General features: G+C 45.1%; 3 protein-coding genes and 3 long non-coding RNA genes across 19 annotated transcripts; 4 read left to right on the top strand and 2 right to left on the bottom strand.

Moving 5' to 3' along the window:
* Nucleotides 1-370: 370 nt before the first annotated feature.
* On the top strand, nucleotides 371-86,626 carry ADAMTS16 (ADAM metallopeptidase with thrombospondin type 1 motif 16). Of its 2 annotated transcripts, XM_081014653.1 has the most exons (23): nucleotides 371-609; nucleotides 900-996; nucleotides 5,787-6,112; nucleotides 12,958-13,234; nucleotides 14,995-15,194; nucleotides 19,055-19,138; nucleotides 21,753-21,912; nucleotides 23,685-23,790; nucleotides 24,312-24,449; nucleotides 27,918-28,071; nucleotides 29,044-29,139; nucleotides 38,547-38,695; nucleotides 48,151-48,323; nucleotides 48,892-49,022; nucleotides 51,870-51,993; nucleotides 53,234-53,478; nucleotides 55,608-55,746; nucleotides 64,711-64,837; nucleotides 72,703-72,904; nucleotides 74,037-74,231; nucleotides 76,913-77,131; nucleotides 80,658-80,805; nucleotides 84,735-86,626. In XM_081014653.1, the coding sequence occupies exons 1-23, from the start codon at nucleotides 550-552 to the stop codon at nucleotides 84,848-84,850; spliced, it is 3,666 nt and encodes a 1,221-aa protein (XP_080870779.1). In that variant the 5' UTR covers nucleotides 371-549; the 3' UTR covers nucleotides 84,851-86,626. The 2 variants fall into 2 exon arrangements, with proteins under 2 accessions (XP_080870779.1, XP_080870780.1); XM_081014654.1 differs by lacking the exons at nucleotides 371-609; nucleotides 900-996; nucleotides 5,787-6,112 and having other exon boundaries at nucleotides 13,155-13,238.
* On the bottom strand, nucleotides 29,638-32,164 carry LOC308482174. The gene is made up of 3 exons (XR_013989115.1): nucleotides 32,073-32,164; nucleotides 31,476-31,583; nucleotides 29,638-29,709 (listed from the first exon to the last, which is right to left on the bottom strand). It is a non-coding gene; the product is annotated as an uncharacterized lncRNA (long non-coding RNA).
* Nucleotides 86,627-121,876: 35,250 nt separating the features above from the next.
* On the top strand, nucleotides 121,877-131,529 carry LOC308482070. Of its 2 annotated transcripts, XR_013988943.1 has the most exons (5): nucleotides 121,877-124,697; nucleotides 125,435-125,597; nucleotides 127,992-128,041; nucleotides 129,553-129,601; nucleotides 130,928-131,529. It is a non-coding gene; the product is annotated as an uncharacterized lncRNA (long non-coding RNA). The 2 variants fall into 2 exon arrangements; XR_013988944.1 differs by lacking the exons at nucleotides 121,877-124,697; nucleotides 125,435-125,597 and having other exon boundaries at nucleotides 127,907-128,048; nucleotides 129,556-129,601.
* Nucleotides 131,530-132,817: 1,288 nt separating this feature from the next.
* LOC308481941 (disintegrin and metalloproteinase domain-containing protein 2-like) lies at nucleotides 132,818-176,500 on the top strand. 5 transcript variants are annotated; one of them, XM_081014788.1, is made up of 21 exons: nucleotides 132,818-132,893; nucleotides 136,798-136,877; nucleotides 138,345-138,406; nucleotides 140,384-140,462; nucleotides 142,972-143,048; nucleotides 143,965-144,154; nucleotides 145,442-145,507; nucleotides 147,075-147,146; nucleotides 150,647-150,813; nucleotides 153,913-153,994; nucleotides 154,539-154,678; nucleotides 157,687-157,885; nucleotides 159,609-159,698; nucleotides 160,644-160,842; nucleotides 162,662-162,770; nucleotides 164,958-165,141; nucleotides 167,818-167,898; nucleotides 170,781-170,898; nucleotides 172,168-172,327; nucleotides 173,338-173,382; nucleotides 176,399-176,500. In XM_081014788.1, exons 1-21 carry the CDS (start codon nucleotides 132,833-132,835, stop codon nucleotides 176,424-176,426), a joined length of 2,289 nt encoding a protein of 762 aa, XP_080870914.1. In that variant the 5' UTR covers nucleotides 132,818-132,832; the 3' UTR covers nucleotides 176,427-176,500. The 5 variants fall into 5 exon arrangements, with proteins under 5 accessions (XP_080870914.1, XP_080870916.1, XP_080870915.1 ...); XM_081014790.1 differs by having other exon boundaries at nucleotides 165,000-165,141; XM_081014789.1 differs by lacking the exon at nucleotides 132,818-132,893 and adding an exon at nucleotides 133,141-133,283.
* Nucleotides 162,779-188,207, bottom strand: LOC308482097. Of its 6 annotated transcripts, none has more exons than XR_013988995.1 (4): nucleotides 172,365-173,319; nucleotides 171,516-171,601; nucleotides 165,480-166,944; nucleotides 162,779-164,794 (listed from the first exon to the last, which is right to left on the bottom strand). It is a non-coding gene; the product is annotated as an uncharacterized lncRNA (long non-coding RNA). The 6 variants fall into 6 exon arrangements; XR_013988996.1 differs by lacking the exon at nucleotides 172,365-173,319 and having other exon boundaries at nucleotides 165,480-166,394; nucleotides 166,827-166,944; nucleotides 171,516-171,874; XR_013988997.1 differs by lacking the exon at nucleotides 172,365-173,319 and having other exon boundaries at nucleotides 165,480-165,566; nucleotides 165,749-166,944; nucleotides 171,516-171,874.
* A 10,136-nt stretch (nucleotides 188,208-198,343) lies between these two features.
* ICE1 (interactor of little elongation complex ELL subunit 1) lies at nucleotides 198,344-237,941 on the top strand. 3 transcript variants are annotated; one of them, XM_081014579.1, is made up of 20 exons: nucleotides 198,351-198,504; nucleotides 208,268-208,326; nucleotides 209,398-209,432; nucleotides 211,219-211,237; nucleotides 211,580-211,691; nucleotides 212,325-212,401; nucleotides 213,822-213,859; nucleotides 215,366-215,448; nucleotides 216,474-216,513; nucleotides 216,613-216,672; nucleotides 219,412-219,501; nucleotides 219,624-219,665; nucleotides 220,354-220,727; nucleotides 223,111-227,595; nucleotides 230,490-230,658; nucleotides 232,170-232,330; nucleotides 232,985-233,175; nucleotides 233,936-234,042; nucleotides 235,711-235,809; nucleotides 236,522-237,941. In XM_081014579.1, the coding sequence occupies exons 1-20, from the start codon at nucleotides 198,412-198,414 to the stop codon at nucleotides 236,716-236,718; spliced, it is 6,531 nt and encodes a 2,176-aa protein (XP_080870705.1). In that variant the 5' UTR covers nucleotides 198,351-198,411; the 3' UTR covers nucleotides 236,719-237,941. The 3 variants fall into 3 exon arrangements, with proteins under 3 accessions (XP_080870707.1, XP_080870705.1, XP_080870706.1); XM_081014581.1 differs by lacking the exons at nucleotides 232,170-232,330; nucleotides 232,985-233,175; nucleotides 233,936-234,042; nucleotides 235,711-235,809; nucleotides 236,522-237,941 and adding an exon at nucleotides 228,019-228,059 and having other exon boundaries at nucleotides 198,344-198,504; nucleotides 230,490-230,614; XM_081014580.1 differs by lacking the exons at nucleotides 198,351-198,504; nucleotides 208,268-208,326; nucleotides 209,398-209,432; ... (3 more) ...; nucleotides 213,822-213,859; nucleotides 215,366-215,448 and having other exon boundaries at nucleotides 216,469-216,513; nucleotides 216,613-216,676.
* The last annotated feature ends 50,417 nt before the right edge of the window (nucleotides 237,942-288,358 follow it).

A 288,358-nucleotide genomic window follows, 5' to 3' on the forward strand; every position in this document is an offset into this window, starting at 1 on the left:
ACAAAGGCAGAGTCGGCGAGCTTGCGCGCAAAGTCCCACGCCCCTCCCCTCTCTCCTTTGCCGAGGGGCGTCCTTCGCCTCTATGTGGGAGGAGTAGGGGGGCGGCAGAGGCAGCAGGTGCTGGGCGGGACAGGGAGAGCTGCCCCTTCGGCAGAAGCCGGCCGGCTGCCCCCTCCCCGCCCTGCCCAACGGAGGCTGCCGCCGCCGGAGCGCAGCTGGGGCGCATGGCCATGGAGAGCCGCACCTGGCGCGCCGCGCAGCCCCGACCTGCCGCCTCCTGCCTCGCCAGCGCAGCCCGCCGCCCCCGCCGCCCCTCTCGACGAGGCACCTTTTAGCCGCTGGGCGTCCCTCTCCCGCAGCAGCCAAGTGAAGGAGGGCTCCGCTCATTCCTGCCATGCCTGCGCTTTAGGCTGCCGCTCCGGGGCATGCGGCTCTCGGCCACCCTGGCAGCGCGCTCCGCTTCCCTCTCCAAAACAGGAGCCAGGCGCCCGGCGTCCGGGCTGCTCCGTCGCTAGGGGTGGTTTGCGGAGCTCCGCTTGGCGGGAGAGGATGCCGTCCGGCAGCCTGGCGGGGCTGTGGCTTTGGCTGCTCTTCCAAGCGCAGCTCCAGGTAGGTTCTCCCAGAACAGCTGTGCGAAAGCCTCCTCTCGCTTTCTCTCTTGCAAACTGCAGTAAAGCCAGTATTCGGTGATCTCCGCAGCAGGACTATCCCAAATAATGCTGGTTGCATTAAGAAGGACTTTGCAATACAGAGAATCCATAAATCAATTCTGCTCTTTCTAACCTTTCCCCATTTGCCTATATTTCTTAAATCTTTGTATATATCCATCCAGAAGGGTGGGGTATAAATAATAGCATTATTGTTACTGTTATTATTATTGCCACCCCTCCCTTTTCCAGGGTGCACCTGTGACATGCGCGGGTCAAGCAGCCGCTGGGAGCCCAGATCTCCTTTCTTCTTTGCACTCTGAGTTGTTGGAGTTCACAGACAACAGTGGTAAGTGAGCAGAGTAGATCCTATATTGTATTAACCCTTGTGATTGGTTATATTAGCCTGTAAGGGAGTTGGCTGGTGTCCAATGGAAATGATCTCTTTGGCTTCCTTTATAATTCTCTGCGTAGGCTCAGGAGCTCTTCTGACATGGGGCTTGTAAAGCCCGATGCCTGTTTACTCAGAAGTCAATGAGTTTCCATGTATTCAGGGAGACTTGCTTCTGAATAAGGGTGCATAGAATTGCAGTCACATGGTGAAATCCTGTGCATGCCTCCCGTGAAGTAAGCTCCATTGAGTTCAATGGGACCTTTGTCTAGGTAGGTGTGCATAGGGTTTTATTTGGAGTGGTTGAGTGAGGTTCTGCCCATATTAATAGGATTGATAACTCATGCACCTGGGACCACAAAGTGTTTTGAAATAGGTGTTGCTAATGTTTAGATTCTGTGGCTGTTCTAGGCTACATGTCCAATGCAGGTCTACTGAGAAATAAGCCCCACTGAGCCCAATCGGGCTTTCTCCCAATTACATCTTAATTCCAAAAACATACGCTTACGACTGGGCTGTAAACAAAACCTGCTGCTTTCTATAAACGAATAGTGAAAACTCTTTGATTAATATGTTGATATCTGGAATAGCAGAGATTGTGAAATATGGGCTATACGTGATGCATTGCCTTTGATTGGCCTTAATGGATTTCCACAGGCACATTAATGTATATGCTATTTTAGCGTGGCTTTCTTAAATTAAACGGATATATTTGTAACTGGCTTTCTTCCCGTCTGGAGTGGCTGCTGCCCTGCAACATAAGACCTAAGAATAATAACTTAATGGGTGAGGAAATCACATCCACACACATTCAAGCTAATGAGTAACTGTTGCCCTCAGTGAAGTCTTACTACATGGTGATAGGAGCCGAGAAGGAAAGGTCTGCCCAATTGCTGAGTTGCTCCACTCAGAATTGAGCCTCATTAACAATCCAAATATTGTGGGGTGCAGACTGTGCACCCTTTCCCCACGATTGTGACCAGAGGAAGTTCAGCCCTTTTTTTTCATAGGCTTACAAAACTTCCAGATGCAAAATACCCTACTGGAACTACCCTGTTCTGTAATAGTGTCAGAAAGCAACATGATGAATAAAGCATAATTGTTTTTAACTACTCACCTGGTTGCCATAGGTGATTAGGAAGGTCACCCAGGTGAGTGAGCAGGCTATCTGAAGATGGGTAGAGTGAATCATAGAATCATAGAGTTGGAAGAGACCACAAGGGCCATCGAGTCCAACTCCCTGCCAAGCAGGAAACACCATCAGAGCATTCCTGACATATGGTTGTCAAGCCTCTGCTTAAAGACCTCCAAAGAAGGAGACTCCACCACACTCCTTGGCAGCAAATTCCACTGTCGAACAGCTCTTACTGTCAGGAAGTTCTTCCTAATGTTTAGGTGGAATCTTCTTTCTTGTAGTTTGGATCCATTGCTCCGTCTCCGCTTCTCTGGAGCAGCAGAAAACAACCTTTCTCCCTCCTCTATATGACATCCTTTTATATATTTGAACATGGCTATCATATCACCCCTTAACCTCCTCTTCTCCAGGCTAAACATGCCCAGCTCCCTTAGCCGTTCTTCATAAGGCATCGTTTCCAGGCCTTTGACCATTTGCCCTTCCTCTGACAAGTCACCTATGTTTCTGGACAGGGGGTGGAGGCACACGTCATAGAAACCCAGCAAGGTCACAACAGAGATGTGCAGTGCTTGACCCCCCCCCCCCCTTCAGCATCTCAGTTTGTTAACTATGCTGGGAGGCTTCCTCCCCCGCCCCCCCCACCCCCATGCAGGTTCCCAGGGAAGGCACAGATTGCCTCTACCATTCTCTGGCAGCCTCGTGGATTTCCATACTGGATGATGCTCACGAAGCAAAGGTTGTTCCCTCCCATCCAGCAGAGACACCAAAAAGGACCAGCAGCAGATGGAAAGAGCTGCCAGACTGGTGTCTTTCTGTTGCTGGACTTAGAGCAAATGGGCCTCATGCCTGCCTAACATGGAATCATAGAATTGAAAGGGACCCTGAGGGTCATCTAGTCCAACCCCCTGCAATGCATGAATCTTTTTGCCCAACGTGGGGCTTGAACCCATTGCCCTGAGATTTAGAGTCATATGCTCTACCAACTGAGCTATCTGGATCAGGGTGTTAATCGGGTACTTGGGCTTATTCACACGCACCATGCTTCTGTTGATATTCATACAATGACAGTACAGCCCTTTGTCTATGTAAGTCCTACTGAATTGAATGGGACTTATCCCCAGGTAACCATGCATAAATATACAGTGGACGCTCGGGCTGCGAACATGATCCTTGCAGGATGTACGTTCACAACCCGCAGCATTTGCAACCCACAGCGGCACATCTGTGCATCTGCGATTTGGCGCTTCTGAACATGCACAAAGCGCGATTTAGCGCTTTTGCGCATGTGCAACCGCCGAAACCCGGAAGTAACCTGTTCCAGTACTTCTGGGTTTCGGCAGGTCCATAACCCGAAAAAACACAACCTGAAGCAACTGTAACCTGAGGTGTGACTGTAATTGGTTGGCAGCAAAGGGGCTCCATCACCAGCCTACTAAGCTTCTAGGCTGGATGCATGAGGAGCAAACCCTCCAGCCCACTGCCACCACCAAACACTCCGAGCAAGCAAGTCTTTTTTGAAAAATGTTGCAGGGCTGTGACTTTTGAGAGCCAATTTACAAGTCTGTATTAAAAGAAGTTGTGCTCGTGGAGATAAGAAGGAAGACACCAGGGGGTGCTGAATAGTGAACATTAATAGCCTGAAACATTCAGTGAAGGTCTCCCTGGAATTCAAGTGGAACTTTCTCGTTAAGTTTATCAGGACTTTTATTTGAGATGCTCTCAAGATAGCATTTAAACAGCTTTGGGGAAACTGCTATCCTTTGTAGGTTGGAACTAGATGGATTAAACACATGGCTTCTGGCAAAGATGGAGCCATTGTGTACATAATTCTCTCCTTCCCCTCTGTTGCATCTAGTAAGGATTATCTGGGCCGCAAACACAACAAGATTCCTCACAACCTCACTGCTATTAGAATAAGTTATGTTTCTCATCATCTACCCTTGAAATGCAGAGTAAATGCTAGGTCTGTAATCGCTAGGAAAATGAATCTGCTTTAAAAAAATTGTGATAATGGATTAATGGATTCTTTTATGCAGGAATGCAAAAAGGCTATGTCCACAAAACTCCCATTTACTGCAGGGGTGGGACACTGGATCCAGCCCACAACCCCCTGGGCCAGTTTTGATAGGTCCACCCGTCAATCACTTGATGTCACAGTGAAATCAAACCACTGCCGGCAAAAGATGAGCAGCTGATTGTAAAGCACTCTGCATTCCCAATGAGCAGCTCTCTAGTGGAACCTAACCCAGCAGCACTGTCAGGGCAGTCAGCAAGCCTCCTTGTTAAGAAACTGCCCTCCTATTGTTCCTTTGGAGCAACATCCTTACCTGCCCCTAGCATAATAAAAAAATCCTTCCAGTAGCACCTTTAAGACCAACTAAGTTAGTTCTTGGTATGAGCTTTCGTGTGCAAGCACACTTCTTCAGATACACTGAAACAGAAGTTGCCAGATCCTTCTATATAGTGAGAAGGTGGGGAGGGGTATTACTCAGAAGGGTGGTGGGAATGGGAGATAGCTGAGATGAGCCTGCTGACGACTCTTAACGACTGTAATAGGTCTTACAGGAAAAGGCAAGGGGTGAGAAGGTGAGAAATGGCTTAGTCATGTATAATGGGATAAGAATCCAATGTCTTTTATTAATAAATGGACATAAGTCTGACATCAAGAATCACAAAACAGAGAAACCAGTAGGAGAACACTTCAATCTCCCAGGACTTAGGGCTTGCCGATCGGAAGGTCGGCGGTTCAAATCCCTGCGACGGGGTGAGCTCCCGTTGTTCGGTCCCTGCTCCTGCCAACCTAGCAGTTCGAAAGCATGAAGTCAAGTAGTTAAATAGGTACCACTCTGGCAGGAAGGTAAATGGCGTTTTCGTGCGCTGCTCTGGTTCGCCAGAAGCGGCTTAGTCATGCTGGCCACATGACCCGGAAGCTGTACGCCGGCTCCCTCGGCCAATAAAGCGAGATGAGCGCCGCAACTCCAGAGTCGTCCGCGACTGGACCTAATGGTCAGGGGTCTCTTTACCTTTACGAACTCTCAGCACCCACCACAAACTACGGTTAGGATTCTCTGAGGCGAGACTTGACTGTTGGTATGTTGCTGATTTAAATGTAGAGTGCAGAAGGGGCCAGAGAGACCTCAAATCATGGGATCAATGGGTTTCATTATATCCATCATGAGTCCAAATTTGGCCCTTAAGGCCACCCCCCTCCCAAACCATGACCAGCTGCCTCCACACCTGACATCACACGTGTCACATGCTAGGGGCAGTTACAGATAGGTAGCCGTGTTGGTCTGCCATAGTCAAAATAAAAAAATCCTTCCAGTAGCACCTTTAAGACCAACTAAGTTAGTTCTTGGTATGAGCTTTCATGTGCAGTGATTAGGCCACAGCGCCACCCGCGTCCCTTCTGAGAGTTCTTAGGAGACCCCTATTTCCTTTCATAGGGCTACCCAGAGCAATTTAACAATCAAGCCCTCCTCCCAGGGGACATTTTCAGTAGCCAGGTTGCAACAGGAAATCTGTGCGTACAAATGCATGCAAACACTTGCATTTGCATCTGCCGCCATCCATGCTGCTGAAAGTTCTGACTCTATGCCTTGACTGCTTACAGAATATGTTATTGTGACAGCATATGAAGTAGACCAAAAGGGGGCTTATGTAAGTCATGGAGTTGCACACCATGAAAGGAGGAAGAGAGAAGCATCTGAGCGAGAAACTGACTCGCTGCACCTCCATTTCCATGGATTTGGCCATGACTTCCAGCTTGACCTGAAGACTTCAGATTTTCTCGTGGCACCTGGATTTACAATACAGACCCTGGGCAAGGGGAGAACCAAGTCAATACACACATACCCAGCAGAAGACTTTTGCTTTTATCAAGGTGTCTTGCGATTGCACAAAAACTCATCTGTAGCACTTTCAACATGCGGAGGCTTGGTAAGTAAACATGGAACAACAAGTTGAGGGGGGAAATTAAATGCAAAATGTTGTAGCTATTGTTACAATGAAATTCAGGATGGATGTGCAGGTAAAACATCTGTGGAAGCTTCAAAAGGGGGAGACTTTGTGTTGTTTTTTAAAATACGTTTTTATGTATGAAATGTTTCACAAGAAGACTGTACATACATTTTACTGCCACATGTACTGCATAGGTATGTGAGAAATATATATACATAAAACAAGCATATCAGCATATATATATATATAGTGCATAATTTTGCGGAAGCTATAATTCCACCCACCCACCTCTGTTCATGGGGAGCGTTTATTGTAAGAATGTCAGAGCGCAGCTCCCAGTGGACAATATGTAGTGCCTCATCACAAACCTGGATTTGCATAATGCCAGGGTCATGAAGGGGAGCAAAAGTGAAGGCAGGTTTTAAAATGGCAGTGGCCACAGAACTGGAGCAAGAAGGGAGAACCACTGAGAGGGTGAAAATTGGGATTTTAAACAGTAGATTTTGAGTAGAGCGATCAGGGGGTGACACTGAGGCGGGGATGTGGCAATTTAAAACAAGGTCTGAGAACAGTGAAAAGGGAATTTGGAAAACTTGTTAATTTCTGTGTTGCACCTACCTCTGCCATTTCTTTTCGTTAAAACAGGTGCTTAAGAGAACACAGCTCCCCAGTAGCCTTCCATACCTGCTTCACTCAAACCTCTGCTGTTGTTTAAAACTGCCATTTTCCTCTCAGTTTCTTTCCATCCCTGCTTCACTCATTCTGCCATTGTGAGCTGTATTCAGCCTGGTGTGTCACAAGTTGTGCAAACGTGGTACAGTGGTGCCTCGCAAGACGAAATTAATTCGTTCTGCGAGTTTTTTTGTCTTGCGAATTTTTCGTCTTGCGAAGCACGGTCTCCCAAAGTCTTCAAAATCACCAAAGTCTTCAAAAACCTCAAAAAAGGCTACCACACCGCATGCTATGAGTTGCTCCTCGAAGTCACCCTGGGTATTAACGGTTTTAAGAAAAAGGAAACAAACTTGCAAGACGTTTTCGTTTTTCGTCTTGCGAAGCAAGCCCATAGGGAAATTCGTCTTGCGAAGCAACTCAAAAAACGAAAAAATCTTTCGTCTTGCGAGTTTTTCGTCTTGCGAGGCATTCGTCTTGCGAGGTACCACTGTATACATGTACATTGAAACAGCTAATCCAGGAAGCCATTATTGGTTGTGGCTCCCTTTGTCATCAGGCAGTTTTAAACACAAGCTTGCTGCTCCATCATGTTGGAAGTGCCCCTTAGAGTAGAATATTGGCTAAGGGTGGAACAACCCCCTCCTCCCATACACTATTCTGGGGGTTCTCCAAATGTAGGGGGCACATGGGGGAAAGCTCCATTACTCAAGCAAAAGTCCTTGCATATGCCTTGTTGGGTGAATCCCACCCGATGTGGGATGGAGATCTGTACATAAACACTGAAAGTTCAGTGAAGCTGGCATTCATTTTCTGCAGAGATGATTTCACTGAATATATTTTGCTGCTGAATAATTTGATGTTCATCAAGAGTGCCAGGGATGATGTTATCTTCTCTTGTTTGACCTAAAGGCGCATCTCCACCCAAAGGCGGTTTCTGTAACTTCATAAATCTGATTTTCCACTCAGAGATGTTCAGGTTTTAGCTAAAGACTTACTGAAGTGCTCTATCACATGTTCACATGAATACACATGTGGAGAATTGCTGTTGGTCAGAATTCTAAGTCAGGTGGACTGTTTACCTGACTCTGTATAAAGCAGTTCCTTATGGTTCGTTCACACATGCAGATCATCAAAACGTGTGACAGTGTCATGTGGGAATCAGCCCTTGGTCCTATCTTAAAGGAGATAATTCATTTTGCAAAGCTTACATTAAAGCATGCCGACATCATGTTGGGATGTGCTGTCGTGGAGGTATCCATCAAATAATTTGGTTGGGTCGACTAAAGTATCTCCATATACTCATGGACAAAGTTTGTTTGTCAGCCACTGCTTTCCAGTCACTGGGAACTACAAAACAGTCAGCTGAAAGCTACTCTTGCTTGAGTTGAGTGCATAAGACTGAATTATTAAGAGGGATTTAGGGATGCACAAGCCTCCCTTCGTTTACTTTGAAGGAGCTTCCTCAAAGGGATCCTTGGTGAACCTCTAACCGAGCAAATGCAAAACCCTTCCAGGTGACACTTGGCCTGCCCCTGTGCTTGACAAGTTAAAACCCAGGCTGAATTCGTTCCTGTTTGTCCAGGCACTTGGATCATGAACTGCATTGCATTCAGAGTGTGGCCCAGTAGATATGTCTTGCTGCTGTTTTACTATATTTTTATGTTTGGTTTAGTGACCTTGTGCTGTTAACTGGCCTATGCTCAGGAATGGAGGAAGGAGAGGATATAAAAAATAAACTAATTAACTAGCTAAATAAATAAATAAATATCAGCCATGGTCACTGGAACTCTTGCTTGTTGTCTCTGCCACCTTCCCCCACCCCCCAGCCAAGCTATCCTCCCAACTTACCCAGAGTAGGAGAAGGGGGTCCCATTGATGACAGAGGTTGTCTCAGCTCCCCTGCAGATCTTCCTTTCCCACCAAAGAGTGCACTCAGGCTACACATCACAGCATCCCTGGTGGGAAGATGATGCTATTCCTGTCTATTTCCACCAGCCCAGTCCTCCATCTGCGGTAACTGATATGAACAGCATCACTTTCCCTTAGGGATGATGTGACATGTATTCCCCATGCTCTCCTCAGGGGGAAAATAAAGCTCTGCCCAAGAGCTGGATCCAATTCTAATTTCTGCTGCACTCACAGCCACTCCTGTCTCCTTCCTCCCTGAGGTAAGTTGAGAGCATCCTTGGATGGCAGAAGATGGGGAAGTAGTGGCTGCAGAAAGAGTGGAGGCCACTGGTTTTGTGGGTCAAGCAATCCTTGGGAAGGATACTGCTTGACCTCTGCCATCTTACGGGTAGACCTCTGGACACCCCTTAAGATTCAGCTGCTGTAACAGCAGAGTCAAGATCCTGGTGGATGCAAGCAATTTTTTCCCCTCAAAATGCTTTGTGAACAAGCCACAGTGACCTGCTGTCGGTTCTGGGCCAGACTGTAAATGACTCTGCACAATGAGGATGCAATGGAGGCAGCAAAGTTTGTCTTATTTCCTGCCACTAGGTTGATGAGCTTCTCCTAGTCTGAATAAAAGGCTTTTTGGCAGTAGCTAACTTTTGATGACGTGGGTGGTGCTGTGGGTTAAACAACAGAGCCTAGGGCTTGCCGATCAGAAGGTTGGTGGTTCGAATCCCCGCGACGGGGTGAGCTCCCTTGCTTGGTTCCTGCTCCTACCAACCTAGCAGTTCAAAAGCATGTCAAAGTGCAAGTAGATAAATAGGTACCACTCTGGCGGGAAGGTAAACAGCATTTCCGTGCACTGCTCTGGTTTGCCTGAAGTGGCTTAATCATGCTGGCCACATGACCCAGAAGCTGTCTGCGGACAAACGCCAGCTCCCTCGGCTAATAAAGCAAGATGAGCGCCGCAACCCCAGAGTCGTCCACGACTGGACCTAATGGTTAGGGTCCCTTTACCTTAACCTTTGATGGCACAGCCATATGTGTAAGTCATCGCTTGATCCTTGAGTCAACACATTTTGCACACCACCTAAATATATAGGTAGCTGTGTACGAGCATAAGAGAAATAAATGAACAGCAGCACTAGTGTAACAGCTTCCAAAAATTACCAAGTATTAAGCAAGCTTGCAAATTGCACAGAGAAAAGGAAAAAATGTTGCATTGAGAAGTTGGGAAATTAATTGTTAGCAATGAAGGCTGCTCTCTTTTTGAAATTATTTGGATCTTCTCTAGCACTGAGCAAAACACACACTTCCTTGATGTATTCAGCACTTAGCATTTGGACCTCTAAGAAGCAGTAATTATATACAGTTGTGTTGTTTATTATGCTCATGAAGCACTATATTGGCCAGGTAGCTATGGCATCCACCTTTATGCCCAACTCCCCAAACTATAACCTATCTTTTTTTAACTTGCATATCTGGGTTAATTGGCTTCCAGCAGTCATTCGTGATTTTCTCTCATCTTGCTGGGATTAAGGATGAGCTGAACCCTTTGGTTCCACTCTGAAAAGCTTTGACAAAATCAGTAGTAAATTCGTTCCAATTGACTCAAACTTAACTTTTGCCCCACTCTTTCTGGGCACAGGTCTGTGCTGGTTTTTTTCACCCCAGAACTTTCCCCACAAAGAGCATTGGCAGGATTATTGTAATAACGTGCAGTTTTATAAGAGTATATATTTAAAGTAGAAGAGCAAATTAAGTTAATTTAGATATGCAGAAAATATTTTAAAAAGTAAATTTAAGGTACCACAGAAAGAGGGGCAAGGAAGTCAAGTTTTGAAATGTTAAAATGATTGTAAAGTTATTGAAATGTATAAAACTGAAAATCATAAATAAAAATATATATATATAAGAACTTTCCCCACAAAAACCTGCTTTTTAAAGCTGAAGCACAACAAACAGCAAGTTGTGTTTTCTGCAAATTGCCATTTGCTCCAATTGAGCAGTAAAGAGCAGGTTTTGGCAGGGAAGGCTTGGGGGGAGAGAGCAAGAGAGAGCACTCATACACAAAGCTTTAAAGCATTAACTGTGCCTGGAAAGTGTGGATAAGCCCTTGTCTGCAGCTACTCATCTGCTGTGTCATTTCCAGAACCAATGGGAATATAGGAAGCCCTGTGCCCTTTCTCAAAATTGTTCCGGATGAAATATGGGTTTAAGGCCCAAACACCAGTTGGGTGTTCCTGATTTAGTTCTCTCCCCCTCCCCCCGCCCAGATATGAAACTTTCTACTTTTACCCTGATTTACTCCATGCTACCATGCTCTGGGAAGTTTTTTTAAAAAAACGCTAGTAAGTACAGCACTCTGCAATCCTTTGTGCGGTGTTTTGTAAGTTGATATGACAACACAATAACACATAGGAGGTGTTCCTTCAGAGGTAGCCTTTGGAGACCCAGAGATCTACTACATGCTTGACCCAGAGGGCAAATGAGCCCTTGGCCTTCTAGTAGGAAATATAAAATCATAGTGGTGGGAAAGACTATTAGCTCACCCAGCCTCTGGCTTTGCCAAATTAAAATTGTTTCCTTTGGTAGGGTTTCTAGTGCTGTGACGAATTCCATTTTAGAATCTCTGTATGAATTGGTTGCTACAATTTCCCTGGTAAAGGTAAAGGGACCCCCTGACCATTAAGTCCAGTCGCGGACGACTCTGGGGTTGCGGTGCTCATCTCACTTTACTGGCCGAGGGAGCCGGCGTTTGTCCGCAAACAGCTTCCGGGTCATGTGGCCAGCATGACTAAGCTGCTTCTGGCGAACCAGAGCAGCGCACGGAAACGCCGTTTACCTTCCTGCTGGAGCAGTACTTATTTATCTACTTGCACTTTGACGTGCTTTCGAACTGCTAGGTTGGCAGAAGCTGGGACCGAACAATGGGAGCTCACCCTGTTGCGGGGATTCGAACCACCAACCTTCTGATCGGCAAGCCCAAGATGTTCAGTGGTTTAGACCGCAGCGCCACCCACATCCCTGGTGCTTAATATTAAATGCAAAGACACCAGGTTGCTCCCAATATGCATGTGACGTTACTCATGTCACACATTGTGTGTGTGACATTTGGAGGAGACGGAGCATTCTAGAGGAGCTGCCCACTGAAGCTGGGACACGTGATGCGTAATGCATGTGACTTCATGAACATGTGACTCGTGTCAGGCCCCTTCAACATTGAGAGGACCTGGCCCCCTTCCGACAAATATTAAGGGGGCCAAAGACACCTTGGCCCTCTAGAGCTGGCACACCTGATTAAATGGATTGGTGCATCATACTGTTAGGAAGTGTTTTTGACATTCTTTTTTAATAATAATAATAATAATAATAATAATAATAATAATAATAATAGAGTAAATCTCTCTTGCAGGGACGCGGGTGGCGCTGTGGGTAAAACCTCAGCGCCTAGGACTTGCCGATCACATGGTCGGCGGTTCGAATCCCTGCGGCGGGGTGCGCTCCCGTCGTTCGGTCCCAGCGCCTGCCAACCTAGCAGTTCAAAAGCACCCCCGGGTGCAAGTAGATAAATAGGGACCGCTTACCAGCGGAAAGGTAAACGGCGTTCCGTGTGCTGCGCTGGCTCGCCAGATGCAGCTTGTCACGCTGGTCACGTGACCTGGAAGTGTCCGCGGACAGCGCTGGCTCTCGGCCTATAGAGTGAGATGAGCGCACAACCCTAGAGTCTGGCAAGACTGGCCCGTACGGGCAGGGGTACCTTTACCTTTTTTAAATCTCTCTTAGGACAGAACTATACATGGAGCAACAACAGCCTTGCATCCAGTCTTGGCTTCTCCCAAGAATGTAATCTACAGGTATCCCCCCCATTTACGTGGGGGTTACACTGGGTTTACACACAAAAAAAACTCCAGCATTGCCAAGCACAGTTCGCATCGGTGTATATGTAATGTTAAGATTTAATTAAATTATTATTAAAATTCCAAAGGAAATTTGGGAGAGAGGCGAGAGGATGGATTTGATCCGGAGAAAGGAATGTGCATCTCCCTAGAATGATTTTTTAGTTTTCAGATTCTGATTTGTAGGGAGCCAGTGTTACGTTTACAAAGGACCTCTGTTGTCTAAAAAACCTGCTGTACAAATTAAGGTTTGTTTAGGAGCTTAGTGTGGGAAAGGAAAATATCTAAAAGGAAGGAGTATCTTCTGAAGGACAATCTGAAGCCACTGTTCTCTTTTTTAATTGTGTTTTGTCTTTCTAGTCTGGCTTGATAAGGACGCAGGAAGCTGATTACTTGCTGAAACCACTACCTCCAAATATTGCACTTAAACACAACTTCTCTGCTCCTCACGGTCACCGCCCTCATGTACTGTATAAGAGATCTACTGAGCCTCAGCTGGCATTTGATAATGAGGTAACTGTGAATGATGAGAGGCAAAGGGAAGTGGATACTCACAATCATGTTTTTCAAGAGACCCACCATCATCGCAATTCTGAGCGGCGGCAAAAACGGCACTTTTGTGGGAGGCGCAAGAAATGTATGTAAGGACACAGTTTCCCCCACCTGAGTTAATTCCACTGTCTGTATAGCTGTTGCTAAGATTGTTCATTTGCAGTTCAGTTGTTCCTTTCCAGTAAACAAATAGCTTCGCAAGTAAGAGGTAGGAAGTGAGGTTATGTGAACACTTTGGACCCAAGCATTGGATGTTGGTGTTGCCTGTCTGCCTCAACCAACTTTGACATCAACTGTGAAAACAGTCTTCTCTAATCACTCCTGTAGTCCCAGCCTGTTGCCATCTTCTGGTTTCACTTCTGACTTTTTTTGTTCCTAAAGTCAGCACACAAAATACTGGTACTGAACTTTACCACGGTGTTTGTTCCCTAACTGTATGAGTGGTGATTTGGAGGAACATATCACTGTGTTCTTTGTTCTGTCCTTCAACTTTTAGTAAGGTCTTTCAAAACGGTTACATTTAGTTAGGTGCAAATCAAAATATTTGCCAGTATCTTCCTAAACTTCTTTGGCACAATTCAGCCAAAGTAAAATAGGCCTTAAGTCTCATTGTTTTTGATTCTTTAAGGTAAGCTGCTTAGAGATTTGTATTATATTAAACAGTATATTTTTTGATAAATAAATTTTATCAAAAGAGAGATGTAGGTGTCTACTTAATGGACCAGTTTGAAATCAATAGGACTTAAAAAGTAAATGTTTTTGTACAATTTTGCAAAGTTAGCGACCATGTAGTAGTGCACAGCAGCCTCTGGCAACATTGCCTAAGCTAACAGGTTTGGTGCTAACATTTACTGGAGTCGGGTGAGGAGAACCTCTTGCCCTCTAACTGTTGCTGAACTAGAAGCATGGCCAATGGTCAGAGATGATGGAAGTTCAACAACACCTGGAGGGCCAAAAGTTCCCTGCACCTGAGTGGAGCAGTGTGGTTCCTGTCTCCATCCTCTACTTCTCCAGTGACACCTGTATATGGGAAATCAAACAGGAATGATTAATAATGTTCTGTACAGTGTGCAGGAAACACTAGATGGGAAAGAAAGGGATGGAGCAGAATGTTAAGAACCTTAGTGGTGTTAAGTTGCTTAAAAATATCAGTAAACACTGCCCTCTGAAAAAGTGTTAAATTCGTGCCACACATATTTGACCCTTCCCAGGGCTGTGGGTCTCTGAGATCTCAGCACAAGGCTTTCATTGCTACAGGAGATCCATTAACTGGTAGGTAGCTATGGTGTGGCCATCAGGATGATGCTGGACTTCCTTTGGTCCCCGCCAGCATGGCCAATAGTTTTGGGATATTGTAGCCCATCTAAAGTACCAGAGCTTAGCTACCCCTGCTTGAACTGGGGACACCAAGGTGTTCTCCTGCCTTATAAATGGATGCCATGCTCTGCTATAATTCTTTCCCACTACAGTCATACCTCGGGTTGAAGTTGCTTCAGGTTAAGCACTTTCGGGTTGCACTCTGTGGCGACCCGGAAGTAACGGAATGCATTACTTCCAGGTTTTGCCGCTCGTGCATGCGCAGACAGTCAAAATGACGTCACGCGCATGCGCGGAAGCAGCGAATCGCGACCTATGCACGTGCAGACATGAGTTGCGTTCACTTCAGGATGTGAACAGGGCTCCGGAACAGATCCCATTCGTATCCAGAGGTACCACTGTACATGGAAGTTACTTTTGGGGAGCCTAGTATAATCCTGTTCACGTGTTTAGCTCTTTGATTTGACGTTACACTGTGAAAAACACAGCTTTAGTTTACTTGGACATCTCCTGTCTTGCTTCTTGCAGATATGCCCCAGCCTCCAGATGGAGACACTTACATCCTTCCAGATGAATATAGATATCTACTGCGAAGCAAACGATCTCTTATGAAGGCTCACAAGAGCAAAGAGCTGAATGTTGAGACCTTGGTGGTGGTTGACAAAAAGATGATGCAAAACCATGGCCATGACAATATTACTACGTACGTCCTGACTATACTCAATATGGTATGATAGTCCTTTTTCTTGAGACACGTTGGGTGATGAATTCAGATTCAAAATTAATATTGTCACTTTATAAGCATGTCCAGCCACTAGTTTGTACTCTCTTCACCCCTCCAGATACTTTCTGGAGTGAGACTGAGAGTATTCCCACCCCTCTCCCTGGCCCTTGCAGCTGCTTCAAACACAGGTTGTGGGGAAACGACCTCACTGTGTTTCAATCCGCTAAAGTGTATATAGCCTTAATGCTTTGTGGCATGTCTGATTTAGTTAATCTTTAGTTTTCCTGAGAGTGGAGCGATGAGATCTGTGCAACATGGAAGTAAAAGTTAATGAACCACAAATGTCGCCCTTGTTGCACATTGTTTTGTGCCCTGCAACCCTGAAATCACATACCAATTTTGCAGGAGGAAGGTTACTTTGATGCATGCTGTATGGGTTTCTTTCTCCTTTGAAGTATGGGTATGATCTGGCAAAAATTGAGCACGTTTAAGACTCATTGATTGCAGCGAAAGTGTTTTTTTTTTTCAAAATGATATTTATTAAAGTTTCAAAAAATACAAAAACAGAAAATAAAAATAGAAGAAAATACAAAATACAGAAAAAAGAATAAAGTTTTTAAGATCTAGCAAAAAAAATAAATAAATAAAAGGAAACATACAAAATAAAAAAAATTGAAAACACATCGTTAGTTTTCCATAACATATCCTCCTTTCACTTATTTCCCCAGACCTCCTCGTACCTCCCTTTTTTGTATTCCAGTTCAGTTTGTTAGTTCAGCCAGTCCTTACCATTAAGCTTTTACCCATTTATAGAACCTTTTTTTCGTATCTCTTAAAGCATTACAGCTGGAAACCACTTAGTTTCTATCCAACATCCTTCTAAAATTCCTTAATTTTACAATATTTCTGTAAATAGTCTTTAAATTTCTTCCAGTCTTCTTTCAACGACTCTTCTCCCTGGTCTCGGATTCTGCCAGTCATTTCCGCCAATTCCATGTAGTCAATCACCTTCATCTGCCATTCTTCCAGAGTGGGTAGATCTTGTGTCTTCCAATACTTTGCAATGAGTATTCTTGCTGCTGTTGTGGCATACATAAAAAAATTTCTATCCTTCTTTGGCACCAATTGGCCGACGATGCCCAGAAGAAAGGCCTCTGGTTTCTTCAGAAAGGTATATTTAAATACCTTTTTTATTTCATTATAAATCATCTCCCAGAAAGCCTTAATCCTTGGGCACGTCCACCAAAGGTGAAAGAATGTGCCTTTAGTTTCTTTACATTTCCAACATTTATTATCGGGCAAATGATAGATTTTTGCAAGCTTGACTGGGGTCATGTACCACCTGTATATCATTTTCATAATATTCTCTCTTAAAGCATTACATGCCGTAAACTTCATACCTGTGGTCCATAACTGTTCCCAGTCAGCAAACATAATATTGTGTCCAACATCTTGTGCCCATTTAATCATAACAGATTTCACCGTTTCATCCTGAGTATTCCATTTCAACAGCAAGTTATACATTCTTGACAAATTTTTAGTTTTGGGTTCTAACAGTTCTGTTTCTAATTTTGATTTTTCCACCTGGAAGCCAATTTTCTTATCCAGATTGTATGCCTCCCTTATCTGGTAATAATGAAGCCAATCTCTCACTTTATTTTTTAATTTCTCGAAACTCTGCAATTTCAATTTGTCTCCTTCTTGTTCCAAAATTTCCCAATATTTCGGCCATTTGGCCTCCATATTGAGCCTTTTCAGAGCTTTCGCTTCCATTGGTGACAACCACCTTGGGGTTTTATTTTCCAATAAATCCTTGTATCTTGTCCAAACATCAAACTGTGCTTTCCTGACAATATGATTTTTAAATGCTTTATGTGCTTTGACCTTATCATACCACAGATATGCATGCCATCCGAATACGTTGTTAAAACCTTCTAAGTCCAAAATGTCTGTATTTTCAAGAAGTAGCCATTCTTTCAGCCAGCAAAAAGCTGCTGATTCATAATAAAGTTTAAAGTCTGGCAGGGCAAATCTACCTCTTTCCTTTGCATCAGTTAATATCTTAAATTTTATTCTAGGCTTCTTGCCCTGCCAGACAAATCTAGAAATATCTCTCTGCCACTTCTTGAAACAGTCCATCTTGTCCACAATTTGCAATGTCTGAAACAAAAACAACATTCTAGGCAATACATTCATTTTTATCGCAGCAATACGGCCCAGCAGTGAAAGCTTCAAATTTGACCAGATTTCTAAATCTTTCTTCACTTCGATCCAACATTTTTCATAATTATCTTTAAATAAGTTCCCGTTTTTGGCTGTCATATTAATCCCCAAGTATTTCACTTTCTTTACCACAGTCAATCCTGTCTCATTCTGAAACCTATCTCTTTCAATCAGTGTTAAATTTTTCTCTAAGATTGCAGCGAAAGTGTTGAGCATGTCTTTTGGGGCCAGGACAATTATAGAAGCAAGCTTAAGCAGCTACATGGGCTGCCAGACTTCTAGGGGTACCACCTCCCTTAGCTGTGTAAAAGTCTTGAAGAAAGAGCCATAGCCTCTAGTTGTTGGAAGAGGCTCATCAGCTAGGCTGACAATCCATGCATCCAGGGAACAAGATCAAGAGCTTTCTGATCACTATCAGGGTGTGGGCATCCAGGATGTAGACATAGTTGTAAAAAGGAGGAAGTAAAGAAGTGGCAGACATTATAAATGAAAACAAGAAAATAATGGCCCCAAGCCACCCTTGACCATTAATGTGCCTTTTTGTTCTGTTGCTCAGAGAGCAATCTTGTTCATAACTCCCCCTTTGAAATCAATAGGGTTTAAGTACCTGACTTTCGTTAAATTTAAGGTTAAGGGACAACCTGCCCGTTAGGTCCAGTCACAGATGACTCTGGGGTTGCGGTGCTCATCTCGCTTTATTGGCCGAGGGAGCCAGCGTACAGCTTCCGGCTCATGTGGCCAGCATGACTAAGCCGCTTCTGGCAAACCAGAGCAGCGCACGGAAACGCCGTTTACCTTCCTGCCGGAGCAGTACCTATTTATCTACTTGCACTTTGACGTGCTTTCAAACTGCTAGGTTGGCAGGAGCAGGGACTGAGCAACGGGAGCTCACCCCGTTGCGGGGATTCGAACTGCCGACCTTCTGATCGGCAAGCCCTAGGCTCTGTGGTTTAACTCGCAGTGCCACCTGCGTCCCTTGGTTAAATTACACTGCATTAAAAAAAAACCAAAAGAATTGCAACAATCTGTTGTTACGTGTAACAACAACAAAAAGAAAGAGTCCTGTGGCACATTAAAGGTAAATGTATTGTGGCATAAACGTTGATAGGCCAGATACATAAGCAAAGTTACAAGAGTAATGAGAATATATATATATATATATATATATATATATATATATATATTCATTGTTTAATGGGCACATTTCCAAGCACTTTTCCATAAGCAGGAGACAGCAACATTGCATTTGTATGAAACCAATAGATTGTATTCTAGCCCTAATTCTGAAATATGAGGGGCCCCTCAGTGTTGACCTCCCACCAGCTCCTGAAGACATACCTGTTTAGGCAAGTTGTTCCCTTGCCTAAGAGGGCTTCTGGTTTTGGTGTTTTAACTGTTTTAAGTGTTAAACCTTTTAAATTTTTGCCTTATTATATATTTTAATTAAGCATGTTTTAATGCCCAATGGATTTGTCATAGTCTATTTTGATCACTTGTTGATTTTATAGTTATAAACTGCTTAGACCCCATTTTGGCATATAAGCGGTATATAAATCAAATAATAAAGATAATTCATTTTTCACGGCAGATGATGGTACTCCATTAGCTTCATCAGCTTTCATTTTTGGTATTTCCTCTTAGGTTTCTGCTTTGTTCAGAGATGGAACCATTGGAGGAAATATCAATATTGCAGTTGTTGGCTTGATACTTTTGGAAGAAGAACAGGTAATCGCGAATATTGCACTGTTTTCTTTGAAGCTGAATAATTAAACATTGTTTTACTATTAGAGACCCCCACTCATTATTGTCAAAGTTTAGTCTGTCAGACTTATGGCAGAAATGGTTTCGCAAGTGTGAAGCAACTAAACTCTGGCTGGTGGAATCCCTGACTCAAGCCACCATGACGCCATCTTCCACCAACCGCCTCCTTTTCAAGCTCAGATTTCCCTGTGTTTTCCCCGTGGTTTTGCCAACTCCATGCTCAGTTCTAATCAGGGGTTGGTTTTTAGTGAGCATTGGTAACTGGCTCAATTCTAAGCAACCCATGCTTAGTGTGGACCGTGGTTAACCACAATGTCACATGAATAATAATAATAATAATAATAATAATAATAATAATAATAATTTATTATTTATACCCCACCCATCTGGCTGAGTTTCCCCAGCCACTCTGGGCGGCTTCCAATCAAGTGTTAAAAACAATACAGCGTTAAATATTAAAAACTTCCATGAACTTCAGATGTCTTTTAAAGATAGGATAGCTGCTTGTTTCCTTCACATCTGAAGGGAGGGTGTTCCACAGGGCTGGCGCCACTACCGAGAAGGCCCTCTGCCTGGTTCCCTGTAACTTGGCTTCTCGCAGCGAGGGAACCGCCAGAAGGCCCTCGGTGCTGGATGTCAGTGTCCGGGCAGAACGATGGGGGTGGAGACGCTCCTTCAGGTATACAGGACCCATACCAATGATTAGAGATGATGGAGAAATGATGTGTGTAAGAATGGAAGTTCAATATGAACTCTTAGCTCACTCCCAGTTCCCAACCATGTGTGCCTAACTCCACTAGACACACTTTGATTTGGAACACACTTCTAAACTGACCACTTAAGGAAGCACTTAAAAACTCCATACTTGGAGATACAGAACCCTGTATCGTTCCTACATTGAGCCCCGCAAAAACAGCTCCTGATCCTCACTATTCCAGCTGTTACAACTGTGTTGACAGGGACATGAAAGCCTACTCTCCCTTCATTTACTTGCTTCTTTCCTTTTTTGTTTTTGAGTTGTCTCCAAACCCCTGTGCAGTAGAACGCTCTACTAGCAATGTAATGCTTCATTTTATGTGCTGAGCGATCAGGACTCCTTAAGTGACAGGTTAATTACATTGAATGTTTAGCTTTTCGTGCTTGGACCACGTCCAACATGAAAAGAGTAAAGAGAGTAATCTTTTGATCTTACACCTGTGATATAATTTTCCTTTACATCTTATGCTTAAAAATTGCTGCTCCTTAATTGTAAATCTGTTGCTTACTGCGCCACTGCTTACAATTCTTTCTTTTGCAGCAAAGGGAGTTAAAGGAACAGTTAGTACTTGTTAATTTTATAAGGGCAGCTTTTAGTTCGTTACAGCATAATTCTAACGTTGCCTACTCAGAGGTAAATTCTGTTAAATTCAAATGGAGTTTACTTCTTGGTCAGTAGAGGTTATGTGAACACTTTGGACCCAATCCTGTCCATTGGGTACTCTTAGTCCAATCAGGCTCTGCTGATTTTCTTTACTTTTATCCTTTGTTCCTATTATTATGTCGGATAACAGATTTTGTAAAAAGGAGGAAGAAATATTGGACAAACATAATAATATCTTCAGATACAATATTGATTTATTTTAAATGATATTTACAACCTGCTTCTGATATTTTGGAACCCGTGTTCCTCTCCCTTGCTGTTTTTTTCTAAAGAGGAACCTAGAGCTAAGATTCATACTATCCTCCAGTGCTTATGTTTAATGACGACGTACAATATATTTCAAATTTGGATACCACAGTTCATATAGCATATACAGTCGTACTTTGGTTTTCGAACAGCTTAGTTCCAGAATGTTTTGGCTCCCAAACGCCACAAACCCAGAAGTGACTGTTCCGATTTGCGAACTATTTTTGGAACCCGGATCCGATGGGGCTTCTGCAGCTTCCGATTGGCTGCAGGAGATTCCTGCAGCCAATCAGAAGCTGCGCTTTGGTTTCAAAACGTTTTGGAAGTCAGGCGGACTTCCGGAACAGATTCCGTTTGACTTCCAAGGTACAACCGAAGAACACTGATCGACAGGTCAGAGCAAATGGCAATTGGGGGAAAACCCAAATTGCGGTTTGCTCTGATTGAGAGATAAGCGTCGTAGTGCCAATGCCCAGGGTGTGCACACATGCCAGGCAGGGTACAGAGGGTGAACGGAGCCTGCCCCACCAGCCCTTGCCACAGGAGCCAAGTGGTGCCGCACTGCGGCGTCTGCCAGCCCACAAAGGAAGAAGCCCAGCTGGCAAATTGGAGGGCGAATCCCCCTGACGCCCGCAGAGAGGAGTGCCAGGCCAGGCCACACTGGGGTCGCCCCTTGCCTGCCTCCCTTCCTCTGTGTCTGCTCACCATCTGTGCAAGGAGCAAGCAAGCTGTGGCCAAGCGGCCATTCAGCGAGGGGGCCAGGGACATAGCGGTAAGGCCAAGCCAGGCTCCAAGACTGTGTCTTTCCCTTTAAACACCTGCTTGTTTTTATCAACTCACCCACAGCTACAAAACTAAATCTCATTCCCTGTTCCCATTGGACTTTTTCTTCTGTTTGACTCTTCTGTTCAGCCAGGGCTCGTGATCAATCACCACGCTGACCATACCCTGAGTAGTTTTTGTCAGTGGCAGTCCGGGCTGATGGGGAAGGATGGGAGCCGCCATGACCATGCAATTTTGCTTACCGGCCTAGATATATGTTCCTGGAAGAATGAGCCATGTGATACGCTAGGTGAGTCCTTGCTGGCAACCTGCTGTGGTCATCGCTGCTGAAGCATTAACCCCTGCTCTTAAAGGCCTTGGCAAAATCAATGTATTTTGCTGATGGTGCTAAATACCTAAAATCCAGTGTCTGGCTTGACACTTAACCGGCTAAACACATATTGGCCCTATTATTTCGCAACTGACTGGCATGATTACACTCTAGCAACTGAAGGGTCCTAGACACTGTCTTATGGTTACCAGACATCCCCGTTTCCCGGGGACAGTCCCCAGATTTACAAATCTGTCCCCGGACAAAATCCGTCCCCAGAATGTCCCCGGATTTCATTTAATGTCCCCGGGTTTAGATTTTAAGTGTTGTAGATTTATTAGTAGGGAATGAATGTTACGTGATTGGTTCAACGGCACAGGACACGTCATATGGAGACTTCCGGCAAGGCAAAATGGCGGTGTCACGGCAGCGAGCAGCTCCTGAAGCCAGCCAGAGCCAACTGCACTACTAGGCTGGCTCTGGGCTGCTGAGACTGCCGCTGGCACTGCCAAGGGGGAACCGGGGACGCCTGGCATGTCAACTGGGGGAACCGCTGACACCCCCCCCATGTGACCCAAATTGAGCTGGGAGTGAGAATGCCCGGCCACCCGGACGACTGTCCAGCAGCACCCTGGGGCCAGGAAAACCTTGGAGCCGACTCAGGGAGAAGGAGGGGGGAGGAAAAGGAATAGAAAGAAAGAGGAAAGAGAAAAAAGGGGGGAGCTCCGACCTTGCCATGCCACTGCCGCTGCCACAGCTGAGGAAGAGAGGTAGGAGAGCACTGGGAGAGCAAGGATATATGGCCAAGCCGATGCCCGACCCTAGCCTACTCCACGGTGGCTAGCGCTCCAAAAGAGGAGGCCCGGGCCAAGAGGAAGGCTGTGGGACTGAGGAGACCACAGAAAAGAAGATATTACTTCTTAATTTTCTTTTTAAAAAATAACCTTTTTTTCTCTTTTCAAAAAAAAAAGTGTCCCCGGATTCTTTGAAAAAAAATCTGGTAACCTTACCCTATCTTGCCCTCTGAGAATTGCTACCCAACATGGCCCACAAATGCCAACAGTGGTGGAATAGTTGCAAACTAACGGGCATCTGTAGGAATAGAATTTGAGGGTTGACGTTGAACAGGGATCTTCTGTCCCGTCCTGTCCCCCCACTCCCGTATTCCTGGAGCTTCTCAGAGAACAATGGAATATATAAATAAATAAATTGGGGTTTTGCAGTCCAAATCCATACCGCCTCTCAGTGTATACCCATTTGATTCCTCAGGGCAGGACATCGGTGTGATAAATGCTGGAATCAAACACAACCATCACAAGCTATCAGATGTTTGCCGTGGGTTTTGCAATATTCAGGTGATGGGAGAGAGATGGCTCTATTTTGTTATCCAGTGTAATAGCTCTGCCAATACCTCTGGTCAGGAATTAGTGGTGTTCTCAGGGTGTGGGTGTGGGAGAGAGAGAGAGAGAGAGAGAGAGAGAGAGAGAGAGAGAGAGCAGGGATTCAGTTGTGCACTGAGATACATAAAAGCAGAGAAAGCAGTTCCTTTCTAATTCGTATCACAACACGGAAGCTGTGTGACGGTGGCAGCAACAGTCTACTTTGCAAAAACCCAAGTTATACATATGCATTTTGAAGCCAACAGACCAAGTTCTTTTGTGTTTTCTTTTTTGGTATTTGTTAAACTAACATTCACAAAGACCATTTCCTAATGAATGCTGTTTCCCCTCCCTTTACGTTTAATTTACCAGGATTTGCTCCAATAAATGGAATGTGCAGTAAATATCGCAGCTGCACAGTTAATGAAGATACTGGTCTTGGTCTGGCATTTACTATTGCTCATGAGTCTGGACACAAGTAAGTTTGTATGCATATCTTTGGAAAGAGATACTAGATATTTGTTTGTTTGTTTGTTTGTTTGTTTTCCAGCATCCTTTCTAACAGGTGAAGTGGAAATTCATTGTGCTTCGGTTAAATATCTGGTGACAAGCCAAATGACTGTTTGAGCAAACTGTGGTTAGAACTCAAACTGTGATACGATCTTCCAAACAAACATATCGTAATTTAGGTCTGCTTGTTTGCCTTCATGTTTCATCTGCTCAGCGTTTCAGAGTTCAGATTCTATGGCTTTGGGGGCTGGAACAATGGCTGGGACTATCACCCTAGGAGAAGCATCATATTGGGTAAAAGTATTCAGCAGGAATACTTTTCAAAAGAGTCCTTAAAAATTATTGATAGATTTTTTCTAAAAACTTGTCAGGATGAAAAATGGTGCACAGCCAAGAAAGCTCTCTTACGAATTTGCAGTTCAGAGTGCTGGTATTATTAGGCAGTATTTATATAGAGAGAATGCAAGTTATCGTTTTTTCCTCCTGCAGCTTTGGCATGATCCATGATGGAGAGGGAAATATTTGCAAAAAGTCTGAAGGTAACATCATGTCACCCACACTGGCAGGACACAATGGGGTCTTCTCCTGGTCAGCTTGTAGCCGTCAGTATCTCTACAAATTTCTAAGGTATGCATGTTGTGGAAATGAGAGTTGAGTCACTGAAAACTTTCCTTCCTGCCCCCCACACTTTTGATAAAGGAAAATCTGGATGTTTTAACTTACCTGTGGCTCAGTATACCAGAGCAGATATATAACATTCATAGATCTCTTGGGATAGTGGATTGACTGGACATTCACTAGGCCCCAAGACCAGCCAAGAGCCCACTGTCACAAGAATGCTGCTTTTCTTACTATATAGACCATAATGAAAATTAGAGGGAGTATGTTTAATGCTCTGCCTCCTCTAGGATTCGGGGCAAGGGGCGTCCACTCAACTTTTCTACTCCATTTTACCAACTAGTGTTTGCTTCGGTAAGATAAGAGTCAGAAAGCTTATCACAAACAATTTTTAATCAAGAAGATTTGCACTTCACTTGATGAAGGATTTCCTCAAAACTTAATCTCAGGGCTGTGGGTTTGAGCTAAAGGCACCATACATGGTTCTCTCCTCATGCTCCTATTTTTCCCTCACCGCAACCCTGTGAAGCAGGTTAGGCTGAGAGAATGTGACTGTCCCAAGGTCACCCAGTGAGCTTAGTGGCTACGTGGAGATTTGAACCTGTATCTCTCGACAAACTATTTCACTACCTTGGGGCTGTGTTCACATCGCAGTTTATTCTGTTTTCCTAATTGCTACGTTCTGCATTATATTTGAGCATTCACATGATGTAAAACCTATATCTGGAACAATAGTGGAACGTGGTGCAAATTTAGTGTTCATTTCCATGTTACAGTAAAGCCCACAACTTACATGCATTTAATTTGTGCGCATTCAGCTTTACGTGCTTGGCAAAAAGAAGGAAGGAAGGAAGGAAGGAAGGAAGGAAGGAAGGAAGGCGGGCGTCCGGAGAAAAATACTTAGGCAATCCTATTCAGCACTGAACCCAATGTGTTTTGACCATATGTGATTTTGGCTTTAGGCATGATCCCCAGAACATAACCCCCACACAAGTTGTGGGCTTACTGTATTTGCTTACAGGGGGTAAAAAACCCTTTTGCAACTAATAAGGAAATAAGTGATAAACTTGCGCTAGATTCTACTGTGGTTCCAAAGGTGGCTTTTACATCGTGTGAATGCTCAAATATAATGTGGGGATTAACAGACAGGAAAATGTTGTGAAAATGGAATCAACTTCCATGTGAGTGAAGCACTGGTAGATAACTAGGCATTTCTTAACAGATGCACCCATAACAGGGATCTGCTCAGCTTTCTGAAAACCGTAAGTGTTCAGTGAATGAGCTTGCAGTAAGTTTTTGAGTTGACTTGCTTTTCTGTCATTTGTTAGATGGATGTTGTGTTGCAATGCTAAGAAGTTCCGTGCAGAATCCTCCTGTGCTAAATTTCTCTCAGTCACGCTAATAGCGTTGACCACGTTGTCCTGTCGTGCTTCCACTATTAATAGCAGAAGATCTCATCCCATTTAGTGATGCCTGTATGGTGGAACTTATTTTAGGAGAATGGGTTAATGTTAGACTCAGCCACTCACGCGTCTGATATCCCCAGGATGTGCTCATCTTGTTTTTCAACAGCACAGAATTGAAGACAACTAGATGCGAGTCAAACTACTGGTCTGATTTGAACCAGAGAGTTGTCGAACACCAGAGAGTTGAGAGCTAACTTCATTGCTGTTCCAGTCACAGTTTATCCCTCTGCACATTGTCAGCTGGTATCATTAGATATGCTGAGGCTCTGATGATAAAAGATATCAAATGGGGCCAGCCCACCCATTAGGCAAGGTGAGGCGACCACCTTAGGTGGCAGGATCCACAGGGGCAGTGGGTCCCAATGTGGAGCTCTATCCCTCTTTGTTCCTAATGTTGTTCTTCACTCCCCCTTTTTCCTTGGCCGGGACAGGGGTGGGGCACCATTTTGTGATTTGCCTCAGGTACCAAAGTGTCTGAGTGCTGATTACAATGGGGAGTTACAATGTACACACCCAGGTCCAGCAGACTTGATGTGTTTTCGAAACCTTGAGAATGATTTGTGAATGGTTTTATTTGTAGTTCCTGATAGTAGAACATAGCTCTGTTCCAGGTTTTGTAGTCCTTGTATTAATCTAGAATCAGAACATCCAGTTCAAAAGTCTAAGGAGGGGTAGCCAAAATGATACCTTCTGAATGTTCCTGGACTACAGTTCCCTTAATCCCTGATCATTGGCCATGCTGGCTGGAGCTGATGGGAGTCGAACCCCAACAGTAGATGGAGTATGCCACCAGTTTAGGGGTTTTCTTTTGCCAATTTCATTTGCACACAGGAAACCTGGGATTCCAGTTTCTGCCCGTGCCTAAATTCTTCCTCACATACCTTCTTCTTTAAAAAAAAAAAGTTGGTTTAGAAATGCTTTTAAATAAATAAAAATAAATACTTCCTGTGATGCAACAAAAACACATTTACTTTGATACAGGAAAGGACCACATCAAAACTTTCTGCTTTTATTGCCACCAGCAGTAGTAGTCCAAGGAAGTTTTACCCCCAAATCTAGGGTGAAGGTGCTTTGAAGGTGCTACCGATGTCCTCTGCACCCTATTATATTGGGGTGACATCCAGGAGGAGAGGGTTGTTATGTTAGGAGCTCGTCCTACACTCAAGTAGGACCCTGGTAGAGACACATGCCTGACTGGCATGTTCTCTCCCTCCTGGTCGATTGTTCCGGAGCTTCAAAAGCTTTCTTCAGCCCAAACATCACAGCAACCGATGTCAACAGACACCGGCACACTTAGGGATCCGCACAGTTTGCGCAGCTTGCGTAACAGACCTCAGCAACTCAGCATTTTGGCTAATCTACTTTATTTACATATAAACACACACAGAGCACTGCAACATGGCTCCCTCTCTCTCTAGCATCAGACAGCAAAGAGAGAAGAACAAAGGACAATAGTCCCACTTCACGGAACACTGTAACACAGACATCCTGTCTCCGTCACTTCCCATTCTATGGAGTCAAAACATACACCATCATGTGAAAGACAACAATCCCATGACTGCAATCATGGAGCAGGAATTCTAACATGTTATTGGTAGGATGTTGTTTGTCTCTTCAGTGCTTTCCGGTAGCCCTAGGACACAGCTGCCCTCTGCAGTAAATGGTCTCAGCTGAGGAACAAAAGCTGCAGCAAAGTATCTGAGCCCAAACAAAGCATGAAAAGATGGCAGCAGTTTTGCCTTCAAGAGTCAGAACAGGCAGCTGACCAGCTTAAGGAATAGCTTCTTTAAGACCCCAAATACCAGCTCACAATTCTCTTGCACCTCTTTTATCTCGGCCCAAACCTAGTTGTTTCAAGCAGAATATGACACCCCCACATTGCTATTTCCTTTCATTCTTGTCCGTAGCTGACCTAGGACTGCCTTGTTTCACAGCTGACTAGCTGCAACACGGGTCCCTTTTAAAACTGCATTTGACATATCCAAATACACATTGTTTGGGTCTCTTGCAGCTCTGCACAGTCCTTGTGTCTTGCTGATCAGCCTAAGCCCGTGCATGAGTACAAATATCCCGAGAAGCTACCAGGGGAGCTGTATGATGCTGCCACGCAGTGCAAGTGGCAGTTCGGTGAGAAAGCCAAGCTGTGCATGATGGACTTCAAAAAAGTAAGAACCTGCTTTGTTTCACCACATACTTAACCCACCCTTAATCCAAGGAGCTCAGGACCATGTGCCTGTGCTATGGAGTGCCGTAACTGAAAAGGTCCTCACCCAAGTAATCACCCACTGGATCTCAAATGGCAGAGGAACTCAAGGAGGTTCTTGGTTTGCCCTGTGTTGTTTATGTTCTACATTTATATGCCACCTTTTCCTCTAAGAGCCAGTGTGGTGTAGTGGTTAAGAGCAGTGGACTCGTAATCTGGTGAACCGGGTTCACTTCCCCGCTCCTCCACATGCAACTGCTGGGTGACCTTGGGCTAGTCACACTTCTCTGAAGTCTCTCAGCCCCACTCACCTCACAGAGTGTTTGTTGTGGGGGAGGAAGGGAAAGGAAAATGTTAGCCACTTTGAGACTCCTTTGGGTAGTGATAAATCGGGATATCAAATCCAAGCTCAAACTCAAGGAGCTCAAATGGTAATGTGCATGGTTCTCTCCTCCCGATATAATCCTCAAAACAACCCTGTGAGTAGGTTGGGCTGATCAACAATGACTATCCCAAGGTCACCTTGTGAACTTCATGGTTTAGTGGGAGTTCAAACCCTGGTCTCTCAGACCATGTTGTTAAGTCGTTTAGTCGTGTCCGACTCTTCGTGACCCCATGGACCAGAGCACGCCAGGCACTCCTATCTTCGCTCAGACCATAGTACAGCACTTTAGCCATTACACTGCACAAGCTTCAGCCATCTAGTAGATTGATATTTTGATGTGAGATTATGTGGGCAGAAGCCCCATTAATTTTGGTCAAATGTACCTCCACATGGAGGTGTTACCACTGAAAATTATATAGTGAGTCAACTGACCATTGGGCATGATCAACAGCATGAGTTTGCTCTGCTTTAGCCATTTTTAGTCGCAACAGTGGATGCATTCAGAAATTAAATGCCGACTTCAGTTTGTTGACATTTTTTCCCATTTAGGATATTTGCAAAGCGTTGTGGTGCCATCGGATCGGCAGAAAATGTGAAACCAAATTCATGCCAGCTGCAGAAGGTACAACATGTGGATATGACATGGTAAGGAAGGTTTGTTTGTTTATAGTTTGGCAATGGTTTGGTGTGGAAATGGTATGGTGACAGAAGAGAACGGGATTGTGGAAGTAGAACAGGAGTGGGAAATCAGGTGACCTCCATCCTCGCTGACCATTGGCCATGCTACCTGGGGATGGTGGAGGGTCGCAGACTCCTCATCCCTGGAGTAAAGGGGGTTCTCTCTGCGGGCCTCTCAGGACATCCCTTTTATAGTGTGCTCCTAACGATTTGTGCTCATGGTGGTGTCAGGGATGGTTTTACTCCATCCTGCTGTCAGCACCATTGGTGCCAGGAAACAGTATTCTGTTTCAGGCCAGACATGCTGCTTCATTTCCAGTCAGTGCAGGTAATTGCCTGCTGAAATCCTGTAACATTTTATATCTGAAATGCTCTGGTTTATTTTATTTTGTTGCCTTGCTTTTGCTGTGCAGGAGTGCCTCTCTAGTGCAAAAGCATCACATAGCAGCTAGTAAAGGGGAATGACGGGTGGGTGGTCAAGTATACATCCAACACGAACGCGTTGTTATTGCATCAATGACATGTTGCAAAATACACCTGTAAAAAAAAAACAACCTTGTAACAATAAAGAAAAATAAAGGGCCCTTTGACACCTTTTCATCACAAGTTGCAGTACATTAAATGAGTAAACTTCCATTCACAATTTACTAGGAAACCCTCATTTCCTGTATTCTTAGCGAGAGGGTTATCCATTTTCAAATATGTAAACCAAAGGTATCCTTACTTTTCTTGCAGAGCTGGTTCATATTCCTATACATTTCATATTCCATGCAACATATCAAAAGCAAGTTTGAACTTAAATATTTCAAGGCCCAATTAAAATATTCATTGTTGCCATGTTGCTGCCATTAAAAATTGGCTGCTGATCAGGATTCCCCACTACTCTGAAAATATTTTATCTACTGAAAAGGATCCAATAGATTACTGGGGGGGGGGGCACATTAGCATCACTGGGCCCTAGAGATAAAGCAATAGTGTAGGTACCTCCCATATAATTGCATGGGTTCACTTGGGGGGAAAACATTTGACCATCCCCCTGACCCAAGGTGGAGCTTCAGCCATTCAACCACCATTTTGATGGCAGCCACACCACAAGGAAAACTCTCTTCCATACCCTGTACTGTTTCTGCCTCCTCATTCCTTCTCTACCCTCCCAATCTCCTGAGAGTATGATCTACTAAGCTATTCATTTAGTAACACCACTTAGTCACTAGGGGTCCAAACTGCAAATTATGTGAGGGCCACTTTTACATTTTAGTAACACAAGGTGGCCATGCTGTTAACTCTGAGGGTTAATTTTCTTTCCAAATTAACCAGCCCCCCCCCCATTCATTCTGTATTAATTAGCAATTGTGTTGTGCTTTTTAAGTGTTAATGTGAGATACAGGTTGGCACCCTGATGGAGAAGGGAAGGGGGCTTAAAAACACTACTGTTTTCACTAGAAGGGTGCCCCATTTGTAGTCTTATTCGAGGAAATCTGGGAGACCCGATTCAGCCTAGGTCTATAGTGGGGAGCAAAGGGTTGGAGGTCACCTCCCTCCCTCACCATAATCTTGACACTTAAAAAAAAAACCCCACTATTCATTTGTTGTTGTTTAGTCATTTAGTCATGTCCAACTCTTCAAGACCCCATGGACCAGAGCACGCCAGGCACTGCTGTCTTCCACTGCCTCACACAGTTTGGTCAAACTCATGCTGGTAGCTTCGATAACACTGTCCAACCCTCTCGTCCTCTGTCGTCCCCTTCTCCTTGTGCCCTCCATCTTTCCCAACATCAGGGTCTTTTCCAGGGAGTCTTCTCTTCTCATGAGGTGGCCAAAGTATTGGAGCCTCAGCTTCACGATCTGTCCTTCCAGTGAGCACTCAGGGCTGATTTCCTTCAGAATGGATAGGTTTGATCTTCTTTCAGTCCATGGGACTCTCAAGAGTCTCCTCCAGCACCATAATTCAAAAGCATCAATTTTTCGGCAATCAGCCTTCTTTATGGTCCAGCTCTCACTTCCATGCACCACTACTGGGAAAACCATAGCTTTAACTATATGGACCTTTGTCGGCAAGGTGATGTCTCTGCTTTTTAAGATGCTGTCTAGGTTTGCCACTATTCATAGAGTTGCTAATGTTAGTGTAAATTCATGCCAGTGCTAATTGCACAAATGGTGCCATATTTAATTTGGCCCAGCTGCAAAACTGCCACCACCTCTTGCCACACTCCCCTATGGAGAGGAAGAGCAATGTGGACCTGGTGATGCAGGGATTTTTTGTCTCCCCTCTTCACATTTTTGATGGGCTTTGTGTGGCTTACATGTTTCCATAAAGAGGTGAGAAAGGGCTCCAGATAATCCACTGATCCAAACAGATTAACGTGGATGATCTCTTTAGCGATGACTCGAAGGAGGGATAGCTCCAGTTCCTAGAAGAAGAAATATCATATCAGTCTCCTTTTCCAAACTGAACTGTTGAGTCATTTGACTCCAGACTAGATTTTAAGGATATCATACACAAAGCACTTGTCAAGATGAATGCAGACAGACACAGTTTAAGATCTTCACATCAAAGTGAACATGTGCTTTTAGGTTAAATTGGGTGTAATCCTGACTGACAGTCCCAAGAGAAGTGGTGGGTGCAGTTTTCATTTTATTTTTGTCCAAGAATAACAGGCAAGGACAATTAATCTCAAATAGATTACTTCACCTATAAATCAGATGGTATACTATGTACAGTCCATTTGCTTCCCTTGCTGCACTCTCCTACTTTCAGTTTCTAAAGTTTCACTTGCCGTAAATCGTAACTCATTCTCAAAGCAAAAGGGGGTCATGCCTGAGATTAATCCATAACAATAACAGAGAAATCTAATGAGGTGACTGTGGATAGATACTTTGAAATGTAAGATTTTAAATACCAGTGCCTGGTCCAGTAAGGGTAATTCACAGACAGAAGCAGGCTTGTGTATTCATCCAAATACAGAAGTTACATATCAGAACTGTAGTACTTTCAAACGGATGAACATTCTAATGTACTTCCCTAACCGGAATGCACAGATTGGCCATAATGGAAAATGCCTGCGTACAGCTGTGCACCTGAAACATGCTCACCATCTCTGATCCATGCACAGAATTCTGCTTCCGCCCATGGATTACCATCTCTGGATCAGGGCACATATGCTGCGCAGAAGGCATTCACGGCAGAATTATATTAGCAAGCTTTCTCAGTCTCTCTTCATCTTATATTTTACATATGAAGAGTACAGAGACAGTTACGGGTGCGAGTCCTGCTGAAATTTAGAAAGGCCATTTTGCATGTTGGGTACAGTGAGTAAAACCAATGGATTTTGTTTGCTCCATTCATGGCTCGCCTCCCCCTGCTCTCTCTACCAGGCCAGCTCATAGTAATAATATTGATGATGATGATTTAATTTTATTATTTATACCCCACCCTTCTGCCTGGGTTTGCCCAGCCACTCTGGGCAGCTCTCAACAGAATATTAAAAGCATGATAAAACATCAAACATTAAAAACTTCCCTAAACAGGGTTGCCTTCAGATGTCTTCTAAAAGTCGAGTACAGTAGCACATCGGCTTATATTATCCTCGGGTAACGTAAACTTCAGGTTGCGAAAGTGGCAAACCCGGAAGTGTTTTGTCCCACGCACATGCGCAGAAGCGCTTTACCGCACCACGCGCATGCGCAGAAGCGGTCTGCCACTGCACGCACATGCGCAGAAGCAGTCCCTACAGTTGCAGAAACCTCGGGATCTGACTGGAGCTCCGGAACAGATCCCATCCGCCACTGGAGGTACCACTGTAGTTGTTTATTTCCTTGACATCTGATAGGAGGGCATTCCACAGGGCAAGCACCTACCAAGAAGGCCCTCTGCCCTGTTCCCTGTAACCTCATTTCTCGCAGTGAGGGGAACACCAGAAGGCCCTCGGCACTGGACCTCAATGTTCAGGCTGAACGCTGACTGATGCAAAATCTCCTGAATTCCTCACTCCTATTTTGGCTGAGTCAAAGTGGTGGTGTGAGAGGCCTACATCTTCATACAGGATTGTATGGGTGTATGCATGAGTTACACATCATGACTGATGAGCAAAGGCAAGCCATGTCTGGAAGTGAAGCAAATTGCCCTGGACCTATCTCCTTGTTGTATCTTGGTGTCACCCACTTTGCCTCAGACATGTACATTTTGTGCCAGGGATGGGGGACCTGTGGCCCTTCAGATGTTGTCAGACTTCAGCTCCCACCAACCCCAGCCAGCATAGCCGATAATGAGGGATGGTCCGACAATATCTGGAGAGCCACATTTATCCCCGGGACAAATAGTTCAATTCTGGTGGGAATGCATTTGCCTTCCCGTGTGGAATGTAGCAGACTGGCTTGTCGATAGAGGGGGGTTCCCTTTTGTGGCTTTGAAAGGAAGGGTATTTTTGATTTCATGTGCCAGGAACTTAGTTTTGTGGATGAGTGAGGGAACCTCCATGCAGTGGATTGCAAATAGCTTTCATTGTATTTCTGAAGGGAGAGGCAATTGGAGGCAAACGTCCCTGGACTTTGATTCGCTGCTCCTAGCATTGTGCAATTGCATAGGAGTTTTGGAACCAAACTATTCAGATAATTTAAAAAATTGTGGCTTTATCAACTGCCAATGGATTTCTTTAGGATTACTTTTTTTAGTTATCCTTATCATATTCTAAGGAAATCACATATGGAAGTAGTTTCTCCAACATTAGCAACTGAAATGGCAAAGATACAGAAATTTCTAGTTCTACCACTGATTGATGAGTGGATTCTGGGATGTTGGGAAATAATCAGGTTAAGTGAATGATTAAAAATTGTGAGAATTGGAGTCAGACGGCTAATCAATAGCAGCTTTCTATCTAAGTGGATACTATCTTGGGCAGTGTTAGATAATATAGAATTATTGCTTTCTTCTTTTAGCTAGTGATGGCAATGTGTTAAATAATCTTGGATATTTCCCCTCATATTATTTTTATATTTATTTTATATTACAATACTACACAGATGATCACAAATAACTTATTTCCTATTGTTTATAATGAATCTTTTCTAAGCATGATTGAGGGTTCATCCAGACTTTCTTTTGTGTTTGTTTCCTGGCGCTTTCTCCAGGAAAACTCACATTTTACCACCGAATCAGAGCAAACAGGTTTTCAGTATTCTGACACTTGCTCCAGTTCAGCACTAACGAGCGAGTTTTCCCAGGGAAGGCTCTGGGACAAATGACAAAAACAGGGAACTTTAAAGTGCATATCTGTTCCTGGAAAGCACAGTGCCGAAGGAAGTTGAGGTAAGGCCTAAGTTTGGATCTACCAGAACTATTTTAAAGAGAAATAAACCTTCTTGGATAGCAACTTGTGAGGGCAGCTTCCCTTCTGGGGATTTCCAAGGCTGATCATGGGGAACCTGTGGCCCTCTAAATGTTACTGGACTACAGCTCCCATAATCCTTGGCCATTGGTCATGCTGCCTAGGGCTGAGGAGTCGTCCACATCTGGAGAGCCACAGATTCTCTCTTTCTGCCTTAGGCCCAGAACCAGATTATAGCCTGGTGCACCTCTGCTAGATGTTCTCTTAGGGTAGAGAAGCTAAATCATAAGTTTACTGATAATCAGACCCCATTTCTGCATTTCCTGGAGAGACATGACTATGTGCCAAGGCAGGATTGTGCCTACATTACTCCTGATAACTTCTACCCTTGTGGTTTGTGGGGAATCCCATGGTTGTGTCCTAGCCTGCAATGCCCAAGTTGCTAGGTAAACGTAAAGGGACCCCTGACAGTTAAGTCCAGTCATGAACGACTCTGGGGTTGCGGCGCTCATCTCGCTTTACAAGCTGAGGGAACCGGCGTTTGTCCACTTCCACAGACAGTTTTTCTGGGTCATGTGGCCAGCATGACTAAGCCGCTTCTGGTGAAACCAGAGCAGCGCACGGAAATGCCGTTTACCTTCCCGCCGGAGCGGTACCTATTTATCTACTTGCACTGCGTGCTTTCGAACTGCTAGGTAGGCAGGAGCTGGGACCGAACAACGGGAGCTCACCCCGTCACGGGGATTCAAACTGCCAACCTTCCGATCGGCAAGTTCAAGCACCACAGTGGTTTAAACCACAGCGCCACCCGCGTCCCGCCCAGGTTGCTAGCATGATTCAAAACCTCACAATTCCCCCTTATCACACTGGACTGGAAGTTACCAAGAGCAGCAAGAGAGCAATCAAAAGATGGCAGCAGCCACACCACTCCAGGTAACATATGAATGAGGCCAGAGAACTCAGCAGAGAAACTTGCAGCTGGGCAAAAGGACCTGAAGAGCAGTGGGACAAGGGCACCCAAATCCTGGAGCCCTTTCAGATCAGCAGCCACTGTGTTGCCTTCTATTTTATTCCTGGAATTTGAGCAGGATGGTCTAGTCGAATGCTGCAGACAGCCCAGCCCCTTTCCAAGATTTAGCTTTCCTTTTGAACTCTGATTCATTGCTGACTAAGCTTTTTTTAAAAAGGGTCGTAAATTAGAGATGTCAACGAAGCAAGACAGTGACAGCAAAGCCCCTTTTTAAGACCATGATCTGAAGCCAGAAATACTTTAGCGGGAGTAACTTGAATATTCAGCTTGATTGGTGGTTAACAAGGGCACAGAACACCAAAGGGAAACAAGTGTGCATTTGTAGATCTTTCTAATTCTTTATATTGAAAAATGGCAGGATGCATGTATTGGCTTAAAAAAAAAAATAGAAAGAAAGGAAATGTCAGTAATAACCTTGTTGCACAGTTCCCAGCTATGGGAAAACAGAATCCCTTTTCTCCATGCAATGAGGGAAGCTCACTGTACACATCAGAACTGTGCGTAATCTGAGTTCTAAATCATGAAAGGAGTTCAGTGGGCTTTTCAATGCAGTCTTCTACCTTCAATGCATGGAGAATAGGAAACCTGAGCACTAAGGCATGTGGCAGAGGTGGTGGACCTTTCTAGTATATCTCCACTGATTCTAATCATATGAGAAGAAGAACTTCTGCTTGGGCCACTAGGCAGATATTCTAAAGTGCTGAATGTGGCAATACCACATCTCACCCCACATTTCTTTGCAAAACATTACCTGAGGGGTGATGTGTAAGGAGCAGCAGCAGCCACACACATCCTCCCGAAAACCTAAGCAGGGTGTCAATTTCATTCCTCATTTTCCCAGTTCTCCTCACTTCTGAATCAACTTCTGATTTTCTGTCTTGAGCACTCAAGAACATCCATCAGCATTTTAGCATGAATACCTCTGAACATTCACATCTTTATATGCAGTTTTTCCTAATCTATACATTTTTGCAGATCAATTCTCCCTATTATAATATATTTTTGTACACTGTTTTCACTATGTGTTTTTGTGAACACTTTATCCCGGTATATGCATTTTTGGTCGTATTAGTTGCCGGGAGAACTGCATTGCAAAATTCAGGGACATGTGACTTGTAAAGGTAAAGGTAAGTCCAGTCCTACTTGACCGTTAGGTCCAGTCGCGGACAGCTCTGGGGTTGCGTGTTCATCTCACTCTATAGGCCGAGGGAGCCAGCGTTTGTCCGCAGACAGCTTCCGGGTCATGTGGCCAGCATGATTAAGCCGCTTCTGGCGAACCAGAGCAGTGCACAGAAATGCCGTTTACCTTCCCGCCCTATTTATCTACTTGCACTTTGATGTGCTTTCAAACTGCTAGGTGGGCAGGAGCTGGGACCGAACAATGGGTGCTCACCCCGTCATGGGGCCTTGAACCACCGACCTTCTGATCGGCAAGCCCTAGGCTCTGTGGTTTAGACCGCGTCCCTTCTCATGTGACTTTTAAAGGATGGCAAAGTTTCAGTTCTCAGATTGTTTCAGAAAGTGTGGATTGGGTAGATCCACCTTTGAATGTGAACTTAAATCTAATTTCTACCCCATCCCTACCCACAGATTGCTGGTGTATATACATCCCATTTGTTGCAAAAATAAAAAAATAAAAAAAATGCCAGTATTTATCCTGGATAAATAGTTTGGTGCCGTGTGGTTTGCTTACTTTCCTCATCAAAATCGTCAAACACCAAAAAGTGTGTTAACTTTCCAAGTGAAGGCTAGAAGACACTGAAATGGAACACACACTTGGTTGTTTTGTCTCCTGGAAAAGCAGTGTGACCTTGAACATACAGTACTTTATCACATTGTCCAGGTGTCTCAAAGGAAAGCATAAATCTTCAAGGGAGTTCACCAAAACACCCAAATTCTTGTGGTTTAACTTGTATCTCAGCCCTAGCAGGACTTCTGAAAGCTAAGAAATGCTCATAATTTATACAACCCATGTATAAATTTTGCATATCAGGGCTGCGGTTCAGCAGCTAAGATTTGTGTTCTTATCTGGTGGTCTCTTGTATCTGCACATATGTCCTCTTTGGGGGCTCCAGTGTAATAAATAAATAAATAATTTTTTATTTATACCCCGCCCTTCCCGGTTCACAAAACCGGGCTCAGGGTGGCTAACAACAAATTTAAAACACTTAATTGGTGCAACAAAAACAGCATAAAATACAGTATAAAATGTGAATAACAATAAATTCAGGATTCAAAAATCAATTTAGGGGGGAAATCCATCCAATAAACATTAGATGATCACCAGGGCTAGCTGGCTAAATTAGTCCTATTTGGGCCAGCATGGAGACCAGAGGAGAATTAGCTGTGGGATCCCAGAGTGGGTAATCTTCATAAAAAGGGGAGGGGGAGGGAAGGAAGGGGAATAAAACATCAGGCTAAGATCAAATTGAAAGCCAGGCGGAATAGCTCTGTCTTACAGGCCCGGCAGAAGGAAGTTTCAATTAATGCACAAAGTGGGGGCACATTATGGCACTAGGCTCCACCTCCCAACTTGTGTGTGTCTGTTGCATACCTATGAATATTGCCAATGAAGACATATAATGGTAGTAGGGTGCGCATGGATTCTGCTGCCCTACATGCACTCAGCACATTGCTGGGGGTAGATCTATGCTTGTAGAGTTTAGCACAGTGTAGCAGGAGCCTCTCTGGCAAATGCTCCCTTTCTGTGCCCAGTGGAGCTTTTGTCTACAAACAGGGTGACAACTCCACTCAGTACTAACCCCTTCCCTCCAGTTCAGGGAGTCAGGATTCCTCAGTCCATAACTGAAGCAGGAGGGCGCTTCTAAAAAGCAGTCTCGAGAAGTCAGAAAGTATTAAACAAAGTTTAAAATTGTTTGGTTGGGTGGGATAGATAATATAAGTGAGGTGGCTTCATTGTTAGTGAGACATGTGGTGTTGCAAACTCTTGATGCAAAATAATTTGCACTTGAAAGTATGGAGCAATGAGCAAACATCCGCAAACACGTTATATGTTTCAGTGGTGCCGTGGAGGGCAGTGTGTCAAGTATGGCGATGAAGGGCCCAAGCCAACCCACGGACAGTGGTCAGAGTGGTCCCGGTGGTCATCGTGTTCCAGAACCTGCGGAGGAGGCATATCTCACCGAGAGCGAAATTGTACGAATCCAAGGTGACTGCGAGTTTCTTTTCTTCAAGTCTAAATTCGGTGGAATAAGCCAGATGTTGCAAAGTCATAACCATGGCTTTGCATCAGCAGCTAAGGCGCAAGGGCACAATAGTTTGCTTCACCAATGTCATGCACTGGGTGCCTCTCCTTGTTTATAGCAAACATTGCAAAACACAAGACTGGGGCTTGTCCACACTTCTGCTTCTCCTGTGCCCAAAAACCACAGATCCAAGTGGTTTTACCTTTGCCCCACCACTTTTCCAGGAAAACCCCTCTTTACCGCTAAACCAGAACAAATGTCAATCCACAGGGAACCTGATTGCAATTTGTTCTGATTTAGCACCAAACCGCGGGTTTTCCTGGGGGAAAGCAGCGGGGCAAATGGAAGTATGGATGAGCCTTCTGTTTACCTCCATTTGAGATGTGTTGTGATACAGTTTTCCATAGTTCAGTAGCACAGCACACAATTTGCATACATAAGATCCTAAGTTTCAGTCTCCAGGATCTTCAGTTAAAAGGATCTTGTTTAACAGGGTTGGGAAAGGCATCTGCCTGAGAGCATGAAGAGCTACTGCTAGTTGAATCAGACATCTCTGTGCCAAGTAGACCAGTGATCTGACTGTGGGATGGGTTTTAATGGATAATTTATCTCATATGTGGGTTGAAGAGTTTCAAAATCCCATCCTTGGCAACAAAAGCATAGAAATTAGGCTTTAAAACCTTGTTCTGAGCTGGCTGTCCTTTCTTACCCTGCTTATTAAAGAATCAGGCAACAGCTAGTAAAGCAAGTTTAAAAATAAGATTTTTAAGAGACTTCCGGGTCAGCGCCATCGTTAATGGCGGATTCCCTCTGAGTCTCGGAGGGACCAGCTCCGCGGGATCGGGTCTTACCGCTGCGGCAAAGCAGGGGCCCTTTAAAAATCACAGGCGGGGGAAGCCTGTGAACGTGGGGACTCGGGCACCTTTTGCGCCCCCCCAAGTTGCGAAGGGGCCCATTTAAGGGCTCCGGAGCGGGACGGGGTGAGCGGCGCGGTGCTGAGAGTCGACTGCTTCTTCCGCGGAGTGAAGCCGCACAGCCGTTATCGGAGAGCGCTGACGTTTTCCTGGGACAATTGGACTTTGAAAGCAACTACCCATGAGTAGGATTAAATTGGATTTAAAAGGAGAAAAAACAAGTTAACTCGACACCGAAGCGGGAAGGTATAAACTGGAAGTCTGCCTTCCTTTCTTGTAAATAGATCAAAGCAAAGAGACTGTAAAGCGGAAACTCGGAAAGACGTTTGGAAAAAGACTTAAATCTTAACATCTGGAAAGCGGTCTCCCCTCCGGATTGCAGGAGAGGAGGGGGGGAAGGTTTGAACTGTATTTATCTGCAAAAAAAAGGGGGAAAGGAAGCTAAAATCCGCTGCCTAAAACCTGGGAACGGACTGCCCCTAGATAAAGAACGTCGTTCAGTAAGTTCGGTAAGCAGTAGACTTTTGACAGCTAACTCTGCAAAAGAGATACAGTGTTTCTGGACCACTCCTGGTTCTAAAGTAACTGTTTAAGTGCAACTGAAACTGTTGTTTTTAGATGAATTGGGGGACTTATAAGGACTATTTTCATTTTTTAAAGTTGCAAGCTTTGGCGGTTACTGTGTCCCCCTAGAGGAGGTTTGACATTGCTACAATAACAACTGGGTCAGAGGAAAATTCCATTCCAAAACAACCTTTCAACTGTGGGATCGACCTTGAATTTTCATGAGAGTGTTATGGCAGATGGGAGAGGAAAGTTAGAGCTGGCGCAGGAAAAAACAACCAGGTCTGGCAGACCCTATCAGACAGATACTGCGCAGCAGCGAAGGGCTTCAACATCTGGAGCATCTGGAACATCAGGGGCTGCTCCTCCACAGGTCAAATCAAAAGTTATGTCGTCCGAAGACATTTTGGCACATGCACTTGGAAAAATTAATGAATCTTTGGAAAATTTAGCTAAGCAGGTAGCCGAGACAAATAAACAAGTAGCTGAAGCATCAGTTAAAATTGACCTGAATACTATGAGCATTAATAATTTGGGACAGAAGGTGAATACCAATACAGAGTCTATTGAAAAATTATTACAGGAATCTGCTTTGACCCGAAAGATAGCCGAAGAAGCAAAAGATATAGCAACTGCTACTCAAGAGAAGATACCACCGGTATATAAGCAATTGGAGGACCACGGTTTGACATTGTCTATGATTGAATTGAAAGAGAAACAAAGAAATCTAAGAATCAGGGCTGTACCAGAACGTGAGAAAGACAATTTGGCCGAATTCCTTACACAGGAATTTACAGATTTTTGGCAACAGGACCTGGGGAAGGAAGAATTTAAGATAGTGAATGCATTTAGACTTGGAAGAGGACAAAGGAGGAACAAGGCTAGGGACTGCTTGATTACTATTCGAACAAAAGAGGAGAGAGACAAAATTTTGAATCTGCACTATCAAAAGACTTTGGAAATTTACGACTCAAGTGTGGAGATATTTAAGGACATTCCAAAACATCTTTTGGACTTAAGGTTTAACTACGGAGACCTAGTAGCCCTGTTGAGAAGAAATAGAATCCTCTTTAGGTGGGAATTTCCTCAAGGCTTATCCTTTAAATACAAAGGAAGAAAGATAAAAATAAGATCAGTTAACGATAAAGATAGGTTTTTGAAAGATCACGAAGAAGACCTACAGAAAGAAGCGGAATCCGGAGAAGAGCCAAAAACACTGGAAAAAGGAATACTGGACATAGCAAACTTATATTTTGGATTGCACGGCCCAGAGAAAGAGACACCATCGACAGAACAAGAACAGACACTTGGCGCAGTTGGAGGTAAAGCGAAGTAACCCCATCATGGCTCTGCAACTGTTAAGTTGGAATTGTAATGGTTTGAACTCTCCTCGAAAGAGAAAAAGTGTTTTTCATTTATTAAAAAAGGAACAATTGGACTTGATTTGCTTACAAGAAACACACGTAACAAGGTTACACAGGAAACTATTGATTAATAAAAGATTGGGACAGGAGTTTATCTCATCTGACAAAGTTAAAAAAAGAGGAGTTGTGATATATGCAAAGGAGAGACTATCACCGAAATTAATTTTTAAAGATGAACAAGGCAGATTTTTGGCAATTGAAATTCAAGTTCAAGGAGAGAAATTTTTGATCGTAGGAATTTATGCACCGAATGAGGGGAAATCTGAATTCTTTAAAAAGTTGCATGAGACTTTATTGGACTATTTGGATTACAATCTGATTCTGATGGGGGATATGAATGGAGTAGTATCTACAAACATGGACAAGGCACAAAGACAGGTAGTTACCAAGGATGGTAGACTACCGAAAACATTTTTTGAGATGACAGACAATATGGACTTAGTGGACATTTGGAGAGTAAAGAACCCCCTGGGAAGAGAGGGAACTTTCTTTTCTGAAGCCAAGATGACATGGACTAGAATTGATCAAATATGGGTAACTAGAGGAATGGCACCAAAGATAAAGAAAGTGGAAATCTGCCCAAAAACCTGCTCCGACCATAACGCTGTAAGGATGGAGATGAAACAAATATCAACTGGCTCCTTCAGATGGAGGATGAATGACACCTTATTTAGAGATGAAGAAATCTATAAAAAGGCCCAAAAAACTTTGAGAGATTATTTTGAAATAAATATGAACACCAATGTAGAAAAAAGAGTAATCTGGGACGCAAGTAAAGCTGTTATGAGAGGGTTTCTGATACAACAGAATGCAATAAAGAAGAGAAGTCAAAATGAGAAGAAAGATAAAATTTTGGAGAAAATAAAAGAAAGTGAGAAGAAACTGAGAGCAAAACCAAAGTCGCAGGAGATTTTGAGAGAAATAAAATTATATCAAGTACAATATATGAAAATGATGAATCAGGAAATAGAATGGAAAATTAAACAAATGAGACAAAAAACATTTGAATCAGCTAATAAATGTGGGAAATTGCTGGCCTGGCAAATGAAAAAAAGACAAAAATTAAATACTATCACAAACTTAGAAGTGGAAGGAAAGAATATACATAACCCAATTGAGATTAGAAACTGTTTCCAGAGGTATTTTAAACAATTATACACACAAGGGCCACAGAAAGAAATGGACATAGACAAATTTTTGAAGACAAATGGACTACAAAAAATCTCCCAAGAAAGCAAATTAATGTTGAACTATAAAATATCTGAACAGGAAGTAGAAGGTGCCATTCAAAATATGCAATTGGGCAAATCTCCAGGACCGGATGGGCTGACTTCTAGATATTATAGATCTTTGAAAGAGTGGCTATTACAACCTTTGAAGGAAGTCTGTAATGAAATATTGGAAGGGAAAAGGGCACCAGAGTCGTGGAAAGAGGCGTACATTACACTTATACCGAAAACAGAGACTGAAAAGACTCAGCTTAAGAACTACCGCCCTATATTGTTACTTAATGTGGATTACAAAATTTTTGCAGACATTTTGGCCAAGAGATTGAAAAAAGTATTGATGGAAGAGATCCATAAAGACCAAGCGGGCTTTCTCCCAGGAAGACACTTGTCTGATAATTTGAGAAATATAATTGATATTTTGGAAAAACTAGAAGTGCATATAAATACTAAAGCAGTTCTGATATTTGTGGACGCGGAGAAAGCCTTTGACAACATCTCTTGGAGCTTCATGAAGAAGAACCTACAGGGGATGGGGGTAGGTCAAGGTTTTGAAAATGGTACAGGTACAATATACTCTGAACAAAAGGCTAAATTAATTGTAAATAATGTGGTGACGGAAGAATTTAAGATAGAAAAAGGGACACGACAGGGGTGCCCAATCTCCCCACTGCTTTTTATATTGGTCCTGGAGGTTCTGCTGAATATGATTAGAAGGGACCAGTTGGTTAAAGGTATACAGGTTGGAGCCAAACAGTACAAACTGAGAGCATTTGCAGATGACTTAGTATTGACGTTACAGGAGCCAGAATCTAGTACTAAAAGGGTTTTAGAACTAATTCAAGAATTTGGTCAACTGGCAGGATTTAAACTGAACAAGTTAAAAACTAAGGTTTTAGAGAAAAATTTAACACTGATTGAAAGAGAGAGGTTTCAGAATGAGACAGGCCTGACTGTGGTTAAGAAAGTGAAATACCTGGGGATTAATATGACAGCCAAAAATGGGAACTTATTTAAAGATAATTATGAAAAATGTTGGACGGAAGTGAAAAAAGATTTAGAAATCTGGTCAAATTTGAAGCTTTCACTGTTGGGTCGTATTGCTGTGATAAAAATGAATGTATTGCCTAGAATGCTGTTTTTGTTTCAAACATTGCAAATTGTGGACAAGATGGACTGTTTCAAGAAGTGGCAGAGAGATATTTCTAGATTTGTCTGGCAGGGCAAGAAGCCCAGAATAAAATTTAAGATATTAACTGATGCAAAGGAAAGGGGTGGATTTGCCCTGCCAGACTTTAAACTTTACTATGAATCAGCAGCTTTTTGCTGGCTGAAAGAATGGCTACTTCTTGAAAACACAGACATTTTGGACTTAGAAGGTTTTAACAATGTATTTGGATGGCATGCATATCTGGGGTATGACAAGGTCAAAGCGCATAAAGCATTTAAAAACCATATTGACAGGAAAGCACTGTTTAATGTTTGGATAAGATACAAGGATTTGTTGGAAAACAAAACCCCAAGGTGGCTGTCACCGATGGAAGTGAAAGCTCTGAAAAGGCTCAATATGGAGGCCAATTGGCCGAAATATTGGGAAATTTTGGAACAAGATGGAGATAGACTGAAACTGCAGAGTTTTGAGAAACTAAAAAATAAAGTGCGAGACTGGCTTCATTATTATCAGATAATGGAGGCATATAATTTGGACAAGAAAATTGGCTTCCAGGTGGAAAAATCAAAATTAGAAACAGAACTGTTAGAACCCAAAACTAAGAATTTGTCAAGAATGTATAACTTGCTGTTGAAATGGAATACTCAGGATGAAACGGTGAAATCTGCTATGATTAAATGGGCACAAGATGTTGGACATAATATTATGTTTGCTGACTGGGAACAGTTATGGACCACAGGTATGAAGTTTACGGCATGTAATGTCCTAAGAGAGAATATTATGAAAATGATATACAGGTGGTACATGACCCCAGTCAAGCTTGCAAAAATCTATCATTTGCCCGACAATAAATGCTGGAAATGTAAAGAAACTGAAGGTACATTCTTTCACCTTTGGTGGACGTGCCCAAGGATTAAGGCCTTCTGGGAAATGATATATAAAGAACTGAAAAAGGTATTTAAACATACCTTCTTGAAGAAACCAGAGGCCTTTCTCCTAGGCATAGTCGGCCAATTGGTGCCAAAGAAGGACAGAACTTTTTTTATGTATGCCACAACAGCAGCAAGAATACTCATTGCAAAGTATTGGAAGACACAAGATTTACCCACTGTGGAAGAATGGCAGGTGAAGCTGATGGACTATATGGAACTGGCAGAAATGACTGGCAGAATCCGAGACCAGGGAGAAGAGTCGGTGGAAGAAGATTGGAAGAAATTCAAAGATTATCTACAGAAATATTGTAAAATTAATGAATGTTAGAATGATGTTGGATAGTAATTAAGTGGTTTCCAGCTGTAATGCTTTAAGGGAATATGAAAAAAGGGTTATAAATAGGTAAAAATTTAATATTATTACTTTTAAAGGATTTGCTGAACCAACAGATTGAAGTGGAATACAAAAAAGGGAGGTATGAGGAGGTCCGGGAAATAAGTCAAAGGAAAATAAGTAATGGAAAATCTGTGTGTTTTTAACTATTTTTATTTTTTATTTTTGTCATTTTTTTTCCTTTCATTTTTATTGTAATATTTTAAAAAATCTTAATAAATAACTTATTTAAAAAAAAAAAGTTTAAAAATAAGATTTACTTACTTTATAATCATTCATTAGTTCACAGCAACAGTAGCCAGAAAAAAGTATGCAGGCAAAATACTTATATTTACAGTTTACCCAGCTTCAGACATGTGCCTAAAACTGCAGCAAGCAGAGGCATGTCTGCATCCAAAGTTGGTCAAAGGAAGAGAGGGAGAGGAACAGGAAGTATATGCTCCTTCCTTTCCAGGAGAGGAAGGGAAATGACATAACACAGAGTCCTCTCTAGCAATTGTATTTCTATGGTTTAAGTATCTGCCTACCAACAATACAGCTCTGTGGACTTAGCCACTTCTCATTCTAACTAGCAAGAGCGTGCATTTGTAAGGTCTGACTGCTAATGTACCACACTGACAGCGTCACATGCTCCTTGAAAGGAGCAAAAGTCAGTGGGACTTACTTCTGTACTCCTTGGAGGAAGAGCACTATGGAGACATAAAAATCATCAGTTGTTTAAAAAATGTTTGAGGGGAGGGTGTTTCCCGTAACATGAAATCTCAGCAAATACATTTAAACAGCTAAGGAAATGTTTTAAAGCACACCCTTTCTCTGGGGAGCTATGCATAGCCTCCTACTTTATCTTCACAGGTTAAACTAAGGTATGGGTTAAACTGAGGGACAGTGACTTGCCCAAGGCCAAGCATTAGGCTTTGTGGCACCACAGCAATTTGAACCTTGGTCTCCCTAGGCCTCCCTATGTTCAGCCATAACCAGTACTTCACGCTGGAGGTACTTATTTGTTTCTGCTCCACAAAAGTTTAACCAGATGTTTTTAGGATGCTTTCTTGGCTTATCTTTGTTCAAAACCAACTTCTTAACAATTTCCTTTAGCGTTCAGATGCTGAGAGTGCATTTCCATTGCACGGTATCTGCAAAACTGGCATGGTCATGTTCAGGCTGATTTCCAGAAAATGTAACAGAGGTTCCAAGGCACCTTCAGAAAATGCAGAGGGAAACACTCTGGCCAATCTTGGCTAACCAATCAAAATAAGCACAGATGTTTGTTATTGAGCACATAAATGTATATAAGGCCATACTGAAACTGCAGTCTGCTTGAATTTTAAGGATGTAAGATATGGATATTATATTGTGCAAAATTAAATGCAGTAGAAGCCTGGTATTGTGGAATTGACTGTGCCCCTCCCAATTTCAGATGAGGGAAGGTGCCATAGTTTCTTTTTACTGCTCCTTGATTTAAAACATACCCTACAAATGAAAATAAAATAGCGTGTCAGAGGTGAAGTTTGTGGTCCAGACTGCTCTGTGTAGGCTAATTTTGTATTTGCTGCAAGTTTGTTTTGTTTTTATGGAGTCCGGTATTCACTTAGTCAAGTACACCTCATGTAGTAGAGCCTATTCTGCCACCTCGGTGTGTTAAATGTGTAGACCAGGTCTTTGACAAAGTTGGAGAGATGGATTCAAAAAGGGTGATCTAGTGCTCAAGAATATCTGTACTGAAACTAGAAGCCCTTGTCTGCATCCTCCAACTAACGTCTGTATTCGATTGGAATAGGAACTTTCTCAGTGTCACTTGACCTATTCCCCCTACGCAATGTATTGTTGGTGCCAACTAGATGCTTGGTAATCGTGGCAGAAATATGCTACCAGACATTTGCCTGGTAGCTGGAGGATGTCTTCTCACTAGGGGGTAAACTTAGGATATAATATGATATGCATAATTGCATTTCCTTGGGCTTATCATTTGACCTTCTCTTGGCACAAAGAATATTCTAAGTGCCTTAATGCAGTCCCCATCAAGCCACGAAGCACATTTAGCTTTGGAATGTACACATCCTTCAACTTTATTAAAATAGTTATGGGGGATTTCCACATTGACCTCAGACCTTGACACAGATGGCTTTTTAAATGTTAATTTGTTTAGGGTTTGATCTTGTAAACAGCCTGCTTTTCCAGAATGCCTTCAGCAACTGAAGGGGACAGTGGGAATGAACCTGGGAACAAAAGCTTTCTGTGAGTTAGGAGCTGGTGTGGTTTTAGCTTAACTGGAAGAAAGATCCAGTGAGATCTGAGCATATGACAATGAGAAGAGGGGGGCATCCTGTTCTTATTGGTGCAGTTTGACTTTGTTGTTAGCTCACCTGCACCTCAACTTGAGAGTACAGTGGTACCTCAGGTTACATACGCTTCAGGTTACAGACTCCACTAACCCAGAAATAGTGCTTCAGGTTAAGAACTTTGCTTCAGGATGAGAACAGAAATCGTGCTCCGGCAGTGCGGCGACAGCAGGAGGCCCCATTAGCTAAAGTGGTGCTTCAGGTTAAGAACAGTTTCAGTTAAGAACGGACCTCCGGAATGAATTAAGTACTTAACCCCGAGGTACCACTGTATTGCAAGGAAGCCTGTACTGAATGCACTGAGGCTGATGGATTCAACTAAGCTGGAATCAAAATGTCGCTATGCGAATGGCTACTCTACCCTCTGCTTTGTGTTGGTTTATTCAAGTACATGTTGTTAAAATGGTTAGCAGCTGATGTGAAGTAATCTTCCTCCCCCACCTCAACATTGCAGACCGTCGCATGGAGGAAAGTTCTGCGAGGGTTCCTCTCGGATGTTGAAACTCTGCAACAGTCAGAAGTGCCCAAAGAACAGCATTGGCTTCAGAGCAGCCCAGTGTGCAGAATTCAACAGCAAGCGGTTCAGAGGATGGAACTACAAGTGGAAGCCTTACACTCAAGTAGCAGGTGAATTTAAATCTGGGATTTAAGATTCTGCTGTTTAAAGATATGGGCATGATTCCCCACCCAAAGCAAGTACGCAATTGAAGATGCCTGGACGTTCCGTGCAATGGAAGGAACATGTGGGGCTTCCGTATGTGACTTTGGTGGTTCCCACTCACCTCCTGGATCACAGTATCTGCAGGACCAATTCAGCTGGGCTTTTAGACTACATATTATTTTCTCTTTGGGCTCATCCACACTTCCGATTGTCCCACAATTTCTAGGTATGGGTTGGAGAGGTTGCATTTTTGTTCCACAGCTTTCCCCAGGAAAACCCACTGCTTACTACTGAATTGGAACAAACGTCAATTGGGTTTTGTGCAGATTGACGGAAGAAATTGCGGTGCAAATGGAAGTGTGGGTGATCCTTTCTCATAAATCATGCAAACATGACCTCTGCTTCATCAGATACCTTGTTTTAAGAGAACATGAGGGTTATTGTACCCTAATCTCTCTGTGTCCAACCCCCATCCCAAGCAACAGTCCAATGGACAAAAATAAACGTATGTCCGTGGTTGTGTTTGCATTTCAGATCAAGACTTGTGCAAGCTGTACTGTATTGCAGAAGGCTTTGATTTCTTCTTTTCTCTGTCGAACAAAGTAAAAGACGGGACACCCTGCTTGGAAGATAGCCCTAATGTCTGTATAGATGGGATTTGTGAGGTAATAATGAAATAAGGTACTCTATTTTGCCATTCACTCAACATTCCTTACCTGTAATAAGCAATGAAGGCAAAGTGTGACGTCTGATTACCTTTCATTTTATGTTGTTCAAGAGGGAGGGGTAAAATGTCAGGCTGGAGTTGGACGTTGCAGGAGTTGCATGTGGCTGATGCCAAAAACATCGCCAACAGTCTCGTCTTCCTCTCTTCTACCCTCCGGTCCACATCTAGCAATACAAAAGGATGCAGGCAGCAAAGTGAAGTGTCAAGAGGGTAAATGACAACACGGTATACATGTTGTATTGCGAAATGCTATCTGGAGAGAAAGGAAGAGGCAAGTCAGGGTCGCTATTTTGGTGACAGTTGTGTTTTTCCCAAAAGTACTGGATCTGGTCTCAGGAAATGTAATATGGCTTGGAAGCTTCAGTTGTCCTAATCAATAGATCAGTCAACTATGACTGTTTAATCCTGTGTGCATTTAGGGTTTAGATGGTAAGGTAGCGCCATATGGTATTCTGCTCTGATCATGTATAGCCAGGGATGGCGTGTTGCTCTAATATTTAGAGCAAGAAACTAGATATGGGGAAGTGAGGTAGAAGAGGAGAAAGGTTCCTCTTGTGTTCCAGTTTTGGTGTAAAGATCAGGCCAAAGATTAGCTTTCTAAAACCTGCTTTATGGTGGAATCAGTGGGGCTTACTTCCAAGTAAACAGGCATAGGGCCTGGCTTTAGTTGAATTAATTGGTTAGGCCTAATTTTGATAGAGGCACACTTTTTTTGTCTTTTGAAGCTATTTTGGTTCAAGTGTGTTGATGTAGTATAGAATTGCAATATTGCTATGTGCATCTTAATCTCCGAGTAGTAAGAGATGTCAGGATTCCCGGCGCATCGCTTGGGTTTGGTTTTCATGGCATGACAGTTACTAGAGGCTGCTGGCATTTTGTATGAGGGGTTTATTTATGCTCCTATACAGATTGGGCATAAAATGGAAAGTTCATAATGTTAATGCTGCCACAGATCCTGCTCTCGCATTAGGTTTGGCAGTGGGGGAGTGGTCAACCCCATACCACTTGATTCTGTTCACCTTTCAAAAGGGTCTCCAGCTACAGGTTTCCGTGACGATTCATTGCCCTAGCTTACATTTAGGTAAAGGGACCCCTGACCATTAGGTCCAGTCGTGACCGACTCTGGGGTTGCGGCGCTCATCTTGCTTTATTGGCCGAGGGACGCAGCATACAGCTTCCGGGTCATGTGGCCAGCATGACTAAGCCGCTTCTGGCGAACCAGAGCAGCACACGGAAACGCCGTTTACCTTCCCGCCGGAGTGGTACCTATTTATCTACTTGCACTTTGACGTGCTTTCAAACTACTAGGTTGGCAGGAGCAGGGACTGAGCAACAGGAGCTCACCCCGTCGCAGGGATTCGAACCGCCAAACTTCTGATCGGCAAGTCCTAGGCTCTGTGGTTTAACCCCTAGCTTACATTACAAAACAGATATTTAACAAACCTGGCTATCTACTTAACAAAGAAACTGGTCTGGCCATTTTAGCAGTCCCTTTCTGTACAGAATCCAGTCTTACATCTGTAAAAGCACAGGATTGGAAGGAAACCACAAAAACCCATTCAGATCTAACCCTGCTCTCATTACAATATTAAATATGGCCTCTCCTTCTAAAAATAAATTAAAGATGGCCTTGGAGATGAACGTAGTTGCTCATTCTTTGTTCCTTTTTGAGAATGCAACGATACTCTGTTTCCATTGAAATAATAAAAGTCTGCAATCCCGACCCCACTTACCTGGGAGAATGCCCCAGTGAATTTGGTAGGACTCACTTCTGAGTAGACGGGGTTAAGATTGCACTGCAGCTGGCTTCCAAAAGATATACAGCATAACATCAGAAATGGTCCAGGACAAGAAAACAATTACAGTGACCCACAGACAAGTCCAGGGACATGGGTGGTGCTATGGCCTAAACCACAGAGCCTAGGGCTTGCTGATCAGAAGGTCGGCGGTTCAAACCCCCGTGACAGGGTGAGCTCCCGTTGTTCGGTCCCAGCTCCTGCCAACCTAGCAGTTCAAAAGCACGTCAAAGTGCAAGTAGATAAATAGGTACCACTCCGGCGGGAAGGTAAACGGCGTTTCCGTGCGCTGCTCTGGTTCGCCAGAAGAGACTTAGTCATGCTGGCCACATGACCCGGAAGCTGTATGCCGGCTCCCTCGGCCAATAAAGAGAGATGAGCACCGCAACCCCAGAGTTGGTCATGACTGGACCTAATGGTCAGGGGTCCCTTTACCTTTACAGACAGATCCAGCAAAAACTTCAGCGACAGTTTTCCCTCAAGGAATTTGGTTTTTTCCCTTTCCTCCAGCCACTTTCAGTGTTGGAACAGGGCTGAGAAGAGAAGCTATGGATTGGGGAAGCCCTGGCGTGAGCTAGTAAAAAAAGAAGCAGCAGAAATTGGCTGTCCCTGCTTTAAATTGTCAGTAAGGTGTTGACCCCTTCTCATTTTTTATTGTTCCACTTTTATTCTGCCGCTCCACCCAGAGGGCATGAAGAGGCCATTGGGCCTATTGTGGAGAGTTACAGAATGCGGGGGGGAGGAAGAGAGATTCCACATGTCAACATAGTTTCATATTATGAGCAATAATACCCTGGCAATTACCCAAGGTGAATGAGGCTTTCTTTCCCCAAATGTCTGCTTACTCAGCCTTTTGTCTGGAGAAATGAAACATGCCTAGGAAATAAAATTTTAAAAGTCTGATGGTTTCCTTCTAACTTTTGCAACTGACTTATCACTATGATCTAAACGCAGACGTTGCAGATGATCGTGTGGTCCTTGCCTTGCAGGTGGTTGGCTGTGATCACGTCCTAGGCTCCAGTTCTGTGGAAGATTCTTGTGGAGTGTGCAAAGGAGACAATTCAAGCTGTAGAATATATAAGGGGCAGTACACAAAATACCACCCTACTAATCGTAAGTGTGCGTTGAAACAGCATGAGTAACTTCAGACTCGTAGCTGGCATTGCTCAAGAGTTCAAAGAAACCAAAGAAATCTGTTCAGTTTTGAAAGGTTCAGTCTGCTGTCTCAATTCAAACTGGTGCTAAAGTGTATCTAAAGACAGATTAAAACCTGCTCCCTGATCTCAAGAACCACCATGCAAAATTTGGTTATGATAACTTAAGAGGTGTCCAGATGCATATGGAATAGACAAGCAATTTCCCAAAATACAGTAGTACCTCGGAAGTTGAATGGAATCTGTTCTGAATTGCTGTTTGTTCCTTATCAGTGTTAAGGAGTGGGTTTTCGGTGCTCGTACATGGACCAGGAAAGCACTGACTTGTGCCTAGAAAGTGTGCAGCCGAAGTTAAGTGTGGATGTGCCCTTTGTCAAATGCATAGGAAGAGGGGTGCAGTGGGGGTGGTTCGCCCGGGGGAGTGACAACCCCCCCTGGGTGAATCGCCCCACTGCACCGCCATCAGCCCCCTGACAGGAGGATTGCGCCACGATCGGACCCCTGCTGGGAGGATCGCACCACCACACCGCACTTGGACCCCCAAGCAGATTGTGCCACCGCAGTGATTGCTCCCGTGGGCAGATCACCCCACCCCCATGGGTGGCTCGCCCCGCCCCCAGGTGCACGCCGCTCTGGGTGCCCGAGCGGCTAGCTCCAACTCTGCCCCTTATATACTAATTCCCCTTGTCCCCTAATGATACAGGTTCACCATCACATCCATCCACCACCAACACATGTTAAAACAGCTGGGTAGATTCCAAAACTCTCTTTGAAAACCCTGCTTTTAGCCCAAGTAGGAGAGGATAGATGAAGCGGGTAGCAGGAGTGATAACCACGCCAGTTGGGTAACATGAAAACAATTCAGGCAAGATCCATGGACCACCATACTCTACATCCCTACCTGGAGTGTGTTCTCTCCTGCCCAAGGTCTGCAAAATAGGAGCTCGAGTGACCTGCACTATTGACCAGTGAGGGGGCGGAAGACCAGGTTCTTAATATTTAATATAGGAACTTTATACTGGCTGCCAGTCACAGAAGCTAATGTTGCACACCATGAGGATTCCAACTTAAGTCTCAGCAGCAACAGAGCCTTAAAATTAAACAAGAACTTGATGAGTGAATAATTCCCTTCTGGCTCCCCACCTTCATGTGGTGCTGGCTAGGATACTAAACTCGGTTTCTCTTCCTCCTTTGTCTAGAGTACTACAACTTAGTTACTATCCCTGCTGGAGCACGAAGCATCCGTGTGTATGAAATGAACACCTCCAGCTCCTACATTGCTGTTCGGAGTTCCAGTAAAAAATACCACCTCAATGGCTACTGGACCGTTGACTGGCCAGGGAGATACACGTTTGCTGGATCTGTTTTTGACTACCGAAGGCCACCTAACCAGCCGGAGACATTAACTGCTCCTGGGCCGACAAATGAAAGTGTGGTAATAGAGGTACGTTACGTTGTGATACTTAAGTTCCATGGTCCAAAAGTTGAGAGAACATTGTGCAGTTACATGACATGGCCTGTCCCAGATAAGGAAGGCATGTGTCTGATAGTTATATGCCCTCTTCAGACAGGTTGTGTGCCCACAACCCAAGACTTCTCTTTTTTATATATACAATTTATTAATTTTATGATAACAAAAAAAAGCTAAAACAAAACAAAACAAAAACATCAAAATCATACTACTTAATTAATTGACTTCCCTCCAACTCCCCCTCCTGGTTCCATTTTTTTGTACTTATTTATACACGTCCATTGAGTCTTATACTCTTAACTATCTGATTTTAAAACCTTGTGCATATTATTACATTTGACCTTTAAAAGTTCAACTAATGTAGAAGCCAATACACAAAGTTTACTAATTATGCCTGAACATTTCTCCCTTTTTTAAGAGATAATAAAAAAGAACAATGTACTTTTTTCTTTCCAGGGCTTCAAATTGTCTAGCGTGTCCACCATAATTCATTCATTTGTTTTGCCAATCTCCTTCATCTTCTTTGATGGTGGCTTCTTCCTTCTGTAGAGGTGGGCTAGTCTTGGCCTGGAGTCCGTTCTCAGATGTAGGGACAAAGTCTTTTGCATGATAAATCCATTAAGTCATGTACCTTCCAAAATAATAGCTTCAATTTTTTAAACAAAGGTCATTTTCAACATATTCTTCAAATCTTTATACAGTCATACCTCATGTTACGTTTGCTTCAGGTTGAGCATTTTCAGGTTGCGTCCCGCGGCAACCCGGAAGTACCAGAAAGGGTTACTTCCGGGTTTCACCACTCATGCATGCACAGACGCGCAAAATGATGTCCCGCACATGTGCAGAAGTGGCGAATCGCAACCCGCGCACTCGCAGACATGGGTTGTGTTCTGCTCATGTTGCGAACGGGCCTCCAGAACGGATCCCGTTCACAACCAGAGGTACCCCTGTATATCACTTCCCAGGCTTTCTTAATAATTTTACATTACCATCACATATGCTAGCCTCTCATACCTAACCTGAGACTTCTCCAGCGCGGAAGTCATGGCTTCTCTCCCCTTTTCAAGCCCTTCCTACTTCTAGGAGACAGTGGGGCTGGGGAAGATGGGGAATCTACTGACCCGCCCCTCATCTCAACTACCCCTTCTCCACCTTCCTCCACCTCAGACTGCCCTGACTCCCCCTCCTCCCTTGGCTCCTGACTTGCAGGTGGCATGACACCCCATAAATAACTAGTCCCCTCTCTTGGGTCATTCCAGTGGTCCCCCTCCTCTGCCCCGCCAGTCCCTGACATTAGAGCATGTTACTGTAGAATCATTCACTCTCTGCCTAACCTACCTTAATCGGTTGTTGTGAGGATAATATCGGGGGGGGGGAGAACTAGGTACACTATCTTCAGCTCCTTGGAGGACCAGCTGGCATATGGATGTAATAAATAAATGTATGAAGACAAATTCAGTTACTATTACTGGGTAATATCCAATCAACATGTTCCATCGGTGTTATGCATTAGTTGAGCACCACCCATTGTTGCTGTTGTAGTAAACCAGGGATCAGCAAGGTTTACCGGCCATGGGCCGGATTACTCCCATGGAGATCGTCTGTGGGCTGAGCGCGACACTGGAAATCACGTCTGTGTATGTCCGCAACGCCGGAAATCGCTTCTGCACATGCCCAGACGCCAAAATTGTGCCTGTGCAGAAGCGATTTTCGGCATCTGGACATGCACAGGCGTGATTTCCAGTGCCACTCAGCGAGTCCCTGCACCGCGCTGCGTCGGTTTAGTGCAGCGTGCAGGGGACTTGTCGAGCGGGCGGCTCAGTTCGGGTGCGGCTCGTGGGCCGGTAAAACAGTCTTCGTGGGCTGCATCCAGCCCATGGGCTACACATTGCCGACCCCTGTAGTAAACCTTTAGAGTTTGCTTTTTATATTGAGCAATATATAAATAATAGCTTAACATTAAGTATATAAATAAATAAATAGTAAATCTTTAGAAGGCATACTTTCCTTTCAGAGAAACTCTCTTGCTAACTCCACATTCAAAATTTCAGCAAATGCTAAGCCTATGCTGCTATCTTTCCCTCTTTTGTTTTGTTTCTTAGCTTCTCTCTCAAGGCAAAAACCTAGGAATTGGCTGGGAATATTCCCTTCCCAAGGCAGAAAGTGAAAAAATGACAGCACTGAAGCCTAACTATACATGGGCCGTCACCCATTCTGAATGCTCCGTCTCGTGTGGAGGAGGTAATGTATCTCTGAAATGTTCAAAAATACAGTTTTATTGCAGACCACAGACTCTTTCCTGTCCAGGAATAGCCCTCACTAGGCACTTCCAGGCTGCTCGAAAATGTAACCTGTAGGAATAGAAAGCTCATTTATGGGCTATATAATTAGGTTGGCTCCTTCGTGTTATGTTAAATATGGCGATGGGGGGTGCCCAATACTTTGTTACGCTGATCTTCACTGTGCAGAGGAAAGTATTGCTTTAACATGACACTAGAAGAAGCAATACCAACCAATCATACTTCTAAGACTTCAAGTAATTCCACATGTCACTCTGAAGAACATTATTAGCTGGACACCGGGAAGTAGAAGGAGCAGCAGTAACCAATTAAAGAGAGGACTTCCTTTTCTGGAAATTCAGAGCCACTGTTTCTGCTTTAGTGGGATGGTAGCACTTCTGGCCCAGTTCGTCTTGATGGGCGGCTGTTGGAGCAGGAATGGCAACACACTTGAACCTGTCATTTGCAGGTGATAAGTGCTCTGATTCCCATGAAAGAGCCTTTTTATTCCCACTGCTACTCTGGCTTTTCCTTCCTTGATGGAGGGCTTGTCCACACTTACGTTTTGCCCTGCCCTTTCCAAGCAAGAGGTCTGCGCTTTAACACTCCCTTGTCCGTGTGTTGGTTTTTTGTTTTGCTTTTGCCCTGAGCTTTCCCCACAAAAACCTTCTCTTTAGCGCTGAATCGGAGCAAACATCATTCTACCATTTATCCATCCTAGAGACCTCTGACCCTTTTCCTCTGCCCCTTCCTCCCTACTCCTCCACTGGAGATATGTGTTGTGTGGCGAATCCCCCCACCCCAGTGGAAATAATGACACATGACACAATTATTAAGGTTAATGGGCTAAATAAGGCCACAACTTTATTAGTTACAGGTGATGAGCGGTATTGGCTTAGGCATTGGTCCTAACCGACTATATCCGACTTCAGCCTGTCTGCTTGAAGTCTGGGAAGGGTTAACCCACCAGTAGGGGGAGTCCTGCTGATGCACATCAACTAGGAACTCCCCCGGGGTCACCAATAGGGGGCGTGCCTTAGGCCCTCACCTCCCCAGGCTTCAGACAAGGCCACGCCCCCCAGAATCCTTTATCAGACTACCCTTCAATATGCGGGGCAGGTGATGGCACTACCTCCATTCTTCCAATGCCTAACCACCAATGCCTAACCACCAATATCAAGAAAGTTGTGATGATTTTGCTACGAGGTAGGCGAAAACCAAGTGGCTGGTGCCAATCTGCCAAGTGGAAAAGTTCCTCCCAGGACCCTCAATGGCGACCATCCAAGGTCCATAGCAAGGTCCAGGAATGAAAACCTTATAGGGCGGGAGGGTGTGAAAGCAGGAACAGCTGGCAGGCGGCAAAGAGGGAAATCCCCAGCCGTGTCCTGCTTTAAATAAGGCAGGCCACATCCCCAGAGCCAGCCGATTGGCTGGCCAGGAGGTGACGTGGCCGGGAATCCCCCCAATTGGGGCTATGGCCGTGAAGCCCGCAACTCCACCTCCTCCGAAGGGCGGAAGTGGCTTTGCTTCCACCATTCTCTGCTTCTGCTTCCTGGCTCCTCCTTGCTTCCATGCCAATGGTGTGGCTTCCCTGTTGGCAGAGCTGAGCAAAGAGGTCCCTCGGCTCCATTCGAAACATCTCCATCAGAGTAGACTGGGGCTTTGGATTGCTCTGTGAAGAAGGAGGGGTTCCTTGTTTCCTGGCTATGCTTCATAAAAAGTTGGTGGTAGAGGCAAACAGCTCTGCCTCTCTTTTAAATCAGAACCAGTGAAGCCGGTGAAGGTCCTGTGTGAGTGCCTGGAGGCGGTTGGAGGATGGATGGCGGCTAACAGATTGAGGTTGAATCCTGACAAGACTGAAGTACTGTTTTGGGGGGACAGGGGGCAGGCGGGTGTGGGGGACTCCCTGGTCCTGAATGGGGTAACTGTGCCCCTGAAGGACCAGGTGCGCAGCCTGGGAGTCATTTTGGACTCACAGCTGTCCATGGAGGCGCAGGTTAATTCTGTGTCCAGGGCAGCTGTCTACCAGCTCCATCTGGTACGCAGGCTGAGACCCTACCTGCCTGCGGACTGTCTTGCCAGAGTGGTGCATGCTCTAGTTATCTCCCGCTTGGACTACTGCAATGCGCTCTACGTGGGGCTACCTTTGAAGGTGACCCGGAAACTGCAATTAATCCAGAATGCGGCAGCTAGACTGGTGACTGGGAGTGGCCGCCGGGACCACATAACACCGGTCCTGAGAGATCTGCATTGGCTCCCAGTACGTTTCTGAGCACAATTCAAAGTGTTGGTGCTGACCTTTAAAGCCCTAAACGGCCTCGGTCCTGTATACCTGAAGGAGCGTCTCCACCCCCATCATTCAGCCTGGACACTGAGGTCCAGCACCGAGGGCCTTCTGGCAGTTCCCTCACTGCGAGAAGTGAGGTTACAGGGAACCAGACAGAGGGCCTTCTTGGTAGTGGCGCCCGCCCTGTGGAACGCCCTCCCTTCAGATGTGAAGGAAATAAGCAGCTATCTTCTTTTTAAAAGACATCTAAAGGCAGCCCTGTTTAGGGAAGTTTTTAATATTTAATGCTGTATAGTTTTTAACACATGATTGGAAGCTGCCCAGAGTGGCTGGGGAAACTCAGCCAGATGGGCAGGGTATAAATAATAAATTATTATTATATTATATATAAACAGGATCAGGCCTGAGGACTGGATGGTGAAACGGGGGGGGGGGGGTCAAAACTGATGGATCTTGGGCTTCCAGTTGCCTATCTCTAAGTTGACCCCATGAACATTTTGTGTGTGTGAATGTGTAGCAAACACACACAGACATATACACTTGCCCTCGGATGTGGATGCTCTCAGCTACACTGCCTTGTATTCTGAGAAGGTACCCGGACACCAAGGCTTGATTTCAGACAAAGAGTAAATTGTAAGATGCCAGAGTTTGAGCAGCCTCCATATGGGGTGATAATCCTGTTGCTTGTTCTCTGTGAACATCTGCCACCTGGTTCAAAAGACCAAAACACTGGGAAAAGAAGAGCTGATGTCATCAAGAAGGTAAAGGTCAAAGTGACTGTGATCCATCAGAAGCTGAAGCTGGTCCTTGTTTCAGCAGCTCTAATGCAAATACTTTCCCCTTTGATCTAAGGCTGCTATGCTTGTCAAACTGTAACAGTATTTTTAAGTGATCAGTTTGTTCCCCAGGAGGAAAAAAAAAAAAACCTTCCTTTCATCTTTTCGACTTTTCATTTACAGTATATGTGTTACAATCTCTTGGATCGTTAGGATTAGTTACTGATACATTACTGAATTTCACATGGCTAAAACTGGAACTAAACGCTCGGCAGCTTGCGTGTTTTTCAAAAGTAAGCAGCCAGGCTTCTCTGTTAGAAAAGGAAGGGGAATTTCCAGGGGAGAAGCCAAGGTTGGGAAGGAAGCCACTTAAGCCTTTGCCCATTCACCACTATTCTTATCGCTGGAGCTCTGGATATTAAAGAGCCAAAATAATTTTTTTTTTTTAATGATATTTATTAAAGTTTCAAAAAATACAAAAACAGAAAATAAAAATAGAAGAAAATACAAAATACAGAAAAAAGGATAAAGTTTTTAAAATATAGCAAAAAGAAAAAAAAGGAAAAAAAGGAAACATACAAAATAAAAACAATTAAAAACACATCGTTAGTTTTCCATAACATATCCTCCTTTCACTTATTTCCCCGGACCTCCTCGGACCTCCCTTTTTTGTATTCCAGTTCAGTTTGTTAGTTCAGCAAGTCCTTACCATTAAGCTTTTACCCATTTATAAAACCTTTTTTCGTATCTCTTAAAGCATTACAGCTGGAAACCACTTAGTTTCTATCCAACATCCTTCTAAAATTCCTTAATTTTACAATATTTCTGTAAATAGTCTTTAAAGAGCCAAAATAATACAGAACAGAAAGGCAGCTGGAGTGGGAGGTTGCAGAGGGGAAAGAGTGGAAACCATTAAGCACACAGACATTCACTGCACTTTACACACATCCACTGACTGAGCAGCATGCTCTGGGACCGGGAGTAGAGAGCAGGCGGGGGCATGGCTGGCCTTCGTCCCAGGGGGCATGGCGCACATCCCGGGGGTGTGGCTTGCCATCCCCACAGGGGCGTGGCCTGCGTCCTGGGGGCATAGTGCCTGGTGTGCTTGGGGGTGCATGGCACATGTCTGGGGGGGTGGCCGCGATGGTGCCCCCCTCCCCGATGGTGCCAGGGGCAGTGCACTCTCCCCGCCCCCCCATTCCTCCGCCAGTGCACACATCCACGGTGAGACATATATAGGTTGCCAGATATTTAGTTGTCATCTAATTTCCCATGGGTCACTTTGTCGTTGACAGCAGCGATTGAAGGTTTATTGTCATACCTCGGGTTAAGTATGCTTCAGGTTGAGCATTTTCAGGTTGCGTTCCGCGGCGACCCGGAAGTAACGGAATGGGTTACTTCCGGGTTTTGCTGCTTGTGCATGCACAGACGCTCAAAATGACATCACATGCATGCGCAGAAGTGGCAAGTCGTGGCACGTGCAGACATGGGTTGCGTTCTGCTCAGGATGCGAACAGGACTCCGGAACGGATCCCGTTTGCATCCAGAGGTACCGCTGTATTTCTTCTGCTTGGGGAGGGGGTTGCGAGGGGTGTCTGTTTCAGTTTGCAAAACTCCTCTCAGACCATCTCGGTGCAATGAGCTGCTAGCCCTCAGGGAACAAACCCAATCCCTTGAGGCCAAGGTAGCTGCATTGGAGAAGATGAGAGCCAGAGAGATTGATTGGCAAGGCCTTTGGAGATACGATAGCAGCATCCCACTCCCAAGGCGACAGCTTCCCCGCTGTCCTATAAAATGAGGATCTTGGAGTAGGTCAGGGCCACTCTGAGGAAAAGGGAAACAATATTTTAGAAGAGACGCATTCCTTGTGGGAGAAACCTGATATCTTCTATGGAGGATCCACCCAGCAGCAAGAGGGATCCTGGTAATACAAGGGTGTGATCATTATATGGGCATAAACCACTGGGTTTGTGAAAGGTGTGTGGATTACCTCCTGGTGACTCACCTGCCTGGTGTAAAGTTTGTGGATGTCACACAAATAATCCATTCCAAAGCATGGAGAGGAGTCCATGGTCATCATGGAATATGCTGGCACCTGTGGGCTGAGGAAATGTAGTTGTGTGGCCCTGGAAACTAAATTTAGGTTGCTACGTAGGAGGTTACCCAGGACTTTCAAGGTAACTTTCTCTGAAATGCTAACTGTCCCCGTGCCAGCTAGACAGGAAGAGCTAAGACATGGGTAGGCAAACTAAGACCCGGGGGCCGGATCCGGTCCAATCACCTTCTCAGTCTGGCCCACGGATGGTCCGGGTATCAGCATGTTTTAACGTGAGTAGAATGTGTCCTTTTATTTTAAATGCATCTCTGGGTGATTTGTGGGGCCTGTCTGGTATTTTTTCCATAAGTAGAATGTGTGCTTTTATTTAAAATGCATCTCTGGGTTATTTGTGGGGCATAGGAATTCGTTCATTTATTTTTTTTTTCAAAATACAGTGGACGCTCGGGTTGCGAACGTGATCCATGTGGGAGGTACGTTCGCAACCCACAGCGCTGTGTCAACACATGCATGTGCACATGCACAAAGCATGATTTAGTGCTTCTGTGCATGCACATGCACCGTAACCCAGAAGTAACCCATTCCGGTACTTCCAGGTTCGGCGTGGTGCGCAACCCGAAAACACTCAACCTGAAGCGTCTGTAACCCAAGGTATGACTGTATAGTCCAGCCCCCCACAAGGTCTGAGGGACAGTGGACCGGCCCCCTGCTGAAAAAGTTTGCTGACCCCTGAGCTAAGAGATAGTGCCATGATAGCAATACAAAAAGGCCAAAAAAACATGTCTGGCAATTTGGAGAGAAATGCCATGTATAAGTGTTTATATGCTAATGTTTGAAGCTGGTGTTCTGAAGTGTTTTAGAGGAGAGATTCCACCCCAGATTCCATAAAGTGGACGGCGGTGGCATGGTCATGACAAATGACAATGCAAAATTCCTGTGATTTTCTACGTCAACTGAGTTGCAAATGGGTTTTCTTTTTCCTGGAAACAACATGGAAATGAGTTGTAAGTTTCTGCTAGGTGCCACTAAATTTCAAGAAGTGGATTGTACATCATGTGAAAGATCACGTAAAACATGAGAATTAACGAGTAAGGAAATGTCGGGAAGACAGACAGACATCTACTTTATCTGTGCAGATGAAAAGGCTGTGGTTGCCTTCCCTCCCAACGCTTGCTTCTCAAAACAATTCGGAGTAATTCCCTCTTGCTGGAACTATCCTGTGCTGTCACTGTTATCATTTAAGCCTCTGAACTTCTTGCTCATTAATTGTGCAGACAGCATGTGACGGGCAAGTCTATAAAATGCATGACCAGTTTGTCTGGAGGCGCAGCAAGCCACACATTGTGTAACAAACAAAAATAGCCGAGCTCAGCACATGAGGCAGACTGCGGAGGCAGGGAGGCCTGGTAATAGAAGGGGAATAAATTGTGGAATAGAATCCTTCCAACACTGGGTGAAGGGTTAAGTCGCCTCACACGCCGCCTTTTATTGGTAGTTTTGAAAGGAATTTACGTTCTGTTTTCTTTGTGTCAGGAGAAAGCAAGTTCATGCAAAGTACTGTGAGGTAACAAAAGTATGCTGGCAAGCAGATCTGTGAGGGGAAGTGGGGGGGGGGAAATACAGTAGGAAAGGAGTTGGTCTCTGCTTGTCTACAGGTGACTCTTTGAAACATTTCCTTCACTGTGTTCATGGGACTTTGCCTTTCGTAGAGGATTCCCCATCGTGTGTCTGAGCAAGCAATGTGTGGCGTGTTCTTGAGTTATTAAATAAACCTTGAGAGGCACTGCCACCTTGCCAGCCCCCCACAGATAAGTGTCCATGCCAGCAGAGGAGAAAGAAGGTGCAAGGCCAAAGGGAGTTACTGGGGAAAGCATCACCCATAGGTTAGCAGGATGTTCTTCCCACCCTCTATAGTGGCCTGAAATGCTGCCATTGATCTAGGGCAAGGCCTCCTTATGAAGAACAATTGGGGGGATGGAGCAAATGTTTAAGTCCAGTGGGCACAGGGCCAAACTGCACGTTCCTTTTGCAGATATTATATGTCCTTGACTGCACCGTGTAGCCCTGTGAATGTGAGGCATTGCTTGCATGGGTCCTGTTACATCTACCACATGTAAGACTGTTGAGCTTTGAGATGGACAGCTGTACCCGTTGGAAGGCTTGGGTGCAGTGCTGCTCTGCCATCATACATGACCACACGGCCCTTCCTCAAACCTGACCTCCATACGATGTTGGACTACAAACCCCATCATCCCCGACCACTGGCCATGTGGGCTGGCCATGATGGGGATTGTAGTCCTACCGCATCAAGGTTAAGGAAGGCCTCTCTGCACACTTAGAGCTTTGTCTAAAGTAAACCTTCTGGGAATGATGCCATAACACAAAAGGCATGCAGTGACTATCAAACACACTGCGTGGAACACGCTTGCAATCTAAGCAGCCACCACACAACTATTTGTGTGAACTAGACCGTTCCCATTATAAATGGCACCATCCCAGCACTCTTGATCTCTGTAGCTCTATTTCTGCGTAAGCAAATAAGACTGAAGTGTGAGCAGATGCCCCCTGTCCTGTTCTGTTGCCCCTCTGTGTGGATTGATTTTGCCTCTTGTTGCACTCTGCTACCTTGGAGAATTTTTAAAATTCATTTAGGAATTGGTGCGTGCTTAGTTTGCTACAGTTTTCTGTTGACATTCTGTTGACAATGCCATATGTGCATTGATTTTAAAACTCTGTGCAAGAAGTATTGTTGATGTGATCGTGCAATTACATGAAGATTCGTTGTTGTCATGTGATTTAATCAATGCCAATATGAACTCCTGAGCTTCAGCAAACTGCATACATGCTCTGAAAATTTGAAAGAAAGATTGGTGGACTGAATCATAGAATCACAGAACTGTAGATTTGGAACGATTCTCTAGGGTCATCTAGCCCAACTCCCTGCAATGCAGGAATCTCAACTAAAGCACAAGTGACAGGTGGCCATCCGGTCTTTCCTTAAAAAGCTCCAATGATGGAGAGTCCACCACCTTCTAAGGGAGTCTGTTCCACTCTTGAACAGCTCTTACCGTCAGAAAGTTCTTCCTGAGGCTTAGTCAGAATCTCCTTTCTTGTAACTTGAAACCATTGATTCAGGTCCTACCCTCCATAGCAGAAGAAAACAATCTTGCTGCATGATCAGAACCCCCAAATCCAGAGACAAATTTGGATGAGGAGAATTTTGTAAATATTCCTAAATATGCTACTCTTAAGAGAACACTTGTTCTCTTCTGCAAAAATCCGAAGCGTTTCCCTCATCTGGTCATTGAAATTTGCTCATGTACATCCCTGTGAATGGAAAGGAAGCCAGGTGTCCTGGAACCCTCTCCCCAAAAGCTTAGTTTTATGCAGCTATACGTCACAAAATCTCTTAACCTCTTCGCTAAAATAACCACGATTCAGGTTTAGATCCAGGTTATGTCCGTAAGAGAAGAGCCATGGGTGGGAACGAGAGGGAAAGAAAGAGGGACTGCAGAAGGGGAAGAGGACAACTGTGGAATAAGCATTAGAGGGAAATCTTATATATGATTTCCAGAGCTGCTCTGAGATAATCAGTCGTGTAATTAGCAAATACCTAAGGAAAACACCAGACTTGTTTATTTGAGCTGGGCACCCGAACACAGGAGGCAATCAGAAAAATGAGGTTGCTATTTACATTGGGTTATGTAAGACGTACACGGTGGATTTGAGATAACCAAGAGATTGGGTTTCGGATGCATGCAGCTGTTTGCAACTTGGTACTAGCCACCTGTGTTCTTTTGTATGCAGGTCAAATGGTCACAAAAGCAAGTTGCTACAAAGATGGGCAGGTACCGGTGGATCCTTCTTTCTGTAACCCCAAGACTCAACCGGCTCCTGGAATTGTTCCTTGCAAAATGGCAGCTTGCCCTCCCAGGTAATAAAACCCATCGCAAATTGTGTGTTTCCTCTTGGTGCATGCATTTATTTAAAAATGTTTGCAACACAACGTTTTGATGAAAAGTTTCCGAGGCTTTTGCAGGAAATGTTATTGAGGTTTTGTTCAATCTGCACTGGCTTCCAGTTCGTTTCTGGACAAAAATCCAAGTTTCTAGTCACTGATTATAAAGCTCTAACCTGTTCCGAGACCAGGGGATTCGAAGGGTTGCCTTCTCTGACTGTCAGGAACTGCCCAGGCTAGGACCAGAAAATGTTGGCCCTGTGTACGGCAGCCCTGTCCCCAGTTTAACTCATTTCAGCCATGAATCCCTTTATTAGCCTCCAATTCCTCTTCTTTTTGTTTCTCCTTGTCCTAACCCACCGCCTGTAATATGGAAATTAATCCGTTCCGCGAGTCTCTTCGTCTTGCGGTTTTTTTCGTCTTGCGAAGCACGGCTATTAGTGGCTTAGCGGCTATTAGCGGCTTAGCGGCTATTAACGGCTTAACGGCTATTAACGGCTTAGCAGCTTAGCGGCTTTAAGAAAAAGGAAACAAACTCGCAAGACGTTTCGTCTTGCGAAGCAAGCCCATAGGGAAATTCGTCTTGTGGAACGACTCAAAAAACGGAAAACTCTTTCGTCTTGCGCGTTTTTCGTCTTGCGAGGCATTCGTCTTGCGGGGCACCACTGTACAGTGGTACCTCGGTTTAAGAACAGTCTGGTTTAAGAATGCTTCGGTTTACAAACTCCACAAAACCGGAAGTAGTGTCCCGGTTTGAGAACTTTACCTTGGTCTAAGAACGGAATCCAAATGGTGGAAGGGCACCGGCAGTGAGAGGCCTCATTAGGTAAAGCGCGCCTCGGTTTAAGAACAGTTTTGGTTTAAGAACGGACTTCTGGAACAGATTAACTTCAAAAACCTAGATACCACTGTAGTAGTAAACTACCTTAAATGTAAAGGGACCCCTGACCATTAGGTCCAGTTGCGGACGACTCTGGGGTTGCGGCGCTCATCTCACTTTATTGGCCGAGGAAGCCGGCGTACAGCTTCCGGGTCATGTGACCAGCATGACTAAGCTGTTTCTGGCGAAACCAGAGCAGCACACAGAAACACCGTTTACCTTCCCGCCGGAGCGGTACCTACTTATCTACTTGTACTTGGATGTGCTTTTGAACTGCTAGGTTGGCAGGAGCAGGGACCGAGCAACAGGAGCTCACCCCGTCGCGGGGATTCGAACCGCCAACCTTCTGATCACCAAGCCCTAGGCTCTGTGGTTTAGACCACAGCCCCACCCGCGTCCCACAGTAAACTACCTTACGTGTTCTCAAAACCATTTAAACTGAATATTTGGATCGTCAGCCATGCCTGGCTTGATGGTTCTTAAGTTACGAAGACTTGATATATTGAAGAGTGAAATGCTGAGTATTATTACTATTATTTGTTAATAGTAATACCTTTGTCTGCTGTCTTCTGCCTCCTGCTCTTCAGCATCAGGAGATGCTGTACAGACCAGACTGGCCTGGGGAAGGTTGCCCTGGCCTGCACAGCATCACAAAACCGGCCTCCGCCTCCTCCGACGCTGTAGACATATTTCCAGAAGTGCTGCTGCGGGAGGAGGAAGAGAAGTAGTGATGTGCAGGGTCCAAGTAAGTTTTCTTCCATTTTTTGACCCTGCGCTCTGGTGTGAGCGAACTGACTCAAGCCACAGCACAGAACCAAAAAATAGCGCCAGAGCACAGGAGCTAAAATGGGACATCTGGGATGGGATCAAAAGCTGGGGTGACTTCTGTCCATCCAGGATGTCCCAGTTAAATCGGGACAGTTGGAGGTATGCAATTACCTGCTATGGAGCAATAAAATAAGCCCTCCAGGTGTTGCTGACTTTAGGTACCATCAGCCCCGGGAAACATGGGGCATCATGGGAGTTGTAGTCTATAATATCTGGAGAGCACCATGCTGGCTAGACTTTTGACAGAGAGTGGTTGCCAAGGGGTTGTGCTTTCTGTTCTCTGTGTCTTTCGACACAGGGGGTCATTTTTCACATGACAAATATGACTTCTCGTCAGGATCTTAGTTGTGTTAGAGTATGGGGGGAAAACGTTGAATACCGGAGATAGATAAATAGATATCACATTCAGGTTTCCATGCCTCTTATTAAATATAACAACCAAACTCTCATTTGAGATCCTGCAAGAAAAAGTAATACAGTCCAGAATAAAATATCCTGCAGAAAAAGTGCCTACCTAGAATTGCAGTTTCAGAAAGAAGCATACTGTTTTTTATTTTTAAGCACTCCAGCACTTTGAGGACACTTCTAATTTCATTGATCCTGAATCATCGTAGTGAAATAGTTATTTAATCACGGCACATGTTAAAATGGGCAAGCAGTTATATCATGGCTCTGCGTGCACATATAGTGCCTTACATCATTTATGTGCACTCTCTCGAGTTAAAAGAGACATCGCATTGCCGTCTGAACCTTCCAGACATCATTTCTGGGTTCTACATGGGATATTTTAGAATTCATGGCTGCAAGCCCTGAAGGGGTTTGGCTGCAGTCCCAGATTTGAGCATTTAAGCCAGCTGAGCTAGCTCATGAAGTCTATAAATATTAGGCTTACACCAGAGCAAAGCTTAAGCTGGTTGTTAAATTGCTGAGCATAATCGAAACTTGTGCAGCGTAAAACATTTATGTAACGTTCTTCTCATGGGTAATAGAAGATGATGATACAATTCCAGTTAATTCCAGTTTAATCCTTATTTATCATTATTATTTATTGATTTGATTTCTCAGGTCTAAGGAAACGCACTCACTTCATTTGGTCTAACAGGAAGTGATGGCAAGCTGTAGAGCAGGGGGTGGCTAACCCCAGGTTTGGGGGCTGATGGAACTCGCATGAGCAATTCACACATGTACACAGTACCAGTAAGCTATCATTCAGCGGCGTAGCATGGGTTGTCAGCACCCGGGGCAAGGCAAGTAATTTGCGCCCCCTAACCTGGGGCAAGGCATGTAATTTGCGCCCCCTAACCCGGGGCAAGGCAAGTAATTTGCGCCCCCTAACCCCTAACCTGCCGCCGCTGCCAGCTTCTTCTTGCTGCTGCCTGGTCTGGTCTGGTGTGATTCTCTCCCGCGCTCAGCGCTGCGCTGGGCGCCGCTGCACTGTCCCTCCCCCAGATAGTCCCTCGCTCTCTCTCCGCACCGCACGCCTGGCACCCACCCCCTCCACAGTGGGCAGCGACCCAGCGGCTCGGATCGGATTCGCACAGCCAGCACTGCAGTGAGAGAGAGTGAGTGAGCCAGGTAGGGGCAGAGAGCTGCGAGTGTGAGCGCAGCCCCCCCGATGTTGCGCCCGGTGCGGCCGGCCCCCCCTGCACCCCCCACGCTACGCCACTGCTATCATTTGACCATAGGCTTATCCACACTTAGCTTTCCTTTGCTCCTTCCAAGCACAGCCCACATGTTAAAACTCAGTGTTCTTTTCTTCCTTTCTTTCTTCTTCCTTTTTCTGCTTGGTAGGTTTTCCTGTGAAAACCTGTTCTTTAAAGCTTAACTGGAGCAAATGGCAATCCGTGAAAAAGCTGAATGGACATTTGCTTCAGCTGAGCGCTAAAGAGCGGGTTTTGATGAGGAAAGCTTGGCGCAAACAATAAAAAATAAATGCCTGGATAGAGAGCTTTTAAGCACCAACCTGTGCTTAAAGGTACCTGTGGATAAGCCGTTACAGTGATATTCAAACTAGGCCACTAACAGCAATGTTAGGTATGGATTGAAACCAGGTGTTCTGTGGTTGTGTGACAGAGATGACCCATCATCCCCCCTGACATGACCATTAATTAGGCCTGAGCTGGCGTAGTTGATAGAAGTGAATGAGAGGGAATTTTTAACAGGAAAGGATTGACAGGGACCCTTACTCATGTGCCCATTGTGGAAACTGCAGGTCAAGTCATCCTATGCATTCTTATTCAGAAGCAAGTTCCACTGAGTCCATGGGACTTACTCCCAAGTAAGTGCATACAGCAGGGTCAGGGATCATTCTCCCCTTGTAATAATAATAATAATAATAATAATAATAATAATAATAATAAATAATACCCCACCCCACCCATGTGGCTGGGTTTGCCCAGCCACTCTGGGCGGCTCCCAACAGAATATTAAAAACACGAGAAAACATCAAATATTAAAAACTTCCCTAAGCAGGGCTGCCTTCAGATGTCTTCTAAAAGTCAGGTAGTTCTTTATTTCCTTGACATCTGATGGGAGGACGTTTCACAGGGCGGGCAGGCGCTACCACCAAGAAGGCCCTCTGCCTGGTTCCCTGCAACCTCACTTCTCGCAGGGAGGGAACCGCCAACATACCCTGTATTCTCTGAGTGATACAGGAAGGAGCAAAGCTACGGTGGTTTGCACAGGGCAAAGAAGGGACTGGACAACACTCCAAGTAGAACCAAGTGGTTGCAGAGTTTATAGGCTACACCAATGAAGCTGTAGGTAGTTGGGGGGTCACACTTTTGAAGGTGCCCCCATATAGAAAAACAGAATTTTCTCATAGACATAGGGAGGAGGCTACTGAGATAGCTGTAAAAGCGATTTCTGTGCTCAGCCCCCTTTCATTTGATTTCTTGCTGCTGTTTTCATAAATATCCGCAGAACTAAAGCCGTCTATTCGAGGCAGGGTTTGAGGACAGAATGATGAAGACAGAGAAAAAAGATCTCTTGACTTTGACTTGGTGAGATTAACAGCCCTGAAAGTCCTAGTTCAGGATTTGTGTCCAGTAACAGTTTGGTGTTACATGCTTCACGGAATAATATGTGTTTATGGGAAATTAGTAGTAGTAGTAGTAGTAGTAGTAGTATTACAGTGGTACCTCGGGTTAAGTACTTAATTCGTTCCGGAGGTCCGTTCTTAACCTGAAACTGTTCTTAACCTGAAGCACCACTTTAGCTAATGGGGCTTCCTGCTGCTGCCACGCTGCCGGAGCCCGATTTCTGTTCTTATCCTGAAGCAAAGTTCTTAACCTGAAGCACTATTTCTGGGTTAGCGGAGTGTGTAACCTGAAGCGTATGTAACCCGAGGTACCACTGTATTATTAATAATAATAATAATAATAATAATAATATTCTTATTTGTTCCCCGTCCATCTGACTGGGTTGCCCAGCAGAAAACATTCACAAGCGTAGTACACACACAGTTTTTCACCTTGGAGTGAAGTGTTGTTCATTCATGGTTTAGGCAACAAGTTTTGAAGGGGGGGGGAGGAAGAGATAGCTGTGAAGTTGAACATCCCAGAAGTGTTGACGGGGATGTTTTAGGTCACTTGCAGAGGACTTGGGTTACTGCTCCAGGTTTCTCTCTTTCCGCACTCTTTGCCAATCAGCTGTCATCATCTGCCGGCCTTTTCCATGCCAAGTTCTGATATCGGGCAGTAATCTTGGGGGAAGAGAGAAAAGCATGGGCAGATTCCCGAGGCTGCCTGAAGTCCGCTCCTAAGGTCAATGACTAGAACATCTGTTCAAACAGCAGAACAAGGGAAATTGTGAGCGCAGAGTATCCTATGATTTCTGTCTGCATTTCATTACTGGTTCATAGATACAGTGGCAGAAGCGGAACATGTGTGTGGCTGTTAAAAACAGCAGAAAACAAAGCTGGAGGAGTCTAAACAAGCTGTGCTTACTGTTATATATTGGGTTTAACACATTTTATGTTACAAGGCAGGGACGCGGGTGGCACTGTGGGTTAAACCACAGAGCCTAGGACTTGCCGATCAGAAGGTTGGCGGTTCGAATCCCCGCGAAGGGGTGAGCTGCCATTGTTCAGTTCCTGCTCCTGCCAACCTAGCAGTTCGAAAGCACGTCAAAGTGCAAGTAGATAAATAGGTACCGCTCCAGCGGGAAGGTAAACGGCATTTCCATGCGCTGCTGTGGTTCTCCAGAAGCAGCTTAGTCATGCTGGCCACATGACCCGGAAGCTGTACGCCGGCTCCCTTGGCCAATAAAGCGAGATGAGCACCGCAACCTCAGGGTCGGCCACGACTGGACCTAATGGTCAGGGGTCCCTTTACCTTTACCTTTATGTTACAAGGCGCATTCTACCCAATTGTAGAAGCATTGGTAGACAAACATTCTAATGGCAAGTAAGCGCATGCACTGTCAACGGTCAACGGTCAGTTCTTGCTCGGCATTATTATTGTGTTGCCCAGTCAGTTTGGTTCTTGTTTTCCTAGGAGTGAGCTGTTGTCACTGACAAATGCTAAATAAACATATCTGAGGAACTTATACTGCCTTGGGCGTCTGACATCTTCCGAACATTTAACACTTACCAATATGCGATGATGGATTGAGGGGGAGTCCCCATCACACTGAATTATTTCTCTCATAGCAGCATTGAGATGTGGGAGGGTACATGATGTAATCTGCACCTTTCTTCTAGAATGTTGTGTTTTGAAATGTGCAGTAAAAAACAAAACATTTGACAGTTTTCCCCCCAAAGCATATCATGAATCAGGCAGGAAGGAGGAAGTGTTACTCTTTCTTGCTACTGATTTGCAAAGAGCCATCCAGCAAATTCATGACTAAAGTGAGACTGATGCAGAAATGCTTCGTAAACTGCAAATGAACAACATTTGACAATAACTCAAATTATTCACGCGTACAGTTTATAATAATTTGAGTTATTGTCAGTTACTATGCATATGCAGGTCATCGTTTCAATAATTCATTTGCAGTTTGTGAAGCATTTCTGTATCCTTCTGCTGTGCTGAAGAAGAATTCCACGAAACAGTGGGTATAGCCAGAATCACTGTTCACTATATCTGTTTGCGGACCACTTCGGCAGCTTTGGACGTCATAAAACAAAGATTTATGGCTTGTTTTCACCAGATAAGAATCTGACCCATTGCTTCTTTCAGGGACTCGCATAGTCTACAAAGACTTTCAGAGACTTATAAGTTTATTTGGTTCTATGTTTTCAAAAGAATCCATCAAGAGTGCATATTTTGTGATTTTCAGAGATTTATAATATTTCTGTTTGTTTGGTTTTGCAGAGAGTGCATATTTCATATATTTCATACTGTTCAATGTTCTGTATAGATTATATAAAGTGTTTATATTGACATCGCATTGTTGCACTTGGTCATTGTGTTGCCTTGGATATTACTGATAATTATTTGCAACACAGGGGTTTAATTGTTTGGTTACTTAAAGTGAGACTGAAGCAGGAATGCCTTGGCTCACAGCTTATACTCTTGACTGTACATACCATTTCTCTCTCAAACTGGACCTTCCTCAACCTTCCTCAGACCTCTTGTCTGAGTTCTGCTTATCCTCCTGTGATGAGGATAACATTAAATAGCCTTGAGATCTTTGGAGGAGATCCTGAATGGAAACATGGTGCGTAGAAATGAGTCAAATGCCATTCACATTGGCTTAGGCCAGGGGTGGAGAATCTCAGGCCTGGGTACTGAATGTGGACCTCCAGTTCTCTCTCTGGCCCTCAGGATGCTCCCTGGGCTGCGCTGCTGCTGCTCCATATCCATCTTGAGCTCGTTAGCCTGTCTGCATTGTACCTTTGAGATGTGGCGATGCCTGGATTTGAGGATCGAAAGATGAGTGTGTGTGTGTGTGTGTGTGTGTGTGTGTGGAAATACCTGACTTTTGGGTGGCTGCCCTGTGCTTTCCAAAGATGAGAGTCCCACCTCTTTTTCAAACACCACTTTATGCCTTTGGCTGCGTCCACCATTGGCATGTGTCTCAAAAGTTTGCCCCTGTGGGAACATGGGTGCGAATAGATTCCTTGCCCCTGGTATCGTCCCCCAGTGCTAAATGCCTTTCTTTGAATCTTTCCTTCTTCCTCCTCGTCTAGCTGGTCTGTTGGCAACTGGAGCGAGTGCAGCTTGACGTGTGGAGCAGGCGAGAGGTACCGCTACGTTCGCTGCATGCAGAGAATTCACTACAAGCCAGAATGGGTGTCGGATTCTCTTTGTCGATTCCCGGCCCCAGCCAACAGGGAACTCTGCAACAAACAAAACTGCCCACCGACCTGGAGTGCTGGCTCCTGGTCTGAGGTAAACAAAATTCACAGGAGTTTTCGTCAAATATTGGAGCTGTTCCAACAAGTCCGCTTACCCTTTTAGGTACGGTGGCATTGCAGACTGGCAATGCCTTGTATCACGGGATCTGGTGTGGGGGCTACAGATGATGGAGGCTCCCCTGCCGGCTGGAAGAAGCTTAGAGCTCCCCTTCACCAGCTGGGTATTTGGATCCAAGCCTGCCTACAAACTGACCAATGGCAGGCAGGTTTGGAGGCAGGACCCTCCTAGTTGGGTGGGCTTGAAGGGGCAGGTAGGCTCCCTTCAGGTCCACTCCCAGGATATTTAAGGTGCCCTGGCCGAGCCCCAGCACAAAGAGCTCCCACTATTCACTCATGTGCTCCAGACTTCCTGTCTCCATGTGCAGTCTGATAGGTAAGGTAAAGGATCCCTGGACAGTTAAGTCCAGTCAAAGGCGACTATGAGGTTGCGGCGCTCATCTCGCTTTCAGGCCGAGGGAGCCGGCGTTTGTCCACAGACAGCTTTCTGGGTCATGTGGCCAGCATGACTAAACTGCTTCTGGCACAACAGAACACCGTGACGGAAGCCAGAGCACACGGAAACGCCGTTTACCATCCCACCACAGCAGTACCTATTTATCTACTTGCACTGGTGTGATTTCGAACTGCTAGGTTGGCAGGAGCTGGGACAGAGCAATGGGAGCTCACCCCATCATGGGGATTCGAACCACCGACCTTCCGATCAGCAAGCCCAAGAGGCTCAGTGGTTTAGACCACAGCACCACCCACGTCCCTTGCAGTCCAGTAATATGCCTCCAAGTATAAATTAGTCAGGGTGGAGTGTATAGAATGGCAGCTGCCCTGATGATTTGCTTGTAGACCTTTGACTTCATTCACACGGTGGTCCTAATGTTCTAAATCTGAGACATTTGTAAGAATAATTTTTCTTAAAATATTTTTCTAACATGCAGTAAATTTAGTGGTGGGTTGTTTTTTATTGAAGTGATTAATGCTACGGAATTGTTTTTTTTAAAAAAATATATATATCCTACTAACATCTTTCATTATGTCTTGATTCCCTCCCACCCACCTGCAACTTCTGGAAAGCATCAACCCCTAAATGTTTGTATCCCGTTCCATTTTCTCAGTGCTCTCGAACATGTGGGAAAGGCTGGAGGAAAAGAGTGGTTTTGTGCAAAAGCTCCAGTTCTACTCCCTGGGCTCAGGTTCTGTCCGATGCTGCCTGTGCCTCAGAACTGAAACCGAAGATGCAAGAAGCCTGCCTCCTGAAGCGATGCCACAAGCACAAGAAGATCCAGTGGTTTGTGTCCACGTGGACCGAGGTGAGAAAATGGAGAGGGCATTTCTATTCATTAATGTGTTGTTGTTGTTGTTTAGTCGTTTAGTCGTGTCCAACTCTTCTTGACCCCATGGACCAGAGCACGCCAGGCACTCCTGTCTTCCACTGCCTCCCGCAGTTTGGTCAGACTCATGCTGGTAGCTTCGAGAACCCTATCCAACCATCTTGTCCTCTGTCGTCCCCTTCTCCTTGTGCCCTCCATCTTTCCCAACATCAGGGTCTTTTCCAGGGAGTCTTCTCTTCTGATGAGGTGGCCAAAGTATTACTTCTATCTTAAACGGAATTTCAAACCTGCGCAGAATTTATTTCTAAATATGTGCTCTATAGAGCACACGGGAAAGCACATTTCTCTCTCAAACACAATTGTAACTTATGCGAAAAACAAGGGATTTTAAAAAATGCTATCTCGTCAGGGGTTCGCAATGGGATTTCCACAGATCTTATCCAAGCAGAAACTGCTACTGGAAATAAAAATAACACCTTGTCTCTCATAACACTGTGGAAGAGCCAAGTTTTGACTGTTTATCGAGTAGCGGTTCCGCACGGCGCAGATGTGCTTGCGGTATTAATCGTTTGTCTCCTTCAGCAAATACCCAAACTGTGGTTTGTGTGCGTCAGGGAGCTTTAATAAGACACATGTAAACAGATGTTTAAGGATATACACCTGCCATTCACACCCCTGCGACCAGCAAGTTTCCTATGTAAACGATGTGAAGCTGGATCAGACCCACGGTCCATTAGCTGGTTTCCCACTGTAGCCAACCAGAAGCAAGTCGCAAAGGCAAATTACTGTTTTATCTGTAAGTTGCCTTGAGTCCCTTTCAGGGGAAAAGGCGGGATATAAATAAATACATCATTATAATCCATGTAGCGGCAGCAGTGCACTGTACATTGTAACTCCCTCCAGCAGTGACCAAAAGTGGTGAGTGCAGGCAGTTAGTTATGCCCAGAGCCGGCCCACCCATGAGGTGGGGTGAAGCAACTGCCTCAGGCAGAAGAAGCGCAAGAGGCGGTGTCCCTGCCCACCCCACTGATTCCGCCCCTGCCAGAGATGCAAACCAGGTAAGGGAGGTGGCAGACTGCTTGCTGGTCTCCCCCACCCCTGGGGCAAAGAGAGACCCACACCAAAGTCTATGGAATTCCCCCCTTCTCCCCAAATATTATGAGACGTCTGATAAGGAGGGCTGGGAGCAGCCTCTTGCGAGGGGCGTCTCTAGGACTAAGGTGAAACTGTGAAGCTCCCTTGTCAGTCTTTTGCTATTGGCTGCTGCATGTTGTTTAAGTAATCTTGTAGGTTTATAGTACAGTGGTACCTCGGGTTACATACTCTTCAGGTTACATACGCTTCAGGTTACAGACTCCACTAACCCAGAAATAGTACCTCAGGTTAAGAACTTTGCTTCAGGAAAAGAACAGAAATTGTGCTCCGACTGTGTGGCAGCAGCAGGAGGCTGTTTCAGGAGGTGCTTCAGGTTAAGAACAGTTTCAGGTTAAAAACGGACCTCTGGAACGAATTAAGTTCTTAACCCGAGGTACCACTGTATTGAAAAGTGGGTTTTGGCATGCTGTTGTGTTATGCTATTATTTTTGTTTTGCTATCTTATTAGGAAATATGACCGTATTTTTCTGTGTATAAGACGCCCCCATGTCATAGCTGTCAACGTTTCCCCTTTATAAGGGAAATTCCCTTATTCCGAATAGGATTCCTCACAAGAAAAGGGAAAAGTTGACAGCTATGCCCCATGTATAAGACACCCCCTATTTTGGGAGCCTCCAAATTAAGAAAACACCCCTCAGCACTACCCATGTATAAGACGAGCCCCAATTTCAAACCTAATTTTTTGGTTAAAAAAATCCCATGTCTTACACACGGGAACATACGGTATATAATATCACAAAATGGTTTTTTGTAATGTGTGTTTGAAATGCATCCCTGCTTCTTTGCTTTTAAGTCACTTTGAGTTTGGTGTGTGTGTGTAAAAGTGGCATACAAATTATCGAATGAATCATGGCGAAAGTGAGGCATTCCAATGCACAGCGTTTCACCCCAGAGGGCTGGGGAGTCTTTGCAAAGACTCCTTAAGGAGAAATCCTTGCAGATCCCCACCACCCTGCCAGGTGCCAATGTCTTGGCCACCCCTGATTATGCCATAGAATGTGGAGTGTCAGTTTGAAAATTAAAATTAAAAAAACTGGGGAGGGGGAGGAATAGAAGATAACTTGCTTGAATGCTGATCAGAAGCATTAATCACTGAGCAACCAATGTGGAAATATTATTGTGCTGACTGCAGAGATGCTGATCAGACCAAAAGCACAGTTAAGCCATATTTACAGTGGTACCTCGGGTTACATACGCTTCAGGTTACAGACACTTCAGGTTACAGACTCCGCTAACCCAGAAATAGTACCTAAGGTTAAGAACTTTGCTTCAGGATGAGAACAGAAATCGTGCTCCGGCGGCAGCAGGAGGCCCCATTAGCTAAAGTGGTGCTTCAGGTTAAGAACAGTTTCAGGTTAAGAACGGACCTCTGGAACGAATTAAGTACTTAACTCGAGGTACCACTGTATAGTGTTCTGGTGAAGGTGTAAGAGAGATAGGGGACCTAAACTATTTAATACTAATGCATTGTCACTGTATTCTCTTCCCTGCACCTCCTTTTCTAGTGCTCTGTGACATGTGGAAAGGGAGTGCAGAGGAGGACACTGAACTGTGCAGAAAAATATGTTTCTGGAAAATACAGAGAACTTGCGCCTAAGAAGTGTTCCCACCTTCAGAAACCCAACATAGACCTGGAAAAAGCCTGCATCCTAAACTCATGTCCCAGGCACTCTGCTTATTCACCAGTAAGTCAAGGCAGCTGGTTTTCCTCTTCTTGGTCTCAGGTAAGGATGCCGCTAACTTTGAACCCGTTTTATATTTCACATTAGACCTCATCCATCATGTTTCTTTCAAACAGTGTCTCTTTTGCCCTGTGTTTGTGCTGCTGGCATGGTCTTTTACTTCCAGGTCTGGTCTATGGAGAGAGCTGGCTTGTGTAGTATAGAGACTACAAATGTGCGGGAAATTGATTGATTGGCAGTCAAGGCAGATGAAAGAAAGGGCACATAGCAAAAGGGCTTTGAACCCCTCCCTCAAGTGCAATATAAATGTTGTTCATTCTAATGTGTGAATATTTTGTACCCCTTACTTATTTAGAAGCTATATAGAGTAAGGTAAAGGTAAAGGGACCCCTGACCATTAGGTCCAGTCGTGGCCGACTCTGGGGTTGCGGCGCTCATCTCTCTTTATTTGCCAAGGGAGCCAGCGTACAGCTTCCGGGTCATGGGCCAGCATGACTAAGCTGCTTCTGGCGAACCAGAGCAACGCACGGAAATGCTGTTTACCTTCCCGCTGGAGCGGTACCTATTTATCTACTTGCACTTTGACGTGCTTTCGAACTGCTAGGTTGGCAGGAGCAGGGACCGAGCAACGGGAGCTCACCCCGTTGCGGGGATTCGAACCGCCGACCTTCTGATCGGCAAGTCCTAGGCTCTGTGGTTTAACCCACAGCGCCACCCGAGCAATTTAAAACAAATTATCAATATACAAATAAAATCTGCAAAGTTTAAAATCTGTATGTATCCCTTGTTCACTTGTCCAAAAAGGCTCACCAAAACAAAAATGTTTTAGCAGACATCTAAGATATGTGGACAGTAAACATGAAAACCGTAATTCTGAAGGGAAGAGATATTCATCAGGAAATTATGGAAGAGAATGCATTTTATTTGCTTTACGAAGTACTTTGGGCTGTCTCATACCAGCCGCTTATTAAGGCGTCCAATTATTTTAGTGAGATATTCAGATAAGAACATTGAAGTGGGGCCACCTTTAGAAAAGAACATTGAAGTGGGGCCAGCTAAAAGTTTGGGTGAGTCCATGTCCTGTAGAAATAAGTAGCATATTGTTACAGATCATGACACCTAGCAATTATCAGGGAACCGTCTATGTGTTTATGACATAGAAACCAGCAAGTCCCCTGCATTTAGCACAGTCTTAGGTTACCTATTAATGGCTTGCTGGTGCTCAGTTGCTTGTAAGCATTTTCACACCATAAGCCATGCTAAGCACTTGAGAGGACTGTAAAGATACAATGGCTTGATGCCCATGGAGGTTTATTCTTGGATTGGCTGTGCCATTTGGACATCCGTTTTTGAGCTGGCAGTTTAAGTTTATGGAAGTTACCTTTCATCGGAAGGATGGTACTAAAAAAATAAACATTTGGTTTGGAGGAAATGACTATAACAATTCAAAAGAGTGCAGTAGCAACGGTAACATATATCATATTTTGCGCCTGGGTTCTATCTCTTTATTGCATTCTAGAATGACCATGAAATGAAGTCCAGCAGGGGCGTTGTATAGGAACCGGCACCTAGATTTGTGGACTTCCACTTAGCTCTCTGGAGCAAAACAAGCACAGGAAGAGAAAGGAAATAACCCCATTCACATTTTAATGCAGAGTCACCTCATTCACACTTCTTGAAGCAATATGCAAACTGAAATGCAGCTAGCCTTAAAAATTTTGCAGGTTGCTGTCCAAATAATTGACTAAAGAAGCTTACTGTTGTTGCTGCTGCTGCTGCTGCTGCTAACTACTGTTGCTGTCGTTGTTTTATTACATTTATATCTTGCCTTTCTTCTTTCATGGAACTTAAGGTAGTATATATCTAGTTTCCAGGCAGTCATCCATCCAGGCACTGACCACCATCAGGAAGGTGGTACCCTCATGTGCTTTCAGACCATACCCCTCAGACAAAGTTTTAAAGGGAAAGTGCACACAAAAAATGTGCACATTAGTGAAAATGACATAAAATTGCATTGTGTTAAATAAAATTGGAAAAATGCATACATTAGACAAAAATGCATATACAGTGGTACCTTGCAAGACGAATGCCTCGGAAGACGAAAAACTCACAAGACAAAAGAGTTTTTCATTTTTTGAGTTGCTTCGCAAGACGAATTTCCCTATGGGCTTGCTTCGCAAGACGAAAAAAATGAAAACGTCTTGCAAGTTTGTTTCCTTTTTCTTAAAACTGTTAATACCCAGGGTGACTTCAAGGAGCAACTCATAGCACGCGGTGTGGTAGCCTTTTTTGAGGTTTTTGAAGACTTTGGTGATTTTGAAGACTTTGGGAAACCGTGCTTCGCAAGACAAAAAAACTCGCAAGACGAAAAAACTCGCAGAACGAATTAATTTCGTCTTGCGAGGCACCACTGTATTGAGGAACATGTACTATGTTCAATTTTTTCATACATACTTTTTTGGGGGGGAGGGGGGAATCACAAACTGATTCAGAAATAGAGTGATCCAAACTTAAGATTGGAAACTGCAAATAACTTGCTGAAACCATCTGAGCGGTTTTGCCTTTTCCCTGCCACTTTCCTCTGGAAAACTCACTCTTTAGCACTAAATCAGAACAAACAGCAATCCACAGAAAACCCAATTGCAGTTTGTTCCAATTCAGTGCCAAAGAGCAGGTTCCCTGGAGGAAAGCAGTGGGGCAAACAGAGATGTGGACAAGCCCATAGTGTTCCTGAGAAAATGGAAGGGAAAGCTTGTAGCTTCCTGGGAAACTTGCACTTTTTGAGGCCGATGAATGAATTTCCAAGTTCTGACTGGAAATTGGCATTAGGGGAAACTATGAACTATTGCAGATCTTGAAACCCTATTCATCTTAACCTAAGCCCCACTGAGCTCAATGATCTACACCCAAATAAGTGTTTTGGGGATCATTGGTTAGTTAGACAAATCAATTAAAACCCGTTTTTGGTTTTTTAATAGTTTTTTTAAAAAGAGGGAATCTTCATTTGATTTGGCAACACGTTCCTTGCATACATTTAAAGCACTCTTATTCCACTTTAAACAGCCATGGCTTCCCCCTCAAGAAAAACCTGGGAGCTGTAATTTGCTACAGGGGCTGAGAGTTGTTAGGAGACCCCTGTTCCCCTCCCAGAGCTACTATTCCCAGAACGATTTAACAGTCAACCCTCCTTCCCAGAGTTCCCTGTGATTTCCAAACTGTAGCTCTGGCCCTTCAGGTTCAGGGATGGTGGGAACTGTTAGCCCCACGAGGACATACATCACAAGGGACCAGATAAAGCAGCTGAACGTTCAGCCCTATGCCCTTTGCTTTATGTCTATATTAACAGGTATAGGATTGGGCAGCGTGTGAAAGGCCCTAACTGCATATATGACAGTAATAATCCAAAGTAAACAGGTATCTAGAATACTGCAGAGATCTCTTACTGGAGCAGCATTGCTAAAATTTGCAGCGATTACGCTCTTGTCTTTACTACTCTGTTTACACATTGACATTTTCAAAAGGTTTGCATTCTATTAAACGTGCGGTTGGACTCCGCTTTCCCTTACAGTGCACAACAACCTGTGGAGGAGGCATGCAAGTCAGGTCAGTTCAGTGTCTAGCCAACGGGAGGTCAGCCACTGGATGTCTGCTACACCAGAAGCCGGCCGCCTCGCAGGCCTGTAACACCAACTTCTGCCCTCTTCCTGAAAAGAAAGGTAAATTCTGTTTCTTTTGTTGCTGTTTTTCCCAACTTCCACTTTTGCATTTAAGGTTTGGACTCGCTGAACAGACCAACTGAGGTGAAGGGGTTGTAAGGTAAAGGTAAAGGGGACCCCTGACCATTAGGTCCAGTCATGGCCAACTCTAGGGTTGCGGCACTCATCTCGCTTTATTGGCCAAGGGAGCCGGTGTACAGCTTCTGGGTCATGTGCCCAACATGACTAAGCCGCTTCTGGTGAAACAGAGCAGCACACAGAAACACCGTTTACCTTCCCGCCGGAGCGGTACCTATTTATCTACTTGCACTTTGGTGTGCTTTCGAACTGCTAGGTTGGCAGGAGCAGGGACCGAGCAACGGGAGCTCACCCCGTCGCGGGGATTTGAACCGCCAACCTTCTGATTGGCAAGTCCTAGGCTCTGTGATTTAACCCACAGAGGGACTGACAAATCCACACCTTTCCTACATCCTGCAGCCAAGTCTTCTCTGGCAAGATGGCAAACCTGCTTAGGACAACAGCCTCACCTGAGAAGGAGAGCTTTGCACAGTGCTGATCTGTGCCATCCAAACCTCCATCAGCCAAGCTTTCTCAGGTGGGACTTGCCCCTGTCAGAACAGCGTCTCCACCTGTAAAGGTTTGGCTGCAGCAGTCTAGGCAATGGGGCATTCTGGCTGAAGAGAGGCGCTGCTCTCAGCATAGCTTTCTTGGGTGCCAAGGCCTCATGGCCCCAGGGCCCCCAGTTCCCTACTGATTAATAAACACACAGACGCAAGTATTTAGGTTTATGGGCTAAAACAGGCCACAACTTTATTGGTTACAGATGTGAGCGGTTTGGCTTAGGCATTGGGTGAAGCCAAACTATATCTTGACTCCCACCCATCTACAGGGAGTCAAACTAAGGGTAAACCACCAAAAGAGGGAGCTCTATGACTTACATCATATAGGGGCACCCCGAGAGGTCCCAGTTGGGGTCGTGACATGGCCCTAGCCCACATCCGGGCTTCGGACAGGATCCGCACCCCCGGATACCCTTATCGGGGAGGGGCAGGCAGAAGCTACAACCTAATCTCCATTAAACAAAGTCTTACCCAATGCTTAACCTTACAAAGTTGCAGTGATTGCTACGAGGTAGGTGAAAACCCAGTGGCAGGTGCCAATTTGCCAAGTGGGAAAATTCCTACCCAGCCCCAACCGTAAGGCGGCTGACGTTTGTCCATAGCAAGGTCTTGTCATACAAAAGCTGGAAAAGAGCAAAATTACAACAAAAATTACAAACATCGAATCCAACATAAAACAGTACAAACAAGAAAAGAAAACAGAAGAGAAAAAAGAACACAAAAAACAAAAACAAAAAAACACATCTACAAATAAAGCCATATCATCATTCTAATATAATCATTACATACATATACACGTATTGACTTCCTTCCTTTTTTCTAAGACCTCAAAATTTTTACTCTTTCTAAGTTGTTGTGTCTAATGTAGATTACCTCTATCTTTATACTTTTTATACCATTTTTCTCTTTCTTTAACCCTGCAAAGCTTCATTCATTACATACCGATATGTTTACTCCAGAACAATGTTTTTTCATATACTCTTTAGCACATCCCCATTCTTTTAATAATTTTTGGTCCGATTGTCCCCTTATGAATGCTGTGAGTCTTGCCAGATTTATATATTCACAAAATTTTCGTTGTAATTTTGCACTGAAATTAAAAAATAAAATAAATAAAAACAAAAGCTGAGAAAGAGGGCGGGTGGGTTGGGAGATCTGGTGAGGAGGCGAGAGAGGGAAGCCCCCTGGCCGCGCCACAGTTTAAAACTCCCGCAGCCATAACGCACCCAGGGGTTGGCGCAAGGGGAGCATCAAGGGGAGATGACCGTGAGAGCCTGGATGCCCGGCCACAATGCCGCCCGTTACAAAAAGTGAGCAGTCTTATTGACATTTTCTTCATCAGTGGCGTCATGAGTTGGAACACTTAGAAAACGCACTGGGGTTACATATAAAAGCACATGTGAACACTGACCCACTGCAATTAGGTTTCCCGCAGCTTGGACCCAGCCTCCTTCTGCTTCCACAACCCATTTTACGAACGTAAGGTATAGGTAAAGGGACCCCTGACCATTAGCTCCAGTCGTGGACGACTCTGGGGTTGCAGCGCTCATCTCGCTTTATTGGCCGAGGGAGCCGGCGTACAGCTTCCAGGTCATGTGGCCAGCATGACTAAGCCGCTTCTGGTGAACCAGAGAGGCGTGCGGAAACGCCGTTTACCTTCCCGCCGGAGCAGTACCTATTTATCTACTTGCACTTTGACGTGCTTTCGAACTGCTAGGTTGGCTGGAGCAGGGACTGAGCAACAGGAGCTCACCCCGTCCCAGGGATTCGAACCGCCGACCTTCTGATCAGCAGGTCTTAGGCTCTGTGGTTTAACCCACAGCGCCACCTGCGTCCCTATTTTACAAGTGTACCATCCCATGAATCAAATGGTGATTCAGCCTCATCTTGCTGCTTCAGGCAAACTGTTACCCCTTATTTTACTTGCACGTTTGCTCCATTAAATTTGCACTCATCCTTTTAAAGAAAAAGGAAAGGCGATTGTTAAAAACATCTTTTAAATTTTAAAAAAATGCTTTGGGGGGGAGGGGAGAAGTCGGTTAGTTATATCCAGGTGTGCCAAGTAAGGTGGCCGGAGGTCAGGGCCCCCAGAACATTTTCAATAAAGGGGCCGGGCCCCTCAAAGTTCTGCAGCAGATGTGCATGCTTGCTGCAGGGTGTGCACACGTCATGCATGCAAGCTGCAGGGCTTTCACACGACACATCAGCATGCCCCATGGCGTGCATGCAGGGGAGCAAGGCAGCGCACGTGGTGATGTCACTATTTCTGAACTATGCAGTGCTGTGCAGAGCCACAGCTGTGAAGAAGAAAGAAAATGATGTCATGTCACAGTAATACAAGATTAAAGGTAAAGGGACCCCTGACAAGTCCAGTCGCAAACGATTCTGGGGTTGCGGCTCTCATCTCGCTTTATAGGCCGAGGGAGCCGGTGTTTGTCTGCTTCCGTCACGTGGCCAGCATGCCTAAGCCACTTCTGGCAAAACCAGAGCAGTGCACAGAAAGCCATTAACCTTCCCGCTGGAGCGGTACCTATTTATCTACTTGCACTTTGACGTGCTTTCAAACTGCTAGGTTGGCAGGAGCAGGGACCGAGCAACGGGAGCTCACCCCGTCCCAGGGTTCGAACCGCTGACCTTCTGATCAGCAAGTCCTAGGCTCTGTGGTTTAACCCACAGCGCCACCCTGCTGTAGAATCACACTAATCTTGTGTTCTCCTGCCAACCTAGTGGTTCGAAAGCATGCAGTGCAAGTAGATAAATAGGTACCGCTCCAGTGGGAAGGTTAAACGGCATTTCCGTGCGCTGCTCTGGTTTTCCAGAAGCAGCTTAGTCATGCTGGCCACATGACCCGGAAGCTGTATGCCAGCTCCCTCGGCCAATAAAGCGAGTTGAGCGCCGCAACCCCAGAGTCGGCCATGACTGGACCTAATGGTCAGGGGTCCTTTACAGCAGGCTCACCACCAATAATATACTGTACATTGGTACCTCGGGTTAAGAACTTAATTCGTTCTGGAGGTCTGTTCTTAACCTGAAACTGTTCTTAACCTGAAGCACCACTTTAGGTAATGGGCCTCCTGCTGCTGCCGCGCCGCCGCAGCACAATTTCTGTTCTCATCCTGAAGTAAAGTTCTTAACCTGAGGTAATATTTCTGGGTTAGCGGAGTATGTAACCTGAAGCATATGTAACCTGAAGCGTATGTAACCCAAGGTACCACTGTGTATGTCTGGGTTCACCCTGTTTCTTTCAACCACTAGTAGTGCCATATTGTCTAAAGTCTTCTCTCTCTCTTTTGACTCTTCTCGTTTCAGATACCTTCTGTAAGGATTACTTTAACTGGTGCCACTTGGTTCCCCAGCACGGTGTTTGTAACCATAGTTTCTACGGGAAGCAATGCTGCAGGTCTTGCGTAAACTCAAATTTGTAAGGGAGACTTGCTCCTCAGGCAAAAAGCGTAGCTTTTGAGTGCAAACCTTGCTGCGCCTTCAGACCCGGAACTGTGATTGCTGAACACATGATTCTCAAGAGTGACTTCAATTTGCTCTGAAGCCTACTTTAATTATTCAATGAGCCTGGACACAAAATGTAGTCAATAGCTACCTGGATGAGTGAGGTGTCTCAGATATTTTTCAGTACTGTATTCTGAAGTGACCCCCCCCCCACCCCACTACGGTTTTGGGGTAAGCATCCTGTTCTTAAGACGAATGGAGGGAAGGGGTTTTAATGAACAGGGACATTTTCTGCGTTTGAATTGGTCCTTTAGACGCTGGCATCTTCTTTTGAGACAACACCGAAGAGTTGCCTGGAGCATGGACATCTGAAGCCGGCAACAGAGAAGTCCGTCCTAAGGGAGGACTTTGGTTCTTTTGACCACCCCTTTGGGCACCATCTACCAGGGAGTTCTCTTGCACGAACCCCACCAAAATCTGTGGCGGCTGTGCAAAGAGCCCAGAAGCGTTTCCACGGGGCTTATTGTGTGGAGACAGCTTTGCACTGGATTGCGTCCAAGATATTTATTGCATTTTACCAGTGTTCTTGCACAGCTCCCGGCCAACTCCACGGGACCTTGTGTAGGAGAACTCCCAGGCGAGCGTCGCTGTTCACCTGCAGCTTTGTGCCTCGTGCCCTAGTGACAAAATCTATAAACGCCCTATTTAAATGAAGACTGTAACTGATTACAGCAGTTGAAACATACTTGAGGCTCTTTGGCCAATAAATAAACCTGAAACTGCTTTAGTTAGATCTGTAGCTTTTAATGGATGAGAGAATCTGAGGGGGAGGGCAGGCAAGGACAGGCCTCAGGGGTGCCCTTTCCCTCGACATTTGCCAGATAATAAGATCCTTTATATTTGTTGTTTTCAAATGAGCGATCTTATTTAAATGTCCTTGTTTTATGCTGTACTGCTAAGTGTAAAAAGAGTGTTCTGCCATCAGTGTTACTTAAATGGCTGATTATACCAAAACTATGTTTGCATTTAAACATAAGGTACTACTACCATGTTAGATTCCAGCGCCATAGTAACATATTAAGCCTAGGAAAATGTTTTTCTTTTTTGCAATGTAATACTATTCAGGGCAACTGGAACATGTTTTGCAAGTTTAGAAGCTGCACGGAATGCTGACATCAGAGCTGTGTATATTCTGCAATTCCACAGATCAGAAATGCATATATATATATGTTACTGAGCATGGAATGCCAATTCCAGAGTATCTTTGATTTCATTAAACAAGTTTCTAGCTCTCGTGGCTGCCAAGATACATTGCAGTGCAATCATTTGTATGTCGACTTGAAAGCAAATTCTAATGAGCTCAAAGAGGCTTATGCCCAGGTAAGTTTATATAAGATTGCAGCCTTAAATGTGTGAGGGCAATGCTTGCCAAAGCCTCAGATTTCAGAGCAATTGCTCAACAACATTTCTGCGATAGGGCTTCAGTTGCAAAAGCAGAATAAATTTTGCAAAATATGGAAAAATGCACATGTTTGTATTGTTTGCAAAATTGATGGAGAACACAGAGTTTGACTTTTTTTGGTGCTGAATTTTTCCCTGTTGGAAATGCGGAGTGTGCACAGCCCTGCGTAAAATGTAAACTGCAATTACAGCATTGTTGCTTCCTCAAGATTTTCTGGTGCTGTCACTCCAAATGGAAATCTGAATATTTATGTTATCTGAAGTTTAATAAAAAAAATTATTTGTTTCTTTAATGTCTCGTCTCAAAAGTAATTTCAGATCCTGCTTCCGATGTCCAGTCCGTTGTAAACTTTTATTGCATCCATTTCTTGCTGCATTTATTAAATCAGTCTGCAGCTAGCAGTCCCACGGCCAATAAGTTTTTTTTTTTTAAAAAAAGAAAATTTGGGCATGAGTTTTTCAAACCTGTTTTCAGACTCAGCAAAAAAAAACATGCATATGCTTTAAGAAGCATTTACTGAGATGGTGGGCTAGCAATGACATTTTATAGAGATCTCTTGGCAGCTCCCGTTAGACCAATGCACAGATTGTGGCGAGCATTATATATGACTAAGTTTGCCAAACATTTCAAGAATGGATGTGAAAATCTCCTTTATTAAAACAACAACAAAAACAAGATAAATCTTCCAAGTCTGGCCACATGTTACATCAATCCTCAACATTATTTAGAGAGTGTCTGAATGACTTTGCTTCAGACTGGTTGGACGTCTCTCATATTATCTGTATTACAGAAGTTCTTCCTTTTGAATAGGAAGGCTTAGTGATCCTTTCCTATGCTTTTCTCCTCCTACTGAATGGGAAATAACTACAGCCTGTGTTACTGGCTGCAGGATTTAACTTTTCAAGGATCTCAAACTGGATTCAATAAAAAGAGGAGCAGGTCTCTAAGGACTAATGGTTGCAAATATAATTCTAGAAAGTAAATGGGCAGTGTTGGGCGATGGAAGAGTTACTGAATAGAATTTCCAGAGAGCAGAACTTCAACACTTGCCCTGCCCCATAACCAACAGAATCAGAATAAATCTTACAGAGAAAATTCCAAAATAAATCATGCAAAACAAGAAGAAGAAGAAGAAGAAGAAGAAGAAGAAGAAGAAGAAGAAGAAGAAGAATTACTACTACTACTACTACTACTACTACTACTACTACTGTGGTCCCTCAGGTTAAGTACTTAATTCGTTCCAGAGGTCCATTCTTAACCTGAAACTGTTCTTAACCTGAAGCACCACTTTAGCTAATGGGGCCTCTTGCTGCCGCCACGCCGCCAGAGCACGATTTCTGTTCTCATCCTGAAGCAAAGTTCTTAACCCGAGGTACTATTTCTGGGTTAGCAGAGTCTGTAACCTGAAGCGTATGTAACCTGAAGCGTATGTAACCTGAGGTTTCCCCAGCCACTCTGGGCAGCTTACAGCATATCTTAAAACATCAAACATTAAGAACTTCCCAATACAGGGCTGCATTCAGATGCCTTCTAAAAGTTGTGTAATTCTTTATCTCCTTGACATCTGAAGGAAGGCGTTCCACAGGGAGGGCACCACTACCGAGAAGGCCTTCTGCCTGGTTTCCCTGTAACTTCACTTCTCGCAGTAAGGGAACCAGCAGAAGACCCTCGAAGGAGGACCTCAGTGTCTGGGCAGAACAATGGGGGTGGAGACACTCCTTCAGGTATACTGGGCTGATGCCTTTGGGGGCTTTAAAGGTCATCACCAACACTTTGGATTGTGCTTGGAAACGTACTGAGAGCCAGTGAAGATCCTTTAGGACTGGTGTTATATGGTCCCGGCATAATGCACATAGGTGGCAGAATCCAGCGAACCTTAATGCAGAATTTAGCTTACCATGGACCTCTCTCTAAAGCAGCTGCTCTGATCAAACTCATCCCACTTTATAGTGTGAAGGTAAAGGTAAAGGGACCCCTGACCATTAGGTCCAGACGTGGACAACTCTGGGGTTGCGGCGCTCATCTAACTTTATTGGCCAAGGGAGCCAGCGTACAGCTTCTGGGTCATGTGGCCAGCATGACTAAGCCGCTTCTGGCGAACCAGAGCAGCGCACGGAAACGCCGTTTACCTTCCTGCCAGAGCAGTACCTATTTATCTACTTACACTTTGAGGTGCTTTCGAACTGCTAGGTTGGCAGGAGCAGGGACCGAGCAACGGGAGCTCACCCCATCGCGGGGATTTGAACTGCCGACCTTCTGATCGGCAAGCCCTAGGCTTTGTGGTTTAACCCACAGCGCCACCCGCATCCCTACTTTATAGTGTAGTGAGAGTTAAAGACCATATCTTGGAAGTCTCATGTATCTCTTTTGCCACACGGACATTCTAAAAACTATATATAATATCTGTTTTTTATGCTGGTTCAACCATGGCAATGAAATGTTTCCACAGTTGTTGTGGGGAGGGTAAAATCCAGCCAAAGAACTGATAGGGAACATACATCTTTAAGTAGAAGTCATTTCTGCTTTTGCAGCTTCCTCTGCTTTATATTTAACAAATATTTCTTTCAACGCCACCATGCCTCTGTCTGTTGATCTGCAAGCCAAGCCAAGCTTAGCAGAGCTTGCATGCCCCAGTGTGTATTTTGGATAAATTCAGAAGAATGCTGCCTGCTGGATGTCTTTGGGAAAGTCTTTGGGTACTACTGCAGCAGCAGGTGTTGTGACATTCAAATTGACTTAACGGTAAAGACTCTGACTTAGTCTCAGCTAATCCAGACACAGTCACAGGTAATTTATTGGAAGCAAGATTCTGAATTTGTTCCTATGTAAACCTCTGACTCATCCACTCCAAGTGTCAGGGCTTGGCAGAGTCGACCTTTCCGCAGCTGAAGAATTCTGCTGTTCTCATCGTTTTGTGGTCACTTCAGGTCCCGTCCCAAATTATTAACTTTTGGAAGTGTTGCCATTGCGTAATAGCCATGCTGGTGATGGCTGGGTTCAGAGGGAAAAGAAGAAAGCATCAACTTACTCGTCCCATTGTCTGTGCTGAACAAATATTTCCACTTGTTTCCAAACACAGAGACAAAACATTACCCATTTCCATGAATCTAGTTTCTTTGCAATCAAAGAATAAAAATATTTTGCTGTAGTCAGGATGCACATGGGGTCTGGTGTTGATTTAAAGAGACCATGAAGAAACATTTGAAGGCAGGCCAGCTCTTTCATACAGACCTATCATGAGGGTGGCTCAATTTTCCAAATGTTCGAATGTTTTCTTCATTGACTGATAGCCAAATCTGGTAGGATTATGAGGCTGGCATACTCTGACCTTGGGCTGGCATACTCTCACCTTTTGCTCTGGAAAAATTACCTACACTCATGAATTTATCTGAAGTGGGAATGTTGATACTAATATAATTTTATACACTGCTTGATTGGGGGAGGGGAGCGAAAACTGCCTCAAAGCTGTTTACCAAAAGATAAAACAATGAAAAAAATTTATCGGGAAGGATAAAATTTAAGCAACCAGCAGCAAAAAAAAACCCAACCTCGAGCTCTGAGCCACGAGTGCAGTGAAAACCAGGAAGTAAAATAGCAAGGCTGCTGGGGATGGGAGGGCACGGGATGAGGGAGAGGAAAAATTACGCAAATCCCCCAGTGTCTCAGCTGATCTGCTGGCTCCTTGAGCCCACACACTAAACAAACACACAGCTCCTGTCCCTCTCAGTATACCAGTAGTTTATTAAATAGTTTAGTACAACATTTGATTCAGAATATTTTTTCCCCGTTTTCCTCCTCTGAAAACTAGGTGCGTCTTATGGTCAGATGTGTCATATGGGGCGAAAAATACGGTACCTCAACATTTTAAGCATCAGGCTAAGGTAAAGGTAAAGGGACCCCAGACCACTAGGTCCAGTCGTGGCCACTCTGGAGTTGTGGTGCTCATCTCGCTTTATTGGCCGAGGGAGCCGGCGTACAACTTCCGGGTCATGTGGCCAGCATGACTAAGCTGCTTCTGGCGAACCACAGCAGCGCACGGAAACACCGTTTACCTTCCCGCTGGAGCCGTACCTATTTATCTACTTGCACTGGTGCACTTTCGAACTGCTAGGTTGGCAGGGGCAGGGACCGAGCAACGGGAGCTCACCCCGTCACGGGGATTCAAACCGCCAACCTTCCAATCGGCAAGCACTAGGCTCTGTGCTTTGACCCACAGCGCCACCCACGTCCCTACTCCAAGTGGTACTGTTCCTAATTCTCAGGTGGTAGCATCAAGCCCAATGCGCCACATGAGTTGTGGTCATCCCATCGGGCAAGGTTCCCCCTCCACAATGGATGTCAATGCTGTCTGCGAGTGGGAACAGGGAATCGCGGAGAGTGATGGCCCCGACTGCTGAGCTGCCTTCCATTAAGCTGGTGGTCAGGCTGATCCCTGTGGTGAATAGCTCAGCTATGAAAATTGCCCCGATAAGAAAACATGGCCTAATATCTGTTTTTACCTTCGGAAATGGCTTCCATAGAAGTGTCAGCCTTTCTGATCTTACCATTGCTTTTCTCACATATTTAGCGGTACCCACTCCTCGTCTGTCTAGTCTATAAAATTCAGGAGTGAGGTCTGTGAGTTATGCTGCTTCATTGCTTCATTAGAGCAAGGTTATACATCATATATATAGATATATATATTATTAGTGTAAGGTAAAGGTAAAGAGACCCCTGACCATTAAGTCCAGACGTGGACAACTCTGGGGTTGCAACGCTCATCTCACTTTACTGGCTGAGGGAGCCGGCGTTTGTCCGCAGACATGTGGCCAGCATGACTAAGCTGCTTCTGGCACAACAGAACACTGAAACCAGAGCAGTGCACGGAAACGCTGTTTACCTTCCCGCTGGAGCGGTACCTATTTATCTACTTGCACTGATGCGCTTTTGAACTGCTAGGTTGGCAGGAGCAGGGACTGAACAACGGGAGCTCACCCCATCGTGGGGATTCAAACCACTGACCTTCTGATGGGCAAGCCCTAGGCTCTGCGGTTTAGACCACAGTGCCACCCATGTCCCATTATTAGTGTTGGTTTGGCCTATTTTGCAGCAGAAACCCTAGCCATCTCACTTTCTTTTTTTCGTCTCCCAGACGGTTACGTTAGACAGACCACATGACTTCTGTCAGACTTGAGCTCACAGAAGATCTTCTTTCGTCCTGGAAGACATTCAGACGGACCCTCTTGGTCATCTTCCACACCATTCAAGATATATAGCATTACACACACACACACACACACACACACGGGATGCTTGGTGAGCCCGGGGGCACATACTTCTCTCTGTCTGAGAAACATGCAGCCGTGACTCTGACTCCAGTTGCAACAATATGATAGCCATGAATGCCATCACAGTCTCTCTCTCTCCGCCCCCAACTGCTCCAAGCTAGAATTTAATTCCAGGCCACAGCCAGACAGAAATTATGCCCTGTCATTTTGTTCACAGTCCATTTAGTACTATCTTTAATGCAGAAGCAAATATTAAGCGTGAGTCAGCCTGGAAACATTCACTCTTTTGCAGTCAAGGTAAATTCTACTTCGGAACAAAAAGTCTGATTTCCACCACATGCATTGCTTTCCTCAGATTCCTCCAACACACATGCACACACAGAGAATCTTGCATTTCATTAACCCACTGAGGTAGAATAAATATGAAGTTTATGATATATCTTATATACCGTAGGTTGTAAACGTCTATACAGGTTCAAAGCACTTCACATACTCATGAATCATTACAACAGATCTTTAAGAACGTCAGTATTGTTATAGATTTGGGACACACACACACACCAAACCCTAGAAATTAATAAACAGTAGGATTCTGATTAGTTGGAGTATTGCACTTAATATAATGCACTTTAATAATATAATGCACTTAAAACGTTATATTTGCAGCTGTATAGCTGGGTCCTTGGCCTCCTCATTCTATAATAATAATAATAATAATAATAATAATTTATACGCCCATCTGGCTGGGTTTCCCCAGCCACTCTGGGCGGCTTCCAACAAAATATTAAAATTCAGTGGTCTGTTAAACATTATAAGTTTCCCTAAACAGGGCTACTTTCAGATGTCTTCTAAAAGTCTGGTAATTGTTCTTCTCTTTGACATCTGAAGGAAGGTGTTCCACAGGGCGGGCGCCACTACCGAGAAGGCCCTCTGGCTGGTTCCCTGTAACTTGGCTTCTCGCAGCAAGGGAACCACCAAAGGCCCTCAGCGCTGGACCTCAGTGTCCAGGCAGAACGATGGGGGTGGAGACGCTCCTTCAGGTATACAGGACCAAGGCTATTTAGGGCTTTAAAGGTCAGCACAATTCTAGGCACAATTTCCTCAAAGGGTTTTTTATTGCAAATTTTCCTTCCTTGTGCTTCTCAAAGTATTTTTACTCATCTCCTGACATTTCTTCTCCACTTCTCCTTTCACACTGTACTTGTACCTTCCCTGTCCCTGTCAGTTTCTTTTATTCTTCCTTCCTGCTCCTTTTACATCCACTTCTTATAAATAGGGGTGGGGTGGGCATTGTCTATCATTTTCCTGCAGTTTTTGTATAATCCAATTGTGTGTTTTCTCTCCCACCACACCACACCCCAGCTGAGCACACATTGCATACAATGTTCCACCAGCATGGCAGCAATGTATCTGTTGTTGTTGTTGATTTAGTCGTGTCCAACTCTTCGTGACCCCATGGACCAGAGCACGCCAGGCACTCCTGTCTTCCATTGCCTCCTGCAGTTTGGTCAAACTCATACTGGTTGCTTCAAGAACACTGTCCAACCATCTCGTCCTCTGTTGTCCCCTTCTCCTTGTGCCCTCCATCTTTCCCAACATCAGGATCTTTTCCAGGGAGTCTTCTCTTCTCATGAGGTGGACAAAGTACTGGAGCCTCAGCTTCAGGATCTGTCCTTCCAGTGAGCACTCAGGGCTGATTTCCTTCAGAATGGATAGGTTTGATCTTCTTGCAGTCCATGGGACTCTCAAGAGTCTCCTCCAGCACCATAATTCAAAAGCATCAATTCTTCGGCGATCAGCCTTCTGTATAGTTCTGGCCTAATATAGGTCTAGGACTGCTCTGCAATACCATGCCACTGATAAAATAAGAGATGAGTGACACTCATTGTTGGAATTATAGCTGGTTACTTGTAGCTAGAGGATCCAAAGTGTTCTTTTTCTCCTTTTTCCCTCTAGCCCCACACCTGTTTCTTTGCTTTGTGAATAGTGATTGCTTTAGATCATTCCAGGTGGTAAAAGCTGACACATGAAGGAGAACAGGCCTGGTGCTATTCTCTGTAGGAACAGCATTTTCTTCCAGCTCCTGACAGTCAGGCGGCTTGAATTCCAGATTTCGAACAATAATAAGCTGTCTTCTATCTCACAAACAGGTTTGTGTTTCCATTAAATTGCTTCTAATCCCTCACTCTTCATCCTCCTAGATATATATTTTATATTGCCATTGGGCCCTTGTCAGGTTACAAAGACACGTCATATGAAACGGTAGACCTCGTTTCAAAGAACTTGGGGGTTGGAGAAAATCGTGGAATTAATCAAATCCGACTCCGTAAAAAGCCAACACAAATAGCAGGCTGGCACAAGAATCACCCCACATGCCATTAGCTTGATTTTAGCTAATGTCTGAACTCTGCCTGTAGTCAGGTGCTATCCTGTTTTGTTCTGGGAAATATCTGCAGGTGCAATGAGGACCCCTGCCCCATGACACTGAATACAGTGCAATCTCCAAGTCATAGAAGCGCCCCATCAAGTTCCCGTAAAAAAAGCTACCCGTTCCTAGGAAGCACCCGAACCAATTGACATATGTTTGGGAGGTCTAATAGCCTCTGGGAATAGTAAAGCTGTTTGTTGGCCAATGTGAAGCACTCGGGTCTTTAGTAGCAACTAGAAACTGTTCTGACCTGCAAGCCCGCTCCCTCTCACTGTTTTATCTGGAACATTCTCCTCATCCTAGCTCTGTGAGCCGCCCTTACCTCCAGCCAAGAGGCAAGCAACAGGGCAGCCTTCCCCCATTCCCACCAACAAACTCTAATACAGTGGTACCACGGGTTACAGACGCTTCAGGTTACAGACTCCGCTAATCCAGAAATAATACCTCAGGTTAAGAACTTTACTTCAGGATGAGAACAGAAATCACGTGGCTGCAGCCCGGTGGCAGCGGGAGGCCCCATTAGCTAAAGTGGTACCTCAGGTTAAGAACAGTTTCAGGTTAAGAACGGACCTCTGGAACGAATTAAGTACTTAACCCAAGGTACCACTGTACCGCTGAATCTGGATTCTGACCTAGTAGCCCAGGGGTCAGCAAACTTTTTCAGCCGGTCCACTGTCCCTCAGACCTTGTGGGGGGCTGGACTATATGGGAGGGTGAACAATTTTCGCCTGCCCACAAAGAGGCCTGAGGATGTTTCACTTTACCTGTCCCAGTTGTCGTCCCAATAGCCAGCCATGCGCTGTGGCAGGGTAGGAGGCTACACTGGGTGGCGAAGACAGAAGCAGCAGCCCCGGCGGAGGAGCCGAGGACGGAGGTAGGGGAACTGGGGTGTTGCCGGAGTTTTACCCACCACCTGCTGCTGCTGCTTCCTGAGAGACACCGCAGAGGAGAAGACAGAGCCGCCCGCCAACCCGCAAGCAGCGGCTGCGGCCACCGCAACAACCCACCTGAATGCAATGGGAGGAATGAAGGAGGGAGGCAGGCGGTGGCAAAGAAAGTACGTGAGGAAGCAGTGCAGAAAAGGGGTGAGGAAAAGGAAAGAAGGGCGGACTGAGGGAGAGGGAGGAGGAGGAGGAGCAGGAGGAAAACACAGCAGCAGTCGGCAGCTGGCGTCACACGCCCCCTTCACAGCGCCGCCCTGCTGAGGCGGGCGGGCGGGCGAGCTGACTTCCGCCATCGGCGACACCCGGTGTGGGACAAGATGGCTCCATCCCTGAGGAGAAAAGTGCAGCCATGTGAGGGAGAGGGAGGGTGTTAAATGTTCGCAAAAAGTCAGAAGCCCAAGGCAGTATAAGTTCCTCAACTACGTTTATTTAACATTTAATTTAACATTTATTTAATATTTAACAACAGCTCACTCATAGAAAAACAAGAACCGAACTGACTGGACAACACAATAATAATGCCGAGCAAGAACTGACCGTTGACAGTTGAAAGTGCATGGGCTTACTTGCCATTAGAACGTTCGTCTACCAACGCTTCTACGATTGGGTAGAACGCACCTTGTAACATAAACCCAATACATAACAGAGGGAGAGGGAAAGAACGTGCACGCTGGCGATCCACATGGCGATCCACGTGGCGATTCCCAGACCGTCCGCAGGCCAGATCTAGAAGGCAATTGGGCCTGATCCGGCCCGCGGGCCTTAGTTTGCCGACCCCTGCAGTAGCCAGTCTCTAGATACCTCGTGCCCCTGTACTATATGTGGCCCCTCTGTATGAGAAGGGTATTTGGCATGCATTGTGGAAAATGCTGGGGTGAGAAGATGCAAATTGTCCCTTTGAAGAGCTGCTGCAGCTTTCTGTAGGTTTTTGGTACTTTGGTTGAAGAAGAAGGGTAATTCCCTGGATGACAAAATCCAAGCTTGGGGCAGGTATTCTTTGGTGAGAGAGCTCCAGCAGAGATTTAAAATCACAAAATATGCAGCAAAGTAAAGCATGGATATACAGGCTGTTAGACATTTAAAATATGCCCTTCTAAGTTTCCTCCAAAGTTTCCCACTTCCCCTTAGCATAGAAAGAGACCACAGGTTTGGTAAGTTTGAAATGAACGCTCACACTGTGAGCCAGTGTGGTGTAGTGGTTAAGAGCGATATACTCGTAATCTGGGGAACCGGGTTCGCGTCCCTGCTCCTCCACATGCAGCTGCTGGGTGACCTTGGGCTAGTCACACTTCTCTGAAGTCTCTCAGCCCCACTCACCTCACAGAGTGTTTGTTGTGGGGGAGGAAGGGAAAGGAGAATGTTAGCCGCTTTGAGACTACTTAGGGCAGTGATAAAGCGGGAGATCAAATCCAAACTCTTCTTCTTCACTCCTCCGATTGGGGGCGCCCTTTGCGGGACTGAGTGCAGCACCTCCAAGCCACATGAGACTTACCAGCTGGTTGTGCTGGCCCGCCTCCCTGATGTCACAGTCATTGGGGGTTCCTGCCAAACCCCGGTTCAAATAATCCAATCAGTGGCTTTGGTGGAGGCAAGGCTAGCCGAGCAGACCCTGAGTGAGCAGGCTTCACTCCGGTCTGCTCGAGGTGAATATAAAGGGGGAGAGCCATACTCTTCAAAGGTCAGATTCATGTGCATTTCCATACAGCAGCAAGAAAAGACAGGCAATGCACCTTAGATTCAAAAATGGCCACTTGGTAAGGGGCAGTGTTCCACACTGTTAAGAAGCGGAAGGCAAACGAGACTCATCTGTACTGCATTGCTGGCTGCTACTGACCTCAATAATTTAGTCATATGCTTCTAAATCTGCATTCTTGTTTGGCCAGTTTTGTCACGCTGCAACTCGGAGATCTGTTGTATTTTTTAAATCCCTAAGTGCAATGGGAGATGAAGATCTGCCCAACTGCTTCGCTTCTTTGTGCCTGCTGTAACAAAATGTGATCCCACCATAGGCTGAACAGATCGAAGGACCAGGGAGGAAGCTTCACAGGGGTGCCATACAGCTATCTAGGGCCTACCCCGATAACTGTATGCCTGGCTAAAATTCATTGTCAAAAGGAAGGTTATGCTTTCAGTTCGCAGAACTGTGTTATCGGGGTACTGGTTTAGTGCAACTTTACATACACAATCGCACAATTGCCAACTTTTTATTTGTCTTGGATAGGAAGTTGTTTTGCTCCAAAGGAAAAAAAAATACAGCAAGGAATTCTGCAAAAACAACAAAAGCAGCCACCTCTTAGCTTCAGCAGAATTTTGCAAATTCTGCTGTCACCTCTTCACTTTAGAGCTTTGGCCACAAAAAGAATAAACTTTGCAACACAGAGCTCAACTGTTATTCTTTGCCCAGCAGTAAGTGAGACGTCCTGTAATTTATTTGTTTCAATCAAGGCATTTTATTATACATCCAGACTCATAAATTCAGCTGCAGACATTCCACTTCTCAGCAGGAGTAAAATACGGTGGGTTATTAAAAGCCAATCTATTACCTTTTCAAGATATCTTAATCATCACCTCTGTGATGTTGCTTCCACTTATTAATCATTTAGGCTTGCGGTGTGCTCAGTAAGAGGGTGGAAGCAGTGGGAAGAAAGAGAGTAGGCATATAAAGAAGAATCTTGCGACTCTTTAAATATTAAGTGGCAGCTATCCATTAAAGTTTCTACCACAGTAAAGTGGCGAGTCTTCAAGATGCCACGCCTTGCTACACCAGGTATGTATAGGTGACTGTTTGTCATCGTGATACTCAAAGCTGGCGCTCTGGAAGGAGCCAGTGTGGTGTAGTGGTTAAGAGCGGTGGACTCGTAATCTGGTGAACCGGGTTCGCTTCCCTGCTCCTCCACATGCAACTGCTGGGTGACCTTGGGCTAGTCACACTTCTCTGAAGTCTCTCAGCCTCACTCACCTCATAGAGTGTTTGTTGTGGGGGAGGAAGGGAAAGGAGAATGTTAGCCGCTTTGAGACTCCTTCGGGTAGTAATAAAGTGGGATATCAAATCCAAACTCTTATTCTTCTTCTCTGGCACTGCTCTCAGATCGCACTCAGCCTGGACACTGAGGTCCAGCGCCAAGGGTCTTCTGGAGGTTCCCACACTGCGAGAAGCCAAGTTACAGGGAACCAGGCAAAGGGCCTTCTCAGTAGTGGCGCCCGCCCTCTGGAATGCCCTCCCATCAGATATCAAGGAAAGAAACCAACTATCTGACTTTTAGAAGACATCTGAAGGCAGCCCTGTTTAAGAGAGTTTTTAACGTTTGACGTTTTACTATGTTTTTATGTGTACTGTAGGTCGCCCAGGGTGGCTGGGGAAACCCAGCCAGATGGGCAGGGTATGTATGTATGTATGTATGTATGTATGTATGTATAAATACAACAACAATAACCGTAGTGTGGTGTAGTAGTTAAGAGCGGTAGACTCGTAATCTGGTGAACCGGGTTCGCTTCCCTGCTCCTCCACATGCAGCTGCTGGGTGACCTTGGGCTAGTCACACTTCTTTGAAGTCTCTCAGCCCCACTCACCTCACAGAGTGTTTGTTGTAGGGGATGAAGGGAAAGGAGATTGTTAGCCACTTTGCGACTCCTTCGGGTAGTGATAATGCGGGATATCAAATCCAAACTACTACCCTAATTCTTCTTCTTCTTGCTGAAGCGCAGCAGGAAGAAAATAACACTGATCAGCTAATAGAAAATGTAGTAGTCTTTAAGGATCCACAAGACTCTTTTGCTGATTTTGCTAACACAGTTATCAACCTCATTATTCTCGTTAGAATTTGAGAAAAGGCAACATTCTTGCTTTCTGTAGGGTGCATCTTGGCTCAGTTGCTTGGCTTATCTGGAGTGACCTGCAGGCAACCTTCTGCAGTGCACCTGCTCTGTGCTTGTGGCCTAGATTACATAGGATGTTCCCTGGGAGACTGGCAGGGATCCAGTCTAAACACTGCTGGGGGTTTAAGCACTCATCACAGGAGAAGGCCTAGTCAGCAGAATTAGCCAGACCATCTCGAAGGCTGAACCCACAGGACTCACACCACTCATTTCTGCATGTATGTTAAGATACTTCAGAAGTTATTGATACCAGTTCTTCGTTAATTGACAGGAAAGGAGAGGAGGAATAATCAAAGGGCTGGCCTGCACATGTATACTCAGTATATGACTCAAAAGGGTGAATGATCCACCACAGAACTTTCAAACCATTGGATGTTTTTCATGCCGTTAGTTTGCACCATCAGCAAGGGATGGTCGGTTCACGCATGGCTGCAACATTCCTTGATTTCTCCGCACTCGGTTGCCAAACGCTCTGGTCTGTTGTGTTCCCCTGCCCAGCAAGCGGGATAACCGTCCTGATTTGCCGCACACATGGAGGGGAAATGGTTGCAGTTTCACCACTGCTTTAGAATTAATAATAATAATAATAATAATAATAATAATAATATGCCCCGCTCATATGGCTGGGTTGCCAAGCCACTTTGGGCAGCTTCCAAGACATAAAAGCATAATAAAACATCAAACATTAATAGTAACAATCTGATCCAATATAAAAGTCACAATAACTTTAAAATAAACAACTTATATCAAACACAGCAACATTCAACAATCTAATAGTAAACAGTAATATTGCCGTATTCCCCCATGTATAACACGCCCCCTGTTTCTGGGGACTCAAAATTTAGAAAATGAGAAAAGACTGCCCAGAGTTGTTGAGCTTTTTTTTTGGGGGGGGGGTCATTCAACCGCCTGGCCAAGACTGCCAATATCACACGTCACTGAAGCTGACAATCGTATACCTGCTCACCGCCAGCAGCCGCCAATCTCACAGCCAATCGAAAGCAGCCCTTGCCACAGCCACCAATCACCCAAACAATCACTGCTGACAATCTCCTACTCACGGCAGCTACCAATCACCCATCCCCACTCTGCACTACCTATGTATAAGACGACCCCAAATTTTTCACATTATTATAACAGAAAAAACCTCGTCTTATACTAGGAAACGTATGGTAAACATAAGCAAATATTAATTAAACAGTTCAACCACAATAAAGAATTGCCCATCTATAATCAATAAAAGTGGGGACGTGGGTGGCGCTGTGGTCTAAACCACAGAGCCTAGGACTTGCCGATCAGAAGGTCGGTGGTTCGAATCCCCGCGACAGGGTGAGCTCCCATTGTTTGCTCCCAGCTCCTGCCCACCTAGCAGTTCGAAAGCACATCAAAGTGTAAGTAGATAAACAGGTGGGAAGGTAAACAGCGTTTCCGTGCGCTGCTCTGGTTCGCCAGAAGCAGCCTAGTCATGCTGGCCACATGACCCGGAAGTGTACACTGGCTCCCTCGGCCAATAAAGCAAGATGAGTGCCGCAACCCCAGAGTCGGCCACGACTGGACTTAATGGTCAGGGGTACCTTTACCTTTAATCAATAAAAGTAGCAGCATATCACAATGCACAAAATACCACAAAACATACAAAACCATGTAAATAAAATTTCAGCAGCAGAAGATGGACAGGTATTGCTTGTGATGGAGAGGTGGGATTCTGCACATTCACCAACAATGGCATGGACCACGTCGGACTTCCGGGGGCGGCGCGAACGGCAATGGCGGTCCTCTTCTAACTGTGAAGAGGAGGCTCCGCAGAAACTGGGTCATCCGCTACGGCGAAGCGGAGACCCACTCCGGTAACCCACAGGCGGCAAGAGCCTGTGGTCTTGAGGCTCGGTGGGCGCCAGAAGCGACCTCCCAAACGTCAAAGGAACCCCGTAAGGGGCTCCGGAGCGTGGAGGGGGGTGGCGGCGCTGTGAGCCGTTTCGCAATCTGCGGAGCGAAGCCGCGCTGCTGCTGCCGGTGAGCGCTGATCCCTTTTCCTGCAAATTCTGGATCCGGAATCAAAATCAACCTATTCGTGAGTAAAGACTGAAACACTTTTAAATTTGAGACTAAAAGCTGAATTAAAAGATTTGAACTTGGCTGAGAGCGGAGAGACGTGGAAACAGGAAGTCCGTCTTCCGCTGCCATTGAACTTTAAAAAGCAAAGAGCTGGAGGAGTGGAGGCTGAAAAAAGAACTTTTAATTTTACTGATCTAAGCACCCACTGAACCTGCAATTTAAAGTAAAGACTTTAAGTTTATGATTTGGAATTATTATTTGCATTGGACTTTCCTTCTTTTATTGGATTACAATTAAAGGGTGAAACCCAGGGTCCGGAACTGCCTGAGCTCTGAGAGACTGAGCTGTCAGTATTGCAGATTTGGATACTGTGTATTGGAACTTGCAACAATCTGAGGGTACTTAGACCTCCTAATTTGAAACATTTTTTGGAGACCAGTAAGCACTGTTTGAAACAAAGTGATTATTAATATCAACTCTGCTAAATACTTGTATTTGAAGGTTCTTGGATATTAAATTAGACTCTGAAAGACATCTTAAGCTCCCTCTAGAGGATTGGAGATTTAAAACAGTGACTTTACATTTACTTTCGATTCCCCGGCTGCTTGCTTTCTCTGGGCCTCTCTATTCCCATGGGAATAACTCAGTGTGACCTTGACTGATAGATAACGTTGGAATGAGTGGCACAAGAAGAAGAGGAAGAGTTAGACAAACAACTTTGACAACTCTAACCTCAGCCTCACAGACACGTAGATCATCTGTACCTACTTTGCCTTCAGAAGTAGAAGAAGCTGCCTTGTCACAGGTAAAAGAGGGAGAAATAGAGCAGTTACAATTGGAAGATATGGCCTCAGGAGCATCTGCTTCTATCTTAGAGAAAATTTTTGAAAAATTGGAAGCTCTGGACAAGAAAGCAGATGAGCAAACGGCTAAGATTGACCAAAATACAGAATGCCTAAATAAATTAACTGGACAAGTGGCACAGAACACACAGGCAATTGGACAGTTGACGGAGGCCACAGCAGAAAATCGGAAATTGGCTGAGGATACCAGACAAAAATTAGAAAACTTAGAACAAGAGGTAAGACCACTCACCAAACAAGTAGGGGAACATCAGATTTATCTCTCTATGATAGAACTTCGAAATCGTGAGAATAATTTGAGGATTAGGTCGCTACAAGAAGCAGAAGAAGGAAACTTAGCTGAGTTTTTAACCAAAGAATTCTCCAAGTTTTGGAATTTAGAGGAAAAGGATTTTAAAATTGTGTCAGCCTTCAGGCTTGGAAGATTTATAAAGAAGGAGAGGCCCAGAGACTGCCTGATAACATTGAGATCAAAGGAGGAAAGGGACAAGATTTTGGGCCTACACTACGGAAAGTCACTGGATATCTTGGACAGAAGAATTGAAATTTACAAAGATATTCCTAGACAACTGTTGGACCTTAGAGCCGCCTATTCTGAACTTGCCAAATTATTAAGGAGCAACGCAATTGCTTTTAGGTGGGAATTCCCCCAAGGAATATCCTTTACCTTTAGAGGGAAAAAGGTCAAAATTAGAGCACCGGAAGAGAGAGACAAATTTCTGTCTACATACGGAGAGGACCTTCAAAAAGGAATTGAATTACCACCTGGGCCTGGAGCAACGGCAGTACCAGCACCTGTGGAACCCGAAGATCCTGTGAATAAGATACCACCCCTTGAAAAATAATCAGATTAATTCAGGATGTCTCTGCAACTGTTGAGCTGGAATATAAATGGCTGTAACATTCTGGAAAAAAGGAAGAAAATATTTCATATATTAAAAAAAGAACAATTGGACATTATTTGCCTACAGGAAACACATGTGACAAGGCTCCACAGAAAAGTGTTAATAAATAAAAGATTGGGCCAGGAATTTATATCTTCGGACAAAGTGAAGAAGAGAGGTGTGGTGATATACGCGAAAGAGAGCCTGTCACCTAAATTCTTATTTAAAGATGAACATGGAAGAATTTTGGCAATTGAGATACAAGACCAAGGAGAGAAACTTTTGATATTAGGAATTTATGCACCTAACGAAGGGAAATCGGAATTTTACAAGAAGCTGCATGAGACTATGCTGGATTATCTGGACTACAACAACATCATAATGATGGGAGATATGAATGGGGTCGTATCAACTAACATGGACAAGTCACAAAGTCAAAATGTCACAAAAGACGGCAGACTACCTAAAACTTTTTTTGAAATGACAGACAATATGGACTTGATTGACATTTGGAGGACAAAGAACCCACTAGGAAGAGAGGGAACATTCTTTTCTGAAGCCCAACTGACCTGGACAAGAATCGACCAAATATGGATATCTAGAGGCCTGGCACCTAAGGCCAGAAAAGTGGAAATCTGCCCAAAGACCTGTTCCGACCATAATGCAGTAAAGATGGATATGATACTACTACCAACCGGCTCTTTCAGATGGAAGATGAATGACAATTTGTTCAGAGATCAGGAAATTACCAAGAAGGCCCAAAAAGTTTTGAAGGACTATTTTGAGATAAATATGAATACTACGGTGGAAAAAAGAATCGTCTGGGACGCAAGTAAAGCTGTAATGAGGGGATTCTTGATACAACAGAATACCGTAAAGAAAAGGACACAAAATGAGAAAAAAGACAAGATCCTGGATAAAATAAAAGAATTAGAGAAGAAGTTAAGATTAAATCCGAAGTCACAGCCAACTCTGAGAGAAATTAAACTTTATCAAACGCAATATTCTAAATTGATAAATCAGGAAATAGAATGGAAGGTCAAATTAATGAAACAAAAAACGTTTGAGTCGGCGAATAAATGTGGAAAACTGCTAGCTTGGCAGTTGAAGAGAAGACAAAGATTAAATACGGTTACAAATTTAGAGATTGAAGGAAAAAACATTCAGAATCCTGTGGACATTAGAAAGTGTTTCCAGAGATACTTTAAAAAACTATACACTCAAGGGCCGCAAGACGAGGCTGAGATTAAACAATTTTTGGCAAAAAATGGATTATCAAAATTGTCACAAGAAAATAGGACAATCCTGAATTGCAAAATAACACGACAAGAGATTGAACAAGCCATTCAGAACATGCAACTGGGCAAATCTCCAGGGCCAGACGGGCTGACCTCCAAGTACTATAAGACATTGAAAGACTATTTGATACAACCTTTGATGGAGGTCAGCAATGAAATTTTGGAGGGGAAGAGGGCACCGGAGTCGTGGAAGGAAGCGTTTATCACATTAATACCAAAGACGGAAGCTGAAAAGACACAACTTAAGAACTATCGTCCCATCTCTCTTTTAAACGTGGATTACAAAATATTTGCAGACATTTTGGCAAGTAGACTTAAAAGAGTTTTAAATGAAGTAATCCATAAGGACCAGGCAGGCTTTCTCCCAGGTAGACATTTGTTTGCTAATACAAGGAACATTATTGACATTTTGGAACTTTTGCAAACAGATATAAACACAAAAGCAGTTTTAATTTTTATAGATGCGGAGAAGGCCTTTGACAACATCTCCTGGAAATTTATGATGGGAAACCTAAAAGAAATGGGAGTGGGACGGGGTTTTGAGAATGGGATTGAGGCGATATATTCAGAGCAGAAAGCTAAATTGATAGTTAACAATGTGGTTACAGAGGAGTTTAAAATTGAAAAAGGAACACGACAAGGTTGCCCTATCTCCCCTTTGTTATTTATCTCGGTTCTGGAAGTGCTATTGAATATGATCAGAGGGGACCGGTTGGTGGAAGGAATCCAGGTCGGACAGAAACAATACAAATTAAAAGCTTTTGCAGATGACCTGGTTTTGACCTTGCAGGAGCCAGAGTCTAGTATGAAAAGAGTATTACAACTGATTAATGATTTTGGTCGGGTGGCTGGATTTAAATTGAATAAACAGAAAACTAAAGTTTTGGGGAAAAACTTAACAGATACAGAGTCAGAACGGTTTCAGAAAGAGACAGAACTTAATGTGGTTAAAAAAGTAAAATACCTAGGGGTAAACATAACATCAAAAAATCTAAGTCTATTTAAGGATAACTATGAAAAATGTTGGGCAGAAATTAAGAGAGACTTAGATAGTTGGTCAAAATTGAAACTTTCTTTGCTAGGCCGAATTGCTGCTATTAAGATGAATGTATTGCCAAAGATGTTGTTTTTGTTTCAAACACTTCAGGTTTTGGACAAGACGGAGTGCTTTCAGAAGTGGCAAAGAGATATCTCTAAGTTTGTCTGGCAGGGCAAAAAGCCCAGAATTAAGTTTAAGATATTAACCGATGCGAAAGAAAGAGGGGGCTTTGCCCTGCCAGATCTAAAGTTGTATTATGAGGCCGCAGCGTTCTGCTGGCTAAAAGACTGGCTACTTCTTGAAGACACTGACGTGTTGGATTTGGAAGGGTTTAACAATGCTTTTGGATGGCATGCATATTTATGGTATGACAAGGTTAAAGCAAATAAGGCCTTTAAGAACCATATTGTCAGAAAATCACTGTTTAATGTCTGGACAAAATATAAAGACTTGCTGGAAAATAAAACTCCAAGGTGGCTTTCACCTTTGGAAGCTAAGGCCCGAAAAAGACCCAATATGGAGGCTAAATGGCCTAAATATTGGGAAATATTAGAAAAAGACGGAGACAATTGGAAATTGCAGAGTTTGGAGAAAATGAAGGATAAAGTGCGAGACTGGTTACATTACGCTCAGATTAAAGAAGTTTTTAAAAATGACAAGAAATTAGGGTTCCAGGTGGAGAAATCGAAATTAGAAACAGAATTGTTAGAACCAAAGACTAAGGTACTTTCAAGGATGTATAACTTGCTGTTAAAATGGAATACACAAGATGAAATGGTCAAATCGGCTATGATAAGGTGGGCACAGGACATTGGGTATAATATTATGTTCGAGGACTGGGAAAGGTTGTGGAGTATTGGATTGAACTTTACTGCATGCAATGCTTTGAAAGAAAATGTAATGAAAATGATATATAGATGGTATATGACCCCAGTCAAACTTGCAAAAATTTACCACCTGTCTGATAATAAGTGTTGGAAATGTAAAGAAAGTGAAGGAACATTCTTTCACCTCTGGTGGACCTGCCCTAAAGTGAAGGCGTTCTGGGAAATGATTTATAATGAACTGAAAAAGGTATTTAAGTATACCTTCACTAAGAAACCAGAGGCCTTTCTTTTGGGCATTGTCGGCCAAGGGGTGGTAAAGAAGGACCAGACATTTTTTATGTATGCAACAACAGCAGCAAGGATACTTCTCGCAAAGCACTGGAAAACTCAAGATCTACCCACACTGGAAGAATGGCAGATGCAACTGATAGACTATATGGAACTGGCCGAGATGACCGGCAGAATCCATGACCTGGGAGAAGAGAAGATGGAGGAGGATTGGAAGAAATTTAAGAATTATTTACAAAAACATTGTAATTTGAGTGAATGCTAAGCAGGATGCCAGATCATAAATAATTGAGCACCACTAAACTAGATGATTTAAGATAATAAGTGAAATTGAGAAAATATGAACTTTTTTGAGAATTATAAGATTATAAATATACAGATGGGATATAAGAATGCAAATAAGATAATAAATTGCTGACAAAATGTTATAACGTTGAAAGTGGGAGCGGGAGATGTGAGGAAGTCCAAAGAAAATGTGAAATTATGTTAAGATATATGTTACACTGTTTATTATGTTTATTTCTATTGTAAACCCCAATAAATATTAAAAAAAAAAAAAAACAATGGCATGGACCACGTCATCTTGGGTGAGATAATTACACTACTGTCAGCTCATACCCAAAGATACTCTATCTGATTAAAAAAACAACACACACACAATAAATCAGCCCTGTGGGGTAAGGATGAGGGGGAAGAGGCACAATAACAGGGAAAACACAGGAATGCAGTGGTTTGTGGCTTGCCGGTGGAAAAGTGCCTATAGCGGGGGAAAGGGTGGTGTGGAAGCACTGCAAGTCATCACTGCAATGGTGTGCATAACAAATACATCATACCTGACCTTTTATATATATATGACCTTTATATATTATATATATATATATATATATATATATATATATATATATATATTATGGGCTACCATAAAGAATGGTAGTTCACACTGTTTTAGGGTGGGGGGAAACCACTTTATCCGAAGTAAGCTAGGAAGAGTGATTTGTTTTGTATATCTGAAGTCCCCCCCCCCCTACTTGCCCTGGTCTAATTAGCTTGAAACAATCCCCACCTATTGACCTTGCAGAGAGTCTCCCCTTCTCCCCCCCCCCATGGGTCTCTTAGCCTTTCATCATGCCAGAGATGTCTTCACTATAGAAACCAAGTGTATTTGGTAAACATAACTGCTTCTTCCCCCTTCCCATCTTTCTTACGCTCGGATGTCTTAGGTTATCAAAGCTAAACACCCTAGAAAATCACAGTGTCATATTTTGAGGGGGTGGAATGACCCATTTCAAAGACCTAGCCCCTTGATTAATGGGTGTGGGTGTGGGTGTGGGTGGGTGTCTATACAATGAGTGCAGGACACCTGCAAAAGCCAGGGTTAGAGAAGATAATGTTGCTATTGTGTTATCAGAGGCAGCCTGGTTCAAAGGTTAGTTATTTGAAGTCCTTGAATTTAAATCCAAGTGCTCTTCCCCCAAAGAGTTATTTTGAGTGGAATAAATGTTTCCCATGCATTTTACTACTGGGAAGATCATTGCAACGGAGGCTTGTTTATTCTGAAAGGAAACTTGTAAAGATAAAACATAGTTCCCGAGGATTCTCACCAGAGCCTTGAACAATGTAAGTATCTTTTTATTCACTTTAATTATTAGATTTAGCTTGACTCCCTCTTTCTTCTCCCCCTCTTTCTTTTCTTTTCTTTTTTTACAAGTGAATGTACTCCTTCTCAGGCCCCAGCTTCTCCTGAGACTTCTCTCACAATCAACACTGTTAATAAAATGTTTTAAACAGAAACAAAGGAATTCCAGTTCCAAGGATGGTCACTTTGCTAATATATGTGATTCTCTCTGTGCCAAGGCCTTTGGTAAAGACAAGGTAGTAGGGCTTATTACACCACCACATAGATTATAGAATTATAGAATTGTAGAGCTGGAAGCCTGTTGTCTTTGCCCATGGAGTTTTCTTAGCCTCCTTCTTGGGAGAAAAGCAATGACAAAGCTAGACAGCATCTTAAAAAGCAGAGACATCATCTTGCCAACAAAGGTCCGTATACTTAAACTATGGTTTTCCCAGTAGTGATGTATGGAAGTGAGAGCTGGACCATAAAGAAGGCTGATCGCCAAAGAATTGACGCTTTTGAATTATGGTGCTGGAGGAGACTCCTGAGAGTCCCATGGACTGCAAGAAGATCAAACCGACCCATTCTTAAGAAATCAGCCCTGAGTGCTCACTGGAAGGACAGATCGTGAAGCTGAGGCTCCAATACTTTGGCCACCTCATGAGAAGAGAAGACTCCCTGGAAAAGACCCTGATGTTGGGAAAGATGGAGGGCACAAGGAGAAGGGGACGACCGAGGACAAGATGGTTGGATAGGGTTCTCGAAGCTACCAGCATGAGTTTGACCAAATTGCGGGAGGCAGTGGAAGACAGGAGTGCCTGGTGTGCTCTGGTCCATGGGGTCATGAAGAGTCGGACACGACTAAACAACAACACACCACCACATAGATTGTAGAATTGTAGAATTGTAGAGCTGGAAGCATCCCCAGTTAGGGTCATCTAGTCCAACCCTCTGTAGAGCAGGAATCTCAACTAAAGCATCCTTCCTTGACCTATGCTATGGATCCTTGACCATCCAACCTCTGCTTAAAAACCTCCAACGAAGGAGAGTCCACAGCCTCCTGAGGGAGACCATTACACTGTCAAACAGCTCTTACTATCAGAAAGATTTTTTGATGTTTAATTGGAATCTCCTTTCTCATTACTTGAAGCCATTGGTTCGAGTCTTACCCTCGAGAGCAGGACGCAAAGGTACTTTCACACACCTGTCTGCACCCACAGAGAGACGACTGTAAATGGTACCAGATGCATAAGCTGTGTGCCATGCTACTCTTTTTCTTTACAGAACACAAAATAAACGCGCAGAGCCAAATCTTCACTATGGTTCCATGGAAATTTGTGAGCTTTAGATGTTTTAGTCTCAGTGATCATTTAAGAATGATGGTGAAGGGATTGAGTAGAGTGTTGCATTTGAGGCTGGTTTTGGCAGTTGTCCTGCAAAACACTTTCTTGGCCACCACTCTGCAACTGCAGATTGCACCTCCAGCGCATGCATGCCTCAAAACCACATTACAGTGGAGATGCAGCAGGTGGAGTTCTGAGACCCGTATTTCCTGCTGAACATACAGAAGAGTCCTATGGGTGCAATCTGCAAGCTAGGAAGCCTGCAGTTCAAATCTAGTTCACTTCAGCCATGAACCTGCTAAATGAACATAGACAAGCCACTTTCTCAGCCCTGTGGGGGGAAATGAGAAACTAAATCTGGCATATTCACCCAATTTGGTAGATTGCGATCTGCTGGGAGAGCTCTTGATGATTTGCAGTGGATTGGAGAGGATTTCCGACTCCCAGTGCTTCAACAATAGCTCAAGCAAAGCTATTTATTCCACCTAGATTATTTATTCCACCTAGCTGAAATGAAGAATGCTAAGCAGGACCAGGAGTGGACTTAATGCAAAGTGACTTTGAGCTCAGTTCATTTCTGGTACTGAAAATGAATTCTGAGGCTGATATGTGCAGAGTCATCCTGTTCTTTAATTATAACCAGGGCCAGCCCACCCATGAGGGAAGGTGAGGTGACCTCCTCAGGTGGCAGGATCTACAGTGGCAGCAACAGCTGTGGCGAGCTCTTTGGAGGCCAGATCTCCCATGTTGAATCTACAGCGGCCTCTTGGCAAATAGACAGCACTGCTGGTCTGCCATCCTTGTTCCCGATGTAGATCTTCACTCACCCGCTCTTCCCTGGCTGGGGGAGACACCATTTTGTGGTTTGCTTCAGGTGCCAAAATGTCTTGGGCCAGCCCTGTATGTCTTCTGCAGCTGGCTCTGGTTGATAGATGTTGGGGTTCTGCTGAAAAACAAAGTAAATCACATGTGTGACGTCTCATGCCCACCAACGTTTCTCTGATGAAATTAGAAGCATCCCATTCCATAATGAGAATTTTATTATTTATACCCCACACGTCTTACTGGGGTGCCCCAGTCACTCTGGGCAGCTTCCAACATGTATAAAAACATAATAAAACATACAGGAAGTTTGCCTTCAGACAGTTTGGTGGTCAGATAACTCCATACCCTCCAACATCTCTCCAATGAAAATAGGGACATCCTGAGGAAAAGTGGGACATTCCAGGATCAAATTTGAAAGTGGGACAGCTTCTCTAAATCTGGGACATTCCTGGAAAATAGAGACACTTGGAGGGTCTGATTTCTGCCCACCCATGATGTACCTTATGAAGTTGTTTCTAAGGGTTACTTCTGTATTGTACATGAAGGACTTCAGACCCTTTTTAAAAAGTGCTATATAAATGCTAGATGTTATTAATGGTTTCTCTGTCTGCAGTTCCACAAGTGTTGACCCAGATGTAGAGTTAATTCTTCTCAACTGCAGAATGTACACCCAGGGCTGTCATTTGTTTCTTTCCTTTCTGTTTGTTTAGCTTGATTATGGATGATATTTTGCTACAGTCGAGGGCAACCTCATAGGATGCTATAAAACCCAAGGAAAACACACACCGTGCCATAACTAAATTACAAATGTTCATAACAAAGACTCTGCTTTCAGGTACCTGGAAACATGTGCAGATTTAGGGTTGCGATTAATCTCAATTTAAAGAAAAGCTGCTTCCAGTGCCAGCATTCACTCAGCACCGGCTCTCCATTGGTGATATCATTAGCAGAAGGCTTGCCAAAGGGAATACTCTGATAAATAAACTAGCCCATACCAGGCTAATAAGGCGTCTTCCAGTGCAGTTGGGATCCATTTTACTAGGGTTGGTTTTTCAACTTTGAAGGGCTCTTGGGTGAAGTGTAGGAAATGAAGTCCTCTTCTGTATATTGAAGGCTGGGATTTATTTAGTGCACGTTTAGCTGAAAACCGTTACTGGAATATACGAATTCCGAAATCCACAGTCGGGCAAAGCCAAAAGGCCACAAAGCTGAGTGCAAGCTTTTGGCATCAGATTGGATGTTAATCAAAGTGGGTTGGGGGCAAAGCGTCGGTCATGGTTTTAAGATGGAAGAAGTGGCAGGCTGCCTTGCAATTTGGCTGCCTTAGATGTGATGTGGGTTTCGGGTTACACCTGGGGATGCTGTGACAAAGGAACGCACGGTGGCTAGTTTCTCCATATCTGAAAATACAAATTCCAGCCATTACCAACGTAGATCTGAGTCTTAAATGGACTTATTAGGTAGAAAATTGAAGAGAAAACTTGGCCATTTTGCATATTAGCAAAGCTGAAGACTACAACACCAAAAATGACTCTCCACTTTTGCTAATATAAAAGTTGCCCTGTGCATGAATTATTATTATCATTACCATCATCATTATATTATTATTATTATTATTATTATTATTATTATTATTATTATTACACCACCTTCTTCCCTGACAGGGACTCAAGGCAGCATACAGATGAAAAATGAGTATATATACATATTTGTAATATATAAACACAATGCTTTAAAGCAATAGGATGCCACTTCAGATTTCTTGATATGGGGGCAAAATTATTTATTTATTCAATTTCATCGAGGAAAAATAAAATCTGTCATGACTAAAGTGAACAATAAACAATAAAAGTCCACAGAAGCTTCCTTGCAACAGGAATGGCGGAGAACTATTTACAACCCAACTCTACAGTTCCATGGTTTTGAGGACTGTTTTGCACACCGTAAGAGCTAAAGCAATGGTGGGGGACATATAACATTTCATGCACCTCCCATGTTTCCCTGCTCAATCTGAGCAGGCTGAAAGCAAAGAGTAAGGTTACCTTAACTTCTGTCATAGAGCTTCAGTATGCTGATGACAACGTAGTGTGTGCACGCTCAGAGGATGACCTCCAGACCATCCTAAATATCTTTGCAGAAGCTTATGAAAAGCTTGGCCTATCACTCAATATCCAAAAAACCAAAGTGCTGCACCAACAAGTACAAAATAATCCCTCCACAGCACCACAAATCCAACTCAATGGTGTAACATTGGAAAATGTCGATCACTTCTCCTACCTAGGCAGTTATTTTTCCACAAGGGCCAACATTGATGCCGAAATCCAGCATCACCTGTGCTCTGCAAGTGCGACTTTCTCCCGATTGAAGTGCAGAGTGTTTGAGGACCGGGACATTCGCACGGAAACAAAAATGCTTGTTTACAAAGCTATTGTACTACCAACCTTACTACATACTTGTGAAACATGGACCACTTATAAATGCCATCTCCAGCTCCTCGAAAGATTCCATCAACGGTGTCTTCAAAAAAATTTACACATCACTTGGGAAGACAGGCGAACTAATATCAGTGTACTGGAAGAAGCAAAGATCACCAGTGTTGAAGCAATGATTCTTCAACATCAACTTTGTTGGACTGGTCATGTTGAGCGGATGCCTGATGATTGTCTTCCAAAGCAACTACTCTATTCTGAACTTTAAAATGGAAAGTGTAATGCTGGTGGTCAACAAAGAGGTTTAAAGACTGTCTCAAGTCAAATCTTTAAAAAATGTAGTATAAACACTGACAACTGGGAAACACTGGCCTGTGAGCGCTCCAGTTGGAGAACAGCCTTTACCAAAGGTGTCATGGGCTTTGAAGACACTCAAACTCAGGACACAAGGGAGAAACGTGCTAGGAGGAAGGCACGCTTGGCAAATCCACACTGTGATCAACTCCCACCCGGAAAACAATGTCCCCACTGTGGAAAGACGTGTGGATCCAGAACTGGCCTCCACAGTCACTTACGGACTCATTGTTAAAACCGTGTTTATGGAAGACAATCTTACTCGGCTACGAGGGATTGCCAAAGAATGTTTCCCAAACATTGGCCATGCTGGCAGGGATTGATGAAAGTTGGGAGTCCGATCGCATGTGGAGACCCCCAGTCTCCCTATCCCTGAGCTATGGCAATGGCATCAATACACGTTCACCAAGCACACCTACTGCTGGTTTGTGCTATTGCATACAGGCTGGCTCTATGCAATACTTAAGACAACGAGCAAATTTATTGAACCAGTCTGTTGGCCGGAAGTGTACAGGTTCTTGATAGAAACACACACAGAGAGAGGGCAGACACACACACACACACACACACACACACACACACACACCCTGTCCTTGCCAAATGACAGCCTTCTGAGCTTGCAGTGGGCATTAGGTTACTCTCACGGAGCCACACAGAGGCAAAAACGGTTTTCCATATCTCCTGCTGAAGGGATTTTTTTCGTGGAATGTCCTGAAGGAATAAAAGTGATTTGCACTTGTCATGAGTCATAGTTTGGAGGCTAGGAAGAGACTCTTTTGTATCATTCATGGGGGATTACTGAGTTACTTGTCTGATGGGTTCAAGATGGACGGGCGTTTGCAGAGCAATAGTGTGAGAAGCATCGTTTCGCCAAAGGGGTGCAGTTCAGATTTTCTTGTTATTATTTATTGCATGACAACCTAAGAGCTTCCTGGGTCAAGCTAAGAGCCCCTCTCTTGCAACATCCTATTGCCAACTGTCACCATCCAAGTGCCTCAGGGAACAAAAACGGAAAACAGCCATCTCTCATTGCATGTCCCTGGCATTTGATATTCAGAGATAAGCTGCCACTGAACATGGAGGTTCCATTTAGCTATTATAGCCAATAACCATTGGTAGAACTGCCCTTCACAAATTTGTTTAACCTTTTAGAATGATTTCATCTCCTCATGTATTTAAATAAAAGGTTGTTCGCTGCTTTAATGCCTTTAGCCATTTGCTTTGTCAATCCCCCCCTTTGCTCATTTTATCATGAACCTACATTTGCTTTGGTCAGAGTTGTGCTATTTTATTTTCTCATTTGAATCTACATTCTCTGCTGAAAAGAAGCCTTCTAGCTATGTATTTAACCATGCTGGCATCCTCCTTTTTTCAGGTAAGCCACCTCTACAGGTAAGTCACCATTTACTATTATTCATAAAGTGTCTGTAATTGACAAGCTTACAATTTAATAATTCAATCTGTTTAGCCAGTCTTCTTAATATATCTTTGCCTTTCCTCTTAATCCAAAATTCTTTTTTTAAAAAAAATGCCCTCTGTATAGTAAGTTCTTTCTTTCTTTCTCCATTTAATTTTAAATAGACAAATTTGTTGTTCTCAATACTCTGAAGCTGCCTTGTCTTAAAGGTGTATGCTGGAGAATTACAAGGCATTAAGGTAAAATTGGTAGACATATAATGGGCATTAAGTAAGTATTTATGAGAAAAGGTGGAATGGACTAAGTCACCCTGCTTCAAATGTTGGATTTGATTTGTATGGCTATTGGATGGAAATTCCTTTTGACTTAAAACAAAACAAAACAAGTGAAAGGTGACACGGGGAATATTGGGATCAAATTTCCCTTGTATGGTTTATCAGTTTGTCTCGAGGATTTCTTCTACATTTGTGCTGTTCTACATTTGTTATTGTAATGTAATATTGTACTGAAGTAGAAATCTTTCCTGGGTAATCTTTGCTGCCATCTTGAGTACTTTAGCTGGAAAGGCAGGTTTTATAAAACAGCTGCCACAGAAAAAGAAAACAAAGCTGTATTGATCGCTCCTTGTATTTGCAAAGTTCTGTACCCTTAATCAGCACTGTGAGATTTTCACATGCTGTTTCTCAAAATTATGGCACTTTTGAGTTGATTGCCTTTTTGCATCCTTTTCTTTCCTTTGTTAAGGGCCAACCATCGTGGCATCAGTCCAACTTCTTCCAGATTTGTTGTTGTTGTTTAGTCGTGTCCGACTCTTCGTGACCCCATGGACCAGAGCACGCCAGGCACTCCTGTCTTCCACTGCCTCCCGCACTTTGGGCGAACTCATGTTCATAGCTTCGAGAACACCCTCCAACCATCTCGTCCTCTGTCATCCCCTTCTCCTTGTTCCCTCAATCTTTCCCAACATCAGGGTCTTTTCCAGGGAGTCTTCTCTTCTCATGAGGTGGCCAAAGTATTGGAGCCTCTGCTTCAGGATCTGTCCTTCCAGTGAGCACTCACGGCTGATTTCCTTCAGAATGGATAGGTTTGATCTTCTTGCAGTCCATGGGACTCTCAAGAGTCTCCTCCAGCACAATAATTCAAAAGCATCAGATCTTTGGCGATCAGCCTTCTTTATGGTCCAGCTTTCACTTCCATACATCACTACTGGGAAAACCATAGCTTTTACTATATGGACCTTTGTTGGCAAGGTGATGTCTCTGCTTTTTAAGATGCTGTCTAGGTTTGTCATTGCTTTTCTCCCAAGAAGCAGAAGTCTTTTAATTTTGTGACTGCTGTCACCATCTGCAGTGATCATGGAGCCCAAGAAAGTAAAATCTCTCACTGCCTCCATTTCTTCCCCTTCTATTTGCCAGGAGGTGATGGGACCAGTGGCCATGATCTTCGTTTTTTTGATGTTGAGTTTCAGACCATAGCCCAACTCATCTGTGACCCCCATACAAATCCCTATCTCTGTTTTTACTCTTCAGAATCAAGGTGCATATGTAGCCTTGCTGTCTAAAACTGCATCCATGCACTCTGTCTCCTTCATTTCCGTGTAATAAACCCATCTTTTTCTACTTCCTGGTGTGACAAGTTCTTTATTAGGCATAAGGGTTAAAGGTATACCATACACATATTTTTTTTGGACGCACGTACTGACCCCACAAAAAGGGTTCCAGGCCTCTCAGAGTTTTGCGTTGAGATCACGTGTGCAGTAGATATGCATGTTGTTTCTGACATACACCTTGCAACACCGACCCTTCCACAAAATGTGTCTTATGGAAATAAATCAACGGCCTGCTCATATTTCACTGGCATTTTAGGAGACTTTGCCCTTCTTTCAGCTACCAGAGGTAACTGCTGAATGCTGTCCAGTTATATCCGAAGCACTAAAACAAAAACATTACAAGTGCGCAAACTTTTGTAAAGGCAGCTCCATACTTTCCAAGGTAAACTTGTTGCTGCGCTCACACATTCCCTGTAGAAAACATGCAAAATGCAGATCCCAGATGCATGTACACAAGCAGGTTTATGCAAGAATGCCTCTTAAACCCTGTGGTGGAGAAGTAGAGGTAACTTGGAGTAGAAAAATAGTGGGCGGGCAAGGGGCAAAAGCCTCCTCTGGCCCACTGGTTCGCTGTTCAAAATTACTACCTTTTTCAACCTGTTTTTTCTTACTAAAAGTGCCTTCGGGGACCACTGCACATTTGCATGGAATGAATTTTGACCTGACGTTGCTTGTATGTGACGCATATGCCGCCCACAGTTTATATGTTTAACAGTGAGGGGGAAACTGGTCTGAAGAGGCAAAAAAGACCTCCACAAAAATAATAATAATATTCACATACCGTATTTTTCGCTCTATAAGACACACCCGACCATAAGATGCACCTAGTTTTAGAGGAGGAGAAAAAGAAAGAAAAAATTCTTTCCCTCTCTGCACAGCACCTCTCCAGCAAAGCGGGAGGAGAAATGGAAGGGGCTCCTCCTGCTTCGCTGAAGGGGCACTGCACAGAGAGGGAAAGCTGCGCAGCACCTCTCCAGAAAAGCAAAGTCAGAACAGCAAGAGGGATCACTGCACGGGATAGCCGTGCCAAGCTTCTTCAGGGCAGGGGGAGCATTCCTCCCACTGCACTGAAGAGGCTTTGCGTGGCTATCCCTGAAGCCAGAAGAGCAAGAGGGATCAGTGCGCACCGATCCCTCTTGCTCTCCTGGCTTCAGCAATAGCTGCACAGCCTGCATTCGCTCCATAAGACGCACAGACATTTCCCCTTACTTTTCAGGAGGGGAAAAGTGTGTCTTATAGAGCAAAAAATACAGTATACTGTAAAGTGTGGGGAGCTGTCCAAAGTATTGTTATGAGCAGATGTTGAGCTAGATGGGCTCTAGAGTCCCTTTCAGCCCTGTGATTCTTACTGTAAGCGATGAGGGCTGCTAAGGTGTTCAGACTGGTTGGACAGGTATGGTATTTTGCTCAGTACACTAAGGAAATGCGTTGCCATGGAAACAAATAGTCAGACAAACTTCCAAAATAACAAGGAAACAGGCAGAGACTTTCCCCACATTTTGGCTGGTGGGAGGAGGCAGACTAGGTCTACGTGCAATGTGGAAACTATCAGACAACATTACAATTTGGAGTCAGGCGGAGACAGATGAGAGCTGAGTTTTGGGGGCACTGATAAGGTAAAGGGTAAAAGGACCCCTGACCATTAGGTCCGGTCGTGGCTGACTCTAGGGTTGCGACGCTCATCTCGCTTTATTGACCGAGGGAGCTGGCGTACAGCTTCCAGGTCATGTGGCCAGCATGACTAAGCTGCTTCTGGCGAACCAGAGCAGCGCACGGAAATGCCGTTTACCTTCCTGCCGGACCAGTACCAATTTATCTACTTGCACTTTGACATGCTTTTGAACTGCTAGGTTGGCAGGTGAAGGGACCGAGCAACAGGAGCTCACCCCGTCATGGGGATTCGAACCGCCGACCTTCTGATCGGCAAGTCCTAGGCTCAGTGGTTTAACCCACAGTGCCACCTGCGTCCCATTGGGGGGCACTGATAAGTTACTATAATTCCCTAGAAATCTGATTTGGGAGCAGTGAATATCCCTATGAATTGGGAGAGTTTGAACTGCATGCATCCGCCAGCCACCTCCGCCAGCCACCATCCGCCAGCCACCTCCTAGAAAAGCCAGTAGAAGCCCCTTTAAAGAGCGCGCAGCTTCTGCGGGAGGTGGGGAATATTCCCAGAGCTTGTCGGGGCTGGTGGGGGAAGCCCGTGCTTCCCCCGCCAGCCCCAATGAGCTCCTGAGCAGCTCTGGGGTAGCCCGCAAAGCCTCCGCAGGGCAGCAGCGAGCCTTCATCCCGCTGCCCTGCGGAGGCTTCACACGGCTATCCCTGGCTTTTGCGGGAGGTGGGGGAAGGGACAGAGCGTGGCTCTGTCCCTTTCCCCACCTCCCGCAAAAGCCAGGGATAGCCGCGCTCCCTTTACAGAGCCGCGTGGAGTGTGTGTGTGGCTCTTGGGGAAAAGCCCCCAAGAGCCACACACACTCTCCACGCGGCTTGTGAAAGGGAGCGCTGAGCAGAGCCTGGGATGCATACAGACTATGCTCAGCGTTCCCTTTAAATGTTTTTTTTCCCTTGAATATTTTTTTCTAGAAACTAGGTGCGCCTTATTGTTGGGTGTAGTGAAGGGTTAACCTTCTGCGCCTCGAGCCTGAGAGGAGGCGCTTACAAGGGAAGTAAGCCAGGACGTGACGAAAGCAGCTTGGAATGCTGTGTACTGAGTGAAAATCGAAAGCAGGTTGTTGCGTCGCTGCAAGCAGAGGGAGAAGATGCAGCTTGAATCAGATGGAAGTTGGAGTTTGTAAACACACTACTTTTGTGCCAATAAAGGGATATTAGGACAGAAGAAACGTTTGGAATTTATTTACTTCTCTTTCGACACACGCCGCTGTGTAACTCTGCTAATTGCTTTACGATCTACAGAGGCTCCCAGGGGAAGCGTGGCTGGGCGCCGAACAATAAAGCAATAAAACTATCAAGACTTATCATCAGGTGCACCTTATGGAGCGAAAAATACGGTAATTAAAGCTGCCACAGGAGAAGGCTGGAAGGTATAGCCCAGCAGAAAGCTCATTCCTAAAAGGAGAAACTGCAGGGTTTCCCCTCTCCTTGGGGGGTCAAGGCTGGTTTCCCCACACTGTATGTTTTGTGCCTCCCACCCCCACACTTAAGTGCGCTGTCTCCCTTGTTGATGTTTTCTCCCATGAGTGAAGGTTACAGCATTTGGGGCTTTTTCACTTGGCAAAAAAGCAAGGACATAATAGAAGGGAATACAATTATGCATCACGAGGAGAAAATGGACATGGACGAAGCGTGTTCTCCTTCATGGAGAGCACGTGTTGCGGTGGGGTTAACAAGGCACCTCTCTGTTGCTGGGTGGGTTAGTTTGGATGGCCACCATTGTGATTGGGCTCCTCTGGTTGTTGGGGAGAGTTTGATGTTGCCAATTATTGATTGACAGTCATAGGTTATATATTCCCTACGCACAGCGTTGAGCTTCCTCTTTTCGTTGCGTGCATCGGATCACCCTCCCACCCTACCTAATTTTAGGGTTTTTGCATTTGACCTTGCAATGCCTGTCATGGGGTCATCTGCTTTTGGGGCAGGGGCCTGGTAGGAATTTTGTCCATTTGGCTGATTGGCTGGTGCCATTTGGTTTTTGCATACTGAGTAGCAAATCGTCACAACTTGTAAGGTTGCGATTAGGCATTGGTTTTAAAAATTGGTTGGTGGAGGGGTAAGGATTGGCGGTGCCTGCCCCTCCAATGCTGCTGCTGCAAGGGAATTCCGTTAAAGGAATCCAGGGGCTCATCATGCTCTTGTCCAAACCCCTGTCAAGGGGCTTGGGCCACGCAAGAGCCCCTGGGAGCATCTGGGGAGAGGTGAGGGTCTGGCACCCAGCTCTATTCTCTCCCCCAAAATGTTTTCCCTTACTGACTTCGCAGGTTTGCGGGTGTCAGTTCTGTCCCTGGGCGGGGACAGATAGTCACAACCAATGCCTAAGCAACCACTCACATTTTGTATTTTAATAAAGTTGTGGCCAAAATTATGCCAAAAACATTAAACAAAAATTCTGTGTGAAGTGTGAATTTATTTGAGGGTGTCTTGAGGACCTCGACACGCAAACGTTTCTCTCCTTCTCATAAAACTAGAGACAAGGAATCAGCCAATGAAACTGAATGGTTGACAACGCAGCGTCTTCCATAGTTCATCTGTGCACAATCGGCTATTGCGTGGCGAGTTCCCACCTCCCACCAGTAGAAATAAAGACACAAGACACCATTATTTAGGTTAATGGGCTAAAATTGGCCATAATTTTATTGGTTACAGATGATGAGCGGTATTGGCTTAGGCATTGGTCCTAATCGACTATCTGGCTTCATTTTGTCTGCCTGAAGGCCAGGAAGGGTTAACACCAGCAGGCGGAGCCCTGCTGATGCACATCAATTAGGAACTCCCCCAGGGTCACCGCTCGGGGGCGTGCCTTGGGCCCTGGCCTCCATAGGCTTCAGACGTGGCCACGCCCCCCAGAATCCTTTACCGGACTACCCTTCACTAACCAGGGGAGGTGATGGCACTCCCCCCCCCATTCATCTACATAACAATACCCATACCAATGCCTAACCGCCAAACTGAGGAAGTTGTGACGATTTGCTACGAGGTAGGCAAAAAAAAAACAAATGGCTGCTGCCAATTTGCCAAGTGGAAAAAATCCTACCAGGCCCCTTAACGGCAACCAACCGAAGTCCATAGCAAGGTCAAAGGAGAAAACTTAAAGGGTGGGTGGGTGGGAAATTCCCCAGCTGATCGGCGACAAAGAGGAAGCGCCTCTGCCGCGCTTGCCTTAAATGCGGCAAGCCACACCCCCTGGCCCGGGGGATGATGCGGCAGAGGATTCCCCTGATCGCGCAGGGCTGGGAGCAAGCCTCTGCGCGAGTGTTGGGGGCATGAAGCCCACAACGCCACCTCCTCCTGAGGTCGGAAGTGGCTTTGGCCCAGCATCCTCCCCACTTGTGATTCCCATCAGCTGCCATTGAGTGGCAGACTGCCTCTGGCAGTGTGGAGCAGAACGCAGCCATCATGGCTAGCAGCCATTGATTGCCTTATCCATCAAATCCATCAGCCTTTGTTTTGAGGCAAGTCCATATGTCCTCTGGTATTTGGGGAACACCATCGCTCACCATAGCTTTGCATGCAGAAGGTCTCCAGGGACAATCTGCAGGTGATAAGAGAGAAGCCCCCATATGGAGAGCTGCTGTCTGTCAAAGTAGGTAAGAGTGGGTTAGGCAGAGATACATCCTAACCTGGTCAAAGGCAGCCTTCCTATAGAATTGGCAAACCAAGCAGCCCTCGTTCCAAGTTTTTCAACCTTGGCACAAGACAATTTCCCTGGAAGCAGATACTCTGCCATGTGTCTTTTCATCCTTCAGCACGTCTTCCGTGCTTCTCAAGATACGATTATTCAGACATGCAGCCCATGTGTCATCTGTGACTCATCCTCTTCTTTCTTCTACATCCAATTCAGTCATTTCTTCCTGTTCAACTGAATACAATACAGTGGTGCCCCGCAAGACGAATGCCTCGCAAGACGAAAAACTCGCTAGACGAAAGGGTTTTGCGTTTTTTGAGCTGCTTCGCAAGACGAATTTCCCTATGGGCTTGCTTTGCAAGACAAAAACGTCTTGCAAGTTTGTTTCCTTTTTCTTAAAACCGTTACAGTAATACAGGGTGCATTGCTTGAAGAGGTGCAGTTGCGACTTGACTTCGAGAAGCAACTCATAGCACGCGGTGTGGTAGTCTTTTTTGAGGTTTTTGAAGACTTTGGTGATTTTTGAAGCTTTTCCAAAACTTCTTTTGCAGCCATTTGGTAAATTAAACTTTTAAAACTTTTTTGGGGGGTTTTGGATTTTGGGTTGGGGTGTTTGGAATTCAAGGACTTGGTGTTGGGGAGGGATTTGCAAGAATCTGGAAGCTTCTGTGTTTTTTTTCTGCATTTTTATGATTTTCTGTGACCATTGGGCCACTCTGCTGTTTTTTTTAAAAAAAATCTGGATTTGAATTTCTGTGTGGTGGGTGGCTGGGGGAACAGTTGGGGAGTTTGCAAGTTTGCAAGAATCTGGAAGCTTGTGTGGTTTTTTTCTGAATTTTTATGATTTTTATTGTTCCTTCAATTTTTGAATTTATTGTTCCTTCAATTTTTGAAATGCTCTTTACAGTATGTGCGACTTTAAAGAGCACTTAATAAACTCTTGTTGTACCAAATTTGGCTTTGTTTGGACTTTTTTTGACCATAGGAACGCATTAATTGAATTTCAATGCATTCCTATGGGATTTCGTGCTTCGCAAGACGAAAAATTCGCTAGACGAAAAAACTCGCGGAACGAATTAATTTCGTCTTGCAAGGCACCACTGTAATAGCTTTCCCTTTTGAAGTTGTTCCTTATCTATCCTACTGCTTTCTATGCTGCTGTGACTGTCTGTCCCATACAAAATAAACAAAAAGTGTGTGTGTGTGTGTGAATCCTGACTCATCAAACAGCAACATAAAGCAAGAAAAATCAATAATAAAATAATAAAAATGAAGGTGGCTGGCTTAAATAAACTTCATGATCAGTCAATATATGCCCCAAATCTAATAGCTGTGTTCCCCTCACAGAGCTGCAAGCTCCAGTTCCCAAGGAAGAGGAACTAACCTCTCAGCACCCTTAATAAACTACAGTTCCCAGGATTATAGAGGGGGAGTCATGACTGTGTAAATAGGTTTGATATTGCTTTAAATGTATGGTGCAGATGGGGCCTAAAACCACAAGGAGAGGAACATCTGGGGCAGAAGGGAGAGGGCAAGGGAGACCTTACACAAGAATGGGTGTATTATGAAGTCACATAGAGCTAGAAGGGACTTGAGTTCAACATTCTGCATTGCAGGGGCTCGAACCCATGACCTTGACCATATATGCATACATAAATGTATGGTTTAGATGCAACTGCTGTCTAACCTCCCTGGAAACAAATCAGAATGAATGTGCAATCAAACGAGTTGCTCAAGCCTTTAGGTTTATTTTCAAAGGGGCGATGGTTGTAGCCCCAACCTTAAGGCTTCTTTGTTTTTAAAGGGGTGATGGTTGTAGCCGCGCTTTTACATGTGAAAGCGCAGGCATGTGTCATCAACCATTTAGTTGACGAGCTGGTAAAGTGCAACTCTGCCCTGATTGATCCAGTGTTTCTGGGACAAATCAGAAGTGAGCTCAATGTAGAGGATGTAATTGGTGGACTGGCCATTGGTGGACAGTGTGCCTCTCCCAGCACTGGTTTCGAATATGGTAAATTCCCTTGTGTAGAATTTTGGTACCCTTGCCAGGTTTCAGCCAAATGATGGGCAGGGAGTCATAGAGAGTTTTGGGAAAAGGCTCTCCAATCCGCATGGTCTCCCTGTCCCAACAGGGCCCTTCCAGATAAAGCCCTTTCACATAGGCTCCATCTTCAGGCAGTTGAGTCATACTGTGCTCCTGTATCATCCCCTAAATTGGGTGGGGGAAGGAGAGAAGAGATGGTGTATTAAAACATGGCCTAGGTCTTGCGGAAGGAAGGTTCTATCCAGTGCTAGTTGCTAGCCATGGCAAGGAATGTCTCCTGTAGGTTACCAAGAATTAATTTTGCATAGTATACAGGAGCTCTTAAACATGGAATGAAATGGTTTTCCTTACCTGAAATTCAAGTCCAGTGTGATCTATTGTGATGCCGTATTTCCTGGCATTGTTCTGTGAAACTATGACAACTGAGTAGCAGTTGGAACCATAGCAACTTCCAACAAGATCAAATGTTGGGGGTTCAATATGTATCTTCCCCATGTTGACTGCAATGAACAGTTGGGTGGCTGGAATGATTTTCTCTGGTTTCAGGCATCAGAAGATGACCATGCAGTCAAGACCTGTGAAAGATTCCATTCAACGGAAAACTCTTCTTCATGAAGTTTGGCAGACTCATAAATCATTTTGTATTCCACAACATTGGACTCCAAAGTCCTTATAGAGTTGGTGTCAGACAACTTGATAACGGAAAGCTTATTGCCCTTTTCCATATTTTTGACCCACTTGTTGGCTTGTCCTTGAGGATCAATCATTAAAGCCCTTCGTCTTGAGATGGAAACAATGATGCCATTGTCAATCGAAAAGGAATCAATTGGCAACCCAGCAATCTGCCAGGCACAGATCTTGACTGGTTCCGCTAAATTGCTACTCAGGCTGAAATTAGAAGAAGAAGAAGAAGAAGAAGAAGAAGAAGAAGAAGAAGAAGAAGAGGAGGAGGAGGAGGAGGAGTTTGGATTTGATATCCCGCTTTTATCACTACCCAAAGGAGTCTCAAAGCGGCTAACATTCTCCTTTCCCTTCCTCCCCCACAACAAACACTCTGTGAGGTGAGTGGGGCTGAGAGACTTCAGAGAAGTGTGACTAGCCCAAGGTCGCCCAGCAGCTGCATGTGGAGGAGCGGGGACACGAACCCGGTTCACCAGATTACGAGTCTACCACTCTTAACCACTACACCACAGTAGAGCATGGGACTTTCTCCTCCTTGCACAAAACCAGCCATTTCTTCTGAAATTCTGTATGGTAATCAACAGTAAAGGCTTCCTTTACCACCGTCCCTGAAGATAACAAGACATCTCCAGTGAGGTCAGGGTGCCGAAGTCCTGGCAAGTGTGTTGCTTCCGTCCAACTATCCTTCTTGCTTCCCAAGCCACTGTTCAGCTTTTCAGCCCTGTCCAGCTTCAGAGAGCATTCGTCAATGCTGTTTTCAAGTTCTTTCTTCTGGTTATTAAGTTCTTCAAGTTCATCCTTCAGTTCCTGGAGGCGGTCCATCACTTTCTTGAGTTCTGCTCGCTTCGTATTGAGCTTCTGCATTTCTGCAGTGAACAACCTTCATCTTCCCTGAGTTGTTCACGTTTTGGGGGCGCCTCCTTTGTGACACGGTCGTGCACGTCCATGGCTCTCACCCCGTTGCACAAGCCTTCGCAGGTGAATGACACATTCTTTATGACAGCTGTCTGAAAGTCTGAATGGTTGATGAACTTCTCTCTAATTCTCTTAGTTAAAGCTGGTGGGATATTATCTTTGTCATAAGTCTTCAAGCCTTTGTGGAATTTCAGATCTCCTAAAGCCTTTTTGGAACTACCTGAAATTTCACATAAACACATACATATTAAAATATTTTCAAAATAAGAATATCTCATGAAAAAAATCTGGAAGATTTTCAACCTCCCTCCTTTTACCCTGAAATAGTTTTTTGAGCAGCCAGGTGACTCTTAAACCAAAGCAAATGGATAAGGTAATATAATGACTCACTTCCCATAACAATTGTATCTATGGTCCATTTAATTGCATTGAATGCAAGGGAGGCTGATGCCCATTGGACTTTTAGGGCAAGCTGCAGGAGACTCAACAGTGGTGGGGAGGTAGAGCCAGTGATAGGCAGAGTCAACTAATTCTAGATTTCTCCTCCCCCTCCTTCCTGATGAGTTTTATAACAGCAACACTGGGGCTAAGGAGGAGCAGGTGCAGGCGGGGGCTGTCTAAGGACAGGCTTAGCTTGGAGGGGCAGTGCCCCACTTGCCCATATGGACTAAAGTCTACTGGTTGAATATCTTAATATATAAAATAAAGTGAGATGATGACAATGCTTAGTATCAGCAAAGAAGCACATGACAAACCCCCCCCCCCAATAAATGATTTTTTGTTGTGTTTGGTTTTTACAGCTTCCACTTGGATCAGGCTTTCTTTCTGTCTTTTCTCTCAAGCGCTTCATGACCAGCTTGACAGGTCCTGGTGGATTCTGCATGGATTTGACAAATGAGGTATTTGCCAGGTTCAGGTTATCGAGAGCCGAAAAAGCAGCTTCCAGGGCTGGCATTGGTTCCGGTAGGTTCCCCTTGCACTCCTCCTGTAATCACATCAAATATATTCACAGAGCACGGTCAGGATGCTACCGCACAGTCCAGTGGAACAAGAACTTTGCAAGAACAACCCTTTCCTTTCTTACTGCAGCTGCAGCCACTGGATGTGCCTTGACTGGAATTGATTGAGGGCCCTCTCAGTGGCTGGTCCCCACCTGGCCTGGCGCAACGGGCACATGGTCACCCAAAGAGTTTTAGAACTCAGTGGGGATTTGAACCCTGGTTTGCCCCGGTCTAACACTCTAACTGTATCACACTCACTCTCTGGTGACCCCATAAAAGCGGAGCAGTTTTAGAACAATGTTACTTTTAGCATATGTGTGTTTGGAAGAAATAGTTTCTCCCTGCTCTGGGGTAAATAGCAGCCCTGGGGAGGCAGATCAGATCTGGGGGGGCAAGGGGGGGGTTGAATTCCTTCTCAGCAACATCATGTTCCCTGTGTGACCAGCCCCTCTTATGTCGCTGCTCTTTAGTTAGAAACCAACCAAGGAAGGGCACATCCTGTGCTGACAGTGCAGCCCTGTGCATATTTATTCAGCAGTAAGTCTTACTGAGTTCAGTGGGGCTTACTCTCAGGTAGGATGGCATAGCAAAGGATGGAGAACCCTCTCTTCCTCTCTCTCTGGCCCTCAGAGCTCTCCTCTGGCAACACCTCCTCACTTTGTCCCCAAACTGTTTTTAACTAACTGGACTGTGTCCATCAACTGTGGCAATGTCTGGACGGGGTGTGGATATGAAGAAACCAGCCAGCTGTACAAAAGGTAAAATGGGCATTTGTCGCCCCTTCCACTTCTGTCTCTGGCCTGCCCACCACTAGCATGTGGCCCTCAGAAGGTTGCCCGGGAGGAGATGTGGCCCTTGGGCTGATAAACATTCCCACACTTGAGGTGCAACCTTAGGACTGGAGTCAATGGTAGTCCTACTCAGAGCAGATTCACTGAAATTAAAGGACAGAACTTAATTTCAACGAGCCTATTCTGAGAAGAACCAACATTGCATACATTCCCCCAGGGAAACCACAAATAGGGCAGAAACAGCACATCACTGGTAGCTCTTTACACCTCTCTTAGTTTGGATTTCTCATTTATGATGCTGCACTGTTGGAAACAGGGACGTGGATGGCACTGTGGGTTAAACCACAGAGCCTAGGGCTTGCCGATCAGAAGGTCGGCTGTTCGAATCCCCGCGACAGGGTGAGCTCCCGTTGCTCGGTCCCTGCTCCTGCCAACCTAGCAGTTCGAAAGCATGTCAAAGTGCAAGTAGATAAATAGGTACACCTCCGGCGGGAAGGTAAACGGCATTTCCGTGCGCTGCTTTGGTTCGCCAGAAGTGGCTTAGTCATGCTGGCCACATGAACCGGAAGCTGTACGCCGGCTCCCTCGGCAAATAAAGCGAGATGAGTGCCACAACCCCAGAGTCGGTCACGACTGAACCTAATGGTCAGGGGTCCCTTTACCCTTTACCTTTACTGTTGGAAACATGAGCTCTGATGGGGAGGGAGCGCCAGGCTGCACAGCACAATGACCTGAATCCCCTGAGCAATAGCTGCAGCTTCATTGGCTTCCTTCTCATCTGCCGCCACAAGCTCCTTCTTGGCATCAGAAACCTCAATGGTTTCCTTTTCTATGTGGATCATCCTTTTCTCCCTTTCTGCGGAGGTCTGAGTCAATTCTGGTTGAAGAGCTGTCAGCTCCTTTGGCATCACTGCAACCTAAGGAGGACAACCAAGGTAGAGGGCATAATCAAGATATTAATTCCTTACTGTTCCAATCTTCAGTTCACCACATTTCCTAATCAATTTCAGATACGGGAGGAAAAATGAAGACAAAAATCCATCAGCATTTTAGTGTGCAATTAGCTACAAGAATTGACCAGTGATTTTGCTTTCTAACTAATCAGGAGCTGTAGTTTGTTAAGGGTGCTGGGAATTGTAGCTCTGAAAGATACAGTTCCTAGGATTCTTTGGAGGAAGTCATGTGCTTTCAACATATGGTGTGTACACAGCCATTGTCTTTGAACAGCCCTGTTAATAAGACTGAGCTTGCAATGGATACTGCAGATAATGAAAACAGTTACAAGTTTCCATATAAACTACCTGTTCCAGTCCACACTTACTTGTGAAGCTCAAAAATCAAGCTTTTGAAGGTCCACAGGATAGCAATTTGTCATTGTATCCACTTCTGGCATGTCGGCCCTCTCATCTGCTGCAAATATGTTAGGCACGTCCCCCATGTTCAACAGCATGTTAATGTCCTCTACAAAGGACTCGTCTTTTATTCGGTTATCGCATAAAAAGAACACAGTGTTTTTGTTGGCCACCTCTGACTGCAGCATGACCTTCTTGATATCCTCTCTCCAGTCCTCTGTGGTGTTGATCTTCAGGAGTTTGTCGTAATTCCCGAAGGCTCCCAGCTAGGTGGCGCTCCCAACAATGCCCACCAGCATTCCATAACTGAATGACAGTGAAGTTGCAAACAAAAGATTTTGCATGAAACACATGTTTCACTAAATCGAGTGAAACGCCCTCTGTGCACCAGATAAGCTCAATATAAACTTAAAATTGGATTGTGATGTAAGCTGACGCCCCTTGCTTGGTATCTGAACAAACAAACAGCAGAGGAGTTGGAGCTGAAAGTGTTGGCAGCAGGGGTGCCAACTTGAATAAAATATTGGGGGGGGGGGCAGGCAAAGCCTGCCCTGCGCAATAGAACACATGACGCGGTACACACACACCATTTGAATGGCAATGCCCATCAACTTTGGTACATTAGCATGTTTTAAGATTTAAGGGACGCGGGTGGCGCTGTGGCTTAAACCACAGAGCCTAGGGCTTGCCGATCAGAAGGTCGGCGGTTCGAATCCCCATGACGGGGTGAGCTCCTGTTACTCAGTCCCTGCTCCTGACAACCTAGCAGTTCAAAAGCACATCATAGTGCAAGTAGATAAATAGGTACCGCTCCGGCGGGAAGGTAAACGGCGTTTCCGTGCGCTGCTCTGGTTCGCCAGAAGCGGCTTAGTCATGCTGGCCACATGACCCGGAAGTTGTACGCCGGCTCCCTCGGCCAATAAAGCGAGATGAGCACCGCAACCCCAGAGTCGGCCATGACTGGACCTAATGGTCAGGGGCCCCTTTACCTTTATAGAAAAGGAAAATATTAAAATGACAACATATTAGGTTGTCAACAACAAATATCCTATGGCATCTGACAACAGAAGAGGGAGAAACAGAGTTTCAAATTGAAGATAAAAGGTTAAACGGTTTAAATGGATGCTGCTCATTATTTCTCCCCCCATCCCCATTCATAATTCAATGGCAGAGCACATGGCTTTACACATTGGTCCCTGGCATCTCCAACACCTGAAACCCTGGAGAGCTGTTGCCAGTCATTGAAGACAGGGCTAAGTTAGATGGACCAGTGACAGCGACAGCTTTCTATTTTGCTAACCATGGAGGTTTTTATCAACCTCCTGATCCTAAATCAAGTGTCCCTTCAGATAACAAACACAGAACAGTACAGGATTCTATAGCAAGAGCTGCAGCAGTTGCAGATAGTGGCTAGATGTGGTTGGGGAAATGTGTTAGGGAAAGAGTTAATGTAGTCTGGAATCCTAGGAGGTTCTTTTTCAGTTAGGTCTGTTATCAAGTGCAGAGAGGGAGTTTTACTGTGAGTTTCTTTTATACTGCTATGTGCCTCAGAATAAGTCTGTAAAATCTCAGAAATATGCCAGGTTCTCTTGTGTGTGTGTGTGTGTGTGTGTGCGTGCGCGCGCGTTTTCAGTGCTTTTTTCGGGGGGGGGTTACGCAGGGGTATGCGTAGCCCTAAACATTTTGTGAATCTAACGGGAGAAGAAACTAAACATTTTAAACATTTTATTTTCTTCTCTATCATGGTGAATCATCACTACCATTGCTACTCAGACAGAAGCGAGCGTTTAATATGTGAAGTAGGAGTTGGAATCTAGCCTCAGGTAATGTATGTTCTTTGCACTTTTGTCCATTTACTATATTTATTTTCCCTGATTTGAACTATAAAATGGTGATTTCTTGAGTCAAAATGAGAGTACCCCTAAACATTTTTAAAGAAAAAATCACTGTATGCTTTAGTATACTAACTAAAGTAATGTGCTATGTTTAAAATCCTGGAGCAGCTTCTGCACATATAAATACCACAACATGTGCTTTCTTGAAAAGAAGCACATTCCTCACTGTCCATTTACCCCAGAAAAGTGGCCTCAAATCTCAAATCCAAAATTTCACCAGCAATGGCACGGATGAAAATAATGGGCAGGTAACTTGTGAAACGCCCTGTAAGACACAAAGGAAGACAGTAAGTCTCCATGCAGATTTGCCACTCCTTCTGGTGACCCCAGGCAGATAGTTGAAACTGCTGATAAAGGTGTGGCAAGGTCACGTCACATCAGAGGTTGTAGGTCTCCAACTCCCAGCATCCCTGACCACTAGTTAGTTAGGGATGATGGGAGTTGTAGTCCAACAGTATTGGGGTCCCAAGGTTGAGAAAGGCTGTCCTATTGCATTTAATCTGACATCATACCTGTAATATCATTCCTTCCACCACCTGGAGGCCCCATTGCTGAAAGAAGCAGAACCTCAGCAAGAGCGAGCCTTGAGGTGTCCTTCTTTTGTTTTTCTTTTCTTTTGCATTGAGGAGTTCTTTAATCAGATGCAACACTAAAACGTCGTTCTCTTTCAGTTACTCTAAGGCTATCAAAGAGTTCCTATGACCTTCCAGATATTGTTGAATATGAACTCTCATCATTCTATTATTATTATTATTATTATTATTATTATTATTACTATTACTACTACTTTATGTAGTTGCTTTTATTTATGTATTGTTGCTTTTGTTTATGTATTGTTACTTTATGTATTGTTGCTTTTATTACGTGCACTATTTTATGAATTGTTGCATACAACCCTGGGATTCTTCAGGCTGAAGGGTGGGGTATAAATTAAATAATCTCAGGTCATACTGCTTGAGGCTTATGGGAGCTGGAGTTCCCCATCCCTGGTGTTCAGGATGATCAGTTCCTTTCTTAAGCTCTGGGACCTATTACAAAACAATTCAATGCTCATAGTGAAGATATGACGCTTCCTGGTGCATAAGCAAAGCCACTTATTTAAATTTGCATGAGTATATGTGTTTAAACAGACCTCTTTCTGGAAACACGTTATTCTTCATCAGCTTTATGCTTTTGGGACGTGGCATGGATGGTCATCATCCATTCCCATCAAAACCTCTCAGTAATAACGGTCACATTTCTTTCTTCCCTCAGCATTGGTGCACACCGTGGCAAAGAGGAATAGACCCTGCACCCACCGAGTGGACATGGTCATCTATTAAAAAAGAAGAGCAGATGAAGATTGTTCTTTGACAGAAGGCACAGTCATCCATGTAGACCTGTGTCTTGGGGCAGATCCAGTAATCCTGGGCTCCACTCCAGCATGTGCCAGCCCTCCTCCAGGCCTCCAGTGCCTAAGCCAAATCCAACCTACACCCGGAATCAAGAGTTGGTGGGGTCAACCATGGTCCTCACCAAGGCAACCAGGAAAAGACCACGCAGCCACAGAGTGGACACGATAATCTATTTAAAAAGAAGAGCAGATGAAGATTGTTGCATGGTGAGAACAACAGAATTTCATAATGTGCATGGACCGTTACAAAAATACGTCGGCTACAATAGCTTCAGAGAATGAAACACTTTTATTAAATTATGCTAAGAATAATTCCCACATGGTGGCAAATATTCAGCATATGCTTGTTTGGTAAATTCTTGCCAAAATTATGAAATTCTTCATAATTCTTGCCAAAAAAGAAGTCTTTCACAGTGTTTGCATATATATGTCTGCAGTTGCAATAATAAAATACTTGAACTATTGTGGTCTCCCTGATATTTGCTAAACTGTATACTGCACTGCTAAAACTTACCAATCAGTTTTTACTGTTCAGGTCTGGAAATCAGCTACAAATTTGCTGGTGGATGGGAAAGGCTGGCTCTTTGACACAATGGTACTCAGTAACATGTACACATTTCTAGTGTGCTCAAAACACTTTATTGGTGTGTTTTTCAGCAATGCTGCCATTTGCACATAACGGGGAGCTGAAGTCAAATGCACTAAGTAAACCTTTATTTTAAATTGGGGGTGTGGGAGTGTGCTTCATTACTGAGGAGTATGCGAAAGGCTTTGCAGTGCTGCCTGGTTTAAAGAAAACAGCAAGGGCGAGTAGAGAAAGTCAGGGGTCTGGACGCATCAGGAGGGCCCCGTCGTCGTCTTCCCCAATAGGAATGCGTTTATTTGGTTTACATGGGAATATGTGTCTGTTTTGTCTATCTGCTTTGTGTGCGTGATGCTTCCCTCAGTCGGGGTGCTGCTCCGAGTTGGTTTTATTCAGAATATTTACACGACGTACAATGAGAAAAGTTCTTGGGGTGGTTTACAACAATAAAATACCGAAATACCGCTATTTAGCTGCCCTTTATGGGCACAGGGGTCAACCCCACGGAACTCGAGACGCATGTCGGGTGGTCACCTGGTCTCTTTTGCCCGCATTCTTGCAGGTTGGGGTTGGCAGAAAAGACACGTGTGTATGCGCGCGCGAGGAAGGAATGTCAAAGGCCAGCCGGGCTCCGTCCCTTCGCCATCTGACCCGGAGGATCCCTGGCCCTCCTTGGCAAGGAACACACCGCCACCAAAGGAGAGCGGCCGGGCGGCCTTCTTGGAGCCCCCCCCAAGCGCTGGCCTTGAGGCGCGCGCGAAGCTCAGCAGCCTTTAGGGACCCGGACTGGACAAGCCCAAGCTGCGGCCCTCAGGCGCTGTTGGACTCCAACTTCCATCACCCCTGTCCTCTGGGCCTGCTAGCTAGGGGATGATGGGAGTTGTAGTCCGGAAACACCTGGGGACCCCAGGTTGAGAAAGGCCCCAGCACCTCGCTGTCTATCAAAAATGAACACGCTGCCTGTTTAAAAACCCTCAACGCGGTTTACAAAAAGATAAAAGCACCGAGAAGCAATCACAACCCTGCTTCAAAACATACCAAGTTAAAATACTAAAACGGATTGCCTCAGCTTTCTAAGTGTCTCTGAGCAGGAACACTTTGCGCAGGCGCCTGCTTAATCTCAAGTGGCAGGGAGTTCCCAAGGACAGGTGCTGCCACCCAAAACAATGAGGCGCTGAGCAACATGTGGCACCAACTCCAACCGTCAAGGCGGCCCCCTGGCACAAGTGGGGCAGGTTTTGCAGGTAAACGGGTCCCTATCGGGTTTTGCAGGTAAATGGGCCCCGCATTCTTGCAGGTTGGGGGGTTGGCAGAAAAGACACGTGTGTGCGCGCGCGCACGTGTGAATGAGTCAGCGAGGAAGGAATGTCGAAGTCCAGCTGGGCCCCGTCCCTTCGCCCTCTGACCCGGAGGATCCCCGGCCCTCCTCGCCAAGGAACACGCCGCCGCCGCCACGGCAAAGGAGGGCGGCCGGGCGGCCCTCTCAAGAGCCTCGCCGCCCCTCAGCTCTGGCCTTGACGCGCGCAGCCGCCGCGCGGGCCTCAGTTCCAGGCGGGACCGTTAGAATGACCGTTAGACCGCTACCATGAAGCTGGTAGCGGCGGCGGCGCTGCTCCTCTTCGCCGCCGGCCTCGGTGAGTGAGGGCGGGCTCCCTCACGCGCGCGCCCCGTTTAGGGACCCGGACTGGACAAGCCCAAGCTGCGGCCCTCAGGCGCTGTTGGGACTACAACTTCCATCATCCCTGTCCTCTGGGCCTGCTAGCTAGGGGATGATGGGAGTTGTAGTCCAGAAACACCTGGGGACCCCCCCCCCCCCCAGGTTGAGAAAGGCCCGAGTACCTAGCCGTCTATCATAAAACGAACACGCTGCCTGATTGTTTAAAAACCCTCGACGCGGTTTACAAAAAGATAAAAGCACCGAGAAGACCTGCAAAAGTTAAAATACGGAAACGGATTGCCTCCGCTTTTCTAAGCGTCTCTGAGCAGGAACGCTTTGCGCAGGCGCCTGCTTGATCTCAAGAGGCAGGGAGTTCCCAAGGGCAGGTGCTGCCACACGAAACGATCAGGCGCTGAGCAGTAAGTGGGGCAGGTATTGCAGGTAAACGAGTCCCTATCTGAAGAAGTGTGCATGCACATGAAAGCTCATATCAAGAACAAACTTAGTTGTTCTCTAAGGTGCTACTGGACAATATTATTATTTATATATATATATTTCTACTGCGTCAGACCAACACGGCTCCCTACCTGAATCTGAGTCCCTATTTTTTAAGGGCTTTACCTGCACTCCATGCTGACCAGGCCTCCCTCCTGTCAGCAATCGCACTGCAGAATTCTGCCCTAACTGCAGCTTCCAGCTCAGTCCTCTTCTGACATATTTTATTAAGGATTTTCTTGTTTTACAGAAGTAAGTGTAATGCCTCGTATTTTTTTTTCCATGTAACATTTTTACAAATCCATTTCATTTGTTGAGGCATTAGGGGGAGAAGAAGAAAAAAAGAAAGAAAGGGAAAAGAAAGGGGGAGTGGGGGGAGGGAAGATGGGTGGGGGTGGGGTCGGGTGGCGATGTTTCTATTATGCTTAATGTATGTAGAGTTTGGTGTCAGCGTTACAGTGGTGCCCCGCAAGACGAATGCCTCGCAAGACGGAAAACCCGCTAGACGAAAGGGTTTTCCGTTTTGGAGGTGCTTCGCAAAACGAATTTCCTATGGGCTTGCTTCGCAAGACGAAAATGTCTTGCGAGTTCCTGCGGGGTTTTTTTCCTTTCCCCCCCTTTTTCCTAAGCCGCTTATCAGCTGATCCACTAAGCCGCTTAACAGCTGATCCGTTAAGCCACTAAGCCGCTTATCAGCTGATCCGCTAAGCCTGCTAAGCCGCTAATAGCGCTAATCCGCTAAACCGCTAATGGGCTTGCTTCGCAAGACGAAAAAACCCCAAGACGAAGAGACTCGCGGAACGGATTCTTTTCGTCTTGCGAGGCACCACTGTACTTGTGTTCCTTTGGTGGTGAGAGAGGTTGGGGTTGGCCTAGGGTGTGATTGGCTGTGGTGATCTTTGTTTTCGTGTGTGAGTGAGGTGGGTGGGTGTTTTGGATCAGGTTAGCCATATTGATTTGTATGCTGTTGGTAGATTATTGTCAGCAGCCAGAAACACCATAACCAGACACTGGAGAGACCTGTCAGGAGTAAACATGGACCAATGGTACCAAATAGTATGGGAAACAGCCCTACTAGAAAAATTAATAAACTGAAACTGACACGGGGACAAACAGAAGAAGACGCCTTCACCCCGGTATGGCTCCCCTTTATCACATACACAGTCCAGCTCAGTCCTGAGGGAAGCCGCACACAGAACACATCCTAATAGAGATGGGTACAGCAGATGGTTAAGGCAGATGTGGGTATCCAGTTGTCAGATTACTATCTAGGAAGAGGGGTCAACCTCAGTGTGGAGGAAATGTCCTTTAAAATCTGTCTCTGCCTTGGAACCTAGGAAGCTGCCTTAACCAAGTCAAATCATTGGTCCATGTAGCTCAGTATTGTCCACACTGACTGACAGCAGCTCTTTGGGATTTCAGGCAGGAATCTCTCCCAATCCTACTTGGAAATGTCAGGGATTGAACCTACCCCTGGTCCAGGGCCCTTCTCCCTTGAGGGAGAAGTAGCACTTAAAGTAAAGGTAAAGGTAAAGGGACCCCTGACCATTAGGTCCAGTCGTGACCTACTCTGGGGTTGCGGCGCTCATCTCGCTTTATTGGATCCAGCATACAGCGTCCGGGTCATGTGGCCAGCATGACTAAGCCACTTCTGGCGAACCAGAGCAGCGCACGGAAACGCCATTTACCTTCCCGCCGGAGTGGTACCTATTTATCTACTTGCACTTTGACGTGCTTTCAAACTGCTAGGTTGACAGGAGCAGGGACCGAGCAACGGGAGCTCACCCCGTCGCAGGGATTCGAGCCACCAACCGTCTGATCAGCAAGTCCTAGGCTCTGTGGTTTAACCCATAGCGCCACCTGCGTCCCTGTAAGTAGCACTTAAAATAGTGCAAAAATGGTACCTCACACCAGTACAATCAGCCCATTTTCGTTCCTCCTGCTCACCAAACTGTTGTGGGGAGTTAGGCTCATATCAACGCATATTTGTGGTGGGAAAGTTCTGGGAGGAAAGTATTTGTCAAAATATATCTCAAAATGTCCAGAGCTGATGCTGCTCAAGTCTTCTCACTGGCGATGATGTTGATCTACAGCTCAAACCTCTAAGTTTTCTTTTAATAGTGGCTCAAAATGAGATGCTAAAAGAAGGTCTAGGGTGCATCTCTGACAAATTAGTACAATCAAATATGGCAAATAGCACTTGTGGGAAAATCAACATGAATAAAATTGGCATAAGGTTTGAAACATAAATTCTCTTGTAACAGATTGCTATAGCTTTGTTATGCATATGGCTAGAAATGAAAACAGTCTAAAACTTTTTGGTTTACAAACTGTTTATTGTTTTCTATACAAATGGTATAGAAAACAATAAACAGTTATCTGTGTATCTGAAGAAGTGTGCTTGCACACGAAAGCTCATACCAAGAACTAACTTAGTTGGTCTTAAAGGTGCTACTGGAAGGATTTTTTTATTTATACAAATGGTAGTCTGGGATAAGAACTTATTGTGTTATTTGGATATTATTTTGGATGCATTGCCTTCTGGGTTAGGGTGGGATATTTTATTACTTGTGTACAATGTCATTATATGTTGTAAGAATTCAATAAATGGGGGAAAATAGAAAAAAGAAGAATGGTACTGATAAAGGCACAAGGGTTTGTCTTTCCTACGTCTCTATTTGGTTAGCAATCCTAATTTATATGACATAAATGTATATAGAATTTCTAGAGAGACAGCCCCCTGCTCCCAAGCAGGCTGCAATATAATCTAAGGACCTCTCCAGACTAGTTTGTTGTGGGTGTAGCCTGCCACATATCATTAAGGGTGTTTCCAGACTCACTGTTTTCATGTGGGATTCAGCCATTTCTCAACGAATTCAGAATGTGCAACTGAATGTGATTGGATGTTATTCTTAGGTGTCTTACGGTGCTGTGACATTTGCGCCTTATAGACATTAAATGGTGATTAACTTCTTAGCATTTTTCTTCTTCTCCAGATTGTCAAACCTTTTTGGATATCACAATTCCAAAGAAAATTCCATCCAACATGACTGAAGATGGTCTTGGAGAAGATGAGGTATTTGGAATTAAGAAATATACTTATTCAAAAGTTTGTGCTATGGAGTGAACATCTACTCAGTGGATGATATTTTGCACAGTGATTCCCAAGCTTGCTTCCCATGGGAGTCAACTAGATACCTCTGGGAAACCCACAAACAGGGCACATGTTCCACACCTGGGGTCCTCCAGGTGAGTGAATGAGCAGAGATCCTCATGTGTGCATAAAAATACAGTTGTGCATAAGAATCTTTGGCTCCAACTGCCTCCAGACACTCACACAGGACCTTCACCACCTTCACTGGTTCCGATTGAAAGAGATATAGAGCTGGGTATCATCCGCATACTGGTGAGCACCCAGCCCAAACCCCCTGATGATCTCTCCCAGCGGCTTCATGTAGATGTTAAAAAGCATGGGGGAGAGGACGGAACCCTGAGGCACCCCACAAGTGAGGGCCCAGGGATCTGAACACTCATCCCCCAACACCACTTTCTGGACATGGCTCAGGAGGAAGGAGCGGAACCACTATATAACAGTGCCCCCAGCTCCCAGCTCCTCTAGATGGTCCAGAAGGATGTTATGGTTGATGGTATCAAAGGCTGCTGAGAGATCCAGCTGAACTAGGAAACAGCTTTCACCTTTGTCCCTAGCCCACCAGAGATCATCGACCAGCATAACCAAGATGGTTTCAGTTGCATTATGAGGCCTGAATCCCGATTGGAAGGGATCCAAATGGTCCACATCCTCCAGGCGTGCCTGGAGTTGTTCAGCAACTTGACTAGACAGGACTCTAGCACTCTCCCTCCCCGGCCTTGCTCCCATGGTGTAGTCTACCTCTTTCCAAATCTGAGCGACTTTATCTGCAAAAAAGCCTTTGCAAAATCGTTTCAGGAGATCTTGGGGTCTTTATCAGGGCCCGATGACAAAGGTGGTTCTGTTAAATTATGAACCACCTGAAAGAGTCTCCTTCTGCTATTTTCTGCAGATGCAATAGAGGCAGTGAAGAAAGTCCTCTTCGCCATCGCCACTTGGTAGGCTCAACACTGACCTCTAACCCATGTGTGGTCTGATTCAAAATGAGGTTTCTGCCACCAGCACTCTAGCTGTCTCAGTGATTGTTTCATCGCCCTCAGCTCCGGGGAGAACCACGGGGCTGTCTGGGCTTCAGGCAGTCAGAGAGGGCACTTCAGAACCAGACAGTCGTTAGCCCTGGCTCAGCCACTCGCTGGACAACAGCAGCAGCAACAGCAGCAATCCTTAAGAGCCTACAGGACCCACCCCAAGCCAGCTGGAAAGAGGCCAGACAGGGCCTTTCAGGGTCTTCTCAGGCAGTCCTCCTGAGATAAAGAGGCTCAGCCAATCGCTGCCATAGCTTTTCTGCCGTCATCAAATACATTTCAATAGAGACTGTTCATTTCATTTGTAAAAGTACTGTTTCAACATACTCTTCTGACTGATTTTTTTGTTTTCTTTTGAATTGTCCAGAGCACACAGACTTACATTATTACAATAAAAAAGAAGATATACACAATTCACCTGCAGCAACAGTAAGTGACCCCCTAGTCTTAACCCTTTGGCTTCTGGGTGTGGGATGTAAAGTTGCAGCCAAGTGCGACATTCTGACAGAGGATTAACGGCCTCCATGTTCTAACCGGTTGCTGTGACAACCAGTTTGTCGGTTGCTGGTAGTTTTGAAAGATAACTGCTCAGCTGCAGTCACCTCAGGACCAACTTCCCTCTGGCATAGTTTATTTGCTTGTTATGTAACCTAAGTCTGCCTTCAGGTCCAGTTCTGTAAACCTGAATGAATCTAAGAGTAAAATAGTGTTATTTTTAACCAGGAAGGCATCTTTATTAGTAGAACTCAGATGAGCCAGCAACAAGCTGATCGCTGCATAAACTTATAAAGGGGATTCTTTAACTCTGCTAAAGTAAACCTTCCCACAATGGGGAGGCTGTAGCTCAGTGGCAGAGCATGTGCCAGCATGGAGAAGGTTCCAAGTTCAATCTCCAGTGTCTCTAGGCAGAGACCCCATCTGAAACCCTGGAGATCCATGGCTTGTCTTAGCACGACACGTGACCCAGGCCACTTACTAATCTGCTCCTGATTTTGATTTCAGGCTCCAGAAGGTGATTAGATTGGGCCACTACTACCTCGACAGGGCCACTGGTCTTATTTTGCTCAGAACTGTCCAGAAGGTCAGAGGCAGTATGAGAATTCTCAGTTTATGCCTGCTCTAGACAAAAGCGCCCGACAAAAGATTTGCTTATTTCTTAGGAAGCATCTTACTCAAACTGTTCAGCAGCAAGTTCCCGGAATGGCTTACAAGGGATCAAAGAAGCCCAGTAGTAGTAGTAGTAGTAGTAGTAGTAGTAGTAACACAATAAAAAATGACAACGCATACATAACAATGGAACTTCCCAAGAAAACAGCATGGTGGGGAAAATTCCAGCAGTGATTAAAAATGGATGAATCTAAAAGGCACTGAAAGGAAAAGAGAGATGATATGCGACAAGCCATCTTAGGGAGGGGTACTGATAAGGCTGCAGTCGCCACAAGGCAGTAAGGGGTACTGAGAGAAAGGCCCAAAGTTCATGTGAGATTCTGCCCTCCCCCCAAATTCTGGAGCCAGCCTGGATTATAATGTATACTGTTATTCCTATTTCTGTCTTTAAATGCCAGCTTCCAAAATGTCATTCCACAATTCCAACATACTGTTATGTTTTAGTGTGACCTGGAAACAGAAGTCAGCAGAGGACTATATGGACACCAACTACTTTGATTCTTTCTTTTTCCTTAAAAATAATAATACGTGTTTTATTGGTTTCGTATAAAACAAATATAATAATAGCAATAAAGAAATAACACTCAGACTACATTGCTTATTAATTGCCAAGGACATCAAAAGTAAATAAAATATTTAGTTCAACACCCCCTATGGTGTCTCTTGAGAACAACCCTTGGATTTCCATTCAATCCAGTGGGAAGAAAAGCAAACCACTGCAAAGGGAGACAACATTGTGGTCAGAACAACCTTCCCTCCATTCCCTGACACTGTGTAATCACAGAATCATGGAATTGTTGAGTTGGATGGGACTCTTGGGTCATCTAGTCCAACCCCCTGCAGTGCAGGGATCTCAGCTAAAGCATCCACGACAGAGGGCCATTCACCCTCTGCTTAGAAACCCCCAATAAGAGAGAGCCCACAACCTTCCAAGGTGATCTGGGCCTCACTTATGGGAAGCACTGCAGTAAAGAGCTCGGCCTCCATCATTGTGATAGGCAGTTTGCTACTAGTATTTATGAATGCTGTACCTCTCCACTTAGCACTGCCAGCATATTTCAGAAGCATCCCCTGTTTCTGTTCCTCAGCTTGCTAGCTGACAAAGAACAAAGTGCAGCGTTCTAGGGGATCTTCATTAGTTACCTCTTCAACCCAACCCTATGAGACTTTTCCCAGAGGGCAGTCAGTGATTCTTTTTGCAGTGCCAACGTAAATATCACTTTGTTGTTTTCTTCACAGAACATTTTTGCCCAATGACTTTTGGGTTTATACGTACAACCGAGGAGGCTTTGTTAATCCCAGTTCCCCACATATTCAGGTAAAGGTTCTTAATTGTGTTTGCATGTCATTTCAGACATTTATTGATTGATTTTAAGTGTTTGTACACCACTTGTCAGATGCATCACCTCCCAAAGCAGTGTACAGAATTTTGAGGCAATACAATATTGTTATGGGTGTGTGGGGTACCATGACTCTCCTAAATTCCTGCATGCAAGATTCTGCCCCACCCCCCAAATAAGCAGTGTAAAATACAGGCTAACCCTGTTTTCCCCCGATGGAGAATTCCCTGGCAGATAAGTCATTAAGAAACAAAGACTGCAAAGCAGAGGCTGTGTCAGCTGCAAAGCGGGTATAGTTAGCAAAGACAATGCCAGAGTTGGGCAGTAGAAATTTCAGAATTACCTTGGGCCTGAAGTAAGCAAATAGAAAGGAAGTGTTGGTTTTGCATGGCGGTGGGGAGCGGGGCAGGGGGTGGGGAGATGCCAGAGCACGAAGTGAGTGTGGAGGAAAATCCTCTCCAATCTGGAAGTAGCAAGCAGAAGGGAGATATGCAGATCTATGGCTGAGGTCTCTTTAAAATCTGAGACGCAAGAGATCCTCTTGGGGTGTAACGCTGGGATTCCCACCCATCTAGAATCAGGTTGTAAAAAGGTAAAGGGACCATTGACCATTAGGTCCAGTCGTGACCAACTCTGGGGTTGCGGCGCTCATCTTGCTTTATTGGCCGAGGGAGCCAGCGTACAGCTTCCGGGTCATGTGGCCAGCATGACTAAGCTGCTTCTAGCGAACCAGAGCAGCGCACGGAAATGCCGTTTACCTTCCCGCTGGAGCGGTACCTATTTATCTACTTGCACTTTGACGTGCTTTCGAACTGCTAGGTTGGCAGGAGCAGGGACCGAGCAACGGGAGCTCATCCCGTCACAGGGATTCGAACCACTGACCTTCTGATCAGCAAGTCCTAGGTTCTGTGGTTTAACCCACAGCGCCACCCGCATCCCTTAGAAACAGGTTGTATGTATGTGTAAATAAACCATATATCATAAAGACACCCCATTCTCCAATGTGCCTCATTCCCAAAAGGAAACCCAGACCCTCGGTTACAGTGTGCCTGCAACCCCTGGAATATCACATTACTCATGGAGATTGGGGTGGCGTGTAACAATAAAGATTTAACTTCACCACAGAAGAAGATGGTGGGGAAAGGGCATTTTGAGATCAGATAAACCCTTCAGTCTAAACTTTGCAAAAAGCCTGGGGGCAAGTAAAAATAAAAATATGCATATGGCATTTGTAAGGTGGTGATGGGGAGCTTCTCTGGTGAGCAATTTCCAAAGGAGGGGTTTCGCAGCAGAACACCCCACAAACCCCAGTTACCTCCCACACCTTGCCTCAAATAGCCCAGGGACTCACAGAAAGGTCTCTGAAGGAGTTGGTGCACAGCTTCATTGTGCTTCTGGATCCATTGCTTCCACGTAAGGCTCAAGTGGTCTCAGTTGCATTGAGTGCCCAGCTGCGCCCCATCTGAACAGGCATAGCATAACTTCTGCAAACTATGCTCTGGTAACCTTTAGCTTAGATTATTGCAACCCATTATATGTGGGGTCGCCTCTGAAGATGGTTTGGAATCTTCAGCTGGTACAGAATTCAGCAAGTAAAGGTAAAGCAGGAGACACAGGTGGTGCTGTGGTCTAAACCACTGAGCCTCTTGGGATCGCCAAACGGAAGGTTGGTGGTTCGAATCCCCACAACGGGGTGAGCTCCCACTGCTCTGACCCAGCTTCTGCCAACTTAACAGTTTGAAAGCACACCAGTGCAAGTAGATACATAGGTACCACCGTGGCAGGAAAGTAAATGGCGTTTCTGTGCGCTCTGGCTTCCATCACGGTGTTTCTGTTGTGCCAGTAGCGGTTTAGTCATGCTGGCCACCTGACCCAGAAAGTTGTCTGCAGACAAACGCCGGCTTCCTCAGCCTGAAGCAAGCTGAGCGCCACATCCCATAGTTGCCCTCCATGGGTCCTTTACCTTTACCTAGAGGGCCGCAATATGAGAATGTCTGGGGTGGCTCCCTGCTTATGGAATGCTCACTCAGGAAGGCTCACCTGGCACATTTATTACATATCTCTGGGGGCCAGGCAAGAACATATTCCTCTTCTCCCAGGCTTTGGCTGATTAAACAATCTATGGCCTTTTAAACGGTGGGTGGTAGTTATTGTTTTTGCTTGTTACTACAATAATCTATTTTTGTATTTTTACATTGAAAACTGCCCTGTGATCCTCAGATGGAGTGCACACATTTGATAGATAATAGTAATTCCCATGAACAGCACAAATAACTGTGGCTAGGCTCTCTCTTTCTAAGACAAGCTATCATTGGCACATTGACTTGAATGGATAGAAGATGGTTAGAAGCACAATTCTGGGGGAATTGAAACTGTGCGGCAGGAGGGGGAGGGTTAAAAACTGCATGTGCACCTAGTTGATAGAGAATTTCAATTGTGTAGATGCTGCGTCAATTGCTTTTTTCTAATTTTAAAAAACAACTTTAGGGTGAATGCTTCTATCAAGGATACATACAAGGGTTCCCAAACTCTGTTGCAATACTCAGCACCTGTCATGGGCTCAGGTAAGAGATTTCAACAGCCTAAGTCAATTATCTGTCAAGCCTAGCAGCAACCTGTCACTGGCATAATCCAGGCACCAGATGTTACACAAAAGTACGTGCAGTATATGTCCTGTCTCTCCCATCCCCATCCTTGTGTTTCACACTCCTGACTTTCTTCAGTGGAAGTTTGCAGCATCCCAGTATATTTGCTCTTCTCTGAGCAGTGGAAAGTTCCCAGCTGTGGTGCCTACCCAGGTTTGGTTTCCTTTGGAAGGAAATCACTAGAGACTTAATTTGTGTTTTGTAATATTTGAGCTTATTTACAAACATGCAGGTTGAGCGTAAGTGGAGGCCCTGCTTAAGCATTCCAGTAGACAGCTAAATACCCCTGTCCCTGAATGAGGTATCCAGAGGAGATGGCCAGCGCGATAAGATCCTGTGCGCCCAAACACAGGGCTAGCAGACTCCAGGGATTAGTCGGCAGCCCTTATGCCAGCCTTTTCCTTCTCTATACATTCATACCTCGGGTTGAAGTAGCTTCAGGTTGAGCATTTTCCGGTTGCGCTCCGTGGCGACCCGGAAGTAACGGAGCACGTTACTTCCTGGTTTTGCTGCTCACGCATGCGCAGACGCTCAAAATGACGCTGCGCAGAAGCAGCTAATTGCATCAAAGTGCAAGTAGATAAATAGGCACCACTCCGGCGGGAAGGTAAATGGCGTTTCCGTGCGCTGCTCTGGTTCGCCAGAAGCTGCTTAGTCATGCTGGCCACATGACCCGGAAGCTGTACACCGGCTCCCTCGGCCAATAAAGCGAGATGAGCACCGCAACCCCAGAGTCGTCCGCGACTGGACCTAATGGTCAGGGGTCCCTTTACCTTTAAGCTCACTTTTCCTATAGTCTCCTTGAACCTTGGCTAGTACTTTCTATTTTTTCCAGAGGGCTGTTGCAGTTTGAGAATGTCAGCTATGGAGTTGAGCATTTGAAAGACTCGGCTAATTATGAGCACCTGATTTATCAAATAAACAACAAAAACCTCCAGAGTCTACTTAGGAGAGAAGATTTGCCATCTACAGAAAGACCACTGGGCAGCAAGGGCGTGTCATATAAGCTGCTCTCAGATACTTCAGTAAGTGCTAAGAGGTTTCTTTCATTCTTAAACAGGCCTTTAGAAGTGATTACCATCAAAATTCATGTTTATTTGGAGTCCTCCCTGAGAACTTGGGTTACAATACAGATGCAATGCAATAAATAGACAATAGCTACTAGGGTGGAAAAAGGTGTATTTTCCTTTGTATACTCATTGCATAACTTACCTGCACTGGATGTCTGTGATGTACCTGTACACAGGATATGGAAAATAAATTTTTTAAAAAGAAAAAAGAAAATAAAAAGGCAGTGGCATAGCATTGGTTTCTGGCGTCCGGGGTGCGTGTGTGCATGTGCCAGGTGGGGGGAGGGTGCACGTGCACTGGCCGGAGTGATGCCAGCCCAGCCCTCAGTGCTGATGCCGCCAGAATGATTCCATCCCCAACAGAGCAGAGTGGGGCCATCCTGAGCCACCTGCCTCTGTTTCTCACCCAAGGCCCTTCTCTGAGGCTAGTGCAGGTGGTGGCAACCTGAAAATGGGACTATTCACAGGTGACTCCCCAGTTGTGGAATGCTGTCTTCAGGGAGGTGCACATGTCACCACCATTTTCAACTTTTAGGTGCCAGGGGGAAATGTTCCTGTTCACCTAAGCATTTGATCCCTAATTGGGGTCATATTGTATAGCCGATTGTGGTGTTCATCTCTTAGTACTGTGGCATAGGATTTATCCTTTCTATAGTATTGCAGAATGAACACTTTCAGTTTATTTTTCTTTTTGATATTTGTTTTAAACATCTGTACTTGTATCCTTTTTAAGACACCTTAAGACATTTTATCTAGTAAATGGTGAATAAATGTAAGAAATAATAATACCATCAGGTTGACTTGATGGCCTCTTGCTTGACTCTCATCTTCATGTCGTGACCAATACCCGCTTGCCTCCAAACATCAAACTCTAATGCTAAACCTTATCAAAACACCTTTCTGGGCACAGCTGTGCATATTTTCCGAATGCTGCTTTGGATTTTTTAAACATTAACCACACTCCTCTGCTGAAACCCTTAGACAGCAATGGGACTTGAGTGCATTGGTGCCTATTCTGGAGAGATTTTCTGCAGATGAATAAATTGGGAAAGTGAGAACCACTGTTAGGTGAACTGGACAAATGCACCACTTTTGAAGTGATTTTTTTTTCAGTGGGGCAGATTGATGCAGGCTTTGTTCTAGTAATCTGCTGCTAACGTTAACCCATTTTGCATTATAAAATCTCCAGGGACCAAAATACAAGAAATATTACTAAATGTGATTTATTTTGTCTTTCCTCAGCCACTGTCAGATGTCACTAAAGTACACAGATACATAGAAATATATATCGTTTTGGATAAGGGTTTGGTAAGTTATTGACCACGAGAAATACATCTTCTTGGAATGCTAACAAGGGCAATTCATTGAACCAGCATGGTGTTGTGCAGAGGTTTTCAACCTTTTTGAGTCCATGCTCCCTTGACCAACTACCGTATTTTTCGCTCTATAAGATGCACCAGACCACAAGACGCACCTAGTTTTTGGAGGAGGAAAATAAGAAAAAAAATATTCTGAATCTCAGAAGCCAGAACAGCAAGAGGGATCACTGCGCAGTGAAAGCAGCAATCCCTCTTGCTGTTCTGACTTCTGTGACAGCTGTGCAGCCTGCATTCGCTCCATAAGACACATACACATTTCCCCTTACTTTTTAGGAGGGAAAAAGTGAGTCTTATAGAGCAAAAAATACGGTACATTCTTTCTGCGGCTGCCCTGTGAGGAAACACACTCCAAGCCTCAGAAGCCAAGTTATGTCACCCCTTGCCTACAGCCTCTCACCCCTTTTCAAACACCCTCCCTTGTGGAGTATTCCCTCAGCCTCCTCTTCTTGGGAGTCCTCCAGGCAGCTGCCGCCACTGCCTCTGGTCTCTGAACCACCCCAAAGAGGCCCTGGGAAGAGGATGCCCCCAGCCTTAGCGACCCAATGGACATTGGCCAAAGGTGAACGTGAGGCCAGCACCATACTCACCTTGGGAGGCTGCCGTGGGTGGCGCCAGGCCTGCAGGGCGGAAAGGCTCCCTTTGGCACTGGGCGCTCAGCTCCCAGGAAGGCATTGCACACAGCAAGCACAAGAAAGGCCAGCATGCACCTGCCTGCCTGGCTTCCTACTTATTTGTCCACTCTCAACAGTAAGGGCTGGTCGATTGGCTGGCTGGGCTCCTTCACCCACTTGCTTGCTTACTCCGAGGCCACCTCAGCTCCTGGCAACCAGCATCCCCTGGCCAGCCTCAGAGGCACCATTCACCTGCGGAGCTTGTAGCCAGGGTTGCTGCAGCAAACAACTCCTCCTTTGGGAGGCAGAGACGCAAGAGGGCATCAGAGGACGGAGGGAAGGAAAGAGGGACAGAGGCCAGTGTTGCCTTCGGCACCCCTGGCCATCTTTTAGGCATCCCAGGGTGCCATGGCACATGGGTTGGAAACTGCTGGTGTAGTGGACAGAGTGTTGGTCTTAGATGGTGAAATTTGGCATATAGGGTCAACTTGGCCTAGCCATTTTCTCTCAGTCTAATCTAGTTTGCAGGGCTACTACTGAGTATAAAATGAGATAACACTGTATACTCACTTAGCATATTAGGAGTAGACTGCAATTCAAGCAAGACAGGAGGTTGTTGAGGACCCTGAAGACCATCTCACCCTGCTAAGGTTGTTTGATTCACTGCTATCCTACAGACACACATGCACTGAAAGGCGAGCTCTAAGTGCATTCAAAGCACTTCACATCTCTTTTCCATATATGGTGGCCCAACGTTTGGTTCAGCTCTCAGACCAAGTTGCATATGACCCAGTGTTCTGTTGCCAACACTGGCAGCCTACCATAACTATTGTCTATTTTATTGTTTATTTTTGCTATGATGCACGCAACTCTTTTTCTCTCCAGTACAACTTTTTGGGTGGAAGCAAAGAAATTGTAACCGACAGCATAGCACAGCTTATTGGTTTTGTCAACAGTGTAAGTGACTGCCATGTTTTGTTTTTCTTTTGTACTAACAAGAGCCACTTGGATGTTTTCACTTGGCTATCACTCTTAACAGCCTTGTCTTACAAGCATCTGCTCTGGCAAAGTAAATGCATAGCATTGGATGATAGGAATACAGCGGTACCTTGGGTTAAGAACTTAATTTGTTCTGGAGGTCTGTTCTTAACCTGAAACTGTTCTTAACCTGAGGTACCACTTTAGCTAATGGGGCCTCCCACTGCCACCACACCGCCACCGCGCAATTTCTGTTCTCATCCTGAAGCAAAGTTCTTAACCTGAGGTACTATTTCTGGGTTAGCGGAGTCTGTAACCTGAAGCGTCTGTAACCTGAGGTACCACTGTACATGCACACTCATGAGGTCATGGCTTGTGATCTTATTTAAGGTTACCAAATGACCCTGTTTCCCGGGGACAGTCCCCAGATTTACAAATCAGTCCCCTGACAAATTCAGTCTATTTAGTAAGAAGTTGAAAAGTGTCCCTGGATTCATTGAAAAAAATCTGGTAACCTTAATCCTATTTCAACATTACAATGTTACATTAAACGTTCATCTTGGAAAGGGAGCATATAAATAATGTATGCAAATAAATAAATGGCCAACACTGATCATTATGTTCTGTTATGTTAGACAATTAGGTCTTGATCCAGCTAAATTAGTATAGAGTACATTCCATTTAAATCAAGACACCACTTAGCTGTGACTAACTGAAATAGCATGCATGGTTTCAATGGTACTGACCCTACAACAGAAGTCAAGATTGGCATGTCTGACCCTTTTAGGACATAATGTTAAACCATAGTTTAACACAGGGGTGTATGGAGTGTTAGGGTAGTACCTCTAGTGGGGGTAGTTTGTCCGCTTTGGTTGCCACCCTTCACTCACCTCTCACCCGTGGTTCCTAGAAGCTGTCAGCATACAACAGTGGCCACACCCCAAGAACAGCTTTGGCTGGCTGGCTAAACCAGGTGAGGGTAGCTAATGGTTCTCAACCCCATGGTGAGTTAGGGACTTCACCTGCATGCAAAGCCAGGCTCCAGCAGATTGAGCATACAAGACTTAAGAGTGGGTCCAACAGTCAAGAAGGCGGCTTCTGCATGTGTTGTAGAGGGAAGTGAGGGGCAGATGGGGCTCATCAACCTGGGAAGAAGGAAAACTCCAGTCCTAAACCTCTGCTGCCTTGTGGGATATCTTTGGAAGAAGAAAAGACTAAGGAATAAACCCTACACAAATCCGGAGCAGAGTCCCTAAGGCAGTTGGATGGCATCTTATACGCCTCCTTCGGGCAACACCTGCAGCCAAGCTGGTGCCAAATGCCTTGCTCTGCTTTCCTTTGCACCACATCAGTGAGGCCAAGAAGGGGATCTTGTCGTCTGGGCAGCCCAGGACCTCCAGACGCACTGCCCAAGCTTGTGTTCCAGGGAGGTCAGTTCAGTGCTGCTAGCACAGCGGTTTGACATCACCCCTGGAAGTGCACTCCATTGTCTCGAGACAGATGATGCCAACACACGGTTTAGCGCAGAGGTCTTCCAGCAATTCTCAGATCACAGCTCACATCTGTCCCAGCCAGCATGGCCAATGGTTTAAGAGATTGGCAGTTCAACAATGTCTGGAGGGCACCACACTGGCTACCCCTAACACTTCACACTAGTAGCAGTGAGGACGCGGGGGGCGCTGTGGGTTAAACCACTGAGCCTAGGGCTTGCCGATCTGAAGGTCAGTGGTTCGAATCCCCGCGACGGGGTGAGCTCCCGTTGCTCGGTCCCTGCTCCTGCCAACCTAGCAGTTCAAAAGCACATCAAAGTGCAAGTAGATAAATAGGTACTGCTCTGGCAGGAAGGTAAACGGCGTTTCTGTGCGCTGCTGTGGTTCACCAGAAGCAGCTTAGTCATGCTGGCCACATGACCTGGAAGCTGTACGCCGGCTCCCTTGGCCAATAAAGCAAGATGAGCACCGCAACCCCAGAGTCGTCTGCGACTGGACCTAATGGTCAGGGGTACCTTTACCCTTTACCTTCAGTAACAGTGAACCTTGGGTTCACACACTCCTTATTCCCCTCCGCTCTTCTGGCACAGCCATGAGAAGGACATCAGAAGCTACTTGCTTCCCATTTAAAACTAACTAGAGTTTCTTTTATGTCTGAACTGGGACCAGGGTGAGGTGGGGTGGAGGAACTCTGTTTAGTTAAAAGTACGGTTTGTTGAAACAAACCAGGATCAAACTTTGGTGTGGGATCTTGACTTGTTAACAAACCATAGTTCAAACTAACCAACCTCCGCAGTTCAGAAGTCTCTGGTTAGTTTAAAACCGTAAGTGGACACGCTAAAAGAGGAATGGGGAGGGGACAGCATTTGAGCCCAAGGATCTATATGTGCATGCAGTCTGAAAGTCTCATTATCATTCTCAAACCTTTACTGAGTGGCTGCCGAGACCATATAGCACCAGTCCTGAAAGACCTACATTGGCTCCCAGTACGTTTCTGAGCACAATTCAAAGTGTTGGTGCTGACCTTTAAAGCCCTAAACAGCCTTGGCCCAGTATACCTGAAGGAGCGTCTCCACCCCCATCGTTCAACCCAGACACTGAGGTCCACTGCTGAGGGCCTTCTGGCGGTTCCCTCACTGTGAGAAGCGAAGTTACAGGGAACCAGGCAGAGGGCCTTCTCAGTAGTGGCACCCACCCTGTGGAATGCCCTCCCATCAGATGCCAAGGAAATAAACAACTATCTGACTTTTAGAAGACATCTGAAGGCTGTCGGGAAGTTTTTAGTGTTTGAAGTTTTATTCTGTTTTTAATGTTCTGTTGAAAGCTGCCCTGAGTGGCTGGGGAAACCCAGCCAGATGGGCGGGGTAGAAATAATAATAATAGGCGTATGTACAAGATTCCAGTAGGGTTCAGTACAAAAAAATAAATAGATCACTCATCAGAAACTTGCATCTAACACTTACGTTACATGTAGTATAACATTCATGAATCCTTATTTCATGTTGCCGAAACTTGGCTGCTTTCTCCATCTTATCCCACCCCCACCCCCCAATCCTGAAGGCTTACATTTGTCTGAATGGCCACTCCCTACTAACAACCTACAGATTAATAAGATTAGATTGAATTATCTGAAACCAGGATGTGGGTGACTGATTCTATTTGTCACAGCAGTCACCACTCGCTGCCCACCATCGTCATGCACCCGGACAGTGTGTGTGTCGCAATGTGTGCACTGTGGTGCCCCCCCCCAGCTGTCTGGAGGCTGCCTCCCTGAGGCCACCCCCTCATTTGCCTCATGGGCACACCAGCCCTGAGCCCCTGGCTTCTTGCACGTGTAATGGCAAACTGGTGAGCCCTGGCACAAATTAGGACTAGGCTCTTACAATCACCCAAATCTTTATGATGAATTCGTCAAAAATTAAGTTGGAACCGCCGAACATGTATTTTGCTCTGCCTTTATTTGAGCTTGCATTCTTTCCATCTTTTCAGATGTTTTCTAGCCTTAATATTACAGTTGTTCTATCTTCTTTGGAGTTCTGGACAGACCACAATAAAATCTCAACAGCAGGAGAGCCCGATGTGTTACTACGAAAATTTCTACGTTGGAAAAATTCATATCTTGTTCTACGGCCTCATGATCTGGCGCTTTTGTTAGTGTAAGGAGATATATTTTCTCATTTAAAGCACTCTAATATTGCTATAGCATGCATACTCATCTACACTGAGAGATAGTGACTCACTAACATAGGTGCTTTCTCCCTGGGGCTCTGGGTGCCCAAGCACTCACAAGATTTCACCTATAGAGGCTGGGCACCCACAAAAAGCAGTGCCAGGCGCGTGGCCACCACGCCCCGTGGAAGAGAGAGTGCGGAGTTTGGGCGGAGGGTGGAAGAAAGAGTGGAGTTCGGGTGGGAGGGGTCCAGTCGCCTCACTGCTGGAGCTCATGCCCTGCACTACGACATCATGATGTGGGGCGTGCTGGGCACCCACAGTGTGGGGCCCGAGTCAGTGTTGTTGTTCTCTAACATTTCAGAGAGGCGTCTTTCTGGTGGGGATTGAGCCTGGAACCTTCTGCATGGAAAGCAGGCATTCCAGCCTTTACTGAAATACTTATTATAGAACATTGTGCCCTTCAACAATAGAGTAGGTAGCAAATATAAATAACATAGCCTTCCATTAAAATGCAGCGCTGTGCAAGCTAGGTACAGACAGATCAGTTTTAGTCCACTTCATATAGCCATTCTGCATGTGCTCACATTTTATATTTGTTGTTTGCACATTCCATGTGCAGAATTCCCACCACCACTGAAAAATCATCCCAAATGTAGTAGTTTTTTTAATAAAAAAAACAATTACATGGTGGTCTGAGGGATGACTCTACATGTTTTCTTTTGTTTAACAACTCAAGCAGCTGGAAAATGATAACTATGTTCTCCCTCCACTGTCAGTGGTAGAATGCCTCTGAATACACTTGGTGGGACTCACAAGTGAGAAGAGTGCTCTTGCGTTGAGATCCTGCTTGGCCTTTGGCCTGATCCAGCAGCCAGGCCGCATGTTGAAAAGGGGGCTGCAAAAGCATCTGGGAGTGTTATGGTGTATTGGCTCTCTAATGGGCTTCAGATGGGAAAAGCCCTGATGGCTGATGAGGGGGGTAACCTTTTTACTGTACTAATTTCCTACAACGGCTGTCATGTCACCATGCCTTGTTGCTGCCCCATTCCCTGCTTCGTGTGGCTAACACCTGTTTCACAAAGGAAACTGTGTTAATGTCAGCCCTCAGACCAGTTAGTGGAAATCCTGCCCACTTTCCTAGGAGCATGCCCTGTTGAGCTTAATGGGACCTACTGCTGGGCTTGGGGTAGTGCTATTGGGATCAAAGGATTTTCAGCCTTTTTGTGCAGTTATTGAAAAATATAGCATTGCAGGAGCACCAGCAGCTGGCCATAGAAAGTGAACCGACCTTTCCGTAGGTAAAGCTAAAATAAAAAGTGCCTATGATCAGTCACTGTGTTGTAGATAGCATACCAGAGTTAAACCAGAGAGACCTATTTCCAGATTCCTCTTCGGCCATGAAGCTCACTGAATAATCTTGGTCCATCATTCTGTACAGTGGTACCTCGGGTTAAGTACTTAATTTGTTCTGGAGGTCCGTTCTTAACCTGAAACTGTTCTTAACCTGAAGCACCACTTTAGCTAATGGGGCCTTCCGCTGCCACCGTGCCGCTGCTGCGCGATTTCTGTTCTCATCCTGAAGCAAAGTTCTTAACCCGAGGTACTATTTCTGGTCCTGGAGGAGACTCTTGAGAGTCCCATGGACTGCAAGAAGATCAAACCGATCCATTCTTAAGGAAATCAGGCCTAAGTGCTCACTGGAAGGACAGATCTTGAAGCTGAGACTCCAATACTTTGGCCACCTCATGAGAAGAGAAGACTCCCTGGAAAAGACCCTGATGTTGGGAAAGATGGAGGGCACAAGGAGAAGGGGATGACAGAGTACGAGATGGTGGGACAGTGTTCTCGAAGCTACCAGCATGAGTTTGACCAAACTGCGGGAGGCAGTGGAAGACAGGAGTGCCTGGCGTGCTCTGGTCCATGGGGTCACGAAGAGGTGGACACGACTAAATCATCAACAACAACAGATACATTGCTGCCATGCTGGTGGAACATTGTATGCAATGTGTGCTCAGCGCACCAACCCCTCTCGCTCTCCAGATAGCCGCCTGAAGCCTCTGGAGTGCGGCGGGAGATCCCGTCGCGCTCCGGAGGCTTCAGGTGGCTATCTTTTAAGCCTGGAGAGCGAGAGGGGTCGGTGCGCACTGACTCCTCTCACTCTCCAGGCTTCAGCAAAAGCAACGCGAAGCCAAGGAGCGTGGTGGGAGTGCTCCCACCGCGCTTCGGAGGCTTCACGTTGCTATCGCTGAAGCCAAGGAGCCTGCATTTGCTCCATAAGATGCACACACATTTCCCCTTAATTTTTGGAGGGGAAAACATGCGTCTTATAGAGCGAAAAATACGGTAGTTGAATCCAGCACAGTATTTATTTCGTGCCCTTCCTCACAAAGCATTATGTCACAGAGTTGCCTGAGTTCCTTGGATGAAGATGTGATGAAAAATGTCTACATATCAAATAATAGTTGTGCCATGTTAAATGCTCTTGATGTGGGGCAGCATAAGGAAGAGAAATCAACTGCATCTTTGGGCAGCTGTAGGATGTTATGTTCACATTATCGATGGATCCAAGGAAAAGGCAATTTAAGACAACTAAGAGAAAACACCAGCCGAAGGGTATGTGAGAGACAGAGACTTTGCCAACCTGGTGCCCTCTAGATGTTTTGGATTACAGTTTCTGTCATATCCAGCAATCTGTTGGCTGTGGCTGATGAGAGTTGTAATCCCAAACAACTGGACAGCACCAAGTTGGCAAAGCACCTGTCATAGATGCAAGACAGAAACTGCACAAGAAAATGGTGTCCTTCTCTTGCATGGGAAAGCATAGAAGCACAGCTCAGGGGCCCCTGCCAGAAAAAGTTTCCCTTCTACTGAAAGATTCCAGCAGATGTTAGAGCTAAATAGCAGATTGCTCACCTGGGATTGTGGGCAAATGATGGTGGAAGAGACCAGCTGTGGTAACAAGACCTGGGAAAGCTACTGTGTATGTAATGTTCTCCACAGTTTCTTGATTATGTGAAGACTTTGCCATTTCTTTTGAAGACACAGTCCCTTTAGCTACTCCACCATCTACTTTTGTGTTTTAGTTACAGGGAGAAACCTAATTATATAGGAGCAGGATTTATGGGGAAGCTGTGCCTCCGGAATTTTGATGCAGGAGTTGCTCTGGTACAGTATTGCTGAACTTTCTTGGCTAAAGTGTATATGTTGCCTGTCTTGGATTTAGGTATTGCAGGGGTAGGTAACCTGTGACCCTTCAAATTGAACATTCTCTGCAGACACACCCTTTAGGCTATGAACAGGGATGCCTATTCAACTTCCCTGTCTTTAGAGCAAAGCACAATATGATCTTAGGTTCTACAAAATGAACTTAAATCCAGTGGTACCTCAGGTTAAGAACTTAATTCATTCTGGAGGTCTGTTCTTAACCTAAAACTGTTCTTAACCTGAAGTACCACTTTAGCTAATGGGGCCTCCTGCTGCCACCGCGCCGCTGCTGCACGATTTCTGTTCTCATCCTGAAGCAAAGTTTTTAACCCGAGGTACTATTTCTGGGTTAGCAGAGTCTGTAATCTGAAGCGTCTGTAACCTGAGGTACCACTGTACTAAGATGCTCCTAAAATATGCTCCTAAGAGACTTGTTTGCATTTAGTCACCCATAATGGAGTGGAATAATCTGGTTCCTGATTCCAGTTTTCCCTCTTCCTTCTAGTATCAGAAGTCGATGAGCAAAGAGCCATTCTCCGTCATTCTGGCCCAATTGCTGGGCCTTAACCTGGGGATGGAATATGACAACGGCAAAGAGTGCAAGTGCCCAGGAGGTTTCGTCTGCATAATGAACACGGAAGCAGTGTATGTACTATGACTATTGCACTAAGCAGCTCATAGGTAGTCCTATAGTGTTAGGACTGGACATAAGCCTCTGCTTGCACTTTTGATAGTGGAAGGCAGCAGCAGAGCTCATCTCCTGTAGCCTTTTTAGACTTTACCAATTGGTTGGGTGAGCGTTGCTCCCGGACGGGAGGAAGGAAGTCAAATGACACCGAGGTTTGGTTCAGAGAAAGAGTTTATTCTGCTCTCCGGATAGCAGAAGGCACTGCGTGAATCGGTTCACAGCAAGCACAAAAGCAAGAGAAATTGCATACAGTATATATATCTTCCAGGCATCCTATCCCCCCTTCCCCAGGAATCCAGACACGTAAGCTTATACATGTAAGTTGACATCACAGATGTTCCTGTGCTCTTGACCATAAAAGGGTGTTTTTGTTCCTGTACTCCTTATCTTGGGGTAAGAAGGTCACCAACTCTAAGAGCACTCCTGGCGCCATTCCTGGGGGGCTGACAAGGTCTGTGCGTCATTGTGGTCAGGATGTAAGATAAGACCCAGATGTGTCATCCCTGCTCCACTTTGGAACTGGCAAGGCCATTCATTAGGCGTCACGGAATGATAAAGGAGAGAGCTTTTGTTTATACAGCTGTGTTCTTGTTATGCATTTGCTCAAGTGCTCAAGTTAATGGTTTTTAGCTAATGCACCCTTGGAGAAGGAAAAATGAAGATTTGGGGGCCTGTTTCAGACTGCCTGCACAGTCAGATTTTAGAGTTTGGAAACTCATTCCTTCACTCCTATCTCAGCACTGTACTGAGATTAGAGATAACAGAAATGGTGCCTACTCTTCTGCAGTTTACCATCAAAGACCAGGCACAGGCTTATCTCCTGTGGTTCGTCAACAATAACAACAACAACATTTATTTATATGCTGCCCATCTGACGCGGTTGCCCCAGTCACTCTGGGCAGCTCCCAACAAAAAATAGTAAAAGCACAATACAACACCACACACTAAAAACTTCCCCTCAACTTCTGGGACAAATTCAGAGGCCAGGAAAGCCTAATTATGCCTGTGGGTCTGATGTTCCCCACTTCTGCCATAAGGGGTGAAGTTCTGCTATAAAAAGGTAAAGGTACACCTGCCCGTGCGGGCCAGTCTTGACAGACTCTAGGGTTGTGCGCTCATCTCACTCTAGAGGCCGGGAGCCAGCGCTGTCCGCAGACACTTCCGGGTCACGTGGCCAGCGTGACAAGCTGCATCTGGCGAGCCAGCGCAGCACACGGAACGCCGTTTACCTTCCCGCTAGTAAGCGGTCCCTATTTATCTACTTGCACCCGGAGGTGCTTTCGAACTGCTAGGTTGGCAGGCGCTGGGACCGAGCGACGGGAGCGCACCCCGCCGCGGGGATTTGAACCGCCGACCTTTCGATCGGCAAGTCCTAGGCGCTGAGGCTTGTGCACTAGCAAACTTTGAAGAGCCAAAAATCTTCCACTGCTGTTTGGTATCTGCTGTTACCATTTTGTACCAAATGTAACTGGAAAAAATCCAGTACAGTGGTACCTCGGGTTAAGTACTTAATTCGTTCCGGAGGTCTGTTCTTAATCTGAAACTGTTCTTAACCTGAAGCACCACTTTAGCTAATGGGGCCTCCCGCTGCCGCCATGCCGCTGCCACACGATTTCTGTTCTCATCCTGAAGCAAAGCTCTTAACCCGAGGTACTATTTCTGGGTTAGCGGAGTCTGTAACCTGAAGCGTATGTAACCTGAAGCGTATGTAACCCAAGGTACCACTGAAAGTAGAAAGTGTAAAGCTTGTTTAATACTGGAGACCTATGCTATTTCTCCCCTCAAGATAATTGGAGGTGGTTTTAAAGAGGGATCATGCTGTGTTCACTCATTTCTCCTTTTGCCTCTAGACAGCAAGTTCTTTCAGGTCTTTTCTTTCAATAATTGCAAAACACCCACAACTTATATTTTAAATACATGGCTTCCCTCCAAGAATCATGGAAACTATACTTAGTGGTTGTGAAGTGTAGCTCTGTGAGAGGTATACTACAATTCCCAGATTAATTGGGGGAAGTCATGTGCTTTAAATCCATGGTGTGGATGTTGACCAGCTGAAAGTAGGACAAAATAAATGCACATTTTTAAAAACTGGATCTTACCTTTCATTGTTTTATAGTGATTCAGTATGATGCCTTGGAGCCGTGTCTGCAACTATGCAGACTGTAACAAAACTTCTTGAAAACTTCATAAAAATGTTAAAAGGTTTTTATTTGTTTGTTTTTTGGTGGAAAAAAATGTTGCTCAGGTCACCTTTCAGGTTTCAGAGACTGGCCTGGCCTCCTGCTGCACTCGGCAGCCCTCCATTCAGCATGCATAAGAAGGAAGGGGCTCTTGTTTTTAATTTTTTATTTAAAATGTGTGTTTTTTTTATAATATTTATTAAAGTTTCAAAGGGGGGGGGGAAGCACATTAGTAAAAAAAAATTAACAATGAAAAGGAAAAATACAAAGTAGAAAAAAGAAAAAACAGTTAAAAACAATTCCATCTTTTCCTCACTTCTTTTACGTTTACTTGTTTCCCGGACCTCCTCATACCTCCCTCTTTTGTATTCCAATTAAATTTGTTAATCCAACAATTCCTTTCCCTCCTTTTTAATCCTAATCTTTAATCTTGATATATTATAACTTTAAATTTTTTACATATTAAAAACCAATTTTTCCATATTCTTTTGTACCTGTACAGCTAGAAACCACTTAACTTCAATCCAACATCTTTCTAACATTCATTAATTTTGCAGTATTTCTGTAAATAGTCTTTAAATTTCTTCCAATATTCTTCCACCGACTCTTCTCCCTGGTCACGGATTCTGCCAGTCATTTCCGCCAATTCCATGTAGTCCATCATTTTCATCTGCCATTCCTCCAGTGTGGGTAGATCTTGTGTCTATTTTTTTATTTAAAATGTGTTGAGTCTGTATGCGTGCTTGCCATGTAATAATATCAGATTCATCTTAACTATGTTTCAGACTTTCAAGTGGAATTAAAGCTTTTAGCAGCTGCAGCATTGAAGACTTCCAATATTTCATTAAATTCAGAGGAGCCCACTGTCTCTCTAATCGGCCTAATTTAAAATTGTTTTATAAGAAGCGAAGTGCCAGAAGCAGAGCGCTTTGTGGGAATGGTGTTCTGGAAGCTGGAGAGAAGTGTGACTGCGGCTCTGAAGAGGTCAGTACCTCCTAAATGTTTTCTAGGTTTGTTCATTTGAATCTATGTCCTGCCCTGTTCCAGGGGTTTTGGGTTGATTATTTAAAATAAACAGAGAAGCAGACATTTAGAATAACTCCCACCTACCTCTGCCTGCCTTCCACTTTTGCTCTGGGAAGCCTCCAGGGCTGCTCAAACTCTCCTTTCGGAAAACTGGCAGTTGCGTGGCGAGTTCCCGCCTCCCCCCTCGGAAATAAAGACACGAGACACCAGAATTTTAGGTTAATGGGTCAAATTAGGCCACAACTTTATTGATTGCAGGAATTGAGCGGTATTGGTATTGGCTTAGGCATTGGTCCTATTGACTAACCGGCTTCAGCCTGCTTGCTTGAAGACCGGCAAGGGTTAACCACCAGTAGGGGGAGTCCTGCTGAGGCACGTCAACTAGGAGCTCGGGGGCGTGCCATAGGCCCACACCTCCATAGGCTTAGGACAAGGCGACGCCCCCCGGAATCCTTTACCAGACTACCCTTCGATTTGGGGGGAAGGTGATGGCGCTTCCTTTTCCTCCCTTTCATCTCCATAGCAATACCCCTACCCAATCAGCTGGAGCAAGGAAAGAGGGAGATCCTCCACAGCGCCGGCCCTAAATAGGGCGGGCCATGCCTCCCGGACCAGCCGATTGGCTGGCCTGGGAGATGACACGTCCAAGGATTCCCCCAGTATCGCGGGGGCTTTGAGCCAGCCCCCGCGTGCGTGGGGAGGGGCGTGAAGCCCGCAACCCCACCTGCTCTCCAGCTCGGAAGTGACTCTGCCTTAAACCAAGTGGCTCTCCAAGGTTTCAGGCAGTATTCTCTCCCAGTCCTACCTGGACATGATGGGGATTGAACCTGGGACCTTCTGCATTCAAAGCTGATGCTCTAGCACTGAGCTACAGTAAGGTTACCAGATTTTTTTTCCAATGAATCTGGGGACACTTTTCAACTTCAGTAGGAACGATAGGATTTTGTCAGGGGACTGATTTGTAAATCCGGGGACTGTCCCTGGGAAACGGGGACATCTGGTAACCTTAAGCTATGGCCCTTCTGGTTGTTTCTGCCTGCTCCTGATGTGTTTAAATTGGAAAAATACTTGTCGTATTCTCTTTTAGCACAGCTTTTGAAATTTAAAAACATCAACAACATGGTTATCAAATGAAAAACTATGTAGCAGTTATTTGAAAAGCAAACCAAAGCCAACAGGAGACCGTGTGTGTGTGTGTGTGTGTGAAGACCAGTTTACTGTCAGGAATTTAAAACTAACCCTATATCCAAACAACAGTACAAAAAGCTCATTGGCTTAGAGCCAGGTTAGTTTAGGGACCCATATATATCTGCCTAGGAATTAAATTTACCTTCGGGAATTGCCTCATGGGAATTGCTTTGTATATTAAAAATAGTATTATAATCAGGTTTATTTGAGTAAAATTTGAAGTCAACCTTTCCCTCTTGTCTTTTCCTGTCTTTTGAAATTCCTCTGTGTTAAAAAGCATAATGTAGCAGAAAAGATTTGGGCAGATTCCATGTATAAACCTTTACTTGCATTTATTTAATAAAATTTACACTCTGCTTGATTATAAAACAACAACCCTCAAAGCGGCTTACAAAAAAAGCTTTGGAGTTTCAGCTTTTACTTTCATATTTTTTTTCACTGTCTAAACTCTTTACTGACCCCAAATAAAAAGCTGTATGATTTTTGTTTTCAGGAATGTAAGTACAGTAAATGTTGTACTAGCTCATGTACATTTCTCCGTGGAGCAGTGTGCAGCAATGAATTGTGCTGTGAAAATTGTCAGGTAAGATGCTAAAGTACTCTCTTCACTGCCTTGGCCACACATTCACCTCACTTTGTTTGAATCGACATTACAACTTCCTCTGAATTTTATCTCCGCAACCTCTGTGTTGCAGCCAATGCTCATCCTACACAAAGCTGACCCATCAAAGTTAATGGACATGGCAAGTTTAGTTTGATTAATTTCAGTGGGTCTACTGTGAGTAGAACTTAGTTGGTTACAACCATTTGCAGCCTGATGTAAGATGCTAATTAACACTGAACTGCAGTTAGATCAAGGAAGAATTTCCTTTAAAGATGGAATGCCATTTTGAGGATTTCCATATCTACAATTAAATGCTGGTGTTGTTCAAGGGTAGGGAAAGAATCTCGGGATCTCAGCAACAATGTAAGCACTGACACAGGTGAGTGTGAAGGTTTACCAGAGTTCTGCAGACCATGTAGGAGAAATCCAAATCACAAAATGGAGACACGGTTTTATTGATTGCAAAGCAATGCACATGGCCACCAGGCTAATGCAGTTACTGATCAAAGACGGCTTACTGCACTCAGAATTATACCTTCAGTGGCAGCTCATCTAGCCTTCTGGCAGAAGAGACTCTTGTACCTTTTCTGCTCAGCCCAAAGCAGGACATCACTAATCTCTAGGGAAGAGGCAGGATATAAATAAATATATAATAAAATGGTACTACTACTGCTACTACTACCACTACTAATAATAATGGATCAGTAAGATAGTCCCACAGTCTATTTCCCATGGGATTCTTCATCAAAGCCTTGTTGCTCCCATTGCTCTGTCCCAGCTCCTGCCAAGCTAGCAGTTCGAAAGCACACCAGTGCAAGTAGATAAATAGGTACCGCTGCGGTGGGAATCCTCCTCAACCCTAGCTGTAGTCCTCCATGAAAAATGCTCTTGATACTTTCCTTCTTCCTTTTCCTTTTCACCTAGTTCAAGCCAAGAAACACAATCTGTAGAGCAGCTATAGATAGTGTCTGTGATTTCCCTGAGTACTGCAATGGCAGTTCAGCATCCTGCCCAAGCAATGTTTACGCCCAGAATGGCTATAGCTGTGCCTCTAATTCTGGCTACTGTTATGGTGGATCCTGTCAGTCGGCTGATCTACAGTGTCAGGATCTTTTTGGTGAAAGTAAGTGAGACAACTTGCTTTTTTGCTTCTTTTCAAAACAAAATGAAATATTTACCCTTAAAAACAACAAGCAAGCAAGCAAACAAACAGCTTCCTTCTGTAACCAAATTGTGTGTGCATGCCCACTCGCACCTATACCATGAGCTTTCCTCAGCTTTTATACCAGTTTGCCCGTCGAATGAGCCCTGGGTTTCTCTTGGACTCTCTGAGCAGAATTCAGCGTCACACGATTTAGATTGTTCCATCAACAATGCAAGCATTTCTGCTTGGCTGATGAAATCACCTCCCCACTCCTCCCCCCACGCCCTGTTTTGGGGGATCTCCTGACACACCTGCCCTTTCACCTGAGCTGGCTGGAGTGGGAAGCCCATGGCACTAGTTGTTATGTCTTCCACGTTTGCAACTACAGTGGTGCCTCGCAAGACGAAAAGAATCCATTCCGCGAGTCTCTTCGTCTTGCGGGTTTTTTCGTCTTGCGAAGCAAGCCCATTAGCAGTTTAGCGGATTAGTGCTACAGTATTAGCGGCTTAGCAGGCTTAGTGGATCAGCTGATAAGCGGCTTAACGATAAGCTGATAAGCGGCTTAAGGATCAGCTGATAAGCGGCTTAACGATAAGCTGATAAGCGGCTTAACGATCAGCTGATAAGCGGCTTAGCATCAGCTGTTAAGCGGCTTAGCCATCAGCTGATAAGCGGTTTAGCGGCTTGGGAAAAAGGGAAAAAGGAAAAAAAACCTGCAGGAACTCGCAAGACATTTTCGTCTTGCGAAGCAAGCACATAGGAAATTCGTTTTGCGAAGCACCTCCAAAACGGAAAACCCTTTCGTCTAGCGGGTTTTCCGTCTTGCGAGGCATTCGTCTTGCGGGGCACCACTGTATTGCCCAATGTGGCTGATTGCCAAGGCATGCTTCTTCTTCCTTGGTGCAGAAGATGGCCACCAGAATTCTGACTGGTATGACCAGGTTTATGCATTTTATGCCAACTTTAAAATCACTCTACTAGCTACCGTATTTTTCGCTCTATAAGACACACCAGACCACAAGACGCACCTAATTTTTGGAGGAGGGAAACAAGAAAAAAAATATTCTGAATCTCAGAAGCTAGAACAGCAAGAGGGATCGCTGCACAATGAAAGCTGCAAAGCCTGCATTCGCTCCATAAGACGCACACATATTTCCCCTTACTTTTTGGGAGGGAAAAAGTGAGTCTTATAGAGCAAAAAATACGGTACCTAACTACACTTAGGCACAAGCCAAAATGTTGTTAGTTACCATGCCAAACTGTTCAGTTAGGTTGTTTTGGTGAAGCCCTTCATCAAATGCCTTTATGAGGAATCCTGCTTCCTCTGAAGGCCTATCTAGTCAGGATTCTGTTCTCACCGTAGCCATTGAGATGCCAAAAGGAAGCCTACAAGTAGCTCTCCTGCTCCTTCTGCCTCTTTCTACAGGAGGTTATACTGTATATAGATCCGTCATAGCTAGTAGCTATTTATAGACCTACCATTCATAATTTTGCTAATCGCCTTCTAAATCCATCTAAGTTGGTGACCTTCACTACATGTTGCAGTGATCTCCATTGTTTACCTATGTGCTGCATGAAGAAAATATTTTAAATAACTAAATAATTCTGCTTCAGTGAAAACAAAGAGTCTTGCAGCACCTTCAAGGCTAACAAATTTATTATTTGCGGAGGCAAATCCAATATATCAGACTGATTTGTTTTTACACATACGAAAGTATCTGTTAAGAGCATTGCTAAAAGAAAACTATTAAATGTTTCATTTTAGTCCTTCTAATCAAAATCCTTTTAATATTTATAGAGTCAAAAAGTGCTCCGCAAGCATGTTATGAAGAAATTAATGGTGAGACAGATAGATTTGGACACTGTGGGATTGACATAAGAAAGGGATTTAAGACTTGTTCTTTGCGGTATGTGATTAGGAAACAGAAGAAACTGTGGCAGGATGTTTGTGGGCTGGCGGCTTAGGCATCTTCTATTGTGTGGTGCATGTTTTTACTGTTGATATAGTATCAAGGTAGCCAGGTGGAGCGGGCTGTCATGACTCTCCCACAGGGACTAGGACACCCAGTTGGAGGCTCCTGTGTCACTAGCTGAGGGATGGCACTGGGTTTCTGACCCTGACGCTGGTGGTTAGTCCCACTAAACTGTGGCTGACAGTCAGGTGTTTGCTGAACCACATCCTACAGCATCAAGGCCAATGGTTCTGGAGCCAGGTTTGTCCTGGGCATCTTTTTCCCCAAGACCAAGTAACACAGTGTCTACCACACTGTTAGTCCAATGGTGCAAGAAGCATACCACATGGGAGGTCATAGAGGTTTACAAGCCCTCAGTTAACTACCAAGCAGGAGCGGATCTTGGTAATATGGTGCCCTGTGTGAGGCCCAAATTTGATGTATTCCCCACTCCACCCAAAGCTGCCTTCTAACAGCCAGGGAAGGGAGGCACCAAGCTTTGGGAAGGAGGCACAAGGCTCCCTCCCACCTCCTTCCTAAAGCTGGGCAAGTGCTAACTAAGCTTTGGGAAGGAAGCAGGAGGACTCTAGGATCCTGTCAGAGCCCTCACGCCTCCTTCCCAAAGCCCAGTGCTTACTTTGGGGGAAGGTGCACCCTTGACTCCTGTGCCCTGGGTGGGGAAACCAGGCACGCTGCCCGAAATCCGCCTCTTTTCCAAGCCTTGTTGGAGCAAGTTGCACACCAGGCTCTGTCTCTGGTGCTGTAACAAGGGACGTGGGTGGCACTGCGGACTAAATCACTGAGCCTCTTGGGTTTGCTGATCAGAAGGTTGGCGGTTCGAATCCGCATGATGGGGTGAGCTCCTGTTGCTCTGTCCTAGCTTCTGCCAACCTAGCAGTTCGAAAGCATGCCAGTGCAAGTAGATAAATAGGTACCACCCACACCCTCTCTCTCTCTCTCTCTCTCTCTCACACACACACACACACAAACAAGCAAACCACACTGCAGCTAACTGAACACAACCAACCAAGCGTTGGACCCTCAAATCTCTCGCAATGCCATCATAAATGAATAAATATATAGAGGACCTGCCCACACAATGCTGACATAAAAACCCTGCACGAATACTACACAACTGAACAAAAGATCAAGATCTCTCTCCCCTTTCCTCTCTCTTTTCCCCCAATCGCATATGTGTCTAGTACCAAATGTTAACAAACTGTGAAAAAAACTCTATGAACTGAAAGTAGAGACACTATATGTACTTTTTTGTCTGTTTGTTTGATACACAATAAAATCTTTAATAAAAACTAATTTAAAAAATAGAGGACACAACACAAAAGAAGGATTGAGAAGAAGGCTTAATTAATTAATTAATTAATTAATTGTAGATTGCCTTTCACCAAAATGATTATAAGGTGGTTCACATAAGAAAATCAATACAGCAAAATCATACAACAACAACAACAACAAATTGTTGTTGTTTAGTCATTTAGTCGTGTCCGACTCTTCGTGACCCCATGGACCAGAGCACTCTAGGCACTCCTGTCTTCCCCTGCCTCCTGCAGTTTCGTCAAACTTATGCTGGTAGCCTCGAGAACACTATCCAACCATCTCGTCCTCTGTCGTCCCCTTCTCCTTTTGCCCTCCATCTTTCCCAACATCGGGGTCTTTTCCAGGGAGTCTTCTCTTCTCATGAGGTGGCCAAAATATTGGAGCCTCAGCTTCAGGATCTGTCCTTCCAGTGAGCACTCAGGGCTGATTTCCTTAAGAATGGATAGGTTTGATCTTCTTGCAGTCCATGGAACTCTCAAGAGTCTCCTCCAGCACCAACAACAAATTAAGATATACCAAAATATATCAAACAAACAAATTATGATATACCAAAATATATCCATTGGGCACAAACTGTTGGGGGAATAATCTTTGATGCCAGATGTTTCAAAGGTTGAGGAATGGCAGCCCCTCCCGTTTGTCATCTGTGTAATGAAAAGCATGCATTTTTAGGTAACATCTTCAAAAACATACTTCCGTTGTCAAATATGATATCTTGGAGGTGAAAAAAACAGATATTTCCAATACATAATCCCCAACTCTTTGCAAATGTGTGATCCTGTTCTTTTCTCCAAATGCCTTTGACAGGGATATCAAATGTGGAAAGTTAATTTGCCTCTATCCAACTAGAAACCCTTATGTTGACATGGACGTTCCAGTTCTATACATTCCGTTCCAAGATACCCTTTGTATATCTCTGGACCTTCAACAACCAGAGGGCTTTCCGGACCCAATGCTGGTGAAAGAGGGTACAAAATGTGGAACTGAAAAGGTAAGGGATACAATCTGACACAGCATGACTATTACTGTTGCTTAAATGTTGTCACCAGTGCGTATGGTGTCCTAAAGAGCAGCACAAGCAAAAGGAAGACCACTGGTCTCATGCTTGAAGAACTTAAAATCTAAATTTCCGCTATGAGGAGACAGGTATGATGGGCTGGGAGTGATGGGAGAAGCAGAGATGGTAATCAGCAAATGCAGTTAGACGTTGTTTGTTCATAAAGTATACCTAAAGCGGAGGGGGGGGGACGGACCTCAAGGCCAAGGGTCTTAATGCAGCCCTGCAGACTTTCCTGTCTCCTCAGGCCATGCCCCCTCCACAGATCTCACCTCTCGTTGGCCATGCCCTGTGCCCTCCTGGACTGCTTTTGCTTGGCTGCAACAAGTCCCTGAGCAGTGCTGACGCCTCTTGCTTGCCTGGGCGGAAGAGGGAGAGAAGGGTGCGCATGTGAACCCACACAGCACGGCCACAGACTTGCACGGCCGCCTTCTCTCACCCCTCTTGTTCCATCCACTTTAGCATATGGCCCTTGGAAGACTAGTGAGGGAACGGCCTTTGGCCTGAAAGGGGTTCTTTGTCCTGGCCTTCAGGTATTTACATGTTTGGCTTCCTTTCAGTTGGGGATGATGCAGTTCCCCTCCTGCCATGGTGTTCTTCCTCCAGTTCTTCCTCTTCCTTTTCCTCTTGCACCAGACTGAGACCAAGCGAGAGTTGCTGCTACTGCTGATTGCAAAAGGGGAAGCAAGTGAGAAAATACCTGCTCATTGCAGCAGCCAGAGACATGACCACTATCCCCCCCCAGCTTGTACTCCCCCTAGCAGCCACTTGGGACGTGGGTGGCGCCGTGGGTTAAACCACAGAGCCTAGGACTTGCCGATCAGAAGGTCGGCGGTTCGAATCCCCGCGACGGGGTGAGCTCCCGTTGCTCGGTCCCTGCTCCTGCCAACCTAGCAGTTCGAAAGCACGAAAGTGCAAGTAGATAAATAGGTACCGCTCCGGCGGGAAGGTAAACGGCGTTTCCGTGCGCTGCTCTGGTTCACCAGAAGCGGCTTAGTCATGCTGGCCACATGACCCGGAAGCTGCACACCGGCTCCCTTGGCCAATAAAGCGAGATGAGCGCCGCAACCCCAGAGTCAGCCACGACTGGACCTAATGGTCAGGGGTCCCTTTGCCTTTACCTTAGCAGCCACTTGCCACTCACTCCTTAATCTGCCTGTTGGCTTCATTAGCTGCCCTCTGACTTTCTTTTTAAAAAACAAGACAAAACAAAGATCTTTATTGAAATTTAACATATATACATAATAACCAAAATTCCCAATGATTCCCTCACATAAAATATAATATCTAAATTACAACAGCTGCAAAAGTATACACTTAATTATAAGACCCGCCTCCCACCCTCTACTTCCCTCCACAGCAATTCGACTTCTTTATATTTCTTTCTACCTTTTTTCCCTTGCATTCTGTAATAAATTATTTTTGTTAAATTCTGATTTTTCCTTCTTTCTTTCTTTATTTTGTTATTGCTTACATTTTTTATTCTAAGCCTATTAACATGTAATTTTTAGAACAATATTTTGACATATAATCTTCGAAATACTTCCACTCCATTCTTAACTTTTGATTTGATTGATATCTTATAATTGAAGTTAATTTTGCCAATTCTATATACTCACTTAATTTACAAATCCACTCTTCCTTTGTTGGTATGTCCTGAGATTTCCATATTTCCATTTAGTAGCAATCACTACTCTGGCAGCTGTGCCCTCTGACTTTCATAGGAGGTGGAGGAGACTGGAAGAGGAAAAGGTTTTTAGGCATCAGTGCTGGACAAGAGGATGGGATGAAAGCAGGGCATTATGGTTAATCTTGTTCCCCACCCCCCCAACCTCCCATGATAATGCGGTTTTCCTGTAAAAAGGGTAGATCTGGATTAATGGAGGAGGGGGAAATACAGACTACCGTATTTTTCGCCCCATAGGACGCACCGCCCTATAGGACACACCTAGTTTTTTGGGGGGGAAATAAAGAAAAAAAATTATTTCCCCCCCAGGCACGGGGCTGGCGCGGGGGAAGCCCGAGCTTCCCCCGACCCCAACCCCCAGAAGAGCCTGCTATCCGCAAGCCTAGGGAGCCACACTGGTCTCCCCAGGCTTGCGGACAGCTGTGCGAAGCCCGGGCGCGCTGAGGCTTCCTAATGCAAGCAGCTCTGCGCGACTCTCCGGAGGCCGGTGCGGCTTGGCGCCGGGCTCTGGAGCGATGAGCAGAGCTGCACGGAGCCCGGGAGGGCAGGCAGCTCTGCGCGACCCTCCGGACGCCGGCGCGGCTTGGTGCTGGGCTCCGGAGGGTTGCGCAGAGCTTCCTGAAGCCTGGAGAGCGAGAGCCTCTCGCTCTCCAGGCTTCAGCGAAAGCCTGTATTCGCCCCATAGGACGCACCCACATTTCCCCTTCATTTTAAGAGGGAAAAAAGTGCGTCCTATAGGGTGAAAAATACGGTACCACTTTGATGCAGATGACATTGTACATACAATGGAAAAATCTTGCATACAGATCTCGCAATAAACACCTGTCTGGAAGCACTCATAGATGTGGTCTGGTGAATGCAAAAGGTCTGTTGCAGGGCAGCAACTCTTCTGAAAACTGAAAATTTATTTATTTATTTTTAAGGTTTGTCTCAAACAAGTATGTGAAAAGTATGACGTTCTGAAATATGATTGTGATCCTACAAAAACGTGTTTGGGGCATGGAGTAAGTAAAACGAATGTTATATTTTTCCATGTTAGTGTTTCTGCTATAAAAAGGAGGTGTGGTGTTTTCCTTCAGAAACTATTTGGTTGTTTTCTTGTGTGCCTGAAGTTGGCTGTACATATGCAAGAGATTGAGGTGGTGGAGTTCTGATGTGGTGGAGTTGACTGTCCTACTTCAGACTACAGCTGGGGAGTTTCATTTTTTACTAAAACCACCTTGTGGGTAGAATACTAGCGCAGCAAGAAGAGTTCAGGTTATCCTTCTAACTGCTGTGTTAATTTTCTACTTGGAAGGAATTAATCTCCAATGCATAGTTTGAAGTGGTACAGCCAGCTCTTACCACTTTAGGATTCTTCGACTCCATTCTCCTTCATGTGAAGATATCCAGCCACAGACACTCAGGGTTCTTGACAGTTTCTGAGGGCAGCCATAGAGATAAGAAAACTAGATGACACACTGTGCCCCTTCCTGCTTCCTGAGCTCCTCCAACGTGCCATCAGCAGTGGTGCAAGAGAAAGCCTTTGCATCACAGTGCTGAGCTGAGAGGAGAGACAGCGTTTCTTAAACCTTATAGAATGCGGGCCTGGGAGGAGAATTTTCTCTCCTCCCAGCACACTGATGGGAAGGGAACCCGCCCCCCCCCCATCTTCCACAGGTGTGATTGTATGATTTCATGTATGTTTGCGGGGGAGAGAAATAGAGCTACTTGCCTGCATGATTGTCTCTGGTCTGCATGTGTACTAAGCATGTGTACTTTATGTGTGGTAACTTCAGAATTTGCATGATTGCTTTTGCCACAACCACTGTTGGCATGTGATCTGTAGATGGTTGACCAGTCTTGAATGTAGCCCATGGCCTGCAAAACATTAGCCACCACCCCTGACCTAAATGCATGCTTTCCGCTGCTAATTGTGAGATCAAGGCATCTGTTAACACATTCTAACACATCCATGACTTGGTCGTGGATAGAGGAATTGATCTGGCATACATAACAGAGACTTGGTGGGACATGGCCAATGGGGCTATTATTGCTTCTGCTTGTCCACCAGGTTTCTCTTAAGCACTGCAACCGAGGGTATGTGGGTGGCAGAGTGGTGGTTATTGCAGCAAGTTTTAGGAAGTCATTAGTTTTCACCGGGCATCCTATTAAAGATACTCAGTTTTCTGAATGCATGTTCTAGAAGTTGGGCAGGATTCCTATTGGGGTACTGACCTCCCCACTGAACCAAGAATTCCCTGCCTGAGCTGCTTCAGGTCATGGCAGATGTGCTGCTGGAGACACCTAGTCTGGTGGCTCTAGGGGATTTGAACATCCATGCTGACATGACCTTACACAGGACCGCTTGGGACTTCATGGAAAGCATGGCCTTCATGGAGCTGTCCCTGAATAACTCTGACCCTACTAATAATCGTGGACATGCCTTAGATCTGGTGTTTACCACTGTGGATGTGGGTGATCTGACATTAAGTTCCAGTACAACAAAAGAAGTGCCATGGTCAAATCACTTCCTGGTGCAACTAGACTTCTCTGTGACCCCCTCTGCAGGGAGGTGGGACTGATTCGAATGGTCACTTAATAGATCCAAATGACTTCCAAAGAGTGGTGGGGGGTATCTTGTCCCCATGTTGATGGCCTCTCAGCTGATTCCCTCTGGACCCAGCCATTATGGCCAGTTATTATCTAGTCTCAACTCTTCCATTCTTGGGCAAAGTAATTGAGCAGGTGGTTGCTCAACAACTCCAGGCATGTCTAGAGGATGGGGAATATTTGGATCCCTTCCATTTAAATTAGAACCAGTGAATGTCCTGTGTGTCTGGAAGCAGTTGGAGGATGGAAGGCAGCTAACAGATTGAGGTTGAATCCTGACAAAACAGAAGTACTGTTTCGGGTGGACAGGGGGCAAGACTTCCTAGCCCTGAATGGGGTAACTGCCCTTGAAGGACCAGATGCTCAGCCTGAGAGTCACAGCTGTCCATGGAGGCGCAGGTTAATTCTATTTTCAGGGCAGCTCTCTACCTGATCCATCTGGTACACTGGCTGAGACCCTACCTGCCTGCACACTGTCTCACCAGAGTGGTACATGCCTTGGTTATCTCTCGATTGGACTACTGCAGCACGCTCTATGTGGGGCTACCTTTGAAGGTCCAGCTCCAAGGGCCTTCTGGCGGTTCCCTCCCTGCGAGAAGTGAGGTTACAGGGAACCAGGCAGAGGGCCTTCTCAGTAGTGGTGCCCTCTCTGTGGAACACCCTCCCATCAGATGACAAGGAGATAAGTAACTATTCAACCTTTAGAAGACATCTGAAGGCAGCTCTGTATAGGAAAGTTTTTAATGTTTAATGTTTTATTATGTTTTCGTATATGCTTGAAGCAGCCCAGAGTTGCTGGGGCAAACCAGTCAAATGGGTGGAGTACAAATAATGAAACTACAGTGGTACCTCGCAAGACGAAAAACTCGCAAGACGAAAAACTCGCAAGACGAAAGAGTTTTTCGTTTTTTGAGTTGCTTCGCAAGACGAATTTCCCTATGGGCTTGCTTCGCAAGATGAAAACGTCTTGCGAGTTTGTTTCCTTTTTCTTAAAACCGTTAATACCGTTAAAACCGTGCTTCGCAAGACGAAAAAATCGCAAGACAAAAAAACTCGCAGAACGAATTAATTTCGTCTTGCGAGGCACCACTGTATTATTGTTGTTATTATTATTATTATTATTATTATTATTATTATTACTGCTACTACTACTTTACCTTTAATTTTATTTTAGACTAGAGCTGAGGCCCTACTCAGGAAATAATAAGAATAAAGTTTTCTTAAAGCATATTTTTCTGTTTAAGATAAAGCACGTAAGCAAGGAGTAAATGTTTGCTATTCCTCCCCCCTTCAGATTTGCAACAACAAAAGAAACTGCCACTGTGATCCAGGATGGGCACCTCCAAATTGCAAGGAAAAAGGAGGCCCCCTTGGAGGAAGCATTGACAGTGGGCTTCGCATGCTGGCTTCTGGTTAGTAAAAGCAGGACCCTCCATCCTGACAAACAGCTCTGCTGCAGTAATTTCCAAACTGTTTAGAATTAGGACCCACCTTTCACCTCAGCCTGAAACCATGGGACTGGGTTTCATTTTTGTTTTAACCCATTCATTCCCCTCCTTATTCTTCCCTTGAATTTTCTGTCTTTCTCAAGGCAGAAAGATGAGAAGTGACAGCACATTAGCTTAATAATCACTCCTTCTTCCAAAGGAACTTTAGGATTGCAGGCTGGGTGTTTATGAGAGTCAGTGTGAGTGAAATGTTTTAGAATTCTTGGTGCCTGAACTAAACTGCAATTCCCAGGAAATGGGGGAAGGGTGGCAGTTAAGCTGGTATAAAATTGGTATATGTTTTCAGTATAGACATAACTCCTCTCTCCATCCCTGTATTTCTAGTTCTCTTTCAAAGAGCAAAAGTGAAAAGCAAATGTTTTAGTACTACTAAACCAGGCTGTGATGGACTTGTGGATTCTGATGCGCCAACTGAATCCCTGTGGACTAGTACAAAGTCAACGTGGGTGTACTTGCTGATGTACGATTAATTGGGCCAGAACAAAACTTATTGGTGCCAGAGTAAAAAATCCAAACAATACCTTCTTCTTCTTGTAATAAACCTGGACCACAAGAGACACTTTACCAGGAGACACTCTTGCCCAAACTCCAGTGAAAGGAACAGGAGCTGTACATGAGGATAGCACTTAGACACAGAAGAGAGAGAGAACACTGCAGAGAAAGAAGCTAACACATTCCTAGTGCTACCCAGTTACTGCTTTTCTGCTGTAAGCTGCAAGCAGAACTGCAACTGATTTCCTACATCTTTAGTAGTAGGGCATTTTTCTATGTGTATAACCTGATATGTTCTGCTGACACCTGTGGATTTGACATAACTTCTGTCTGCAGCTTCACTGTGACCTTTGTGAAGGATGCCATTTTATAACCACATTTTATATATATATTTTTAACGGTCTTTTAATTTAACACTTTTCCAGCTCTCCATTTATTTTTTAATGAAAGAGAGGAATAGTGCTGTAAAACTGTGTCATTACATTTTTATACCACAATAATGCTAAATTAAAAAATAAAAAACCTTTCTGGTTGTTGCTGTTTTAGCAACGTGGAAAGAGTTTGCTTTCTAATCTTTAAAAAATCCTATAAAATTGGAGCATTGGGCAGTGCCACGCTAAAAATGTCTAATGCGGCGGCTCTCCTGGTTCAGTCTTTGCTGTGAAATTTGTTTCCATCTAGATATTACAGAAAGAGCCATAGAAGACAACATGCGGACGTGGGTGCTCCTAAGCATATTTCTCTTTCTGCCCATTGTGGTTGGGTCAGCCGTCCTGATTGTCAAATGGGCACGAATCAGCAACTACTTCATAGAGGACAGCGGGTCCCTAGGTGATTCTGAGTAAGTCACAGTTTATCAGGGCCTACCCTGTACACACCTGAAATCTTCTGGTACATCAGCAATTTGGACAAATAGGACCTGCAACAGAATGCAATCTTTTTCAGCCATGGCCACCTCCACATGCCCTTTCCCCTCTCACCCACTTTTGCATTGGGCTGTGGGTTTTTTGTGGGGGGAAGTCCCTTGCTTAGGGATTTTTCCTAATTTTTGTTGTATTTCTGCAAACCTTGGGGTTCATCTGAGCCTGCTGATGCGTCAGAGGTGCCATTTTAGCTACATAATAACACAGATAGGAGTTTGCTGTTAGTATATCTTGGGGGGGGGCTGTATATCCCTCCAGATGTGGTTGACCATACTGGAGGGAGATGATGTCCAACAACAAAAGAAAAGCAAGGATAGGAAACCTGTGTGGTTGTACTGCAACAACCCATTATGGCTAGTGGTCAGGAAAGATGGGAGGTGTAGTCCAGCAACCTCTGAAGGGCCATAGGTTGCCCACCCCAGTACATATAATAATAATTAATTTTCAGACTGTATAGTAAAGCTAACTCCATGACAAAGCCGAGGTATGCTTATCTGTATATAATTGAGGTTAAGTACCGGTAACCTTAGGGACGCAGGTGGCACTGTGGGTAAAACCTCAGTGCCTAGGACTTGCCGATCGTATGGTCGGCGGTTCGAATCCCCGCGGTGGGGTGAGCTCCCCTCTTTCGGTCCCAGCTCCTGCCCACCTAGCAGTTCGAAAGCACCCCTAAGTGCAAGTAGATAAATAGGTACCGCTTTATAGCGGGAAGGTAAACGGCGTTTCCGTGTGCTGTGTTGGTGCTGGCTCTCCAGAGCAGCTTCGTCACGCTGGCCACGTGACCCGGAAGTGTCTCTGGACAGCGCTGGCCCCCGGCCTCTTAAGCGAGATGGGCGCGCAACCCCAGAGTCGGACACGACTGGCCCGTACGGGCAGGGGTACCTTTGCCTTTACCTTACCGGTAATCTGAATTCTCATTACATTTCAGATCTTATACTAGATCCGATGAATATAGCATGTCAGACAAAACAAGGTAAGCTTCAACTAACTTAAAGTATACTGATTAAAAACAAACTACCGTATTTTTCGTTCTATAAGACGCACCAGACCACAAGACGCACCTAGGTTTTGGAGGAGGAAAACAAGGAAAAAAAATATTCTGAATCTCAGAAGTCAGAACAGCAATAGGGATCGCTACGCAGTGAAAGCAGCAATCCCTCTTGTTGTTCTGGCTTCTGGGATAGCTGCGCAGCTTGCATTTGCTCCATAAGACGCACACACATTTTCCCTTACTTTTTAGGAGGGAAAAAGTGAGTCTTATAGAGCAAAAAATACGGTAACTTTCCTTCCAGAGCTGGCTGCAGTCTAGAAAAGGATCACTCCCTAATTTATTTCCTCCCTTTGTGATAGTGAAACTTGGATTGAATTGTCTAGTTTTCCCCACCAATTAAGGAAGGACTGGGTTTCTCTGCAAAATCTGCATGTTACCTTTCCTTCCAAGGAGCCTCAAGGGAACACACAGTAAAATAAGACCTGAAAACAAACATGGGCAGAGCAGTCTTTTACTCTGGTTACTCAGGGGTTGTGTGTGGGGGTGGCCAGAGAGTGATTCTGTTGCTCTGCCAGCAAAGTAACTGTCATATCTACTATTCAGTCTCACTCTACACCAGTCCAAAAATTAGAAGTCAGCTTGGGATGTGAGGGCGATCTGGCTGTGACATCTGTCACCCCATTGATCACCAGGGTTGATTCGGCTGATCTGGCGGCTAGGCGGGTGTCCCCTTCCTTCTTCACCGCTCCAGGTGCATCCCTCCCGAAGCTGCGCGCTCGGTGAAAGAGGACGGCCATCCCAGATAGAAGGAGTGTACCGTTCTTCGGTCAAGGGTATACAATAACTGCGCTCCCCTGCTAGAACTTCCAAACGAGCTCAAAAATTAGAAGTCAGCTTAATAGTCACAATAGACACAGCATTCCTCGAAAACCATCAAAGCTTACCAATCCTGGACTCCACCAGCAATGATGCCCACAGGCTGCCCCCACATGCACCACTGCATCATCAGACACACAGTGTGCATCACAGTGTCCCCCAATGGCACAGATCCGGTGGCACAGCCAGCAGTCAGCCCTCTACTGCTAGTCTCCAGGCACCCCTACAAGCCAGACTGCTTGAACTCACAGCTGTTGTTCTTTTAGCACAACACACAAAGGGGAGAAAGGAGAACCCCCACAACAGAGCACCCATATAGCTCTGGGCTTAGAGGGCCTTCAAAGAGCATTCACATTCGTCCTGAGCCGAGACTAAGGTTCAGGGCCCACCCAAGGTCATCCAAGGCCAAGAGCGGAAGATGCAACAGGCAGAGTCACAGACACCCCGCAACAGCCATCAGCCTCCAGTTGATCACTGCACTGAGTGACGGATTGTGATGCAGAAGATGAGAGTTTGTGCCACATCAAGGTTGAGGGGGAAATACCCTTACTCAGCTTTTGTATACCTAACTGGGGGGGAAATCCAACAGTGATGTCAGGGGTAAAAGAAAGGGAACTTTTAGGAGGCTGCCAACATGGATTCCAGCCCAGGGCATTTCCTGAATCAGTCAGCCAAAGCAACACAAATGGATGACACAGCTCATGGGGCATTGATTTTCCCTGAGACCCTCATCATTAACACCAAGAGGAGTCCATCAATATCTTAGAAAGTGGTACTATAGACAGCCGATTATTTGGGCAATTTTTATATTAGGGCACCAGCTATCACACAACCCCAAAGAGGTGGGCCTCACTTGTGATTGACATGGAACATGAGTTGGGATGGATCAAATGGCATGCAGGAATCAGTCGCACAACCCCAAGCCTTTCTAAACAAGGAGAAATTTTGCTCGTCTCCTGGAGGGGACTGTCAGGCAGGATTCCAAAGAATTTTTAAAAAAATGTTCATGACTTCTGCTATTCTATGGGAATATATGACTATGAGTTTCCTTAAATTATATAAATACTACAACTACAAACAAAAGACTCATTAAATACTGTCCTATTAATGACAGCGATGTTTGCTTTTTCTTATTTTCTTTTGAATTTTTGGTTTACAACATTATACATTCTTATATTATTATTCATCATTACTCAATTTTAACTGTATTTGGTCTGTTTAAAATATAGGATAGTATCCGTTCTAATTGTTTAGATACTGTTTTCTCAATTCACATGGTTTCATCAATTAAAAAATGTTAAATGGCACACCTAAAACTTTGCCAGCTTTCACCAGTGTGGTGCCCTCCAGATGTTTTGGAGTGCAGCTCCTGTTGGCCTCAGCCAGCTTGGCCATTTTATGCCAGGGCTGAAGGGAGTTGTGGTCTGAAACATCTGGTGGGCACCACGTTGGTGAAGGCTGAACAAAGCAGTGACAGGCTTTGCTTGGGAAACTGTTTTATAACAGCAGCAGCACTTCCAGGCAAAGACCCACACTAGATCTTGTCTCTCATAGAAAAGGTACAAAGCAGGGCCAGTCCACCCAAGAGGCAAGGTAAAGTGACTGCCACAGGAAGCAGGATTCATAGGGGCAGCAGATCTGGCCTCCAAAGTACGCATCACCTCCTCCTGCTGTTGTGGTGGCAGTGACAGCACTCCTTGGAGGCCGGATCTGTGCTTTCTTTGGCAGCCCACCCCCCATGCCACCTCTACAGCGGCCTCTTGGTGAACAGGTCTCCTCCGACTCTTGCTCCCAATGCACAGCTTTATTCCCCCCAGTTCCTGATGTAGATCTTCACTCAGCCCTTCCTCCCTGACAGGCAGGAGGTGCCAGTCTGTGGTTTGCCTTAGGGGCCAAAGTGTCTTGGGCCAGCCCTGGTACAGAAAGACTATGCAGGGAGTGGAGAGGCTTCTATGGGAGAAGATGGTTTTTCCAATGTCTTCTCCATCTTTCTGGGTGGTGCTAAGGAAATGCAGATGCACCATTATTATTTTTTTGCCTCATTTTGCGGATTCTCCTTATTGTATTGCTCCATCATGTCTTCTCTCCTCTCTCCCTCCTGCTGCCCCTATCATGTGAATAGCTTGAGCAACCGAGAAGACACAACGTGACCAGACCTGGGCCAGGCTCCTGCTGTTTATATGACTTGTAGCTGCCTAATAAATTACTGCTTGCTTATACAGTACAGGTGAAAGGTATTCTGTGAATGGTTCTCCAGGTCCTTCTTTGCATTTGTATACAGCATGCAGGGGTTTCATTATGGGTTGGCATCAGCAGGTGCAAGCTGAGACTGCAAGTCCTGCCAATTACCCATCAAGGTAAAGGTAAAGGGACCCCTGACCATTAGGTCCAGTCGTGACCAACTCTGGGGTTGCGGCGCTCATCTCGCTCTATAGGCCAAGGGAGCCGGCGTTTGTCCGCAGACAGCTTCCAGGTCATGTGGCCAGCATGACTAAGCCGTTTCTGGCAAACCAGAGCAGTGCATGGAAACGCCGTTTACCTTCCCGCCGGAGCGGTACCTATTTATCTACTTGCACTTTGATGTGCTTTCGAACTGCTAGGTTGGCAGGAGCTGGGACCGAGGAATGGGAGCTCACCCCATTGCAGGGATTCGAACCGCCGACCTTCTGATCAGCAAGTCCTAGGCTCTGTGGTTTAACCCACGGCGCCACCTGCGTCCCTGTTACCCCTCAAGCAAAGTTTGTATTCTTAGGCACATATCCAAGCATTCTTCACAGCTAAGGTTGCCCCTCCCCCCAACAACCAGCTCTTAGGCTTACCAGCTGCGTGGAAAGCAGAAATGAAACCATTACAGCGGTACCTCGGTTTACAAACTTAATCTGTTCCAGAAGTCCTTTCTTAAACCAAGGCGCGCTGTCCCTAATGAGGCCTCCTGCCGCCTGTGCCCTTCCACCGTTCTGATTCCGTTCTTAGACCGAGGTAAAGTTCGCAAACACTACTTCCGGTTTTGCAGAGTTCGTAAACCGAATCATTTGTAAACAGGACTGTTCTTAAATCGAGGAACCACAGTACTTTGTCCCCTTCTTCCAGCTTTACAGTGATTTTTGTTTGTGAATGAAACTTTGTCGCCTCGCACACTACTGCTAAGACAGGTGATCTGGGAGGGAGGAGCAGAATGGCAGCACAAATCTTATGTCCCAGCCAACCTAATTTACTGAGGGCAGCTCCTCTTTTCTGGTACCTGTTCTGGTAATTTGGGTTTGAGGACTCATTGAAGCCTGGCGCAAACACACACAAAGGGTGGCAAAGCAGGGCTGGTGTGGGGTGTGGCCTGGGAAGACACTCAGATCTAGAAAGCCGCATGTGATCTGGAGCCTGAGGTTCCCCATTCTGGGTTCCCTCTAGTCAGGCCTCCCGTTATCCAGAGCCACCAGCCTGATGTCTGTGTCTTTGATCCCTTTTAAGCCATTCCGGGAGCTGGCTGCTGAACAGTTTGGGTAAGATGCCACCTAAGAAATAAATAAATCTTTTGTGGGGCGCTTTTGTCTAGAGCAGGCATAAACTGAAAATTCTCATACTGCCTCTGACCTTCTGGACAGTTCTGAGCAAAATAAGACCAGTGGCCCTGTTGAGGTAGTAGTGGACTAGAAAAGGCCCAATCTGATCACCTTCTGGAGCCTGAAATCAAAATCAGGTGCAGATCAGTAAGTGGCCTGGGTCACGTGTCGTGCTAAGACAAGCCATGGTTCTCCAGGGTTTCAGACGGGGTCTCTGCCTAGAGACAAATGGATGTTTCCACTGATTCAGCTTTAACAAGCATGTTTTTTTTTCGGGCAAACTGCTCTGACACAGAGTGTTAAAGCATGGGCCCTGGACCTCTGCCTGAAAGAGTGGGACCAAAGATATGTGTTGCTGAGGCCTTAGTTTTCAAAGGAAGAGAAAGGGTCAGCATCATCAAAGGGCAGCCAAGGGGAAAGGGTGGAGCAGGATGTGTTCAAGGAGCTGAGGTGTTCAAGGTGAGACAAAAGTCATGGGTGGGATTTTCTTGGAGCATGAGCACTGAGAAGTGGAGGAGAGGTGCAAGATAAGGAATGGGAGTTTGTTTTGACTCTGGGAGCGATCAGGAAGCCACTGCGTGTGAGGTGGAGTATTGTGTGCTCAGAGAGAAAAGGGAGTATGAAAGATATTATTAGCATCCCACAACGAATTTGAGGTTAATTAAGCTCACTTTTCCTATAATCTCCTTGAACCTTGGCTAGTACTTTCTATTTTTTCCAGAGGGCTGTTGCAATTTGAGAATGTCAGCTATGGAATTGAGCATTTGAAAGACTCAGCTAATTATGAGCACCTGATTTATCAAATAAACAACAAAAACCTCCAGAGTCTACTTAGCAGAGAAGATTTGCCATCTACAGAAAGACCACTGGGCAGCAAGGGCGTGTCATATAAGCTGCTCTCAGATACTTCAGTAAGTGCTAAGAGGTTTCTTTCATTCTTAAACAGGCCTTTAGAAGTGATTACCATCAAAATTCATGTTTATTTGGAGTCCTCCCTGAGAACTTGGGTTACAATACAGATGCAATGCAATAAATAGACAATAGATACTAGGGTGGAAAAAGGTGACTTCTCCTTTGTGTGCTCATCGCATAACTTACCTGCACTGGATGTCTCTGATGTACCTGTACACAGGATACAGAGAATAAATTTTTAAAAAGAAAAAGGCAGTGGCATAGCATCGGTTTCTGGCGTCCGGGGTGCGTGTGTGCATGTGCCAGGTAGGGGGAGGCTGCACGCACACTGGCCGGAGTGATGCCAGCCCAGCCCTCAGTGCTGATGCCGCCAGAATGATTCCATCCCCAACAGAGAAGTGGAGCCATCCTGAGCCACCTGCCTGTGCTTCTCACCCAAGGCCCTTCTCTGAGGCTAGTGCAGATGGTGGCAACCTGAAAATGGGACTTTTCACAGGTGACTCCCCAGTTATGGAATGCTGTCTTCAGGGAGGTACACATGGCACCACCATTCAGTGGCGTAGCGTGGGGGGTGCAGGGGGGACCGGCCACACCGGGCGCAACATCTGGGGGGGGCACGCTCGCACTCGCAGCTCTCTGCCCCTACCTGGCTCACTCTCTCTCACTGCAGTGCTGGCTGTGCGAATCCGATCCGAGCCGCTGGGTCGCCGCCCACTGTGGAGGGGGTGGGTGCCAGGCGTGTGGTGCGGAGAGAGAGCGAGGGACTATCTGGGGGAGGGACAGTGCAGCGGCCGCCCAGCACAGCGCTGAGCGTGGAAGAGAACCACACCAGACCAGACCAGGCAGCAGCAAGAAGAAGCTGGCAGCGGCGGCAGGTTAGGGGTTAGGGGGCGCAAATTACTTGCCTTGCCCTGGGTTAGGGGGCGCAAATTACTTGCCTTGCCCCGGGTGCTGACAACCCACGCTACGCCGCTGCCACCATTTTCAATTTTTGGTGCCAGGGGGAAATGTTCCTGTTCACCTAAGCATTTGATCCCTAATTGGGGTCATATCCTATAGCCGGTTGTGGTGTTCATCTCTTAGTAGTGTGGCATAGGATTTATCCTTTCTATAGTATTGCCAAAGCCGAAAGGTTGCTCAGTTGCAGATATGCCTGGAAGCGAAAGGAAAGCCCAATGCTGTAAAGAAAAATATTGCATAGGAACCTGGAATGTAAGAACCATGAACCTGGGTAAGTTGGATGTGGTCAAAAATGAGATGGCAAGAATAAATATTGACATCCTGGGCATCAGTGAACTAAAATGGACGGGAATGGGCAAATTCAGTTCGGATGACCATCATATCTACTACTGTGGGCAAGAATCCCATAAAAGAAATGGAGTGGCCCTCATAGTCAACAAAAGAGTGGCGAAAGCTGTACTGGGATGCAATCTCAAAAATGATAGAATGATCTCGATACGAATCCAAGGCAGACCTTTTAACATCACAGTAATCCAAGTTTATGCACCAACTAGTGGTGCTGAAGAAACTGAAATTGACTAATTCTATGAAGACTCACAACACCTTCTAGAAATGACACCAAAGAAGGATGTTCTTCTCATTATAGGGGATTGGAATGCTAAAGTAGGGAATAAAGAGATAAAAGGAACAACTGGCAAGTTTGGCCTTGGAGATCAAAATGAAGCAGGGCAAAGGCTAATAGAGTTCTGTCATGACAACAAGCTGGTCATCACAAACACCCTTTTCCAACAACACAAGAGACGACTCTACACATGGACATCACCAGATGGGCAGCATCGAAATCAGATTGATTATATTCTCTGCAGCCAAAGATGGAGAAGCTCTATACAGACAGCAAAAACAAGACCTGGAGCCGACTGTGGCTCAGATCATCAGCTGCTTATAGCAAAATTCAAGCTTAAACTGAAGAAAGTAGGAAAAACCACTGGGCCGGTAAGATACAATCTAAATCAAATCCCTTATGAATACACAGTGGAAGTGAGGAACAGGTTTAAGGATCTAGATTTGGTGGACAGAGTGCCTGAAGAACTATGGATGGAGGCTCGCAACATTATACAGGAGGCAGCAACGAAAACCATCCCAATGAAAAGGATATGCAAGAAAGCAAAGTGGCTGTCCAACGAGGCCTTAAAAATAGCGGGGGTGAGAAGGCAAGCAAAATGCGAGGGAGATAGTGAAAGATACAGGAAATTGAATGCAGATTTCCAAAAAATAGCAAGGAGAGACAAGAAGGCCTTCTTAAACGAGCAATGCAAAGAAATAGAGGAAAACAACAGAATGGGAAGAACCAGAGATCTGTTCAGGAAAATTGGAGATATGAAAGGAACATTTCGTACAAAGATTACCATAATAAAGGACAAAAGTGGTAAGGACCTAACAGAAGCAGAAGACATCAAGAAAAGGTGGGCAAGAACACACAGAGGAATTATACCAGAAAGATATGGATGGCTCGTACACCCCAGGTAGTGTGGTTGCTGACCTTGAGCCAGACATCCTGGAGAGTGAAGTCAAATGGGCCTTAGAAAGCACTGCTAATAACAAGGCTAGTGGAAGTGATGGTATTCCAGCTGAACTATTTAAAATTTTAAAAGATGATGCTGTTAAGGTGCTACACTCAATATGCCAGCAAGTTTGGAAAACTCAGCAGTGGCCAGAGGATTGGAGAAGACCAGTCTACATCCCAATCCCAAAGAAGGGCAGTGCCAAAGAATGCTCCAACTACCGCACAATTGCACTCATTTCACACACTAGCAAGGTTATGCTTAAAATTCTACAAGGAAGGCTCAAGCAGTGTGTGGACTGAGAACTCCCAGAAGTGCAAACTGGATTTAGAAGAGGCAGAGGAACCAGAGACCAAATTGCAAACATGCGCTGGATTATGGAGAAAGCTAGAGAGTTCCAGAAAGACATCTACTTCTGCTTCATTGACTATGCAAAAGCCTTTGACTGTGTCGACCACAGCAAACTATGGCAAGTTCTTAAAGAAATGGGAGTGCCTGATCACCTCATCTGTCTCCTGAGAAATCTCTATGTGGGACAAGAAGCTACAGTTAGAACTGGATATGGAACAACTGATTGGTTCAAAATTGGGAAAGGAGTACAACAAGGCTGTACATTGTCTTCCTGCTTATTTAACTTATATGCAGAATTCATCATGCGAAAGGCTGGGCTGGATGAATCCCTAGCCGGAATTAAGATTGCCGGAAGAAATATCAACAACCTCAGATATGCAGATGACACAACCTTGATGGCAGAAAGTGAGGAGGAATTAAAGAACCTTTTAATGAGGGTGAAAGAGGAGAGCGCAAAATATGGTCTGAAGCTCAACATCAAAAAAACGAAGATCATGGCCACTGGTCCCATCACCTCCTGGCAAATAGAAGGGGAAGAAATGGAAGCAGTGGGAGATTTTACTTTCTTGGGTTCCATGATCACTGCAGATGGTGACAGCAGTCACGAAATTAAAAGACACCTGCTTCTTGGGAGAAAAGCAATGACAAACCTAGACAGCATCTTAAAAAGCAGAAACATCACCTTGCCAACAAAGGTCCGTATAGTTAAAGCTATGGTTTTCCCAGTAGTGATGTATGGAAGTGAGAGCTGGACCATAAAGAAGGCTGATCGCCGGAGAATTGATGCTTTTGAATTATGGTGCTGGAGGAGACTCTTGAGAGTCCCATGGACTGCAAGAAGATCAAACCTATCCATTCTTAAGGAAATCAACCTTGAGTGCTCACTGGAAGGACAGATCCTGAAGCTGAGACTCCAATACTTTGGCCACCTCAGGAGAAGAGAAGACTCCCTGGAAAAGCCCCTGATGTTGGGAAAGATGGAGTTTACAAGGAGAAGTGGACGACAGAGGATGAGATGGTTGGACAGTGTTCTCGAAGCTACCAGCATGAGTTTGACCAAACTGCGGGAGGCAGTGGAAGACAGGAGTGCCTAGCGTGCTCTGGTCCATGGGGTCACGAAGAGTCGGACACAACTAAACGACTAAACAACAACAGCAAATAGTATTGCAGAATGAACACTTCTAGTATATTTCTCTTTTTGATATTTGTTTTAAACTTCTGTAATTGTATCCTTTTTATGATGCTTTATGACATTTTATGTAGTAAATGGTGAATAGATGCAAGAAGTAATAATACAATAAAATAAAGCTGAATTGGTCATAAAGTGATGAAAATAGCTGTTTACTTGGCCGTTTTCCTATGTCATGAAGGCTGAAATTTCAATTCGGTGGAGGAGGGTCAATATATTAACTGATATGCATGAAATTTTAGATATAGCTATATAATGCCTATTATAGTAAGGTAAGACCTTTGGAACAGGCTTTTTCAATAAAAAAAAATTATGAACCACCTTAATGATTTATCATCCATTCCCATAAAAACCTCTTGGTAATAATGGTCACATTTCTTTCTTCCCTCAGCATTGGTGCACACTATGGCAAACAGGGAAAGACCCTGCACCCACCGAGTGAACATGGTCATCTATTTTAAAAAAAAGAGCAGATGAAGATTGTTCTTTGACAGAAGGCATAGTCATCCATGTAGACCTGTGTCTTGGGCGGATCCAGTAATCCTAGGCTCCACTCTATCATGTGCCAGCCCTCCTCCAGGCCGGCAGTGCCTAAGCCAAATCCAAACTACACCCGGAATCAAGAGTTGGTGGGCCTCACCAAGGCAACCAGGAAAAGACCAAGGAGCCACAGAGTGGACATGGTCATATGTTAAAAAAAGCAGAGCAGATGAAGATTGTTCTTTGACAGGAGGCATAGTCAACAACTTGAGTAGGAATCAGTGAGTTGACAAACTACTTATTGATTTGCTTGCACAAAGTTTATGCAGAAGTTAGATTATATCTGGACTTTATAGAGCAATCTGAATGACTGAGCACTTTAATCCACTTTAACAGCACCAACCTAAATCTCCTGTGCACACTTGAATCCCTCCCACAAAATACCAACAAGGAGGTGGCCAGAGAGAATGGCAGCTTACCCAGACTGGTGCTGGGCTGCAACTAGGTGGCTGGCAGCTGGAGAATTCCTATGCCGGCCGCTTGGATTGGCAGGCTTTCCCACCATCCATTTATTTGATTCCCGACCAATACAGCCAGGCTAAATAAAAGGCTTCCAATTCTTCTCATTGTACTTGTATTGTTATTTACGTTTAACGCACAGCCTTCTATTACCCTAATTTGTTTTCGTGTACTCTAACAAATTAACATTTGCACATTATATTTTACAAGGAGCAGTTTAATTCCGCAAGGAGATTGTTATTTGGACAATATGTTTTTAGGTAATCTTTGAATATTTTCTTTTATTTACAAATTCAATGAACGATTGTATAATAATGCAAATTCTTGTATTGTATCCCCCCCTTTCTTGTCTTAATCTTTTCTTTTCTTTTTTATTGAATTAAAATACAAATATATAAACATACATAAAGATAATTAAATAATAATAATAATACAGCCAGTCTAAGTGGGCTGGGCTTCACCCCAGTCTGCCCCCAGCCTATAAAGGCTGGCTGTGCCCAATCCCAGTCAGCTGAAGAACATTCCTCCTTTCCCACCCTATTCAGTAATACTGTGGGTTTTGTAGGTTAACCTTTTGCTTCCTAGGGTACTGTGTTTGTGGGCCCTGCTATGGTTCTATAATGGTTGCTGTTTTTGGAACCAGGAAGCAATTGGCCTGCAAACAGATTGGCCCCACCTGCAGGTTTTGCTTTCCCCATAGCAACAATCACTATTTGTTGCTATTTGTTGTTAATATCGGTTGAAAATATTAATTTTTTCCTTTTCTGGTGGTTAATCTTAAAACAGGGGTCAGCAAACTTTTTTTGGAGGGGTCTGGGTCACTGTCATCCACATACTGCCAGAACCACCTTTTGTGAATCAAGAGCAGTTTCCCCTCTTTACCTGGCCTCATAGTCTTTGTGGATTAGCAGGAGATGCTGCAGAATAGAAAGGAGATGCTGCTCTGCGTTGACTCATAAACTTGCAGGTTTTGCCTAAGCCTAATCCAACCTCCACCTGGAATCAATAATCCACAGGGTGGACATGATGAACATAGCTGTCAAGTGTCCCTTATTTGGCGGGACAGTCCCTTATCCCAGCGCCATGTCCCGCTGCTGTCCCTTATTGATGATGTTCCTTAAATAAGCTACTGAAGGTAATGGGGCCCTTTCTATGTCCAGCTGTGCTTTGTCAACAACAAATTGTTGCTTTTTTGTGTTGAATATATGCTATATGGTAATTTATGGACCTAATAGGTATCTAAAGCCATTTGCACGCAACAAAATATGTATTTTATCAAAGTAATTGTTGATCCCTTATTTTGGCTGCTGATCCCTTATTTTCGAGGCTGCTGGTCCCTTATTTTCAAATCTGTAAGTTGACAGCTATGATGATGAACTTCATGAAGAATTTGTAGTAATTTCCAAAGGTGCCCAGGGTGGACATGGTCTTATAATCCTCTTCAACAACTGAAATGTCCTCTGTGCACCAGATAAGCTCAATATAAACTTAATATAAGATTGTGATGTAAGCTGACACCCCTTCCTTGAATCACTATCTATTAAATACTGTTAAAAGTTAAGTACTATGACAAATATGAACAGTACATTGCTCCAAAATAATTATGTCAAAACATGGGTTGAAGTTTAAAAAGATATGTCAAGATGGGACAAGTTAAAATTGTCATTGCTGGACAAAATTTCAGTAATAAAAATGAATGTTTTGCCTAGAATGATGTTTTGATTTCAAACAATACCTTTTGTGACTAATGATTTGTCGAAGAACATCCATCCCTTCCTACTCTGTTCAGTAGTGCTCTGGGTTTTGTATGCTAACCTTTTCCTTCCTGGGTTACTGGTTTTGATGGGGTTCTATAACGGCTGCTGTTTTTGGAGCTGGGAAGCAATCTGTCTGCAAACAGATTAAAAAAAAAATCTTTATTGAAAGTTCAAAAAGTACATCATAATATGTGCACTAAACATGGTGAGACACAAACAAAAAAGAGAAACAGAAACAGAACCCTGTGTAGAAAGGATGATAAAGGGGGGGGGATCCAAAACTGTATATTTTACAATGTTGTTACTGTACTTCGCCAGATCTTAACCTATTACGGTATTTGTAAGAATGGATTCCAAAAATCACTGAATTTGTCCATGGCAAGTCTGTGTTTATAGGCAAGTTGTTCATATGTTGGAATTTGTATAAGTCTTCAGTCCAATCACAGACGGGAGCCACATTACCCCTATTACATCTCCAACAGTTAAATACCTTTGATAGCCCTTTTTAAACAAATGTAATGGGGTCCAGTATATTCTAAATATTTTGTTGTTGTTGCAGGAGCCTCAAATTTAAGTCCAGAGACACCCTTGTTATGTTTTTTAATTAAGCACTTATTTATTACTGTTTCATTGTATTTTATTCTTGTGAATCGCTTTGGGACGTTACGTTACGGGAAGTGATCCGTACACTTAATAAATGAAGCTGACGGGTAGTTCCATATTTGGTCTTGGTTTGAGCAGACCTGCCAAGCCATAAAGTTCATCAGGTGGCCTTGGGCAAGTCATGGTCTTTCAGACTAGTTTCTAGGCTTCTTTTGACTATGAATAGAAAATGAGAAATTCATGAGCTCATTGACATAAGAATGGGATAAAGGTACCCCTGCCCGTTCGGGCCAGTCTTGACAGACTCTAGGGTTGTGCGCCCATCTCACTTAAGAGGCCGGGGGCCAGCGCTGTCCAGAGACGCTTCCGGGTCACGTGGCCAGCGTGACAAAGCTGCATCTGGCGAGCCAGCGCAGCACACGGAAACGCCGTTTACCTTCCCGCCAGTAAGCGGTCCCTATTTATCTACTTGCACCTGGGGGTGCTTTCGAACTGCTAGGTTGGCAGGCGCTGGGACCGAGCAACGGGAGCTCACCCCGCTGCGGGGATTCGAACCGCCGGCCTTTCGATCGGCAAGCCCTAGGCGCTGAGGCTTTTACCCACAGCGCCACCCACGTCCCTAAGAATGGGATATGAGATAGTAAATATGATTATTATTAATAATAATTTGTAGAGCAAGCATGGGGAACCTTTAGCAGTCCAGATGATGCTGAACTACAGCACACATTGGCCATGCTTGATGAAGCTGGTGGGATTTGTTGTTCAGCAACAACTGAAGGATCTAAGGTTTCCCACAGCTGGGAAACAATGAATTGCTTTAAATATAAGCACTATGATGTAGCTTGATTTTGGAAGACTGTGTGTAGTTGCAGGTGCTGCACATTCCTGGCTGAAATCCCACCTTAAGACATTTTGCTGCCTGTATTGAAGTCCAAATTATGTGTGTGCACGCACATACACACCAGCTCAGGTGTACAAAGTCTTGCTGCGCCATTCATATACAAGAATTCCTGTCTTCATGTAATCCTCCCTGCTCTTGCAGGCCAGTTTTGCCAGGCTACAATACAGTCTAATCCATATTTATTTTGGTAAAATCCTGTTGAAAAGAACGGGACTTCTAAATAAACATGCATAGGATCGGACTTTATAGCAGCTATGCTATTCAAGATACTTATGCATACTTACCGTACTTTGTAGTAAGTTCCACTGGACTCAGTGGAACTTACTTCCATTTAATCATTCAAATAATCAGAGTCCAAAGGTTTATGTGCAACAGAGACATGGAAATGTGCTATCAATTAACACATTCAGTGTGACTCCATGACAGATTTATGACTGATATATGAGGGTAGTCTCAGAAGCAAAAGCAAGATGGAGACAGCAGTGTGCCTGCTTTTTGAAGTGATACGGAACGGGGGGGGCATGTCTTCTTCACCTTCTTCGCTACAATATATCCATTTATTTCCAATTGTCAATGTCAAAAGGGACTAAAATCTATAAAATTCATAGAAAATCAACGTGCCAATTTGCTCAATTTCTCTAGGACTCCATGACACCTCCCCTGTCCTCCATAATCCCTCAAGCAAGGTGTCAAGACCCTAATCATGTCAAATCACTCTGCCAAGCCTTTCCTCTGAGCAATGCCAGGTGGCAGACCATGCATACATGGACCATTGTCTTCTCATCAGGTACTCAGGATGTGCTTATCTGCGCATATCTCCAGCTCTGCATATTCCCCCCTCCCTCCTCCATATGTTAATCCTGTGTAACCCAACCTCTTCTTAATGTATTCATGATGTAATCTGTGTAACCCAACCTTTTTTTAATGTATTCATGATGTAACTGGGATGTATTTTGCACTGTATTCTGGGACATGGAGGGAAGTTTCAAAAATTCATGTCACCCCTTTCTCGCTGTTCAATCTCGCCTTGAACCTGTTGCGCAATAAACTTGGATCTTCTGCAGTTTGCTCCTGTCTCCGGCTGAGCTCATTTTCTTCCGCAGGGACCCGCGGACCTAGTCCGACGAGCTGGGTGGCAGAGTAGCCCTGCACCCAGATTTTACCGTAACAGAAGTCTAGCAAAAATAATCCCCACATGGAAAGTTTATTCTAAATATAATAAAAGTTTCAAGTCAAGTTGAAACTTTGCCCCATTCCACAATGAAATTTTTACAATTTATTCTCCACACATCTGTCTGCATTGCCCCAGCCACTTTGGGCCACTTCCAGCATATATAGAAACATAATAAAACATTAAACTTTTTTTATAAAAAAAAAAACAAAACCTTCCCGATACAGGAATGCCTTCAGACGGCTCGGGGGTCGGAGAGTTCCATACCTCCAACATTTGTCCCAATGAAAATAGGGACATCCTAAGGAAAAGCAGGACATCCGGGACCAAATCAGAAACCGGGACGGCTTCTCTAAATCAGGCACTGTCCCTGGAAAACAGAGACACACGGAGGATCTGCTGTGTATGCCATGCTGATATTCAAGATGACGCCATTCTTTTTTTAAAAAAAAAAAAATAATTTTTATTAACCGACCAATCAAATCAAATCACATCACATAAATTCCGAATTACAAAGCCGAATTTTAAATTTTTGTTGAGGGGACCCATATTTCAAGTTCCGAAGGGGGATTCTGATCATCTTCTTGCTACTGCGTTAATATCCAAATCAGTCCAAATAAAGTTCATAATTCTATCCAGTCTTATCTTGCTGTTTCCACATCTCATCTTGTTCGTATATGTCAGGGGTTCAGGAGCAGAGGCAAGGGCAAGGGAGGAAACAGAGAGCGAGGGAGAGGAGGCAGAAGAAAAGATGAGTGATGACGACGACCCGAGATCTCCGAGTCTTTCCAGTGAATCAGAAGATTCACAGAAAGGAGCACCAGTGGCCAGGGCAAGGGGGGAGCCTAGGGGGACACCCCAGGAAGATAGAGCCAGAGGGGACTCAGAGGGGAGCAGTTGGAAATCAGGACCAGCGTCACCGCCAGAGAGCAGGGAAGAGGAAGGGCGCCAGGGATCAAGCGCTGGCAGCTCACAACAGGGGGGAGGGCACGAGTCAGGAGTGGCCACACCTCCATCGGGGAGCGAAGAAACGGTCAGATGGAAGGTGGAAGGTTGGGCGCGCGTGCCAAGTTCAAATGCACAGGAAGGTGGCGCAGTAGGCAGCCCGGAAAGGGAGCCAGGTCCTAAAGCCCGCCGAAAGGAGGGAGAAGAGTCAGGGGGGTCAGCGTCAGCGTCAGAGGAATCCCGGAAGGAAGAGACCCCGGGGGGCAGAGGGACCCAGAGAAGAACAGTCAGGCGGAAAAGGTGGAGCAAGGCTAGGATATTAAGTTGGTGTACAAGGGGCGGAGACTCAGATGGAGCTTCGCCGATCTAACCATGAGACGTAGAGTTGCACGCAGCAGCTTGAGAATGGAAACTGTAACTCAATAAAGACTTTTATTTAATGATCGCTGGCTAGCGTGATCCTCTGTGAGCTAGGATCTGGAAGCAGCTCTGACAGTAAGCTCCATCCCTAGATTGTGGGCATCTACGTCCTCGCGGAGAGGAGAGAAAGCGGGTGCCTACTAGCGAGCTCACGAACGGCAGACAACATGACGGCCGAACAGCAGATAGTGGAACTCAGAGAAGCAGTGACACGACTGAATGCCGAGGCTCTTGCATCCAGGAAGAGAGAGGAGGACGCAGCTGCCGCCTACAGGGATCTCCAGGTCAGGTTGGAAGTGCTTACGAAGCAAGGGCAACTGACACCCAAACCGGAGGGGATTGGGTTGGGGAGACGAACAGGCGGTCTGGTCTCTCACTTCGATGGGAATTTGCAACAGTACCCCAACTTTAGAGCAGATGTAATGTGTGCACTGCAACTGCTGAACAAAGACTTTAGAGATGAGCAAGAGAAGGTGGGATTCATCATGTCCCATTTGCATGGAGATGCTAAAGCATGGCTGCGCAATTTGTGGAGAGATAAGGATCCGGCGCTCCAAAATGCGGATGCCTTTATTAAAGCGATGGATGGGTGCTTTTTATCAAGCATTGACGTGGATCTTGCTCGGCAGGAGATACATGGACTGAAGCAAGGGAGGGCCAGCGTAAGGCAGTACCATGCCCGCTTTTTCGCTTTGGTCAGTGCCCTGGAATGGGACAGAGATTCGGCTCCTGTAAGAGACCTGTTCTGGGAGGGATTGCACGGCTCGGTTAAAGATGAAATTGCGAGGGGGGAGAGACCCCGGACCACGCAGGAGATCGTTCAGAGGGCGCTGGCGGTGGGGGTGCGGCTGGAAGGACGTCCGTGGAGCAGGGACGAAGGGCGTGGAGGGCGCGAACCAGCCAGGGGCTCCTCCTTCCTTCCCAGAGAAGCAGCGCGTGCGCAATCCACGCCTCCGCCAGGAGGAGGAGCGGAACCTATGGAGGTTGGAGGTGCAAGGGCTCAGTCAGCAGCCAGAGCCCTAGCACCGGCAGCAGTGAAAGCGAAGCCTCCTAGAGGGAACAGGAAGTGTTACATCTGCGATGATCCACAGCATATGGCGAAAGAGGGTCCCCAGAGGCTCCACAAGCACACTGCAGCCTCAGCAATGGTAACTGCAGCAACGCAGCAAGGACAACCACAGCAGGGAAACGAAGGAGTCTGGTTGGAGGAAGAGGCACTGGGGCCCAGCCAGACGTGTCAGTGAAGCAGTCCCCAGAGATTTTACAGCCCATGGACCCCCTCCCGCCCAAACCGGTAGTGAAGCTCACCGCGTCGCTCCAGCTGCCCAATGGAATCACCATGGACGTGCCAATCACCATTGACTCCGGAAGCAATGCGGACTTTATAGGGCAGGACTTTGTCGACCGGCACGCTATACAGTTGCTGCCTGCCACGCTGCCCCTGCAGGTTGTCACGGTGGATGGCAGGGAGCTGCTAGGGGGGCAAGTGGTGAAGCAGACGCCACCAATGGTGATGCGACTTGGGAATCACAGGGAAATCATCAGCTTCAATGTCACTCAACTATCGGACACGCCCATTGTATTGGGCATGAGTTGGCTGGACAAGCACAGCCCGACGCTGGCTTGGTACCAGAGGCAGCTGACCTTCGGCTCTTCCTTTTGCGCTGAACACTGCATCGTGCCCAGGCAGGAAGGAGGGGAAGAGGAGTCACAGCTGCAGCTAGGCACGCTGCAAGCGGTTCCCCACAAGTACGCAGAATTTTTGGAGGTTTTCTGCGAGAAAGAGGCAGACAGGCTACCCCCCCACAGACCATATGACTGCAAAATTGACCTGCTGCCGGGGGCGGCGCTACCCAAAGGGAAGCTGTATTCCATGTCTGAGGACGAACTGCAGGAACTCAAAGAGTTCATAGATCATAATTTGGAGCGCGGTTTCATCCGAGAGTCCAAGGCAGCGGGGGGCAGTCCGGTATTCTTTGTTAAGAAGCGGGACACGCCCCAAAAAAGACTTGTAGTGGACTTTCGCATCTTGAACAGTGTGACCAAGCCATCGGACTTCCCCATGCCCCGAATCGACGACCTCCTCGCAAAGGTACGGAAGGGCAGAGTGTTCACCAAGTTGGACCTGCGAGGGGCATACAACCTCATTCGCATGCGGGAGGGAGATGAGTGGAAGACAGCCATGTTCACGCCCCTGGGCACCTACGAATATAGAGTTATGCCTTTTGGATTGCAAAATGGCTCCCACGTTTTTCAAGCTTTCATGCATCACGTGTTGGCGGGACTCCTCTACAAGACGTGCGTCTGTTTCTTGGATGACATCCTGATCTTTTCGGAATCGCAGCAGGAGCATGACAGACACGTCAAGGAAGTGCTGAGCAGGCTACAGCAACATAGGCTTTACGCCAAGCTGGAGAAGTGCCAATTCGACGTGACCGAGGTGGATTTCCTGGGCTACAAGTTGTCTGATAAAGGGCTCGCCATGGACAGCGCCAAGGTCCGAGCAGTGTTGGATTGGAAAAGCCCACGCAACCGGAAGGAGGTCCAACGGTTTGTCGGCTTCGCGAACTTCTATCGCAAGTTTATCAAAGGCTTTGCGATGCAGACAGCGGCCATCACGGACACGCTCAGCTCCAAGAAAAAGAAGTTCATCTGGACAGAGCAGGCGGAGCAGTCCTTTCAGGCACTCAAGCGTCTCTTCGCGTCGGAAGAGCAGCTGCTTCATGTCAACCCCAGCAGGCCGATGAGGGTGGAGACAGACGCTTCGGACAGAGCCGTGGGAGCAGTCCTGCTGCAGAAAGACCCGCAGGGGGTTTGGAGGCCGGGAGCGTTTTACTCAAGGAAGCTCAGCAAGTCCGAACAGAACTACACCATCTGGGACAGGGAGTTGCTGGCCATTCATGCAGCGTTCAAAGCGTGGAGGCACTTCCTGATCGGCGCCAAGCACACGGTGCAGGTCTGCACGGACCACAAGAATCTAGAGCACTGGCGCACGGCACAGTTCCTGAACCAGAGGCAGATACGTTGGGCTGAGTTCTTTGCGAATTTCGACTTCCGAATAGAGTATGTCCCGGGGGACACCAACATCATGGCGGATGCTCTCTCCCGTAAGCCACAGTATCTGGAGGAGGCAACGCCAGCGGCCGCCATGCACATCTTCGCACCGACAGTGTGGGCGTGCGCGGCGGCAACAGTTGACCTGGATGCGGTGCGACGAGCGTTGCAGGATGACTCCTTCGCGCAAGCAAAGATGGCAGAGGTGCACAGGGGCACGGCAGCGACCGACGAGTTCCAGCTGCGAGATGGTTTGCTCATCCGTAAAGGGGCCATCTACGTGCCGGGAGACGAACTTCGCGCCAAGGTACTGCAGCAGCTGCACGACGCGCCCACTGCCGGGCACTTTGGCAAGGAGAAGACGGTGGAATTAGTAGCCAGAGACTTCTGGTGGCCCGGAATGAGAGGGGAAGTCGCGGACTACGTGGCGAGGTGTGACACCTGCCAGAGGTCCAAACCAGTGCACAGACCGCCGGCCGGACTGCTGGAACCGCTGCAAACTCCGTTCGAGCCATGGGAGAGAGTGGCCCTGGACTTTGTCACGGATCTGCCCAGCTCGAGGGGCAAGACGGCTGTGCTGGTGGTGGTGGATTTGTTCTCCAAGATGGCACATTTCATTCCGTGTGCGAAGGTGGCCACGGCGGAACAAACCGCCAAACTGTTCATAGACCACGTGTTCAAGGTTCACGGTCTGCCGCGGTCTATTCTGTCCGACCGAGGGCGACAGTTCATCTCAAACTTCTGGCAGAGGCTGATGGGCTTCCTGAACGTCAAGATCAACCTGGCGTCGGCTAGACACCCGCAGACCAACGGGCAAGCGGAGCGGGTCAATGCCATCATGCAGCAGTACCTGAGATGTTATGCGAATCAACAGCCTGCGACGTGGGTGGATTACCTGCCTCTCGCCGAGTTCGCCTACAACAACACGAAGCACGTGTCCACGGGGGTCACGCCGTTCTTCGCCAACAACGGGAGGCACCCTAGAACCTTCCCGGGACTGGAAAGAATGGGGGAGGGGGAGCCGCAGACAGCAGATGCGTTCGCGTCGGAGTTGCAGGAGGTCCACGATCAGCTGCGGCGGCACCTGGAGCTGGCTAAACACGCATACAAGGTACAAGCGGACAAACACAGAAGGGTTGGCGAAGAGATCCATGTGGGAGACTGGGTCTGGTTAGCAGCCCACGCAGTGCCGGCCAGGTCGTTGGCGAAGAAGAAACTAGGGCATAAACAACTGGGGCCCTACCAAGTCGACGAACAGGTCAACCCGGTGGCTTTCAGGCTGGCTCTTCCGGAGGGTTCCAGAATGCATCCGGTGTTCCACAGATCGGTGCTCACTCCCTACAAGGCACCTCACAGGTTTCAGGAACCAGGAACGGCACCGGGTCCGCTCCGAGAGAGAACCGGGCAAGGGGGAGTGGCACAGGAGGAGCGCATCAACGAAGTCACGGAGATTTTGGACTCCAGATGGGGGGAAGAGGGGGTAGAATACCTTCTCGCCAAGGAGGGCACCCCGGCCAGTGCCAACAGCTGGGTGCCGGGCTACGCTTTAGACGAACCTCTGCTCAAAGAAGAGTTTCATGCCCTCTTCCCACATAGGCCAATGCCAGCAGACTTTTTCGACGACTGGCTTTTCACGCCCACGCTTTCAGCCAGCACGTTCCGGGGGTTCGACTCGGACGAGGAACCGACACGAGACGCCCGTTCCCCAGAGGGGTCACCCTCGGGATCTGCTTCAGAACCCTCGTATTGGTGGGATGATCGACCAGAGGAGCAGTTCCGCAGAAGGTGGCTGGAGGGTCCAGGACGAGCAACGTCTCCAGAAGGCAACGAGGGAGAGACGGACATGGACGTTTTCGGGGACGACCCGGGTTTCGAGCACGGCGGCACAGAGATGGAAGCGGAGGTGACCGTCGTCAACGAGAGCAGGGAGGAAGAACCGGAAGACTTCGGATGGCGGCCCGCCACGGGAAGCGAACTGTATCCGACATTCGTCCCCCTGACACGGCAGCACCCAGATCCCGCACCGGAAGGAGGGGAGGGGGGAAGAGGGGGCTTCGAGGGGGGGATGGATGTCAGGGGTTCAGGAGCAGAGGCAAGGGCAAGGGAGGAAACAGAGAGCGAGGGAGAGGAGGCAGAAGAAAAGATGAGTGATGACGACGACCCGAGATCTCCGAGTCTTTCCAGTGAATCAGAAGATTCACAGAAAGGAGCACCAGTGGCCAGGGCAAGGGGGGAGCCTAGGGGGACACCCCAGGAAGATAGAGCCAGAGGGGACTCAGAGGGGAGCAGTTGGAAATCAGGACCAGCGTCACCGCCAGAGAGCAGGGAAGAGGAAGGGCGCCAGGGATCAAGCGCTGGCAGCTCACAACAGGGGGGAGGGCACGAGTCAGGAGTGGCCACACCTCCATCGGGGAGCGAAGAAACGGTCAGACGGAAGGTGGAAGGTTGGGCGCGCGTGCCAAGTTCAAATGCACAGGAAGGTGGCGCAGTAGGCAGCCCGGAAAGGGAGCCAGGTCCTAAAGCCCGCCGAAAGGAGGGAGAAGAGTCAGGGGGGTCAGCGTCAGAGGAATCCCGGAAGGAAGAGACCCCGGGGGGCAGAGGGACCCAGAGAAGAACAGTCAGGCGGAAAAGGTGGAGCAAGGCTAGGATATTAAGTTGGTGTACAAGGGGCGGAGACTCAGATGGAGCTTCGCCGATCTAACCATGAGACGTAGAGTTGCACGCAGCAGCTTGAGAATGGAAACTGTAACTCAATAAAGACTTTTATTTAATGATCGCTGGCTAGCGTGATCCTCTGTGAGCTAGGATCTGGAAGCAGCTCTGACAGTATATTTTTTCTTTTTTTCTTTATGATCTCTTCTGATAATCTCCTTAAGCAGATAAACACCAATTATATCCTGTGTGGATTTTTCTCTTCGTCCAATCCTCATATTGAGATGGTTTCCATATATCATCACTTTCATAAATAACATCGCTCTTTCCATCATTAATCTCAGGATCTGTCGTTCTTAAGTCCCACTGAGGAGTCTCACCCACAATATAAAAACAGCTCTTTTCCTCCTCCCAGACTCAAGTCCTCCGACAGAGCTTGCCAACATGGCGACGGTATTTTTAACTGCGTCATTCCAAAACTCTTAAAACTTTCCACGCTTTTCTTAAAACATGCTTTGGTTAGAAAATTTATCTCCACACAGCCGTAAATCCACAGCTTAAGTCATTAAAACGGCATTTCTGACTTGTGAGGGGGGGATTCTTGTTTAATCACATAGAGGAAAGAAAGGAAAGTTTTTTCCCCCTCCCCCATCCAGTCCCTTTGCCATACCGAGTCTTGGCATATCTTCTCATGATTGATTCTTGTTCCTCCGACTCGTCTTGTTTATCAGAGAGCTCTTCAGTTAGCAGTCTTTACTCCCCCTCCGTCCTTGAAATATGTGCATTCGCTTCTTCCTAATTGTTCCTTTTGAAGTTCTTGCAGCTAGCGGCGCGGATCAGAGACAGCGTCCAGGAGACCAAGATCCACAGGAGGGCATTCTGCCTAGTGCCCCCATCCCCACAAATTCGGGGGTGGTATAGAGCACAGCAGGCAAGGGCAGCCCCCCCCTAACCTTGGGGGGGTAGGGAGGCTATTTACTCTCATCACAGCCTCCTAATTACCTCGTGTGGGTCGGAGAGATGTTATTGTCAGCCATCTTCCGATGCGCCCCTAGTGGCCCCCCCAAGATGACGCCATTCTTAATGGGCAGCAGTAGCTGCAGCATTGAGCTCATACACAGCTCGCGTTGATACCCACAAATTGGTCTGCTTGGATGGTACCCTTATCTGTGAGCTTGGGGGGCTGGGCGCAGAGCCCAGAAAGGGGAAAGAAACTGTTATGTACTGAAGTTCTCACCTTGGGCCAGCAGGGGGATACTGTGGATAGTTCAGGTCCCCATATGCAAATAAGGGATCGAAAGTGACGTTCAGTGATTGGATAGCTACAGAAAATTGTTATTGTTGCGTTCTAGTGGAGCTCTATATAAGCAGGCTGGCTGAACCCTTCAGTTCTGTTCTGTTCTGGCCTGTGAATAAAGAAGAGCTGTTTGAAGAATCGCTGTGTCGTCTGATATGTTCACCCACAGCTTAACAGAAACGTCGCTAATCTTTGGGGTATCAGCCACCACTTGCGTTCTCATGTAACATATGCTGTTCTACGGTATAAAGAATGTATCCACAAATAGCTTCATGAACAAAGGCACTGAACATGGAACTCCTCACACACCCCAAGGCACTGAAGAGGGAGCTCTTAACCTACTCCAAGGCACTGAACAGGGAGCTCTTCACATGCTCAAAGGCACTGAACAGGGAGCTTTTCACATGCTCAAAGACAGCCCCTCTCCTTGCTGTGGAGTCTGTCCTACGGGGGCTTGTGAGCGACAGGTACTTTCTCTTTAACAAAGCACTAGAACTTTTGACTGTGTCGACCACAGCAAACTATGGCAAGTTCTTAAAGAAATGGGAGTGCCTGATCACCTCATCTGTCTCCTGAGAAATCTCTATGTGGGACAAGAAGCTACAGTTAGAACTGGATATGGAACAACTGATTGGTTGAAAATTGGGAAAGGAGTACGACAAGGCTGAATATTGTCTCCCTGCTTATTTAACTTATATGCAGAATTCATCATGCGAAAGGCTGGGCTGGATGAATCCCAAGCCGGAATTAAGATTGCCGGAAGAAGTATCAACAACCTCGGATATGCAGATGACACAACCTTGACGGCAGAAAGTGAGGAGGAATTAAAGAACCTTTTAATGAGGGTGAAAGAGGAGAGCGCAAAATATGGTCTGAAGCTCAACATCAAAAAAAGAAGAAGATCATGGCCACTGGTCCCATCACCTCCTGGCAAATAGAAGGGGAAGAAATGGAAGCAGTGGGAGATTTTACTTCCTTGGGCTCCATGATCACTGCAGATGGTGACAGCAGCCACGAAATTAAAAGACGCCTGCTTCTTGGGAGAAAAGCAATGACAAACCTAGACAGCATCTTAAAAAGCAGAAACATCACCTTGCCAACAAAGGTCCGTATAGTTAAAGCTATGGTTTCCCCAGTAGTGATGTATGGAAGTGAGAGCTGGACCATAAAGAAGGCTGATCTCAGAAAAATTGATGCTTTTGAATTATGGGGCTGGAGGAGACTCTTGAGAGTCCCATGGACTGCAAGAAGATCAAACCTCTCCATTCTGAAGGAAATCAGCCACTCTCCTTTCTTTACCTTTTTGGCCTGCCGGCGATCCCGTCCCCAAACTTTGGCACCCGGGTCAAAAAAAAAAGGAAAAAAAAAAGCGAGAGTCGCGCGCGGCATGTTGGGATTTGTAGGCCGCTCCCTTGCCGGCTCCTTGGAAACGAGGGAAGTCGTCGCCATGGTTCCCCGCCTGACCTTTCCTAGTGCCTTGTCCGAGGACGGAAATCCCTTCACAGCGGAGCATCTAAGGGCAGAGTCCGTTCAGCGAATGGCTGCGGAGGGTGAGAGAACCATTGTCGTTCTGTGCCTGGAAAAGCCTAAAAATATATTCATAGATCGTTTTTTGTTAGGCAGCGCCATGGACAGCTTTTCCACCAGGACGCGGGTGGTGGGGACCTTTCCCGCTGTGCGTCGCGTCGCGGGGCGCCCGGAGAGGACCTTCCTTGCTTCGGCCTCCGGGTTCCGTCACTCGCGCCGCTGCCGCTGCCGCCCGAGGCTGGTCGGTGGCCGGCGACGGATGGGCGAAGGCGGCAACCATGATGCCCGGGGAGACCCCGCCCGCGGCGGCCGCAGCGGGGATCGCGGCGGAGGCGGCCACGGCCTGCGCCAACTGCGGGGCCCTCCAGCAGGTAGGGAGCGAAACCGGGGGCTTGTGGTAGGCTTCTGAATTCAGGCCGGTGCCCTGGAACGTGCCTTGGGGCATGTGAAGAGTTCCCTCCTCAGTGCCTTGGGGCATGTGAAGAGTTCCCTGTTCAGTGCCTTGGGGCATGTGAAGAGTTCCCTGTTCAGTGCCTTGGGGCATGTGAAGAGTTCCCTGTTCAGTGCCTTGAGACATGTGAAGAGTTCCCTGTTCAGTGCCTTTGAGCATGTGAAGAGTTCCCTGTTCAATGCCTTGAGACATGTGAAGAGTTCCCTGTTCAGTGCCTTTGAGCATGTGAAGAGTTCCCTGTTCAATGCCTTGAGACATGTGAAGAGTTCCCTGTTCAGTGCCTTTGAGCATGTGAAGAGTTCCCTCTTCAGTGCCTTTGAGCATGTGAAGAGTTCCCTCTTCAGTGCCTTGAGACATGTGAAGAGTTCCCTCTTCAGTGCCTTGGGGCATGTGAAGAGTTCCCTGTTCAGTGCCTTGGGGCATGTGAAGAGTTCCCTGTTCGGTGCCTTGGGGCATGTGAAGAGTTCCCCTTTTCAGTGCCTTGGGGCATGTGACGAGTTCCCTGTTCAGTGCCTTGGGGCATGTGAAGAGTTCCCTGTTCAGTGCCTTGGGGCATGTGAAGAGTTCCCTGTTCAGTGCCTTGGGGCATGTGAAGAGTTCCCTGTTCGGTGCCTTGGGGCATGTGAAGAGTTCCCTGTTCGGTGCCTTGGGGCATGTGAAGAGTTCCCTGTTCAGTGCCTTGGGGCATGTGACGAGTTCCCTGTTCAGTGCCTTGGGGCATGTGAAGAGTTCCCTGTTCGGTGCCTTGGGGCATGTGAAGAGTTCTCTGTTCAATGCCTTGAGACATGTGAATAGTTCCTTGTTCTGTGCCTTTGAGCATGTGCTCCCTGTTCAGTGCCTTGGGGCATGTGAAGAGTTCCCTGTTCAGTGCCTTGGGGCATGTGAAGAGTTCCCTGTTCAGTGCCTTGGGGCATGTGAAGAGTTCTCTGTTCAATGCCTTGAGACATGTGAATAGTTCCTTGTTCTGTGCCTTTGAGCATGTGCTCCCTGTTCAGTGCCTTGGGGCATGTGAAGAGTTCCCTGTTCAGTGCCTTGGGGCATGTGAAGAGTTCCCTGTTCAGTGCCTTGGGGCATGTGAAGAGTTCCCTGTTCGGTGCCTTGGGGCATGTGAAGAGTTCCCTGTTCAGTGCCTTGGGGCATGTGAAGAGTTCCCTGTTCAGTGCCTTGGGGCATGTGAAGAGTTCCCTGTTCAGTGCCTTGGGGCATGTGAAGAGTTCCCTGTTCGGTGCCTTGGGGCATGTGAAGAGTTCTCTGTTCAATGCCTTGAGACATGTGAATAGTTCCTTGTTCTGTGCCTTTGAGCATGTGCTCCCTGTTCAGTGCCTTGGGGCATGTGAAGAGTTCCCTGTTCAGTGCCTTGGGGCATGTGAAGAGTTCTCTGTTCAATGCCTTGAGACATGTGAATAGTTCCTTGTTCTGTGCCTTTGAGCATGTGCTCCCTGTTCAGTGCCTTGGGGCATGTGAAGAGTTCCCTGTTCAGTGCCTTGGGGCATGTGAAGAGTTCCCTGTTCGGTGCCTTGGGGCATGTGAAGAGTTCCCTGTTCAGTGCCTTGGGGCATGTGAAGAGTTCCCTGTTCAGTGCCTTGGGGCATGTGAAGAGTTCCCTGTTCAGTGCCTTGGGGCATGTGAAGAGTTCCCTGTTCGGTGCCTTGAGACATGTGAAGAGTTCTCTGTTCAATGCCTTGAGACATGTGAAAAGTTCCTTGTCATGTGCCTTTGAGCATGTGCTCCCTGTTCAGTGCCTTGGGGCATGTGAAGAGTTCCCTGTTCAGTGCCTTGGGGCATGTGAAGAGTTCTCTGTTCAATGCATTGAGACATGTGAATAGTTCCTTGTTTTGTGCCTTTGAGCATGTGCTCCCTGTTCAGTGCCTTGGGGCATGTGAAGAGTTCCCTGTTCAGTGCCTTGGGGCATGTGAAGAGTTCCCTGTTCAGTGCCTTGGGGCATGTGAAGAGTTCCCTGTTCAGTGCCTTGGGGCATGTGAAGAGTTCTCTGTTCAATGCCTTGAGACATGTGAATAGTTCCTTGTTCTGTGCCTTTGAGCATGTGCTCCCTGTTCAGTGCCTTGGGGCATGTGAAGAGTTCCCTGTTCAGTGCCTTGGGGCATGTGAAGAGTTCCCTGTTCAGTGCCTTGAGACATGTGAAGAGTTCCTTGTTCAGTGCCTTGAGACATGTGAATAGTTCCTTGTTCAGTGCCTTTGAGCATGTGAAGAGTTCCCTGTTCAGTGCCTTGGGGCATGTGAAGAGTTCCCTGTTCGGTGCCTTGGGGCATGTGAAGAGTTCCCTGTTCAGTGCCTTGGGGCATGTGAAGAGTTCCCTGTTCGGTGCCTTGGGGCATGTGAGGAGTTCTCTGTTCAGTGCCTTGGGGCATGTGAAGAGTTCCCTGTTCAGTGCCTTGGGGCATGTGAAGAGTTCCCTGTTCAGTGCCTTGAGACATGTGAAGAGTTCCTTGTTCAGTGCCTTGAGACATGTGAATAGTTCCTTGTTCAGTGCCTTTGAGCATGTGAAGAGTTCCCTGTTCGGTGCCTTGGGGCATGTGAAGAGTTCCCTGTTCAGTGCCTTTGAGCATGTGAAGAATTCCCTGTTGAATGCCTTGAGACATGTGAAGAGTTCCCTGTTCTGTGCCTTTGAGCATGTGTTCCCTGTTCAGTGCCTTGGGGCATGTGAAGAGTTCCTTGTTCAGTGCCTTGAGACATGTGAAGAGTTCCTTGTTCTGTGCCTTTGAGCATGTGAAGAGTTCCCTGTTCAATGCCTTGAGACATGTGAAGAGTTCCTTTTCAGTGCCTTTGAACATGTGTTCCCTGTTCAGTGCCTTGGGGCATGTGAAGAGTTCCCTGTTCAGTGCCTTGAGACATGTGAAGAGTTCCCTGTTCGGTGCCTTGGGGCATGTGAAGAGTTCCCTGTTCGGTGCCTTGAGACATGTGAAGAGTTCCCTGTTCGGTGCCTTGGGGCATGTGAAGAGTTCCCTGTTCAGTGCCTTGGGGCATGTGAAGAGTTCCCTGTTCTGTGCCTTGAGACATGTGAAGAGTTCCCTGTTCAGTGCCTTGGGGCATGTGAAGAGTTCCCTGTTCAGTGCCTTGGGGCATGTGAAGAGTTCCCTGTTCAGTGCCTTGGGGCATGTGAAGAGTTCCCTGTTCAGTGCCTTGGGGCATGTGAAGAGTTCCCTGTTCAGTGCCTTGAGACATGTGTTCCCTTTCAGTCCCTTGGGGCATGTGAAGAGTTCCTTGTTCAGTGCCTTGGGGCATGTGAAGAGTTCCTTGTTCGGTGCCTTGGGGCATGTGAAGAGTTCTCTGTTCAGTGCCTTGGGGCATGTGAAGAGTTCCCTGTTCAGTTCCTTGGGGCATGTGAATAGTTCCTTGTTCAGTGCCTTTGAGCATGTGTTCCCTGTTCAGTGCCTTGGGGCATGTGAAGAGTTCCCTGTTCAGTGCCTTGGGGCATGTGAAGAGTTCCCTGTTCAGTGCCTTGGGGCATGTGAAGAGTTCCTTGTTCAGTGCCTTGGGGCATGTGAAGAGTTCGCTGTTCAGTGCCTTGGGGCATGTGAAGAGTTCCCTGTTCAGTGCCTTGGGGCATGTGAAGAGTTCCCTGTTCAGTGCCTTGAGACATGTGTTCCCTTTCAGTCCCTTGGGGCATGTGAAGAGTTCCTTGTTCAGTGCCTTGGGGCATGTGAAGAGTTCCTTGTTCGGTGCCTTGGGGCATGTGAAGAGTTCTCTGTTCAGTGCCTTGGGGCATGTGAAGAGTTCCCTGTTCAGTTCCTTGGGGCATGTGAATAGTTCCTTGTTCAGTGCCTTTGAGCATGTGTTCCCTGTTCAGTGCCTTGGGGCATGTGAAGAGTTCCCTGTTCAGTGCCTTGGGGCATGTGAAGAGTTCCCTGTTCAGTGCCTTGGGGCATGTGAAGAGTTCCTTGTTCAGTGCCTTGGGGCATGTGAAGAGTTCGCTGTTCAGTGCCTTGGGGCATGTGAAGAGTTCCTTGTTCAGTGCCTTTGAGCATGTGAAGAGTTCTCTGTTCAGTGCCTTTGAGCATGTGAAGAGTTCCCTGTTCAGTGCCTTGGGGCATGTGAAGAGTTCCCTGTTCGGTGCCTTTGAGCATGTGAAGAGTTCCCTGTTCGGTGCCTTGGGGCATGTGAAGAGTTCCCTGTTCAGTGCCTTGGGGCATGTGAAGAGTTCCCTGTTCAGTGCCTTGGGGCATGTGAAGAGTTCCCCGTTCTGTGCCTTTGAACATGTAAAGAGCTCCATGTTCAGTGCCCTGGGTCGTGCCTCGGGGCATGTAAAGAGCTCCTTTTGGACCTGCCTGATTAGGAGCTGCTCACATACTCTTGCATGTGTTGTGCAAATGCTAGACTTCCAGGCAGCTTTGCAGCTGGAGCAACGTTGAAGCCTCGGCGTGTATTTATTTCCCCCATCAAATCTAATTCACCGCTGTTTCATGAACTTTGAAAACAAGTGTCACTTTCCATATATCATTTTGCTGTGTGGTCTGTTAATAAAAGAACGTACTGTGGAATGATGTATAAAAAGATTGTTTGAATTGAATTGAATTGTTTTAGTGAGGGGAAAGCACATTAGTCAAGTTAAAGTGGACTGTGGCTAAATCAGTCTATCAGGTTTCGATAACATTTTCTGTTAGATAATGAAGTTTACATTGTGGTCTTTCCTAAGCAGCCCAGTAAACATTTTTGAATACACGTTTATTCATTTGCTGAGACTACTTTGACTTGCTTGTGATCTGCCCTTATTTTGTTTAAAGGGCCTATTGGTGATTTGAACTTAGAGGATTGGGTAGGTTTCTTGGTAATTTTTTATATTGTTAGTCATTCCCTGAAAATAAATATAGCTTTAAAATATATGTGTATGCAGTGAGAAATACAGCTGTAAACTCCTGTAATCTAAGGAACCTATTTTGGCTTTTGCTACTGGGAAAACAGGACTAAAATAAGCCCCCCCCCAAAAAAAAAAATGGGAGGGGGGGGAAACTATTAGTGCTGTTGTAAACAAAAACAAAACTTTTATTATCTCAACCTTATTGTACAGAACACCATAAAATTAAGTAACAGCAAACTTTTCAATACACACAAAGTAAGGTTGCAGTCCTAAATACCTGGAGTAAGCCCCCCTAAACACATTGGGACTTGCTTCTTGGTTAACACTTTCAGCCTGATCATTTGCATATTCTGCTAACAATAGACAAAGTCCGCTACCCTAAACTCATATATAATTACTTTATATGCTATTCAATTTTAGTAAGTAATATATCTTTGAAATTCTAGTATAACTCAATACCATTTTCCTAATTGCACCATTGTCTGAAAGAGCCATAGCTTCCTGAACATAAAGGTTTTAATGTGATCATTGCTTCCCATTGCTGCGACTTTGAAGTCCATTCGTGAAATTCCATTGCTTGCTGCAAAGTGAGAATGAGTGAAAGAACATATTTGTGTTTGTGCATGTATATGTCAGCCGAAGGAGAAACCCTTCTGAGGTACAGTTTAGCATAGGAATTTGTAGTACAGCTCACCTATTTTTCCTTCGTCCCTTAATTGTAGTTTGTAGAATATCACAACTCTACAGTGTTTGCAGGTATGTTACATCACCCTTTCCTCCACGTTTTGCTGACCCTTCAAAGGATTCTCTTCTTCCCAAGGACCTTATGCTACTTGTTCTTCCATAGCAAATTTTATAGGAAGCCTGTCTTCATTGACAACTCTGGGAATCACCACTGTATAGCAGGAAGAGGGCAAGCTGTCCATACCTCAAATAGAAGCTGTATCCAAAATGCTAGAAAGCTGCAGTTTGGCTTTGAGGTTCTTTCATCTATCATATTTGATAAAGTAAAGGTAAAGGGACCCCTGACCATTAGGTCCAGTAGTAGTTGACTCTAGGGTTGCGGCGCTCATCTCGCTTTACTGGCCGAGGGAGCCGGCGTACAGCTTCCGGGTCATGTGGCCAGCATGACTAAGCCGTTTCTGGCGAACCAGAGCAGCGCACGGAAACGCCGTTTACCTTCCCGCTGGAGTGGTGCCTATTTATCTACTTGCACTTTGACGTGCTTTCAAACTGCTAGGTTGGCAGGAGCAGGGACCGAGCAACGGGAGCTCTCCCCGTTGTGGGGATTTGAACCGCCGACCTTCTGATCGGCAAGTCCTAGGCTCAGTGGTTTAACCCACAGCGCCACCCGCGTCCCTATCATATTTGATACCTCACTGTAAAATATGAGTTGATGGATGGCATAGCTGATCACTTGTCTCAGAGGGAGATATATAGGCATGTGTCTTCACATTCTCAACTGTTTTTCATATGAGCGATCTGGGTATTTATTTTTTAAAAAAACACATTCAGGTGCTATAGAAATGTTCTGGCAAATTGTGGATAAAGTAAGCTATGAGGCATTCCAGGAACCTATTGTAGTCCTTAGCTGATACCAGATTACTTGAGAGGCTGCCTTATACACCCAGTAGAACACTGCAGTCTACAAGGGAGTTTCTCCTTCAAGTCCCAAATATCTCAGAAACCCTCTCCACAGTAACTCACAGCAGGGCTACCCCTGTTCTGTGGAGAAGCATTCTTGTTGAGACAGGTACCCAGTATCTGCACTTTTCAGAAGCAGCTGAATATGTTCTTGTTTCAATGAGCTCCCCAAACTTTGTGAGTGTCCACTTGCTAAGATTTAGTCTCATTTTAAAAATATTTGTTGTTTTTGTGTTTTTAACTATTTACTGTATTTCATAAAATTTATGCACTGCCTCATTGTAAAAAAACACACACAAACCAAAGCAGTTTACAGAAAGAAAGCACAATAAAATCAAGAATAATTCATATCCATGCTTTAAAAGATACAAAAGTTAAAAAAACCAAAAATGGATTAAAATCACCTCAGCTTTCTAAGTATCTGGGTAGCCTTGTCTAAAACAGGAATGTTTTTAGCAGACATGGAATTTGTAAATTGTCTTATCTTATGTGTAAATTGCCTTGAGACAGTGATTTAGAAGGCGATTAATAAATGGTTGTTGGCATCTGTCTCAGGAGACAATGGATGCTCCTCCAGGGGTGAAGTCAAACTGCATCACCAAACTGACCTCCCCGGAGCACAAGCCTGGGCAGTGTGTATGGGGGGAGCTTGGGGGGCCTAGATGACACAACCCTTGTTGATGGGGTCCAAACAAAAGCAGAGCAGTACGTTTGGCACCAGCTTAGGTGCAGGAGTTGCATAGGTGCATAGCTGCCAACTTTTCCCTTTTCTTGAGAGGAATCCTATTCGGTATAAGGGAATTTCCCTTAAAAAAAGGGAAACGTTGACAGCTATGTGCCGGAAGGTAGCAGACATGACACCATCCAACTGTCTTAGGGACTCCACTCTGGATTTCTGGAGGGTTTACTCCTTAGCCTTCTCTGCTGCCACAAGGAAGCAGAGGTTTAGGACCAGAGTGTTCTTTCTCCTAAATGGTCTACTTTCCCAGGTTCATGAGCCCCACGCACCCCTCGCTTCCCTCTACAGCATGTGCAGAAACCATCTTCTTGACTGTTGGACCCGCTATTGGTCTCATCCACACAATCCGCCAGAGCATGCAGGGGAAGTCCCTAACTCACAGAGGGTTTGATGCCCATTGGCTCCCCTCACCTGGTTTAGCTGGCCAGCTGAAGCCGTTTCCTGGGATTATGGCCGCTGTCCCATGCTGGCAGCTTCTAGGAGATACAGCTGAGAGCTGAGTGCAGGGTGGGGACCAAAGGTGGACAAACTACCCCAGAAGGAACACAACATGTCCTCCCCTAGCTACACCTCCCCTAACACCCCATACACCCCAATTAATTTATTAAAAAATTGTAATAATAAAAGATTACTACCAATAATAATAGTGGTATGTTGCAAGGGTGATTTCAGAGGGTTGGGGAGGAAAAGATAACTAACCCAAGTCTATAAAATCAAGTGAGCACCACCATAATCCGCTATGCATATTCAGAAGTAAGCCCAGTTGAGTTCAGTGGGACTCAGCACTGGAGAAGTTGCAGTAAGATCACAACCTAAGGCTGTAGTTGTAATCCCACTTACCTGAGAGTAAGCCCCATTGGAATCAGTAGTATTTACTTATGGGTAGACATAGTTAGGATTGTGCTGTAAGAGACTTCAAAGTCATTGTGGGTAGCTCACTGAAAATACTGATTTAGGGCCGTGAGTCCTTTAAAGAAATATGCAGCGGAACTTGTCACAGAAGGTAGAGAGAAGGAAAACAGAAAAGGATCAAGACGATTGAATAATTCAAACCCCGTAAAATTTGGATGGAACTGCTTGAGATAATATATGCAAGTAGGAAATGTTTATGGGCTCACTTCCTGCTCACGCATACCTATTTCAAGGATTTGTAACACATCAACAATTTGAAAGGAGAAGAAAGTATCTTCCAATGAACAAAGTCTTCCCTACTTGGTCACCTGGTGATGATTCTTACTTGCTGTAACCAAGCCGGCAAACAGTGATCTACAAGCCTGCCTGAATATGAGACATATAGTCACAAATAGCTTTAAAAACTCTATTGTGATTGCTTGTTGCCTTCATACTTGAAAAAGAAGGTGCCCACAACTTCTAATCCATCTTGTCCCTGACATTTTGAAATATGTTTTAAACCACGCTATATGATGCTGCTGAACAAATAGATTTCAAATCCCTCCCACATTCCGTTTAAATTAATTTTACTTAATTCTTAAAGATGCTCAGGTTCCAAGTTTCCCATCAAATGTTAGGAAACCTGTTGAGAATTGGCCAGGAAAGGAGCACAATAACATAACTGCCAGCATCAAAACTCGGGAATGACTCTTCCCCACCAAACTCTAAAAGTGTGGCAAAAAGATGAGCTTTTGCCTGGTGTCTAAATGAATATAAAGTGAGGGCAAGACAAGCCTTCGAAAGGAAGGTCATTTCTACAAATGCAGAGCTACCACTGAAAAGGCTAAACTTGAGTTTGTATATTCTAATGCTTAAAGGTAAAGGTAAAGGGACCCCTGACAATTAAGTCCAGTCGTGAATGATTCTGGGGTTGCGGCACTCATCTCACTTTATTGGCCAAGGGAGCCGGCATACAGCTTCCGGGTCATGCGGCCAGCATGACTAAGCCACTTCTGGCGAACCAGAGCAGTGCACGGAAATGCCGTTTACCTTCCCGCCGGAGTGGTACCTATTTATCTACTTGCACTTTGACGTGCTTTCGAACTGCTAGGTTGGCAGGAGCAGGGACCGAGCAACGGGAGCTCACCCCATTGCAGGGATTCGAACTTCCGACCTTTCGATCAGCAAGCCCAAGCGGCACAGTGGTTTAACCCACAGCGCCACCCGCGTCCCTTATTCTAATGCTTAGGATATGCCTAAAATTCCTAATTTCTGGGCACCTGGGGCATGGAGCTCTGTCCACTGCTTCTTTTTTTAATTTAGGTACTGTAAATATACTAAGCTTATTTGGGTTCTTTTCCCTTTTAATTTTTTTATTTTAAAAAAAATCATCTAAGTGATTTTTACATATTCATTTGCCACCTGCTTCATCTTGTCTGTGATTGCATTGCCTTTCAGTTTCCCTATTTTTTTGCTGTCTGCAGACTAAAGGTTCCTAACATGTTCCCAGTTTGGGTAGTACGAACTTAAAATATATTATTGGAGTGTGGGGGCTGAATTTCCTTAACTGGCTTCTACAATTTTTTCTTTCAGAATTTAAACGAATACGTAGCTGCCCTAATTGCATTAAAGCAAAAGATCATTGATACCGAGTAAGTACGTTGTCACCATTTTTGCACAAATGTATTTTTCGCCTGTGTATGCATAACAACTGTTTTTATTTTTCCGTTCTTGTGCACAGCTTGACTGCTTTCAATTTTATTCAAACCCAATGGGAGTAAAATCCCCTGCTCTGCAAAATTGCATTCAGTATGACCCTGATGCAGTGAAGCAGAAGAAGAAGAAGAAGAGTTTGGATTTGATATCCCACCTTTCACTCCCTTTAAGGAGTCTCAAAGCGGCTAACAATCTCCTTACCCTTCCTCCCCCACAACAAACACCCTGTGAGGTGAGTGGGGCTGAGAGACTTCAGAGAAGTGTGACTAGCCCAAGGTCACCCAGCAGCTGCATGTGGAGGAGCGGAGATGCGAACCCGGTTCCCCAGATTACGAGACTACCGCTCTTAACCACTACACCACACAGGACTGCAGGAGTTCTTGTAGTCCACAAAGGCGCTGTGTTGGGGAAGGACTATAAATGGGCAAACATTGATTCAGGTAGCACATAATGCTAAGCTAAAGATGACTTCGCACGAGCACACAGGCTACTGGAGAGAAGGTGACAACAATTGCCCTCTTCCTGCTGTTGTGCTGCCCAGAGCAAAGCCATGGTTTGGCGTAGTGTGGCATATATGGTACAAGATGTAAACCAGGAGCAGACCTTGGTTACAGCTTGTGGTTTGTCTGGAGTGAGCCAGTCCATTAGCCTGGGTTTGGATAACACACTGAGAGCCAAACCATATCTTACTTCCAGGTAGCCCTCACTGATAACCCACACGCTTACACTAAGGCATGGTTTGGCTTTACATTATGTGCGACCATACTGTATGTGCAACGTATTATCTATATTGGTGTGAGAAGTGGAAGGACATGTTACATTTTTAAAATAAATAAATAAATCTGATTTTTTTGTAGTAATGTGAGAAAGCATATCTGCCCTTGCTAACTAATCTATAAAGCACAGAGATCAGTTTCAATATGCACCAGGCGCAATAATATTTCATGTATTTGTTTGTTCAGCATGGACCTGCATTTAATTCCCCCCCCCCCTTCTCTCTCTTACAGCCACTTGCTGACAGAATACCAGCAAAAGTGCAACGATATCCTTTTGCGTTTCTTTTCCTAGGAAATAAATTGAATGTGTATTGCTTGGAGCAAAGCACTGTTGTGGGAAATCTAAAGTGGTGGTAGGGTGTGTTTAAGTGTTAGAACTTTATGATACATAGTGAGCATGTCTGTACTGCGTTGCGAAACTGCACACCCTACAGATGTTGTTGAAAAGGTAGCAACTTTGTGACTTGAAATCTTGGTGGCGTAATTTGCCAAGGCTCAGATTACCCTGAGTTGCGTCAGGCAGCAGTACACAGGTAGGGAACAGCAGCCACAGTGTCCTTGACAGAAAGGAGGCATCCCGTTTCCTTGGCAACGGGAACAGCTTTTGTGAACATTATGTGAAAGAGGCTTCTGTAACTGAAGCCGCTCGTGTATCCTGACCCCGTCTTTCACTGTCATGCTAAAGCCTGAAGGTTGCTGCTTTGAGGTTAATTTTTTAATATTTGGGGGCAAGTGCTTAGGAACAAGTCTTGTTGGGCTTTCATTGAAAAATGCATACATGCTGGAAAAAAACCAGGCTCCTAACTGCACAGATTGAAAGGGAAAATCCAGAGTGTGCAAGCTCAATATATTCATCATAACCAGCACTTCGTTTTGTTTGTTAGGTATGTATAATATGTGTATAATACTGCTGAAGGCGGTTAACAGAGTAAAATACAAAGGATAAAATGGGAACAGCATAAAAGAAGGTAAAACTGATAAAAACAACATCCAGTTGAGCAAACTGCAAATCATAACAAGTCAGCTTATGGGACCAAAAGTCTGTCTGGATAAAAATGCTTTTTGCGTGTCAGCAGAAGATCATCAGAGAAAATGTTTCTCCTGTTGTAGGTGTAGTTTGTAGGTAGACCCCCAAGTCTACAGAGGCTCAAATCTTGCATGTGAGATTGCCAGACGATGGTAGGAAAAATTAAGCATGCAAAGACAAGCTGCCATTCACACACATGGTAAAAGCAAACTCAACCATTGACATGTCAGGTTCTGCTCTGTACAGTTCTCAAGTTCTTGGGCCCTTGAGAGTGATAATAAAATATCTTGTTCGTGCTTCCTTCGAGGCAAGACATCAAATACATCCTTTTCGTACATGAATATTGCTATCAGACTCATAAGAAATGCCTCAATAGGAGTATAGCATCTAGATCAAGGGAAGTAATAGTGCCACTGTATTCTGCTCTGGTCAGACCTCACCTGGAGTACTGTGTCCAGTTCTGGGCACCACAGTTCAAGAAGGACACTGACAAACTGGAACGTGTCCAGAGGAGGGCAACCAAAATGGTCAAAGGCCTGGAAACGATGCCTTATGAGGAACGGCTAAGGTAGCTGGGCATGTTTAGCCTGGAGAAGAGGAGGTTAAGGGGTGATATGATAGCCATGTTCAGATATATAAAAGGATGTCACATAGAGGAGGGAGAAAGGTTGTTTTCTGCTGCTCCAGAGAAGCGGACACGGAGCAATGGATCCAAACTACAAGAAAGAAGATTCCACCTAAACATTAGGAAGAACTTCCTGACAGTAAGAGCTGTTCGACAGTGGAATTTGCTGCCAAGGAGTGTGGTGCAGTCTCCTTCTTTGGAGGTCTTTAAGCAGAGGCTTGACAACCATATGTCAGGAGTGCTCTGATGGTGTTTCCTGCTTGGCAGGGGGTTAGACTCGATGGCCCTTGTGGTCTCTTCCAACTCTATGATTCTCTGAGGCACAGTGGGTTTTGTTTATGTGTAACTGTGGCTATCGAGCTAATCTCTGCATTTCAGGTTTTCTTTAACCAGATCTCACAGCTTCAATTTGCTGTAAGGTAAGAACTCATTCTGCTTGAATTCTGACGCTGTGCCCACGGCTTTGGGCTTGGGAGTTATCACTGCTTGATGAATCTCTGGGTGTTAATAATTTGTTCTACTGTACTTTGTCTGCTCCCTGAGACAAAAGAGTGAGGTGCTGAGAATAGTTTTAAAGCAAATATGTTTGAGAGTGCAATGGGATATTATAAGGACATTTTGGTTTGTGTTTGCTATGTGGCTTGGGCCATGGTGGGAGGGCATGGGACTACTGTGACTTTGTGTCCACGGAGACAGTAAGATATTGCATGCAAGTCTCTTGCTTCGTTTCCACTTCTGTTATATTAATTGCCCCGTTTCAGAGAAAATGACACACTTCGTCACCAAGTGGAGCAAATGCTGCAGAAAATCTTGCCTCTAGAAAAGTGTCAGGAGGAGCTGGGATCTGTGAAAGCAGAGCTGGAGGAGAAGAAGGTAATTAGAAAATATTTAGAAAGAAAGTGGTGAGGCCTGCTTTGAGACATCTGGATTGCCTATCCCTGAGTGAGGGTTTGCACAAGAGTGACCTTAAGAAGGTAGCTGGAGGGTTGTTCTGTAATCCCTTCATGCAGGGAAGGGGAGCTTCAGACCCACAGGACTAACTGATTAACCCCTCCAGGCCTCCCCATTTGGCCCATGAGAACATCTTTTTATTCTGAAATATTCTGGCCCTCAAACCGAGGGAGGAACGAAGCAGTGGAGCCAATGGAGCTCGTTCTTACCTTGGCATGCCAGTGCTGGCAGCAGAGGGACTCCCTCTGTCACCAGCACCCGGTGTGCGGAGGACAGAGCTGTATCTGGCCAATGGAGCTCATTCTTCCCTCGGCGCCTCCCCTTTTCAACTATTTCAAGCTAATATCGCCCAGCCCTAGTAGGCATCAGGGCCAGAGTCTTTTTAGTGGTGGTTCCACAGCTGTGGACACCCCTTCTCCTGCAACCTTCTTTAGTGTATGTCTTCTGACTTTCGCAATGCTGTTTCATGATATTAGGAATCAGTGCATTAGCTATAAGAAAATAATTGTTTATTTGCATGTCTGTATTTTAATCACTATCTGTTTCTTTAACTAGAGTTCACTCAAGATATACCAGGAAACTCATCTGGAATATGTTCGGGTGAAAGATGAAATGAACAAAAGTGACATGATGTGAGTCATATAAAGGAACCAAATAGTGAATTTATACTATTTTTCACCTTTGCAGTTAGATGAAAAAGTCTTCTATGTTCAGATTATAGTAATGTTTGCGGGGAAAGAGAGGGAATTAAGAACTCTCTCAGTGTAGGAATTAATCATAGGCTACCGTATTTTTCGCTCCATAAGACATACCTGAGTATAAGATGCACCTAGTTTTTAGAGGGGGAATGCCAGAAAAAAAATATTCTTTAAAGGGCTGCCCTCTGTCCCTTCCCCCACCTCCCGCAAAAGCCGTGCTCCCTTTAAAAAGCGTGCGGAGCATGTGTGTGGCTCTTGGGGGCTTTTCCCCGAGGAGGGACTGATGGGCTGCCCTTCTCCCTCCTTGGGAAAAAGCCCCCAAGAGCCGCACACACACTCCACGCTGCTCTTCAAAGGGAGCGCTGAGCAGAGCCTCCCGCCTGCATTCGCTCCATAAGACGCACATACATTCCCCCTTACTTTTTAGGAGGGAAAAAGTGTGTCTTACGGAGCAAAAAATACGGTACTTCTTGTTGTTAGGGCCACATAGCCAGTACTGAAACACAAAACCACATTAGGTGGTGTTTCGGGGAGGGGGAGCCTAGCGGTCCAAAAGGAGAGGCAAGCGACCCGTTCTGAATTCATTCCCTACCTACCCTTCTCGCTATTTGGGACCCGGGTTATCAGAACCCACGTTCCATGAAGTGTGGTACGACAAATTAAGTCCTGTTGATTACTTGGAAATGGTTGCTGGCTGAGGGGACATTCACTTAACTTCTACTAGTCTTCCGGACAAAAAAGGCTAGGTTTATTTTGATCCTTGCGTGAAACGCACAACATGAATATGCCCCACAGTGCCTTGATGTAGGTTTTGGATGGGAGGTGTACTAGCCGGGCCAGAAACAGTGTGGAAGGGGAGGCATGTGCTACATCTGACCTACCTGACTTCCCTATTCAATGGTATAAAGAACTCTGGGGCACACTCTGAATTAGTGCACTTCCGACCACTTCTCATTCTGGGAGTTGGTGCGTTCTTTGCTGCAGTGAATGGAGTAGATATGTTCAGAGTGGCCTGTAACCAAAACTCATTGCCTAGCTGGGCAGCATCCTGTCTCTCCTTCGCCATGACTTTTCTACCTGCTCCTCTCCCTTGATGTATGATATATTTTATGGACAGACAGTGTAGCAGTGGTGACGATTGTGGGGTCCTAGCATCACAAAGAACTGGGCGCGGGTCCAGTTTCTAATTCAAAACTCAACCGGAAGTGTAAGCCTGAGCTACACAAATCATAATAAACCTGTGTTATCAAGGAAGCTTTTATGTTCTATATATTAGATTGAACAAAAAGCCAAAAATCTGTACCAATAGAATACTATCCTCATTTCTTGTGTTGTTTTTTTTAAACATGGTCAGGAAGAAGAAACTGGAAACTAAAGTGAAGAAACTTGAAGGTAATTCACTGCAAATAAATTCACATTTCAGATTCAGAAAACCTTTAGGTTTAAAGTAATACATTGTTGTAAGGAAAGAGAGTATTGCATAGTTTATGTGTAATTTAAGTAGGGTTGAGAGGTACACCAACAATTTTGCCCCAGTCAGTTTACCTTAAAAACCTGAGTTTGATTCACCTTTTGCTTTCTTCACTGTTGCCTTTACCTTTTGCCCCATTTCAACTAATATCAGGATTGCAGTGTCAAATGCTTTGCTTCTGTTTCATGGGAATAAAAGAAAGAACAATTCCTGAGATAAAATTGAGCTAGCTAGTGCGAGAATGAATTGGCTTGTAAAAGGTTAATTATACATCTGGGTGGAATGTACACACATATAAAAACCATTCTGAAAATGCTTTTTTAAAAGCGTTTTTAAAAATACATTGAATTTTCCATTAGGCTCACCATCTAGTGTCACATTGTATATTGCACTTAAAACATTTTAGTTGCAGCTGTGTAGCTGAGTCCCTGTTTTAATGAAACTGTCAATCAAAGTATAAAAATTCCAAGATTGCCTTAAGTCATGAATTGTTAGAATTTAGAGTGGTCTGTTGTTAGAAAGCTGTAAAATAATTTCATTATTTAAATCATAAAAGGCTTATACTATATTTTCTCATGAAAATATATGAGAAATGACAGCAGGAAGACAGTTGTGTTCTCCTGTCCTAGCTCTGGGCAGCTGTTAGTAGCTGTGACAAGATCCTGAAATTAAGAATGAAAGCTCCTTAAAATTATTTCTTGTTTGTTTTTGTCCTGATTTTCATGTCACGTATTGCTCTACCTGTTTAATGTCCGAAGGAAAGTAAAATAACTGTTAAGAAATTTGTCTCTTGAGTGTTTATAAATTAAATGTCAGTGTAGTACCTCTGCCAAACCCTTGGTAGCTGAATAACCACTTCCAAAAAACCTAGTTGGATTGCTGCATAAATTTTTATCCGAGTATAACATTATGCAAAGAACTCAGACTTAATTATTGCCATTTGAGGATATCTGTATGCATTTTAGGGTCTTATAGCAAACCTTGACAAAGCACAATTTAAGAATTTGACCTGTTGAAATGGAAGGGTGCAAATATATATTTATTACACGGAAAGGTTTTGTTGTCAATGGTGTTTGGTATGAATAAACTTCGAGTTCCCTAGGGCTCATTAAGCAGAATTCTAAGGCATGTGGGCATTTACGCATTTGGAAAAAAAGCTGTGGAGCGGTTGTGTTCAGTTGGTAGGATAATACATGTCTCTGACCGAGCCAAGCGGCATTCATCCAGTGTGATGAAATCCTAATGAAATACATGATAGTGCACAGCTGAAGGCTGCAACCCCTAGATAAACTGTTAGAGTTTGACAAATCTGAAAGGGAAGGCATCACCATGCAAGTGCATTTCGCCCTTGTTTGCTGGCTTTTGTGTCATTAAGTCGAGCTTAATGGTTTTCATGCATTTTGATTGCTTTTTTCCTTTAAATGAAGAGGCTGCAGCAAAGCACATCCAGGAATTCAAGCAGCTGAAAGCAGAGAAGAAAGTTCTTGAGAAGGAATTGAAGAAAGCACAGGTAACTTTCTTAAGCAGGGGTTTGGGGAAGTTGTTTTCTTGCATTTTTGCAGTAAGCACAAATTAGTGTTTCTTTGCATGCTTTGTTATAAGTTACAGAGTAAGTATCTCCTCCTAATGATTCCCCCCCCCCCCCAAGATGCAGAGTGTGTGTCATAAATGTGGACTTGGCATGCCTACTTTCCCCACTGTTCTTATCTGTTGATGACTTCTTTCCCATCATTGCAATGGGTAAACTGGTGGGAGACTAGACAATGTGGGGAGAACTGATCACAGAAATTGTTTAGGCTGCTGGGCAGAATTGTTGCTGCTTTAAGGTCCAAAGTAAAAACGTTATTGTTACACGGTACCCATGTGCCATGATAATTGGGGGGGTGGGGTTTAAAATAAGACAGCTCTTTCCTCCTCCCTCCACCTTGGACCTTACAGTCTAAATTTGGACAGAGGGAATGAAGAGGTAACAATAAGCACAGAAGGGGAGGGATAGGAGATGGCAAGAGTAACAAGGGACAGTTCCGATTTTCCACCAAGCCTATGAAACCAGGGAGCCTGTGACCCTCCAGGTGATGGTGGACTCCAACCCCTATCAGCCCTAGCCAGCATGACCAGCTGTAAGGGAAGATGGGAGTTGTAGTCTAGCAAAATCTGAAGTCTTCCAATCCCTATACAGTGGTATCTCAGGTTATGAACTTAATTCGTTCCCGGGGTCCGTTCTTAACCCCAAACCGTTCTTAACCTGAGGCGTGCTTTCGCTGATGGGGCCTCCCCTCGTGCCGCCGGCACGCAATTTCCTTTCTCATCTTGGGGCAAAGTTCTTAACCCGAGGTACTACTTCCGGGTTAGCGGAGTTTGTAACCCGAAGCGTTTGTAACCCGAGGTGTTTGTAACCCGAGGTGCCACTGTATAATACATTTGAGAGGTCATGAGGTAATTTAAACAGTAACCAGAGTCAAATCTCTTTCCACTGACAATACTACAAGTTAAGGATGTTAATGTGGTATGGTTTTCTTCCCTTGATGTTGACAGGAGAAGACTGATGGCTTCCCGAATGCAAAGCAAAAGAAAGGTGATGCTTCACTTTATTTTACCTTAATAGAGTTTCAGTGGCAGGGTTCCAGTTTTAATTGTTGATCTGATATCTGTGTCTTGTCTTATTTCCCCTCAGTGCTGAAGAATGCTGAGACCCAAAGTGAGAGAGCGAGTCCTGTAGCAGACCTAGACAAAGGTTGGTATGTATAAATATTTTCTCTCTAATATAAGAAGATTGCAATGGCTCATAGCTACTTGTTCTTTGAGTTGTCATCTGTACAGTCATCACATCCTCATACTACAAGGCCTCACCCTTCAGCCCTACTTGGATTCTTGCAGGTACCCTAAAGGAGCTGAATAGGAGAGATTGCCCACTGCATGGGACATGTTCAAGGCCCCAAGTTCTGGCTGAGAAAAGGGCTTGAGAGCATGGCCGCCTCAGCCAGCAAGCCCAAAGGTTCTGCTTTGTGGTCATCCACATGTAACAAGCTGCATGACGATAGGTCAGGGGTCAGCAACCTTTTTCAGCCGTGGGCCAGTCCACCATCCCTCAGACCATGTGGTGGGCCAGACTATATTTTGTGGGGGGGGGGGGGGAGATGAACAAATTCCTATGCCCCACAAATAACCCAGAGATGCATTTTAATTAAAAGCACACATTCTACTCATGTAAAAACACGCTGATTCCTGGACCGTCCACGGGCCGGATTGAGAAGGCGATTGGGCCGCATCCGGCCCCCGGGTCTTAGGTTGCCTACCCCTACGATAGGTTTTATGTCAGCTTGAACTTGTTACTCTGCTGTAAGTATTCTTTGCTTCTTAGAACTGCAGTTGGATGGAGACAAATTATTTATCATTGCCTAAGACGAGGTCGTCAGACATGATACCCAAGACCTTGCTTTCCAGCATCTAACCCCCTACAAATTATTGAACCACTGAGAGACTGATTCGTTGCTCACTAATGCTGGGTGTCTCAGCCGTGGCCTGTCACCACTGCTCCCTTGAAATTAGCAGCACGTTTCAATGAGCGTGGAGACCATTGGACGGCTGAGCAGAAGGCAACATTTGCAATTTCCCCAGTTTTGTAGAGTGAGTGGAAGCCTAGGGGATTAGATGGCAGACAACAGAGCTGTAAGGAATTGATCTGCGTGGGTGGGGAACAAGCTATTGGGTCCTGTTGCGCTCATGGGGGAATTTTAGAAGAAAAGTTGTGATGCTTTTGGGGTGGATTGTAGAGAGGTGTTTTAGAATTTAACCCTGGTCTTCCTGGCAAAGCTAGTGATTTGGGGCCGAAAATGTTTGTGCTTTTGTATATGCTGGGCATCTGCTGAGTGGGAGTTTGGGCTATCTCTTCAACCCTTCCCTTCCCACTGCAAGCTGTATAGGACACACGAGAACTTTTTTTTGTCTAGAAGGCCATGTCTGAAGTGCAGTTGCCATTTTCAGATCAACAGGCAAAAATTTGACTAGTCTGCCCACCCAGGTTCAGTTGGGTGCATTCATGACTTGTTAAGGGGTGGAGAGAAGGACACATTTGCTTTCAAAGAAGCTTCTCTACCTGGTCGTCTGGAAGTGCTTTCTTTCCTGCTCCAGGTGACAAGAACTGAATCTATCCCTCTCCTTTTATGTGCAAGTACCAACCAGGAAGCCATGGCCACATCATGGGCAAAGCTATCAGTCTCCCTTCTTATTTTTGCAATGTTCAGGAGATGTAATCTTCTTATATTTATAATGCTGAAATATTGGTGTGTGTTGTTTTTTTTGTTTGATGTTATATTTGCTATTATGTTGCTATGGAATTGCTATGGAATTGTTCTTGCAGTGGCTGATTTTGAGATGCATTCCTTTTTTTTGCAAGCCGCTTTGAGCACGAATCTTTTCAAGGAAAGGTGATATGCAAATAAAATGGTGATCATGCCACAAAGTGCTGAGAATACCAACAAAGGGATACAACCAGAGCTCCTTAATTTCATTCCATTTTTTTAAAAAATTGCCGCTTACTTAGCAAAGAGGCAAGCAGAGGCAAGAAGGAAATGATGCAATTTAAATAGATTCAGGTGGATTTCTTGCTATTGCTTATCATGTCAACAGGCTGAATCCTCTGAGGAGGCACAGGCTCAAGGGAGTTGCCAAGAAGGGGAAAAGAACATGTTGGTTAGCTTGTATTGTAACAAATTGTGTCAAGTCAGAACTTCTGCTGAATATCCATCGATTTGTCGAGAAATTGGGCTGACTCGTTTGTGCTACCTCGGGTTAAGTACTTAATTCGTTCCAGAGGTCCGTTCTTAACCTGAAACTGTTCTTAACCTGAAGCAACACTTTAGCTAATGGGGCCTCCCACTGCCGCCGCGCCGCCAGAGCACGATTTCTGTTCTCATCCTGAAGCAAAGTTCTTAACCCTGAGGTACTATTTCTGGGTTAGCGGAGTCTGTAACCTGAAGCATATGTAACCTGAAGTGTATGTAACCCGAGGTACCACTGTATTTTTGTATAGCCCTTCAATCATTTTCCAAGGGCAGTTTGCAAGAAAGTGCTGCATTCATTTCACTGCTCATATGTTTCCTGAACATTGGACCAGAGTGGTGGGCCTCCATCCTCTGCTCAACTCTCCAAGGAAATAGCTAACCAGCAACAAAGAGAGAGCTGCTCTGTTGGGAGTTGTCACCTCCACGTGTCTTTAGGTAACAGATCCTGACATAGCAAGCTTCCTTCAACTTTACTGAGAAGCCTTGGCAAGCCAATAGAGGAGGCCTAGTAGGCTAGAGGTTTGCCATCACTGGAACAGACATAACCTCAGCAGTTTGGAATTTGCTTCTTATTCCCTGTATTAGTGAAGAAATATGTGTGCAGATACAGATATAGATATATATTCTATTAATCCATGTTTCTCTGCAAGTACCATAACAGTTTGGATGCCTCTTTGGTTATTTTACAGAGAAAATTAAACTGCTGTTGCAGGAGCTCTGGATGTGTATTGACAGCTCGACAGGAAAAAGTCAAATCAACAAAAATGACTACATCTTAGGTGAGACCCAAGTACTGTAGCTCTAGAGATAATTGGAAGTAGTCGCTTTCCTTAGAGAGAGAAAAAGTATGTTGCAATTTTCAAGAAGAGTAAAGAAAAATTGCCTCTTTTCTCACCTGCAGCAACAGATTTTCATGGTCATTCAAGAGCACGTGGGAAAAAAAGTGAGTACTTTTAGAACGGCACTCTGCCGTTGAATCTCACGACAGACGGATGCCAATAATTAACCTTTAGAATGACTTTGTGTTATGCTTTTAATATTTGCATAATTTAAATGCAAGAACAAAATATATGCATATATACTTGCAGGGCATTTGCAGTTGTCTCTAGGCTGCTGGAAATCTTCCTTGGCGTGTCCTCCTTCCTCCTATGCCTTCTTCCAAGACTGCACTAGGAATGCCTTACACTTTTTAAGGGAAAATTTTGTGAGGGTCATGGGAAGGTTACAAAAACTGTACGGCACCCCAGAAACACAGCAGGGGCCCCCCGAGAGTGGTCAGTAGAATTAACACCAGGATCTTTTAAATTAAAAAATAATAATTAAGGGGATACTTTCTGAAGGGCCTGTGGAGTTGCAAAAAAAACTTTCAACAGCACAGTGATGTACCTGTAGGACACTCAGTAAGATGGATAATAAACCATTTGTTTTAAAATGGGTTTTAAAACTTAAAAAAAAAAAAATGTGAAGGTCTTCCTCCCCGCAAAAAATAAAATAAAATTGGGGGGGGGGGGGAATCCTCAGGCGGGAGGTAGTCCTTGAACTGCAGGTTCCCCACCCTTTCCTTAAACCTTCAGAAAGTGGAGGAAATGTGAAAACCTTGTTTACACTGTAGATGATCTTGTGCCCCATAGAAACGCCGCGGAATCCTCAACAATTCCGGAAACCTCGAGAAGAGAGGCCTTCTGGTTGTCCTTCACCTGAAACCTGTACGACGCACGTTTCTTTGGCACCGTTGCAGACAAAGCTGGGCGACAGACTCGCTGGGCATGGTAGCCAAGTAGAAAGCAAGGCCATGGAAACCACGGGCGCTTACAATGGTGGCGGCACTTTTTACGAAGACAGATCTCTAGAAGTCATTTCAGAGACAGATTTGGGAGAGGGCAACGTGGATGTTTTTAGCACGGAACAGGACGAACTTGGTGAAAATCTGCGAGATATTTTGAAGTGGGTTAGGCCTCTTCCTCCTCTGCTGTCTCCCATACAGTTTTCACCTGCTGCTACTCCAGTAAGTCAAAATATGGGTTAAAATCGTGTGCCCTAGTAATGTCATAATCTTGATTTACAGTGGTGCCCCGCAAGACGAATGCCTCGCAAGACGGAAAACCCGCTTGACGAAAGGGTTTTCCGTTTTGGAGGCGCTTCGCAAAACGAATTTCCTATGGGCTTGCTTCGCAAGACGAAAATGTCTTGCGAGTTCCTGCAGGGTTTTTTTTCTTTTTCCCCCCTTTTTCCCAAGCCGCTAAGCCGCTTATCAGCTGATCCGCTAAGCCGCTTAACAGCTGATCGCTAAGCCGCTTATCAGCTGATCTGCTAAGCCGCTTAACAGCTGATCCGTTAAGCCACTAAGCCGCTTATCAGCTGATCCGCTAAGCCCGCTAAGCCGCTAATAGCGCTAATCCGCTAATGGGCTTGCTTCGCAAGACGAAAAAGCCGCAAGACGAAGAGACTCGCGGAACGGATTCTTTTCGTCTTGCGAGGCACCACTGTAATGTTGACTTAATACAGTACAGCAAGTCTACTTGTGGATGGAGCCAGGTGGCCAGAAAGAGGCAGTGCTATCCATGGGTAATACACTTGGCTCATTCTCAGTTGAACAGGCTTTGCAGGTCTTCATAGTGCTCCAAAAAGCAAAAAAATACTACCCCCACCCTCCCGATAGCAGGATAAAATCAGTAAATGTGTAATATACCTGGGCAGTGATTTCTCTGTTATACCACTTTCAACTATCCAAAAAACCCCCACAATTACCTGCCTTCAGAGTATAGTAGGCCCGGACCTAAAAGAATCGTTACCATTGTATCCAGTTTAATGGAACATAATAATAATAATAATAATAATAATAATAATAATAATAATAATAATTTATTTATACCCCGTCCATCTGGCTGAGTTTCCCCAGCCACTCTGGGCGGCTCCCAATCAAGTGTTTAAAACAATACAGCATTAAATATTAAATTCCCTAAACATATTGTCAAACAGTGGGATATAAATTAAGACAATAAATGTGGTGGCAGCTCCTGTTGTGATTCATAAGAGCAGCGGCTCTGTCATAGGGCTGTTGTTTTTTCTCCTTCCCCGACTTCCTTAAGTAAGAACTGTTAAAGTGTAAAATGATAGCTTTCTCGGTTAGGATGTCATCCTTGCTAATTCCATTGCTAGGTTAAAACAGTTTGGTTTTAGAATACAGTGGTACCTTGGTTTAAGAACAGCTTAGTTTATGAACAACTTGGAAACAGAACGCTGCAAACCCGGAAGCAGGCGTTCTGGTTTGTGAACTTTGCCTTGGAAGCAGAACACGTTCCACTTCCTGTTGAGTGTGTTCCATTTGTAAACTGAGTCCTCCGCTGCTATGAGAAAGCACACCTTGGTTTAAGAATGCTTTGGTGTAAGAACGGACTTCCGGAACAGATTAAGTTTGTAAACCAAGGTACCACTGTATATTGAACACCTGGATTTTCAGCTTCTGGCTGCTGCTATTTTTGTGGTGGTCCTGTGTTTTAGTTTTATTGACTGTGCATCACTTTGAGCATTGCTTTTTAAATAGTGAAATGACTCATGTTTTTATGGATTAAGATGAACCTTTGCAAGTGAGCTAAGCCCTGTAAAAAGGAACTCTCTCTCTCTTTGTTTCTGATAGATACTCTTTAGTTTATCTTAGTCTTAGTTCTTACTGAAGTGGTAAAACCTCTGTGCAAGAAACCTCAATAGAAAAGTGTTGCTCAAAAAGAACTACTTCCTGTTTTCTAGCTCTCTGTGGTTTGGTTTATAAGGAAAGCGGGTGGCGCTGTGGGTTAAACCACAGAGCCTAGGACTTGCCGATCATAAGGTTGGTGGTTCGAATCCCCGCGACGGGGTGAGCTCCCGTTGCCCCCGTCCCTGCTCCTGCCAACCTAGCAGTTTGAAAGCACGTCAAAGTGCAAGTAGATCAATAGGTACCGCTCCAGCGGAAAGGTAAACGTGCGCTGCTCTGGTTCTCCAGAAGTGGCTTAGTCATGCTGGCCACATGACCCGGAAGCTGTACGCCGGCTCCCTCGGCCAGTAAAGCGAGATCAGCTCCGCAACCCCAGAGTCGGTCACAACTGGACCTAATGGTCAGGGGGCCCTTTACCTTTACCTTTATGGTTTGGTTTTCATGGTTTTGAAGAAAATGCCATCATGTGAACCTGCAGCTCTGATGTGAAGTGGAACAGAGCGGAAGTAGGTTTACCAGTTTACTGAGAACTACACCTCAGTCATGTTTTTAGTGCATATCTGTTTTGATGTGTCTTTAGCAGTATCAGTTTTTTGAAAGGGAAAAAAGTAATGAACATTGTAACTTGAATGGCTGTTCGTAAAACATTTGAACTGTTATGAGTACTATATTAATTCTTCTCAATTATCTCTTTAAGGATACGTTATTTGGAAACCTAACAGATTCCAGTGATGAAGATGAAATGAACCAGGATGTGCAAATGCTTGAAAATATTTTGGGGAAAAATGAACCAAAAGCTGAAATTCCTTACGAGAATCATTCAGCAGAATCTCGGAGCAAATGCATATCTTTTAGCGCAAACAATACAAATGGCAATTCTCAGGAGTCACCTGAAAGACTTAGCAAATTGACGGAAGAAGAGTCAGCACTGTGTCACGACCCTGTGACAGAAACATCAGTATATCCTAATGAGGGAGGTGCCATATCAAAGAGTGAGAAGCATCTGCAGGAGAATTCTGACTTTTTGGAGGCGCACACAGCCACTGAACCAGCAGCACACGGTACAGAAAACGTCAACGAAAACTTAGATAATATGACGAAAGCGAAAGACAAACTCATGATGCCTGCTTTATTGTCTCCATCGGCTAACTCACAAGGTCAAGAAAAACCAGCTGAGTCAATGCCCATGAAAGAAGACGTTGGAAGCAGCATTGACCATGTGCACAAAGAGCCTAGTAACTTCTTGAAAGAAGAGAAGGAAGAGCTCATTGAGACAGTGGGAGGTGATTGGCTTCAAACACCCAAAGGTGGCAATCAGCAGCAAACCAAAGGGTCCATTTTAGCTACTGAAAATGTGCTTGTAACTCCTGAAATTTCTAAGGATGTTTCTGGTGATGTGCGAGGAGGAATGGGGAATGGCCCCAGTGACATCCAATCTAAATTTAATTTTGAGAAAGCAAAATGCATTGGTGAAGAACACACTGAACCTGTAACAGCGTTCAAACGAAATGCAACTGAAGGGATCTGCTCAAGCAGCAGCGATGAAGCATTAACGGAAGAGAAAATGAATTTCGTTAACCATAATTTCCTCTCTGAAATGGAGTGTTCTAGGGCACTGCTCCAGCAACGAAATGCTGAGATAACATTTACACAGGACTTTGAAAAAGATTCTCATGTCTCCGATGCAGCCATCAAATCACAATGCGTAGAAGAAAATCACAGTAGCGAAGAGGAATGTGGCAAGCAATATGAATTAAATGGGGAGAATAAACTAGGGAATGCTGATACCTTGAGGTCCAACTCTCATATTACAGTGGCAAGTGATGGATGCAATAATTCATTGTATCATATAGGTGAAAGGAGCACTCTCCCTTCTGTGCCTACTAAACATGGAGAAGATGACCAGCGGAAAGTTGAAAATGAAAACGTAGGCAAAATGAAACCCAAATCAATGGATGTAAAAAAAGAATGTGTGGAACTAGAACAATACATTGACCAAAAAGTTTCTGTTAAATCGCTACAAGAGGAGCCAGGTTATCAAAGCAGTCCTATGTTAGCAGCACAAGCATTTATTATTGAAGGGTGTCCTGAGGGGTCTCTTGAAAGTAAACACACACTCTTTGAATCAGAGAATGTCACTCAAAGTGCTTCAGAACCAGGGTATGTTGAAAATGCAGACGTTAAACTTGAGTGTAAGTCCAAAACACATAGCATTTCAATCAACTTTAAGCACGCTGAGGCTGTTGAGGCAGATTTATGCTTGACATCACAACGGCTTGAGAAGGAAGATAGTGAACGGCTGAAAATAACAGAAACTGGGACTGCACAGTTTATTATAGAAGAAGGAAGTGAAAAAACATCTGCTCTTGGAACTCTGTGTGACAGAAATATGGAGCCCAGTTTGATTTTTAAAGATTTGCAGTATGGAAAAAATGATGCACCACCTCAAGAAAAGGCAATCTGGAATGCTGAAAGCAATTCATCTGATAAAATGAAGCATGCTGCGGAAGGGACAGAAACGAATTATAAGTGCTCTGTAACAAGTGGGGTGGAATTAGAACAGAACACAAATGAAGGTCTTGCTCAGTCTGTTCAAGATGAATTAGAAGCAGAGAGTGCAGTTATTGAAACAACTTCCTCTGTCACTACAACAGTTGGTTCTAAGCCCTCCAATGTCACTGTGTCCCACGTTGAAATCAATTATGAGCTCTTCAGCAGAAATGGCCAAAGCTCTTTCCCAGGGTACATTACCCCTTCCTCTCTAAGCACAGAAGAAGATGCTGATCATAGGGATCATGATTCTGGAGAAGACTTGACAAGTAAAGAGGCAAATGTTCTTGATTCTGAGGTAGACAAAAATAAGTCCCTAGATTGTTGCAGTTTCCATGAAATGGAAATCGAACAAGCCAGAGAACAGCCAACTCTCAGGGAATCCCAGATCATGTGTTGGGGGGAGCTCACTAAAGCACAAACTGCTGAGGCATCGAGTCTGAACAGTGTTAATTCTGTAGACATTTTTGTAGTGAGCGAACCTGTTCCAAGTGATGAGAAGCTTCTTGTTCCTCTTGATAAAACGTTAGGGATTCCTTCAAGAAACTGTGAGGTAGAACCTAATCTGAGTGAAGCAACAGCTAAAGAAACTGATGCAATATCAAGCAGAGGCGCAAGATCTGAAGGGGTGAATGAACTGACCGTGTCTGAAAGTGCTATCATGCTTATGAAATCATCTACCTTTGATTCACCAGAGGAAGAGGTTTTCGCATTAAGGAAGGTGAATTGCACAAAACCACAACCAACGCTTGCAGTGTCCAGAGCAGATGTGGGTGGTGAGCAGGAGCTGTCCCATGTAACAGAAGAGGCATCCCCGAAATATATGCTGGCTGCAGTACATGACACTGGCTCCCATGTTGCTGAAGTGACGGAAGGGATATGGGAACATTCATACGCAACAAGAAGGACGTGTAGCGATGAAAATACCTCCTTCAAATCGGAATCTCTTGCAGCAATAGAGAAGTCTGAAGAGAGGCAAGCAGGACAAAGCATTTCAGCAGTCGTTTCATTGATGAGACAAGGGCTAACCCATGACAGAAAATCTCTCTCCAGGAAGTCTCCTGCAAGTGATCCAGAATTTAATAGTGATACAGAATACAGGGACACTAGTGTAGAAACCTCAGAAACCCAGTTAGATTTCTTTAAAGGGAAAGCAAGTGCTGAGGAAGAAAGAAGCTTTAGCCCTTCGGGATGCAGCTCCAGCCCGATGCAGAACCAGTTAACACCCGTCTGTCTTGATGAGGACGCCAGTGCCTCCCACAACAAGGAAACCCATATAAAAAACGAGGGGGGGACGCTTGCTGCTCAAACCAGCCGGCATTCCGTACCACCTGCCTCCGAATCTTCCAGCTCTAGCTCTAAACCACAAAAAATAGTGTCTGAGAAAGTGGAATCTCCCACTGGTCTTGCCTCTGACGGAAATAACGGAGCAGGACAAGTGCTTGAAACATCAGACTCTATAAATGTTTCAGCAGAGGCAGGTCTTAGGCCTCTCCAGAGAATACCTAGCTGCAAGGGGAAGAGGAAAAGCCGACAAGCACTGCTCACTGAGACCATTTTTGCCAACGCAGATACTTCCACGCCTACAGTGTATTCTCCTCCAAAAACCCTGACAAAAATTAGGGAAGAGATGGGCCCTCCATTACCTCCCTTGCTCCCACCTCTGATACCTACTCCTCCAAGGACGGTTAGGCCCCTCTCCCCACTGATGTCATCGTCTAGCCAGTCTTCTTTGCCTTCCCCACTTGATGGAATGAATTCTCCTTTACGGGAAACTCCAGTTCCTCCTCTAAGGTCGCCGCTGTTGGATATCCCCAAATGCAAGTCTCCCGCTACATTTACCACCCCTTCTCCTTCTGGCACGCCGATGCGTCAGAGGGCTCTGTCTTCGCCTCTTCAGTTTTGCGCCACCACTCCCAAGCACGCCCTCCCCGTGCCTGGCAGACTTCCTCCATCGGCAGTTGGCGGCACTGCTCCACCCGTACCCCAGGAAAACTCGGTGAAGATCTTGGACAGCATGTATCCAGAGCTATCCGCCCGAGCCAGAACTCTCAGCATCCTGAAAGGTAACATTCAGCTGAGTAGGTCGTCTTCTCTAGATGGCAAAAACGCCCCACAGCCGGTCCATCAGATCAGTGGCTTTAAAGCAATTGCTTCTGTGTCCACTGCTTTTGTTAAAACGGGGAGCAGTTTCAAGCCTGACCCAGAGCAACGGTCTTCCAATGTGTGTTACGCTGGGAAAAGGCCATTAGTACCTGTGACTGTGCCAAAGAATGCCAAAAGGCTAAGGCTAGATAGCAAGTCGCCAAAATCAAACGTCTGCAAGGAGGAACCTTCAGCTAGAGTCCCAGATGCTGGCGTACAGTGCCCTGCTGAGGAAACCATCAATCTGAGTAGTGAGGGTGGTACTCACTTAACCGGTGAAGCCGATTCACAGTTGCTTGTGGCTGCGAAGAAAAGCGATGACTCCGATAGCAACATTGTGATGGTAGCATTGGAGAAAGTTTCCAAAGCCTGTTTTGACCTGTTACCTGTTATCCGTAGCCATGTTTTGGTGGGCAATACCTCGAAGCTCCCAGCCATGAGAGATGAAGAGAAAGAAGCCGTTTATGAACTTGGCGTTGCTAAGAAGGTCAGTTACACTTCTTCTTCTTCTTCTTCTTCTTGTTGTTTAAAAAATACCAGTAAACTGGTTTAGCTCATACAACCAAACAATGAGCATGGGACCTTCTGGAATAGTAGTTAAGACGGTAGAAGCCATAGAGGAGACCATTTGAACCCACCTCTCTGCCAAGCTATTATGTCGCCTCTTGCAGTTCATATGTGGACATATAATTATGTTTGCTGTGGCTGATTGGGGATGTTGACTCATATCTTGGTTTTTGTTAAAGGCGTGAAGCTGAATTTGCATAGCTTAACACACACAGAGACGTACACTTTTGACCAAAAGGTGGTTTTTCAGTCCCTTACAGCTAATATCCATGGGGATTTTGATGTTGTGTTTACCCCAGTGTTTCTCAAACTTTTTGAACTCTCTCATTTCTTGCAAACTTAGCTGCTGCCACCGCCACCCATCCCGGCTCGTCTCTTCCACAGGTGAGCAAGTGCACAAGGACTTTGCTCACAGTTGTCTCTATTGAGCCTGTTGTATATGAGAATCTGCAGGCAGAAGTGCTAATCTCGACATTAGCATTCAGAGCAGAGGAACTGTTACCCCCCCTTAAACACCATAAAAATAAAGCAACATCTTCTGCTGGGGTGATGGGGGTGCAGTCATCCCCCGAAATTAGATGTGCACCAGAGAGGGTCCTTGCGAGGGGCAATATGGGCTTTGGCTGGTAATAAAGAATGTGCTGTGTGTTTAAGACCCCTGTATTTTCGCCCCACTCCACTTGACCCACAGACCCCCCCCCCAAGTGAGAGTCCTGTCCTTTAGTTTTGTGTTTCACAGGTCTTGGTTTACAAAGGCTTCTGAAAGCAGATTGCACTGTGATCTAAATGCATTGAACAGTTCCACATCCAAGTTCTATCTGGATGTCTGTAATAAGGCGGAACTTGTGGAGGGAGTAGGGAAACCATCTTAACTCGGTCATCAGATCTGTAAATCTTGTGACCCTCCCTGCTCCAAACTCCCAGGAACATGGGTGCCTTGAACTGCACAAAGAGGAGGGCTGTTGTGTAAACCTGGTTCAGGTGAATCTATCCCTGCCTTAGATGAACGCTTGGGCTCTAAAATTGTATGGAGACATTTCTGAAACACTTCAACTTGTCTGATAGTTTATTCATTTAGTGGAGTTGTTGAGCTCTTTGGGTTCCACTTCATTGACTAAGAGCCAGTTCGTGATGGCCAGTTTTTTAAGTGGCAGCATGCTTCTGGAGTGATCACCTTCCCAAGTTCCTGTTTGTTTGTTTGTTTGAGTTTACATATATGCTGCTTTTCCACAATCAGCTGCAGCCAAAGCAGCTTGCAGCAAACATTCAAAACATCAAAATACAAATGTGCGGTGTTGGGTTGAAAATCACGACAGACGAGTGGCAGGTGTCATATGAGAGGCGTCTGCCGGGGCAAGCCCCGGGAACTCTCTTTTATTGAATATTACAAACATTGCCACAGGTGTGCTTGTGGCTGATTGGTTGATACAAACACAAAGCATCTTGTTGCTGATTGGTTAACATAGGTACAAGGCGGGAATTACATATAACCATTTATCACTGATAAATCAAAGGCTGAGAAACGGAGCTGGAACTAGACAGGCATGAAACCTCCTAATTAAATTATAACTAAAGATTGATAGAATACAGAGCATGTCAGTAAATTCAAAAGTCAACAATTTAATAAACATAGAATAAATTTGACATTAACCCCAAAAAAAGGTCAAGAAAAGAAAAAAAAACCCAATCCAGGCTTCAGTACATAAATGCAAAGCCAAAGAAGAGTTAACCGACAACAAAGTTTGGCAACGCATTTTCTAGCAGTACTCATTTGGTGTTTCTCTAAACAGCTGTAGATGCCAGCATGCTTTCCCCAGTTGCTTAGGGTCAGACCTGAAATGAATCTCACCCCAGGTGGTAAGATTCCCTGTTACTGCATCTTTCAGGACGCGGGAACTTGAGGTCTTTCCATCCAAGAGTGCTTTAACCCCCCCCCCCAAAGAAAAAAGACCATGGGAAGATTTGAGGGGAAAGATTCAGCACAAGGTCCACTGCAAAATTGTGCTGTCAACCTGTTTTCAGGATCTTTTATTTCTGAGAGTGTTTCTCATTTGTGTCCGGGTGTCTGGATGGGATAAGAAGCCAGGAACATACCCACCCAGCCACTGTTCAGCTGTGCTGGCTCCCAACTTAGGCCCTAGCACATCTTCAACCTTATATTGGTATTAATTAAGGCCTTCAAAAATGCCCTGCATGGATTACAGGTCTTTCAAACTTTTTAAGGTGACAATTGTGCACAAATGTGAAGTTATCTCAGAATCTGGCAGAGATCCTTTTTCACTGGAGGTGATAGGGATTGGACCTTCTGCATGCATTGCTTGTGCTCTGCTTATGACACCTCCCCATAGATTCCTTTACACACATCACTGGCAGAGGTTGTATCAGAACTTGACCTACATTGGCCTGCATGTGGAATGGCCAATTGGTCTTCTTTCATATAACGTTTCAGATGGCTCATTAAAAGAACATTCACTCTGCTGTTACTTCTTGTACCTGCCATGCATTTAGTCCTTCGCTCCTACTATTGTGGCGTTTAGTTGCTGGTTTTCTGTGTTTTTAACCTTTGCAGCTTACCAGTTTCAGCTGCAAACTGCCACGAGTGCACTTTTCCAGTGGTTTTAAAACATGTTTGTCCTTGTGCTCGCTTGGACAGATCTGTTCTTCTCTATTTTATCGCCTGTATCTGATAAAGAATTAGCTCTGAAGATCATCAGCATTTCTGTTCAAGGACAGAAGTTTATTATTTTCTGATAATAAGGTATATTATGCATGTTGAAATATCCTCAATGGAAAATACCATTTTGCATGTTACAGCACTTAGCCGAGACAGCATTACAGACTATTCTGAAGAAACTGAAGAAACAGAAGATGACCTTGGGCCACAGTCACATTCAGGCCCTCTGCAGGGTGTATGTTGGAATATGCCGGCAGCTGGGAGACCTTGAAAAAGCACGTCTGTTTTGCTACAGTCTTCTTAAGGAAGGTATGATCTGTCTTTGTCTTTTTTTTACGGCGGAAAGCATCTTACGCATTATGTTCCAGCTGAATCCTTCTCAGTTATGTTAATCGCTTTTAGATGTTTCATGGGAAGCGATTCGTTAACGAAATAAATCAATGTATACTCGCTGTTTCGGCAAAGGTCTGTTTACCAGGGTTGTTGGCTGATTAAACAATCCACAGGCCTGGTTCATACATTACCGTCAGAGTAACCCTGCAGTATTATGGAGAAGAAGTGGTGCAATCCCCTCCCCTCTGTGACGCAGCCTCCACTGCAAACCGCACCCTCCACGCAACTGGCGAACTGGGCAGCGGGCCTGGTCTGTGTGATTTCCTGCCCTCCATTAATAAACAAAATGGGGAATAATTGCGTGGTCTGGGCGTCTGCAGGATAAAGAACTAATGCAGAGGACCTTATTCACACCTGGGGCTTCCGCCCTAATGGAAGGGCTTGATCTCCTCCTCTACTGCATTGAGGTTAGGTTGGATTTGTTAAATATATATATATACATTGCTTCCCGCTACAAAAAGTCCCGAAGTGATTCACTAGCCAGAACAAAAACACACAAGCATATTAAAAACCTGAATCGGGATATAAGCATCCAGGCATCAGGCTACCCAAATGCAGTGGAGAGAAAATTATTTGTGGTTTTATGTATTTGTGTTTTTGTTTTTTAAAAAATAAAAGTTTGTAAACTGTCCTGAAGGTAGAGGCCCAACCACTGGACCCACTGGATCCTAAGTCAGCACAGCCATGGTGATCTCAGTGGGCTCTATCAGGGTCTCTTCACTATGCCAACCTGCGAGTGTTGCCCCTCCCGCTTCCTGGCTGCCTATTCTACCCTAGCACCACCAGCCGCCTATGCAGGCAATAAAGTTTTTGGATGTTTGCTTTTAATTTCTTTTTGCTTTTCGCTTGTTTTTAACGTCCTATGATGCTGTAGTTTGGTTTTATGTTTTTATATTGTAAACTGCTGTGATATATGTATACTGCATATATTTATCATACAGCAGTATCTAACAACTGTTTTTATAAATAGAATAAGAAACAAGTCCCACCACTGCCACCCAGGGGTTAGGATTGCAGCCTAAATCCTTGGTGCTACCTTTAGGGTATGGCTGCTTGAGGAGAGCCTAAGATCCTTAGATCTAAATAGATAATTTTGTGAGTATGTGCAGGAGACACATTTAGCTGGTATGGAGGCGTGATTAATATACTGAGCATGCTCAGTGGTCTCCAAGAGAGAGTACTGAGAGAGAGTATTGAGCATAAACTGGAAAAGGGACATGGAAAGGGGGAAAGATTTAGCCCCTCCCTGCTTATATAGTATTCCAAGAGTAGGGAATGTCTGCTTGCAAGTAACTAGGAGCACTTCTATTAGTGAACCCCCTGCAACATTTTGCTTCAAGTCCAACTTGTAATATATATATATATACATATTGATTATTGTCTAGCCTAAAGGGTTTTCCTTTCTTATTTTAATTTATCCCTGCCAGATTTTCCCAAATCGGCCATACTAACTTTGTTTATTGCAAACATGTGGGATGAGATCTTTTCCTCGGAAGGTGTGATCAGCAAAGCTATCCAGTTGGTTGCCAGGCAGCGTGCAAGAGGGGAGGTGCTGAAATGTCTGAGAACTTACCTGAATTGGGAAGAGGTATGAGCATTTGACAGGATCCCTTTTTTGCATTTGGCCAGAAGAGAGTTGGTTGTTGATTATACAAGAGCAGAATCTCACTTTTCACAGAGGCATAAGAAAAGGCCAGTGTGCATATTTATTGTGTTATCTTTTAATCAAATGCTGCTTTCTAAAGAGCTGGGCATCACTTTGAAGAAAGTGGGTTTGATTGGGGGGGGGGCAGTTTCACATGCTGCTGAATCAAATATGAGCCAAATAAAACCACTGGAAAAAAACACTACTTATAATATTGCCATTTTCACTGTGAGGTGGGTAAAAAATCCTTTTATGGGCATGTGGGGTAGTAGGAAGGGGGAAATATAAAAGACAACATGTTCTCCAGTTAGAGCCTGCGGATGAGAGGAAATCAGAGCCGTGGAACTCCTTGGCACAAGGAAAACGCAGCGGCAAAGAATTTAGCAGTTTCCAAAGGCAAAGATGGATTTGATAGCAGTTGGAATGTAATGTCAGTGATAGCCAGCTGATTATACCCAGTTCTGCTCCATTTTGGGACTGGTTGTTCGTCTGCACTACCATTTTGGGACCAGTGGTCTCACTAATCTTTAGCCATCTCTATAAGGTCTTGTGGGTAGAATGTTTGGGAACAAAATCAGCATTCATTCATTTTTCCAGAATGCACCAGCAGATGTTGGCATGATGGTCTCTAGTCTGCTTTTGGCGATACAGTTGTGTCCACAGATGGAATTTCAGCTCAGTGAGCAATTTGGAGAAGACCTGAAAGAGAGCACCTGGGAATATGTGTTTGCTGTTGATCTGTTGTGCTCACATCAAAAGTGGCGCTGGACCCACGATCATATCATAAGGTATTACGAGTCTTTGTTGTTTATTGTACTTAATAATTAAAATAAAGGTGTACAGCCTGGCTCATCCATTCACCATAGGCTGTTTCCTCTAATACGCTTGCGGGGAGCGGCTGTTGCTAAGCCAACCTTGTTGTTCTGCTGTTACTGCAACTTACCGTATTTTTCGCCCTATAGGACGCACTTTTTCCCCTCCAAAAATGAAGGGGAAATGTGTGTGCGTCCTATGGGGCGAATGCAGGCTTTCGCTGAAGCCTGGAGAGCGAGGGGGGTCGGTGCGCACCGACCCCTCTTGCTCTCCAGGCTTCAGGAAGCTATCCGCAAGCTGTGGGAGACCTGCGCGACTTCGCGCAGCTCTCCCACGGCTTGCGGAGAGCTGCCTGCACCCCGAAGCCTGGGGCGCGCTAAGCTCAGTACGCCCCAGGCTTCGGCCTTCTCGCAGCTCTCCCACGGCTTGCGGATAGCAGCCTGTTCTGGGGACTGGGGTCAGGGGAAGCTCGGGCTTCCCCCGCCCCAGCCCCGCACCTGGGGGAGAAATAAATTTTTTTTTCTTTATTTCCCCCCCAAAAAACTAGGTGCTGCCTATGGGCCGGTGCGCCCTATGGGGCGAAAAATACGGTAATATGTTTTCTCAAATCGAAAGCATTTGGAGGTTTTTCATTCCAAAGGAGTGTGGTGTAGGTCTGGCAGGTCAAGCTGGTTTCAAAAGGCAAAAAGGGAGGCAGTCAGCACATATGTACTCATTGTCCGCTTCGTTCCACAGCAAAGAACTCTGGCCTATCATGGATAAGTGGATAAAGAACAGAAAGGGCAATGGCAACATATCTTCCCCTTCTGATATAATTGTAGCAACAGTGCTCAGACTGATTGGTGAGTATGCACTCCTGCAGCGCTTTCTCTGTGGCTACCAGGCTTGTTGGAATACTCTTTCCATTTGTCTGCTGGAGACATTGATATCCCCACTTAGTCCACGTCTGTGTGCATGAATAAAAGGAGCCAGTAACTTGCGGTGGTGATGGCTTTTACATTCTGGCTGCAGTCTCTTGAGAACTAATAGGAGAGGGTTGTTGGCATCTCTCCCCACATCCCACCCCAAAAATAAGACTGCAGACCACGTAGTTGCATATACCATCTTTTTCCGTGTATAACACGCCGCCTATTTTGGGGGACTCAAAATTAAGAAAATGGAGGATTGCCCAGAGTTGATGAGCTTTTCAGGGGCCAAAATTCACTCACCTGCCAGACCAATGGTGGCTAGCACACGTGTCGCCGAGACAACCTATCTCGCTCACCAACAGCAGACGTCCCAATCACACACACAATTACTGCAGCAGCAGCCTTTGCCGCAACCACCAATCGCAGCTGACGAGATCATGCTCGTAGCAGCAACCAATCGCCCGTCCCAACAATGCACTAACTGTCTATAAGACCAGCCCCAATTCTGGACATTGCTTTAGCAAAAAAACCCCTCGTCTTATACATGAAAAAGTACAATACCTTTAACCCGTAAACTACAATTAATCCAGAATGCGGCAGCTAGACTGGTGACTGGGAGTGGCCGCTGAGACCACATAACACCGGTCCTGAAAGACCTACATTGGCTCCCAGTACGTTTCCGAGTACAATTCAAAGTGTTGGTGCTGATATTTAAAGCTAAACGGCCTCAGCCCAGTATACCTGAAGGAGCATCTCCACCCCCATTGCTCAGTCCAGACACTGAGGTCCAGCGCCAAGGGCCTTCTGGCGGTTCCCTCCCTGCGAGAAGTGAGGTTACAGGGAACCAGGCAGAGGGCCTTCTCGGTAGTGGCACCCACCCTGTGGAACGCCCTCCCATCAGATGTCAAGGAAAATAAACAACTACCTGACTTCTAGAAGACATCTGAAGGCAGCCCTGTTTAGGGAAGCTTTTAATGTTTGATGTTTTATCGTGTTTTTAATATTCTGTTGAGAGCCGCCCAGAGTGGCTGGGGAAACCCAGCCAGATGGGCGGGGTATAAATAATAAATTATTATTATTATTATTATTATTATTATTATTATTATTATTATTATTATATATGATCTCTGCAGCGTCCTGTATCCATTTTATCTCTGGCTGAATGGCAACATGCTTCTTGGAGTCAGTGGCTAGAAGGACTGATTAATAGACGTGGATTTGGCTGTCTTTGCTCTTCCTTCTTTGTCTCCCTTCTGCTGCCTTCTTAGCTGTGCCCTGCACAACTCTCTCACGCTTGCTGCCTTATCGGAACCAAATAATATGTCCAGGATCTGACTCTTACCCATTCCCCCGCATTATGCAAATTCCTTGCTTATAAAGTGCCAGGAGATCTTCGCTTCCTTCAGCAGGACGAAGACGGTCACTTTAAGCTCCTCCATGCAGCAGCTAGATGTCCGATGGGGGGGGGGGGGGGCAGAAGAGATTTTATAGCCTAGCTTCATCCTCATTCATTTTCATATGTAGTTATGTCAGTGCCCCCCAGCCCCCCACACTCTGAAGTACTTTACATAACAATCACCCCTTTCTGTTGATTCTTCACAGGTCGTCTAGGCCAAATTGGACTGAGAGAAGGATTTTTTTCTGCGGTCGAAAACATCAGTTCCGTTATTGGGGTCTTTCTCCAGCATGCCAAAGAGAAAGGTAACAACCAATCTGCCCTGTACTGTAATGCGGTGAAGCATGTGACAGCTATTGCCCTGTGCTAAGGAGACGCCCAGGAACATTCGTGGGCATTCTGGTTATTTAGACCATTTCTATACTGCTTCCTAGGGACGCGGGTGGCGCTGTGGGTTAAACTACAGAGCCTAGGACTTGCCGATCAGAAGGTCAGCGGTTCGAATCCCCGCGATGGGGTGAGCTCCCGTTGCTCAGTCCCTGCTCCTGCCAACCTAGCAGTTCGAAAGCACCTCAAAGTGCAAGTAGATAAATAGGTACCGCTCTGGCGGGAAGGTAAACGGCGTTTCCGTGTGCTGCTCTGGTTCGCCAGAAGTGGCTTAGTCATGCTGGCCACATGACCTGGAAGCTGTACGCCGGATCTCTCGGCCAGTAAAGCGAGATGAGCTCCGCAACCCCAGAGTCGGTCACAATTGGACCTAATGGTCAGGGGTCCCTTTACCTTTACCTTTATACTGCTTCCTATATAAAAATAATAATCTCTCTAGAGGCAGTGAAGCCCAGCTTCTGTGTGAGGGGAAATTGAAAAGCGAGTTTGACCTGGGAAACGCAAATGCTTAAGAGACCAGGATGCCAGAAGAAAGTGCCATATTCCGCTGAGTTGACTGTGTTCCTTTCGCAACCCTGAATGGCTTTCGGTCAAGGGCATTATTAATGGTTCTCTTTCCCATCTTTGCAGATGTGGCCTGGGGCGTCCAGTTGGCAGCGGCATATGCGCTTTGCGAGTTGGGTCCTAGCAATCCACCTAAAGTCTTGGAGGCCATCCAAGCTTGGGAAGCAGTCAATGCGAAGAGCCTTCCTCCTGCTGTCACGAGCGGCGTAGCAGAAGTCCGCAGTCTACTGAAGTGTGCTGGGAGAACCGAAGGCTGCTCATAAAGTTCCTGGAGGACGGCTTTTTTTACCATACAGGAAAATGTGGCAATGCCATCTGAAATAACCTCCTTCAGCTGGGAAGAGTCATGAACCTCCCTCCTTGGAGGCTGGCAGAAAACATAAACTCTTGTTGAGATGTCGTGAGGACATCTTTGTTCAATGTAGCCTGAAGTACTTTGTGTGGCAGTAGAAACAATAAGCTATTGAGCATTGCCTTAAATGCCACAAGAAGACAATAGATTGTCTTACTAGCTCTTTAAATCGGGGCAGGGAGGGGGGGAATGTTCATCTATGCAAATAGAAGTGTTCTCTTGCAAACGGTCTTGCAGGAAGTGAATTCCCGAGACTACAAAGTCTCTTTTTAGTTACGCCAAATGTTCTCCAAACAACTTTCACTGGAAATGTGGATGAAACGAACTTTTAAAAAAACATTTGTTTTGCTTCTTTGTTCACTAGTCTCTGCAAAGCTTTAGGCACTTTTAAAGAAGGATTCCTTCTCATGATGTGAAGCCTGCATCTGTAAACAGGTTTTGTAGATTTGAGGTATTGTTTCTAAATCAAGTGCGTCTTTTTGACCAGAGATGACAGTGGAGCAAAACAAATAAATTCACATAATGAGAAGTGATAACTCTCTGGCCACTTTCAAAACTGATTTGTCTACTCCCTAAATTTGTCAATTTGCCTCAAAAGGAAAAGAGAAGATTTTCGATCAAATCATGTCCTTTATTCATGCTAGTAGGCCTTTCAATTTTAATGAATTTAACTGAAGCATGGTTTGAGTTCTGTACACAATATCTACAGTATATAGAAAAATGAGATGCTTTCTCTGTGAGAATGTGTATATATGGTATATTCATATAATGTGTTTCACATTTCATGTTGTTCCGCTTTGGGAATTTTACTACATATATATAGAAACTGGAGTTTAAAATAATAATTAAAAACCTTGAAATTGTATAAACATCTAATGTAGTTTCACTTGTTTTCAGATTATTTTTTACATGTCTGTATAATTTTTTTCTAATAAATATTATTTGTACATTTAACAGATGAATATTTGCATAAGTGTCAAAATGTAATTGAAGTGACTATTTAGATTGTTTGTTTTGCAGGGATCAAACTTCATTCGCCACTCCCATGCACGCTGAAAATATGTATTGTTTTTAAGTTTTGCCTCAATGTTGGTTGATTGTGATAAGGATATCAATAATTTATTTTTAAAAAGACTCATTCTTTGCTTTTCTAACTACTCAGAGCATCTGAAACTCGCCCAGTTGTAAAACAGCTAAAATGTTTAAAGCAAGCCATCAATCATTAGAAGTTAAAGCCATCAAATCTAACTCCACTGCAATGCAGATTTTAACCACAGCGTTAAAATATCAGCAATTAGCAAACACTTTCGCAAATAGAAACAGCTTGGCTGGATGCTGAAACAGATGGAGGGAAGTTAAAAGGACTGGCTCCATTTGTAGCAGCACACTCCAGAGCAGGGGTCAACAACCTTTTTCAGCTGTCGGCCAGTCCACCGTCCCTCAGACCATGTGGTGGGCTGGACTACAGTGTTACCTCAGGTTACATACGCTTTAGGTTACAGACTCCGCTAACCCAGAAATAGTGCTTCAGGTTAAGAACTTTGCTTCAGGATGAGAACAGAAATCATGCTCCGGCGGCGCGGCGGCAGCAGGAGGCCCCATTAGCTAAAGTGGTGCTTCAGGTTAAGAACAGTTTCAGGTTAAGAACAGACCTCTGGAACAAATTAAGTACTTAACCAGAGGTACCACTGTATATTTGGGGGCGGGGGAGGAATGAATTCCTATGCCCCACAAATAACCCAGAGATGCATTTTAAATAAAAGCACACATTCTACTCATGTAAAAACACACTGATTCCCAGTCCGTCCACAGGCCGGATTGAGAAGGTGATTGGGCCACATCCAGCCCACAGGCCTTAGGTTGCCTACCCCTGCTCCAGAGTGTGGGTGTTGCTATTGAGATCCTCAAATACTGTCCTGCAAACATAAGGCACCCCCCACCCTCAGCATCCTTCTGAAAAGCTTGTTTGTGTTTTATCACAAACCCTTACACGTTTACCCAACAACTTTGGATTATATCCGAGGCTCTTCTCCATGAGGGCTGCTACCTGAAGAGTTCCAAATAAGAACACCGTGCGAAATAGTAAAAAAATTGGTAAAAAGTACAGTGGTACCTCTGGTTGCAAACGGGATCTGTTCCGGAGGCCTGTTCGCAACATGAAAAGAGGGCAATCAGCAGCGGCGCGGATTGCGATTCGGCGCTTCTGCGAATGTGTGTGACATCATTTTGCGCGTATGCGCATGTGTGAGTGGCAAAACTCGGAAGTAACCCTTTCCGGTACTTCCAGGTCGCCGCGGGACGTAACCTGAAAGAACATAACATGAAGCAAATGTAACATGAGGTATGACTGTACAGGTAAAGGACCCCTGGACAGTTAGGCCCTGTCAAAGGACTATGGGGTTGTGACACTCATCTCGCTTTCAGGCCAAGGGAGCCATTGTTTGTCCACAGACAGCTTTCTGGGTCATGTGGCCAGCAGGACTAAAATGCTTCTGGCACAACAGAACACCATGACGGAAACCAGAGCACACGGAAACGCTGTTTACCTTCCTGCTGGAGCGGTACCTGTTTATCTACTTGCACTGGCGTGCTTTCGAACTGCTAGGTTGGCAGGAGCTGGGACAGAGCAACGGGAGCTCACCCCGTCATGGGGATTCGAACCACCAACGTTCTGATCGGCAAGCCCAAGAGGCTCAGTGGTTTAGACCACAGCACCACCCGCATCCCAATTGGTGGGGGGGGGGGAGGTAAATCATTGCAACAAAATAAAATGCGAGGACCCAGATTAAAATCAAATCGGGAGGTACAATTCATTGTCCTGCCCAATGCTTTGTGAAAAGTCTAGTTCTTAAAAGCGTGCCAGAAAGCTGCCAGTGAAGGGGAGGCAGAAAAGCACTTAACAACTACACAAAGGGCATTTCCTGAGATGCGCCCACTTGCCACATATCAGGTTGGGGGGGAGTGCAAATAATAAACACTGTATACCCAAATAAAGCACTTTTAATGTTCTAGATGTGTAAAAAATGAATTGCAGCTGTGAAGGTCCTGATGCAGACCATGACCCTGGCTCTGGTCGTGGTGTTTACAGGGGGCTTCTGATCTGGATTGCAGACCCTGTACCTGCTGTTTGCATTTGAAGAAAAGCTTCCATGGGTGTGAATGGGGACCCCCCCCCCCATGTAAAGAGTAGCCGTTGGAGGCTTTATTGGCCGAGGGAGCTGGCGTACAGCTTCCGGGTCATGTGGCCAGCATGATTAAGCCGCTTCTAGTGAAACCAGAGCAGCGCACGGAAACGCTGTTTACCTTCCCGCTGGAGCGGTACCTATTTTTCTACTTGCACTGCATACTTTCAAACTGCTAGGTTGGCAGGAGCAGGGACCGAACAACGGGAGATCACCCCTTCGTGGGGATTCGAACCGCCGACCTTTCGATCAGCAAGCCCAAGCGGCACAGTGGTTTAACCCACAGCGCCGCCCGTGTCCCTTATTCTAGCACTTAGGATATACCTAAAATTTCTAATTTCTGGGCACCTGGGGCATGGAGCTCTGTCCACTGCTTCTTTTTTTAATTTAGGACCGAGCAACGGGAGCTCACCCCGTCGCAGGGATTTGAACTGCCGACCTTATGATCGGCAAGTCCTAGGCGCCACCCGCGTCCTGCTGGGTAGGTTGATACAAAAGGAGACACTCCTTCATATATTTGGGACCCAAGCAGTTTCCATTGTCAATATAAGTCCCTTGAATTAGGGTTGGGAGCAAATTAGTAACCAAGGCAGGTTTTGTGGGCACCACACACACCCAATACATTGCAACATTCCTGCCTGGAAGTTAGCCAGAGCGTGAGTTGCTGGGGCCAGGATTTCTTTATCCAGCAATGGTAACAGCTGACAAACCATCTGTAGCTAGAAAGAGGAGCTCAGGTCCACTGAAGTCACTTGCGCCTCCAGAGCTAAAGCTGGATCTCTTGAACACCCCCAAGTTACATACTTGTACTTTCAAGCAGGGTGCAATCTCATCCAAAACAGGTCATTTCTCCAGTTTCCTAATCTGAGATCCCACAGGGCACAGCACCTCTGTCTTCTCCACCTCCAGGCAACGCCAGACCTGCCTCTCCTGCTTCATATGGAACAGAGAGAGCTGGGTGTCATATGTCGATGGCACCTCACCCCCAATCCCCCCATGGCATCTCTTAGTACCTTCATGAATAGTTAAAAGAGACTGCCTTATACCTTAAAGCGGGTTTCTAACATGGAAATCCCAGTAGTTTCTAACATACATCCCAGTAGTGATGTATGGAAGTGAGAGCTGGACCATAAAGAAGGCTGATCGCCGAAGAATGGATGCTTTTGAATTATGGTGCTGGAGGAGACTCTTGAGAGTCCCATGGACTGCAAGAAGATCAAACCTCTCCATTCTGAAGGAAATCAGCCCTGAGTGCTCACTGGAAGGACAGATCCTGAAGCTGAGGCTCCAGTACTTTGGCCACCTCATGAGAAGAGAAGACTCGCTGGAAAAGACCCTGATGTTGGGAAAGATGGAGGGCACAAGGAGAAGGGGACGACAGAGGACGAAATAGTTGGACAGTGTTCTCGAAGCTACCAGCATGAGTTTGACCAAGCTGCAGGAGGCAGTGGAAGACAGGAGTGCCTGTCGTGCTCTGGTCCATGGGGTCACGAAGAGTCGGACACGACTAAACGACTAAACAACAAAATAACATGGAAAGACCCATTTGCTTTGTAGAGCCAAAACAAACACCATGTTCTGCATTATCTACCTCTTGCCAATAGAGGGCGCTTTGGTAAAACAATCGTTTCCATGAGTGGTGAAATTCACTTGACTGGCTATTGAGGGCTTATTCAGAAAGCCTAATTTAGGATTAACATACTACATTGTTTTTACAGCAACATCAAAGTGCATTTAGAATTTCATAAACACACACGTTAATCAAGAAATACACTGCCCAAGACCTCAAGGGATGAATGCAATTGCATGGACTTATTCTGTGTTAAGGGTTGGTGGAAGATGGGGATTTTGTTTCAGTCAATATCATAACAGATGCCGTAAGCCTTAAAATATAATTCGGTCCCTATAGTACCATTTCCAAAGTAACAGCAATAAAATAAAACAGCAATGTGTGTGACCATCAATTAAAAGCTTTTTGAAACAAGTGATTTTTTAGAGAGCCCCCTTGAATACTACAATGGAAGGGGCCAAGTGACCATCTCTTGGCCACCCACCGCTGAGAAAGTCCTCCCCCTGATGTCTGCCAGTTTCCCTGATTTTAAAGCATGAGTAAAGGTAAAAAAAGGTAAAGGATCCCTGGACGGTTAAGTCCAGTCAAAGGTAACTATGGGATTGTGGCACTCATCTCGCTTTCAGGCCAAGGGAACCAGCGTTTTTCCGCAGACAGCTTTCTGGGTCATGTGGCCAGCAGGACTAAACCGCTTCTGGTGCAACGGCACACTGTGACGGAAACCAGAGCGCACAGAAACACCATTTACCTTCCCGCCAAAGTGGTACCTATTTGTCTAATTGCACTGCTGTGCTTTCAAACTGCTAGGTTGGCAGGAGCTGGGACAGAGCAACGGGAGGGCTTTAAAGACCAAAATTAGCACTTTGAATGTGGACTGGGAAATGAACCACCCCAACTGGTACAGATATGTGATATGTACCAGCCATCTGGCTTCAATAAACACACGACCCGCCATATTCTGCAGCAGCTCAAGTTTCTGGGTTTCCTTTAAAGGCAGCCTCATATTACAGTGGTGCCCCGCAAGACGAATGCCTCGCAAGACGGAAAACCCGCTAGACGAAAGGGTTTTCCGTTTTTGAGTTGCTTCGCAGGACGAATTTCCCTATGGGCTTGCTTCGCAAGACGAAAATGTCTTGCGAGTCTTGAGATTTTTTTTCGCCCCCCCCCTTTTCTAAGCCGCTAAGCCGCTAATAGCCTTTTAGCAGCTAATCCGCTAAACCTTTAATAGCCGCTAAACCGCTAATAGCGCTAATCCACTAAGCCGCTAATAGGGTTGCTTCGCAAGACGAAAAAACCACTAGACGAAGACACTCGCGGAACGGATTAATTTCGTCTTGCGAGGCACCACTGTATTGAGGTTTTATTATTATTATTTATTACATTTCTATACCACCCTTCATCCTGTTGCACATCACCCTAACCTCCAAGTAGTGCGAGGTTCTTGGGGGTTCAGGGCTCTTACACTGTGTTTCCTGCAGGACAGCGGAGACTGTGATCTCTTTAGTATATACAATTTGGGGTTTTCATCAGCGGTACGCCATGATCATCACAATTATAACAAATAAAGGCTTGGCATATCTCGCTTTGCATGTCATGAGTCTATCTCAAGTTGAATTACTGAAATAAATGAACTTTTCCATGATATTCTAATTTTTCGGGTTTCACCTGTATGGTTTATTTACACATATGTACAACCTGAGCCTGCAGTGGAAGAGTTCACAGCATTAACAGACAAGAGGTACTTGCTTGCCTTGGATTCCCACAGAAACCAGGCATGGTTCTGTTTCCCCACTGTCCAGCCTGCAGCTTCTAGCTTCCGGCTCACATAACGCAACTCTCCACTCTGGCCTTTGTCTTGCTAACTACCAACGAGTTGAGAGAGGGAAGTGCTGTCTGGCACAGAACCACTTCCTTTTGACAACAAAAATTTTACTCTTGTACCCTGCCCATCTGACTGGGTTGTCCCAGCCCCTCTGGGCAGCTATTCCAGGAAATAGAAAGGTCTCAGGCATACAGCTTACCCATCATTCAGCTCAGGCATATACAGCACATTACAATAATGTAGGCTTGAGCAGCCAGTGCATGAAGGACAAAGGCTAGGTCCTTTCTCTGGGTAGGTTTGCAGATGGCATACCATCTGAAGCTGGTAAAAGGCACCAGGGCTTCCACGCAGGTGGCTGGGAAACAGAAGAACCCCCAAACTGCAAGCTTGATTCTCTGCCGGAAGTACAACCCATCCAGAACTGGCCGCTAACCTCTACCCAAACCATTGAGTTTCCTGAGCCTCAGCAACCCCTTTTGGTCTGGATTAAGGTTGAGGGTCTTAACCTACAATGGGGGGGAGAGATGGCACCATGTCAACAGTGTAAGAGAACATAGGCATTAAGGGAGAATGAATATAGGAGATGGAAGGGAAGGAGGGAGGGAGGCAGCAGCGGAGGAAGGCACTTGGGCACTTGGGGCAGCATGCCCAGGGGCAGGGCGAGGGCAGGGCTAGCCACCCATAGGGGTGGGGCACACCACAGAGCCTCCAGAGTCTGCCTGCCTCCTCCCACTCAGCCACCCTACAGCTGGTGGGGAGGCAGTGGGCAGACCGTTTGGGCAGCGCGGAGCCTGCACGTGCCCGAGCAAAGGTGTCTCTCCCAGGGGAGACAGGTGGCTCAGGCGCGCTGCAGGCCCCGCGGTGAGTGCCACCTGGCATTTCGTCACCCCCCTCAGTGGTGACACCTGGGGTGGACTGCACCCACCACACACATACACCCGTCCTCCGCCCCGGAGGGAGGGAGATTTGGCATTGCAAAATTCAGAGAAGTGCAATTTTCAAAGAATGGCTCTGTTTTGATTCATATACCGTGGTACCTCAGGTTAAGTACTTAATTCGTTCCAGAGGTCCGTACTTAACCTGAAACTGTTCTTAACCTGAAGCACCACTTTAGCTAATGGGGCCTTGTGCTGCTGCCACGCCACCAGAGCCCAATTTCTGTTCTCACCCTGAAGCAAAGTTCTTAACCTGAAGCCCTATTTCTGGGTTAGCAGAGTCTGTAACTTGAAGCATATGTAACCTGAAGCATATGTAACTCGAGGTACCACTGTACTGATTTGGTGTGAATTAAGGTAAAGGGTAAAGGGGACCCCTGACCATTAGGTCCAGTTGTGACTGACTCTGGGGTTGCAGTGCTCATCTCGCTTTATTGGCCGAGGGAGCAGGCATACAGCTTCCGGGTCATGTGGCCATCATGACTAAGCCGCTTTTGGAGAACCAGAGCAGCACACAGAAACGCCGTTTACCTTCCCGCTGGAGTGGTACCTATTTATCTACTTGCATTTTGACGTACTTTCGAACTGCTAGGTTGGCAGGAGCAGGGACCGAGCAACGGGAGTTCACCCCGTCGCGGGGATTCAAACCACCGACCTTCTGATCGGCAAGTCCTAGGCTCTGTGGTTTAACCCACAGCGCCACCCGGGGCCCGCATTGGTGTGAATTATGTAGGTTCAATTACAAATGCAAATGGAATCAACCTTCTCCCCCATCTCTAGCTAGAAAGCACCAGAATTGAATGATACGGCTGTGATATCACCTCAATTTTCCATTGACCAGAGTTCGAATCAGTATCCTCCTGCCTCCAACCAGAGACACAGGTTCTGTGTCTGCATCTCCAAGCTCCCTTTGCAGCACATGGAAAGTGATGAAGGTGGGAAGAGGAATGTGATTGGGGGGAGGTCAACAGGTCCTCACTGCGGGAGGTCTGAATTGCCTAAGGAACACCTTTTGTCAGTTCTAGAGGTGGGAAGCTTGCATGGAAACCACCTTAATTAAATATAATTCAGCCAGTAACAATCAGAAGAAGAGAAATCTCACGACACCTGCAAGCTTTTCAGACTGGATGCTGCTTCCCAGACAGGTGGTTCTCCAGTGCTCAATTTGTATATGTGAAAATATACAATTCTCCAGGATTTCCTCCTCACAAAGGAATTTAACCACCCAAAAGCTGTCCCTGAAACTTTCTACCGCTTTGGTGAAGTGAGGAGCATGAAACACTGTTTTATTTTATTTTTGCAATCGCCCAACTCTTTCTTTGTTCACACTTTAGATATAATACAACAAATGCTAGGAAGAATATGCCGGCGTGGAGGAGCACGTTGACGTCTTTGTTTCTCCCCTTTTTCCCTTTTAACTGCAAATTAGACCCTCTTTGCACAGAAGCGCAGCAGATGGCGAAGGCTTAGTTTAAAGTGCTCATTACAATAAAGCACAGAGCCAAGTCGCCATTGCCCCTTCGGAGCTTATTGGAAGGGAATCAGATCAATCAAGTCTCGAGGTAAAACGCATGGCAGGTTTGCAAGATGTTTTTATGTCACATCAAACAACAAGATTTTTAAAAATGAAAAAACACCATCAAAACAGAACTTGGGCTTACTGGACTCTGGCAGGTCCCAGCACAGCTCCAGAGGCTTAGCTTAAACCCCTGGGGCTCAATGCAAGACCTCCTGGGGCAGATCATCCCCAACAGATGGCAGCCCAGCCTCTGCTTAAATACCTCCAGTGAGGAAGTGCCTGCCCATCCTGAGGAACTGGTTTTATTGTCCAAAAATGCTTTTTTTAAAAAAAAAAATTATTGAATGGTTTTATGTTACAAAAAACATTACAACCATACTACCACTAAATATAATGGAGAAATAAAAATTACATACATCAATATTTAGTTTGTTATTTACCGTCTTATTTCCTCCCAAACATTCCATACAAAACACACATATGTACAGACACACACACACAGAGAGAGAGAGAGAGAGAGAGAGAGAGAGAAAGAGAGATAATAATGAAAGTAAATATTTTTCCCTTTTATCTTACAAAATCTTTTCTTCAACTTTGACTTCCTGTCAAGGCCCTTTGCATATATTTTATTTTACAAGCGAATGTACACAAAACAATAAACCTTTCTATATAAATTTTCCAATACATTCTGAAAACATAATAAATCCTTAATTGTTGTCCACCTCCTTTTAGTTCCTTTATCACTCGAATGCTAGCACGGAGTCAAAAGTATTATTGTATTTTTGAACATATCTTCTATAACCATCCCATCTTCCCGCAAATTTTTGCTTTGAGTTTCCTCTGAGTTTACTAGTCAGTTGAGCTGTCTCCACCAATTCCTGTAATTTGATTTGCCAATCTGTTATTTTTGGAGCCTCGTGATCTTTCCATCCCTTGGCCACAAGTATTCTTGTATGCAACCGCAGCGGTTCAAAAAATGCTCTGAAAGAGCTTCTCATGTTCATCTCATGTACCCCAAGCCCCTGAGACCCAGTCCAGGAGACACCTGGGCAGAAGAGAGCAAGCTGTTTGGACTGTCCTTCGGGTATTTGAAGAGTATCATCATCGGGTCCCCCCCCCCTCCTGCCACACTCAGCAGCCTTCGCATGTGGAACAAGCAAAGTGCCTATTGCGCTTGCTTCTGACACAGCCCTTCTTGGCGTTCTCTGTCCAGGCATAACCAAAATGTTGCTTTGCAGATGCTGCAGACGATAACTCCCAGCATGGCCAATGGTCATGAATGATGGGAGCTGTAGAAAACAGAACTGAAATTCACGGCATGTTGTTCACTGAAAGAAAATCATCGTATTTTTCGCTCCATAAGGCGCACCTGACCATAAGGCGCACCTAGTTTTTAGAGGGGGAAATCAAGAAAAAGCCTGTCTGCTTCTCCCAGAGCTTCTTGGGGCTGCCAGGGGAAGCCCGGGTTTCCCCCCCAGCCCCAAAGAGCAAAGCCAGCGGGATCCCGCTCGCTGTCCTGACTTCTTCTTTAGCCACGCGCAACCTCTCCGGCCGGGAGAGGCTGTGCGCGGCTATGGCAGAAGCCAAGACAGCCAGCGGGATGGATCCTGCTCACTGTCCTGGCTGCTTTAGCCACGCTCAGCCTCTCCCGACCAGAGAGACTGCGCACAGCTAAAGCAGCACCCTTTAAGGAGCGCACGGATCCTGCGGGCTTTTCTACGAGGAGGGAGAAGGGACTGACTGGCCGCGTCAGTCCTTTTCCCTCCTGGGGAAAAGCCTGCAAGAGCTTTGGGGGGCTTTTCCTGCCTGCCTCCCCCCTGCATTCACTCCATAAGACGCACACACATTTCCCCTTACTTTTTAGGAGGGAAAAGTGCATCTTATGGAGTGAAAAATACGATATATGAAAATTATGTATAGGCACGGCCGGATTTAGGTTTGATGAGGCCCTAAGCTACTGAAGGTAATGGGGCCCTTTATATGTCCAGCTGCCCTTTGTTTTGCTTTTAGTTTTGTTTATAGTTTTTTAGTTTTTTTATTGATACACCCAAACAGGAAAAAACAAAACAAAAATACAAACAAAACAGTGATAAAGACAATATTAATTACAAATCAATAAAGCAAAAAGCAGTCCTTAGACTATAGACCCGACATCCTGTCCATTCCTTATTTCAATTATCTATTATTTGTTGCCAATACACATTTTTATCTTAAATTAACTAATTATTGATATATCTTAAGTTTCATACCTTTCTTAAATCTACTACTAAAGTTATTCAAATGCTGCGACAGAGTTTAAACTACTGTAAGTGTTTTTCAGACAAACTTTGAAGACTTCCCATTTTGAGATAAATTCCTGTTTTGGTTTGTTCTTTATTTTTTCTGATAAACTATCTAACTCCACATAATCTGTTAGCTTTTGGATCCATCAGCTGTCCTTTGTCAACAACAAATTGTCACTGTTTTTTGTGTTGAATATATGCCATATGGTAATTTATGGACCTAACAGGTATCTAAAGCCATTTGCACATGTTGCCATGAAACCAGTCCATGCAGAATGTAGGCACCCTATGTATAGAAATGAGTGAACCAGTGATATTTTTGGGAGCAGGCTAACCCATTACAGGGTGGGGCCCATTACTTACATCACAGAAACCTACACAACACAAAACATGGTTGCTGTATGTAGGTTTTATTTTATTTGTTTTTTATCTTATATTTTGGAAATGTACATCCAGTTTTTTCCCCCTTTAATTTTTTGGGGGGCCCTAAGCTATAGCTTATTTAGCTTATACATAAATCTGGCACTGTGTATAGGTGGTATTTGACACCTGTCAAATTAGCAAAAATGTACAGAACAAGTTCAAATATCTGCTGGAAATGTAAAGAAAAAGAAGGTACCTTTTATCATACGTGGTGGACGTGTAAAGTAAAAAATTCTAGGAGATGATATATAATGAAATGGGAAAAAAATGTTTTAAAAAACTTTTGTTAAAAAACCAAAAGTTTGGTTTTTTTACTAAGAATTATAGGTACCAAGATACCAAAGGACCAGAAAAGATTGTTTATGTATGCGACAACAGCTGCACGGATGCTACTAGCCCAGAAATGGAAGAAATAACCCCAAATAGAGAAGACTGGCAAACCAAGTTGATGGACTATGCCAAAATGGCAAAATTAACTGGGAAGCTCAGAAATCAAGAAGACAAGAACTTTAATAAGGAATGGGGAAATTTGTAATTTACTTACTGTAAGCAGGTTAAAACATTAACAGAATTTTAATCACACTTGTAAAGTAATGAAAAATATGGATAATATAGAAGGATTAAAATTTTGGATAAGTATTGATATGCAGTTGTAAATAATATCTCTAGGACCTGTGGAAGGGATGGGGAAAAGTCAGGAGATTCAGGGTAATCTAGATATTTCGATTTGAACTGTTTTTTGTTTTTAAAATAAAATAAAAATTATACAAAAAAAGGAATGATGGGAGTTGGAGTCTATAGATTTGGAAGGCAACCTATTTGTTCTCCCAGCTTGGGCATGAGTCCTGGGAGACCTGCTCCATGCCTTGCAGGTCTTTTCCCACTTGGCCTGGGAAGGCAAGATCCTGACTGATTCCAGCCACAAAAGTTGAGGTTGCTGAAGAGGCCAGAGACCATCTTGGCCGTCTCTTACTGCAGACCCAGGTCACTGAACCTGAGCTTCCACAGCTGCCATCCGCCATGAACCATCACTGGCAGAACTGGCAGCAACAGCAGCAGATACATTTCATGCTTAAAATAGCATTTTATTCTCTTCTTAACTGTGATAGTTTAAATGTGAGTTTTATATTTGACTTCCTTAAGTAATGTTTTGTTTTGAAATATTTAAGGTTTTTTTTCTGTTAACTTTGCTGCGTCGACTCCTTTGTAATGTTTTATTTTAAAATCTTTAAGATAATGTGTCATGTTAATTACGTTGCTTTGAATGCATATTTTTATTTGACTTTATTCTGGATTGCTTTGATGTCTCTATATGTTGTAAACAGTTTTGAGATTTTTTCCCTTTAAAATATAAAGTAGCGTGGAAATGAAATTAATGATAACAATGGATGCTACACCAAGCACAAATATTTTGTGCATTAGTCAAACTATCCAAGTTGCACTTAGTTCCCTATTTCCCAGAGTATTCCATGCATGATGATGGAAGTTGTGCTCTTGCCCCATTTAAACCACAGATTAGCAAATCTCTTCTTGCTTCATTACCTTTCAAGCACACGGGTCATTCTTACTACAGTCTCTTAGAAATGTTCCATCCCTCAGACTTTCTGATATGTCCTTTTCATCATCATTATCAAATTCTTGAGCCACCTAGATTTGTGGAACCTGCGCCAACACCTTCTTTTGGGGACCCTGTTACACAATGGAAAGTTCCTTAATAGGTAAAGGGACCCCTGACCATTAGGTCCAGTCACGGACGACTCTGGGGTTGCGATGCTCATCTCGCTTTATTGGCCGAGGGAGCCGGCGTACAGCTTCCGGATCATGTGGCCAGCATGACTAAGCCACTTCTGACAAACCAGAGCAGCGCACAGAAACACTGTTTACCTTCCCACCAGAGCGGTACCTATTGATCTACTTGCACTTTGATGTGCTTTCGAACTGCTAGGTTGGCAGGAGCAGGGACTGAGCAACGGGAGCTCACCCCGTCACGGGGATTCAAGCCACCAACCTTCTGATCGGCAAGCCCTAGGCTACCCCTGTCTCTGAGAGGTGTGAGATTCCAGAGGCTGCAGGCGATTACCCAGGATCCATGTTTCCTGTTGGAAATGAGGCATGGCAGAGACTGTGGTGTCTTTATGATATTTACACATATATACACAACCTGAACCTAAATGGGGGGATTGCAGAGCATTCACGTCCTATGAGGGTCTGGTTTCACCCTTAAGGGCAGCACTGGATTCAAAAGAACAGCAAAAAGCCATCCTCTGTGTCTCTTTGTTCCAGCTTGTCCTCCCCAGATCACTTGGTTTTCTGCCCCAACTCCAAGGACCTCCCCAAGCCTACGGTGTTCAAAGCTGAAGCCCTAGACCTTGCATTCGCCTCTGTCCACTAGCCCCCATCAAAGAAGGGGCACAACTCCCCTTTGCTCCCTGATAGCTTCTTGGATGGGCCACTACCAGCCTTTGTCTTCTGCTAATGCCCATCCGTGCTCTGGTCCATGGGGTCACGAAGAGTCGGACACGGCTAAACGACTAAACAACAACAACAGTGCCCATCCATCCAGCTCTGCCAAGCTAGCTTGACTCCTTAGCACAACTAAATCCAGGGGGTTTCCATGTTTGGCAAAGTTTAATCAAACCTTGATTAGTTCTAACCTTTACTAAATCCAGGAATTATGAGGAGAGTCCAGCACCCAGGAATTTAAGGGAATCTGGGCCTCCCACAAACCTACAACACTACTAATGTAGATCGAGCTAACACAAGGAAATCAAATCCTGTCATATGATGCACATGCAGACATGCATGTAAATTTTGTGTCATTTTGAAAAAAGTTTTACGGTTTAGTGTTGTTTTTATGGAGGGGACAGCATAATATTTTTAGTGCCCCGGGTCCTTTGAAGGTCTTAATCTGGCCCTGAGCCTTTTCCCACTCGTCTTCCGCAGCAACTGGTCTCTGGAGACACAGAGCCCATGATCCTGGGTGTATCTGCATAACATAGGGCTCTTTCGCTGCAAGGAATTTGTAAAGAGAATCCTGGCATATCCATGGCAACAGCAGCTTTCTAATCTACTCTCTGCAACTAGTTACTCTCATGTTCTTCATCTATTCAAATAAGCTCCAGCAGAGTTTGCTTCCTGGGAGTGCTCCATAGTATTGACTCTAGTAGGAAAAGCATAGCGCTCATAATTTTGATCACAAGCGTTTTGAAAATAAAGGGTTTAATTAACCCTGTGTTTTCATCCTTCAAAGAGGCAGGGGCAGAATATGGTCGACTGAGATAGGCTGACCATGTCTTGGGCTGCCTATAATGAACAAGCTTTGAGTAATTGTTCTCTGGATATCCGAGTGAGAAATACTTGGCACTAGTTCACATAGTGAAGGTGACTCGGAAACTGCAATTAATCCAGAATGCGGCAGCTAGACTGGTGACTGGGAGTGGCCGCTGAGACCACATAACACCGGTCCTAAAGATCTTCATTGGCTCTTTGGCTCTCAGTACGTTTCCGAGCACAATTCAAAGTGTTGGTGCTGACCTTTAAAGCCCTAAATGGCCTCGGTCCTGTATACCTGAAGGAGCATCTCCACCCCATCATCCAGCCCAGACACTGAGGTCCAGCGCCGAGGGCCTTCTGGTGGTTCCCTCACTACGACAAGTGAGGTTACAGGGCCTTCTCAGTAGTGGCGTCTGCCCTGTGGAATGCCCTCCCAGCAGATATCAAGGCAATAAACAATTTTACTTTTAAAAGACAACTGTTTAGGGAAGTTTTTAATGTCTGATGCTGTATTGTTTTTAATATTCAGTTGGAAGCCGCCCATAGTGGCTGGGGAAACCCAGCCAGATGAGCGGGGTATAAATTATTATTATTATTATTATTATTATTATTATTATTATTATTGGCATATTCATTACTTCAGGACTGCAACATTTCTCCTAGCCTCACATGTAACATGCAGTTGGATGAATCTTTCCCTCCCCACTACTAGGAGTGCATGTTTTTCCAAGTGAGAGAAAAGTACCTGGGGAAGCAATTTTTAGCTGAAAAACAGCCAGAGGGGGAAATCATTGAGCAGACCTTTCTCTCTTTGCATTCCACTACTTGAGCTCACACTTGTGAAGGTGCAGAATTGGCTGCCCTATTCAGCGGCAAGTCATTAAGTGTGTAGTTATCAACTGAGTGCTTATACTGACTCCCTTGAAAAGCGCCGTGTATCAGTTACGACTGTTGGCAGACTATTCCTTTGTCAGATGGGTTGTGAGCTGATTGTCCAGTATGGCTGGCTGATAATTGCTTGGCAGGAAACAGAAACCTCCCCATTTAGGAACCTCTCTAAAAGATAACTATCAGAGTTTGGAGGAGGTGTCCCCCCTCCAGCTGAAGAAAGGGGGCAAAGAGGCTGCGGGGGAAGTTGGCTGCAATTCAAGGAGGCAAGGACAGTAGCCAAAGGCATGGGGGAATGACTGTGCTTACTTGACCTCCAGGTGGCTGAGTAGCTTCTGTTTACCAGGAGGAGAGGGGTGAGGTGATGAGTGAGATCACCACAATGCAGCTGTGATGGCGGAGCCCCCCTCCCACCTTGCCCCTCTCCCTCCTGGCGACTCAGCAATAAGAAGGTCAGGCAAACTCAGCCACACCAAACTCACTGTCTGCTACTGGACAGGGAGTGCGGTGCGTGGAAGGGGGAGTAGGAAAAAACCTAAACACATAGCAGAGTTAAAAAAAAAAATAGACCAGAGGCAATTGTACTTCATCCAGCAGAGCTTTACTAATACTGAAGGCAAAATGCCATATATTTTGCTCTATAAGACTCACTTTTTCCTTCCTAAAAAGTAAGGGGAAATGTGTGTGCGTCTTATGGAGCGAATGCAGGCTGCGCAGCTATCCCAGAAGCCAGAAGAGCAAGAGGGATTGATGGTTTCTCTGCGCAGCGATCCCTCTTGCTATTCTGGCTTCTGAGATTCAGAATATATTTTTTTCTTGTTTTCCTCCTCCAAAAACTAGGTGCGTCTTGTGGTCTGGTGCGTCTTATAGAGCGAAAAATACGGTAAGCATAATGGTCATGAATCCAGAACATTCAGGATTGGCACAGTCCATAAAAATCCAGTTGCAGCACTTACAATAAAACTTACAAGAACTTATAATAAGACTAAACTAAGCATACAGAAGAGAATACCAGAACAAAGGAGATAGAAAGAGTAAGTAAGTAAGTAAATAAGTGTGTGAGACCCAGACTCCTCCTGGTCTTACTATTATAGTCAGCATGACCTTGACAGAAAGATAACAGAACCAGCTGTGCTCAGCTTCCCAGCAGAAATAACCAAAACATCACGTCCCTCTGCTTGCTTCTTTCACAAAGAAAGACATATTCCAGAACAGTCCTGAACTAATCAGAATAGGAAAGATCAATATTTTCTGTACTAAGAAATGCAAACTGAGATGAGAGTTTTCAGCTGTAGTTGGTTGAAATGGGTACAGCCTGGACGTCTGTCTCAGTTATTTTCTGTTTTGCAGGAGTGTCTGTCTGCCCCTGTGTACTTACTGAGTTGTTGGGTTTTTTTTTAACTTTTCCATTTTGAGATCAGAGTTGAGATTATCTCATGTTGGCTCGAGCTCCACAAAGCTGGGAAATTGGAAGTGAAGGTTGATGCCCAGGGATCAGCAATGATGCTCAGAGAGCCAGTGTGGTGAGTGGTTAGGAGCGGTAGACTCGTAATCTGGTGAACCGGGTTCGCTTCCCCGCTCCTCCACATGCAGCTGCTGGGTGACCTTGGGCCAGTCACACTTCTTTGAAGTCTCTCAGCCCCACTCACCTCACAGAGTGTTTGTTGTGGGGGAGGAAGGGAAAGGAGAATGTTAGCTGCTTTGAGACTCCTTTGGGTAGTGATAAAGTGGGATATCAAATCCAAACTCTTCTTCTCCTCTTCTTCAGTGTTGCATATGGTGCTTGCTTACAAACTATCCCTGTTATGTACTGAAGTTCTCACCCTGGGCCAGCAGGGAGATACTGTAGATAGTTTTCACTCAGGTCCACATATGCAAATAGGGGATTGAAAGTGATGTTCAGTGATTGGATAGTTACAGAAAATGGTTACAGTTGCGTTGTAGTGGAGCTCTATATAAGCAGGCTGGCTGAACCCTTCAGTTCTGTTCTGGCCTGTGAATAAACAAGAGCTGTTTGAAGAATCGCTGTGTCATCTGATATGTTCACCCACAACTTAACAATCCCCATGCGCATGTTCCCTTGGTTGTTCTGCCTAAATCCAGAAGGGGAGTGTCAGAGACCAGCAAAGATGTCCCAAGTTGTTCAAGCCCTTATTGTCTTATGAAGCGTCCTACGGGATTGCTAGAAGACTCCTCCTGTGTCATGACACATGCCTGTTTGCTGCTTATATCAATAGTTGGCAGGATGCATTTAAGAGTGGGAGGGGACCCTTTTCTAACACCCTTCACAATCCTTATGCTGGCTCACCACAGTAGAAGTTTTTTTTGTGTTACTAGTATGACTGAATGGCGCGAGTGCTCAGATTTCTATTCTGGATTTGGCCCTGCAACATGAGGAACAAGCGGAGGAGATCATTCATTACCATGCTGAGATTTTCATCAGAAGGCATGCTACAAGGCAGCTGTGGCTGCTTTGAAACCATAGACGCTTGGTGGGGATACAGTGGGCTGGGTGGGCTGCTGCTGCAGTTGGAAGACCTCTGCAGCCCGTGGGCCTAATTATTTTATTTTTATTTATTAAATTTGTTTACCGCCCTTAGCAGAAAAACTGGAAGCACAGGAATGCTTTCTTTTGTGTCCAACTGCAAAGCAAGCTGGTTCCCCCTTTTCTGACTGCTTAACAAAGAAACAGACAACAGACCAAGAAGTAAGTTTAAAATATTATTTACTTACTCATTCATAGTCTAGCACTTGTTCTCCCCAACAACAGCAGTCATATAATCACAGGCAAAATAGTTATATTTACAATACAGTCGTACCTTAGTCGAAGTAAAAAATTCTTTCCTGTAGCACCTTAAAGACCAACTAAGTTAGTTCTTGGTATAAGCTTTCGTGTGCATGCACACTTCTTCAGATACACATACCTTAGTTTTTGAACAGCTTACCGGTTGTTCTCAAATGTTTTGTCTCCCAAACGCTGCAAACCCGGAAGTGATTGTTCTGGTTTGCAAACTATTTTTGGAAGCTGAACCTCCAATGGGGCTTCCGTGGCTTCTGATTGGCTGCAGGAGCTTCCTGCAGCCAATCAGAAGCTGTGCTTTGGTTTCCAAATGTTTTGGAAGTCAAATGGACTTCTGAGGTACAACTGTATAAGAAAGCTCATGCATATGCCCATAGCTGTCAACTTTTCCCTTTTCTTGCGAGGAATCCTATTTGGAATAAGGGAATTTCCCTTTTAAAAAGGGAAAACGTTGACAGCTATGCATATGCCTGTGCTGGAGCAATTGGATATACGTCTGCTCCCACTGCTGGCCAAAGAGAAAAGGAGGAAGAGAAAGGAACAGGAAATACTATATGTTCCTTCCCCCACAGGACAGGAAGGGAAATGACCTTGCACAGAGCCCCCTCTATCAAATACATTTCTATGGTGTGGGCTTGCCTATCAGCAGCACAGCTCTGTGGTCTTAACCCCTTCACTAGCAAGCATCTACATTGTTGGATGTGGCTGCTAACCTCCCACAAAAGCTTCAATGCTGCCCCTGGAATGACTCACAGTTCAGGGAAGTGGGGAGCACATGACAGTTCTATTTGTGGTTTGCTCTGTGTTGGTTTATTGACATAGGCATGTCATCACTACAGTCTAAGGAACACAGCCATTTTAGCCCAAGATATATATATGAACTTACTCCACTGCCCTGCAAAAATCTTAGCTTGAAGGACTGTATCATATTTCCCCATGCAAGTCATCACTAGTCAACAGCATGTATTATTATTATTTACAATATTGTTTACTATAATTACTACTACCATCGGTATTTATAGGCTGCCTTTCAAGGTTTTGACTCCCTCAAGGAAGCACTCAAACATATCCATAACATTACGAATAAGAAAACAATAGCAAAAATCATATAAAACACAACAGCGCATCTAAAAATATCACCACAGTAGCAGATTAAAAGAGTATCAGCAGGCCATAATAAAACAAGTGTAAAAGCAGACAGCAAAAATAGTACACTATAAGACCAGAGCAGAAGAGTAGTAAAATAACACCAATGAAAATCAGTTTGGAATAATAAAAGTCCTCAAGGTCCATTGAAAAATCATCAATGAAGGAGCTGTCTATACCAATCTAGAGAGGGCGTTCCAAAGTCATGGGACCATCACTGAAAAGGCCCTGTCTCTTTTGCCCTGCACTCTTTCTTACTTTATTAACAGTCAACAGACCGTTAAAACATTTTATAACAGTTGACAGTTACACTTGATGACATTAATTTAAAAATGTACATTAATGCAGCTGAAAAACACAGAATTAAACTACTAGACTATCTCTGAATATGGCATTTCAATTCACATTTTAGACGTTAAATTTTGCCTCAGAGTTCGAATGGGAGTGCTTTAGGCTGCATTCAGGTGTTGGGTTTATTGTGTTAGTTTTACTGTGTATAATACTAGTGTTTCTGTCCCAGTTTCCAGTGTTCCTTTCACACCACAGTTCCCATTCTGCTACGGAACTGGGGATTTTTTATTGATATACTGCCTTCTCACCCTAAATTTTAAATGGCGGAAATGAACTGTATGTCAGAATACCACCTAAAATTTCATCACATGAAATTACAGCGCAAAACTCATACGATGTTTTGAGGTTACAGGGTTGCAAATCGATTTTTTTCTTTCTTTCTGGAAACAGTTAATATGGAAATGAACACAAAACTTCAACTAGATTTCCACAAGTGACTTTTATGTCATGAGAACTACAGTGGTGCCCCGCAAGACGAATGCCTCGCAAGATGGAAAACCCGCTAGACGAAAGGGTTTTCCGTTTTTGAGTTGCTTCGCAGGACGAATTTCCCTATGGGCTTGCTTCGCAAGACGAAAATGTCTTGCGAGTCTTGAGATTTTTTTTTCGCTCCCCCCCCCCTTTTTCTAAGCCGCTAAGCCTTTAATAGCCTTTTAGCAGCTAAGCCGCTAAGCCGATAAGCCTTTAATAGCCGCTAAACCGCTAATAGCGCTAATCCGCTAAGCCGCTAATAGGGTTGCTTCGCAAGACGAAAAAACCGCTAGATGAAGACACTCGCGGAACGGATTAATTTCGTCTTGCGAGGCACCACTGTATGGCATAAAATGCAGGAGTTATCAGGTAAGAAAACGTCAGGGAAACAAAGTGCCATCTGAATGCAGCCTTAGCCTTATGTTTGAGTAATTAGGTACTTGAGTTGAGGCAGCAAAGAAGGCGAGAGACCTAGAGACCAAGTCCTAGGAGGAAAGGTCGAAGGAGCTGGCTATGTTTAACTTGGACACGAAATGATTAAGTGGTGATTTGAGATCCACATCTCCAGAAATCTGAAGCAGTGTCACATAGACTTTAGAGCAGATTTATTTTCTGTTGGTCCAGAGGGCAGGAGAGTTTAAATTATGAGAAAACGGATTTCATTTTAGACTTTAGGGAGGACTTCCTGATGTTACGCGCTGTTCAGCAAGGAGCAGACTGCCTCCGAGTCTGGTGGACTCTCCTTCATCAGAGATTTTAAAGCAGAGGCCATAGTGTAACAGCAGATTCCCTGTATCGGCAGAGATTCGACTAGATGGCCCCTGAGGTATCTCCCAAAGTTGTGATTCTACGATTGTTTTGGCAGGCATCAAATAGGAAACTTCACAAGGCGTCAAACACTGAACATCACTGCATTTTATCTGTCAAATGCTGACGCGTATCAAACAGCGCTCCATGCCAACAATCAAATACAGCCAATTATCAAATATCGTCAGATGCCATGCATCCAACACTGTCAGATTAAAAAAAAACACTATTGCGTGGCAGCCATTAGATATTGTAAAATATGAATTATTTTTAAATATTGGGTTTATTATGCTGAGTTTTTTTGGGGGGGGGGTTGATTTCAGGGGATGGGGAAGTCAATAGGTTCATTCAGACAAGTTGTATAGGAGAGAGGCACTTACTTGAATTGTGATGGTCGTTTGTTCCTTTCTTTGTTTTCCCTCAGAGAGATGCCAACAAACCACCTCCTCTCTCCCACTCAACTTCCCAAGTGTAAAATTAAAATAAGACCTCCAACCCACTTTCAGCATGCTTCTGGAATGATTTCAAAGATATACTGGTTGCTGGCAAGCTTGGTGGCAGCTGAAACATGCTATAGCTATAGTTTTGGAGGGGGGAGGAAAAAAGGCCTCTGTTGCTACCCTGATAGGCACACATAAAGTATAAAAGTGGGGAAGGTTGAAAAGCCCCTACACCTACACCTGAATCAGATGAACTAGTTTGACTTCTCACATACAGTCCTCTGAAAAGAACTGAAATTCACACTCCAATTAGCCACCTGCGAATGAAGGTAATCATTCACTTTCATATCTGTGGGATAGGAGCCAGATATATGGAGAAACGTGACTCAAAGAAGTAGGAGGCCCAGGGTTCGCTCTGATTGTTTAGAAATACACAATCGCTTTGAGGTCCTCTCCCCTAGCATGGAAGACGAAGAGCAGACTCCATTTGAGGATCTCTCCCTCATTACAGTCGATCAGGTATGTGAAGAGGAGCAGCAAAGTCAGTACTCAGGGAATGTGCAGGCGACCTTGGAACGGACAGCTCACGGAAGAACCCCGACCAAACCTAAGAGGAGGCGTGTAGTGGTGATAGGGGATTCCCTACTGAGGGGAACAGAAGCAGTGATCTGTGGGCCTGACAAGATGTCTCGGGAAGTGTGCTGTCTCCCCGGGGCTAAGATCCAAGATGTAACTAAACGACTACAAGGAATCATAAAACCCACTGACAAATACCCCCTCCTCTTGGTTCATGTGGGAACCAATGACACTGCAAGCAATAGCCTCCAGAAGATCAAAAGAGACTACGAGGCTCTGGGCAGGAAATTGAAGCAATTAAATGCACAAATTGTCATCTCATCTGTCCTCCCAGTGGAACAACGTGGCCCAGGGAGAGAGGGGAAAATAGTGGAAGTGAACAGCTGGCTTCGGAAATGGTGTAAACAGGAACGGTTTGGATTCTTAGATCACGGACTGCAGTTTCTTGAAGATGGACTTCTGGCAAGCGATGGGCTGTACCTCACAATGGTTGGGAGGAATGTTTTTGCCAAAAATCTCAAAAACCTCATCAGGAGGGCTTTAAACTGACTAATGTGGGGGAGGGAGACAGTGCTCCTGAAGGCAGGAGTCTATCAACTGATGAAGATGATCATCCAAATGTCATAGACCAAATGGAGCAAACAGCACGCAGACCTAGTGGAGGGAGGAAAAAATCCTTAAATAAGTGTCACGGGGGAATGATTAATGGACTTCAATGTCTGTACACTAATGCGCAAAGCATGGGAAATAAACAAGATGAGCTTGAGCACTTGGTACAGCAAACTAAATATGACATAACAGGCTTCACTGAAACCTGGTGGGATAAGTCCCACAATTGGAATGTAATAATGGAGGGATACAATCTATTTCAGAGAAACAGACCAGACAAGAAAGGAGGAGGAGTGGCGTTATATGTCAGGGATGTGTATACCTGTGAAGAGATCCAAGATTTAGAACCTCAAAGCCAAAGTGAGAGCATTTGGGTCAAAATTAAGGGAGAGAAGAATAACAGTGACCTCATTGTGGGAGTTTACTATAGATCCCCAAGCCAAACGGAGGACATAGATGATGCCTTCCTGGAACAGATGGCCAAGCATGCAAAAGGAAGGGAGATAGTAGTAATGGGGGACTTCAATTACCTGGATATTTGTTGGATGTCAAACTCAGCCAAGAGCATAAGGTCAAACAGATTCCTCACTGGCCTTGCAGACAACTTCATTGTCCAGAAAGTGGGAGAAGCAACAAGAGGAACAGCCATTTTAGATCTGGTCCTAACCAATGTTGATGACCTGGTTAGTGGGGTAGAAGTGGAAGGATCATTAGGCGCGAGTGATCATGCTCTTCTGAAGTTTACTATACAGCGGAAAGGAGCAGCCAAGCATACTAGGACTCAATTTCTTGACTTTAAGAAAGCCGACTTCATAAAACTTAGGGAAGTGCTGGGTGAGATCCCATGGACAGTAATACTAAAAGGAAAGGGAGTTCATGATGGCTGGGAGTTTGTTAAGAGGGAGATAGTAAAAGCACAACTTCAGGAAATACCAATGAGACGGAAACATGGAAGGTGCCTAAAGAAGCCAGGGTGGCTATCTAAAGAACTTTTAACTGAGTTAAGATTAAAAAAGGATGTGTACAAAAAATGGAAAAGGGGGGAAACCACCAAAGAGGAATTCAAACAAATAGCCAGCACGTGTAGACACAAAGTCAGAAAAGCTAAAGCACAGAATGAACTCAGGCTTGCTAGAGAGGTTAAAAGCAACAAAAAAGGCTTTTATGGGTATGTCCGTAGCAAAAGGAAGAACAAAGAAACAGTGGGGTCACTCAGAGGAGAAGATGGTGAAATGCAAACAGGGGACACAGAAAGGGCTGAACTCCTCAATGCCTTCTTTGCCTCAGTCTTCTCCGATATAGAAAACAATGCCCGACCTGAAGAATTTGGAGCAAATGATTCAGCAGAGGAAACACAGCCCAGAATAACTAAGGAGATAGTACAAGAATACTTGGCTAGTTTAGATGTATTCAAGTCTCCAGGGCCAGATGAACTGCATCCAAGAGTATTAAAAGAACTGGCAGATGTGATCTCAGAACCACAGGCAAAGTCCCGGCAGACTGGAGGAGGGCAAATGTTGTCCCTATTTTCAAAAAGGGGAAAAGAGAGGACCCAAATAATTACCGCCCAGTCAGTCTGACATCAATACCAGGGAAGATTCTGGAGCAGATCATTAAGCAAACAGTCTGTGAGCACCTAGAAAGGAATGCTGTGATCACCAATAGTCAGCATGGATTTCTGAAAAATAAGTCATGTCAGACTAACCTGATCTCGTTTTTTGACAGAATTACAAGCCTGGTAGATGAAGGGAACGCAGTGGATGTAGCCTACCTTGATTTCAGCAAGGCATTTGACAAGGTGCCCCATGATATTCTTGTAAAGAAGCTGGTAAAATGCGGTCTTGACTATGCTACCACTCAGTGGATTTGTAACTGGCTGACTGACCGAACCCAAAGGGTGCTCATCAATGGTTCCTCTTCATCCTGGAAAAGAGTGACTAGTGGGGTGCCACAGGGTTCTGTCTTGGGCCCGGTCTTATTCAACATCTTTATCAACGACTTGGATGATGGACTCAAGGGCATCCTGATCAAATTTGCAGATGACACCAAACTGGGAGGGGTGGCTAACACCCCAGAGGACAGGATCACACTTCAAAACGACCTTGACAGATTAGAGAACTGGGCCAAAACAAACAAGATGAATTTTAACAGGGAGAAATGTAAAGTATTGCACTTGGGCAAAAAAAATGAGAGGCACAAATACAAGATGGGTGACACCTGGCTTGAGAGCAGTACATGTGAAAAGGATCTAGGAGTCTTGGTTGACCACAAACTTGACATGAGCCAACAGTGTGACGTGGCAGCTAAAAAAGCCAATGCAATTCTGGGCTGCATCAATAGGAGTATAGCATCTAGATCAAGGGAAGTAATAGTGCCACTGTATTCTGCTCTGGTCAGACCTCACCTGGAGTACTGTGTCCAGTTCTGGGCACCACAGTTCAAGGAGGACACTGACAAACTGGAACGTGTTCAGAGGAGGGCAACCAAAATGGTCAAAGGCCTGGAAACGATGCCTTATGAGGAACGGCTAAGGGAGCTGGGCATGTTTAGCCTGGAGAAGAGGAGGTTAAGGGGTGATATGATAGCCATGTTCAAATAAATAAAAGGATGTCACATAGAGGAGGGAGAAAGGTTGTTTTCTGCTGCTCCAGAGAAGCGGACACGGAGCAATGGATCCAAACTACAAGAAAGAAGATTCCACCTAAACATTAGGAAGAACTTCCTGACAGTAAGAGCTGTTCGACAGTGGGATTTGCTGCCAGGGAGTGTGGTGGAGTCTCCTTCTTTGGAGGTCTTTAAGCAGAGGCTTGACAACCATATGTCAGGAGTGCTCTGATGGTGTTTCCTGCTTGGCAGGGGGTTGGACTCGATGGCCCTTGTGGTCTCTTCCAACTCTATGATTCTATGATTCTATGATTCTATGATCCATGAGAGGCAGTCAAGTACAACATTCCTTGTAATGCTAGACAAGACATGCGAGGGAATGTTTGGTCCAGCCAGTCGAAACTTCCTGTTCCTCCAGGCTGGAGCATCCTTCCTTTTGCATGTGATAGAAGGTGGGCGTGACCTAACCTGTCCAGGTAACAAAAGGACGAGTCATGGAGCAATCTCCCTCTTTTTCACTTTCTTCGTCTTTTGACCAGCTTTCAGCTAGCAAAGGCAGTGGGATTATCCCCCCATATGGGCTAGATCCACATGTACATATTTGTAACTAAGTCTGCCTTCAGGGATCCAACTGTGAACTGATGTAAGTAAACTTCTTTTATTGACTTTGAATAAGATTATGGTCTTTATTCTTTTAAGAGGGACTCATGGGAATTTACCAGGAACGTACAATTCAATCTGAGACAGATTGAATTGTATAATAGTGAGAGGCTTACACAAGCCTGCAACCAGCTATCTGCTGTGCATGTTAAAAGCGGAATGTAAACTCTGCTAAGTAAAGGAACTTGCTAGCGCAAGTTAGGAAGGATATTAATAAACAATATATCCTCTCCTGCCACCCTGAACATTCCCACAGTATCCACAGATAGGTGACATGAAAAGCGAGGCTTCATAATGTAGTGGGCGGGTGTTGTGAGCTCTTCCATTGTGACACAACAATGTGCTTTTTGCAGCACTTTTTGAATACAAAGTAAGAACCGGGAGAATGCCCTAAGCCTTCCTTTGCGGCCAGACCTTCCCGCATTTGATGTTTGATGTCATATGAAGATCTCTCTGTGTGTTAGAGAAGGGGTAGTACCTCTGGCGGGGGGGAGAGAGAGACATGTTGTACTTCACCAGATACATTGTCCACCATTGGTCCCCACCCTGCACTCAGCTCTCACCTGTCCTTATGCAAGAGCAGCCACACTCTGGGAATGGCCAGGTGAGGGTAGCTGATGGGTCTCAAACTCTCAGTGAGACAGGCTTTGGCAGACTGAGTAGACGAGAACAATGGCGGGTCCAATGATCAAGGAGGCTGTTTCTGCACATGCTGTAGAGGGAAGTGAGGGGCAGATGGGGCTCATCAACCTGGGAAGGTAGCCCACCTAGGAGAAGAAAACCTCTGATCCGAAACCTCTGCTGCCTTGGTAGAAACAAAGGCTAAGGAGTAAACGCTACAGAAACCAAAGTGGAGTCCCTAAGACGGTTGGTTGTTTGTACACCTCTTTCCAGCAACTCCTGCAGCCAAGCTGGTGCCATTTTGCTCTGCTCTCCTCTGGACCACATCAGTGAGGCTGAGAGGGGGAGTCTTCATCTGGGCAGCCCAGGACCTCCATGCACACTGCCCAGGCATGCGCCCCAGGGAAGTCACTTTGGTGATGCTAACACAGTGGTCACCCCCGGAGGCGCACTCCATTGCCTCTCAAGATAGACGGATGCCAACAACAGTCGGTCTGACCATGAGCTGGACGTTCCCCCACCTTTGCTCTACATTTTAGAACATGTGTCAGTCTTCATTCATCTTTGTTGACACCATATCCACCACTAGGAATGGATTTCCAATGATATTCAAGGCCAAGCAGCTTCTGTCACATTCTGGCTTGGAAGCCTCAGCCCAGTCTCAAGTCTTACCCTAGGGATGGCTGTCTGTTCCTAGTATAACAGGCAACTGACACCAACACCAGCATGCCTATGGAGGGATCGGTTCTCCAGTCCACCTTTGATACATATAATAAAGACAAAAGGGAAAGCAAATTTTCAGAAGACTGGGGGGGGGGGCTATACACCCACCTTAAAAGAATCAGGCAGCCAAGGATGAAGCACACTTTACTAAAGGGCTGCGATTTTGCAAGCATATAATTAAGAAACTTTTAAAAAAAAGATAATTTCCATGAATTATCTTTATAACAAGCTGTTCGTGTGCTCCTCTTGGGAGGTTACACGATGCAGCTTATTAAAACGGCACTGGCAAATATATCCCAATGGTTTTTAAGTATTAGGATGACGTGCAGTAATTAGGGACTCTGTCTGAAGATGCTGGTAATTGGGGGAAGGACAGCTTTTTGCCAGGGACTCTCCAACTGTCTGCTCTGCAGTTATCTCCTTGGTATCAATGGAACTGCACTGGAGTAAAGGTTTTGCAGAACTTCAGGCTTCAGCAGGATGAAATATTAAACTGCAGGAGGATGTGGAGGAATAGAAAGTAATATAAGCAGCTGGGAAGTAACTAATGGAGCATTAAATTAAAAGAGACGAGAGGGTGGGGGGTTATTTATAATTTCTGAAACATATTTCTGTCTGAGATATGCTTTTCAAGAATCTCTGCTGCCTTATATTAGCAGGCTGGTGCCCCAAAAGGAATTTCACACTGAAACATTGGCAGTAAGCAAGCAGGTTATTAATATGCAAAAGTCCTTAAAAATACCTGCAATACTGAACATAGCCAGATGACGATGAAGTTGTTAGAGCTAGGTGGCAAATATGTGGCCGTGGGAAGCTGTGAGGCAGCATTCACCAAGCTGGTGCCTTTCAAACATTTTGGACAAGAACTCCAATCAGTCCAGAAGAGATTGGAGTGATGGTCCTTATAGCACCTGTCAGAAGATCAGCAGCATTCTGCGTCAGCTCAGGCTTCAGAGTAGTCTTCAAGGGCAGCTCCAAGTGAAGCCCATTTCAGTAATCAAGCCTGGAAGTTACAGAAGTATGGATCAACATAACAAGTTCTCGCTTGCCCGGAAAAACGGAAATGCTTCCTAATGAATCAAAAACCTCCTAATGAGTAAACTATATTTGAAGGTACTTCTGTCAACAACTCCAGCCCACTTCTCCATCAAGAAGAACCCCCAGGCTAATCAGAGACAACAACTACAGGCAGGCTGATTCCCTCCAAACCATAACCATTTCCTGTCAACATCACCTCCATCTTGTCTATGTCTTATGGGCAATTACATGTTGTTGTTGTTGTTGTTGTTGTTTAATGATATTTATTGAGAAATTTTTTAAAATTACACAAAAAAAGAAACAAGACACAAAAAAATAAAAATAAAAATAAAACCATCATTCTCCAATTCTCCACTTTCAATACCTTCTTTCCTTGACCTCCTCCTCCTCCCTTTTCCTGTATCCTGATTTATAATAGTCACAGCAAATCCTTTCCATAATTCATAATATTCTGTCCTTACATTACCTTAGTCTATTTTCATCTTATCTTATATATTAAAAAAGTTTAAAACTTAAATCTTAATTTTTACCAACTTCTCCTAACCATAACATTCTTACCTAATTCTTTAAACATTTTTATAAGAGCCAAGTAATTTCATTTCAACATTTTCCTAACATTCATCAATTTTGTAAAACAGTCCTAATGATAGAAATAGAAACTTAAGCAATCCAAACTTCCTCCAGCGTCCCTTCCTCCTGGTCCCGGGTTTTGTCAGTCCTTTTTGTCCTATTAATCTAGCACATTAACCTGGCAATCTTATATCCGAGGCCCTCAAGTCTCTTCCATGTCCCTTCCACCGCTCTTCTTCATGTTTTCCTTTTATTCGTGGGAACTCCAGCTTGGTAATGTTTTTGACCCTTTTCAACAAAACAGTCCCTTTTCCATAGTCCAGACTAGACTCGATGTAGTATTTTAAAACATGTTCCAGATTTCCTTCAAAGTTGAAAGCCCCCACTGCTCCAGACATCTGACGGCCCCTTTCCAGACTCGAAAAGTCCAAATCTCCCTGTATAGGGGGGTCTATCCACCCCCCCATTTCCAAACCAAACCAAATTTTTTCTTTCCAAGTCTGGTCTTTTCCAAGTTCATTTGTCAAATCCAAAAATTTATATTCCTGCTGGGCCGCAGCTCCTTCCGTCTCTGGCGCCCAAGATTCAGCAGAATCCTCATCTCTCAGCTGTTCTGTCATGGCACACTCCTGTTTCAGTTCCTGGGTGGGCTCCATATAGTTTCCCACTACCTGTTCAAAGGTTCTGGCCGCATTCGTCATCAAATCCGTCTTCTGGCTTAACTGATCCAATAGGGCATTTATTTTGCAGAAAGCACCCAACAGTGCTTCTGCAGACATTGTCCTGCAAGGTCACAAACCCTTTCCCACGGTTGTAATCAGTGACAGCTGCAAGCTCCCAGGGATTAGTTACAATTTCACAGTTCCCCTCTAGGGGGAAAAACTTCTGATTGTTCTTTCTCTTAAAAACAATAGCAACAAAGTTTCTTTTTTAATATATTTTGTCCATATTTGTTCTTTTAAGATGCGAAAGGGAACAATGGAGTCACTATGTTTCTCTTCTTTTAACTATCTGTCAAAGACATTTGTTTCTGGTCAGTGAGCTTCAAACGTCTGACACCCCGCTCCAGGATCAGGACGGTGGAAAATTACTTTGCTTTAGATTCACTTCTGCAGGTTTAAACAGCTCGAAAAAAGCTCCCCCTTCTTCTCCTGCTACCGAAGGGGGATTCAGCGATTTTAAATGATGAAAGTCAATCCTTTAAGAGTGATTTTTAAAGCTCTAGTTTGCGTTGTCTTTGCTTTGTTCTGGCTACAGGGAAACGGAAGGCTGACTTCCTGTTTAAACCTTTCCGTTTCAGTACCAAATTAGGGTAAATTTTTAAGTCCAAATTCCTTTCTATTTCTCCAGTTCTTATTTAAAGTCCAGATATTCAATGTTCCAGTACTCACGGTTGGTTATTTTAGATGCCAAATTGTCCCAGGAAAAAGGCAGCGCTCTCCGGCAACGGCTATGCGGCTTCGCTCCGCAAGAAAAGCGATTGACTCACAGCACCGCGCCACTTCCCCCTCTTCGCTTCGGAGCCCGTTTGTGGGTTCCTTTGCGGGTTGGGGGGGCACTAAGGGTGCCCGCCGAGTCCCACGGTCACAGGCTTCATCCGCCTGTGATTTCCAGAAGGGTCCCCGCTTCGCCGCAGCGGAAAAGACCCGTTTCATGCGGAGCTGGTCCCTCCAATTCGGAGGGAGTCCGCCATTGCCGATGGCGCCACCCCGGAAGTCATGGGCAATTACATGTTGCTCATCATTGCTGCAACTCTCCATCCTCCATCTTGACCTGTCTTTCTGCTGCCCCAAAGAAACAGATCAACCATGGTGCTGTTACTTTCCAGAATGCATAGCAATATAATAAACATGACACGGCCCAATCCTTGCTTCTTTTCTTCAGGAGCTGAACTGTGAGCAAAGTGGTTAACATTGGTTAAAAAAAATCAGGTCTCCTAGGAGCCAGATGAAGGCCCTTTGTGGGTTAGATTTGCCTTCTGGGCTACCAGGTAGCTGCTCCTGATTATTTATGGAGTCTACATAGAAGGGATCTGTCCATCATTCATAATCACACATCCTTAATGCGAGGAGTCTGAGCATATTCAGTTCTGGTTTACTTCGGTTCAAGGGGAGATGGAAGGTGGCAGAGGATGTGTGGGAGGAAGGCGATGCCTTCTCAAGAAAGGTTCGCTAATTTCCGTCTGTTGTGCAGAATGAATGTGTCTGAAGCGCTTATTTTTGTACTTATGATGGGCCTTCAGCCAGAACAAGTCATCAGCCTGTATAATATGAGTCAAAACACAAAACATGTAATTACTTGTGCGTCTGTCAAGCTTTCCTGAGCCCTTTCTTTCAGTTTATGTAACTACCGACAAATATAACCTATTTCTTGCTGTTCCGTGAACAAAGGAAATTGGGGGCTATATTTTTACAAGAAAATGCTGCTGATTGCAACAGGTCCTTTCTAGCACGGAAACTGGAGAAATAACTTGTATTAGCACAAGCAAATGCCTGTTATTTGGTGGCATTCACACTATAGATTTTTGAAACAGGGAGACAGAGCTATGGAAAATACAATAATTTGAAATACCTTGGTGTTAATATCAAAATAGTCTACCCTAGAGATGCTGAGATGGAAATAGAATGAATATTTTGTTAACTACTCACTATAGCTAAATTTTCTTTCACATTGACTCATCTCATTTTCAATTATTTTGCACCCAAGTCTCCATCTCTAATCTTCTTCAGCATCTTCACTTAAGTGATGGAGTAAGTGTCTAAGGACCGCAACATCCCACATGATATCTTAATTCTTCTAAACTGTGGCCATCCCTTCTTATATTCTCTTTCCACTATTATCAACAAATTCTCTGCAATGAGCTAAAAATTATCTATGGCCCAAGAGGCCTGGCTGGATAAATATATTACTACTCTCTGCAGGCTTCAAGACCTCATCAAGGATAAAGTTTTGTTCTACTATTATCTCAGCTTGTGATGACTTTCTGTGTAAACAGCAAAAGACAACACAATGTCTTTTCTTGCCTTTACTGCTTGCAACACTGACCTCAACAAGAGGAACTGGCTCTCGTTTATTTTGTCATAAGCCACTTGCCTAGATGTCACCAAGGTAGCCAGCCTGTGTCTGAGCTGAGCAGACTGCAGCTGCGGACTTGTAGGATGAAATAACTCTCCATATACAAAGAAGAAAACTTCCAAACAGAAAACTGGATAAACCTGGTCTTCTCCCTGACATGGTAATTTCCTATGTGCAGGGATTTACCGGTATTTGGGTTTTTTTAACAGGAGCATGGAATAATGTAGACCCCGATCTGCAGCTTTGAAGAGGTGCAGCTCAAACACAGGGTCACCACTAAGGAGAAAACGTGACGTGAATATTTTGTGTAATGCAGAACCTGATTCTAAGTCCAGGTCTACTGTGGTTTTCTGACTTGGTTCTGCCTCTGCCATGTGTCTGATACTGATACCATCAACAGCCTTATGAAACAGAAACTGTTTCATAATGCTCTCGTAGGGGTTCCATCTGAGTGGGGAAGAGAAGACTGGGTGTTTTGCTATAGGAATATGTGTTACAATTCCCACCTATCTCATTTCATCTGCTTTAATATCCTTCCCTGTCTGTCTGGCATGCTTAACAGTTTATTACGGTGAAGCAGCTATCATTGTGCAACTCCTGGACTGAACAGGATATGAAATGATGGCAGAATAAATTCACCATTATATATAGAGAGAGAGAGAAAGAAAGAGGGAGTTCCTAGCTTCATCTATTTTACTTTATATTATTTACAAGCATATTTTTTTGGGGGGGGGGGGGGATATGCAAATTGTTGACTCTTCCATAAGCTTTTTCTTGGATCGGGCTATAGCTTGATAGGTGGTGATGCTTACTTAATGATTCTTGATAGCTGGTGTCTACGGTGAGCTATTAAAACTTTCCTGCCTCATGCCAGCCACATTCCTGGGTACATGTGGAAGGAGACATGTGATGGAGTATTTGTGAAAGAAGATAGGAGAAGAGTCAGTGAGTTATTTGGGGACAGGTCATAAGTGGATGGGTGCTGGTGGTTGGGGGGGGGCGACATCACTTTGGAGACTAGTACACTACCCTATAAGGCTGCCTGATGTCATCTACCTTTGAAGGTGACTCGGAAACTACAATTAATCCAGAATGCGACAGCTAGACTGGTGACTGGGAGTGGCTGCTGACACCATATAACACTGGTCCTGAAAGATCTTCATTGGCTCCCAGTACATTTCCGAGCACAATTCAAAGTGTTGGTGCTGACCTTTAAAGCCCTAAATGGCCTCAAAGGCCCAGTATACCCGAATTAGCGTCTCCACCCCCATCATCCAGCCCGGACACTGAGGTCCAGCGCTGAGGGCCTTCTGGTGGTTCCCTCGCTGCGAGAAGTGAGGTTACAGGGAACCACGCAGAGGGCCTTCTCAGTAGTGGCACCTGCCCTGTGGAACGCCCTCCCAGCAGATGTCAAGGCAATAAACAACTATTTTACTTTTAAAAGATAACTGAAGGCGGCCAAGTTTAGGGAAGTTTTTAATGTCTGACGCTGTATTGTTTTTAATATTCGGTTGGAAGCTGCCCAGAGTGGCTGGGGAAACCCAGCCAGATGGGCAGGGTATAAATTATTATTATTATTATTATTATTATTATTATTATTATTATTATCCCCATTGCTCAATGTATAGTTTTAAAAAGCCCATAGTACACAATTGCCCTCATTATTCTTCCCTCACAAAGGAACAGATTCTGTAACACTTGCCTTGGAATATCCTATCTTTCAGGGAGTGAGGGGTGGGGGTGAAGCAAATACAGTAAGTAATAAAATCTGGCAAGTTTCTGGTGATGTTTTCATCACCCTTTAGTCTCAGCACGGTATAGAGTTATATCGCCTCTGCTGAGCTTCTCAGCTGGGCTTTTCTCAGGAAGGTAGAGGTGAAATCCTATGCATGCTTGCTCAGAGGTCCCCATGAGAGGGCAGGCTTCAGCCTTAATGGGGACATCAACACTGAGTCTTCTGGTGGGGCCCCTCCTGCAATGGAACCTTTCCTCCCCCCACCCCAGTCCCTGGTGGGCTTACCTGCTGGTGGACAGAAATTGACAGCAGTGGTAGTGCTCCACTGAGTACCCTCCCTGGCACCCAACTTCTCATCTGCAATTGCCTGCCCCAATGGAGCCTGTCCCAACCTGATGGGTCCCTCTGCACAGTTGTCAACATGCAGCTCCTTCCCCTCCTGCCACCCTGTCTTGGTCCAACCAGCCCCTCCACAATGTCCCTTCAGGACTCATGGCACAGGCACAGCTTCCAGGAGATGCCAGGGCCAGCCCATCCATGAGACATCAGGCGGCAGAATCCACAGGGGCAGCAGATCCTGATGTAGATATTTATCCCCCTCTCCCCTGTTCCTGTCCTGTCACTCACCCCTTCTTCCCTGGTGGGGACGGGGGGGGGGCTATTTTGTGGTTTGCCTCAGGTGCCAAAATGCCTTGCGCCAGCCCTGCCAGGGGCTGGTCCTGGCCTTGCCCTTCATGTTCAGTGGGGCCAATCCCCAATCAATCTCTAATGCAGTGGGTATGCTATGCTACGCTATGCTAATGCTAAAGAGTATAGGATTTGTAGAGTAGTAAGCTGCATAGTGGGACGCGGGCGGTGCTGTGGGTAAAAGCCTCAGCGCCTAGGGCTTGCCGATCGCATGGTCGGCGGTTCGAATCCCCGTGGCGGGGTGCGCTCCCGTCCTTCGGTCCCAGCGCCTGCCAACCTAGCAGTTTGAAAGCACCTCCGGGTGCAAGTAGATAAATAGGGATTGCTTACCAGCAGGAAGGTAAACGGCGTTCCGTGTGCTGCGCTGGCTCGTCAGATTCAGCTTGTCACGCTGGCCACGTGACCCGGAAGCGCTGGCTCCCGGCCTCTAGAGTAAGATGAGCGCACAACCCTAGAGTCTGGCAAGACTGGCCCGTACGGGCAGGGGTACCTTTACCTTTACCTTTAAGCTGCATAGATTTGCTGGCTATCTCCATGATCTCTCTTTTTTTTTTAATGATATTTCTTGAAAATTTAAAATTACAGAAAGAAAAAGGAAAAAGCAAGAAAAAATAAAAGAAACAAAAGGTATACAAGAAAAGAGATTAAACAATATAAGTCAATAAAAACAAAAGTCAAAAAAAGAAGAAAAACAAAACACACAATACATCAGATTAAAAAAAATAATAATAATAAATTTAAAAGCAAATCCATTATTCCCAAATCCTTATCTTTCATTAACTTGTTTCATCGACCTCCTCACACCTCCCTTTTTTGTATTCTAGTTATTAATTATCTCAGCAAATCCTTTCCATCTTTCACAATATTCTGTCATTAAATTACCTTAATCTATTTTAACCTTATCTTACCATAAAAAACCCTAAAACTTAAAACTTAAATCTTATTTATACCTAATTCTTTAACAAAACATATTTATACATAATTCTTTTTAACATTTCTACTAAAGCCAAATAGTTTCATTCCAACATTTTTCTAATACTCATTAATTTTACAATAATTTTCTAAATGAATTTTTAAAACTTTCTTCCAATCTTCATCCGTCGTCTCTTCTTCCTGGTCTCGGGTTTTGTCAGTCCTTTCTGTTCCATCCATCTAGTCCATCAACCTGGTGACCTTCTATCCGAGGCTCTTAAGTCCTTTCCATGTCCCTTCTGCAGGTCTTCTTCATGCTTATACCTGCACTTTACTTTATCTTCTGCTGATCTTATTCTTAATTTCCTTCCTTTCTCTCGGGGAGACTCCAACTTGACAATATCTTTATCCCTTCTCGACAAGTCAGCCCATTCTCCATAGTCGACACTGAAATCCAAAAGATATTTAAAGGCATGTTTCAAAGTCCCTCCAAAATTGAGGGCCCCCACAACTCCGAACTCCCCCTGGCCCAAAGCCAGATCCGAAAAGTCAAAACATCCCTGCATAGGGGGGTCTATCCAACTTCCCATCTCCAGACCAAACAGTACTCCATCTCTCCAAATCTGACTTTCTCCAGGTTCAGTCGTCAAAGACAGCAACTTATGTTCCTGCAAGGCTGCAGCTCTCTCCATTTCTGGTACTTGAGGTTCAGCAACTACCTCCTCCTTTATCTTCTTCACCACTTGCTCTGTCAAAGCACATTCCTGGATTGATTCCTGAGTGGTTACTATATAAGTATTCACTGTTTGTCCAAAATTTCCAACTGCAACAGTCATCAAATCCATCTTCTCATGTAGCTGTTCCAGTAAAGCACTTGTCTTGCAAAAAGCAAGCACTAAAGCTTCTTCTGGGCACATTCTTGTTCAAGGTCGGTGTCTAGTTCCCACGATCTTTTATCTCTACAGCTGTAGAATTCCGCAGATCGACTTCAGCAACAGTTTCACAAGCTCCCTCTAGAGGAAACAATTTCTATTTGTATCCGTCTTTTTAAAAGCAGATTCTAGCAACAAAGTTCCTTTCATTTCCCAGATATTTCGTTCCTTTTAAATGCAAAAAGGAACATTGGAATCAATATGTTTCTCTTTTTTAACTATCTGTCAAAAACGTTTTGTTCACAGTCAATGAACTTCCCCAAAGTGTCTGTCTCTGACACCCCGCTCCCAGGATCAAGACGGTGGAAATTTATCTTTCTTTACTCTCTCTTCTGCAGGTTTAAACAGTCTAAAAAGATTCCCCCCTCTTCTCCTGCTTCCAAGGGAGGTTTAGTGATTTTAACTGGTGGAAATTTAGTCCTTTACAAACGGCTTTCCAGACTCTAGCTTGCAATGTCTTTGCTTCAATCTATTTACAAAAGCGGAAGGCGGACTTCCTGTTTAGACCTTCCCGCTTCGGTGCCAAATTAAAAAGTTTCTTAATCCAATTTTCCGTTCTACTCACGAGCAGTTGTTTAAAATCCAATTGTCCACAGGAAAAAGTCAGCGCTCTCCGGCAACAGCAATGCGGCTTCACTCCGTGAAAGAAGCAGTCGATTCGAAGCACCGCGCCGCTCACCCCACGTTGCTCCGGATCCCCGAAACCGGGTTTCCCCGCGAGTAGGGGAGGCGCAAAAGGTGCCAGCCGAATCCCACGTCCACAGGCTTCTCCCGCCTGTGGTTTTTAATGGGTCTCCGCCTCACCGCGGCGGTCCAGACCCTAGTTCTCATGAAGCAGATTCCTCCTGGTCAGAGGAAATCCGCCATTGCCGGAGGCGCTAACCCGGAAGTCCCCAATCTCCACGATCTCACAGGGAGGTTTTTCCCAGCCAGGCTACCTGATTGTACCTGTTATGAGTGAAGCGAATGCACTCAACAAGCTCCGCCTCCAAATATGGAATACTTCACTAGTAAGACTGGACCCCGTTTTACATGTCTGAATCTCCCAAATCTGTTTTATTTGCTCTTATTTGCTCCCATGTGTTTTTGTTGTTGCTTCTCTTTTGTGTTTTAATGAAAACTTGCTTTTTCGACAGTGTTATGTACTGAAGTTCTCACCCTGGGCCAGCAGGGGGATACTGTAGATAGTTATGCAAATGAAGGATCGAAAGTGACGTTCAGTGATTGGATAGTTTGTATGCAAATGAAGGATCGAAAGTGACGTTCAGTGATTGGCTAGTTACAGAAAATGGTTACTGTTGCATTCTAGTGGAGCTCTATATAAGCAGGCTGACTGAGCTCCTCAGTTCAGTTCTGTTCCAGCTTACAAATAAAGAGCTGCTTTGTGGACAGGAAAATTGGCTTCCAGGTGGAAAGATCCAAATTAGAAACAGAATTGTTAGAACCCAAAACTAAGAATTTGTCAAGAATGTACAACTTGCTGCTGAAATGGAATACTCAGGATGAAACGGTAAAATCGGCTATGATTAAATGGGCACAGGACATTGGACATAACATTATGTTTGCTGACTGGGAACAGTTGTGGACCACGGGTATGAAATTTACGGCATGTAATGCCCTAAGAGAGAATATTATGAAAATGATATACAGGTGGTACATAACCCCAGTCAAGCTTGCAAAAATTTATCACTTGCCCGATAACAAATGCTGGAAATGTAAAGAAACTGAAGGTACATTTTTTCACCTTTGGTGGACGTGCCCAAAGATTAAGGCTTTCTGGGAAATGATATATAATGAATTAAAAAAGGTATTTAAGTATACCTTCCCTAAGAAACCAGAGGCCTTTCTCCTGTGCATAGTAGGCCAAATGGTGTTAAAAAAGGATAGAACTTTCTTTATGTATGCAACAACAGCAGCAAGAATACTTATCGCAAAGTACTGGAAGACACAAGAACTTCCCACGCTGGAGGAATGGCAGATGAAACTTATGGACTATATGGAATTGGCGGAAATGACTGGTAGAATCCGTGACCAGGGAGAAGAGTCGATGGAGGAAGATTGGAAAAAATTCAAAGACTATCTTCAGAAACATTGCAAAATTAAAGAATGTTAGAGTGATGTTGGACTGAAAATAAGTGGTTTCCAGCTGTACAGGTTAATGTTAAGGATAGACTAAGATTAAAGATTAGGATTAAAGATGTTTAAAGAAATGGAAATTTGACATTAAGAGGGAAAATTTTAATGTTATATGATACTAAGACTAAAGATCAGGTTTAAAGATGTGGAAGTTATATATTTCAATAATTTATTAAAGCTAAAGATTGGGATTAAAAAAGTGGAAAAGAAATTGCTGGACGAACAATTTGGATTGGAATACAAAAGAGGGAGGTATGAGGAAGTCCAGAAAAAAAGTAAACTAAAAAAAACAAATAAAGAGCTGCTTTGGAAGAATCGCTATGTCGTTTGATATGTTCGCCCACAACGTAACTGACAGTACACAGCTTAGAGATTATTTAGCATCTTACATGTGCTTCTTAAATGAATGAATGAAAGCGGGGAGAAAATGTGCTCTTGCCATGCTAATCTGCCCTGTATCGTTCTGACTGTAGAGCATGTGCCACCCAAGTAAGCATGTTCCTGCTCTCAAATGCCTGAATTAGCCTCAAGAAAGACAGAAAAGGTTATGAAGTTATTTTCCCTTGTTGATGTCTACTCCCTCTTGTCATCTAATGGTTATGTGATTGAAGGCATGTGGAGGACTTTTTGTTTTGCATCAAATGAAAGCAATTCACAGCAGGATAATTGACATTCCTAGTATTTTCCTGACAAGATAATAAGAAGCTGATTAATCTTTCCCTCTTATTTACCTTAGCATGAGTTTATAATTGTGTGTGTTCATCTTATGTGACAAGGAAGATACCTCTCCAGTTTACTACCAGCACTTCAATTCCCATCTAGCATATTGAATGTAAAAGTTTGAAGTCATGGCAATGGGGCGGGGGGGGGGGGTTATGTAGCTTCTTTTGGGAAGTTCATAAAGTTCTACACCTACAGAAACAGTCAAATGGTCTCGTTTAAGTATACAGATAAATGTAATCAAGCCTAGCAAGCTGATCAACTATCAAGGATCTGGCTGCCCGAGGCAGTTGCCTCACCTTGCCCCATGGGTGGGACGGCCCTGTGTATAGGCATGAGAAAGAATTATGTACCCTGATAAGAAGGAGCCATGGGCATGCTGTTTACTTTTGAGTAGAGGATGCTTTCTGCCGTCTAGCTGGCTGTCAGTCTGCCTCCCCATGCTCAGCAAGTATATTTGTAAATAAACAGATATTACGCAAAGATCCAAGAAAACCAAACCTTTAAAAGGCTGCCATGGAAACTTTCTGCTGCTTGAGGAAGTAGTGAGCGTGAAACACTGTTCAAATAAGTGCTTTCTTCCCTTCAAACATTAAACATACACATACAAAACAGAATACTCACCCCCCCCCCTTTAATGCTTTGAAAGATTTGTCTGGGAGCAATTTTTCCACTACATTATCTGGCTCTGCTTATGTAACAACTGTTTGCACAGAGAGCCATTGGCTTTAAGAATACTGCACTCTACCCATTAAATGGCAAAATGTTTTCCTAGAATCAGGCAAAAACAGCTGAGAACAAAATGGCTTTTGCAGTGTCAAAAGCTGCAAGGCCATTAGTAAGGCGAGTCAGCTAATGGATGATATCTGAGGCAGCCGCCTCGGTGATGTCAAGAGTGATGACGAAGATATTTTGGGAGGTTGACTTCTCTTGATAATAATTGAACAAAACATACCTTTGGTGGGGGCAAAACATTACAAAACAACGGGCAGAAACACCGTCAAACACCTTCCAAAGGAAATCTCTGAAGAGAATATTTATTTTCGACATTACTACTTATCTATTTATCTCTCTAGAATAGCAGGAAACCAACCTTGTATCTCTGCCATTATACTCTGGAAAATAACCTTGTAGATAGAGGTGGCAGAGAAGTCAAGACTAGGTGGTTTCCCCCCAATAGTTCCCATTAGTCTATGGGGTTCTGTTCAATAACCTGGACTAAAGTAGAAAAACAGATAAACCTACCCTTAAGTCAGAAACTGGAGTTACCAGCAGGAGTGGACTTTGGTAATCTTTGGTAATATGGTGCCCTAAGCTAGCCCAAAATTTGGCACCCCAAAATGGATCTTCTCAATTTTACGCCCCCTCACCTCAGCGTCCTGTGCGGGGGAACCACCTGTCACCAGAGTGAAGGTAAAGATTTAGCCTCCAGATCAGGGATATCCCTGAATTCACCCATTTACTTCCTCCTATATGTATATATGAATGAATGAATGAGTGGCACAGTCTAATACAGCTAGGCCACAACTTATGAGGGGGTTACATTCTGAGGATCGTGCCTGTTATGTACTGAAGTTCTCACCGTGGGCCAGCAGGGGGATACTGTAGATAGTTTTCACTCAGGTCCACATATGCAAATAAGGGATTGAAAGTGACATTCAGTGATTGGATAGTTACAGAAAGTGTTACAGTTGCGTTGTAGTGGAGCTCCATATAAGCAGGCTGGCTGAACCCTTCAGTTCAGTTCTGTTCTGGCCTGTGAATAAACAAGAGCTGTTTGAAGAATCGCTGTGTCGTCTGATATGTTCACCCACAACTTAACAGTGCCTAAGGTAAAATTGCATATAGTCAAAATGCATTGGGTTCAATTGCAGGTGGGACTGCCAAAGTCTTTTCCCCCCACCCTCTTTTATTTTTATTTTAAATTGCCAAGCGCATCAAGCTGAATGTGCAATAAGTTGCAGGTTTACTGTATGTGGAAAAGTCTAGCACAGGACTTACATGCTGAGTCCCAAAACCAGGATGCGCATTTTCCCATGCGAGATCATGGAGCCCAAAAGATGTGGCTTTTCCAGGGCTGTGCTCTCACGGCACCCCAAAAGGCACAATGCAAGATCACAGCCCCAAACAAATATTTCCTGAGGGGAGATCTCAGCGCAGAATCGAGCAAGATCACCACATCCAAAATGGCTGCAGTGCTCTTGCAGCAAAAAAATGGATGTCTCGGTTTTTTCAGGACATTTGAGGGGTATGCAATCAGAAACACCACTGCAGTGTTGACAAAGCCTCACACAAACAGTGTAAGCTATTTCCAGGCCTTGAGAATGATAACTGGACTTTGTTTTTTCAACAAGCTATTGGCCTGTGGCTGGGGAGAAATAAAACCAGCCACTATATAAATAACTAATTTTTGAAATCAATCTGAATTGATCAACTCTCACACTCTCTCTCTCTCTCTCTCTCTCTCTCTCTCTCTCATACACACACTTTTCTTGAATTGTTTCAGAATCTAAGGCAGTGATGTCCTGGGTGGCCAAGGAACCTGCAGTAGGTGGTAATCACAGCTGTTAATGTGATATCTATAAGGAAAAAATAACCAGCGTAATTGAAGATTCCCTAATGTTCTGCTCCTGGCCAAAGGGGGAACACCTTAAATGGAGCAGAGACACATGCCAGATGGTGCTGAAATGAGATTTAATTATAAAGGACAATCAATGACAAAACAGGTTGACGAAAGCCCAGAAGAAGAAGAAATATCACTTGCACAAGTAGCCAAAACTACAGATTTCATGGTAGGATACAGACAGAACAATGATGTGCATTTTTGTGAAATAGATGAGGAAAATATTTTCTGTATGTACAGTGGTACCTTGGTTCTGAAACGCCTTGGTACTCCAACAACTTGGAACTCAAACCCTGCAAACCCAGAAGTAAGTGTTCTGGTTTGCGAACTTTTTTCAGAAGCTGAACGTGCTCCGTTTTGAGTGTTACACTCCCAATTTGAGTGCTACACTTCCATTTTGAGTGTTATGCTGAGGTCTGTCTGGTTTTGCTATTTATTTTGCATTTCTGTGGCTCTTTTTTGTGACTGTGTGGAACCCTGTTCATCTACTGAATGATTGATTGTGTGACTGCGGTACATTATTACTTTCATTTTATGGATCAATGGTCTCGTTGGATAGTAAAATTCATGTTAAATTGCTGTTTTGGGGGTTGTTTTTAAAAGTCTAGAACGGATTAATCCATTTTGCATTGCTTTCTATGGGAAAGCGCACCTTGGTTTTGGAACGCTTTCATTTTGGAACGGACTTCTGGAACGGCTTAAGTTTGAGAACCAAGGTAACACTGTACTGGGGAAAAGGTAGAACCATTCTTTTGTGATTTTAATACAGTGGTACCTCGGGTTACATACGCTTCAGGTTACATACGCTTCAGGTTACAGACTCCACTAACCCAGAAATAGTACCTCGGGTTAAGAACTTTGCTTCAGCATGAGAACAGAAATTGTGCTCCGGCGGCACAGCAGCAGCGGGAGGCCCCTTTAGCTAAAGTGATGCTTCAGGTTAAGAACAGTTTCAGGTTAAGAACGGACCTCCGGAACGAATTAAGTACTTAACCCGAGGTACCACTGTATTTTATTGGGAACAGGATCAAAGCAAGTCTTACAATTGTTTTAGTATTCTCATATGTCACAACGGGCACACTCTGGAAAGAAAATGCACGGCACAGTCCTGTACAAAGCTACTCAGAAGTGCAATCCATTGAGTTCAGTGGGCTTATTCCCGGGTAAGTAGTTATAGGATTGTACCTATAATGAGTATGGGTTGCTCGTGCATAAGTTGCCGCCTCTCCAGGCTTTGTTGCCTTGGTAAACCTTTCAGTCTGGGCAGCCCTTCACTTCGTGGCTGCCTCAGTCGCTAGCAGAATCCGTCAGTCGGCGTTTCTTAAATCTTTTCCAACATAAAAGTTGTTTGACACCCAGTCTCCTCCTACTCTCTCTGCGCGGAAGTCTTCTGCGCAGGGTGGGCGTGGGTAGCGGGGAACCAGTGCTCTCCCTGCTGGTGTCCGGTGAAGAGTCCTGGAGCCCTCTCGCCGATTCCCCCATCAGCCCCTCCTTATCCCTGGTGTAGCGCTGATTTGCTTCCCCATCTGCGGAGCTGCCTCTCTCCCGGCTGGGCCCTTCTCCAGCATCATTTGAGAGCCTTCCCTCCACCTCTAGCTCCGATGTCAGTTCCCTGACAGTACCCTAAGGCTGGAATCCTAAACACGCTTACTAGAGTGCAAGCCGCGTAAGACACAACATAACTTACTTCTGACTGAGCATGCATAGGATTGCCCTTCATATCATGTATTAAGTGAAGGGCAATCAGATAATGTGCTCTTGTAAAGTTTCCTTGGCCAATATTCTACTTTTGGTGACACGTACACACAAGTGAGCGGATATAATATAAATATTATGATTACGTGGAAGAATGCTTCCAGGCAGGGAGCTCATATTGCCAGTGGAGCAATAAAGGCAAGAATTTTCTGTGTGTGCATTTGGCATCTCTAAGGTAAACCCCCCAACCCCTGGACTCACTTGTGTTGCAGTCCTTGAACCAGGCATTACCTCAGCAGGCAGCAATCGGAAGAAAGGCCTGTCATTTGTTTGGTGTCGGCTGGGAGTGGGGTGGGGTCACCAGAACAAAAATGGTGATGCTATACTCAGGTGACATCAGCAAATGGAAATAGGGGTGTGGCAATAGAGACCGCCAAAACTAATAATGATAATATGACAATTTACTCTGACCCACAAAAGAATGTGCTAATGCGCTTCTACGCCAGCAACAACTACAGGTGTATATTGGGTTATTTTTACTTATCACAATTTTCTCTAGTGCATGCAGGGCCAGATTTAGGTTTGATGAGGCCCTAAGCTACTGAAGGTAATGGGGCCCTTTATATGTCCAGCTGTCCTTTGTCAACAACAAATGGTCGCTGTTTTTTGTGTTGAATATATGCTACATGGGACGCGGGTAGCACTGTGGGTTAAATCACAGAGCCTAGGACTTGCCAATCAGAAGGTTGGCGGTTCAAATCCCCGCGACAGGGTGAGCTCCCGTTGCTCGGTCCCTGCTCCTGCCAACCTAGCAGTTCGAAAGCACGTCCAAGTGCATGTAGATCAATAGGTACCACTCCTGCGGGAAGGTAAACGGCGTTTCCGTGCGCTGTTCTGGTTTGCCAGAAGCGGCTTAGTCATGTTGGCCACATGACCCGGAAGCTGTACGCCAGCTCCCTCAGCCAATAAAGCGAGATGAGCGCCGCAACCCCAGAGTCGTCCGTGACAGGACCTAACGGTCAGGGATCCCTTTACCTTTACCTTATATGCTATATGGTAATGTATGGACCTAATAGGTATCTAAATCCATTTGCAAGTAACAAAATATGTTTTTTATCAAAGTAATTGTTGAACTGAAATACAATTAAGAAGTATCCAGAGTGTGTTTTTTTTAATTTTTTGGGGGGGCCGAAGAGAGTGGGGCCCTAAGCTATAGCTTGTTTAGCTTATACGTAAATCCGGCACTGAGTGCATGAGAATGTTAAAGGTAAAGGTAAAGGTACCCCTGCCCGTACGGGCCAGTCTTGACAGACTCTAGGGTTGTGCGCTCATCTCACTCTAGAGGCCGGGAGCCAGCACTGTCCGCAGACACTTCCAGGTCACGTGGCCAGCGTGACGACGCTGCTCCGGCAAACCGGCACCAGAGCAGCACACGGAAACGCCATTTACCTTCCCGCTATAAAGCGGTACCTATTTATCTACTTGCACTTAAGGGTGCTTTCGAACTGCTAGGTGGGCAGGAGTTGGGACCGAACGACGGGAGCTCACCCCGCCACGGGGATTTAAACCACATGAGAATGTTACTTGCCCAAAAATAGAAAGAGGAAGTCCCAGCAAAGGAAGAATGGATACAAAAACTTGTGAATATGCAGAAATGGCAGAACTTACTGGAAGAATAAGAAATCAAGATAACAAACTTTTTTATATAAAAGAATGGAAATGGTTTATTGAATATTTGCAGATAAATTGTAAACAGATAACAACACTGGCAGGATTGCTGTAATAACCTGCAGCTACATATGAGTATATGTTTAAAGAAGATAAATAAATGAGTAAGTTAAGTTAATTTGGATATGCAGAAGATACTAAAAATAAATTTAAGGAATCATAGAAAGAGGGGGAAGGAAGTCAAGTTTTAAAATGTCAAAATGATTGTAAAATCAGTGAAATGTATATATCTGAAAAGTATAAATGGTTTTTTTTTAGAAAAATGTAAGGGAGGGGGGTGGGAATTTTCTAGTGAATGGGTCCTACAACATAACTTCTGCATCTTTAGTTCTTTTCTGCTGCTTGGAGGTTGATAAAAACAGGTTCATATTTCCCCCTGGTACTGAAAGTCAAGAAATGTCATGTTCCACCTGCACTCGCCCCACAGCCGGCCAAGAATGGTAACTTTGCCATTAGCCTTCCTAACCACTACATTAACACAATTGATGGCTAAAGGTATCTCTGCATCCCGGTTTCCCTTCCCCAGTGTGCCATTCACATTGATCGTTGTGTAACAAGCCTTTCTCCACCTTCATTTCCAATATTATATGAGAGTCTCTAGACTCCTATTATGACATATCCTCATGCATAAGAAGGTCATGCTACAATAATTGAGCTTTTAATCATGCACATGTCAGAATAAAAGTTCGTATCATGACTGTAACTCTTTCTGCTTCCTTCCACATAACTACAAAAATTGCAGTTTTTATTATTTGGCCTCCGAGCAGGAGTCTTGGGGGAGCTTTGAAACTCAAGTTACTTACTATGTGACAGAAACCTGTGCTCACTTTTGTTTGCCCTGAATGGGAAATGTGTGTTCTATGGGAAAACCCACAAATTAAAAATGGACTGTACTTCATAATGTAAAGATTCCACAATACAACATGTGGCAAACTGTGTGATTAGCATTATTCAGTCTATACCGGCGCAAGGTAATAACCATGCCTAATGTGTGTTCCACAAATCTCTACTTATCTCAGTGACTCAAGGCTAGTTCACATAAGTATTTTCATTACTTGAAGACTGCATATGAATATAAAGTACTGCAGATCTTAACACCAAGGGTGTTGCTTTTTAACAGAGCGGCACATTCAGTTGCTAGTCATCCCGGGCTGAAAAATAGCCCATAGTCTATTCCAGACCTTCCTTGGGGGCGCTACATCCCCAGCTATACCAGCCATAAATCAAAAGGCTGAGAGCCAATCCCATATTTGGGAAGAGGAATCCTCGATTTTCTCATTATCCTGCTATAATAGCCCATTTCCCTTCTTTTTTCCATGCTAGATCTTTGAAGGAAATGGTAGTCGAACATAACTATGCATGACTTCTAGTTAGTGCACGAAGGGGTAAAGGATCATAGAGTTGTATTACTAGATAGACCTAGCTAGGCCGTGCCCCCTCTCCCCACAGACAGTCCACAAGCCGGATCCTGAAGGCCATTGGGCCTGATCTGGTCCACGGACCTTAGTTTGTTCACCCCTGACGTAGCCTTATAAGGTCTACCCCAAGTGGCAGTAGCTCTCCAGGGTCTCAAATGGAGGTCCTGCTACAAGAAATCTTTTTATTTAAAAAAAAAATGCTTTTCTAACTGGAGATCCCAGGGATCAGTACTTGAAACTTTCTGCCTCCAGTCCATGACCACATCTCCCCCATGACAGTTTGTGGTAAAATGACGCCCAATTTCTGAAGCACACTAATATTCATCTGTGTGGGGCTTGTTTACAATTCAGACTGCAAGTCAATGAGCACAACAGTCTGATTTTTACACTCTCCTCCTTGTTCTCAGCATGCAACAGATGTTGGAGTTGATGCCCCATAAATTCCTGGTGGATGCTGTCAAAACGATAGCAGGTGGCTTTGGCACTCACAAAGGCTTCCAGGCAGCTTTGGACATGGGAATAGGCCTGTTTGCTGGATAAGCCTGCTAAAAGAAAAACAGAGCAGTTGGCAGGCTGCCTTTTCAGGAGATGGTGGGAATTTTAAGATAAATCAAATCTTTCACAGATCACTTTGCTTTTTGCTTCAAGCCAGTTTCCGATAAAAAATAAAAATACAACATTTGACTTGTGGTTTCAAGGTTGTCTCAATATTCCTAGAAGATTGGGAGGAGAGGTTTATTTATTTTTATATAATTGAAAGCTTGAGAGCTGACTAATTTTTAAAAGAATGGAAATAAGCACTTACAGGCTTCAGTTTGGAGCAAAGGAGTGTGTGTAGGTTAATTCTTTCTGATGGCTGGTTTCGCACTTAAAACCCCCTCATAGTAGCTTTCTCTCCCTCCCACCCATCCACCCCCGTTCCAGATGCATGTGTTAAAAACTAAGCGTTCCCTCTCTCACCCCTCTTTTCCAAATTGCAGCCTCCTGAGGCTGCTTTTCATTTTAAATAGCTGTCAGGGCTTTAATACCCTGTTTACCCTTTAGGCTGCAATGCAGAAGAAACCAATTATCTCAGTGGAAATATTGGTAATGTGCAGGGATGTGCAAGGGGGAGGGCGGCAGTTATGATTTTTCTCATAATAGACGCTAAAGAATATAAAAACAGCCGGGTGAAGAACAGAGCCGGCCCACCAATGAGGCGAGCTGAGGCACTTGCCTCAGGCGGCACGCAAGAGCAACAGCAGCAAGGAGGAAGAGGAAGCCGCTGCCCTGATGCTGCTTTGCAGTGGGGTCACCATAGCAGCTGTGCAAAGTGGCAGCAGCTTCTCTTCCTCTTCCTCTTCCTCTTCCTCCTCCTCCTCGTCCACGTGCCGCCCATCTCCGGGTGCCCGCAGCAAATAGGCTTGCTGCTGTCCTAGCCTATGTATGAGAGAGCAGCACACCTATTCACCGAGAATAATAAATAATAATAAAATAATAAAATGTTATTTATATCCCGCCCTCCCCAGCCGAAGCCAGGCTCAGAGCAGCTAACATCAGTAAAATAATACAGCATTCTAAAATCAATTCATTATAAAATCAGTTCAAATCAAATTGATGGCAACCATTGGGCTAGAGTTCTGTGAAGAATTACCAAAGAAGGGGGTCAGACTGTGCCTTGGCCAAAGGCCTGGTGGAACAGCTCTGTCTTGCAGGCCCTGCGGAAAGATGTCAAGTCCCGCAGGGCCCTAGTCTCTAGTGACAGAGCATTCCACCAGATCAGAGCCACAGCTGAAAAAGCCCTGGCTCTAGTTGAGGCCAGCCTAACCTCTCTGTGACCCGGGACCTCCAAGGTGTTTTTGTTTGAAGACTGTAAGGTCCTCCGTGGGACATACCAGGAGAGGTGGTCCCATAGGTATGAGGGTCCTAGGCCGTATAGGGCTTGAAAGGTTAAAACCAGCACCTTAAACCTGATCCTGTACTCCACCGGGAGCCAGTGCAGCTGGTGTCGCACTGGGTGAATGTGATCCTGCAGCGAGGACCCCGTAAGGATTCTTGCTGCAGCATTCTGCACTCACTGGAGTTTTTGGGTCAGTCTCAAGGGCAGCCCCACGTAGAGCAAGTTACAATAATCCAGTCTGGAAGTGACCGTCGCATGGATCACAGTGGCTAGGTCAGGGCGAGAGAGGTAAGCAGCCAACTGCTTAGCTTGGCAGAGATGAAAAAACACTGCCTTTGTTATAGCTGCAATCTGTGCCACCATGGGAAGGGAGGTGTCGAAGATTACACCCAAACTCTTAATGGATGGTGCTGGCACTAACTGCGTCCCATATCGTCCCGACCCAGCCGAAGGACCTCTGTCTTCGAAGACTTCAGCTCCCACATAACCATCCAGCCACAGCTTCCAAAGATCTGATCAGTGTGTTTGGGGCCAAGTCAGGATGGCCGTCCATCAATTATCTATTGATGGCCATCCATCAATTATCTATTGATAGAGTTGGGTGTCATCAGCATACTGATGGCAGCCCAACCCAAAACTCCAGACAAGCTGGGCGAGAAGCAATCCTACAGGAGAATGGCATTCTTGGAGAAGGCTGCCACTGAACCTTGGCCACCAGTTTCTTCACTCACTTGCCTTTCCTCTGCCCCCCAATGCCTGTTCCCTTGATTTTTGCCTGGGTCAGCTCCCCCACTTCATATTTCAAATGTTTCCAGACTGCAATTTATTTATTGCATTTCCAAGAATCCAAGAGCCATAGAGTTGGAAGGGACCCTGCTGTCAGGGACTGTGCAGAGGAGGAATGGCAGAGATAGCTTCCCCATCCTGACCGCCTCCAGGGAGGAGGAAGAGGGAGTTGTTGTTGTTGTTTAGTCCTTAGTCGTGTCTGACTCTTCATGACCCCATGGACCAGAGCACGCCAGGCACTCCTGTATTCCACTGCCTCCCGCAGTTTGGTCAAACTCATGTTGGTAGCTTCGAGAACACTATCCAACCATCTCATCCTCTGTCGTCCCCTTCTCCTTGTGCCCTCCATGTTTCCCAACATCAGGGTCTTTTCCAGGGAGTCTTCTGTTCTCATGAGGTGGCCAAAGTATTGGAGCCTCAGCTTCACGATCTGTCCTTCCAGTGAGCACTCAGGGCTGATTTCCTTCAGAATGGATAGGTTTGATCTTCTTGCAGTCCATGGGACTCTCAAGAGTCTCCTCCAGCACCATAATTCAAAAGCATCAATCCCCTTCATGGATCACTGCCTTGCCGTGCCGAAGGGGCTTGAATAACTCAGAGAAGCTATGAGCTATGCCATGCAGGGCCACCCAAGATGCATAGATCATAGTGGAGAGTTTTGACCAAACGTGATCCACCTGGAGGAGGAACCGGCAAGCCACTCCAGTATCCCTGCCAAGAAAACTCCATGGACAAAGACAACAGGAAGAAGGAAACAGTATAGATTTACAACAGGGGTGGGTGAGCGATTGGCGGAAGTGACCTCCTCCACCCCCCAAAAAGCTAATTAATTTCTTAATTTTGGGTTTTAAAAAATTGGGGTCGGCTTATACATGGGGGCATCTTATACACGGGAAAATACGGTACATGCCATCACTGGATTCTGCAGTCATCAGCTGAGGAATATGCATCCCTCCCAGGTGGGCTTCTAAAGCTATCAATTTGTTTTGCCATTTGCCATTTGCCCAGCCTTCACTGCTCCTGCGAAACTGGCAAAACCAAAGCACGCTTCCATTTAACTTCTATTTTTTTATTTTTTTTGGAAATCCAAATTCAAGCAAACCTAAATACTGCATACCTGGACACAAACCTTGACAGAACTCTAATTTTAAGCAAATTCAGAGAGGAGGAGTTGGAGGAAATAAACTCACCATTTAGGATTCATGTGAGAGTTTGCTTTTATAAACAGAGCCCCTTACTATCTTTTCAGGATTTGTTGATTCAGGATTTCTAACATGATTCGAATCCCTTCTTTACACACAGTGGGGACAGCCAAGGAAGTTTACTTCTGCATCTTTGCTCATTATCAAGAAGCGCTGTGCCCATGTTTGATTTCGCTCGCCACCATTTGGTCTAACTGAAATAAAGTAGTTTGCCCAGCTACTTTGGGAAAGATGAAAAGAGGCAGATTTTTTAGCCTGTATGCATTAAGGGGCATTTTAACCTCTTTTTGAATTTGCTTCAGCGGGTGATTTAAGCCCACTGATAGTATAAACGGATCAGAGACTGCAAGAGGAAACAAATGCTTTTTATCAGGGCCACGGGCTGCCTAAAACACTTTTATGCGCAGGCTGTTGGGTCTAAAAGCTTTTATTTTATTAAACGTCCCCCAAGTAGAAGGCTGTGAAGTATGCATCTATGAAAAATGTTTTAACACATCTGTGGCTTCAAAGTGATAAAATTAAATGGGGGGGAAAATACTAAATAGGACTCTCTCTGTCAAACACATCAAGCTGTCTGTATGCCTGCAGTGCAGGATGAAAAACAAAAGATAGTAAGAATTATGTGAGAAAGGTAGTAAACCTCAGAGGGGATAAACCTCCAGGAGCAGATGGCCGTCAGCCTTAGATACAACATGCAAACCGGAAGAGTAGCA

The sequence above is a fragment of the Podarcis pityusensis genome (genome assembly GCF_964106645.2).
Source record: "Podarcis pityusensis genome assembly, chromosome: 7".
In the NCBI taxonomy this organism is placed as follows: Eukaryota; Metazoa; Chordata; class Lepidosauria; order Squamata; family Lacertidae; genus Podarcis; species Podarcis pityusensis.

Bases quoted from the DNA above. Each gene is read 5' to 3' on its own strand.
- ADAMTS16 (XM_081014653.1), top strand. From the start codon at position 550: ATGCCGTCCGGCAGCCTGGCGGGGCTGTGGCTTTGGCTGCTCTTCCAA. The intron at 13,235-14,994 runs GTATGTAAGGAC...TGCTTCTTGCAG, and splicing joins TTGTGGGAGGCGCAAGAAAT to ATATGCCCCAGCCTCCAGAT. The intron at 29,140-38,546 runs GTAAGGAAGGTT...TATATGTTTCAG, and splicing joins CAACATGTGGATATGACATG to TGGTGCCGTGGAGGGCAGTG.
- LOC308481941 (XM_081014788.1), top strand. From the start codon at position 132,833: ATGTGGCACCAACTCCAACCGTCAAGGCGGCCCCCTGGCACAAGTGGG. The intron at 162,771-164,957 runs GTATGTGATTAG...TGCCTTTGACAG, and splicing joins TTTAAGACTTGTTCTTTGCG to GGATATCAAATGTGGAAAGT. The intron at 167,899-170,780 runs GTAAGTAAAACG...TCCCCCCTTCAG, and splicing joins AAACGTGTTTGGGGCATGGA to ATTTGCAACAACAAAAGAAA.
- ICE1 (XM_081014579.1), top strand. From the start codon at position 198,412: ATGATGCCCGGGGAGACCCCGCCCGCGGCGGCCGCAGCGGGGATCGCG. The intron at 219,502-219,623 runs GTGAGACCCAAG...TCTCACCTGCAG, and splicing joins CAAAAATGACTACATCTTAG to CAACAGATTTTCATGGTCAT. The intron at 220,728-223,110 runs GTAAGTCAAAAT...TATCTCTTTAAG, and splicing joins TTTCACCTGCTGCTACTCCA to GATACGTTATTTGGAAACCT.